General features: G+C 48.9%; 1 protein-coding gene across 2 annotated transcripts; it reads left to right on the top strand.

Annotated features, from left to right (window-relative positions):
- Window positions 1-46,239: 46,239 nt before the first annotated feature.
- YJEFN3 (YjeF N-terminal domain containing 3) lies at window positions 46,240-214,373 on the top strand. Of its 2 annotated transcripts, none has more exons than XM_085638407.1 (6): window positions 46,240-46,592; window positions 172,686-172,791; window positions 186,045-186,155; window positions 186,853-186,966; window positions 198,734-198,884; window positions 211,804-214,373. In XM_085638407.1, exons 1-6 carry the CDS (start codon window positions 46,375-46,377, stop codon window positions 212,001-212,003), a joined length of 900 nt encoding a protein of 299 aa, XP_085494533.1. In that variant the 5' UTR covers window positions 46,240-46,374; the 3' UTR covers window positions 212,004-214,373. The 2 variants fall into 2 exon arrangements, with proteins under 2 accessions (XP_085494533.1, XP_085494532.1); XM_085638406.1 differs by having other exon boundaries at window positions 172,683-172,791.
- Window positions 214,374-288,358: the final 73,985 nt, after the last annotated feature.

Below are 288,358 nucleotides of genomic sequence, written 5' to 3'. Positions count from 1 at the left end.
ACAGGGAAATAGCTTCGCTGGTCAGAAAGGCAAAGGCCTAGCCTCACTAATGCACCTGACAGATGCAATCTACCTTTCAGAATAAAAATCATAAATGCAGCACCTAATTTGTGTCGATGGTCACTGCCTAATTATAGCCGGTGGTTGCATGTCGGGCCCTCCGCCCTCTTTTTTTGGGGACCAGCAGTTATTCCTAATCTTCAGACTTTGACCTAAAAAATGCCATCATTAAAAATTATTCTGATAAAAAATGTGGAGAGGGATTTTTTATTTAGGCTCCGGCAAACAGAATTCTTTCCAGGAACGTCCCAGGCTTCCCAAGATAGTTAATAAAAATGATCTTTTCTGGTGAAAGTGGTAGCTGCTATCAAGATACTTCCTGTACCTAGGTGCGATGGGAGAATGTTGCTCTTCACAAATAAACGCATTATCCCGTGACAAACTAGTCTGATAAGTTTAAGATGAGATAGAATGAATAAGCTCACAGAGTTCTTCCCACAGACACAGTACTAGGTCACTGGCACTTCTTCAAGACGGGCAGTAGGTTTTAGGTCTAGTCGACAGGTATCTTTTAGCTGTCTGTTGTTGAAAACCTATTGTACACAATACAACTACTTATAGCGCACTATCAGTCGCCCAATGGTTGGCATTGGGTGGCTTTCTTGCCAATCTCATTTGCGTGAGTCTTATTCAATGGCTTCCCTGCCTCTTCTTGCACTTGTCTCTGCATACCCTCGGAGCACATCTTCATTGCTTTCCTTTTGACTGGAAGACTTGAAATTTTCTACTGCATACATCCCTTGTGCCTCTTTCTTCCACCACCCTACTCTTCCTGTTTCTCTATCTCATGAATACCGAGGCTGCCTGGTCTTGATTCCACCTCATGCCTCTTTATTCCACCGCCCACGCTTCCTGTCTCTTTATCTCATGAATACTGAGGCTGTCTGGTCTTGATTTCACCTCACGCCTTTCTTTTACCCCTTACACTTCCTGTCTCTTTATCTCATGAATACCGAGGCTGCCTGGTCTTGATTCCACCTCATGCCTCTTTCTTCCACTGCCCTATACTTCCGGTCTCTTTGTCTCATGATTACCGAGGCTGCCTGGTCTTGATTCCACCTCACGCCTCTTTCTTTCACCACCCTACATTTCCTGTCTCTCTATCTCATGAAGGCTTTCTAGTGTTGAAACCACCTCACACCTCCTCCTTGCACCACCCCACACTCAAACAGGGATGAAAATGAACCTGCTCGAGTAAGATAAAAGAGACCGGAATTCGGTCTCTTTTATCTCACTCGAGCAGGTCCTTTTTAGGTCTCGCCTGGCTATCGCGTAAGCGATCGCCCAGCGAGACTTATGTAGGGGCTTCAGAAAATGCTCCCAAAGGCTTCCCAGGCAGATCGGGTGGTGGTTACGCGCACAACCACGAGCATTCCATTTGCCACCAGCTACTTCCTGCGCGTGCGCCGCCTCATGCATTCAGAGAGATTTAGTAAGGGGCACAAGACCTTAGGAATGCGGTTTATGGCCAGTGCATGTGAGGCATTCAAGCGCGAAGCTGGCATCTGGCATCGGACTTGAAAGCAGCAGACTGCTTTCGCCAGCGCGCGCTCGGCCTCACTTCCTGCATCCCCTCTTACAACAATTAACTTTCGTTATAACTCACACCCCATATGCTCGTTCCCTCCCACCCTTCCTTTGATGTCCGCTTTTCTTGTTGTTTACAAACCACGCCACACACTGCTGCACGCCGCACACTGCTGCACGCCGCACACTACCGCACACCACACACTGCTGCGCACACTGCTGCATTACACACTGCTGCACGCCGCACACTGCTACACGAAACACTGCTACACGCCACACACTGCTGCACGCCACACACTGCTGCACGCCTCACACTGCTGCACGCCACACACTGCTGCACGCCGCACACTGATGCACGCCGCACACTGCTGCACGCCACACACTGCTGCAAGCCACACACTGCTGCATGCCGCTGCACACCACACACTGCTGCACGCCACACACTGCTGCACGCCGCACACTGCTGCATGCCGCACACTGCTGCATGCAGCACACTGCTACACGAAACACTGCTGCACGCCACACACTGCTGCACACCACACACTGCTGCACACCGCACTATGCTACACGAAACACTGCTGCACACCACACACTGCTGCACGGCACACACTGCTGCACGCCGCACACTCCTGCATTACTCACTGCTGCATGCTGCCCGACACTGCTGCACGCAGCACACTGCTGCACGCCGCACACTGCTGCACGCCGCACACTGCTGCACACTGCTGCATGCCACACAGTGCTGCATGCCTCACACTGCTACACGAAACACTGCTGCACACCACACACTGCTGCATGCCGCACACTGCTGCACGCCACACACTGCTGCAGCCGCACACTGCTGAACGCCGCACACTGATGCACGCCGCACACTGCTGCAAGCCACACACTGCTGCAAGCCACACACTGCTGCATGCCGCTGCACACCACACACTGCTGCACGCCACATACTGCTGCACGCCGCACACTGCTGCATGCCGCACACTGCTGCACGCCGCACACTGCTACACGAAACACTGCTGCACGCCACACACTGCTGCACACCGCACAATGCTACACGAAACACTGCTGCACACCACACACTGCTGCACGGCACACACTGCTGCATGCCGCACACTGCTGCACGCCACACACTGCTGCACACTGCTGCATTACTCACTGCTGCATGCTGCCCGACACTGCTGCACGCAGCACACTGCTGCACGCCGCACACTGCTGCACGCCGCACACTGCTGCACACCGCTGCACGCCACACAGTGATGCATGCCTCACACTGCTACACGAAACACTGCTGCACACCACACACTGCTGCACGGCACACACTGCTGCATGCCGCACACTGCTGCACGCCACACACTGCTGCACACTGCTGCATTACTCACTGCTGCATGCTGCCACACACTGCTGCACACTGCTGCACGCCACACACTGCTGCACGCCGCACACTACTGCACGCCGCACACTGCTGCACGCCTCACACTGCTGCACGCCACACACTGCTGCGCGCCGCTCACCGCTGCCCGCCGCACACTGCTGCACGCCACACACTGCTGCACTCCACACACTGCTTTTATGCAATTTTATGCTAATGACAATGCCTTTTATTTGTTTTAAAACTAAAACATAAATAAAAGGCATTGTCATTTTACAATGCCAATAGCTCAAACTCTTATAAATGTGAGACCTATTGAATTGCAAATGCTTGTTATCCCTGCTTTCTTTCTCCTTCTTTCCCACATTTTTGCCTTTCTTCTCACTTGTTCTGGGCCAAGTAAGGATATATAATAAGGCCCCACTCCCAAATGCCAGGGGCCACCACTTGCAACCATTTCAGTGCTTAATTTGTAAAAGCATAACTTCCGGTGCCCATATTTTTCTCTGAAGCCTGCTGCTGAATCTCGGGGTTCCTGAAAACAAGGCTGCCTAGTCTTTATTTCACCTCCTGCGTCCTATATCCACCAGTATGCTCTCCCTGGCCCTATCTATCACTCTTGTTGGTTCTTTTCCATACTGGTTGTCCCTCTGTATCACTTTTTCCTGTCTTTCTATTCCAGATCCTTTCCAACGTTGCTGCCATTATCACTCATGATTTGTGCAGTGCTTTTTGAGCAAGACACTGTGTTTTATGGGGGGTCCTGGGGTAAAGAAATAAGAAAGCTCTCTTTCCCAGCCCCTGCATCCGAATAAGCGTTAATGATCAGCATTCCAGAATGTTCCTTCCTTCGATGACGTCAGTGTGGGTTTTGAGACGTATTGTGACATCATTCACTGGATGGCCCCGTTAAATGAAACCCATCAGGAGGCTGCGGGTTTTGTAGTTGAGGAGTTGTTGTGATTAGATTCTCTGGACCTCCAAGTTCCAACGCACATCATTTGTGTTCGGGAAATTAATCAACTAGCTAAGTATGGGAATTAAATGGTGGATAAGTGAGTCAATGGTTAGGGGCTGGTAATAGTGAAGGCAAACAGCTATGGTTTGCCAGTGAGTGTTAGGGCTCAAGTTATCACAAAGTCCCTTTCCTCAATGTTGAGTCTTGAAAGGTTCTTACCCAACCAGTCATGGAAAACAATGGTCGTCCTGTGTCCCTCCAGTCTGGCCCAGATGAAGACATGTTGAACCGTCTTGTGGGATGAGGATTGCGGGTGCTGGACGAAGATGTTGAACAGGATGGGGTTACTGAAGCCGAAAACAAAGCTTTTACCCCCAAAGTCCCCTCTCCTCCCTTCACAATGAAAGAGAGATTCAGAACTGCCCTGTCTCATTAAGGTGGTGTGAAATGCTGGCGCTACCCTTGTGTGACCTTGGTCCCATGTGAAATGAAATGAAATGAAATAGATTTATAACGCGCAAACTTGGCCCGAGGGGCATCAAGGCGCCTAACATAATAAATTGAATCACCATGCGCAGTTTAGTAGTATGCTTTCCCGAAGAGCCAAGTCTTAAGGGCTTTCTTAAACGAGGGCAGAGATGCTATAGTTTTAAGCTCAGAGGGAAGAGCATTCCATAATCTAGGAGCCACCGATGCGAAAGCTCTACCTCCCCATCTTGTCTTCTTAATGCGGGGGATAACCAGGAGGTTTTGTTGCGAGGATCTAAGGCATCTGCTGGGTACATAATTAAGCAGCAAAGATCCCAGTCCATCGGCCAAGTCTGCTGTCAGAGCCTTATGAATTAAACAGATAACTTTGAAGGAGATGCGTTGTTCGATGGGCAACCAATGAAGAGTCTTCCTGGCTAATGTGGCAGAGGCAGAGAGAGGCAGATCCAAGACAAATCTTGCTGCTGCATTCTGGGTTACCTGCAGACGGAGTAACAGTCCCTTGTTAATCTCCGTATACAGCGCATTGCAGTAATCAAGGCGAGATCCAACCAGTGCTACGACTGTTTGCTTTCTCGCCTGTGGTGATAAGTAATGAGCTATTCTACGAAGGATTTTTAGAACTCCCCAGCAGGTGGCCACAGTTCTATTAATCTGTAGGTTCATAGCTAGCTCAGCGTCAAAGATGACACCCAAGTTTCTTGCCGATTGTGACGGGGTCGGACAGGTTCCTAGGGATGCCGGCCACCATTCACTAGACCAGGCGTCCCTGTCCTTTCCAAAGATCAGCACCTCGGTCTTATCGCCGTTCAGCTTCAAGGAATTGAGAGTCATCCAGTCGGCAACCGACTGCATGCAATTCCTGAAGCCGAGCGCTGTGGTGCTGACAGACTGTGACAGGGACACCATGATCTGAGTGTCATCTGCGTACGACACTACTTCCATCCCCTGAGATCTTACTAGTCTAGCCAGAGGTGCCACGTAAATGTTGAATAGGGTCGGGCTGAGGGCCGACCCTTGTGGCACCCCACATTGCAAAGACTTTGCAGGGGAGAGATATTTGCCCATTTTGACCCTTTGATCCCTAGCCTCAAGAAAGGAAGATAGAAGATCGAGGGCGGCCCCCTCCACCCCCAACTCCCTCAGTCGCGATGTTAAGACTGAGGGAGAAAGGGTGTCAAACGCAGCTGTCAGATCCAGTAATACTAGCATCATGGTATGGCCTTTATCTACATTCATTCTGATGTTGTTAGTCACAACAGTGAGTGCAGACTCCGTGCTGTGGAGTTTTCTAAAACCATGTTGAGTCTGATCAAGGAATCCCGAATCGTCCAAAAATGCCGACAAGTGATGGTTCAAGTGCATCTCAAGCATTTTGGCTGGGGCAGGAAGAAGGGAAATAGGTCTAAAATTTTTTAACACTTCAGGATCTAAAGAAGGTTTCTTCAAAAGAGGCCTGACAATGGCCCTCTTCCAAGCCGAGGGAAAAACACCGTGCTGAAGAGCGCGGTTCATAACCTCCAAGATGTAGGGAAGAAGGGTTTCACTACATTCCTTCAAAGTTTTAAGCGGACACGGGTCTAAAGGAGACGAGGACTTCGTCCTATTCAGAAGGAGGTTAAGATTTTCTAGAGTGACAGGAGTGAAATTAGTCAAGGTTTTAGCCGGATCCTTTGACCATGTTTCAAAAATTGACAGTTCAGTGGTTATTTGAGGTCCCAGTCGTTTCATCTGTGAATCCAGTTGCATGGAAATATCTACAATTTTCGTATGGAAGAAGCTGGAGATATTGTCACAAAGTTCCTGAGAGCCTGTTATGGGATCAGGTGACTAATGAGCAGAGGGAATCTACAATTTTAAAAAGTTCCCTCGATGAAGTCAAGGACGTAGTAATGTTGGAGAAGTGGTCTTGTTTGGCTTTGACAACTGCGGTTTTATAGATTTTTAGGGAGCTTTTATACAACTTTCTATCCTTAGTGTCCCATGTCCTCCTCCACTGTCTTTCTTGTCTTCTACATCCTTGTCTCATAAGCCTAAGTTGTTCCCCAAACCACGGGGCAGAGGGTTTTCGCCTCGCGACATATCTAGGGGTGGCTGGCGCTAAGACCTCCACGGCCCTCTGTATGTGGTTAGTAAGTTCTGTGGCAGCCTTTTCTGGGTCCAGAGACAGGGCAAGGATTCCAAAAAATGGGGCCAGGGACTCATTTGAGATATTTTTATAGTTCCGTTTACATTCTCTTGAGGAGTCCATCCTCCTAGAGAACTGTTTACTAGGGATGGTAAGTACAATCGGTACTGCTAGATGATCCGTCCAAGCTAGTTGCTCCGGAGGGCCAGTCATGACCCGAGAATCATTAGTGAAAATTGCATCAAGTATATGACCTGCTTTATGTGTTGGTTCCATGACCAACTGTATGAAGCCACAGACCTTTAGAGGGTCTATGAGAGATATAGTATCTTTACATCTAGTATCGTCTAGATGAAAATTGAAGTCCCCTAAAATGGTAAAATGGGGTTTACCAGCATAAGGTTCTAATAATCTAAACAGGTCGTTGCTGAACTGTGATCTCTGTCCGGGGGGCCTATACAACAAAATCCCTGAGAACGATGAGGATGGTGATGATGAGATACAAAAGTAGAGAGCCTCAAAAGGATCTGAGGATTTTGACAGAGCATTGATTCTACACGTGAGATGCGACCGATATAGAATAGCTAGGCCACCACCTCTACGTGTACCTCTGTCTAGTCTCTGTAAGGCATAATTTTCTGGAATAGCCAGAAGGAGATCGTGTCCTGATGTATCTGTAGCCCAAGTCTCCGTAATGAACACCCATGCTGGATTCCTAACAGTCACGAAATCGTGAAAGTAGATGTTGTTTTTAATTATAGAGCGGGCATTGATCAAAAAGCCCTTCTCAGCAGAGTCCCCATTAGGCAAATGGCTAGGGATCTGGACCTTACGATTAGAATCGGGGATGATAGGTAAATTAGGCCTACATACATCACAGAGATACCCTTCCCGGAAATTTTCTGGGGTAAACCTATGATGACAGGAAAGCGGGATAGGTTTCATAGCTCTCAAGTCCTTCATAGCATATGAGTAGATTACCTTAGTATAGGGCACTGGTTTCACCTGGCTCAGCCCGACCTGCAGCCCGTCCTCAGCGCGGACGGGCGCAGACGGGCTTTCCTCTGGCGCTCCTCCGGCGCGACGCTGCGCGCGTGCGCTGCGCGCTCGCATACTAGCCCCTTAAATAACGTGTGGCAGGAACTCTGTGTAACCGCTAGAGCGCTGCCCCCAATGTCGTCCTAGAAGCGAGTACACACCCAAGATGGCGGTCGGGGCAAAGAGCAGCGAGAAATCACCCAAACGGTGAGTTTTGTCAAACTTAATTTTAAGGTGCAGGCAATGCGAACAAAAGATGGAAGGGGGAAGAGTGCAAACAGCAATGCGACAGTGCAATAAAATCACGAAGATATTTTTTAAAACCAGAATGTTCTGACTAAAATGCAACACATATATAAAATTTCAGTAAACGAGCAGCGATGGTACTAAAGCAGCAACAATGGTAGAATGATTCTGTTCGTGGTCCTCGCGCCAAGATCTAGTTCCCTAAATAACGTGTGGCAGGAACTCTGTGTAACCGCTAGAGCGCTGCCCCCAATGTCGTCCTAGAAGCGAGTACACACCCAAGATGGCGGTCGGGGCAAAGAGCAGCGAGAAATCACCCAAACGGTGAGTTTTGTCAAACTTAATTTTAAGGTGCAGGCAATGCGAACAAAAGATGGAAGGGGGAAGAGTGCAAACAGCAATGCGACAGTGCAATAAAATCACGAAGATATTTTTTAAAACCAGAATGTTCTGACTAAAATGCAACACATATATAAAATTTCAGTAAACGAGCAGCGATGGTACTAAAGCAGCAACAATGGTAGAATGATTCTGTTCGTGGTCCTCGCGCCAAGATCTAGTTCCCTAAATAACGTGTGGCAGGAACTCTGTGTAACCGCTAGAGCGCTGCCCCCAATGTCGTCCTAGAAGCGAGTACACACCCAAGATGGCGGTCGGGGCAAAGAGCAGCGAGAAATCACCCAAACGGTGAGTTTTGTCAAACTTAATTTTAAGGTGCAGGCAATGCGAACAAAAGATGGAAGGGGGAAGAGTGCAAACAGCAATGCGACAGTGCAATAAAATCACGAAGATATTTTTTAAAACCAAAATGTTCTGACTAAAATGCAACACATATATAAAATTTCAGTAAACGAGCAGCGATGGTACTAAAGCAGCAACAATGGTAGAATGATTCTGTTCGTCCTCAGGCTCCATCTCTTGGACTCCCAGCACTAATGCGATGCTACAGCTTGGCGTCCACCCTTCCTGTGATCATGGTCATTTCTAGGTTCGCCAGCAGCAGTGCGCACGGAGAGAGATTCCGTAAGTACAATGTTTGACCCCCAGAAGGGCCACTTATAGGAGTGAGTGAGGCTGGAATAACGGGGCTCTCTGTTGAAAGTTTCAGAAGATTAGATTATTCCAATGGAAATTCATAGGATCCACACTCTGGGAGTGATTCTTGAGAAGGATGGCTTTAGAATTTTTATTGATTGAATGAGGGATGTGTTTTAAAATATATATAGATGGACGGGTCTTTGAAAGGCTCAGCATAATTGAGCAGAGCGAGGGCTTTCTTTCTCCCTGATGCCCTGGAAGCAGGGCTCGCCTCAGGCACTCTCCGGCTTTGATGGGATTGTCAAATGAAAAGGCCGGACTTGGAGGTCCACCTAGGGAGAGGAATTCTAAAGCTGTGGGAGCCGGCTATGAATGAGCCATCGGAAGACGGAGTGTGCCAGTATGGAGCTAACTAGGGGAGTCGGCTTCAGTTCATGCTCGCCTTACGGTGGCCAGGATAAGCGGGGCCCTGGATAACCATGTGCCGATGGCTAGTTCGGTTCCAAACATGACCCTTTCTTTGTCTGCGAGGGCAGATAATGGGGAGACTGCCTGATAGTTGTCCTTCTTTAAAAGTATTTTTACTGTACTCCATGGGCGAGGCCACTGATCCTTGTGAGAAAAAGTCACGCAGTGTATCACAGCAGGGTCTGTACCCTTCCTGTCCTGTAGTTCACCTGGACCACCACTTGGGGGCTCCATTGTGTGTGACTACTTCCTTGCTTAAATTCCCTCATGACCTTATAAGGAGTTGTTTATCTCCGTCTGGAATCGGGCTGGAAGACATAAAAATCCCACCAAATTTGCATGGAAAGGAGCTTGGGCAATAATTTTTTCTGAGTGGCCAGTGACTCACACTTAAGACCATGCTGGCTTGTAGTCGGGATCTGGGCCAGGATCCAGTGGCCGAAGACAGTATGAAGCTGGGCCATTCTAGCTGTTTGTGGGAACCACAATGAAGGGCTCCGTGGCTCATGTGAGCGACTTCCTGAGTGTGAATTTATGCGGAATCCTTCGGATGTCCGGCTCGGAACACTCTGGACAACACTCTCTCCTAGACTCAGACTCCCGCCCACCACCTGTAAAGCACACCAGCGAAAGCCGGCCAGCAGGTACTTGTAAGAGGTTCAGTGGTAACGTAGCCTGGAAGGAGCTCTTCTGGAATCAACAAATTCTTGTCCAAGGCACCCCTGAGAGAGTTGCTACTCAACACCCTTATCGTGTGACGAGAATTTCTAAGGTCCTGGCGATGAGCTAGGGCCTCTAACGCACAACCCGGCCCTGTTGTCTCTGAGCTCCGCTCAGTGGGGTCAAATCCAGTGCCGATGCCCTCTTTGTACCGGGACGAATATTTTTGAGTTTGTCTTTTTGGTAAAGAAACCATGGGGTCCACACCTCATTGAGTGCCCTCCTTATAACTAAGGGTTCACACCTTAGAGGCTGCAGAGTCACTTGTGGCCTCCAGGGGGCAGCACTACTTGACTGTTAATAGCCAGTATAGATACACCGCCTCTTACATTAAACTAGCCAGAACTCTGGCTATCCATGGGAGCACCAAAACATTGTCACTTGCGACTGGCAAAGACAGAGGTGGCCACACCCTTTGTTGACTGGGTCCCCCAGGAGGACAATGGTGCCAGAAGACCTTGCCTTCCTTGGGCACCATGAAACTCCAAAGCAAATCCTAGAAACACGTGGGCAAGTTGTGCTGCCCAGTGGCCCATGCACACGGGATGATAGGAGCAGATTGGCCTCATGGGCACAGGAAAATTCCAGTTTCATGGGGGCCTATTTTACAGTTTGGTGGTTCTCCACACCAACACTCCAACAATGACACCAAAAAAAATAAAAAATAACACTGAGTATAAGAAATGCAGTTTCAAGAGGAAATGTATCGCAACAGACATTGATTTACCAGAATTTGAAATTTGTACAGCGAGAAAACGTATGTGTCGAGGCGAAGGTGGCTGTGGAAAACCAGTTCCCGAGAGCCGCGAGGATTGCAACCCTATGAGATATTTTATTTCCAAATATAACCAACAAATGTCTACCCTACCCTGGAATTCTTATTATAACTTGGTCTCCCGGTTTTTATTTATTTTTATTTCCGTCTGTATTTATCCATATTTATTTTTTGCTAATTTTATCTGTGTTAATACACATGTATTTTGAGGTTTGTGAACAAAATGAAGCTGAAACTGGTATTTTTCCACATTTATTTCGCTGATAAATGCACACTTCTACTCGAATGCCTGTCAGATTTCAGTGAAATAAATACCCAGGATTAACAAATTAATACACTTGTATGAAAACGTGCTCGTTTGAGTATCAACTTTGTACTAATCTACAGTTGGGCAAGTGTCCATAGAAACCCTTCTTTTTTTATTCCATTTCCTGTCAAGCCACAGAGTCGTTGGCCTGGAGGTCATGGTGACAGCTTTTAGAATTTTCCCTGTTTAAAAATGCATACAGACAGGAACATGGATGGGTTTCTCTCTGCATCTATCTGTAGAAATGAGTAAAAATTTGGGGGGGGGGGGGGGGGGTTGTGATGGGTATTATAGAAAATATCCCGGTTCCGAGTGACCCCCTTCTGGGGCTTTGTGCAGATTTACTGAGTAATAATAGGAGTGCAGACTTATTTATATCTTAAATTAGTGCCCGTCTGCTACTCGGGCCGTAATTGAAGAAGTAGTTCTACCTGTTTGGGGCATCATTATAAAGCGCCAACTCGACCCAAAAGTATTGGAGCGCTTTACATGAGCGCTAGTTACATTGCACCGGTTTCCCTCTTTGGCTGGTTCCATCAAGACGGACACACAACTCTGTCAGCCTCCTGCTCTGTCCCCGATGCCATTCCACACTGCATCCTTGTGTTGTACGTGTGTGACTTTATAACCACTTCATGCTGTATTGTTCAACTATGAATCCTCGTCTATAGCCTGCACGTGTACAGGAGTCAAGCGCCTAGAGGCTGGAAAGACCGGACCTTTCGAAGGGAAGCCCAATGCTTGCGATTCTTCTAAACTCGAGATATTGGGATGTTATTGGCGTGAAAAGGTAAACCTAAGTTTGTTATGCTAAAGAGAGAATTCTTGTTTCCGCTCTGTTCCAATGGCATCTAAATATGTAAGATTTTTATTTCCTGTGCTAAGCTGATATCATTACACCCTGGTCCCTAAGCTTGCGAAATTGATACCATCTGGCCAAAGTTTCCCCTCCTCAAAGGACTTTTCATGAGTCCCAGAATCTAGGTTTTTTGGGCCCTGCAGCCCTGTGTTCATACTCGCCTGTAGAGCCCTGTGAACCAATGGGGTCGCGAGGGGTTGAGCCTGCTGACTCTTTCGGCATGTGCCCCACAAGCTCTGCCGTCTTAGGAAGTAAATATTAGGACTCATTTTTAGGTCGACCCTTGGCAGCGCATGCGCTGCAGAGCGAGGCACGCTTTATTCGGAGTATGGAGGTGAAGCACCACCCACTCTCTGTCCACATTTTTCATTGGCTTGTGTCATTGTCCTTGGTAAATGCTAGGTTCTGATTCGTTAATAGGCTTGGTAGTCCCTCGTTAGTACCGCCTTGTCTTCATTTGTAACCTCCCATGCCGACACCCCCTGTTACCTGTGTTGTTGTTCGGTAGGCTTTAATTACAGTCTCCGAGCACTATTTAGTTTAATGCTTTTCCCTGCTTGCTTGCGGGACACGTTCTTTCATTGAGCTTCATTTATTTTTTCCATAGCACGGCACGCCACAGTGGCGGCCATGCCTTTGGTTTATTTGCAGCGCAGAACGCGGCCACATGTTTTTTTCTTCTATTTTTTAACTTTTCTTTGTAAAAGCGACCTATTCGGCGCTTTCACGTCAATTGCGGACACGCCCCTTTCTTTAGACGAGCTGCGTCTAAGGAAATTGACACGCCCACCATTAAAGTGAAAGCCCTGCACGGGGCGCTTTTGCAAACAACCATTTGCAATGCAATAGGTCTCGCATTTTCGAGAGTTTAGTAAATGCGACTGATACCAGAACTCTGGGGCTCAAGGTTCGATCCCTGGCACCGGGGGCCGATCAGCCCAGCACCATTTTTTTACTCTGGGCAATAGCTCGCTTAATCTTCCCGGTGGCCCCCAGCGCCTTGACACCTTCGGGTAATTGTTTGCGCTTTACAAATACTGGACATTCACATTTTACATTTATTGCAAATGCTTGTTGCATTTGGGACCAACATCAAAAGCTTTGAAGTTTTTTTTTTTTTTTCATCGCCTGGGGCGCCTAAATGTCTTAGTTCCATGAAGTCACTCGGTGTCTGTGCGCTTAGAGCACAAGCATTAGAAACAGCAGTAAGAATAACAGCAGCAGCAATAAAATAATAAAAATAATACGGATTGTTGGAACTGGCATTGTGTGGTTGGCTGAAGGGATGCCCCCAGCCAGGTAGAACTACCGCTCCCGTCAAGGGCGGGTGATTACACTCGCTGTATGACCCGTGCTCACCCTCGGGTAGCGTGGCTCTGAGCAGTCAGGCTTACTACAGAGGCAATGTGCAGAGCAAAGGCACAGCAGTCAGTCGCGATAAATATACTAAGCGTCACTAAAGACACCACACAATGTATGTAAAAAGGTTTATATTCAACACATATTCAATCATTACAACATGAACATCAGGTACTTTTGGGAATAAAACTCATTCAGAAATAGTACTAAGCCCACTCGTATTGCTATATCAATGTTGTGCACACTGTGGACAATTCCAAATCGAATCCCCCCCGCCTCCCATTTGAGAGACAACATCCATATGCTGTGCACGATATCAAAATGATGCACATACACGAAAATAGAACACTTTTTAGCAGCACTGCGTGACCGGAGCCACAAAGGAAAACCCAGTGTCAAAAGGTATGGTGCTTTTGGGAACAATCTACGTATAATGCGGCAACGACAGCCAGTGTTGTGACTGTTTCCGGTCCAGAAAGGACCTGGCTTGGCAGTTCGGCCTGGACTGTTCCCATGAGGCACAGGGTCAAGGCTGATTTGCATATGGCTAGGTCTAAACTGGAGTGGCATGGTGAGCAAAAGAACGATGGATTTAACCCAGATCTCTTGACTGGGGGTGAATGTTTTGATTTGTTCTGCATTCTGTCCATCAATTGTGTGTCTTTTGCTTTCTCGCCCTAAGTGCGCCGGGTTTGCCCAGACGTAGGTCCTGGGCTCACTGCACCCCTGGATTCAAGCTACCCTGGCTGATGAGGGGTGAAACCTCGAAACCGGTCCCAGGATGCTTGTTTCCGGTCCAGGGAGGACCTGGCTTGGCAGTTGTTCCCATGAGGCACAGGGTCAAGACTGATTTGCATATGGCTAGGTCTAAACTGGAGTGGCATGGTGAGCAAAAGAGCGATGGATTTAACCCAGATCTCTTGACTGGGGGTGAATGTTTTGATTTGTTCTGCATTCTGTCCATCAATTGTGTGCCTTTTGCTTTCTCGCCCTAAGTGCGCCGGATATGCCCAGACGTTGGTCCTGGGCTCACTGCACCCCTGGATTCAAGCTACCCTGGCTGATGAGGGGTGAAACCTCGAAACCGGTCCCAGGATGCTTGTTTCCGGTACAGGGAGGACCTGGCTTGGCAGTTCGGCCTGCACAGTTCCCATGAGGCACAGGGTCAAGACTGATTTTCATATGGCTAGGTCTAAACTGGGGTGGCATGGTGAGCAAAAGAATGATGAATTTAACCCAGATCTCTCGACTTGGGGTGAATGTTTTGATTTAATCTGCATTCCGTCCATCAGTTGTGTGTCTTTTGTGGCTCTGATTGCACCAGGTGATTCCAGTCAGGCACAGCAAAGAGATGCAATTCCGTACCTCCCTGGAAAAGAGGCGCCACATTCGGTGCACGATGATACAGGCTGCACCAGACCAGTCCGGTCACACACACAGGCGGAAGCTCAGCAGAGCCACATGAGGTAGAATGAGGCACTACTACGGGTACACCCCCCAACTCCGAGGATTGCACCCTGTATAAAGAACACCGCACACAATGAGCATGCAGTCGGCGTGTCACATGAGAGAGATGCCCCAAGATCAACTAAATGGGCCACACGGGGTCCCAGAAGCGGTGAATCTGTTCACCACCAGCTAGATGGTTTTGAGTGTTGGAGTCCCCATAGTACAGGAACCACAAGTCCTGTTAGACGGACCGGGAGGGTCGGCCGAGGACAAGGGGAGAGGTCTCCGGGGAGAGCCGTCTCCAGCGATCGTAACTTCCCCCCCACAGATGTACACCACACAAGGATAAGGTTTTAACGTTCTTTATAAGCGATCTCTTAGGTACGATAGAATGGTACAAGGAGGTCTGGACTCAGGGGTCCCCTCGATTCTAGTCTCTTGGTTGGGAAAGGGGGTAGCGGGACAGTCTGGTTACCAATCTGGTAGATGCGATGATATGATGGATAGCTCACAATCCTCGAGCTCGGTGTTCTAGCGGGACGGGCCGCGGCAGCGCCTGCAGGTCCCGGTGAAGGTGGTCGTTACACGGTCCGCGGCAGCGCCTGCAGGTCCCGACGAAGGTGGTAGTTATAACGGTCCGCGGCAGCGCCAGCAGGTCCCAACGAAGGTGGTAGTTACAACGGTCCGCGGCAGCGCCAGCAGGTCCCAACGAAGGTGGTAGTTACAACGGTCCGCGGCAGCGCCAGCAGGTCCCGACGAGGATGGAGGATGCAGAAGGCCGCGGCAGCGCCAGCAGGCAGGATGATAGTTCACAAAGCAGGGCTACGGCAGCGCCGGTAGTCCGTCAAGGATGAGTTCTTCTCGGTGTCTCTCGACTCCAGGATACAACTGCCTTCCTGCTCTGGAGCTGCCCCAGTTATAGGTCTGGCGCCCTTTGATGTCCGGACCCTCGCACTTGGAGGTCGGGAGGTCCGGGATGAGGGAGTCCAGACACCCAGCAGGGGGGTGGAGCCAGCGCCCGGGGGAGCTGGGGGGCGATCGGCACCTGGCGGGGGAGAGCCATCGACACTTCTTTCTCCCATCGACCTGCCAAGTGGTCCGTTCACCTCCTGGGTGGATGGTGGTGCCTGGATGTCGGGGCCTGGCCAGGCCCAGGGTTAGGGTCGAGCTGAGGCCACGCGGCCTCGTGGTGCAGTGTCCAAGATGGCGGCCGGGCCGGGCGAGGGAGCCGGTAGTGGTTCGGCCCCATGATACAGAGATGTCCGGGGGCAGGAGTCCCGTCTGGAGACGGGGCGTGGGTTGTTTCTGTGGGTAACACCTGGAGGGCCGGGGCTCGGGCCCTGTCATGCGGGGAGGGAGCAAGCCCTTCATGTGGCCTGTCCAACAAGTCCTATGCGGAAAAGATTTCTGGGCACAGCACTAGACAATCCGGGTCCAAAGACACACGTCTTAGTTCCACGCTCGCACCACACTACCAGTTGGGAGGCAGTAGCCAAAGTGGGTACTTGAGAGGGCACCGCTCTCCAGATGTCACATTTAGATGGTGTAGGTCACTTGTGGGAGATCTTTGATGTCCCAGAGATCTCAGAATACAGGAGGTCCGCGGGCGGGCCCTTGGAGAGCACACTTCCTGGGCGCACGTGTACTATTGCGCATACCGACCTGCGATGGCAGGAGGGACACATAGTTCCCAGCACCAGTGGTGCAAGTGCGTCCACCCAAATCTGCACAGCAGACTGGACACGGGTTTAACTAATACATGTGTCCATGCGCACGCACAAGCCTGTGTTGTCAGACAGCACATTGAATCACAGGCACAATAGGTGCAGGTGCGCACTCACAGCGACCTACAATGGCAAGCTGCGCATGAGTTTACTCACAATAGATGCCAGTGCGCACCCAGCGGTCTGCAATGAAAGATCGGCCTGTGTTTCAGGACATTGAATCAGCACCACTTCCCAACAGGGATAGGAAGAGCGCGCAAGCCCTTCATATGGCCTGTCCAACATGCGTCCCCCCCAGCTGAAGGCGGGGAGAGTCACCCATCCTCTTGGGGACTCTCCTCGTCGAGGCGGAAAAAGCGTGACAGGCCATCTGCGTTGGCGTGGTCTTGGCCCGGTCGATGTTCCACAGTGAAGTCCATCCCCTGCAGGGAGATGGACCAACGCAATAGTTTGGGGTTTTCCCCCCGCATCTGCATTAGCCACTGCAGGGGTCGATGATCTGTTTGCACCCGGAAGTGGGTACCGAAGAGATAGGGCCGGAGCTTTTTGAGGGCCCACACCACTGCGAAGGCCTCCCTCTCGATGGTGCTCCAGCGCTGTTCTCGGGCCAGGAGGCGTCTGCTGATGAAGGCCACCGGTTGGTCAAGTCCCTCGGAGTTCAGCAGGGAGAGGACCGCCCCGATGCCATGGTCGGAGGCATCTGTTTGTACGATGAATTCCCGACTGTAGTCGGGGGCCTGGAGCACAGGGGCAGTGCACATGGCGGCTTTCAGCTTCTCGAAGGCCGCTTGACAGTCTGGGGTCCAGTTGATCTTCTTCGGGTGGTTTTTGGATGTGAGTCCCGTGAGGGGCCCCACAATGCTGCCATAGTCCCTCACGAACCGCCGGTAGTAGACGGTGAGCCCCAAGAAGGCTCGGACCTCGGTCTGCGTGACTGGGGGCTGCCAGGACTGGATGGCAGCGATTTTGAGTTGCAGAGGGGCCACCAGCCCGCTTCCCACCTGGTGTCCGAGATAGGTCACGGACCCCTGACCAATTTGGCACTTGCTGGCCTTGATTGTGAGGCCGGCCCGTTGGAGGGCCTGCAGGACCTCTCGGAGGTGGTGGAGGTGGTCGGACCAGTGGCGGCTGTACACAGCGATATCGTCCAGGTAGGCGGCGCTGAACTCCTCGAGCCCCGCCAAGACCTGGTTCACCAGTCGCTGAAAAGTAGCTGGGGCATTCTTCATGCCGAAGGGCATGACTTTGAAGTGGTAGTGGCCATCGGGGGTAGAAAAGGCGGATCGTTCTTGGGCCCGGGGTGTGAGACCGATCTGCCAGTAGCCCGCTGTCAGGTCGAAGATGCTGAGGTAGCGGGCAGCCCCCATGCGGTCGATCAGTTCATCCGCTCGGGGGATGGGATAAGCGTCGGTTCTGGTAACAGCATTCAAGCCCCGATAGTCGACGCAGAATCGGAGCTCAGGAGTGGTGCCGGGGGCAGCAGCTTTGGGGACCAGCACGACCGGGCTGGCCCAGGGGCTGTCCGAGGGCTCGATGACCCCGAGCGTGAGCATCTTTGATACCTCCTCTTGGATGCAGGCCCGTACCCGATCTGGTACGCGGTACGCCCGGTGTCTGATAGGGGGACTGTCCCCAGTGTCCACGTCGTGCAAGCACCAGGGGGTGACCCCTGGGGTGAGGGAAAACAAGGTAGCAAACTGCAGCAGGAGGTCCCGGCAGCCTTGGCGCTGTTCCGGGGTGAGGGCATCGGAGAGCCGGACCCCGTCCACGGAACCATCTTTCTCACGAGTCTTCAGGAGATCAGGGAGAGGCTCGGAGTCTTCTTCCGCTCCACTGTCTGTAGCCATCAGGAGGCTGAGCTCCGAGCGCACAAAGTGGGGTTTGAGTCTGTTGGTGTGGAGGACCCGGAGGGGGTTCCGTGGAGATTCCATATCGATGAGATACGTGACGGGGCTCTTGCGTTCGACCACTTTGAAGGGCCCCGTCCACTTGTCCTGCAAGGCACATGGTTCGGTGGGGGACATCACCCACACTTGTTGGCCAGGTTCGAATTCGATGGAGGAGGCATTTTGATCGTACCATTTTTTCATGTCCTCCTGACTGGCCTCAAGGTTCGCTTTCGCCATTTCTCTGAATCGCCTGGTCTGATTGCGTAGGGTCAGGAGGTACTTGAAGACGTCTGGAGGGGTCTTTAGGGGGGCCATCTCCCAACCTTCTTTGACTAGGCTGAGGGGCCCTCGCACAGGGTGCCCGTACAAGAGTTCGAAAGGGCTAAAGCCGAGGGACTTCTGGGGAACTTCTCGATAGGCGAAGAGGAGGCACGGAAGTAGTACATCCCACTGGCGACGGAGGGGCTCTTCCAACCTCCCAATCATTCCCTTGAGCGTGCGGTTGAACCGCTCGACTAGTCCGTTTCCTTGAGGGTGATAGGGGGTCGTGAATCGGTAGGTGACCCCGCACTGTTGCCAGAGGGACTTCATATACTTCGAAATAAAGTTTGTGCCTCTGTCGCTGACGACTTCTCGGGGGAAGCCCACCCGGGAGAAGATCCCCATTAAGGCCCGGCTGACCACCGGGGCTGTTACAGTTCGCAGGGGCACAGCCTCGGGGTAGCGGGTGGCGTGGTCCACCAGTACCAGGATGAACCGATGTCCTTGTGCTGTACGGGGGTCCAGGGGCCCCACAATGTCTATTCCCACCCTCTCGAACGGGGTGGTGACAACTGGGAAGGGTTGCAGAGGTGCTTTGAGTTTGCGGCCGCTCTTCCCGCTGGCCTGGCACGTGGGGCAGGACCGGCAGTGGTTGAGGACGTCGTTTCTCATCTTTGGCCAGAAAAAGTGGGTCACCAGGCGACTGTAGGTTTTGTCCTGGCCCAGGTGTCCAGCCAGAGGGACATCGTGGGCCAAATTTAACAGGAAGTCTCTAAAACGGAGGGGCACCACCAGCACTCGACTGGCCCCTAACTCCGCGATTCTCTGTTCACTGTACAATAGGTCGTTGTCCCAATAGATCCAATGGGCTCCGGTGGTGTCCCCTGCGCTCTGGGCGAGGGCTTGCTGGCGGAGTCCCTCGAGGGAGGGACAGGTCTTCTGTTCTTGACGGAACTGTTCCTGGGTGGGCCCCCCTTCTTGACGCCACTGAGCCAGGTTGGGAAGGTCCTGGGGCTGAGTGAGCCCTTCGGGGGTTTGCTCTGGGGGGTCGGTATGGTCGGTGTCCTCTACTGGAGCGATCGGGGGAGGAGGTGCTGGCCATTCTGGTTCTTCTGGTCGGGGGATGGCACGGGCGGCCATGGACCGGGTGGTTACGCACGCCCAGTCCGGGAGGCCCAACATCCCCAGGTGCTCTCTTCTTTCTACGGCGGCCCACGGGGAACTCTCAAGATCATTCCCCAGGAGACAGTCCACGGGGGCATCATCTCGGACCGTCACCTTCAACATGCCGGAGACTCCTCCCCATTCGAAGGGGACGCAGGCCATCCGACATAGACTCTCGGAATTGTCGGCTGAACGGACGGGGCAGAGAATGTTCGGCAGGATCTGCTCTGGTTTTACCAGGTGACAGCAGACGGCCGTCACACTGGCCCCCGTGTCACGTAGTGCTTCGGCCCGGCGTCCATTAATGTTCACCCACTGACTATATTTTCTGGTGTTGGTGGGTAGGGGAGCCCGCGGGACCATGTCTCTTCCCCCTAGGCACGCTAGAACCATGGCGGCCGGTTCCCACTCTTGTTGTTCCTGCTCGAATTCTTCCTGTTCCTCGGAGATTTGTTCTCCCCCCAGGGCGGCGGCAGCTACCTGGCGGGGTCTCGGAGTTTGGTTCTGTGGACAGTTCGGGTCATTGGCGTAGTGGCCGACTCGCTGGCATCGGTGACACGTGACATTGGCTCGGAACCCCGGGCGCATCGGGGGGTTGCCCCGGCTGGCCGGGGGCGGGGTGCTGGCAGCGGGAGCGGCCGGGACGGTGTCTCTTCCTCGTCCCTGGCCTCCTCCTCCTCCTCGGGGACGGTGCTGACCTTGGTTGTTCCGGTTCTGTTCGTGCAGCCCTCTCCGGCCCACTCGGGTGCTTTCCCACCGGTCAGCTTCGGCGGCGAGTTGCCGTGGGTCAGTCAATTTACTGTCGAGGAGGTGCTGCCTGAGCTCGACGAAGCAGTTGTTAGAGAGGTGCTCCCACACCATGAGATTAAAAAGTTGCTCGTAGGTCGTTACGTGGCTTCCCTTGATCCAACCCTCGAAGGCTCGGCTGAAATAGTTGACATATTCCACCCAAGTTGTACCCGGGATCCGGGTGCAGTCTCGGAACCTCTGGCGGTACATTTCGGGTGTGAGCCCATATCGGGTGAGGAGGGCAGCCTTCATGTGGTCATAGGATGACATCAGATGGTCTGGGAGCTGTAACAGGGCATCGCGGCCTTCATTGACGAACCTCCCCCATAGACCGGCTCCCCAGTCACTTTGATCGATCCGGTGGGAGGTCATGGCGATCTCGTAGGCCTTGAACCACTGTTGTATGTCGTCCTCTCGGACATACTCTCGAACGACATCCTTGGGGATGTGGACTTTCTTTTCTGTCGCTCCCGGGGTGCGCGGTCGCTCGGGCACCTCCAGTTCTTTGTTCTGCTTCCGTAGGTCTATTTCTGCCAGTTTGCGCTCGTGTTCGTATGCTAATCTCTTTTCTTCGAGCTCTCTCTGCCTCTGTTTTTCTTCCCGTTCTTCTCGGAGCCGCAGATGCTCTAGGTTCAGTTTTTGTTCGGCTAATTTTAGTTCACCGTCCATTTTGAGCCGTGCCATTTCTAACTCATGTAGTCTGTTTTTTTCTCTCTCTTGGATCTCTTCCTGCGAGTGGCCCGTTCTTCGCTCTTCGGGAGCCGTGGTGTTCCTCTCTGATGCTGCAATGTTTTGGTCCGGGGATCTGGCGGCCCCGGTTTCTGCCCACGACTCAATGGCGTGCTTGAAATCGTCTTTGGTACTCAGGCCGGTGGTAGCAATGCCTAGTTCAATGCAGAATTGTTTCAATTCACGATGGCTGTACTCTTCCAATTTCTCCATCTGGAATTTCTCGGTGGATCCGCTCTCTTTGGTTGACATTGTGGTTTCGTCGTGGGGTGAGCTACTCTCTGTACGATTACGCGTTGATTTGGATCGCGCCGCTGGCCACCAATGTTAGACGGACCGGGAGGGTCGGCCGAGGACAAGGGGAGAGGTCTCCGGGGAGAGCCGTCTCCAGCGATCGTACAGACGAGTAACTTCCCCCCCACAGATGTACACCACACAAGGATAAGGTTTTAACGTTCTTTATAAGCGATCTCTTAGGTACGATAGAATGGTACAAGGAGGTCTGGACTCAGGGGTCCCCTCGATTCTAGTCTCTTGGTTGGGAAAGGGGGTAGCGGGACAGTCTGGTTACCAATCTGGTAGATGCGATGATATGATGGATAGCTCACAATCCTCGAGCTCGGTGTTCTAGCGGGACGGGCCGCGGCAGCGCCAGCAGGTCCCGGTGAAGGTGGTCGTTACACGGTCCGCGGCAGCGCCAGCAGGTCCCGACGAAGGTGGTAGTTATAACGGTCCGCGGCAGCGCCAGCAGGTCCCAACGAAGGTGGTAGTTACAACGGTCCGCGGCAGCGCCAGCAGGTCCCAACGAAGGTGGTAGTTACAACGGTCCGCGGCAGCGCCAGCAGGTCCCGACGAGGATGGAGGATGCAGAAGGCCGCGGCAGCGCCAGCAGGCAGGATGATAGTTCACAAAGCAGGGCTACGGCAGCGCCGGTAGTCCGTCAAGGATGAGTTCTTCTCGGTGTCTCTCGACTCCAGGATACAACTGCCTTCCTGCTCTGGAGCTGCCCCAGTTATAGGTCTGGCGCCCTTTGATGTCCGGACCCTCGCACTTGGAGGTCGGGAGGTCCGGGATGAGGGAGTCCAGACACCCAGCAGGGGGGTGGAGCCAGCGCCCGGGGGAGCTGGGGGGCGATCGGCACCTGGCGGGGGAGAGCCATCGACACTTCTTTCTCCCATCGACCTGCCAAGTGGTCCGTTCACCTCCTGGGTGGATGGTGGTGCCTGGATGTCGGGGCCTGGCCAGGCCCAGGGTTAGGGTCGAGCTGAGGCCACGCGGCCTCGTGGTGCAGTGTACAAGATGGCGGCCGGGCCGGGCGAGGGAGCCGGTAGTGGTTCGGCCCCATGATACAGAGATGTCCGGGGGCAGGAGTCCCGTCTGGAGACGGGGCGTGGGTTGTTTCTGTGGGTAACACCTGGAGGGCCGGGGCTCGGGCCCTGTCATGCGGGGAGGGAGCAAGCCCTTCATGTGGCCTGTCCAACAAGTCCTATGCGGAAAAGATTTCTGGGCACAGCACTAGACAATCCGGGTCCAAAGACACACGTCTTAGTTCCACGCTCGCACCACACTACCAGTTGGGAGGCAGTAGCCAAAGTGGGTACTTGAGAGGGCACCGCTCTCCAGATGTCACATTTAGATGGTGTAGGTCACTTGTGGGAGATCTTTGATGTCCCAGAGATCTCAGAATACAGGAGGTCCGCGGGCGGGCCCTTGGAGAGCACACTTCCTGGGCGCACGTGTACTATTGCGCATACCGACCTGCGATGGCAGGAGGGACACATAGTTCCCAGCACCAGTGGTGCAAGTGCGTCCACCCAAATCTGCACAGCAGACTGGACACGGGTTTAACTAATACATGTGTCCATGCGCACGCACAAGCCTGTGTTGGCAGACAGCACATTGAATCACAGGCACAATAGGTGCAGGTGCGCACTCACAGCGACCTACAATGGCAAGCTGCGCATGAGTTTACTCACAATAGATGCCAGTGCGCACCCAGCGGTCTGCAATGAAAGATCGGCCTGTGTTTCAGGACATTGAATCAGCACCACTTCCCAACAGGGATAGGAAGAGCGCGTGCGCTTTCACGCGGCAAGGAGCATTGTGCCCCACAGTGGCCACTGCCATATTTTACCACAATAAATAAAGGGTGAAAGTTGCTCCTATCTTTGAACTCCAAGTAGGCGAGGGGCGGAAGTAGATCTGCAGATTTCTCGTCTGGTCTCCTCCAATCAGAATCCGGGCTTGTGAGAGGAATTGGTAATATCACCACTGACACTGGCGGTGCCCTTTACACGTTCTATGATCTGGAGACAAAGCCCGCCCTGATCATTTCCTATGAAGACCTCGCCCCGACCCCTCCTTCCTCCCTCACCGGGGGGGGGCTGGGCCGGTTTGGACTGCACGAGGCCTGAGGGGGACTATCTTATAAAATACAAGGCTGTGGTCGCACTAAGGGTGACTCCGAGAAAACAAATGATCTCTTGACAAGGCCAGGACCTGCGAGGGCAGCAGGGTTAGGACAGGGTCAGTTCCATGCGAAAGGTAGCCTGCCATATTTCTGACTCTGTCCCAGCCCTAACAGCCTGACTGGCCACCTCCCTGGTTTGCTCACATCTGTCACAGCGTGGACATGGGGATGCTAATCGTCTACCCAAGATATCACAGACCTATGTGGCCTCCAGCTTCACCCCAGCATCATATCAAGGTGACTTCTTGCCCCTGTCAGCCGTTCCCCGCCCCTAGCCTTCTTCTTGACGTCTGATGTGATTGTCTATACCAAGGCAGCAGGCATGCATATCCCCGAGACCCAGGGAAGACTGCCCCCTCCCGTGCGGTAAGTGCCACAGCAGCGGCCGGCGGCTTTCCATCTCCTGATTATGGCTCTTGTCAGGAGAGCAGCTTTCATTTGAGAGCCTCGAGCTCTGCTCAGCTCGAGGCTCTGCTCGGCGCGTGCAGCAGCTGCCCCGGCCGTCTCACTCATTGCAGGCTCTTGTCTCCTCTCATCAGGTACGTCTCAGAAGAGCCAGTGACGCAGTGTGGCATCCTTCCAGCAGATCCAACTGCCCCTTATCAAAAAGATAATTTTAGCCTGAACATATGAGAATGTTTGAGGGTCTTCAGAGATCTCCTGCCATTCTCATGTGCAACCCTGGTACCCACACATAGCTTATGCAGTGATCCAGCGGTTTAACAACAACAGATACTCCACTACCACATACTCACCTGGGCCCATAAACACACAATCTGTGCAAAACCGCTGGTTTGTTCAAAGTTTTGTTGTTTCCCTCAATATTTAGGATTAGTTTAAATACCCTTCACTAACCCTTCACAGATCAAAAAGTTCTTTCCTCTGGTCGATGGGCCATTAGTTGAACTAGTTGATGGTGAAAATGACAAACTAACTTTAATTATTATAGTGGCTCTTTAATTATAATAATGTTTAGGAAACCACGCACACCCAAAAAAAATTTTATACAAATGTTCACAGGATGAAGCGTGCTGTAGAGGTGAACGTCACCTAAACCAGGACGTGTAGATAAATGAATAATGCACTAATCGTATCGAGTAGTGTCCCCCTAAGCACAGCCGAATTGCAACGAAGTTGCGGGATAAGCAATATTCCAACTCAAAAGTAAATTGACAAATCATTCTTCATTGTTATATTCCTCGTTTTATTCACGGGATATGTAGTTTGTCAGAGTGGTCAAACCAAGGACTCATAAATGTGCTCAATGCATTTCTTCAATTATAATGAAATAACCACAGCCTCCTTAAGTTTTTTTAAGCTTTATCTAAAATTTTGAGCATGTGAACCACTTCAAAAATACAATACAGACACACTCATTCATAGGAGAGAAAATTCAATCATCAAAACACATACTTCGGATTCAATGCAATGAATTATGCTCTGAAAGGGAGAGGACAGAGAGAAAGATCATTGAAAATAACAATAAATAATAATTACCAAGGATGGTGTGAAAGACCAACCCCCTGGCCAAAGGGCTGTTGAGGGTCCCCTGAGATAGTTCAGGAAACAAAGATTTCAGGACAGGTATAGTTACCTCTCTAAATACCGACGACTGCGCCGCACCCCTCTCTGACACTCTCTTCCTCCTCGAGATTCGCCCGCAAGTCTTCTTCTAACCCAATTAATTAGGATAGATAGTTCTGCTTCAGTCTTTGCGTTCGATTCTTCATCAGTATCTCACAGCATCACCGACAACTTCTCCGACAGCATCTCCCCCAGCATTCAGCATCTGGACCCTTGCTCTCCCGCCAGCATGTGTGCTTATTGTGCTAACCGACTAACTAAAGTTACCTCAATTATACCTTTCGTTCTCGTTGTTCCACCCACCAAAGTTTCAATCTCGTAAAAATTTGAAATCTAATTGGTCAGGCAAGGGGGGGATGATTATCACACCATGCTTACATGACATCAATTTCTATTAACTATTGTTCGCAAACCCATCCTCTTCATTTTTTATTCAAACTTTATTTCCCACCCGCATTCACATTACATTTGCAACATTTGTAATACCTTCCACATATACTTTCATTCCAGTGAACTTTTCACCGCTCAGTTCCCAGGCCAGGGCAATCTGCGGTCTTGGCTTTTTCTCCAATTCGGTGTCATCGTTCCGGGCTCACTTTCAACAAGCATGCGCAGTTGTACATTCCAGTCACATGGCTTAGCTCACTTCAGTTATACACGAGAGGCCCAAATGCGCACTAGTGATAAAGCAAAAGACACATATTAGTTTCAAGAATAAAGTGTTCATACAGTAAACCACCCACCTCTACTCTATTCCCCTTTACTTATTATTACTCTGCCCGCATTGCCATCAGTTTAATAGCTTTTTTTCCCCCAGCAAAGCAGATGCCATGCACGTGAGCTTTAAAGCCACCATGTTAGTGCCTTCTGCTCATGCGCAAGAATTTCCCTCCAAGCATTATTTTCGTCATACTGCGTAGATGCAGTTGACGCATGCGCAGTAAAGATTCCCCGTTTAAAGCTATTTTAGGCCTTCGTCCATGTTATTAACATTAGTAAACACATAGTGGATTTACACAAAACAATTTTATTAACTTGTTAGTAAGTTAAACAAGCGGATTGCGTCCGAGCAAGTTTCTTTTCTACGAGTCCTAGCTCCATCAGCAGAGCACCTCTGCCCCGACCTGCAGCACCCCTGCTGTGCAAGGACAGGAACCCACACATACCTCAGGCAGTGGACCTCTGCCCCGACCTGCAGCACCACTAAATACCTTCCTTATTGAAGCCTGTGCTTTATGTAAATGTGTGGACATAGTTTCCAAGGGATTTCACCATCCCCGCACCAAACAAAAGGCCTTTTACCTCCTCCGATGATTCTTCGCGTGCCAAATTGCCCAATTTAGGATTTATTCTTATCAAAATTGCTTTCTTCCTTTCCACAATCAGACTGGCGTTTGCATTTCCTAGAAAGAAAGCAGCCGTCTGACTCCATCCTGTAAGTAGTTCTATATTACTGTTATCATTAAGAGGTTTTCTCTACTAGACCAAAAACCCCTTGTTAAGGACCCAATACATCCAGCAGCTTGTCTTCCCGCTGTGCGGAGCGCGCTCCAGCCCCTTTCTGGGATCTCTTCCCAACTTAAATAAATAAATTATTAGATCTGGGTCCAAATTCAAGCCAGTTTTCTCCCCCCCCCCCCCCCCCACCCCCACCCCCACAACCGGTCTTGAGCATTCCGCCCTGTGTACATCCCTCTCTTCCCTCTGTAATAGTTTCCTAATCCTTGTCTTTATGTAATCTGCCAAATGACCCAACGGCCACCAATCAGAACTCCTCGGATGTCTTATATCTTTCGGGTTAAATAATTTTGTACCTATTGGATCCTTAATCAATCTGTCAGCAACAACCTCCACTTTGTCCAGATCACCAACTCATTGACAAAATAATAGATGTAAAGGGGTGCAGGCCTCACTACACTGCTACTACACCCTTACTACTAGGTATAAAGGGGTGCAGGCCCCACTGCAAGGCCCCTACACCCTTACTACTAGGTGTAAAGGGGGTGCAGGCCCTACTGCACGGCCCCTACAGCCTTACTACTAGGTATAAAAGGGTGCAGGCCCCACTGGAAGCCCCTACACCCTTACTACTAGTTGTAAAGGGGTGCAGGCCTCACTGCCCCTACACCCTTACTACTAGGTATAAAGGGGTGCAGGACCCGCTGCAAGGCCCCTACACCCTTACTACTGGGTGTAAAGGGGGTGCAGGCCCTACTGCATGGCCTCTACACCCTTACTACTAGGTATAAAGGGATGCAGGCCCCGCTGCACGCCTCCTACACCCTTACTACTAGGAATAAAGGGGTGCAGGCCCCGCTGCACGGCCCTTACACCCTTACTACTAGGTAAAAAGGGGTGCAGGCCCCACTGGAAGGCCCCTATAACCTTACTACTGGGTGTAAAGGGGGTGCAGGCCCCACTGCACGGCCCCCACAGCCTTACTACTAGGTATAAAAGGGTGCAGGCCCCACTGCAAGTCCCCTTCACCCTTACTACTAGGTATAAAGGGGTGCAGGTCCCGCTGCAAGGCCCCTACACCCTTTGTGCAGGCCCCACTGCACTGCCCCTACACCCTTACTACTAGGTGTAAAGGGGGTGCAGGCCCTACTGCATGGCCTCTACACCCTTACTACTAGGTATAAAGGGGTGCAGGCCTCACTGCACTGCCCCTTCACCCTTACTACTAGGTGTTAAAGGGGCGTAGGCCCTACTGCACGGCCTCTGTACCCTTAATACTAGGTATAAAGGGGTGCCGGCCCAACTGCTAGGCCCCTACACCCTTACTACTGGATGTAAAGGGGGTGCAGGCCCCACTGCACTGCCCCTACACCCTTACTACTAGGTATGAAGGGGGTACAGGCTCCACTGCACGGCCTCTACACCCTTACTACTAGGTATAAAGGGGTGCAGGCCCGCTGCACGGCCCCTACACCCTTACTACTAGGTATAAAGGGGTGCAGGCCCCGCTGCACGGCCCCTACACCCATGCTACTAGGTATAAAGGGGTGCAGGCCCCGCTGCATGGCCCCTACACCCTTACTACTAGGTATAAAGGGGTGCAGGCCTCACTGCACGGCCCCTACACCCTTACTACTGGGGATTAAGGGGATGCAGGCCTCACTGCACGGCCCCTACACCCTTACTACTGGGTGCAAAGGGGGCGCAGGCCCCACTGCATGGCCCCTACACCCTTACTACTGGGTGTAAAGGGGATGCAGGCCTCACTGCACGGCCTCTACACCCTTACTACTAGGTATAAAGGGGTGCAGGCCCCGCTGCACGCCCCCTACACCCTTACTACTAGGAATAAAGGGGTGCAGGCCCCGCTGCACGGCCCCTACACCCTTACCACTAGGTGTTAAAGGGGCGTAGGCCCTACTGCACAGCCTCTGTACCCTTAATACTAGGTATAAAGGGGTGTCGGCCCTACTGCTGGGGCCCCTACACCCTTACTACTGGGTGTAAAGGGGGTGCAGGCCCCACTGCACGGCCCCTACACACTTACTACTAGGTATGAAGGGGGTACAGGCCCTGCTGCACGGCCCCTACACCCTTACTACTAGGTATAAAGGGGTGCAGGCCCGCGGCACGGCCCCTACACCATTACTACTAAGAATAAAGGGGTGCAGGCCTCACCTCACTGCCCCTTCACCCTTACAACTAGGTGTAAAAGGGGTGCAGCACTCACCTCACTGCCCCTTCACCCTTACTACTAGGTGTAAAAGGGGCGCAGGCCCTACTGCATGGCCTCTACACCCTTACTACTAGGTATAAAGGGGTGCAGGCCCTACTGCACGGCCCCTACACCCTTACTACTAGGTATAAAGGGGTGCAGGCCCCGCTGCATGGCCCCTACACCATTACTACTAAGAATAAAGGGGTGCAGGCCCCACTGCACGGCCCCTACACCCATGCTACTAGGTATAAAGGGGTGCAGGCCCCGCTGCACGGCCCCTACACCCTTACTACTAGGTATAAAGGGGTGCAGGCCTCACTGCACTGCCCCTACACCCTTACTACTGGGGATTAAGGGGATGCAGGCCTCACTGCACGGCCCCTACACCCTTACTACTGGGTGCAAAGGGGGCGCAGGCCCCACTGCATGGCCCCTACACCCTTACTACTGGGTGTAAAGGGGATGCAGGCCTCACTGCACGGCCTCTACACCCTTACTACTAGGTATAAAGGGGTGCAGGCCCCGCTGCACGCCCCCTACACCCTTACTACTAGGAATAAAGGGGTGCAGGCCCCGCTGCACGGCCCCTACACCCTTACCACTAGGTGTTAAAGGGGCGTAGGCCCTACTGCACAGCCTCTGTACCCTTAATACTAGGTATAAAGGGGTGCCGGCCCTACTGCTGGGCCCCTACACCCTTACTACTGGGTGTAAAGGGGGTGCAGGCCCCACTGCACGGCCCCTACACACTTACTACTAGGTATGAAGGGGGTACAGGCCCTGCTGCACGGACCCTACACCCTTACTACTAGGTGTAAAGGGGTGCAGGCCCGTGGCACGGCCCCTACATCCTTACTACTAGGTATAAAGGGGTGCAGGCCCCGCTGCATTGCCCCTACACCATTACTACTAAGAATAAAGGGGTGCAGGCCTCACCTCACTGCCCCTTCACCCTTACAACTAGGTGTAAAAGGGGTGCAGCACTCACCTCACTGCCCCTTCACCCTTACTACTAGGTATAAAAGGGGCGCAGGCCCTACTGCACGGCCCATACACCCTTACTACTGGGTGTAAAGGGGGTGCAGGCCCCACTGCACGGCCCCTACACCCTTACTACTAGGTATAAAGGGGGTACAGGCCCCGCTGCACAGCCCCTACACCCTTACTACTAGGTATAAAGGGGGTACAGGCCCCGCTGCACAGCCCCTACACCCTTACTACTAGGTATAAAGGGGTGCAGTCCTCGCTGCACGGTCCGAACACCCTTACTAATAGATATAAAGGGATGCAGGCCCTACTGCACGGCCCCTACAGCCTTACTACTAGGTGTAAAGGGGTGCAGGCCCCACTGCACGGCCCCTACACCCTTACTACTAGGTGTAAAGGGGTGTACATCCCTAAGGGGAACTGCTCTCTCCAGTTCCTAGCTCACAGACGTGCAGAGTGCCTGATTGAATTCCCTTATGAAGTGGAGGCACACAGCGGGCTTCTTGGCGCTGCATTGGACTCCACCCTGAGGGAGACGGACTCCTGCTAGACCTGACCCCAGGCCCCTCGAGTCTCTGGTGAAGGCCCGGGGCTGCCTCTCTTCTTTTCATCTCCCTGCGCCCCCTGGGAGGAGCGGTGGTGTCATGTTAGATTTGTAAGCAGTGAGTGTGCGGCACTGAGGCCTCCTGTGACACGTGAGCCTTCGAGGCGGTGGAGAGCACCACTGGGGCAGAGGAGAGCATCACTGGGACAGAGGAGAGCATCACTGGGACAGAGGAGACCATCACTGGGACAGAGGAGACCATCACTGGGCCAGGGGCGGGGGAGGTCATCACTGGGACAGAGGAGAGTATCACTGGGACAGGGGCAGTTGAGGGTATCACTGGGACAGAGGAGAGCATCACTGGGACAGAGGAGAGCATCACTGGGACAGGGGCAGGGGAGGGCATCACTGGGACAGAGGAGAGCATCACTGGGACAGAGGAGACCATCACTGGGACAGGGGCGGGGGAGGTCATCACTGGGACAGAGGAGAGCATCACTGGGACAGGGGCAGTTGAGGGCATCACTGGGACAGAGGAGAGCATCACTGGGACAGAGGAGAGCATCACTGGGACAGAGGAGAGCATCACTGGGACAGAGGAGAGCATCACTGGGACAGGGGCAGTTGAGGGCATCACTGGGGCTTGGGCAGGGGAGAGCATCACAGGGGCTTGGGCAGGGGAGAGCATCACAGGGGCTTGGGCAGGGGAGAGCATCACTAGGACAGGGGCGAGCATCACTAGGAGAGGGGCGAGCATCGCAGGGAAGAGCATCACAGAAGCAGGGAAGAGAATCACTGGGACAGGAGCAGGGGAGAGCATCACTAAGACAGGGGAGAGCATCCCTAGGACACCGGCGAGCATCACTGGGACAGGAGCAGGGGAGAGAATCACTAAGGCAGGGGCGAGCACCACTGGGTCAGGGGCTGGAAAGGGTATCACTGGGACAATGGAGAGTATCACTGGGACAGGGGAGAGCATCGCCGGGGCAGGGGAGAGCATCACTAGGACAAGGGAGAGCATCCCTAGGACAGGGGCGAGCATCACTGGGACAGGAGCAGGGGAGAGCATTACCAAGACAGGGGCAGGGGAGAGCATCACTGGGACAGAGGCAGGGGAGTGCATCACTGGGACAGGGGAGAGCATCACTGGGACAGGGGTAGGGGAGAGCATTAACGGGACAGGAGCAGGGGAGAGCATTACCAAGACAGGGGCAGGGGAGAGCATCATTGGGGTAGGGGAGAGCATCACTGGGACAGAGGCAGGGGAGTGCATCACTGGGATAGGGGAGAGCATCACTGGAACAGGGGTAGGGGAGAGCATCGCTGGGACAGGGGCAGGGGAGAGCATCGCTGGGACAGAGGCAAGGAGGAGCATCACTGGGACAGGGACAGGGGAGAGCATCACTGGGAAAGGGGAGAGCATCACTAGGATAGGAGCAGGGGGAGCATCACTGGCACTGGGGAGAGCATCACTGGGACATGGGAAGGGGAGGGGAGGGGAGGGCATCACTGGAGCTTGGGCAGGGGAGAGCATCACTAGGACAGGGGTGAGCATCACTAGGACAGGGGTGAGCATTGCAGGGGAGAGGATCACTGGGACAGGAGAAGGGGAGAGAATCACTGGGACGGGGGCGAGCACCATTGGGACAGGGGCGGGGCAGAGCATCAGTGGGACAGGAAAAAGCATCACTGGGGCAGGGGAGGGCATCACTGGGGCTTGGGCAGGGGCGAGCATCACTAGGACAGGGTCGAGCATCACAGGGGCAGGGGAGAGCATAATTGGAACAGAAGCAGAGGAGAGAATCACTGGGGCAGGGGAGAGCATCACTAGGCTAGGAGCAGGGGGAGCATCACTGGGACTGGGGAAAGCATCACTGGAGCAGGGGAGAGCATTACAGGGGCAAGGGAGAGCATCACTGGGGCAGGGGAGAGCATCACTGGGACAGGGGCAAAGGAGAGCCTTCCTGGGGCAGGGGAGAGCATCACTAGGACAGAGGCGAGCATCACTAGGACAGGGGCGAGCATCACTGGGGCAGGAGCAGGGGAGAGAATCACTGGGAAAGGAGCAGGGGCGAGCATCACTGGGACAGGGAAGAGCATTACTAGGACAGGGGAGAGCATCACTAGGACAGGGGCAGGGGAGAGCATCACAGGACCAGGGGAGAGCATCACTGGGACAGGGGCGAGCATACCTTGGGCAGGGGCTGGGGAGGGTATCACTGGGACAGTGGAGAGTATCACTGGGGCAGGGGAGGGCATCACTGGGGCAGGGGAGGGCATCACTGGGGCAGGGGAGGGCATCACTGGGGCAGGGGAGGGCATCACTGGGGCAGGGGAGGGCATCACTGGGGCAGGGGAGAGTATCACTAGGACAAGGGAGAGCATCACTAGGACAGGGGCGAGCATCACTGGGACAGGGGCAGGGGAGAGCATCACTGGGGCAGGTGAGAGCATTACCAGGACTGGGGTGAGCATCATTGGGGCAGGGGAGAGCATCACTGGGACAGAGGCAGGGGAGAGCATCACTGGGACAGAGGCAGGGGAGAGCATCACTGGGACTGGGGCTGGGGTGCATGACTGGGACAGGGGCAGGGGAGAGCATCGCTGGGACAGGGGCAGGGGAGAGCATCGCTGGGACAGGGGCAGGGGAGAGCATCGCTGGGACAGAGGCAGGGGAGAGCATTGCTTGGCCAGTGGCAGGGGAGAGCACCACTGGGACAGGGGAGAGCATCGCTAGGATAGGGGCAGGAGAGCATCACTGGGGCAGGGGAGAGCATCGCAGGGGCAGGGGAGAGAATCACTGGGGCAGGGGAGAGAATCACTGGGACAGGGGCAGGGGAGAGCATCACTGGGACAGGGGCAAAGTAGAGCCTCACTGGGGCAGGGGAGAGCATCACTAGGGCAGAGGCGAGCATCACTAGGACAGGGGCGAGCATCACTGGAACAGGAGCAGGGTAGAGAATCACTGGGACAGGGGCATGGGCGAGCATTAGTGGGACAGGGAAGAGCATCACTAGGACAGGGGAGAGCATCACTAGGATAGGAGTAGGGGAGAGAATCACTGGGACAGAAGCGCCATAGAAAATCACTAGGACAGGGGCGAGCATCACTGGAACAGGAGCAGGGTAGAGAATCACTGGGACAGGGGCATGGGCGAGCATTAGTGGGACAGGGAAGAGCATCACTAGGACAGGGGAGAGCATCACTAGGATAGGAGTAGGGGAGAGAATCACTGGGACAGAAGCGCCATAGAAAATCACTGGGACAGGGGCAGGGGCGAGCACCACTGGGGCAGGGGCTTGGGAAGGCATCACTGGGACAGGGTAGAGCATCACTGGGGCAGAGGAGGGCATCACTGGGGCAGAGGAGGGCATCACTGGGGCAGAGGAGGGCATTACCACACAGGTGCAAGCATAACTAGGACAAGGGAGAGCATCACTAGGAAGGGGGCGAGCATCACTGGGACAGGGGCAGGGGAGAGCATCACTGGGACAGGGGCAGGGGAGAGCATCACTGGGACAGGGGCGGGAGAGAGCATTACCAGGACAGGGACAGGGGAGAGCATCATTGGGGAAGGGGAGAGCATCATTGGGGCAGGGGAGAGCATTGGTGGGACAGAGGCAGGGGAGAGCGTTACTGGGACTGGGGCAGGGGAGTGCATGACTGGGGCAGGGGAGTGCATCACTGGGGCAGGGGAGAGCATCACTGGGACAGAGGCAAGGGGAGCATCACAGGGGCAGGGGAGAGCATCACAGGGGCAGGGGAGAGCATCACTGGGGCAGGGGAGAGCATCACTGGGGCAGGGGCAGGGGAGAGCACTACCAGGACAGGGTCAGGGGAGAGCATCACTGGGGCAGGGGCGAGCATCACTGGGGCAGGGGCAGGGGAGAGCATCACTGAGACAGGGGCAGGGGAGAGCATCACTGGAACAGGGGCGGGGGAGAGCACTACCAGGACAGGGTCAGGGGAGAGCATCACTGGGGCAGGGGAGAGCATCACTGGGACAGGGGCAGGGGAGAGCATCACTGGGACTAGGGCAGGGGAGAGCTGCACTGGGACAGGGGCAGTGGAGAGCATCGCTGGGACAGGGGCAGAGAAGACAGGTCCTAGAGGAGGCGCGACAGTGAGGAAGGTGATACAGCGGGAGAGATGGGAACAGGGGCAGTGGAGAGCATCACTGGGACTGGGGCAGGGGAGTGCATCACTGGGACTGGGGCAGGGGAGTGCATCACTGGGACTGGGGCAGGGGCGAGCATCGCTGGGACAGGGGCAGGGGAGAGCATCACTGGGAAGAGACAAGGGGAGCATCGCTGGGACTGGGGAGAGAATCACTGGGACAGGGGCAGGGGAGAGCATCAATGGGACAGGGGCAGGGGAGAGCATTACCAGGATAGGGGCAGTGGAGAGCATCACTGGGACAGGGGCAGGGGAGAGCATCACTGGGGCAGGGGAGAGCATCACTGGGACAGGGGCGGGGAGAGCATTACCGGGACAGGGGCGGGGGAGAGCATTAACGGGACAGGGGCGGGGGAGAGCATTACCAGGACAGGGGCAGGGGAGAGCATCATTGGGGCAGGGGAGAGCATCACTGGGACAGGGGTGGGGGAGAGCATTACCAGGACAGGGGCAGGGGAGAGCATCATCGGGGCAGGGGAGAGCATCGCTGGGACAGAGGCAGGGGAGTGCATGACTGGGGCAGGGGAGAGCATCACTGGTCAGGGGCATTGGAGAGCATCACTGGGACAGGGGCTGGCGAGAATATTAATCCGGGCCTTAGGGGGGAAGGGCGACCAGGGACTGCAGGTGAGAGCAGGGAGCACAGGTGAGAGCAGGAACCACAGGTGAGAGAAGGGCGAGCAGGGAGCACAGGTGAGAGAAGTGAGCACAGGTGAGAGAAGTGAGCACAGGTGAGAGAAGGAACCACAGGTGAGAGAAGGGCGAGCAGGGAGCACAGGTGAGAGAAGTGAGCACAGGTGGGAGAAGGGAGCACAGGTGAGAGAAGGGCGAGCAGGGAGCACAGGTGAGAGAAGGGACAACAGGTGAGAGAAGGGCGAGCAGGGAGCACAGGTGAGAGCAGAGACCACAGGTGAGAGAAGGGACAACAGGTGAGAGAAGGGCAAGCAGGGATGACAGGTGAGAGCAGAGACCAGAGGTGAGAGAAGGGCAAGCAGAGATGACAGGTGAGAGCAGAGACCAGAGGTGAGAGAAGGGCGAGCAGGGATGACAGGTGAGAGCAGAGACCACAGGTGAGAGAAGGGCGAGAAGGGATCACAGGTGAGAGCAGAGACCACATGTGAGAGAAGGGCGAGAAGGGATCACAGGTGAGAGAAGTGACCACAGGTGAGAGAAGGAACCACAGGTGAGAGAAGTGCGAGCAGGGAGCACAGGTGAGAGAAGGACGAGCAGGGACCGCAGGTGAGAGAAGTGAGCACAGGTGAGAGAAGGGAGCACAGGTGAGAAAAGGGAGCACAGGTGAGAAAAGGGAGCACAGGTGAGAGAAGGGCGAGCAGGGAGCACAGGTGAGAGAAGGGACAACAGGTGAGAGAAGGGCGAGCAGGGATCACAGGTGAGAGCAGAGACCACAGGTGAGAGAAGGGACAACAGGTGAGAGAAGGGCGAGCAGGGAGCACAGGTGAGAGAAGGGACAACAGGTGAGAGAAGGGCAAGCAGGGATGACAGGTGAGAGCAGAGACCAGAGGTGAGAGAAGGGCAAGCAGAGATGACAGGTGAGAGCAGAGATCAGAGGTGAGAGAAGGGCGAGCAGGGATGACAGGTGAGAGCAGAGACCACAGGTGAGAGAAGGGCGAGAAGGGATCACAGGTGAGAGCAGAGACCACAGGTGAGAGAAGGGCGAGAAGGGATCACAGGTGAGAGAAGTGACCACAGGTGAGAGAAGGAACCACAGGTGAGAGAAGGGCAAGCAGGGATGACAGGTGAGAGCAGAGACCACAGGTGAGAGAAGGGCGTGAAGGGATCACAGGCGAAAGCAGAGACCACAGGTGAGAGAAGGGCGAGCAGGGATGACAGGTGAGAGCAGAGACCACAGGTGAGAGAAGGGCGAGCAGGGATGACAGGTGAGAGCAGACACCACAGGTGAGAGAAGGGCGAGCAGGGATGACAGGTGAGAGCAGAGACCACAGGTGAGAGAAGGGCGTGAAGGGATCACAGGCGAAAGCAGAGACCACAGGTGAGAGAAGGGCGAGCAGGGATCACAGGTGAGAGCAGAGACCACAGGTGAGAGTAGGGCGAGCAGGGATCACAGGTGAGAGCAGAGACCACAGGTGAGAGAAGGGCGAGCAGGGAGCAGAGGTGAGAGAAGGGACAACAGGTGAGAGAAGGGTGAGCAGGGACCACAGGTGAGGGAAGACCACAGGTGAGGGAAGACCACAGGTGAGGGAAGAGAGCACAGGTGAGAGAAGGGACCGCAGGTGAGAGAAGGACCACAGGTGAGAGTAGGGACCACAGGTGAGGGAAGGACCACTGGTGAGGGAAGAGAGCACAGGTGAGAGAAGGGTGAGCAGGGAGGACAGAGTGAGAGAAGGGACCACAGGTGAGAGTAGGGACCACAGGTGAGGGAAGGACCACAGGTGAGGGAAGAGAGCACAGGTGAGAGAAGGGACCACAGGTGAGAGTAGGGACCACAGGTGAGAGTAGGGACCACAGGTGAGAGTAGGGACCACAGGTGAGGGTAGGACCACAGGTGAGGGTAGGACCACAGGTGAGGGAAGAGAGCACAGGTGAGGGAAGGGAGCATAGGTGAGAGAAGGGTGAGCAGGGAGCACAGGTGAGAGAAGGGTGAGCAGGGAGCACCGGTGAGAGAAGGGTGAGCAGGGACCGCAGGTGTGAGAAGGGACCGCAGGTGAGAGAAGGGACCACAGGTGAGAGAAGAGCGAGCAGGGATGGCAGGTGAGAGAAGGAAGCACAGGTGAGAGAACGACGAGCAGTGAGCACAGGTGGGAGAAGGGAGCACAGGTGAGAGAAGGGACCGCAGGTGAGAGAAGGGACCGCAGGTGAGAGAAGGGACCGCAGGTGAGAGAAGGGACCGCAGGTGAGAGAAGGGACCGCAGGTGAGAGAAGGGACCGCAGGTGAGGGAAGAGAGCACAGGTGAGGGAAGAGAGCACAGGTGAGGGAAGAGAGCACAGGTGAGGGAAGAGAGCACAGGTGAGAGAAGGGACCACAGGTGAGAGAAGGGACCACAGGTGAGAGAAGGGACCACAGGTGAGAGAAGGGACCACAGGTGAGAGTAGGGACCACAGGTGAGAGTAGGGACCACAGGTGAGAGTAGGGACCACAGGTGAGAGTAGGGACCGCAGGTGAGAGTAGGGACCGCAGGTGAGAGTAGGGACCGCAGGTGAGAGTAGGGACCGCAGGTGAGAGTAGGGACCGCAGGTGAGAGAAGGACCACAGGTGAGAGAAGGGACCGCAGGTGAGAGAAGGGACCACAGGTGAGAGAAGGGACCACAGGTGAGAGAAGGGACCACAGGTGGGGGAAGAGAGCACAGGTGAGAGAAGGGGGAAGAGAGCACAGGTGAGAGAAGGACCACAGGTGAGAGAAGGACTACAGGTGAGGGAAGGGACCACAGGTGAGAGAAGGACCACAGGTGAGGGAAGGGACCGCAGGTGAGGGAAGGGACCACAGGTGAGAGAAGGGCGAGCAGGGACTGCAGATGATACAAGGGTGAGCAGGGACCGCAGGTGAGAGAAGAGCGAGCAGGGATGGCAGGTGAGAGAAGGAAGCACAGGTGAGAGAACGACGAGCAGGGAGCACAGGTGGGAGAAGGGAGCACAGGTGAGAGAAGGGACCGCAGGTGAGAGAAGGGACCGCAGGTGAGAGAAGGGACCGCAGGTGAGAGAAGGAACCACAGGTGAGAGAAGGAACCACAGGTGAGAGAAGGGACCACAGGTGAGGGAAGAGAGCACAGGTGAGGGAAGAGAGCACAGGTGAGGGAAGAGAGCACAGGTGAGGGAAGAGAGCACAGGTGAGGGAAGAGAGCACAGGTGAGAGAAGGACCACAGGTGAGAGAAGGACCACAGGTGAGAGAAGGACCACAGGTGAGAGAAGGGACCACAGGTGAGAGTAGGGACCACAGGTGAGAGTAGGGACCACAGGTGAGAGTAGGGACCGCAGGTGAGAGAAGGACCACAGGTGAGAGAAGGGACCACAGGTGAGGGAAGGGACCACAGGTGAGGGAAGGGACCACAGGTGAGGGAAGAGAGCACAGGTGAGGGAAGAGAGCACAGGTGAGAGAAGGGGAAAGAGAGCACAGGTAAGGGGAAAGAGAGCACAGGTGAGGGAAGAGAGCACAGGTGAGAGAAGGGGGAAGAGAGCACGGGTGATAGAAGGACCACAGGTGAGAGAAGGACCACAGGTGAGAGAAGGGACCACAGGTGAGAGAAGGGACCACAGGTGAGAGAAGGGACCACAGGTGAGAGAAGGGACCACAGGTGAGAGAAGGGACCACAGGTGAGGGAAGGGACCACAGGTGAGGGAAGAGAGCGCAGGTGAGAGAAGGGACCGCAGGTGAGAGAAGGGACCGCAGGTGAGAGAAGGGACCGCAGGTGAGAGAAGGGACCACAGGTGAGAGAAGGGACCACAGGTGAGAGAAGGGACCACAGGTGAGAGTAGGGAACACAGGTGAGAGTAGGGAACACAGGTGAGAGTAGGGACCACAGGTGAGGGAAGAGAGCACAGGTGAGAGAAGGACCCACAGGTGAGACAAGGACCCACAGGTGAGACAAGGACCCACAGGTGAGAGAAGGGACCACAGGTGAGAGAAGGGACCACAGGTGAGAGAAGGACCACAGGTGAGGGAAGGGACCACAGGTGAGGGAAGGGACCACAGGTGAGGGAAGGGACCACAGGTGAGGGAAGGGACCACAGGTGAGGGAAGGGACCACAGGTGAGATAAGGGACCACAGGTGAGGGAAGGGACCACAGGTGAGGGAAGGGACCACAGGTGAGGGAAGGGACCACAGGTGAGGGAAGGGACCACAGGTGAGAGAAGGACCCACAGGTGAGAGAAGGACCCACAGGTGAGAGAAGGACCCACAGGTGAGAGAAGGACCCACAGGTGAGAGAAGGGACCACAGGTGAGAGAAGGGACCACAGGTGAGAGAAGGGACCACAGGTGAGGGAAGGGACCACAGGTGAGGGAAGGGAGCACAGGCGAGGGAAGAGAGCACAGGCGAGGGAAGAGAGCACAGGCGAGGGAAGAGAGCACAGGCGAGGGAAGAGAGCACAGGTGAGAGAAGGGACCGCAGGTGAGAGAAGGGACCGCAGGTGAGAGAAGGGACCACAGGTGAGAGTAGGGACCACAGGTGAGAGTAGGGACCACAGGTGAGGGAAGAGAGCACAGGTGAGAGAAGGACCCACAGGTGAGACAAGGACCCACAGGTGAGAGAAGGGACCACAGGTGAGAGAAGGACCACAGGTGAGAGAAGGGACCACAGGTGAGGGAAGGGACCACAGGTGAGGGAAGGGACTGCAGGTGAGAGAAGGGACTGCAGGTGAGAGAAGGGACTGCAGGTGAGAGAAGGGACTGCCGGTGAGAGAAGGGACCGCCGGTGAGAGAAGGGACCACAGGTGAGGGAAGAGAGCACAGGTGAGAGTAGGGACCACAGGTGAGGGAAGGACCACAGGCGAGGGAAGAGAGCACAGGTGAGAGAAGGGACCGCAGGTGAGAGAAGGGAGCGCAGGTAAGAGAAGGGACCGCAGGTGAGGGAAGGGACCGCAGGTGAGGGAAGGGACCGCAGGTGAGGGAAGGGACCGCAGGTGAGGGAAGGGACCGCAGGTGAGGGAAGGGACCGCAGGTGAGGGAAGAGAGCACAGGTGAGAGAAGGGACCGAAGGTGAGGGAAGAGAGCACAGGTGAGAGAAGGGACCGAAGGTGAGGGAAGAGAGCACAGGCGAGGGAAGAGAGCACAGGTGAGAGAAGGGACCACAGGTGAGAGAAGGACCACAGTTGAGAGTAGGGACAACAGGTGAGGGAAGGGGGCACAGGTGAGAGAAGGGCGTGCAGGGAGCACAGAGTGAGAGAAGTGACCACAGGTGAGAGAAGGGAGCACAGGTGAGAGAAGGGCGAGCAGGGAGCACAGGTGAGAGAAGGGCGAGCAGGGAGCACAGGTCACGGAAGGTGGTCACGGGTAGCAGTTACACTCAGACAATATTTTAAAACAATTTGTGAGAAGGGTGTAAGGGGAAGGAGCTGTTTAGAAGATGGGTGTGGAGCTGGGGGCAGCATGAATAACCGAAAGGGAGATATTCGAGGGGTGCAGAAAGAGAACGGGGCACTCGACATGGGGACTAGCCTGTATAGAGGGGTCATGAGAAATTAATACGAGAGGTTCAGAAAGGATGAACAAGATAGAGAAGGGGGCTGAGGAACAGAGGCAAGGAAGCAAGAATCAATAAATGAACTAGAGAGGGGAGACAAATCGTACCAGAGGAAAGTTACTGTAACTGCTTGGAGAGAAGGAACTGCGGCGAGGAGAAGAGAGGCTGCATAGAGAGAAGAAACTTCTGTGAGAAGAAGAGAGGCTGCTTGGAGACCAGAGCCTGCTGGGAGAAGAAGAGAGGATGCATGGAGAAAAGGAACTGCTGAGAAAAGAAGAGAGGCTGAATAGAGAGAAGGAACTGCTGAGAGAGGAAGAGAGGCTGCAGGGAGAGCGGAGGCTGCTGGGAGAAGAAGAGAGGCTTCATGAGTAGAAGAGCCTGCTGGGAGGAGAAGAAGAGAGGCTGCATGGGGAGAAGGAACTGGTGAGAGAAGAAGAGAGGCTGCATGGGGAGAGGGAACTGCTGAGAGAAGAAGAGAGGCTGCATAGAGCGGAGGAACTGTTTGAAGAAGAGATGCTAATTGGAGAAAAGGAAGTGCTGAGAGAAGAAGAGAGGATGCATGGAGAGAAGGAACTGCTGAGAGAAGAGAAGCTGAAGGGAGAGCAGAGGCTGCTGGGAGAAGAAGAGAGGCTTCATGGAGAGCAGAGGCTGCTGGGAGAAGGGGAGAGGCTGCATGGAGAGAAGGAACTGCTAGGAGATGGAGAGAGGCTGCTTTGGGAGGAGGAACTGCTGAGAGAGGAAAAGAGGATGCTTTGAGAGGAGGGACTTCTGGGAGGAGAAGAGAGGCTGTTTGGAGAGAGGGAACTGCTGAGAGAAGAAGATAGGCTGCTTGGAGGGAAGGAACTGCTGAGAGAAGAAGGGAGGCTGATTGGAGAGACGGAACTGCTGAGAGAAGAGAGGCTGCATGGAGAGTAGAGGCTGCTGAGAGAAGAAGAGAGGCTGCTTTGAGAGGAGGAACTGCTGGAAGAAGAAGAGAGGCTGAACGGAGAGAGGGAACTGCTGAGAGAAGAAGAGAGGATACTTTGAGAGGAGGAACTGCTGGGAGAAGAAGATGTGCTGTTTGGAGAGGAGGAACTGCTGAGAGAAGAAGAGAGGCTGCATGGAGAGCAGAGGCTGCTGCGAGATGGAGAGAGGCTCCTTTGAGAGGAGGAACTGCTGGGAGAAGAAGAGAGACTGCATGGAGAGCAGAGGCTGTTGGGAGAAGAAGAGGCTGCTTGGAGAGAAAAAACTGCTGAGAGAAGAAAAGAGGATGCTTTGAGAGGAGGGACTTCTGGGAGGAGAAGAAGTGTTGTTTGGAGAGGAGGAACTGCTGGGAAGAGAAGAGAGGCTGTTTGGAGAGAGGGAACTGCTGAGAGAAGAAGAGAGGCTGCATAGAGAGAAGAAACTTCTGTGAGAAGAAGAGAGGCTGCTTGGAGACCAGAGGCTGCTGAGAGAAGAAGAGAGGCTTCATGAATAGGAGAGGCTGCTGGGAGAAGAGGAGAGGCTGCATGGAAAGAAAGAACTGCTGGAGGAGAAGGTATGCTGCTTGGAGAGCAGAGGCTGCTGGAAGAAGAAGAGAGGCTGCTTGGAGAGCAGAGGCTGCTGGGAAAAGAGAGGCTGCTTGGAGAGCAGAGCCTGCTGGGAGAAGAAGAGAGGATGCATGGAGAAAAGGAACTGCTGAGAAAAGAAGAGAGGCTGAATAGAGAGAATGAACTGCTGAGAGAGGAAGAGAGGCTGCAGGGAGAGCGGAGGCTGCTGGGAGAAGAAGAGAGGCTTCATGAGTAGAAGAGCCTGCTGGGAGGAGAAGAAGAGAGGCTGCATGGGGAGAAGGAACTGGTGAGAGAAGAAGAGAGGCTGCATGGGGAGAGGGAACTGCTGAGAGAAGAAGAGAGGCTGCATAGAGCGGAGGAACTGTTTGAAGAAGAGATGCTAATTGGAGAAAAGGAAGTGCTGAGAGAAGAAGAGAGGATGCATGGAGAGAAGGAACTGCTGAGAGAAGAAGAGAAGCTGAAGGGAGAGCAGAGGCTGCTGGGAGAAGAAGAGAGGCTTCATGGAGAGAAGGAACTGCTAGGAGATGAAGAGAGGCTGCTTTGGGAGGAGGAACTGCTGAGAGAAGAAAAGAGGATGCTTTGAGAGGAGGGACTTCTGGGAGGAGAAGAGAGGCTGTTTGGAGAGAGGGAACTGCTGAGAGAAGAAGAGAGGCTGTTTGGAGGGAAGGAACTGCTGAGAGAAGAAGGGAGGCTGATTGGAGAGACGGAACTGCTGAGAGAAGAGAGGCTGCATGGAGAGTAGAGGCTGCTGAGAGAAGAAGAGAGGCTGCTTTGAGAGGAAGAACTGCTGGAAGAAGAAGAGAGGCTGCACGGAGAGAGGGAACTGCTGAGAGAAGAAGAGAGGATACTTTGAGAGGAGGAACTGCTGGGAGAAGAAGATGTGCTGTTTGGAGAGGAGGAACTGCTGAGAGAAGAAGAGAGGCTGCATAGAGAGCAGAGGCTGCTGCGAGATGGAGAGAGGCTCCTTTGAGAGGAGGAACTGCTGGGAGAAGAAGAGAGACTGCATGGAGAGCAGAGGCTGTTGGGAGAAGAAGAGGCTGCTTGGAGAGAAAAAACTGCTGAGAGAAGAAAAGAGGATGCTTTGAGAGGAGGGACTTCTGGGAGGAGAAGAAGTGTTGTTTGGAGAGGAGGAACTGCTGGGAAGAGAAGAGAGGCTTCTTGGAGAGAAGGAACTGCTGAGAGAAGAAGAGAGGCTGCATGGACAGAAGGAACTGTTGAGAGAAGAATAGAGGCTGCGTGGAGAGCAGAGGCTGCTGGGAGAAGAAGAGAGGCTGCATGGAGAGAAGGAACTGCTGGGAGAAGAAGAGAGGCTGCTTGAAGAGAACGAACTGCTGAGAGAAGAAGAGAGGCTGCATGGACAGAAGGAACTGTTGAGAGAAGAAGAGAGGCTGCGTGGAGAGCAGAGGCTGCTGGGAGAAGAAGAGAGGCTGCGTGGAGAGAAGGAACTGCTGGGAGAAACTGCTGGGAGAAGAAGAGAGGCTGCATGGAGAGAAGGAACTGCTGGGAGAAGAAGAGAAGCTGCATGGACAGAAGGAACTGCTGGGAGAAGAAGAGAGGCTGCATGGAGAGAAGGAACTGCTGGGAGAAGAAGAGAAGCTGCATGGACAGAAGGAACTGCTGGGAGAAGAAGAGAGGCTGCATGGACAGAAGGAACTGCTGGGAGAAGAAGAGAGGCTGCATGGAGAGAAGGAACTGCTGGGAGAAGAAGAGAAGCTGCATGGACAGAAGGAACTGCTGGGAGAAGAAGAGAGGCTGCATGGAGAGAAGGAACTGCTGGGAGAAGAAGAGAAGCTGCATGGACAGAAGGAACTGCTGGGAGAAGAAGAGAGGCTGCATGGACAGAAGGAACTGTTGAGAGAAGAAGAGAGGCTGCGTGGAGAGCAGAGGCTGCTGGGAGAAGAAGAGAGGCTGCGTGGAGAGAAGGAACTGCTGGGAGAAGAAGAGAAGCTGCATGGACAGAAGGAACTGCTGAGAGAGGAAGAGAGGCTGCATGGACAGAAGGAACTGTTGAGAGAAGAAGAGAGGCTGCGTGGAGAGCAGAGGCTGCTGGGAGAAGAAGAAAGTGCTGGGCGAAGAAGAGAGGCTGCATGGAGAGAAGGAACTGCTGGGTGGATAAGGGCATGGAGAGGAGGAACTGCTGAGAGAAGAAAGACTGAATACCTATCAAAAGCTGCTGAGAAGAAACGTAGGGGCTGCTTGTAAAGAAGGAACAGTGGAGTGGAGGAAGGGATGTTAAAGAGGAAATTTAGACTGCTGTGGAGCGGAAGCAGCCAGGTGGGATGCAGGGCGAGAGGGGAGGGTATCCTAATGTATGTGAAATGCAATGGGGAGGGTGGGGGTAAGCGAGGGAGTGTGAGAGAAAGTGAGTCGTGGGTTAGGGCGACTGTAAGGGCTGGAGGGCAGGAGGCGGAAACTGCACAGGTGTGAGAGCGGAAGTGGACACACATGAGTTGTTTAAGAAACGAGGTGAAGGGCGCCAATAGTGCACATCGCCAAACAGGGCGAACCGGGTCTTTGATTAGTGAAGGCGGATGAGTGGTGAGAGAGCCCCGCTTGAAGCGACAGCCGGTAGCATAGCGCTTCTGGCTTGATGACATTCTTCTAGTCTGCTGGTAATGAATGCAGGTAGGAGTGAGTCCTCTAGGGTGAATCTGGGCTCCCCAGCTCTACTCCCTTGATCCTCGGCAGAAATTACCCCATCGAGGGCTCGTGTGCATTTTGTCTCCAGTTTCCTTTCTTACTTATTACACCTGATGTCCACTACTGTGCACAACACTAGTTTCTTATTACACCGGATGTCAACGGCTGGGCACACACACCACAACACTGTTTTTTTTTATTAGGGTAATGTCAATGGCTGTGCCCACCACATCACTAGTTTTATTAGACCTGGTGACTACATCTGTGCACACCACAGCGCTGTTTTTTATTACAGCTCATATGCACAGCTGTGCACACCAGGACACTGGTTGCTATTGCAGCTAATGCCCACGGCTGTGGACACCATAACACCGAATTATTACATGTGATATCCACACCTCAACGCTGGTTTCTTATTACGGCTGATGTCCACGGCTGTGCACACCACAGCGCTGGTTATTTATTACGGTTAATGTCCACAGCTGTGCACACCACAACGCTGCTTTCTTATTACCGCTGATGTGCACGGCTGTGCACACCACAACACCGGTGCATGGCCGATTGCGGAACAGAGACACCTGTGGGGAGGGGCGGAAGCTGGGGCCGCCCATGCATCCCACCCCCAGGTCTCAGGAGGGTTAAATCCCGGCCCCCTGCCGTGTTAACAGTGGACTTGCTCTGCTCGCTCCATCAGTGACAGCGCCAGAGCCGGTGTAGCCGCCTCTCTCCCCCCTCCTCTCAGCCTCACGGCGGTCCTGCCTCCTCACTGGCTGCAGCATCCCCCTGCCATGGTGTCTGCACCGGAGAGGGGCAGTCAGTGCCTCGCCTCCGCAGCGGGAGCGTCCTTCGGGTTCTAGAGAGGGGTACCAGCGGGCTCCAGAGCACGGGTTCAAGAGACCGGGGTCGGAGCCTGGACACAGACCAGAGTGCATGCTCCAGAGCGGAAATAGGGACTGGAGTTCAGAGCACGGGTCCTAGCGCCTAGATTAAGGGTGCATGTTGCAGGGCGGAAATCCTGTGTGTGGGTTCCAGAGCACGGGTTCTAGCGCCTAGATACTGGGTGCATGCTGCAGGGCAGAGACACGGATCTGGTTCCAGAGCACGGGTTCTAGCGCCTAGATACTGGGTGCATGCTGCAGGGCAGAGACACGGATCTGGTTCCAGAGCACGGGTTCTAGCGCCTAGATACTCGGTGCATGCTGCAGGGCAGAGACACGGATCTGGTTCCAGAGCACGGGTTCTAGCGCCTAGATACTCGGTGCATGCTGCAGGGCAGAGACACGGATCTGGTTCCAGAGCACGGGTTCCAGCACCTGGACACAGTGCCTGCTCCAGAGTGGAAAGCCGAAGTGTGGGTTCCAGAACACGGGTTCAAGAGTGTGAGACCCGCGGGTTCGAGGGCAGGAGACGAGGAACCAGCGACCATGAGCTGCCCCTCGGCGTGGAACAAGGAGTCCGGCGAACCCCTCACCTTCCTCGGGTAAGATCAGCGAGGCGCTATGTTTCACATGTGTTGGGGCGTGGAGTGTCAGCTCAGGGGGTCCGTGCGCGTGGTGAAGAGGTCTGTGTGCGAGGGTGGATTGCACAGCTAGTTCCGTCCCTTTTGGCCCTCTGCGTGACGCTTTTTCAAATAATTTTAAACAAACATGTAGGGGGACATGAGCTCAGGTGCTCCAAGCACCTCCTACACAAATCTTGATCACCTAAAGTCGCGAATCACTCCGCAAATGTCGCAGCGTGCTTAGCGCCGAAAGCCGTGAGGCGCTATATAACGCAGCTCCCAGAGTGAAATACCTCTAGTGATCCACGCACCTGCTGCAGAAGTCGATGTGCGACCAGTATGTCTTGAATCCACGGGGTTAGTGCCGAAAGGCCATCGCCTCTAGGCACTGCGCCTGCGTGGCGCTGTCACAAGAAGCGTGATCACGTAACTGATCGTTTCTAAAGGTATAGGAGTCTAGGAGACTGTGGTTCATTCTTTCAACATGTTTCTGAGATTGGTACATTATATAAAATGTTTGCAGCCAGTATCTTATAATAAAATCAGACAAGGGTCTTGATAGGGTTGCCAGACGCAAAGCAAGAGTTATTTTTTTATTTTTTACTTACGCTATAATATAATTAGCGATTTACCTATCTTTGAGATTATGCATTTTTATGGCACACGCAGAATCTTCTAAATGTTCCCAAAATTGCCTATTGAAACACAATGCTCGGTGAGAGGAAGTGGTTGACCAGGATCACACTATGGGTTTCAATGTGCGAGCCGGGATTCGGGCCCGGATTTCCCAGACACGCCGCCTGTAGTGCACCCGGATTTCTTCATGTATTTTTGTTTTACTTCTCAGGACTTCGGTGATTGCTTCCTGGTCCTCCAGGAGACGAATATATAAAAGTTTCTGGAGTGGGACACCCCCCTACACGTCACCAGCGTGGTCTTGACAGAGCCAGCAGACAAGACTTCCTTATCGTGGAGGCTTTTCGGCATTCAACTAGTGATGCCTTAGTTTGGGTCCTCGGACTCTATTTTCTTCCGGTGCAGAGGTCGTTGGGGTCACTGACCCTTCACCGAGACGAGCTGGGAGTACATCTTCCAACCCAATCTTCCCATCAATGCTTTAACCCGCCTGGGTGAATATTAGTTAAAAGGTATCGCTTTACCAAATAAAGGTGCGCATGTTGGAGGGGCCCTTAATGAGGGCCTATTGGGGTTACCGTATGACCGGGGCCTATGGAATGAATGAAAGGTACAAGACCAAATTATGCGGCATGGACTACCTAGCGTGGCAATATAGCGCTCAGAGGTAGCATATTGCAGCACTTGTTGTGGCAGTGCTATGCCCGAGTGTTGTCCTTTAATACACACAGTAATTCTGTCCTGTCCTAGGTTTAGCGTTTACCCCTATAGTGCCAGTGTAATCCGGAGTACACAGTACAGCCATCGCCCACTGGAAGATGTCCTGGTCGACTCTGCAGACAGTCTCCACCGCGGAGCACCGCGCGCAGGGCTGGTTTTGTAACTTATGACCTGCTTGTTAGAAACAGACACCTGTTAGTTTCTCTGCAGGTCGGGCAGCTGTTAGGAATGTGTGGCAAATCCAGTATTGTGCCAAAAATGCCAGGGACGCAGATCGCATCATTCTATTGCTCAGGCTTGTAAGTCCGTCTCCCCTGCAGTGGGGGACGGACCAGAGGGGTAGGTGGCTGTGGCAGGGTATGCGACACCCACCCCCGTCACCCCTCCCTCCGGTCCCTGCTGGGACTGTTCACTAGTGCCAGAGGCCCCCGGGCGTGGGAGGAGTGGATGCATAGCATAGAAGGGTGGCAGGGAGCCGCAGAGGGTCCATCAAGACCCGCTGCTGAGGTGGACATACTTGCTGCCACCTCAGCAGAGGGGCCACGGACTGAATGCTCATCACGTCTGATCTCCCCACCAGAATCCACAGCAAGTTTGAAGTATAAGAAAGGGTAGCGTAGGAGGCAGGCATTGCTTGGCATCATATGTAGCTGCCCCACATGGGCAGTGTGTGAACCAAGAAATGGTGGGCAGTATGAAGAGATGGCATGAATGAGAAGTGTAAAAAACAGGCTGTGGAGGGCATTGTGCACAGACGCTACTTGATCATAGTAAAAAACATGTCCTGGTGGGCCGTGTGAGGAGTAACCACTGTGGACAGTGCAATGAGGTGGCACATATGGTCTCTTTGCGAAGCTGGCACTGATGGGCAGCATGGAAAGCTGCTGCTGTAGGTAGTGGGAGGAGCTGGCACTGGTTAGCAGCATGGAGCTGGCAGAGATAGACGGGGTTGTCAGTGTGGGCTGGCATTGGTTGTCAGTGTGGGGTTAGGACTGGTTGGTATTGAAGGGCTAGTTGGCACTAGTTGGTATGGAGGGGCTGGGACCGGTTGGCAGTGTGGGGCTGACACTGATTGGTATGGAGGGGCTGGCATGGGTTGGCAGTGTGGGGCTGACACTGGTTGTTATGGAGGGGCTGTGACTGGTTGGCAGTGTGGGGCTAACACTGGTTGCTATTGAAGGGTTGGCGCTGGCAGCGGTAGACAGTGTGGGGCCGGCACACGTTGGCAGTGTGGGGCTGGGACTGGTTGGCAGTGTGGGGCTGACACTGGCTGCTATTGAATGGTTGGCGCTGGCAGTGGTAGACAGTGTGGGGCCGGCATGGGTTGGTATGAAGGGGCTGGGACTGGTTGGCATGGAGCGGCTGGGACAGGTTGGTAGTTTAGGGCTGACACTGGTTGCTAATGAAGGGGTGGCGCTGGCAGCGGTTGGCAGTGGGGGGCCGGCACGGGTTGGCAGTTTGGGGCCGGCACGGGTTGGCAGTGTGGTGCTGGGACTGGTTGGTATGAAGGGGCTGGGACTGGTTGGCAGTGTGGGGCTGACACTGGTTGGTATGGATAGGCTGGGACTGGTTGGCAGTGTGGGGCTGACACTGGTTGGTATGGAGGGGCTGGGACTGGTTGGCAGTGTGGGGCTTGCATTGGTTGGCAGTTTGGGGCTAGCATTGATTGGCAGTGTGGGGCTGACACGGTTGGTATGAAGGGGCTGGGTTGCAGTGTGGGGCTGACACTGGTTGCTATTGAAGGGTTGGCTCTGGCAGCGGTAGACAGTGTGGGGCCGGCATGGGTTGGCAGTGTGGGGCCAGCATGGGTTGGTATGGAGGGGCTGGGACAGGTTTGCAGTGTGGGGCTGACACTGGTTGGTATGGAGGGGCTGGCACTGGTTGGCAGTGTGGGGCTGACACTGGTTGGTATGGAGGGGCTGGGACTGGTTGGCAGTGTGGGGCCGGCACGCTTTGGCAGTGTGGGGCTGGCACGGGTTGGCAGTGTAGGGCTGGGACCGGTTGGCAGTGTGGGGCCGACACTGGTTGTTATGGATGGGCTGGGACTGGTTGGCAGTGTGGGGCTGACACTGGTTGCTATTGAAGGGTTGGCTCTGGCAGCGGTAGACAGTGTGGGGCCGGCACGGGTTGGCAGTGTGGGGCCAGCATGGGTTGGTATGGAGGGGCTGGGACAGGTTGGCAGTTTGGGGCTGACACTGGTTGCTAATGAAGGGTTGGCGCCGGCACGGGTTGGCAGTGTGGGGCCGGCACGGGTTGGCAGCGTGGGGCCGGCACGGGTTGGCAATGTGGGGCTTGCATTGGTTGGCAATGTGGGGCTTGCATTGTTTGGCAGTGTGGGGCTGGCACAGGTTGGCAGTGTGGGGCTGGCACGGGTTGGTATGAAGGGGCTGGGGCTGGTTTGCAGTGTGGGGCTGACACTGGTTGGTATGGAGGGGCTGGGACCGGTTGGCAGTGTGGGGCTGACACTGGTTGGTATGGAGGGGCTGGGACCGGTTGGCAGTGTGGGGCCGGCATGGGTTGGCAGTGTTGGACCGGCATGGGTTAGCAGTGTGGGGCCGGCATGGGTTGGCAGTGTTCTGGCACGTGTTGGGGCTGTCACGGGTTGGCAGTGTGGGGCTGGCACGGGTTGGCAGTGTGGGGCTGGCACGGGTTGGCAGTGTGGGGCTGGCACGGGTTGGTATGGAGGGGCTGGGACCGGTTGGCAGTGTGGGGCCGGCATGGGTTGGCAGTGTGGGGCCGGCATGGGTTGGCAGTGTGGGGCCGGCATGGGTTGGCAGTGTGGGGCCGACACGGGTTGGCAGTGTGGGGCTGGCACGCGTTGGCAGTGTGGGGCCGGCATGGGTTGGCAGTGTGGGGCTGGCACGTGTTGGGGCTGGCACATGTTGGCAGTGTGGGGCCAGCATTGGTTGGCAGTGTGGGGCTGGCACGGGTTGGGGCCGGCACGGGTTGGCATTGTGGGGCCTGGACGAGTTGGCAGTGTGGGGCCTGGACGGGTTGGCAGTGTGGGGCCTGCACGGTTTGGCAGTGTGGGGCCTGCACGGTTTGGCAGTGTGGGGCCGGCAGGGGTTAGCAGTGTGGGGCTGGCACGCGTTGGCAGTGTGGGGCTGGCACGTGTTGGGGCCGGTACGGGTTGGCAGTGTGGGGCCAGCACAGGTTGGCAGTGTGGGGTTGGCACGTGTTGGGGCCTGGACGGGTTGGCAGTGTGGGGCCTGGACGGGTTGGCAGTGTGGGGCCTGCACGGGTTGGCAGTGTGGAGCCTGCACGGGTTGGCAGTGTGGAGCCTGCACGGTTTGGTAGTGTGGGGCGGCACGGGTTGGCAGTGTGGGTCCTGGACGGGTTGGCAGTGTGGGTCTGGCACGTGTTGGGGCCGGCACGGGTTTGCAGTGTGGGGCCTGGACGGGTTGGCAGTGTGGGGCCTGGACGGGTTGGCAGTGTGGGTCCTGGACGGGTTGGCAGTGTGGGGCTGGCACGTGTTGGGGCCGGCACGGGTTGGCAGTGTGGGGCCTGGACGGGTTGGCAGTGTGGGGCCTGGACGGGTTGGCAGTGTGGGGCCTGGACGGTTTGGCAGTGTGGGGCCTGGACGGTTTGGCAGTGTGGGTCCTGGACGGGTTGGCAGTGTGGGTCCTGGACGGGTTGGCAGTGTGGGTCCTGGACGGGTTGGCAGTGTGGGTCTGGCACGCGTTGGGGCCGGCACGGGTTGGCAGTGTAGGGCCTGGACGGGTTGGCAGTGTGGAGCCTGGACGGGTTGGCAGTGTGGGGCAGCACGGGTTGGCAGTGTGGAGCCTGCACGGTTTGGCAGCGTGGGGCTGGCACTGGTTTGAAGGACCGCAGGCCCCAGCAGCCATGCCTCCATCCGCGCCTGTGTCCAGCTTCCAGGCACTTCTCTCCTAGGCAGACCCTTCCTTTCCAGAAAGGTTGTGTTATAATCTCTGTAGAAAGACACCTGGAGCCAGGAGGTATTCTTAAGCCAAAAGTCACCGTGGCTCACCTCGAGAAGCTGGACATAGCAGTGAGCAAGCTAAATGTAGACTGCCTCCGACAAACTTGAAACGGAGGAATACACTGGAAGAGCGTCACAAGGGTGATTCTACGTCGAGTCCAGACAAAAAAAACAGCCGCATTGTCCTCATACTCCATGAGGCCACAAAGAAAACTGAATTTCTAAAAAAAAAACAGAGAAATGTACCTTTACTTTTCTGCCGGAAAAGTTGTGAGCTTGAGACCTGCCATGCTGTTTAATATCAACCAACTATGTGCTCATACGCACACCTCCGGGCGTGGAACAACGTTGATCCGAAAAAGAAAAATTCATTTGTAGAAGTCCAACAGCGTGGTTGGCAGACAGAAGGCAAACACGGCAGAACACCTCCAATCGCAAAATGGCGGGACGTTGCTGACGTGCAGCGGGGTGGCTCTCGGCACGTCTTGCAGGTGGAGTCTAGAGACAGCAAATAACACCGGGAACAAAGAGGCTCGTCATCGGGATCCAAGGAGACCAGCAGGATTGAAGCTACAGGTAAGGCTGCGCACGCTAAGAGAACGGCGCGCGCCTTCATTTTCAAATAACTGGAAGGCGGTTGAACTGACAAAAGTCGAGGGGACAAAATAAATGTTATAATCTCTGTAGAAAGACACCTGGAGCCAGGAGGTATTCTTAAGCCATCTTTATTCAGTCTCCAGTTCAGGTTACATCTGTCTCTACTCCAGCCAGCCTAGTGTGGTACCAGCCCCACCAGGAGCAGCCTCCCTAGCTGCTCAGCCCATCTTCAACTGCCAACACTCATCCACTCAGACACCCAGGCATTCCATGCATCACAGGCACACCAACATTCTATGACCATCTCACGCTCTGGCTGAGCAGCTAGTGGCAGCAGGGCTGAGTACATGTTATACAATTAAGTAGGGTATAACAGGTTGTTTGTGCTCTTAGAACGCCCGCGCGGAGCCTTCCGTGCCACGTGACTCTCGATGTGCCTACAACCCGGTCAGTGCTCCATGCTCGCACGGGTGTGCACGAGGCCCACAGCAAAATGACTCTTTTGTGGGGTCGGTGCATCTGATACGGGTTTTCATATCCTGCCCCAAGCGTCTTGGACTAAGGACCCTGAACCTGCCACCTCGTGGCGCTAGAACCTTCAGAACTGACCCTGTGCTTCCCATGAGAGTACCCCTCGCCCCCACAGGCTGTGAAGTGCCCCACAGAACAGTAGGCCGCAGGGGTCCCCTAGGCACTGAAGTTTGTTTTCGGGGTACAGGCTTTCCGCGGGAGAGCTCTGCAGCCCACATCTGTTCTTCTGCCTCCAAAGAGCGTCCGTTCCCCACCTCGGAAGCATGAGGAGGCGCTTCGACGCAGCCGGCGCTCCGGCATGTTGTACGTGCATTGAACCCTGGACCCACGGCCTGCGTGGCTACTGGGGTGTGTCCGGCTATTACTCGTCAGGGGCCGCCTAATCAGTCACACAAAATCATTACACGATGAATCCTACAGGCCTTAAATCGCAAGGCGCATGCGCACAAACTTGTTCAAAGCACGAGGACGAAAATCCGAATACGTCAGACTCTAAACTACATATGAAACCAGGGGCAGCTTGAATGATAAATAAAATAAGTTGTTACTCAGGGGGAAATGCACTCTAGTGCATCATGAAACCACTATTAGTTAATGCACCGCAGTCTTTGTGTAACCAGAGGGCCACAGAATTACATTTGAATGGTGCAGTGGAGAATAGTGACTTGTGTATTCTTAGTGCTGCGAGATCACAGCCTGTGACAGAAAGCGCTGTGAATGTGTCATTATTTTGTACTTGCGTTACACACAGTGTAAGATTGAACATTAGGTGTCAGTCTATTCGTTTTTTGCTAAAATGGTGCTTCCAAAATGTATTTTTTAGTAATACCAGGGCGTGTGAAATGCATGTCCTTTTTTTTTTTTTCCATAACTGTCGTTTGAATACCACCTTAGGGGTTCCAAGGGCTGTGTAAATACAGTTAGGATTAAAAGTGCACACTTCACAGCCCAATTGTTAACTCTTTGCACTACCATTGGAAAAAACACAAATCTTTGTCATCACAAAGCTTGGAGTGATTCCACCATCAGGGCTCCCACGCATCCTTTACACTTGCAGATTAACTAATGGGCACATTTGCATTTCATTCAGGCGAGCAGGCTCCTTGGCAGGAAGGCTGTTCACAGCAGAGGAGAGTCCATTCATGACACGTCAGCCAAAGCATTTTAAAGCCTGTTGTCTTTTTATCCAAAGTGAAAGCTAACCTTTTGGATTCCAGGCACAAGTGAGGCCTGGGGATGCGTGCCCCCCCCCCCCCCCTTTCAGATCGCACCCCACAGATTGAAGACCTCTGTATTAGAGGGAAAGCATAGATCCGAGCGGGGCGTGTCTGCATAATGTCCCGCCCTGGACCCATGCAGTTCAAGTCCGGCTGCTCGTGCAGCGTCAGTTTATTCTCTGTTACCATCAGCCGCGGCCCGTGGAGGGAGTTCGGTTGGGCAGGGGAGGGGCAGGGTGGGGGGTTCTAAAAACCGGAATATGGATAATTGCAGGTAAGTAAACAATTAAATAAATAAAACGAATTTCGTAGCGCGCTGCATCGCAAAATGTGCACAGTGCAGCAGGGATACAGGGACAGGTGGGTGCACAGTGCAACAGGCAGGGATGCAGGGACGTGTGGGTGGGTTCGCAGTGCTGCAGGCAGGGATGGGTGGGTACACAGTGCAGCAGGCAGGGATGCAGGGACGGGTGGGTGCGTAGTGCAGCAGGCAGGGATGCAGAGACCGGTGGGTGCACAGTGCAGCAGGCAGGGATACAGGGACGGGTGGGTGGGTTCGCAGTGCTGCAGGCAGGGATGGGTGGGTACACAGTGCAGCAGGCAGGTATGCAGGGACGGGTGGGTGCGTAGTGCAGCAGGCAGGGATGCAGAGACCGGTGGGTGCACAGTGCAGCAGGCAGGGATACAGGGACGGGTGGGTGCGTAGTGCAGCAGGCAGGGATGCAGAGACCGGTGGGTTCACAGTGCAGCAGGCAGAGATGCAGGGACGGGTGGGTGCGTAGTGCAGCAGGCAGGGATGCAGAGACCGGTGGGTTCACAGTGCAGCAGGCAGGGATGCAGGGACGGGTGGGTGCACAGTGCAGCAGGCAGGGATGCAGGGACGGGTGGGTGCACAGTGCAGCAGGCAGGGATGCAGGGACAGGTGGGTGCATAGTGCAGCAGGCAGGCATGGGTGGGTGCACAGTGCAGTAGGCAGGGATACAGGAACGGGTGGGTGTGTAGTGCAGCAGGCAGGGATGCAGAGACCGGTGGGTGCATAGTGCAGCAGGCAGGGATGCAGGGACAGGTGGGTGCATAGTGCAGCAGGCAGGGATGGGTGGGTGCACAGTGCAGTAGGCAGGGATACTGGAACGGGTGGGTGTGTAGTGCAGCAGGCAGGGATGCAGAGACCGGTGGGTGCGTAGTGCAGCAGGCAGGGATACAGGGACGGGTGGGTGCGTAGTGCAGCAGGCAGGGATACAGGGACGGGTGGGTGCGTAGTGCAGCAGGCAGGGATACAGGGACGGGTGGGTGGGTAGTGCAGCAGGCAGGGATGCAGAGACCGGTGGGTTCACAGTGCAGCAGGCAGGGATGCAGGGACGGGTGGGTGTGTTCGCAGTGCTGCAGCCAGGGAGACTGGGAAGGGTGGGTGTTTGTTAGAGTGCCTCAACAGGCGTTGGGATTCAAAGTGGGCTGTCCTGGCTTCACAACTTGGCTATGTGGACGAGCTGTTGGCCTGCAAAATTTGTTTTTTTAACATGTTGATAATGTACCTGTTGGAGCCTGTGTCAAGGAATTAAGAGCTACACGTATGACACTGGCAAACTTCCGCACCGTGCAAGGATCACAGGGGCAGATTGGGAGAAGCGCGGTTCCGTCGCCGCTGTGCGTTTGCGTAGCCCCTGGCCCAATAATGGAAGGCCTGACAGACATCTACGTTTGTTGTTTAATTTGTGCAAGAAGCACAGCAGATGGTTCAGGATTCATTACGGTATTTGCACAGCCCGCACGGTCTTTCCTTGCCCAAGATGGATTAAAGTCTGTTATTGGCAGAGAAGGAGGCGCATATATGAGATTTTGCAACAGGCGTGAGTACCTAATGTTTGCTGCAGGTAGCACTGTGCTTTCCCTGCTGCACAGGAATGAGTAAATACTTTGTAACCGTAGAAACTGCATAGGTTAAACATGTCTTGCTCTAGCAAGATGTGTTTTTTACCTGTATGTTCACCCTTTTTGCAGACTGAGAAGGGAATGTCAGTACGCTGGAGGCTGCTGGCTTCAATTTGTACGTTTTTAATCGCTGAAGCAAGATATTCGAGCCACGGTTTGTTGGCTGAATCAAATACAGTTTGTGGTGATTTGCATCTCCCCAAGCAGACGATACGCATGTTTCTTTTTTTGCAAATATTTGCCAAGGATGATGACTTTAGTTTTATCTTGTTTGACTGGAGGTTTGTTGTCACCGTTATACCTGTGGAGTGTGTGGAGTGCGTTGAGTGCTCTCTGTAGGCCTGGCCTCGTACGGCCCATCACCACTAGGTCGTTGGCATACTGCAAGACGGGGAGTCGTGATGTTCCCAGCCGCAGTGTAATTAGGCCCACGCCTTCTAGGGCTTTTCGCAGGTCTGCTGTGTACAAGTTAAAAAGCAAGGGGGGGGATCACACAACCTTGTTTTAAATCGCTGTTGGTTATGATTTTGGCGGCTGCAGTGAAAGGACCGTTTTTATCTGAACCCAGGACCCCTGGTGTGAAGATAGATACTATTGCCTTTAATAACAGTGGCGGGCCCCCGTGCTTGTAGTGTCGCTCACAGGATCCTGTGGTCCACCGTATCGAATGCAGCACTCTAGTCAATGAAACAGCAACATAGTGGCGGTTGTTGTTTTTTTCCAGTGGCAAGGCGTGTCAGTTAGGCGAGCGCCGTAGTATGATCCGCATTTGTGGCGGCGACCCTGATTGAAAAGAGTGAGGATACTGTTCTTTCACCCAGGAGTCTAATTCCTCGAGCAGAATTCGAGCGAAGGCCTTGGCTTCCAGGTCAAGCAGAGCAATAAGCCGGTAGTTAGCAGAGCTTGAACGGTCACCTTTTTTATGTATTGGAAAAAGGATGAAACCTCTCCGACAATCCGGTATCATTGCTGTTAAAAATGAGAAGTTGTTGAGCTGGACCAATCGGCTTGCCCAAACCTCTTTCGCGGACTTGAATGTTTCAGCGGGTAGGCCGTTGGGGCCTAGCGCACCAACATTCCTCATTCCCCTATTGCTTTTAAAATGTAGGCTTTGATGATGGGGTTGGTTAAATAAAAAGCACAAACTAATCACCCCAAAGGGTCTCCAGGCATTCGGGGCCGTCGGGAAGATTAAGCGAGCTATTGCCCTGAGTCACACGGTGCTGGGCTGAGCTGCCGCAATCGAGCTGTGAGGCCCGTGTTCCAGAGTCAGCCATCCTGGCCGCTGCGCCACACCTCTTCCATAGCTGATCTGAAGCGATCGCAGCCAGGATGATTATTTTTTTTTTGCCTCCTGCTTGTTCATCAGTGTAAAGTTGTTGTGTTTTTTTGCATCGATTATCCAGTCCCTCACTGACACTCCATTTTTCCTGGTCTGAGAATAATCGTTTAGTTTGCTGGGGTCCTCCCAGGAACGGGCTTGGTTTCTCTCTTCAAAAGCGCAGCGATCTTCATCCATTCGTCCTCGGCTTTCTTTCGTTCCGGCGCCACACTTTCCTTCTGTGAAGTTCTCTGTGTGTCTTAACCACGTATGCGCATCTTTGGGTTTTTTCTCTTTTCTGAGCCCCAAGGGTTCTCCGGACTTGGCGTTTGCTGAAAACTTGTTCCTTGTTAGTCTTTTGGGGGACCTGGTTGAAGATTATTCTTTTTGGTACTTGAGTCAACCTCTGGCCCTCCACTAAGCATGTTGAAAAATAAAACCCTTCCTGTTTCTTCCTAAAAGTACAATGTCCTGCTCTGTTCAGATTTGGAACCTACTAATGAAGCTAGTAATCTGTCCTAGGGACCTACTTGTTGACTATGGAGCCCGAAGAACTGCATTTTAATCCTTGCTTCTCACTTGACCAAACCGTGTGATCTGTGGTAACTCCCTTCCTCCAAAACAAGAACTCTAGAAACCGGTGAATCCAACTATTTAGACAGGGATACTTCGTATTTTCAATGTTGAATATCGCTATGAGCTAGCGGTGTAGACCTGCACGCTAGTGTTTCGCGAGGAAGCGATATTTACACCACTCACATTTTACCCAGGCAGTTACCCCCAGTTGTTAGCTTGGGGCACGTGTCCACAGAAAATCGTGTTTTTACCGTATATTTAGCTACAATTTGCAAAAAGCATGTGGAAATATGTACCCACTCTAGGTGAGGTATCTCGCTGAAGCCACCGTATGGCCCGAAGTGACCTGATGCCTCGATCCAACGAGAAGTGGTAATAAGTACCGCTGGGCGGGTTCTGCGAAGGGGTCATTTTCTAGTGACATAGCGCAGAGACCTTTAAGACAATGAGAGTGCATTGCCTGAACACCCCAAGTCCACATTTGGGCACCAAGACATGCTGGACTTTTTTTTAACCAAGAGAGAACAACTAATAAATGTCAGATTTTGTTGAAAACAATGCGTCATGGCAGGGCTCTGGCATTCTGCGCTAACTGGCTCTGAAGCGTAGCCTGAGATGCTGGCGGTTTCATTGGTCTTTGATTTATTCATTGTCAACCATGATGTAATATGGTGCACTCTGCGTTGTGTGCAGTGTATGAATGCCAGTGCTTGTTCAATAACTCATTCATTCACATCCCGAAACACAATTGCTCCCTAGAGCTATTCCTCATGGGTACTGTTACTTTGGGTATCTCTCTCCAGTAGTTTTTTACCTGGGGAAATGTATCTCCCTCATCAAGATGTACTCCTGCTGCATGCCTCGATGAGGTACAACAAGGCCGAAACATGTTGAGGTTGGTTTATGTTCCTGTTCCGCAGACATGTGGTTTAACTGTTGAGGGGCCTAGCTTGTTACTTGAGTAAAAACGGATGCAGAATGATCAGTTATATGATTCCTTTTAGGATCTTACTAGTTGGTTTTACTTGAATTTTGTGCTCCAAGTGCAAAACACAAGTGACTGACTATTGATATTGACACAAATTAAAAGCAATTAATACAGATTTTGTAAGTGAAAGGGCAACTTGGATGAGCTTTTATCAAGAGAAGATCAACCACCTATGGGCAGCACTTTGGGATTTGCATATTCTTGTGGTATAGCATATATATGGATTATCGCTTGGTGTGAGTGACAGAGAGCTAGTCCTGGGAGCAAGGGGAAAGAGTGAAAAACATGTGAAAAAACAGATTCTTCTCCACTTGGGGAACATTAAGACAAGTAACTTCAAACAGATATATGGATAAAACCTGAATATAGACAGAAATGCTATTCTGTAGGAAAGCAGGCGGGCAAAAGAGGAAATCCTAGATGTGCTCCACGAGTAGTTGTTCATAGTGAAATAGTTAATATTGGTCCAATATGAACTGTTCAGGCAGTTGTAAAATACTCAGGGTGTGTTCATAATGTATTTTATATTTCCATTTTCTGTTTCCCAGACAAAAATGCAACCTTCTGGTGATCTGTATCTGCTTTTACTGCCTTGGCTTAAGAAATACCAGCCCAGTACCTGCTAAATGGCACCCCAACCAAACCTCGCCCACAGCTCTCCTAAGCGGTGCCATCCCCTTACCTCCTTCACTTCTCCTTATACGGTTACCTTGACAATTACCATCACCTCATTTCCATTTCATTATGTTCTGCTACCTTGCCTATGGGTCATGAGTATGGGAAAGATGAGGGTGAGCCGTAGGGATACGGTAAAGTTTAGACTATAAGGGATAGGTTTACGATCAGGGTTATGGTAAAAAAAAATGCCTAATCATTGGCAAGCAAAAAAAAAAAAGCCAAGACATGTTTCGCCGCAATCTTTAAAGTAGTAGCTTCTTCAGGACATGAGCAATCTTCTCAAATATTTTTTAAGGCTCAATAATGGTGTTAAAGCATCGTGTTATAACCTTGGTGGACAGTGCCCTTTAGTTTAGATTGGTCACTTGCAGTGCAGTAAGCGTTATTTACCAAAACATTGGGCTATTTTGTTAAGCGGAGATGTGCACGTTACAAAGAGCATGATTATCCAAGGAGTCGGTCAGTGCTCCGGTCAGCATGCTAAACACATATAGATTCTACGGTTCTTGATGATAGCGTAGTGCTGCCAGTAGGGTTATCCGCCATGAGACGATTCAATGTTGTCTCTGCGGATGGCCAGACAAGTGATCGTGTCGGGCCAGGCGGCCTCCATGGACCCATTAGGCGCCAGGATAAATATCCCAACCTGTCAAGAGATGGCTGGCATAATTTGCAGAGCTGGCTATTTTTAGATGGCACTGAATTCATCACGGGCGGCGGAGCAAGGCAGGCTCCATCTATTGGCCTTCGCGTGTCACACCGTGATAAACTGTAGTGCGGAATTTGTTAGTCATGTCTGGCAAACTGAAGTTGTGTGTTTTTTTTTTTTAAAATAGGCGATCTATCAAAAAAATTTACATATTAAAAGCCAAGTTGCTTTTGTCAACGGCATAAGCCTACTTTTGAACAAATAGATCTCCCTTCAGGCATAATCGGGGCAGAGTTTGATGCTCCAACCTACGTTTCTAATTTCTGAATCATAATTGTTGCCTTGTGCATTGGAAGCAGGGGATCAACGCTTCCTGTGTGTCACAGGTTTGTGTTGTACGTGAGGTCAGGATGTGCTAAATGATGGATTAACACCTTACGTCATCTTCCTTCCTTCTTATTCAGTCCATCGTGCTGCTTGTTTTCTTCCTAGTGTGTTTTCCATCCTGTAACTAGTCTTCTCCGTGTTGACGATGTATACCTTTGCATCACTTTTCCTATTCATCATCTCTGACTCTGAGAGTCAGAATCCTCCAGTGGTGTCCAATCTAGACCCAGGAGGCCCGGTTCCACAACAGGTTTTCAACATACCCACTTAAGTTACATTTGTACACAATTACTCTAAATGGAACTCATTTACATAGTGGTCATTCTGGAAAAATGGCGTAGATCCGGCCCTCCCCAAATACTGCTCCCACACATTGTTCAGATCCCACTGATGTGATCCATCCGAGACCAGATAACGGCAGACGGGCGTACTAACGCACCAGTCACTGCGTCATATAATCAGGGCCACTGGAATTATGCAGCAGGGGGGTGCCCAAATTAAGCGGCAGGATTTAGTAAATTATGCGGCAAGAAAAGGCAAATCATGCAGCACATTTTGTGGTAGTGTACATCATTATTTTTTAACTTTTACACTTGTTAACACTTTCTGGACATTGGTTGTACCTTATCTTAACACCCACATATAGCAATAAGCAACCAGTGAACCTTTTTCAAACTGCCTTCCACTGCGCTGCAATACATGTTGCTGCGTTTTTCTGAACTTTTGAACCGTGTGAGGTACAAACAGCATTCTTTCGTTAATCTGCAGATGATAGATCATATGGTAAATGTGGCTAATTTATAATTATACGGAAAAACTCGGCAGCCGCACAATCGCATTATTCCAGCGGCCTGGTATACAATCAGTTATTAGGTCTCGCCTGACCCAGCGCATGCGCTGGTCTGGCGAGACTTATTGAGAGGGCTCCAAAAAGTGCTCCCAGGCCAGCCTAGAGCTACAGTGCATGTGCGCGGGCGCGCGCGCCTCGCTCGCTTTCATGTTTGATCGCGATCACTTTTACTTTCACGGCCGCTTTGCATAGCCAATAGGTCTCGCTTTTGGGACCTTATAAGTATTTAGTTATGCAACTGTTGCATGGCTAAACACTTATAAGGTCCCAAAGGCGAGACCTATTGGCTATGCCAATGCTTGTTTTTATGTTGTGCTTTGTACATCAATTTTTAGAAATGTTTAGCCTGGCAACTAAGTTGTTTATATAAAAAATATAATCAGATTGGGTGGGGGGGACCTTGGCACAACATAGCCCTAGAAGAGAGGTCGGCACAAGCTGGTGGGCAGCAAGGTACAGGTGAAAACTTTTTATTGATGGGAAAACTGTGCCCAGTTAAGGCGCACTGCTGGTTCTTGGTGGTGCTTGGCCACAACCAGTGCTTAATTTGTAAAGATAAAAAAAAATTTGCGTCTGCGCTCTAGTCAGGCGGTCCCTGCAGCTTGCACTACCCAGTGCCCCTGCCAATAACAATACCAACACAACCCCTAACCAGCACACTGCTGGCTACGGGTGTGACAATGCAGACTGCTCGAGGTCCCCCAAAGCTGTAAGAATAGCCTGGGGGGCAGTTATTAGTTCTTCCCAAGCAGTTTCTGAATGGACTTGTGCCCAGTGCAAGAACTGAGCTTTCTCAGGAAACAGAGTAAATCTACAAGGCATTTCCGTTTGGTGAGTTTTTGCAGAATAGGTGCACCGTGACGGAGGAGGCTGGGAATCCGTGAAGCGTGGAAACCTCTGTGAGTGCCGGTGGAGGAGTTCACACTGCAGCTTATGTAGGCTTTTCCTCAAACTTTATTTGAATAAGACCATGATGTATAGGGCAGGTATTCAATTGTAAAGCAGTGTAGCTGCGATTTTAGGTTTATAGATGGTAATTAAGGGCCCGATTACCAAAGGTAATTTACACTTTTGAGTAATTTACACTTTGCAGTAAGTTTACTACTTTTGGTATTCACAAACTCCGAGTGTAAACCTATTTCAGAAGTGTTAGTTACATTTTGCCAGCCCCGCAGTATTATAACCGGCCTACTCTTGTGTGGGTGAGTGACGTTCCACTTAAACCCCTCCCTGAGACTCCCTTAACCCTTCTTACACCTCCTTAATCCCATCCGCTTATGTAGTAAATCTGCCCTTCTATAAGACGCGCCCTGTGTCCGTCCCACATTTACTACTAAAAGCTCTATCAGGTCTGTGGAGCCTTCGCAGTTCAAGGGGGGGGGGGGGAGAGAACTCTGCAAACAAAAGTATAGGTAATGCGAAGGTGTAAAACTCTGCACCTAGTTTGTCAATTGTTATTTGTGTTATGTTTTGTCGGACTAAAAATCTACTATAAAGTGCAGTTCATGAGTCTGGTCCAATGTGTTTAAAATATCTATCCCCATGGAATTATAGAGGGTGCATGGCCCCCCGTGTGCACCATATTTTTTCCCTCCGCTGGTTCTGAAGATATGTAGTGCTTGGAAAATAGTGCCACAGTCAGGGTTTTACGCTATCCGTTTGATCCTGATTGCGCCTCTAGGTGAAAGGACTACTCGTCTGGTTTTCTTTTAAATGCCACTTGCTTTGAGCCCATTCCTCCTCCAGTAGTAAGAGGACTCGCATCGCTGCAGTCCATCCAGGCTTCTCTGGAGACCCCGTGGTGTGAGAGCGAAGGGAATCATGTCTTGGGCATATTTTAGATCTCTAAGAAGTCTTAACCCTAGTTTTGGCGAGAAATCTGGTAGGTTGGAAATTGTTCTACTAAAATTATGCGTATACAACAACCTCCCACGGGCACCGAAGAGTGGAGCTCAATCGCACATTTCAGAAGATCGGGGGACTCTCCAGGGTGTGTCTGTCGGCACCATCAAGTGCTGTCAACATCTTACTGGCTCTTTCCTGACTTCCACGTATCACGTCCCACAAATCTCTCAAAGTTGGGTTGTACAACAGCTGTGTTGTGCAGTTGGTTTCAAAGGCTGACCTGCTCGCCTGGTGTAGGTGCACATTCAGTTTTTAAGGTGCTCGAGGATGCTTTTCCAAAGACCTTTCCCCCAAATCTAAGAGATCTATGATGCGAGGCGCTAGGGACATTTCTGAGGCTCTTTTTGAACCAAGAAAATGATCTGCTCCCAGCCCATGACTTTGATGGACACTCTGTTGTGTGGTAGTGGTGGGGCGAGAAGCACGCCCCATAAACCCAGATCCTTTTCGACCTCTGCTTTAGGAATCCGGTCAGGTCCCACCGCACCTGAATATTTCGCCCCTTGAATGGTACGCAGCCAAAACAAGTAAGGACAAAGTTGCTTTTTATTGTTGCTTTCTTTCTCAAAGCAACGGGATCCTTGGCGGTCAAAAGACTTTTTGCTTTTATCAAAATTAAGCACAATGTAGAATCCGTAAAGCATTCAAAGATGGTGACTGAAAGATGGGAATGGTTGGTCGGCATTTGCACAAATTTTTCCGCTCAATTTTCTTCAGCTCTCTCTCCTGGCGAAACGATGGTCCTTCGATCCAATCTGTGTTAGATCTGCATGTCCAGGTGAACAATCTTAAATCGATGAGAGGGATTGCTTCACACTAAAGATTTTGCAATCAGGGACGCGGACGGTCAGAGTCGATGGCCATATAATCAATTGGACAAATAGGGTTACTGACGCAGAATGTGTTTTTGTGGGTGAATTATCCAGTAATCGCCCAATCAGTGCACAGATGAGGTTGCCCCTTGATATTGTCCTAAAGATATTAGTTTGTGTGTGCGGGGGCCAAGCTTGAAAATGGCCTCTGTAATGCCCGGTGGTAACCTCCTGTACGTCTGCAGTTCGATTTCCCACTACTTATCGATTACGCTGGCATTTAATTCCCTTCCTGAACCATCCTATTCACGGGGTCCGTACATCTAATGGTACTTAAATCAATTTCCAGATTGATGACCAACTGTTTACATTGGATGTGGTCTGGACATGCAATTGCCCCTCCCCCAGTTTTGTTTTTGTCAGTTGAATTTTTGTGAATTAAATTTTTCCCATGAGTTTGATGCATCACTTAATATGCCCCCCCCCCCCCTTAACCCCCAGGCCACTACCTCGTTCGCCTCTAAACACGGCCCACCCCTTGTACGCTTCCAAGGCAGGCACCTAGACATCGCTTGCGCCTCACTTGACGCGCACACAGGACCCATGTGCGGCGGAAGCAAACCCCTTGTGCGCTCCAGCGGGCAAGAAACCGCTGACACGTGATTGGCTGGCTGAATCCCGCCTCAGTCCAACAAGCGTCATCGGAAAATCTGTGACCTGGAAGGAAAAGCGCCAGGTGAGCCCTTTTTCAATTAGTTTTTTTCCATGCCACTGCGTCTGCACACGGGGACATGCAGAGCTATGCGTATTGCACTTTTTTTTGCCTAATCCGAAAAGACTTAGGGCTATATATACGAACACATTTTCCCATGGACACAGAATGGATAAAAACCTTTGATACATCTGGACCTTGGGCACACATCGTCATACATTTGTTCAACCTATAGGCAGGGTGGTTCTAATTATGCAGCACTGAGGTACCAAATTATGTGGCAGGGATGGCTAAATTATATGGTAAGGAAAAGGAAGAAAATGAAGCTTAAGGCAGTAATATTACTTTACTATTTTGTAATTTTGACACACAATAATGTTTGGGTAAAAAGTGTCACCTATTTAGAATCCGTATCACGCCTGAATACAAGAATCGGCAACTGAATGGAGACCAGTAAACCTTCCTTAAGGGTCTGTCCCAAACGTCACCACTTGTGCCATACATTTTAGTAAGGTTAGGTCCTTGTGAGCTAGAAACAAAGTCATTTTTGTTTCAATCTGAAAGTTATGTAATAGATGGTGAATCATGTAGCAAGTGAAGTAAAAACTTAAATGTGTGGTAAACCCAGAAGTCACAAAAGAGTATAATTTCAGTAGCCCTGTTTATAGGACTTTGTCCCCTCTCATACAAGCCTCTCGGCTTTAACTAACTGGAGGCTCTTATGCCTGGAAAACTAGGAGCAAGTCAGACTTAAGTCAGAAGTAACACAAAAAACCCTTTTATGTGGTAAAAGTGAGGAGTTTCCCGCAGGTGGCGCAACACCAGTCTGCGTTTTTCATGGACCGTCTGCTCTGGCTGGGATAAATGCAGTTTACAGGAGAATTTGTGCACAGCTGACTGTATATATGGCTTTCTAGCACAAACTATGTACCAGGGCTGTACCATCTTTTAAAGCATACCTAGGGCCACTAGAATTATGTGGCAGGGGAGCACCAAATTATGCAGCAGTGTTGTCTAAATTATGCAACCAGGAAAGGCAAATTATGCAGCACATTTTTTGATAGTATTGCTATATTATTTTGTAATGTTTACACATGGTAATACTGTTTGGACAAACATTTCACCTTCATTAGTACAAATGTAACAAACAAATACATAGCAATTGAAAGATGTTCATTGAACTTTTGTAGAGGCCATCCCACTGCTGGTGAACAAATGATGCCACTGATTAGTAAATTTTGATCCGTTTGAGGTAGAAACAATTCTTTTTTTGCTAAAATCTACAGATTATTGCAGCAGGCGATGGATTGTGTGGCATATGTGGCAAATCAATAGTTATGCGGAAAAAGCAGCTAAATCACATAATTCCAGAGGGCTTGACTACCTTACCTCAAGCAACGGTCCTCTGTATGCCGAGGGCAAACCACTCACCATATACCACCCCTTACCTAAGAGTTTACACTGATTGGTCAAGGTGCGATGACCCGGACATTATAAGGGCTTCAACCCGGGAACCACAATCCAAGATCATGCATTTTATTTTTGATGTAAGGACAGTGTGTGATGGGACACTGTTGTGTCTGCTCAAAGCACTTCAAGGCGCGTGGGCACTCCCCACACTGCGGTTGGCTGGGATGGGGGTAAATTCCTTGCAACAGATATCCTATACCCAACTATGGTACTAGGAGAGGCTTCTACTGAGCTGGCACAGTAAAGTTCTAGCTGTAAACCGGTACCACAGGATACATGCTGTGTGACATGTCTGTCCCTTCTCGCAGCCCTCCATCACACTGAAAACCCTGCTAGGCACAGCCCGTTTACACTACACCATGGGTCAGGACAGGACCTCGCCTGCCCCACCGACCTTCCTACATACAACTGGTTTACACTACATCATGGGCCAGGACAGGACCTCGCATGTCACACCGACCTTCCTACATACAACTGGTTTACACTACATCATGGGCCAGGACAGGACCTCGAATGTCACACCGACCTTCCTACATACAACTGGTTTACACTACACCATGGGACAGGACCTCGCATGTCACACCGACCTTCCTACATACAACTGGTTTACACTACATCATGGGTCAGGACAGGACCTTGCATGCCACACCGACCTTCCTACATACAACTGGTTTACAGTACACCATGGGTCAGGACTGGACCTCGCATGCCACACCGACCTTCCTACATACAACTGGTTTACAGTACACCATGGGTCAGGACTGGACCTCGCATGCCACACCGACCTTCCTACATACAACTGGTTTACACTACATCGTGGGTCAGGACAGGACCTCGCATGTCACACCGACCTTCCCACATACAACTGGTTTACACTACATCATGGGTCAGGACAGGACCTTGCATGCCCCACTGACCTATCTACATACAACTGGTTTACACTACATCATGGGTCAGGACAGGACCTCGCCTGCCACACCGACCTTCCTACATACAACTGGTTTACACTACATCATGTGCCAGAACAGGACCTCGCATGTCACACAGACCTTCCTACATACAACTGGTTTACACTACATCATGTGTCAGGACTGGACATCGCATACCACACCGACCTTCCTACATACAACTGGTTTACACTACATCATGGGTCAGGACAGGACCTCGCCTGCCACACCGACCTTCCTACATGCAACTGGTTTACACTGCATCATGGGTCAGGACAGGACCTCGCATGTCGCACCGACCTTCCTACATACAACTGGTGTCGAGTGCACATTCTCACAACCAAACGCGGGCGTCCAGCTATAATTTCTCCGGAAAGTCTGAGCACCCTGAAGCCACAATACTGGCAGTTGTGCGCTATCCAATAGCACGGTAACTTAATTTGAGATGTCAAGTTGGTACCTACTGGCAACACCAGCAGAGCCCTACTGCCTAACTAGGTCTGGGTCCATTGTAAGAACTAAGGAGTCCAGGCTCGGGCATGCACGGACTTGGTATCGCTAGCTGCCACTCGCACCAAGAACTAACAAAAGAGGTGTTTGGAATCACTGAAAAGATCTCCAGTCCAATGCCATGTGTAGCGCTCGCTCAAAAAGGACTCGACGCAAGTGAAGGTTTTTTTTTTAAACCTTAAATTGGCTTATCGAAGAGAAAAAGGTGCTTTCCGATCAGAATTCTGCACACTGCAGTTCTGTTTGAACACAATTTTAATCTTTTGCCAAAGAGAAATTCCAATGCTCTCTAATGTCTGTAAAGTCCAAAGGAGTCTTGTGCATTTGATATATTAGAACATTAAGAATCCATTATCAATTACCAGATCTGTAATGTTAATGATTGTGTCTGTGTCCTCCCCATGGTCTGTGCGAGGAGCCTCCCGCCTTTTGTCCGTGACCCTACTGCTAAAAATCCTTTGGAAGACCCAGGAGACCTCAGTTCTTTTGACCCATCCTAATCCTTCCAACAGTGACCGCGTGATGGAATTGCGTTGCCGGTCCATTTAAAGACGTTTTTTCAAGGCGATGATCTCTCCGCCGTTCTTGAGTTATGGTAGTCCATTTTTGTAGCAGTTCTCGACGTTGTGCACCTGATGCTAGGTGTCCGCGATGTATGGGCCCTGTCTTTTTATTACATTTATTGACTTCACATGGCTCTGCTGACCATTGTATTCTGGTAGACGCCACTGTTTCCCTTTCCACCTCGAGTGCCAAGTGTCTTTTATGGGTCGTCCTTGCGAGGCCATCACTGTTCACTAGAGTATGGCACCAGAATATCGCGTCTTTAATGTATTTTATTTATATATTTAATATTGTGGTAGCATGGTATTAAAAACCTGATATTCAGAAATGCATTAGTTCACCATGGTCTTAAGTTTTGTCCATAAGCCTCTTACACACCTTCTCTGGCGCCATGGCTCCTACCATTATGCGTGTGTCGATGAGACTAAATTATTGGAATCCGGTGGGTGGAAGTCTTGCGGTGATGGTGTCTAGATTTCTAAAATGTACTTCTGGAAATCTGTTGCCTCAAGTCAAACGCAGAGAAAACTGTGTTGGTCGTCATGTGGTTGGAGAAGCAAAGGATTTCTGCAGCACAACCTTTTCATAAACCCAGCTAGGGTTGCGCCCCAGTTGGTGGACGTCTAAGGAACCCCGGATTCAAGTTTGATTCCCAACTCTCTTCGATCCCTCAGATGTTATCACTCTAGTCTAGTTCCAAATGAACAAGAACGAGGAATCCTGTCTGGCTTTGCGTCTACACCTGTAACGTCCATTCCCATCTGTAGACAGAGTTGTGGCAACGCCTTCTTGTGCTTGACTAAAATGTCACTTTCTTGATGCATATGATCCAAAACTGTACAGCCTGGCTTGTATCTGACCCGGACAAATTTACTCCATCGTGCCCCAGCGGAAAGTTCACAATGGCTCCCTATCTCGGCGTGTATCGTCCATTGGACCCAAAACAGCAAGGAAGAAATTGCCATGGTAGAAAGACTCTAGCGTTTCACTAATCTGCTCAGAACCATCTGAGTGTCCCGGAAATTAAAAGGAAGTGCAGGAGCGGCCGGACCTTCTCCTTTCTAAGGAAAGGCAGGAGTAGCCGGACCTTCTCCTTTCTGTGAAAAGGCAGGAGCGGCCAGACCTTTTCCTTTCTGAGGAGCGGCCGGACCTTCTCCTTTCTGAGGAAAGGCAGGAGCGGCCGGACCTTCTCTTTTCTAAGGAAAAGCAGGAGCGGCCGGACCTTCTCCTTTCTAAGGAAAGGCAGGAGTAGCCGGACCTTCTCCTTTCTGTGGAAAGGCAGGAGTAGCCGGACCTTCTCCTTTCTAAGGAAAGGCAGGAGTAGCCGGACCTTCTCCTTTCTAAGGAAAGGCAGTGGCGGCCGGAAGGACCTTCTCCTTTCTGAGGAAAGGCAGGAGCGGCCGGACCATCTCTTTTCTAAGGGAAGGCAGGAGCGGCCGGACCATCTCTTTTCTAAGGGAAGGCAAGAGTGGCCGGACCTTTCCCTTTCTAAGGAAAGGCAGGAACGGCCGGGCCTTGTCCGGACTTTCTCCTTTCTAAGGGAGTGCAGGAGTGGCCGGGCCTTCTCCTTTCCAAGGAAAGGCAGGAGTGGCCGGGCCTTCTTTTCTGGCCCTACCTAAGCGGAATAGGCTACTTCACCTGGGGACTACCTTAAGGCACCTCGATTCCAAGAAGCGATTCATGGAATGCCTCCCTCCCCCACCCGTCTAATACTGTATTGAACCTTTCGCTGGATTTTTTTTTTTTTCCTACACCAGCAATGAGTGCTGCCATGAAACCCTATGTGGCATATGTGCTCTGTACAAAGACACAAATAAAATAATTGAATACGTTGTGCTGGTGTGCTTCAAGATTAGCTCGTTTTAAGAGCGGGAGTGCAGTATAATTGCGGTGTTATGAAAATCGTTCAGGTGTTGGGATACAGACAGCCAGATTTTGACGGTGATAGACGCCTGCCTTTTGCCAGTCCAAAAGCAGCACGTCTGCCAAAGTTTGAGTTACCCCCCCTTAGCAGTGGCGGCTGGTACGGAATAGGGGGTGAGGTAAAAGAAAAAAAATAACACTTACCTCCTCTGCACGGACGCCAACTCTCCTTCGTCGTCTCTCCTCCCAGAAGCAGGAAGCACACAGGCTCCCCTAAGCCAATCACAATGCTGCTGTCACCAGCATAACAGCAGCGTTGTGATAGGTCTGAGCGCCGTGCATGTTCTCCATCCAGGCTGTACAACACAGCCTGGTTTAGAACATGCCAGGTGCACGGGAGTGTTTCGCTGGGGCAAGATGGCCGGCCAAACTGCCATGCGCACTTAAGTGCATCAACCGCTCCTCCTCTTGCTAGCTGTGACGACAGCCAAGCCCTGCCCCAAAACTGGCGTCCACACAGAAAAAGTAAATGATAACGTGTTTATTAACATTTTATTTTTCCCTTTTTCCACTGCTGTGGGGCGATGCTCTCCGTCTTAGCGGAGAAGTCGCTGCTGCCCCTTAGTACCCTCTCCACCTGTTGTGGTGGGGAATTTTTTATAGTCGCTTCTTTTGGCAAAAGTATGAACACCAATCTCTTCTCTTTCTCAAAGCAGCATGAGGGTCAGCCAGCATTTTTTTTATTTTTTTATTAACAAAAACAAATGCCCAAGGCAGTACTTTTAACCCTGAAGTACATGGAGCCTTCTTCTCCCTGCGTGCCTGGAACATTTTTTAATTCTCTCCTGCCAAGCGCCATCTTGACTTGCACGTCAGTCGCAGACGGGAACAGTCGGCGCCTAGGGGACATTCAACACTGGGCGGGGGTTTTCCCCACCTCAGATTTTTTTTTTTTTTTTACTTTTTCCTCATTACAGCCTCACACGGATGAGATTATTTTGTCTTTTATATAAAGTAACTACCAGGGGCCACGTTCACAAAGGTAAAATTGATTGTTAATGTATAGGTCTGAATTTACCTTGTATATCTTTGCCAGGAATTGACAAAGAAATTCCTGGCCGATTTGAGCCCATTTATTTTACTTGTCCAGAGATCTCTGCCTCAAGTGTGGAGTTCTATGCACCTGTAAATTAGAGGTGTGCGGAATTAAAATGTAATTTTCTCTTGCATAATCGGGCCAAATTTCAGCAAATTACCCTAAATCATGTGTAATTATGCAAAATGCAAATACATCATTTTGTGCTGTATTTTAGTTCTCCATGTGTCCTCGTGCCGACAATTGACCTGAGGGTGCATTTAAACAAAGCACCGTGAACAGCCGCTGCTTTCTGTTCGCTGTAAAAGTTTGCAGTGAATGGTTTTACAGTACATTTTTACCTCAATTGGGACATAATTTTGCGAAATGGCATAATTTTATAATTTCGTGTAACAAGCGTTGGTCGAAATTCCTGGAATTATGATAATTACACCATCTGAATTTATGTTTTGACCATCCCTTTTGTACATCCCACTCGGGGTGGGAAATGGGCATTCCAAGGCGCAAAATGCTTATGAAGGGTGTGGGCATTCACACATTACTGTCCATCCCCCTTCCACCCTGGAAAGGATGGGAGATTGACTTCAGCCAAAGGCTGGCATAACTCCACTTCCAGGGAGGGAGCGGCTCACCCTCAGATTTACTGGGGGTGCAGGAGAGGGATTTTTCTCCCGGAGCTGTGGAGCTAACACCCTCCCCCCCCCCCCCCCCCCCCCCAAAAAAAAAAATGCAGAAATGTGCACCCTGTGCAGCCTTGCATGTGCATTCTTGGGAATTTTAGTGGAATTCACAAAGTTGTAAATTTACACTCAAACGTAGGTGTAAATCTGGGAGTGCAGTTTTACTACCTGTTTGTAAATCTGGCTCAATTTTGTTAAAGCGCAGTGGTATATTTAAGCGGCATATTTACACTTCTAGCACCTTCAGAACAACAAGGAGGTGCTCTGGCCAAGTGGCCTAACTAACAGTAACTAACCTAAAAACTGTACATTTTGGAAATATCAGACTGAGTACAGATAGACGTGTGGTGTTGCCTCTACCGTAGAACATGTGTACCGCCAGCGGTATTTCTCCATTTCTCCTGGTGAACATCCCCTGACCTTGTGCATTCCGCTGAACCACTAAATATTGCATGTTAATGGGCAGCACTTTGGGGAATGTTCGTGGGATCTGCGGGGGATACGGGTCTCTAACCATGATCCCATGATGCCACAATGCGACGACAGTAACTTTTTTTTTTTTTTGTTGCAAAGTTTTATAAAGCTCAAACTTGACCCGAATCGGGTATCGGAGCACTTTACATAGCACCAGTTACGTTACATGAGGACGCACATTCATTTTTGTTAGGCACGGGGAGATTAAGTGATTTGCCCAGAATCACAGGATGTTCAGCATCATCGCCGAGACTCGAACCCAGTTCCCCCAATTCAAGGTAGACCGCCCTAGCCATCAGGCCAACTCCTCTCCCCTTGGGTAGACCTTGAATTCAAGGACTACCCAATTTTATCACATCACCCTCATGTTTTTCTCTTAAGGTCTTCTTGCAAATGAGATGGAGTTACCTCCATGACCTTTGCCCTGGTTAGATACTGATGCTCCAGGGGCTGTAGTTCCCTCGACCAAATCCAGCAGAATTCAGAATTAATATTCTTGGAGTCCAGAATACAAAGCAATATTGGATTTTGAGCATTCCATTGCTGCATGTTCATACTGTATTACCAATCAAGATTTCACTGTGTTCTTTTAGCAAACTCTGCAAGTGGAAAATTACCAGATGTGTGGTGCAATTGAACAACTAGTAGTTTCGATTCTGCTGCATACCCCAATATGTGCCTGAACTGGAATTAACACTCTTATTTCGCATTTTTCTAAAAATTCAGTCAGTGTGGCGAGTAAAGGCCCTTCATGCTCAGCCTTCGAGTGCTCCACGCCTTCTTACCTGTTTTTATGCACAGAATTAAACCTATCCAACACCTCTAAAAATACCTTTCTCAAATCGTTCCTGCACCAAAGTTTTTGTGTCCAGTTCTTGCACCTGACTCTCCTCACCCCCCTAGAAACAGTCAAGACCCCAGTTTTAATGGCTATTTTAAAAATGGGAGCTCTAGAAAGTTCTGTCTAGTCTGGAGGCAATGCACTGTGCATAGCTAACTCCTCTTTTCAAGATGGCGTGGTTTGTAAATCCTCCATTTTATCTGATTTGTGTAAGTGCGGTGAGGTACCATTTGGCAGAGGTTTACACTTCTTTAAATTAATAAAATATAAGCATTTTCTACGGACTACCACAGGATATTACTTTTTAAAATAAACCCTTCCTTTTTATATATCATGTGCAAGCTCCAGCTGGACAAATCAATTTTGCTCAGTATTGTCTTGGTTAGCGTTGTGGAGATGGTTTTGTAAACTTGCACTGTCTCTGAAGGCGATGCCCTGTCGGTGCCCATTTAATCCACAGTCTACCCGCTGAGACTGACATCGAACAATTCCAATTAGTGCCAGCACTGTGCCATCAATGCCTGTTTTGCACTCTGCATCAACCACAGCAATTACTGGAGATAGATGATTGGCTGTCACTGAGCACCCGAACCCCAGTCTCCTTCATGGAAGCTTCTTCCTTATTGTCTCCCACCCCCTATGGTGAAACCCGTCCGGAGAAAAAATAGGACTGCCACCATCATGCTTGTCAGACAAGAGGATGGGGTAATGCGGGTGCTGTCAATTACCGAGGCGCAGGGCATGCGAAAGCCAGCTGCGAATCTCGCCCAGGAGAGAGGACGGATGAGGCAGAGACGGCACCAATGGAAGAAATCCGTCATCTTAATGAAGATCCCAAGAGACAATGCCAGAAAATGCTAAGTGCAACCAGGCAGACGTACAGTAGAGCGTTCGAACTGAACAAACAACTCTGGTGACCCTCAGACAGGGTGGATGTCTCTACTTCAGCAATATTTTTCCAAGAGATTGTCCATGCCTTAAAACACCTCTGGCCGCATGTAGAATTTGGCTGCGAAATTCCAGAACTTACATATTCCTCGTTCTCAGGCAAAAACTCTTAAAGGCTGGTCACTGGGGCGGTGATACTGGCAGACATATAAAACAGGTCTGTGTTTCCTCTCAGTGAGATCGGCCCAATCCGAATGAGGGGCAATTCATTAAGATTTGTGCCTATTACCCATCGGCTGCAAAAGTTGGAAATCATGCGGTGCAAAAGTTATTTGCATTGGGGAATGGGAGCACTGGACTGGCCCTCGGTGTGCCTCTTTTTGTAACCTGCACGTGCTGAGAAGAGCTCTTGACTTTTTTCGCACCACTGGACGTATTTTGCGCTGTTATTCATTGCAGCGCAAAATAGACTTAAAGTTGCATTCACAGAATCACATCCAATTAATATGAATGGGTAACGATTCCATGTGCAAATTGTACCGGAAAAAGCCGGAAGTACAGGAACGGAGGCCTGCAAGGGACAGCAGACACCATCTTTGCTTTCAAAATCGCAAAATGCATTTTTTTTTTATTGTGGCCCTCTTACAGGGATGGGGGCTGCAGTCTCCTATTCCACTGTAACCTCCCTCAGATGCCCACAGACCACATTCTTAAAGTTGAATCTGCCCCTCACAGATGGCTTCACCTTTGTAAATTGATGTCTCTAACACCCTCGACCACCCCACGGTGACATTATGGAATCGATGGTTTTCAGTGGTCCCAAAGCATTTCTACTGCCAATCCGAAGGAAGATGGGATGGAGCGAAGGAAGATGGGATGGAGCGAAGGGAGATGGGATGGAGCTAAGGAAGATGGGCTGACGGGAGATGGGCTGACGGTAGATGGAATGCCCATTTCAGGCCCCATTTCTCACTGATTCATAATGGGTTTCAAGTCTATGTTAAGGATTATAAGGAAGCGCAGATGACGAAAGCCTAGTTGAAGAATGTCTCTGACATCTGTCCAAGCTGCAGCGACTGCCCTCCACTTAGGGCTACTCAGACACTAACCATTAGGCCAACCCTAAACCTGCCCATAACCTTAAACCAGACCCTAAACATAGCCCCATTCCTCACCATACACCTTATCCCAACCCTTACACTCTCCAAATCTTGACCCCAGTCCTGCCCCTAAACGTATTCCCTAACTTATTTGCCAGATTGAAAGCTACATTATAATGCAACATTAGCACTTCAAACAACCCTAACCATAAACCTGCCGCAATCCAAACCATAACTCTGTAATGATCACATCTCTAATATAGAAAGCACAATGTTTCATGGGTTTTCTTCATTATTACTCCAAATAAAAATGTTAATTTTCACAGTTTCTTCCTGGGAATTCATTTTCTCATGATGCTGCTTTTTCCTCATCTTCCAGTAGCTCTTGGTTCGTGGGGCCCCTTTTTCCTGGATCTCCAGAAAATGTCTCTAGTCCCCGGATCTCCCAACAGATCTGTGGTCCCTGGAAACCCTCACAGACCTTAGTTCCATGGATCTCCCAGGTGTCCTCTAGTAATAGGATCCAAGAAAAAGCTCTATGTTCCCTCGATCCCCTCACAGAGCTCTAGTCCTCAGACCCAATAGCAGATCTCTGCTCCCTTAATCTCCTGACAGATCCCAGCGGTGCCCCTGTGGTCCCTGGATCCCAGCGGCGCCCCTGTGGTCCCTGGATCCCAGCGGCGCCCCTGTGGTCCCTGGATCCCAGCGGCGCCCCTGTGGTCCCTGGATCCCAGCGGCGCCCCTGTGGTCCCTGGATCCCAGCGGCGCCCCTGTGGTCCCTGGATCCCAGCGGCGCCCCTGTGGTCCCTGGATCCCAGCGGCGCCCCTGTGGTCCCTGGATCCCAGCGGCGCCCATGTGGTCCCTGGATCCCAGCGGCGCCCATGTGGTCCCTGGATCCCAGCGGCGCCCATGTGGTCCCTGGACCCCAGCGGCGCCCATGTGGTCCCTGGACCCCAGCGGCGCCCATGTGGTCCCTGGACCCCAGCGGCGCCCATGTGGTCCCTGGACCCCAGCGGCGCCCATGTGGTCCCTGGACCCCAGCGGCGCCCATGTGGTCCCTGGACCCCAGCGGTGCGCCTGTGGTCCCTGGACCCCAGCGGTGCGCCTGTGGTCCCTGGACCCCAGCGGCGCGCCTGTGGTCCCTGGACCCCAGCGGCGCGCCTGTGGTCCCTGGACCCCAGCGGCGCGCCTGTGGTCCCTGGACCCCAGCGGCGCGCCTGTGGTCCCTGGACCCCAGCGGCGCGCCTGTGGTCCCTGGACCCCAGCGGCGCCTCTGTGGTCCCTGGACCCCAGCGGCGCCTCTGTGGTCCCTGGACCCCAGCGGCGCCTCTGTGGTCCCTGGACCCCAGCGGCGCCTCTGTGGTCCCTGGACCCCAGCGGCGCCTCTGTGGTCCCTGGACCCCAGCGGCGCCTCTGTGGTCCCTGGATCCCAGCGGCGCCTCTGTGGTGCCTGCATCCCAGCGGCACCCTGGATCCCAGCGGCGCCTCTGTGGTGCCTGCATCCCAGCGGCACCCTGGATCCCAGCGGCGCCTCTGTGGTGCCTGCATCCCAGCGGCACCCTGGATCCCAGCGGCGCCCCAGTGGTCCCTGGATCCCAGCGGCACCCCTGTGGTCCCTGGATCCCAGCGGCGCCCCTGTGGTCCCTGGATCCCAGCGGCTCATCTCTGGTACCTGGATCCCCCTCACAGCTCTCTTTTCCCCAGATACCCTTGGATTGGCCCAGGTTCTCCGGGTCGGGACCCCTTTATGAGTGTGCACACCATGCCTGCTTTGGCCAAGGTGACTGTCCCTACAAGGTGCTCTGCTTCTGTTGCAGTGATATGGAGTCTTGGCTGCTGTCTGCCTTTCCTTTCATTTTCCGTCCTTTGCAGCGTGGTAATGAGTTTCCCTGGCAACAGGTTGCAGTAGTTTGGCTCCTGTAAGTGCAACCATCTAAATTTGCAGCTGCGAATCTCACCCAGCCCCACAAGTTCCACCAAAACCCCAGGTCCCGGGTACTTCCCTTCTCCTTCCCCCGAGGACAGCTATCACTTTGCAATTCCAAGTCCCTCCCCCCGTCCCCCCACCCCCCCCTTTCACGGAGGCTGCATGTAATCAACGCTTTGCAGTCACAATTGCAGTCGTGCTGACACACGTCAGTGGGATTGGTAAAGGGGGGGGCACTTTCACGTCCCCTCCTTCTCCTGGATTCAATGTTTCGCAACACGCTCCTTGATAGATGGAAAGACATGTATAGCTCACAGGTGCATGTAGTACAGAGTGAATTGTAATTTGCAACTGCAAAACCTGTGATTTGCAAATTGTAGGTTTTGTGACTACAAAACCATTTAGTGCATCAGACTCCAAGACGCACACAGACATCATGTGCACAAGAGTGACATTTCTGCGCCATCTTGTACAGTTTCACCAAGCGTGGTGGCCACAAACCACGAATCCTGCAAAATACGTTCTTCTACCATTGAACCTGCTCAACGGATTGGTTGTGACGCGGATTGTCTCGGGTGTATGGACGTAAATAACCGGGGTTGTGGACAGACCCAAAGTGATGTGCGTGGGGTCTGGAGGGCAGGGGATTCAGGGTCCAGCAGGGACACACAATCACCTCCCAGCTTTGTACCCATTGACCGATGATGCTCGCTGTAACTGTCAGAACATCACTTTCTGTTGGATTTTGTGTTAGCTTTTAAAGTCTGACAGTGCCTTGAAGCAGCTGCATTGCAGCATCTTTGCGCTTTATAGAACACCTTAAAGCAATAGCAAGTGCCTAAGGTTCCACTCCCACCCAGAAGATGGGGTTGGTGAAAGGGCGTATTTGATAGCTGACAGTCCACGGCTCACTGCCTCAGCAGGGTCGTGGCTCCCTTTTATTTCATATTTCCTTGAAAGTTCCTCTTGGTTTTTTTTTTCATGACATGTTGGAGGGGCCCCTACAAAAAAGGGATCACCGGGGCAGCAACGCCAGTGCTTTATCAGAGTCCAAGTCCACCGTGGTTGGAGTCCGTCCAAGCCCTGGAGATACCCAATGGCTGCAGTCTGGAGTTGTAATCCTGTACACCTAGGCCTACTGGCTGCACTCCATCCCTAAGGTATACGGTGAAGAGAGCTGGAGAGTGGACTGTGAGGGCTCCCCCTACACCCCCATACCTGGGTCTCGCTCTAGAAGAGGGATGCTCATGTTGGCTGAATCTCCTCCACCGAGCCTCTGTAGGTTCAGCCTCTAAGAGGACATAACTCATCCTTTCCAGGCCCATTTCACAGAATGTGGCAAATGCTTGGTTCCTGAATCTGTAGGCGTAGACGGCGAGTTTGGTCCGAGTCTTTTATAGGTTACTTATAGGAGCACCCTGTTGGCTTTTGAGCCGAGCCCTACAGGCCCGTCGCTCTGCTGCAGGAGAGTAGTTCACCTGAATTTAAGATGGGGGCAGGACTTTTTTGGAGGGCTATTAGTCCCTCCGCTCCAGAACTGAAGGTATGGCGTGTGCCAGACCTCTGCACCCCGGGGGCCTGCACAGAAGGTGCCATGACTGTGTATCATTATAGGTGAAGCACTTCAGGTGGTCTCAAGGGCACACACAGTGGCGCATCTTAACAATACCAGGAGATATAAAATGTGATATGTTGGTGCGAGCTGCCACCAGTGCTGAACACAAAGAGAACCTGTGCCCTCCTGCACCAACCTTACATTTTTCTTGGAAAGCTTCTTATTACCCCCGCTCGGTGGCTCGCAGGATGACAAACCCCTGCTTCAAAGGTGAGAATGGCTTTGAACTCTCTTGGAAATGTGTGACACCAGGACTTCAAAAGGACAAAGCATCTGTCTGTCTTGGGGAGGCCAAGTCTGAGTTTCAAAGGATGAGGGCTCCTCTGAAGTCCCTCGGAGCGTTGACAATGGACATCAGAGGGACACGGGAAGGTCCTTTTCAACCCCAGATGAAAGGAATTAACATTTAATTATCGGTCATGGATTCCTGGAGCGTCACATGATATAGAAGTTGCCTCTGTGAAGACGAAAGGCATGTGTCTGTCAATACGAATACCTGCAGTCATCCAACGACCTGTCCTTAGTACCAAGTGAGTAATCTACGCCATTGGTGATCAGTTCTACCTAAATGTACAATCCTTCACCCAAATTCCAACAACTTGTGCCCTAGTTAAGGACCACTCTGGTCTCCCTGGCATCTCAACACTCCAGAGGCTTCAGCCTTTGCAAGTCAACTGCTCGTGACCCCTCCAGTCTTCCATCAGTAACAGGTAACCAAGCCTCCCGTAAGAGTTCACGTAAACATCTACGCGCCAGACTGACCACCCTATTGAAGGGAAAGGAGTCTTGATCGAATGTCAAGAACGTGTTTTTCCATAAACTCTGTCTGCATCATTCTGGGGTTATCCACCGAACGGGTACTATCCTGAGATATGTTACATTTTGTTGTTGATGGCAGAGGCCCCCCTTCAGCACATATCACACTCCCAGATGCTAACTTTTTGCTAAAATTAAAATAAGAGCAGCAGATGAGTGTTTTGTCTGCAGCCCGGCATTGCCAAGTGTCGAGATTGCCGAATATCAAGACTTTCTATTCCGGTCTCCACCACATTCCTCTTTTACCCCAACACTTCCTATCTCTTTATCTCATGAATACAGAGGCTGCCTGGTCTTGATTCCACCTCAAGCCTCTTTCTTCCACCACCCTACACTTCCTCTTTCTTTATCTCACTTTTGCAGGTTCTTTTTCGTCCTTGGTTTTCCCCTTTGTCCGTTTTCCTATTTTTCGCTTCCTCTTTCTTCCTGCCACTTTCTCGTTTCGTTCTTTTTCTTGGGTCGAAGTCTGATGAGTAAAAATAATCCGTGGTCTCATCTACCGAGTGAAGGCTGACTCTCCAATCTCGCCTCCCTGCCATTGTACCAGGACACCTGTTATTTTCTCCCTCTTTAACCACAAAGTCTATTCTTCGACACGGCCACGTCACAATTTACCTCATTTTATCCCATTTTTGTTCATAATTTGTAAAGAGACATTCAATAGCTCTTCACCTGCTATGCACTAAATAGACTCACTACTGAAGCAAAAAATCTTTAAGAAGTTCTGTTTTTTCTGTGAATATGTATCTTCATATTTGTAATTTACAAACGGGGCACATATACGTGGCGCTGTCCCCTCTGTAGTATGATAAAGTAGGGACACAATGCATATTGCAGCCGAAGGGCACCCCACCGCCCTCTTGAAAGCTAAAATGGCATCAAAGACGTAGGTAGGACTGTCTTTGAAGAGGTTGGCTGCTCTTTCATTACACCTAGACAGGTAATTTCTCGCCCTGGCAGCCAGCTCGTTTTTTGTCGCCGCAGCCTTTTTTTTCCCTTTGATAACATAGCTGCGGCGTGATAAGCAGACTTTTCTTGGTAAATTGGAAGGCACCCTCAGCGGGTGTGGGGAGTGGATAATGGATCCAATTTACAGTCTGTGAAAGAAGCTAATTTGTGTCGTGTGGCTAGGTTCTCCGCAAAGGCTGAGGTAGCCATTTTATTTGAAGCTCTTGCAACATGATTGCGCTCACCTGATATTAGACCAACAATAGTCACAGAAGGCCCTTCCCACCCTCAGGCATCTGAAGAAACATGGTGGTACGCTCTACATTGACGTTCAGACCCTTTCCCAGAACCTTAGTACCAGTGGCATTCAGCCGTATGGGAAAATGAGAAATTTCTTGACATGCGATTGCGTCTGGAAAGTCATGGGCAAGGATTTCATAGAGCCTTGCGCATGTCACACCGCCATCTTTTGTAGCAAAGGTGGGAAAATGCTAATTTTACTTTGGCACAACCATTGAGACTGCTTTCAATGGGTAAGAGTTGGATTTTCAGAGCACCACATTACAGCAGTTTATCAATTTAAAATTTTGTAGGAAGTGTGTGTTCCATAATATCTGGCACAGAAAAGCCTAAGCCACCAGGGTGCATCTTGTGGAGTTTAGCTATAACATTAAAGCTAACACCGGCAACCAGGTCTTCTTTTTGGCTGGTAAACAATAATTTCTGATGAATAAAGGAGGACCAGTCTAGTGGATGGTGCGATCCACCACGTAGGGCTTTCCGGTTGACCATGGCCAAGTAGGGACAATGCTTGGGTGAACTAGCGATGAGTGATAGTTGATCTCAAGACCTCAGACGCAACAGTAAATGCACTGCTGCATTCTGAAGATGCCCAGGGGGCATACGTTGGGTTCCCCGGGTAGCCTTGGTGAGGGCTTATTGCAGAATCCCACCTTGATAATACAAATATTGCCCGATCGTGGATCCTACAAGAAGACTGAGCTTCGCCAATATGTTTCCAATTGTTCCGCACCGAAGAATGTAAATAGTTTTGACCACAATTCTCACACGCGGAACCACTTTGACCTTGGAATACATTTGTATTCCGAAGGTGTTAACGTGTGCAAGAATAAGAGCTATTGTTAGACAGCCACACGCCTAATGCCATCACCAATTTTTAATTTTTGTGTTTAATCCAACTAACCACTGCAAGTAGTTGGGTGAGATGGTTGCGCAAGTTGAGGCAGAGTCAGCTGTTTGGCAAGCCTGGAGCTCGTCTTTGGTCATGTTGGACTATGTGTGAGCTTGGGTGCTGTGCTCGGAAGAGCTTGGCCTCGCTCTGCCACTGAGAAACCATCTGCATGTGGATGGAAGGGGTTAGCTGTGACTTTTTAACAAGTAGCACTTCCTTTTGGAGATATTCTATTGTTTTTTGGCGAGTTGTTCTCCGTTGCATAAGGGAAACCAGGAAATCCAAATTATTGTATTAGCCAATGAGAAGTCTTTCTTGGAGACTTCAACGCATCTCCGTGTCTCCAAGTGACCAGAGGGACGTAAAGTAATCCCCCACCATCGACCCATCAAGTCAAAAGTCTAGTATGAGAAACAAAATGGCTGATGTTGTATGTGCACAACCCCCCTCGACCATCTTTTACTTCGGAGGCCCACTCTCTATCGGGAGATTCCACATAGCTCTTCAGCTGGGCCGGAATACCACAGTCTTGCTGTTTTAATGATGTAGGTACTTAGCGCTTTATCAAGACAAGGTATTTAGCTGTAATTGCAAAATTAAAACACAATCAGGAGAAGATGGATTGATTTATAAAGAGAACCTTTAAAAATTAACTGCGCTGAGCTAGAGCAGGGCCATTTATAGACTTTGCGGGGTCTGACACCACTGTCGCGAGCCTGATGAGGTGACGCGTGTGATAATTCCACACATATGCTGCTTCCAGCTCAAGAAGTGTGTTTCTTCTTGATTAGCGGCGTATTCTCCGAGGGGAAAGAAATTGCCACTTGCAGCGAACAGCTGAGCGCTTTCTTGGCTTAGGAACGCTGAGCGCGTGGGCAACACTACAGCCAGCTCATGATCCACCTCCTGAAGACCGCTAATGGAGGAAGTGAGGGCAGGAGGTAGTCGATAGGACCTGAGATTACCTTTGCAGAGGTAGACATGGTGTATACAGGGAAGTACCTTGGCTTCGTCAACCCCAGAATATCGATCAAACACAAAATTTAGCACAAAATATCATTAAAAAATATTGACGGGTAAGTAAGACTACATTTTTTTAAACCTAACTCCACATTGTTAATGTATAAGGAATTAATAAACCGCTGTTGTTGTGCTCATACCTAAATTAGGCTGGCAGCGCCACCATGTGACCGACTGTCATAAACGCTGGTGCTGACAATGAAGTGCTGGTGCCGAGCACCAGAACCCACCAGCTCAAATTAAGCACTGGCTGTACACGTACATGAAGGTGAGGCATTCAATGTATAGATTTGGTTAAAAAGAGGGGATATCTGGGGTGTGCATGGAGCAGACAGCTAAGAGATATCTTTGGCTTAATGTATATAGGTAGATTGACAGTTCTCCAAGGTGTACATGGTTCAGGGAGTTGAGGGTCTCCATGTAAAGACTGTGGTGAAACAGAACCTTTCTGGGGTGTATATTGTGTAGAGAGGTGAGGGAGAGCTTTGACTCCATAAACAGGGTGTTAAACAACCGATAACTGAGGTGTACATGTTGCAGGGATCTGAGGGTTTTAATGTATAGGTTGTGGTGTAATAGAGAACATGTCTGGCCTGTGCGTGGGGCAGAGAGACGGGGGAGATCTCTGCTTCAATGCACAGGATGTGACATGACAGATCTCTGAGGTATACATGGTGCAGGAAGGTGAGGGATTCAATATACAGGCTGGGATGGAAAAAGGAGATATCTGAAGTGTACCGCACGTAGGGAGGTGAGGGCGATCTCGGATTCAACGTGCAGGGTGTTCTGTGACCGAGGAGGCGTGTGGACTATATGTGCACTGCCTCTCTGGAGTTTACTGGTGAGAAAGGAGGTAAACCTGGATGAGTAAATGTGAGACAGGGAAGATGTGGGCAGGTTCTACAGTTGTAATTTATTGCACAGATTGTGGAGTGAGGGTGAGCGAACACTGACGGCTACAACTGTGGAGTGGTGATAGAAACGCACTGCATTGTACAGCGCGTTATACCCTTGATAAGGATGCAAAGTGCTCTGATTCACTTTGGGTTCCTGGGTGCACTTTATTAAGTGCACATTTGAAGTGCTGTTGGTTGTAGTTTGACTTGGGTGGGAGATGCCGGGTGGGTTGCTTGAGGATTGGAGATCTGTTCTTAACTGAGAGCTGCACATAGACACGAGGTGTTGCTGAAAAGTGTGTGCAAACACATCTGGTATTCACATGGACCCTGGGTTGTGTGGGTGGGAAGAGTCGGGTTTTTGGTGCTCCAAGGGACCTGAGCTGGTCCAGAATGACTCTCCGATCCAGAGTTTAGGCATCTGAACTGAGAAGGAGCTCCCGCTGGTGCACGTCTGTGTGACGGAATGACGCTTACCAGTGAGCGAAGGGCTGTGGTTTGGGGGTAGGTATGGATAAAGATAGAATCTAAAGGAGTGGGAATGGGATGGCGGTCTGTGATTGGCTGTGTAATGGTCCAGGAGGTGATTTATATCTCTGGTTGGATCTTTAGGGTGTGGAGAGCTGATATCTGATGGGGTGTATAGAAGAGCGAACGGGATATTGATCTCCATTGGTTGTATAGGAGGGTAGTCATGTCTGTGGATCTATAGGGTGTGACTCTCTGATGGAGACCTCCATCTGGATCTGGGTAGGCGGGGTACACAAGGTGTGGGGAGGTCATGGAGATCTTTTATGTGGACTTATAATATCGACTATATCTTGGAAGTCTCAAAATGACTGTTCTGTGGCGGGAAAGTGTTGGATGTCTCTCAATAGCTTGCATCGACTCCCTGCGGGTGATAGGTCTATTGAGGATCTCGGCATGAGATGGAGGCCTGTCATTGGATGTATATAGCATGGGTATTAAACCCTGATTGGTGGAAGGATGTGTAGGTGTTTGGTGAGAAAGGAGATGCACCTGTAGAGAATAGGGTGCAGGCCAGAGCATGGCCGCGACACAGGTGGACTAAACCTTCCGTTCCACGGGGTGGCTGTTGGTGGGAAGAAGCAGGTTCCAACATAATGGGATCTATTTCAGGGCGGTTGTTGTCCTGCGTGTTAGGGCTGGTTGCAGATGGAAGGCGGGCTGAGGAGTTCTGTATCCAGATGGTGCAGGAATCCCCTGCTCGTGGCAGCAGAGCCCTGTGAAGAGGAAGAGAGGGGGTGGATGAGCAATTAATTGGCGGCTCGAGATAGAAAGAGATGGCTTTGCCAAGGATTGCTTGATGTCTGTAGAAGGCCGGCTTCCAGGCATGGTTGGGTATACAAGACGGCAATGCCTAGTTCCCACTCTCCGTGCTGTGTCTACTCCGGCCTCAAGAGCAGCCCTGGGCAGAGTGTGGTTCTTTTTGTCCCACAAAAGCCTCCTTGCCATTGTTCTCGCCCTGTTTCCAACCGTCTGCATCCATACAGTATGTAGGTGGTATCTATTTAGGTGGTTTAATAAACTTTTGTAACTTTCTCTATACTTTACCATGGGGAGATCTCCATCTCAACCGTGGAGTCTCCCTATGGTAAAGGTTTGGGAAATGTAAACAATTAGGCCAAATCCCTCTTTGAAGCTGGATTCAGGGCATGTCTGTTTTCCAAAGATCAGCTAAGTTTGACAGTTGAGCACCATTACACTGGGTAATAGTAAAAACTGTTCTTTATAGAGCATAGGCACGCAGCAGAGCGTGATAAAGCACTATATGAGGCATGAGGCGTGAATTCGATGCGTCAAATTGCGCCAGGCCTCTGGTCTGAGGCTCGCGTGCGATTGCCTTCATACTCCTGCCCTAGAGATGCGCACTTGAGCTCGGTGGTGATGACATCAGGTGGGATGCTGCTTTCGGCGTCCCTCCAACACTGTGGGAATCCCTGTCTTAATAGCCCGGTTGCCTGGTGACTGAACCCCTTTCATGTATTGTCCTGCTCACCTGCTTCATGAGTCACAAGCCCGCCTCATGCTTACGTCAGGCTTCGGGGAGTTTTCAGACTCCTCCAAGGCAGTTGCCTTTTTTTGTGGGGGCGGAGGGGCTGATCGTCAGAGTGGGAAATTTTCTCAGTCTCTTGCAGTGATTTTTAATGTAAATAAACCAGTGTGTCTTCTTCCATGTTACACGTGACACCAAGGGGGCACTCACTTCAGCCCTCATCAGATGGCAGTGAGAAGAAAAGGGGTCCATGCCTTATGTGCGGGGGATACCCACAAGTAAAACACTTCCCTCTATGAAGATTGACCAAGCCATGGATCCCAGACCTCACCTGTAAGAAGATGAGAGAAAGCATGGATCCCAGACCTCACCTGTAAGAAGATGCAACATGATAGGTATGCGAACCTTCACCTGTATGAAGATACAACATGGCATGAATTCTAACCTTCGTCTCTAAGAAGATGCAACTTGACATGGATTCTAACCTTCGCCTGTAAGAAGAAGCAACATGGCATGAATTCTAAACTTCACCTGTAAGATGGCACACCGTGGCATGGAGTCTAGATTTCGCCTGTAAGAAGACCCATGACATGGATTCTAACCTTCATCTATAGGAAGACACAACATGGCATGGATTCTATCCTTCACCTGTAGGAAGTCACAACATGGGATGGATTTAAAGCTTCACCTGTAAGAAGATGCAACATGGCATGTATTGTAACCTTCACCTGTAGGAAGTCCCATCATGGCATGGATTCTAACCTTTATCGGTAATAAGATACAACATGGGATGGATTTAAACCTTCACCTGTAAGAAGATGCAGCATGACCTGGATTCTGTCCTTCGCCGCTCTCCTGGTAACCAGTGCCCTGGCAGATTGTGATTCCTGTGCAGACGCCTGCACACGCATGAGTTGCAATCACAAAAGATTCGCTGTATATCACAGCTGGTAATTGCTGGGAGCTCACACCCCTTGTTAAATTTCGGCAGGTCAACCCTTCCAGACTTTCATGGGGAAAAGCCCTGGTATTTACTGGGACATGCAGACTTTGAGGCAGTAAGCACTAAAATCTTTGTTATTCCCCATTAAGAGGAAACTACTCTGAATGGGCGATACTTATCGCACCTGAATGACAAACCCTGACCCCGGGGGTGTTGGGTTTTGTCAGGAGAGTGAAGCGGCACCTGCTGCGCCAGGGGACTCCTCATCGGGGTCTAATTGTGTCATCATCTCGATCTTCACCCCCACCTTTCCATGAGGTAGGCCTCCGCTGCCCGTCCAAGCTTCCCCAGAGAGTCGAGAGGCTATGAGGGCCCAGCTTGACATCACAGGGCACGTGACCTCCCTCCTGATGCGCAGCGGCACGCGCAACCAAGCTTTGAGGCTGCTAGCTGCACCCTACAGCTGCAGGGTCTGGCGAGAAGCCGGACAAGTGGCTGCCAGTCAAAGGTCACAGCCTCGGGGTGCTCTCCACCACCGCCAGCCACCCGTCACAGCCGCACACTTCTCTCAGATCTTAGCATCCCATCCAGCCAACAAAGAAGTTCTCGAGAAGGGAGCCTGCATCCCGTTGCTATGGAGACCGCACCCTGAGCATCCTTGTGCCACGCAGAATGGATGGCTCTCCCTGCTGTAGATTCTACGCTTACCTTGAGAACATGGACAGGGGGGGAGAGAGGGGGGTGTAGGATTGAAGGTGCGGCAGAGTTGTGCATGCACAGCCCCGAAGGAGACAATTATTTGGTTTCACGAATAAGAGAGATTGCGTCAGTGCGCGCGCGGAGATCAATGGGAATCCAGTGGTGTGTTTTGTGTGTATGGTTGACCATGTCTGTTTACTGTCAGTGTGTTTGACTGAGTGTATGGGCATTGGTATGTGTGTGTGGAAGAGTACAAGCGAGTGTGTCCTGTGTGGGTGTGGATGAGTATGAATAAACATACAGCTTTGTGTGGCTTTTGTGTATGTGTGTATATGGGGGCTATAAGTGGGCATGGGTGAGTTTCTGTGCATGTGTGTGAATGGGTGCATGTGTTATGGAGGTTGTTCAGGTCTGTGTTCATACATGGCTGCACACGTTTGGGTGTGTGCTCTTTATCGATGACTGTATCTGTTTCAGATTGTGGGACTGAGACCGTGATGCATGTTTGCTTGTCTGAGATGTGCTCATGTGTGCTCATGGGTGCATGTGTATCAGCGTGTTTGTATTGTTGGTCTGTTTGTGAATGCATCTTTGTGTATCTGCGACAAAGCCTAAATAAAATTATTCTCTATTTTTCATCTAACAAAATAGCAAAACACAATGTGAACATACACCATTGCAAAAACTCCCACATTCCATCTCAAATCGCATCCTAACAAATCTTTACACACATACAAACGCACCATCACATCCACAAAATCCTGCCCTACACAAACCCACACCAACACAAATCCGCTCATGTAACCATTTCACAACACAAACGCCAACGGAAAATGTTTTCTATTGCATTGCACTGGCATTTATATAGCGCATATCACTCGTCACGGGACTCGTAAGCACTTTACGAATAAATACGACTCCACTCATGGGTACCCAGGGTTAGTTAGTAACCATATTAGTCATGCATGGAGACAGGGTCACATCACACTAACAACCTTAAACAAAAACACTGCCACACAATTTTATCAACACACACTGCCAAATCACCACACCAACATGTCATCTCATTACACACTCATACACACAGATCAACCCACCACCCCAGTGCATAGTACTCACATGTGAAGTAGAGTGGTGTTATTTCACCCAGTCTGACCGCTTCTAGCCTGAGTAGGTGTTGGATGTACCAGAAGCAGAAGACCTTTCTCTTGTGATACTGTTCTGTGTGAGGGAAGCTTGCACTGCTGCACATATTCAGTACCCAGTTCCTGAATGTGCGAGGAAGCGTGCACTAATGCTACTTTTGTTTGCCTACTCTGTGTGAGGGAATCTTGCACTGCTCCAGTATATTCTGTACTTGTGTGTGCAAGGAAGCATGTGTTGTAACTACTATAGTTGCCTTACTGTGTGTGAGGGAAGCTTGCACTGCTTCGGCATATTCTACCTCCTTGTGCAAGGAAATGTACATTGATGCTGCTTTCTTTGCCCTACTCTGTGTGAGGTGAAACGTGCACTGCACTAGTCTATTCTGTACCTGTGTGTGCAGGGAAGTGTGTGTGTGTGCTGCTGCCACTACTTTAGTTGCACCTCCTCTGTGTGAGGAAGCATGCACTGCTGCTGTTTTTGTGCTCTACTCTGTGTGAGGGAAGCTTGCACCGCTCCAGTAAATTCTACCTGTTTGTGTGAGGAAGCATGCGCGGCTGCTACTTTAGTTGTGCCTACTCGGTATGAGGGAAGCTTGCACTGCTTCGATATATTCTGTACCTGTGTGTGCGATGAAGCTTGCATTACTGCTACTTTATTTGTGCCTACTCTGTGTGAGGGAAGCTTGCATTGCTCTGGTATATTCTGTACGTATTTGTGTGTGTGTGTGTGTGGAAGCTTGCACTGCTGCTGCCTATGTTGCGTGTTCGTGAAGCTAATTAAAAACCTTGTAACTACTCAAAAGGCACAACAGTTGAGTTAGTCAATGCTTATTTCTATTGCTTCACCACCTCAGATATTCAACAAATCTTGCTCACGATGGGTCCTGAAGAAGGGGGTATCTGAAGCCCTCACCTCAGTAATTGGCACTTCGAGAAACCTCCCCTCCTTCCCGATGGCACGAGTCTTGCCTCCCTGCCTCTCGTGCATGATCTGTGCCTCGGAGGGGCTACAGCTTGCCTCCGCAGAGCCCCGCTTCCTCGCCTGCGTGGGTACAGAGCAGGCCCCCAGGCTGCCCTCTCACTGGCTTCATTGTGCACATCCTACCTATGACATTTGCTTCGCTGCCTCTGGAGACAATGGCTCATTAACCCCAGGAGTGCTTGGAAGTGGGGTGCCTGGAATGCATTGTGCGGGCTGTATGCCGACAGTGATGCGGAGGCCTCCCTGCTGCGCCTGCTTTCACCCCCTGATGCGGAGCCTCTCTCTCTCTCCATTGTGTCCCCAGGGTAGGACATCCCTCCTCGGGTGGGGTGAGGAAGGTGAGGTGTGATCCCTGAATTGGAGGCCCTGCCTCTGCATCCTCTGCTTTTGTGAACAGATGTTAATTTCACACCTTTACTCCAGCCCCCCCAGCCTTCCTCCAGGCCCCCTGCCTTCCTTTGGCAGGCCGAAAGAAAAGGCTGTTTAAACATTTATGGCTGGCACAGTGGGCGATGTGCTGTGTGGAAAGGGCAGGGGACTGTTCAGAAAGATGTGGCACGCTGCCAACGTTGGCACCACAGGTATGCCCAAAGCTTCGCTGCTGCTCTCTAACATGGTGGAGGGCGTGTGGTTTGGGGCATCCTGGGAATCTCGTGGTGAAGATGGGGGCAAATCCTGTTCTAGGTGCCACAAGTGGTTGTCTGTGCTGAGACCAGCTGCCCTACCCCTTGGCGAGTGGAGATCTGTGTGGGGAATATAAGGCATCTGCCTGCACACTCCCGGATGGTGCCTGCCCTGGTGACCCCATCATCTGTATTGACTCATTTCCTTCACTTACAAAGGAACCACCCCTGCATTGATTTACAATAAAGACCCCCATTTTAAAGCATATTACTTCAACCAAGATGGGTTCATTTTGACCCCATTGGGGGTCAGTTAAAATTCAAAGCGGTTTCTCGCATTTGCCCCTTTGCCCAGCCCACTCTTTTGTGGATTGTACATATCTGGATATGGACTGTGTTCCTTAGACCCCTCTGCCCTGATAACAGCGGGTCCTCGTGCTGACCTCTTAGACTGAAGACCTTGTATGAGCTCGGGTGTCATCACTCACTATAACATCCAGGAAGGTTTTTGCAAAGCTTCAGAGAGTGGGGAACTCACAGAAAACAGTGACTAGTGACTCTTATATAAATAACCGTGCCTCTAAATGCCTGCGCTTTCATAGCTACCAATGGTGTGCTTATAAAATGGCTGACTGTCGGTTTGTCCAATCTTTAAGGGACCTGTTGAGGAGTGGCGGCGAAGGACAATCGTTTACCAAGTAATACGAAAATGTTTCAAGGATGTGGACGTTGCCTTAGAAAATGTTGGTAGGAAGGTGATCAAGGGGGTGTGGTAGCTTCTCAGTTTGAGTGTGCGGATAATGACAGACCGGTCTTTGCTTAGGATGAATATTAAGGTTTTTCATGCAATCCTAGAGCGAGTCTGGTTTGAATTTTGTTTTTGATGGAGGACATTTTGTCAATAAAGAAATCCCTCAAATTTGAATTTGCAGGGTATAGGTATGTTGTCTGAGCTAGTGAGTGTGATAGACTGGCTGCCTAGATTGATTGATTGTATTTCAAGTAAAAATAATTTTTATTCGGCCTAATAAATATGACCATAAAAGCATAAAATATATTCACAACTGTCACACCAAAAATAAGGTAAAACATTTAAAAAATGACAATTAGTTTAAAACACCATGATAAAAAACTTCTTCAGATTTTTTAATTAAGGTGCATACTTTTTTCTTAACTTCATTGCGGCAACAATATAGCGGAGTACAGCTGAGCAGATTTCAGGCGAAGCTAGACTTTGCAAATATTCCAACCCTTACTTATAGGAGGTAAAGTGCTTGTGCACAAGAATTGGACATAAGAAACCCACTCTAAAGGTGCAATACGGAGTGCAAAAAAGCAGAAAGTGCGCAGTGGATTGGACAGAGGCAGAGTCACATGGGAGAGAGGCAAACAAAGTGCCTCCTAAAAGATTGCCCACTAAAAAATGGCCTGTGTTCAATCTCAACCTGGTCGGATACAATCTATGCACGGGATTAGTGATCCAGAATACATGTGCATGTAACTAATAACTGAGCCCATGTTAAAAGACCTCTCAATTCTGATCTCCTCTCTATATGATTCACATTTTTGTATAACCATTTTTAGTTTGTGGGCCAATACTTTCAGGAGAATCAAAAAGGTGACTATATCCCAGACAGTAAAAAGTGTTTTTAACATCTGCCAGCCATGGAATGGCGGTCATATTATCTAAGTTTAGGCAATCCTCCAAGACCTGCCTTGAAAACCCGGCCTTGGGAGTGAGTACTCCATAACTTCCGCCATAATAATAAACAGGCCGTACCAACTTCATCCTCCAAAAAACCCATGCCCAATTCCAAATGCAAGATAAGGCTTGAGGTAGCTTTGGAAACGGCTAGACACCTACACAAAAATTCGTTTTTGGTTGCCTTTAATTTTCCAAGGACAGCGTTGCCCCAGAGTCCTGCTCCATCTATGCCAGCTGAAAGACACTCTTGTAGGGCTAGATCATCTCCTCAATCGCTTACGGCCTAGCCGTCTCACAAATATAAAAATATAAAAATCATATCACAGGCTGCCCCCCTCTTTTTCATTCTCTGGTTAATTAACCGGTCCCACGTCCCATACGTGTCCAACAGAATACCTAAATAATTAAACGAAGGCACTTTTTCTATCGATGTCCTTTCAATGTAGAACTTTTTGTGGTCCCAAAATGCTGTAAATGATTTTTGCTGGTTCACCTTAAGATTTAATTTTGACATACAATTGTTAAAACCATTTAAATGATTCAGGAGGCCATTGGCTGTTAATGCTAAAAGGACCGCATCAACTGCATAGAGCAATACCGCGACTGTGTCGGGACCAATTCTGGGAATGTCTTTTCTACACAACCCTAAAAAGGTGCTCAGAAAATAAATATAAAATAAAAACAGGAAGGGGGGCTAGTATACAGCCCTGCCTAACCCCTCTAGCAACCGTAATTGGGTGTGTGCAATCCCCATACTGTGTATAACGCACTTCTGTTGTGTCCCAGTACCAGCACCTTATGAGGTCCAGCAAAAGGGGATCGACACCCGCCTGATCCATCAGTTCCCACAGCTTGCCCATGTCTATGGAGTCAAAAGCGCAGGAGAGCTCCATGAAAGCCATATGCAAGGCACCTCTCCTGGCTTTGACAAATTTCCCCAGAATTAGGAATCGATTGAGAGCTTGCTCCACAGTCCCTAAAATGGGTCGGAAACCATATTGAATTGTTGAAAAAAGGGAATTGGCCTCTGTCCAGTCCTCGAGTTTACCCAAGATGACCCGCCCTATATTCTTTGCTGTGGAATCTATTAACGAGATTGGGCGATGACAGGCTGGTAGATTCCGATCACCTTTTTTGAAAATTGGTACTATGATCGCTTCTCTCCAAGAATGATTGAGATCATCCCCAACTACTACTCTCAAGACATTTGTGACTAATGGAGCCCAAAAATCTACATTGTACATAAACCAATCTATTGGAACCCCATCGGGGCCTGGCGCCTTTCCACCAGCTGAGCTCAAAATAGTTTTAGTGATCGATTCTGGATTGATGGGATCAAATAAGCTCATTGATCAGAGCGGGGATCTACCCTAATATCCTTATGTCCACCCCCCCACTTCACTGTCTGGATTAAAAATGAGAGAGAAGTGATCAATCCATTCCTGTCCAGAAATATGGCACTCTATACCAGCGACTAAACTTTCCGAGAAGAAACGCCGGTTTACAATTTCCCAGAAAAGTCTATTGTCTTTCAGACAAGCTGCTTTTTCCATGTCCTCCCATGCATGGGATCCAATTTCTTGTATTCTTCTCTCAATGGCTAGCTTATAATTGTTTCTCGCTTCCCTAATGTCCGCACTATTGCGTGGGGCCTTATTAGTGGCTATTTTTAGTACTTGAAGCTCTGCGGTGCAATCGGGACTAACGCGTAAACGAGCTGGTCGCTCTCTTCATGGCTTGTTCATATAAAACCCGCATAAAATAGATCCACTCATTTCTTTGAAGCTGTCCTGGATTTTATTAGGGTCGGCATCCAGCGAGAGGCAGCAGGAACGGTCATTAACGCTGGACAGGCTGCCTAGATTGATTGATTGTATAATTTTCTCTTTAGTCTGTTGAACAATGAGGGAGGTTTTTGCCTTTTTATTCCAGTTGTTTTCTGTGCTTCTCTTCAAGCTCCTTTTGACAGAAATGTATTTATTTGGGGGAACCGAGCATGGCTAGGCCTTTTAAAAAAAATAAATATTTTCTTCACTATAGGGAGGCATTTGGTCATAAAGATGTCTGTCTGGATAAAGATGTTGTAATTGTTCACCGGGTGATTGATAAACTTGGTAGCAAGGGTGTCCTGAAGAATGGCAGAGGAAAGATGCTCTACTGAGCTTTGCCTGGGTGAGATTTCCTACTGTGTAGTAGAAGGTAAAGGAATGTGAAAAGGGAAGTAAACAATCGCACCACTCAATTGAAATGGACATCTGACCGTGTTGATCTGGCAAAAATGGGATCCTGTATTTTGACTTTGTTGTGCCTGGACTTTAAGAACAGTTTTTTTTAAAGAGTTTTATATAGCGCGAACTCGACCTGAAACTATTGGAACGCTTTACATAAGCAGCAGTTTCGTGACAGACAGACACATTGCTTTTTGTCATGCATGGGGAGATGAACTGATTTGCCCAGAATCACAGGATGTTGAGCGCCCCTGTTCAGAATCGAACCTGGTTCCTCAGCTTCAAGGTTGACGGTTCTAGCCGTTAGGTTGGTGGCAGTTGCGAAATTCGGCGAGGCTTTTAAGGAGGGCGTATGCTCCGCTTTTGGGGTTGCTCCAGTTGATATTGAAATTTTCTAGTAAGATGGACTTGGTGGGTGACAAGGGGGTAGACCTCATGTAGTCACTGACGTTCATGTTTTGTAGCAATGTGGTCGGCATTGAATCGCCACCACGCCTGCGTTTGTGTCTGTCTAGCCGAGACCTAAAAATGGCAAGGTGGTGGTGGTGGTGGGGGGGGGGGGGGATGTAAGGGGCCGTCTTCTGCTTTCATACACGAAACGTCTTTATACTCTTATCTTAATAAAAAAATTATGCAAACAGAACCATCACGACCTATATCATAAAATGTCAACTCCAAATGTCAACAAGCAGGAAAACATATGAATATGGCCATATTCAACACAACGCAGCTAGTTTGCCCTCCACAAGACAAAAAAAATTAATAACTGAGAGAACATGCAACTTCAAGCCCTTTATGTGATTATTTCATTATTTAGGCAGACTTGCCAATAAATAAAATGTAGCCCTCCTACGCTCACCACAAAGCTACTTCATTGCATAAAACAATAGCTCTGCAAAATAAATGCTAGTGAATGAGATTGGGGTATAATATGCAAATCCAGACAAAACCATCTCGGTCTTTCCCCAAGACGTGATCGGTCGATTATATATTGCTAGATACTGCATCTGGATTCAACTAGCCTGGCTGATGAGGGGTGATATCCCGAAAATGGTCCCAGGATACTTGTTTCTATTCCCGGTTTGGCAGTTCGGGCTGGACTGATCCAATGAAGAGCAGGGTCAAAACTGATTTGCATATGGCTGGGTCCAAACTGGGGTGGTGTAGTGAGCAAAATAATGATGGATTTAACCCAGATCTCTAGACTGGGGGTGAATGTTTTGATTTGTTCTGCATTCCATCCATCAATTGTTATTGCAGCACTATTTTGTCCTAAGAGGCATGGGTATCCCTAGACGTGGGTCCCTTGCTCCCTGTACCATTGAATTCAAGCTAATCTGGATGATGAGGGGTGATAGCCTGAAACTGGTCCCAGGATGCATGGAGGGCCTGGCTTGGCAGTTCGGGCTGGTCTGTTCCCACGAGTAGCTGGGTCAAGACTGATTTGCATATGGCTGGGTCCAAACTGGGGTGGTGTAATGAGCAAAAGAATGATGGATTTAATCCAGATCTCTTGACTGGGGGTGAATTATTATTATTTTTTTCTTTCAGTATTCCATCCATCATTTGTTGCCGCAGCATCACTTGTTCATTGCCGGATGGCATGACATAATTTAGTGATGGGTAAAGAAACCACACAATTCCATCTCCCCATAGATGTTTGAACATCACATCTCCCCTGTTAAAATCGAACATATTGAGTTCTTAATTTCCATTCAGCTGTGGGCGAATCCGTGGTAGCCACTGTAAGGAGATTATGGACTAGTTTTGTTAAGTGGAGTAGAAGCACTCCATAGAGGGTACATCAACTGTCAGGAATCATAAAAATGACATGGTATTTTACTGTGGCGGGAGCTCTGTCACATCCCTCTTATTCTAAACAATGAGGGAGTCCCTGCTTCCTCATGGAAAAAATAGTCCTCTAAGGAGGCAGGAAGAGCATGGATTTGATAACCACGAGTAGTGATCTAACATTAAATGTCAGGACCTTGAGGTGGATTCCCAGCTTCTCCTACCTGACCAAAGTCTGATCTTGGGCAAATTAGTACATATCCCCAATCTGTTCAGCTATACAGACTAAAGGAATGGTCTATTTAAGCCATGACAAACATTGAATAGTAAGAACGGGGGAGGGGAGAACACGGTTCTGCAAATGTCTGTGATGCATATCGTGGGAGCGGGGGTCAGTCACAGATGCTGAGCTATTCACATATCCAGCAGCAGTCAAGCTTCAGTGGTGAAGATGCAGGATGTGGAGGAGTGGGTTGTGGAGGGGTAGGAGGTGGAGGGGTCGGGGTAAAGCATGCAGCTCCGCAACGGATCAAGCAGCAGAGACTGAAGCCCTTTGTGTTTTGGATCTGTGAGTAAATAGGTCGTTGCTTGGGTTCGTGCGCACCCCAATTCCCCCCCTAAAAAAGGTGCCCCGCCTGCATACTGTTCTGCAAAACATGTAAATATTGTTTTTTAACGTAGCAGATCTACAATGGTGAAAGCCATCACTCTTTGTGGATGAGGCTAGAGGGCACGGAGGAAGCGTGCACAGGCAGCTGTCTGGGCATTGCTGTCGAGCCCCAAGCTTCTTGAGGCACCCTGCAAACCTAGTTAGCTGCAATAAAGCTACAAGGAGGGTGGGGGTGGGTGGTGATAGAAAGGAAGAAGCCGGCTTTGGCTCTCTCCTGAGAGAGCATTTTGAAGTGGAGGCAACACAGTTAAATTTCTTGGGACAAAAATTCCACATCAAATATTGCAGAGCCTAAACAAAATTCCCCCCCCCCCCCCCCCAATGAATTCACATGTGATGCTTCGTAGGAGGTCTTTCGGGGAGGGGTGGTAACAAACTTAAACTCTCCGTGATCATGAAAGGCAAAACCTTTCTCATAGAAGCATTTGTGACAAGATTAGAACAAGATTTACATCCCTATTTCCAGCGGAGTTACTGAAAAAGAGATCGCTCGTGTGAAGTGCCCCAAATTAAAGAAAAAAGTTGCTCCAAAACCAGTCGCTAAGTGGGGAGCAGTGGATGGATAGTAGTAATTGGTCCATGCACTCGCAAAGGGCTAAAAACAGGAAGAGACACGACTCGTGCATGCCATAGACAAATGGGGGAGAAAGCATATGAGAGCAACAATGAAGCCAGCAAATGGGAAGCCTATGGGCGGGCTGAAGCCCACAAAGTATGTACAACATGTTTTAAAGAGATCGCACAAGGGCTGTCTAGCCGAGACCTACAAATGGGACCCATAATGCTATCAGACAAGGATGTGAAAGTTCTCAAAAGTTAGAAAGCCCGTCACCCAAAAGGAGGCAAGTGTCAAATTTGGACAGTGTTGAGAATATCGTTTTCCTGGATGAGATGAACAAACTTACCATTCAGACAGATTGGAATCTGAAAATGGCCAGCTAATGAGCATGTAAGAAATAACAGATAATAATAGTGTTACTCCTGTTATAGGTTTTAAGCAAAATAGCGCTTCCAAGATGGCCGCCATCTTGACAGCATAGCACTTCCTCGACCTGCTGTTGGTTTGGGCTTCTGCTGGGATTGGGAGGCAGTTGAAGAACTGGCAATAGAGCGGAATGGGCTCCTTTTAACGCTCTGCGCTTGAATCGAATTTAAGTAGAGGGAGTTTGGAACCAAGTAATGAATGATGTTTCAACACAGACACTGAACCACTTTCAAATGAACAATTGATGATTGAGTAATAATACATACACTGTTCTTTTGGAAGTAGGCATTCTACATAAGCAGCATTTGGTGCTTACATTGTGTTCTTTTTGTGTGCAGGACTCGTTACTAATAGAACACTCTGTACCATTCTAGTACTTTGTACTTCTGAAATGTTCTGAGGCCATGTAGTGGTCTGTACTTGTATAGCACGCTGTACTTATAAAACTCTGTTCTTTAAGAGCACTTAAATCGTATAGCACTCTGTACTCACTTAGTGCTCCGCATTTACCCAATAATCGAATGATTTGCTGCTCTGTACCTACACAGAACAGAGTAGCTCTATAGCATTCTGTGCTTATAGACCTCTGCTTGCGCAGGGCTCTGTACATAAGTGGGCTCTGTATTTGAACAGGTTTCTACTTGCATAGTTTTCTGTACCAACAGCACAGTGTACTTCCGCAGGACTCGTACTTGTGGCACGCTTTCCTTACGTGGTGCTGCATACTTTTTGCACTCTGTGCTTATATAGCCCTGCGTATGTATGCACTGCTCCACAGACTCCGTAGTGAAGTAAATGGAAGTGCAGTGGACTGTGACGCTGCTCTGTGCCAGAAAGACATGAGAAGGACTCCATCATGTGTGTGTTTCCCACATGTAAAAGTCTCTTTTGTCATTTGTGGGTGAAAAGCCTGTTTTGGGATCATCTATCTGAGTGGTATATGGAGGGTTCCCTCCGCGGGCACCAGACGGACTCCTCTAACCGAGCTTGAGGTGGCCATAGCTTGTACCCACGCATGCCCACGCTACGTCACCCTTAACCGATAAGGGGGTGACGGCAAGAATGTTTTGTACTACGGGAGATCCCGCATCCAGGAATGGACTGGAGAAGCTGACCAGTCCTGAAAATGCATTTATCACCAGCTCCACATGTATCTAGCTTAGGAAGTTTGTTTTTGTAAAACTTTAAAGTTTTCTGAGCGACTGTTTGAAACATGGCAGCTGTTAAGCAAACAGTCAATGTCTTCAGAGGAGCTGCTGGGCAGTGTTTCATCGGACGGTATAGAGAGGGGTTGATCTGAAGGCACAGATCTCTGCCAGGCAGTGGTGACAGTGGTTCATCAGAGGGCACAGATCTCTGCCAGGCAGTGATCATCAGAAGGCACAGAGATCTTTGCCAGGCAGAGATTGATCGGACAGTATAGAGATCTCTGCCAGGCAGAGGTCGATCGGACGGTATAGAGATCTCTGCCAGGCAGTGGCTCATCGGACGGTATAGAGATGTCTGCCAGGCAGTGGTTCATCAGAAGGCACGGAGATCTCTGCCAGGCAGTGGTTCATCAGAAGGCACAGAGATCTCTGCCAGGCAGGCAGAGGTTTCTAAATATTACGGGCAGGAGTTCAGCAGGGCAGCGGAAGTTATTACATGCGCCTGACTGCTGGAGGGAGGGCAGATCGCCTGTGAAACCAGGCCCAAGATGTGTCCTGCCTCCAAGCGCTACTCTGTTGCTGTGAAACCACCCCCTGTCCCACCCCAAGACTTTTAACCTATAAGGTAACCCCCTGTTATCCCCCTTGGCCAGTCCACCAGTGTATACACTGTTAGCTGGCACGGGCGTGGGTACGCTCCTATCTCTTTCTGCAGAGGCTCCGTGTGACCTGGGACATGTCACAGCGCTTCTGTCCGAAACAGATAAGCAGCATGCGCTTAGAATATATTTATAATGCCGATTACATCTGAGAGACGCCAGGGGAGCGTGGAGATGACAGACGCAGCTGAGAAGAAAAACGTCTTTATCACTGATTTCTGAAGATAGCTGCAGTGCCTGTAGAGATAATGATAGTGCGTGGAGTCTCTTCCCCCCCCCCCCCCCCTCCAGCCCCGGGGTGCATCAGGTACAAGGACCGGGATAGGAGGGGTGTGTGTCTACAGCTCTGATAATGCAAACACCCTTCAGATTCATATTTTGAGCCTAATCCTGGCGTTTACCCAATTTTAAGTGTTTCCAACTTTAGCGGCTGAGAGGACTCGAGCATGAGGTCACTGAACATAAAACGTAACTCAGTCTTGTAGGAAGGTGGAATCTGACTGTGTGGTTACCCCCACTTTTTGCCTGGTGTTTTGCTGGTTTTTGACTTAGTTTGACTGGGGTCCTGATTAGCAGGATCCCAGTCAAACTATCTGCTTTCTCCCTAAATTGGTTGTTCATGTACTTTAAGGTACACTCCAGATTGGATTCTGTGGTACCCTTATAAGTCCCTGGTACATGGTATACTATATACCCAGGGCATAGGTATCCCCAGAGGCCTCTCAGGGGCTGCAGCATGTATTATGCCACCCCTAGGAGACCATTCAAAATGACACAACAGGTCTGCTACAGCAGCCTGTGTGAGGTGGTGGATGCACCCCTTACTGAGATATAGGTTCACTATATCTATCCATATCACTGCACATATAAACCTACCAGTCCCCCCTATGGCAGGCCTTATCAATCCTGAAGGCAGGGTGCTGGGTTTTATGTGAGAGGGTGCCCATGCATGAGCAGAGCCCCTCTGCAGCCTTCGGAACCTCTATTCCGGGGTTGTTTGTGATGCAGCCATACCATATATACTTATGTGCATTATAACCTTGCGGTAAATGCTATCTTTAAAACGGCTGCATGGAAACATGTCGTGTTTGGTGTCAAACACCTTGGAATCATACCTCCACACCAGTAACTGGTGTGGAGGTATGATTCCATGCTACTAGAGGGAGAAATATGACAGCACCGGTACACCCAGCTTCAGACACTGGCATCACTCGAGTCTGCCCTCCTGCTGCTGGATGAAACTCCGACGGGATGGCTGGACAATAGGTTTCTTGTCACAGGGAGGTGTGACCACCTCCCAGACAGGCTTTAGTGTATTGGGGCTGGGTGGGTGCACTCCAAGAGCGCTTTGAAGTCTGCACTGGGGGCACATTTGGTGTCCCTGTGCATAGTCCAGCTCAAACCGGTTGCAGGGGCTGCCAGCCCTTGCTCTGGCGTGAAACTGGACAAAGGACATGGGTGTAGCCACCCCTCTGTCCTGACCCTCCCATAGGTGGGTCCCCAGAGTTTGTCCCACTCCTTCCTTGGGTATAAAGTAGGAACCCCTGGCTACAGGGCTTTAGATTTACCTGGACGAAACTCTGCTACAGAAACCAATTACTTCAACTATCTACACTAGGCTGGATCACCGAAGAATCTCCCTTGGAGTAAAGGAGCTACTCCCCTGCAAGGCAGGCACCTAAAATGCATCTGACCGGTTTGCATCTACGCAGCTCCCGACGGACACCGAAGATTTTGCAACACAGGAGGTGGGTTCTTAAGCTTCTCCGAGGCCAACCAGTGCTCTCAGCAAACCTGAGATCCGCAGCCCTCGTGGGGACCGTGCAACCTGAACCCCTGGACACCGTGCACATTTGCAGCAGCATATGCTTTTTTGCAATCCCTGAGGCTGTGCTTTGGGCTTCTGGTAGTCCAGACCCCAAGTAGTGATTCCACTGACGAATACTGGCCTACACTCCACGAGTGTTCCGTGGGCTGGTATTTAGTGATTCCTCTCGAGGTCCCTTCGCGATCCCTGGTCCGTTGACCTGTGGGTCCCTGAGAAGAGAACTTTGTAAATTTAAGTGGGCTTACCTGGTTACTCCAAATGTGCCCTGACTCACTATCGCTTGGGGAGTCCCCAGGACCTTGCTGGTCCACACTGAAGCATCTTTCTCTGACTGCGTGGGTTGCAGTTGCCAAGGCTTGTTGGTCTCCAATCCGGACACTGACCACCCCCCCCCCCACCAGCACTTGACATCCTTTGTGGGACAGCTTCCCTGTGGACTCTGGTCATTGGCGACGTCCCCTGGTCCCCGTGGCTGCAGAGTCAAGCTTCACCTCAACGCACCTGAAACACCCGACATTGGTGGGCATTCATCTGTCGTGCCCCTGGTCACTGGCAAGTGACTCAGACTCTGTCCCCTCTGCTATCAGGTTTGTCTCCTCTTCATCCAGGCTTGGATCACCGCAGACACTTCTCATCTTACCGGCAGCAGCACTTTGCAGCATCTTGCCATTGAAAACAACGAAGATTCCCGACACCATTTTACATCTATGCACCCGGCCCCTCTGGGATAGGTAACACTGGTATCTCGGTACTCTCAAGGGTGCTGGCCTTAGAACCTTCTAAGTTTGAAAGGGTTTGCTCAAAGTCCTCTCCTAAGCGTCCTTAATCTTTAAGATTCCAACCGCGACTTTCCCATAAGATTGTACAGAGCTCGCGGCTGTGTTCTCACATTGCACGTGTCCCCCGTGGGTCCCCTGTGTCACTACCTTGGGTGGTTCCTTGGGGTCCCAGGGATTCTACGTGCTCTAGGCACTGTGTCTAGTCAAGTCGTGGTTCTTGTACCACTTTCTTGATATATGGTTTGGTCTCCCCCTGGGGCCGACTGTATATTGTGCTATTTACTGTCGTTCTAGTACTGTAATATTGTGTGCCTTGTTCTCTAATCTCATAAAGATGTTAATAGAGTGTTTAGTAATAAATACATATATTTTATATATATACCTTGTGTGGTTCTCCTTTCATTTGGTCATGCAAGAGGTTATAATCTGGTAAACCAAGCTTCTTCCTTCGTGACTTAGCCTGAAGGCTGCTCTCCATAGCTACAACTAGGACAGCTTTCAATAAAGGTTGTCTTTTTTTTTTTTTAACCACAAATTTTATTTGGTCATTTCGCAAACGAAAAAAGCAGTGATCATGTGTAAAAGTTTGTTGAAGTAGTCGGACAATATGCACATCCATAACCATTTCCATAAAAACAAACAGTCCCTGCGAAACATGCTGGTAAAATAAAAATGTGAACGATATGCAGACAGTGGGCGAGTATCGGGATACAGCACAGAATACAGCAGGTATGAGAAGCTCAGTCCAGTGAAACAGTAGAACAGGCAGGCAGCAAGAACTAGGGGGACCCTTGACAGAGGATGGCAGATCCCACTCAGAGGTCCTCCTCAGGGAGAGGGGGTAAGTCGATCCCACGATATGCCGCCCACCGCGACCATAACTTAAAATGTTTCCGTGGGCAGCCCCTGGCTTCAAACACGGCAATTTCAGCTCCAATACACCTGTCCATTTCGGTCTTTCATTTGCTGATAATCGGAGGAGAGGGTGCCTTCCATCTCTGTGCAATGTCACGCTTGGCGATAGAAAGGGCAAGGAACAGTAGATGTTGCTTATATCGGTTCCCCCCCAATGTCATCAGTAGAATGCAACTGAAACAATCGTGGGTCCGATGGGAGCACCCACCCCAATACCTCGCCAAGACATGACCGAATTCTGTTCCAAAAGGTCTGTAAGGCAGTGCAAGCCCATACATTATGGAAAAAGGACCCTTCATCCCTGCCACACCTCAAACATACTGGTGATTAAATAACTCCCATTCGCCACAGTCGTACTCTTGTGTAATAAACTCTATGTAGGTATTTGAATTGAATGAGCCGATAACGTGTAGAGACCGCTGCGCCCCTGGGGCTGGCAATCGCCTCTGCCCAGTCATCGTCAGTCAATTCTAGAATATCAGCCAGCCATGCCAGTCGGGTCTTATCAAGCGTGGTGGGAGTGTGAGTTGTCAAAGTTTGGTACATTTGTCTAATTTTATGCAGACCAAGGTTGCCCATCAGCAGGCGTCCCTCTAAGGGCTGAAACAATGGGAGGGACTCCACATTTCGGATCTGGGGGGTGAGTGCGTGTCGGAGCTGTAGAAACTTAAACAATTGTGATTTGTGAAGGCTGAACTCAGTCTGTAGTTGTTGAAATGATGTAAGAGAGGCGCCCCTCCATACATCGCCAAGGGTCGATATCCCTACCAAGTCCCGTCCCCGGAACCCGCTCAGTGTGCTAGCCGTCCTGAGGTAAATGCCTTGCCACAAGGGGGTCTGTCGAGTCAGTCGCCCTTTCCAACCCATCAGTCTGGTCATTGCCCTCCACAATTGTATGATTACCCTGCCAGCTGGTGGTAAGTGGTCCAGCTTTGTGTAACTATATAATAAATGGAAAAGGGGAACGTGTTCCATTGCGGCATGTTCTACGGCGTATGCCGGGTCGGTAGGGGAGTTATACCATAACTCATTAATTACGAGGATGTGAGACGCGACGTAGTAGGAATAAATATCAGCGGCCGCAATCCCCCCACAATACGTAGATTGCACACAAGTGCGGAGCGCCACACAAACTGCTCCACCGCCCCAAAGGAATTTATAATAAAGGTTGTCTTTAACCTAATCATCAAAACGGGTCGTTTGGACTGGTGCAAGGTGCCCACTATAACTAGTGGACAGCATATACCAGGCCAACTTCTCACAAGTCTCACTTATCTCTCTGCAAAGATGAGTGAGTGCCCTCTTACTCTGAGATGGTGGCAAGGAGACGTGAGTGTGTCCCTCACTTCTCTTAACTTCATGCTGAAGGGCAGCTATAAATTTTATCTAGTGCTTAATTTGAGCCGGTGGTTTCCAGTGCTTGGCACTGGCACTTAATAATCAGCACCAGCACTTATGACAGTCTGCCACATGGTGGTGCTGCCTGACTAATTTAGTTATGAGCACAACAACAGCTGTTTATTAATTCCATATACATTAACAATGACTGATGCTTGCCACCTAAGCCATTCTTATAGCTTTGGGGGCTTGGAGTAGTCTGAATTGTCACACTTGTAAGACTGTGAGGGTTAGTAGTTGTGTTGGTACTGTCCCTGGCAGCGCTGGCAGGGGCAATGGGAGGTGCAGGCTGCAGTGGCCTCCTGACAAGAGCCCGGGTGCTTATACTTTTTACAAATCAAGCAGTCAGTGACATGTTAGTAGCAGCCTTCTGAATCCGGTAAGCAACCTCAAAACAAGCCCCGTGGCTTTCCCAGGTCCATGCGTGATGTGCTGCTTCAGGCCAGGTTTTTACTTTGAATTCTGGGACTTGTAGTCTTGTTTATCCCATCATAAAACAAGATCACAAGTTCCAGAATGCAAAGTAAAAAAACCTGCCCTGGAACAGCAAATCACACGTGGGCGTGGTAAACATGGCAGCTCTGTAAAAACCCATCACTTTTGGGCCACTCTATAAACCCACATTCTTCCAACCAAACACAACACGACACAAAAGCTCCATTGGACCACAGACCGTCAGACCCGACAGCTTCATGACCAGCACTCACAAAGTGTTGGCGGTTACAGGTGGTGCCACCAGCACTCGTTCATGGGGATCAAGACTTATTTTTCATCATCAGACTTTGACCTGGAGCAAGAGAGGAAAAGGAAGAAATCCACTAAAGAAGGAAGATGGAAGGACAGGAGAAAGAGGGAATGAAACAGAACCAGTAGGAGATAGAAAGTGTAGGGCGGTGGAAGAAAGAGGCATGAGGTGGCATCAAGACTACACAGTCTCGGTATTCATAAGATAAAAAGACCGGAAGTTTAGGGGGTGGAAGGAAGAGGAATGAGGTAGAATCGAAACAAGGCAAGCTCGGTATTCATGAGATAAAGAGACAGGAAGTGTAGGGGTGGAAGATAGAGGTGTGACGTGGAATCCAGACCAGGCAGCCTCTGTATTCCTAAGATAAAGAGGCAGGAAGTGTAGAGGGTGGAAGAAAGAGGCATGAGACGGAATTGAGACCTGGCAGCCTCAGTATTCATGAGATAAAGAGACAGGAAGTGTAGGGTGGTGGAAGAAAGAGGCGTGAGGCGGAATCGAGACCTGGCAGCCTCAGTATTCATGAGATAAAGAGGCAGGAAGTGTAGAGGGTGGAAGAGAGGCGTGAGACGGAATCTAGACCTGGCAGCCTCTGTATTCCTAAGATAAAGAGACAGGAAGTGTAGGGGGTGGAAGAAAGAAGCATGAGACGGAATCGAGACCAGGCAGCCTCGGTGTTCATGAGATAAAGAGGAAGGAGGTGGAATCAAAAGCAGACCGCTTAGTATTCAGCAATGGAAGCAGCCGGCTCCTAAGAAAAACGTTGTGCCCTGCACTTATTTTATTATTTATTTTACAAGTTAATCACTGTTTACCAATTGCTGTCTTGTCAGTTTCATGTTTGTGGTACTCACTACTGTGAAGTTTGAAAGTCCGCACTAGACCAATGCAGAACTCTCTTGAGTCTTTAAACCCTGGTCTGTTTTTAGGAAAGAACGACCTCCTATAGTGACAATGGACCGCTAACAGTGCCTAGAAGCAGGCAGAACTGCAAACCTAAAACGCTGTATAGAATCTGGCCATTCTCATACTTTCAAGAGGCAGGAAGCAAGACACATTGGCTACTGGAGGAGAAGATGTGGCGTAATGGCTAGAGCGGTCAACCTCGAAGCTGGGGAATGAGGTTCGAGTCTCGGCAGGGACGCTCAACGTCCTGTGATTCTGGGTGCATCACTTAATCTCCTTGTGCCTAACAAAATGAACGTGTCCGTCAGTAATGCAACAGGTGCTCATGTAAAGCGCTCTGATATCTTCAGGTTGGGTTCGCCCTATATAAAACTCTTGGAAAAAATAAAATCTTGATTTAGTTAATTTTATTTCCCTGAACAGGTCTACAGAGATGTATGATCACTCTATAAATGCAGACCTTTTCCCCTCTTACTTTCATATTTCACTAGACTAATTCACCACTAATCCTTTATGGGTTTCGGAGTAGCGTACTACTTGCCAAAAAAGTGTTTTGACGCCTCATCAGGGGTAGTAAGCGCTATATAAATGCAATTACAATACAATACATCTCAGCACTGGCTGGGGGGGCAAGTGTTTTTTTTTCCTGCTTTGTTCTTGTTTTTACTGTCTTGGGGCACAGCACAGAATGCATAATCCAGTGCGTGATCGTGGGTGTGTTTGTGGTGATGAGGGGTAACGCCTCATGGAGCTGAGGGGTTCAGTCTCTGCTGGATCACGAACACTTCTCCACGTCACAGTCACTTGAATTTTTATTGATGCATCTGGGTGAGACTTGTCTCTAGCACTTGTGAACACTTAAGAAGCTTGTGGTGCTGGGAAACGATTGAGTGGGTAAGTAGCAGTTGGCGAATTATACGGAATAAGATACCCTCTAGTGCAGGCAGGCGATGGCGGCTCGCATGACAATGCCGGCGCGGGTTCATCACTTACTGCATAGAGATTAGTGAGGACTCGATGCAATTATCCATTTAGACATTTCAACTCCATTTCCAGCTTGGGTTAATCCAATTCTGCTTGAAATTACCACAGCCACCACAATCCCCATCAGAAGGCTGGCCTTATTCCACGGGCGCGCCCAAGTAGAACAGATCGTGTCTGTGATTGTTAAAAACGCTGAGGGTTTATTTTGAAATATTTAATGTAATGCTAACATGAGGCCTTCAACATCTTCAGAGTGTTATGGAATCGGAAAGCGTTGAGAAATGACACCACAAAGGTGTATTCAGTGACCGCGTTCATCCCGCTTCAGGAGTTCTTGCTGGGAGGGAGTTCCTGTCCCTGGTGGACACTTAGGGGCCTATTAGGATGGCGGTGGTGCTGGGACCGGCCGCCAGTGGTGTGGTGGTCCCGCACCGGCAATTAGGATGCCACTGCCACGGTGACTATCCGCACGGCATACTAATAGACCTCTTAGTATCTCCCCTTGACCCGTTCTGCAGGGCCAGGTGCCCTCTTTCGGTGAGTGTTGTGGGTCTAGGGACAGATTCGTCTGAGGTGAAGTGTTGATGGAAGGGTCCTCTGAGTGCCACTTATCTGACCCAGTGTCTTCTTGGTGCACACATGCTGCAGTGGTCCCCTGGAGTGGCTGTGGCCCCCCGCAGGGGGCCCGGTCACATCTTAGGCCGCAGCTGGGCTCTCACAGGAGTCATCTGCATAAGGCATCCCTTCTCTCCGCTCTGGTAAAAGACCGACTCAGACTTTAGAGGAACACCGCTATGGACCTGCCACCCTTGGTGGAGACCCCTCCACCGGCCTCTTGGAACACACCAGGGGTGGCGGATTTTCCACCACTTCGGTGGAGGTTTTAATGTCCCCACACTGGCGGACACAAAGTCCACCACTTAAACGCTAAGTGTTACCATGGAGTGAGAGCGCTCTGAGACGGAGTAAACATGAGAGTGAAGGTGGTATTGGGACAGGCGCACTGGGCTGAGTGGACACGCGTGAAGGCGCGGGTGTGACAAGAGGACTGGTTGCAGCTTTGGGAACATGACGTGTATACAGAGCTCTCTCTTCTAGCAGTAAAGTTTAAAAGTGGGAGACATTTTCGATCCCGACTGACTGTGTGGTGGCTTCACAAAAGCATTGATGCCTACAGGAGTACTCTTTACATACTCCTACAGGTATTTGTGAACTGGACCTGAAACATCCAACCCCCATTATTAAAAGTGCAAAGAGGGCACATTCCCTTCTATTCATGCTAAACCCTTATAAATATTCCTGAATATTCCCATTTCAGATGTTTTGGGGCCAATTGTCAAAGGCATGTCGGAGTATGTAAAAGAGTAGGACAGGAGTACAACTTTACGTGCTTTTGTGAATTGGTACCCTGTGTGTAAGGGGCCTTGTGTGGTGTGTAGATTGTGATGTGGATGGCACCCGTTCCTCTCCCACTGCCCTGTGAGCGCCTGGGCCTTCTGAGTTGAAGGGATTACACACAGTCTCACTCGTTCACAGCATGAACTCCTGAGACCAGTTTCAGAAATGTGGCCCTTCGGCCGACACACGCACACTGTTTGGGATGCAAAACAAATCCAGCTATCCTGGCTGAAGCGGGTCGAGACCCCGACACCAGTCCTAGGATGCTTGTTTCCGGTACCCTGTGTCGGGCACAGTGCAAGTAAAGCGTCGAAGGTGCAGTTCTCAAGCTTTGGAGACTTCACTTCTAAAGTGGCCTGTGCTGTAGTGGTTTATAAAATATACTGTGAATAAAGGAATTTGTGAATATGATGGAGCTACATAAGCAGGGGGGGTTAAACAGCCGCCATCGACATCCCTTTTCACATGCATGCATAAACCTTCATGCATATTCATGGGGATTAAGAGGGAGTAAGGAACACACACATTCAATACTTTGCCAGTTGTGTACTTTTCAGGCCCATTGTTTCCTGACTTTAATCCATCTCTGCACAGGCCCTGCAACCAGGGCTAAGGAGAGCAAATCCGCTTCAAAGTGGGGATTTTCAGCAGCAGAGCAGCCTTGGAAAACATCCCTGCAAAGTCAGAGGTAACCCATCAAACCTGGTGTTGCAGTGACACAGCTAATGAGATTCAGAAAACCTTTTTGTAGCCACGTGCTGTGTTACATTTACATAGAGGAATAACTCTGAGCTTTAGTTATGTTGGCGTACACAACCTAAGGTAGAGATGTATAGTTTAGAAGAATTTATGGAGAGTCATACCCTCTTCGGAATTCTACGAGAAAATCGAGTTTTTTTTTATATTGTTTTTTCAAAAATGATGTGGCGAAAATAACATACTACAGTTTTATAAAACTAAGTATGAACAGGTTAGTGGTGATGAACAATTCTTACCTGCACATGTGTGCAAGTTGGTGATACATTGTGTGTGTGTGTGTGTGTGTGTGTATATATATGTGTGTGTGTATATATATGTGTGTGTGTATATGTGTGTGTGTGTGTGTGTGTATATATGTGTGTGTGTATATGTATGTATGTGTATATATGTGTGTGTGTGTGTATATATATATATATATATATATATATATGTGTGTGTATATATGTATCTGTGTATATATGCACACGCAATCCGTCGCAGTACTCCACTTCCCAAGCTCTGCACAAAAAGACGGTACGGACCCAGGTATGAGTGCTGACTGATTTATTTTCTTTAAACCGGCACTGCCGCCATGACGCGTTTCGGCTTCAGAGAAGCCTTGATCACATGACGCCACAAGGAGTAACCATAGAATTTAAAGTGACAGTGCAACAAACATGTGATTATGGGTTCATAAACATCGACAAAATACTTTGAAGTTTCTCAAATGTGCAAAATACTGCTTTCTTTGTGCAAATTTGCGTACATTCAAAACCATGTCTAGAGAAACAAGTTTTAAACCAATTTCTCAATAATAGACATCAACAACATATTTTGACTAGTGCAAGTACTGTTTCATAGATGTGCAAATTGCTGCTCTTTTTTGTGCAAATTCGCATTGGTTAAAAAACATATCCATTATCTTCATAAACACGTTTAAGCCAAATCTTCAGAAGCCTGGACAAATATATATTGCTTCTACTTGTGCAAAATATGCTTTATACATGTGCAAATAGCTGCATGTTATGTGCAAATTGCAAGAATTTAAAAACATGTCTATTAAAATACATAAACACATTCAAACTAATCCTTTGTAGTAACTGCCAATATTGCTTCAGTCCGCATTGGTCAATAATCCAGACCTTAATATGCACGTAGTAACTTGAAATGTGAACTAGCATTCAATAATAACAATGCTATCAGTTTATATTGTATTATATCCCCATTAATGGGGAGAACGTTATTATTATGGACATTGTGGTGAAATGGACACATCAAAAATGCGATAATGCCAAAATCCAATACTACGCCTATCAAGCCCATACTACTCCTCACATTAAAAATGGCCATGTATGGATTTTAAATAATGTTCACCTAAACGTCCCTACTTCCATGCATCGTATGTGCGGTACCCATATACTCTATGCAATAATGCTAAATAGTATATGTTTTGCAGAGATTGTAATATATTTTTTGTCCCTATACTTCTACTTGATAAATCGCTGTCGAAAGAACCCATATCTAAAAAATCAAAATAAGTGTATGTGTGCAATAATCCACTATACAAGTTTTGAAAACATGTAATAATTCATTTCTTTACATATAAAAAAAACATCATGTTAAAAATTATATTGCAGAGGAGGTGGTTGAAACTACAGCTAAAAACGGTTCAATCCAGAAATCAAATTCTACAGGAAGCATTATTAGTTACTTTATAAACATCTATAAAGATCACTGGAATTGAGCCCATTGGGCACTTTAGAATCCAACTCCAGGATGTATTTGGTCTCTAATTTTCTAAGTAATGCTTTACGGTTGCCCCCTCGTCTGAGTGGTGGCACCGTATCAATCACGTAATAACTGAGATGATCAAAACAGTTATCATGGCATTCTTTGAAATGACGAGCGACAGGATATGCCGCATCACTGTTGTTGATTGCCCTTATGTGCTGGAGTATCTGTTTGTGAACCTGCAACTTGGTACTGCCCACATATTGCAGGCCACATGAACACTCCTGCACATATACGGCAATATGTATATGTATGTATATATATATATTCGCCATGGTATGTAGATGTGCCATTAAAAATAGCAAATCTTTACTTGCAGTGCTTAACTTGAGCAGGTGTTTCCAGGTATTTCCACCAGCACTCATTTTTGGCAGCGCCTCTTTTCTTTTTTTCCTCATCAGAAGTTGACCCAGAGAAAGAAACACTAAAGGGGAAAAGAAGGACGAAGTATATGGATAAAACTTGACCAGCGGAGAAAGCAGGAACCTGCAAGAGTGCGATGAACGGACGGGGAGTGTCTGGTGGTGGGTTAAATTGGCACGAGGTGGCATCGAGACCAGGCAGCCTTGGTAATTGGCTCCCTGACTGTTATCGTGCTGGCTGCGGGCTTCCGAGCAAAGCCTTCGGCCTGGCACTTAGAAATGATTTTTCTTCCACATATACGGATATACAATCCAAAGTACGCTATGCATGGAACCTCCCGAGTGCGGTACAGGCACCCATATAGTTTTTCCTACTGTTGACTTTCGATAGCTCCGTAAGAGAAGCTCATCCGAGACTTGCATCCATGCGAGGCGTGGCTGGTGATGAAGCAGACCTAGTGAGGGGAAGGTTTGCATTATTTTTAATTGGGACAACACAAACAGTTCAGGTAGATTTTGGACTCTAAGTAAATAATTTAGGATATGACTGAGAGATTTTGTTTTTTGTTCTTTTTATTTGATGGATAAGTTCACGACAGGAAGGGCACCTGTCAACATCTTCAGATTTCAGAACCCCTCACTCCACCCTTGTGGTTTTTCTGAAATCACACGTGTCAGTGTCTGCCTTACACAATACAAGCCGTGCACAGAATAGTTTTTAAAAACAGAAGAAGTTGGTGGTTTGAAATGTCAACAGAAGGCGAGTACGAACCATGCTGCAGAAAGGTGTTTCCAATCCTGAGCATTTTGTAAAATGGTTCCATCTTTTTCTTTGAGAGCGTATTTCAGGGATCGTGTCAGCGCCCTCGGCATCCTTCCGCGAGCTCTAGTCCACACCTGGTCCACCGCCATCTTCCCTCACTCCGCCAGCTTCAAGCAGAAGGTGGTGGCCTCTCGTCAGCCGGGCGCCATTTTGTTTAGTTTTTACATAAATGCTAAAACAGCGGCCGGGCTGTCAGAAATGTGTCATAAAAGGCGCCCCTCACCATCTGCTTTTCTGATCACACCAATTAAATGATGCCTGGCAGATGTGTCTCCTCTATTGTCAGTCCTGGCGCGACCACGCAAGATCGTACCATGTGAATGAAGCCAGAGGAAATAGACCGCTGAACACGTGTATTCTGGCATTCGATGGGCACAACTTTGGAGGGCATCTCCTGCGGGACCCTCCAACTGCTTGGCTTTTCACCTTCCTTATGGGGTATGGCATCCTAACAAAATATCGTAATGAGCAGATTGTTTGATATAAATATTACCTAAATGTCCTTTACAAAAATATCACCTCATTGGAGTGCGTAATAGGAACTCTCCATCCAGTCGCATGGTATATTTGAACAATAGCTATGTTAGGCTAGTTTCGGTAGATAATAATCTGACTTACAAATATGGGGTACATGCAGATGTGCAGATTATGTGGGTGTACATATATACATCTCCTGAAAAAACAAAGGTTAAAGTATGTTCTAGTTAGGTGTTGAATGAGATAAAAATGAATGTTTACTAACCCAAAACACTGAAGTTCATGTTCTATTTTACAGAGCTCACAATAAATTGTGTCCCTGCCGTGCACTGCTAATGGCCCCACATAGTACATAACTCATAACATGTTAAATAGCATCATTGATGACATCACGGATGATGTCATCCAGCCATTGTGACATCACCAATAGGGTTTGTGGACTTGACGTAATTCAACCCACTACATCTGTGGCCAAGTTTCTATCGCCAGTCGGGTGCTAATGGACATAACGTTTGACCACTTGCGGAACACTTTCCAGATCTGTCAAGTCTCCCACATTTAGTGGATTTGAAACTATTTTTACTGGTTGTCACCCAGGTTGTAGCCATTATGCTCCTCTCAGGAATGTATATAGTGTATTTTAGCAAACTATATAGGGTTGTCAATGGGATCTGGCAGAAGATGTCTTATCGGTGCTAAACGCATACTTGTCAAACTTTGGACTTAAAAATACAGGTCATTTGAAGTCTTTAAGAGGGAGGTCACATTAAAGTGAATAGTGTACAAACTTTTTTTTAGGGGGTATTCAAGCTTTAAGAAGAATGAGACCCCTTTAAAGTTTCTGGAGGCATTGTGAGTATCTGAATACATATCGGTAGTTTTCATTTCTTTTCTGATCTACTGTAACAATGTTTAACCAAAAAAAAAAAGATTGTAAGGCAGAGGGCTCAAAAAACCCAGAGGCTTTACCAAGAAATCCTGCAGGTTTTAAGGCTTGGCTAACTTTTCTGGATCTCATGATGCAAATTCTCTGTACACTTCGCACCACGGAAAGTGCGGCTTATAACAACTTACCGGCCAAAAGTTCAGGGTATTTCAAGTCCAAGGCATCGTCAATGAGGCAGGCCTGTTTATAAAGCAAGCAAAACTCCAAAAGGAACTAATTTGAGTTTTTTTGTGTGTGTTCCTCACACCATCAGGGCATGTAGCTCAAATGCAAAGACCCTTCAAAGGCAACAGAACCTTTTTGGACCTTGGTGTGGCTTCCTGTGGTTTGCTGGGTTGCAATGTGTGTCCTAACACTTAGTAAAACATAGGGTGATGCTTTTGCCATTTAATGTGTGTCACGTCCCCAGGATGTGTTAAGAAGCACAGGACATCTTCAGAACGATCGTCAGGTGGCTCCCAGTCAATATCCGAAGGACGTCACGCAGGCCCTCGTCACCAGCAGGATGGACTACGGGAACACACTGTACGCAGGTATCACTGCACGCCTCCCGAAGAAACTACAGACAATAGAGAACCCAGCAGCAAGACTCTTCCTCGACCTCCGTAGACAAACCCACATCCCACCTCAAGAAGCTACACTGGCTCCCGATCCAGGAGAGATGCCAGTTGAAGATGTTGTCCACACCTAAAAAGCCCTGCACTACGAAGAACCAGCATACATCAACAAAAGCATGACTTTCCACCAACCAATCAGACAACTACGATCAACCACCCTCGCAGACACTCCCCGGGTCTGCCGAAGCACCAGCGAAGAATGCTCCTTCTCACACCGGCAGCCAAAGCATGGAAAGACCTTCCCCTGCACCCCAGGACCACCCCATCGCTTCGGGAATTCTCCAGACCCTGCTTTTCAAATAAACGGGTCACTGCGTAGCAGCTAGCAATTCCAGTGCCTTGAGACCCTCATTGTGATTTGCAGTGCTTTACAAATCCTTTATTGGTAGAGGACATGACCGCACCTGTAATGCTGAAGGTCTTGCTGTTACTGCTGGCTAATTGTGGACCCAAATAAATACATGAAACTTGTCCCGTGCAAACTTTCTTTCTGAGCTGCAAACTAAGGGCTAGGGTTTTTTTTAATATTGAAATATTATTTAGGTGGTGGGCGTCCTAGCCTTTTATTCCTCTCTGCTCCACTGTCTCCTCTTTGAGTTCCCAATCCCCTCTAATTCTCACCCCCTCACATCCTCTCTATCTAGTCCATCAACACTTCTAGCCCTCAGCCCCTCCTCGCCTCGCCTTGCCTCCTCTCCCTCCATTGTTCTAGGTATGTTTTTCTGTTTCCCATCTTATGAGTGGTTCCACCTCCCTAAAGTGGACGTTTGCGCTATTCAGGATTCTCATCCGTTTGCTGACCGGGGATGCTCGGACAGTGGTCATTCACGCTTTTGACGTCAGTAGCCCATGGAGCCAGGACCTTGTTTAATCCCCTCCTGACTCTTGAGTCCGGCTTGTGGCTGGTAAGCGGTTGATCCTTTAAGGAGGAGGATTTGAGGGACTCAAGGTTTTGTGCCATGATCTCATTACACCCCCCCCCCCCCCCCCTCCGGGTGTTAGCGGGGACAATGACGTCATCTGTTACTGTAGTAAGCATCCTTACATCTCCTAAGCAGATTACAACCTTGACAGATAACACGAGGTGTCTGGAGTGCATATTTTTGACATACAGAGGCCAACAGCTGGTTACTCTAGTGACCAATGAGCTGTGGCCTTTAAAAAGCCTTGACCTCTACTGTCCAAAAGGGGTCTCTGGAACAGGAAAACAAGTGGTAAATGCAGATGTTCATAGGGAAGTGTCTTACCAGCAAATTAGGTGGCAGACCCCTTGGACGCCTCGAGGCCCTCGCGGGTGATGCAGCCGTGCTATACAAATCCGGATTGATTCAGTGGCTTAGCAGGGGCTATAGGGCGGGGGGGGGGGGTGGTGGTCATCGCCGGATGGCATGAGTCTTGGGGGCAGCAGTCTCCCCAGCTCTTACCTGAGGCCATGCGAGGTGGCCATCACGGGAATCGCCAGCATCCACCCTCCCTGCTCTTACATGCGGCCGCTGGGCTGCAAACGCAGTGACCGCCACTGGATTTATTGTAGGTGCTGGGGTTACGCTGTCCAAACAACTATCGGCTCCAAAGCATTCAATGGTCAACATAAGTTTAAGACATTTTCCAACCTATCCTCTCCAAGCAGCGAGCGTCTAGGTTTCAAAATGGTGGTCACGATTTTGCTAATGGTTTTATTGTGGGATATCGATTAAAGATGTTTGATCTTTTTATTAATATCATTTTCTGTTTCTGGTTTATTTTAGAACTGTACAGATTGTGCTTGGATTCTTTTCGTGTTTGTAGGCCCCTTGAAACGGCTCTCAAACTCTTGAAATATCTTGATTGGGGGGCGGTGTGGGGGGACAACCAATTTCGGCAGGAGACTCCGGATTTTTTTGACCTTATTACGACATTATTTTATGTTTGAGATGACTGTGTTTAAAACATAATGCCCAAACATTGATTCAAGTATGATGGTGGATTTTACAAAGTCTTATTATATGTTTAGAAAAGTGCAAAATGATAAACTATGCCAGCGTAATTAATTTTTTTCGCTCTGACCTAACATACATGTGATCAGTTGTGGTCAAGGAGTTGAACGTTTAACACCTGAACGAGGAGAGAGGAGTTGGATTAACAGCTAGGGCGGTCGACTTCGAATCTGGGAAACTGGGTTTGAGTCTCTGTACATCCTGTGATTCTGGGCAAATCACTTAATCTCCCGGTGCCTAACAAAAAACAAGCATTGGCATAGCCAATAGGTCTCGCCTTTGGGACCTTATGTGTTTAGCCATGCAACAGTTGCATAACTAAATACTTATAAGGTCCCAAAAGCGAGACCTATTGGCTATGCCAAGCGGGCGCGAAAGTGAAAGTGATAGCGATCAAACATCAAAGCGGCCGTGCAGCTGCGAAAGTAAATCGCGGTAAAGCGTGGCGCGCGTGCCGCACACATGCACTGTAGCTCTAGGCTGGCCTGGTAGCACTTTTTGGAGCCCTCTCAATAAGTCTCGCTGGGTCAGGCGAGACCTAATGAATGTGTCTTCATGTAACGCAACTGGTGCTATGTAAAGCGCTCTGATACCCGATACCTTCGGGTCAAGTTCGCGCCATATAAAACTCTGAAAAAAAAAAAAAAAGGTGTGATGGGCAGGTTACAAGTTTGAGCCCCAGCAGGACTGATCACCATGAATTGGGTAATAGTAACATCTGTTATTTACAGCACATGGATCAATATTAAAAAAGCAAGTTATTCATCTTACATGCAGGTTGTTCACAAGTGCTGCTGATAATAAAGGGTGGAGAGGGGTGGTAGGGGACAGTGAGCGGGTGCGAGACACCCCCCCCCAGTTTGGGAGTCGCCCACTGAAGGCCCATGCGCTGAGAGGCGCAGTTTGGAGATCTTGAGAGCTGAAGCAAGCTCCATCGTTTATTGAAAACCTATCAAAATTCATACCTGCGGATAAAGTAATCAGGAAGACTCTTTCCTTCCTCTGTGCAGAGAAATTGCATTATTGTGTTAGAAACTAATGGAATTTGTGGACACCCTGACCCGCAGCCTGCAAGCTCTCCGCTGCAGTAAGTGTGCAATAATGAATGATCGGAAATCAAATTATCATGCCGATTTGATTAAAACGTGACGCGATACCTTATTTATACTTTTACTTGGATGACAGAACGGAAAGGTGCAAGTGCAGGAATTTACAGGCAGACAGAAGCACTTACAATGAAACAAACTGGATGGACTTGTGTTGATCTGCTGTGCAGTTAACTCTGAAAAATGTAATTGAGGAGAGAAGGTCAAATGCTCGGGGGCGTGCAGACTGCTGAGGAGTGGTTGTGTACTTGAGCTCACATGAAACCCAGCCACTTGTTTCAAACACATTGTCAGCACAGCAAGGAACAAAAGAAGTGCAGAATTAGAATTAGTCCACGGTGAATGATTTTTGTAAACATGCGCTCTCTCTCTCTCTCTGTCTCTTACTCTCTCTCTGTCTCTCGGTCTCTGTCTCTCTGTCTCTGTCTCTCTTTCTCCTCATCTGTCTTATAGCGCTCACTCTCTCCCTTCCATTGTCCCCTCGCTCTCTCTTTCAACTTTCTCTGCTTCTTTACTTCCCCGTCTGTCTCTTTCCGTCAATCTTCCACATACTGTTCATCTTTCCATTTCTATCGCCCTGCCTCTCTCCTTATGTCTCTTTCACTGCCTCTTTTTTTCTAACTCTCCTTCTGTCTCTCTTCCCCTCTGTCTGTGCCTTATATCCCTTAACTCTCCCCCCCGGCAAAGCTAAACTGACTACATGAGGCAGGAAAAGCAGAGAATATGGGTCTCCATGGGACCCTGTATGAGGGTACAATGGGCAATGCTCAATTTGAGCCAGTGGTTTCCTGTGCTCAGCACTGGCACTTAATTGTCAACACCTGCGCTTGTGACAGTCTGCCACAAGGTGGCGCTCTCTTGGTAATTTAGAGATGGCTACAACAACAGTTAGTCATATATATTGAATTAGTAATTAGTACCTGCCGCACATGGCCATATTGTACCTTTGGGGGCCTGGAATAGTCTGGATTGTCGTGCTTGTAGGAGTGTGATGGTTAGTAACTGTGTTGTTACTATAATTAGCAGCGCTAGCAGGGGCAATGCGTGGTGCAAACTACCGTAACCTCCTCACGAGACCCCTGGCACTTATGTTTTTGTGTGCAAATTAAGCGCTGACAGTGGAGCCCTGTGTGAGGGTATGGTGGGGCTGTGTGAGGGTGCAGTGTGAGCTTTGAGAGAATCTGGTGGGGGTTGTTGAGACTCTGGGGCGGTGGGGTTATGACGAGTTCTCTTGCGGCTGTGTGTGCATGAGGGGGGTCTCTAGTTTTTAGGTCTTGGCTAGACAGCTCATGCGCTGTCCCGAAGAGACTGTTGTATATTCAGTATGTGGGCTTCTGCCCGCCCACAGGCTTCCCATTCGCTGGCTCCATAGTTGCTCTTATATTCTTTCTCCACATTTGTCCCTGGCATGCCTGCGTCATGCCTCTTCCTTTATTTAGCCCTCCTCGAGAGCATGGACCAATTACTACTATCCATTTACTGGTCCCATTTTAGGAACTGGTTTAAGAACTACCTTTTTTCTTTGTTTAAGAGCACTTTGCATGAGTGCTCGTGTTTTCACTCGCTTTGAGCTCTGTTTCTGTAAACAGGCCTGTAAATTTTGTTCTTATCTCATCACATTTGCTGTGCATTCAAAGACAGAGGTCAAATGTCACGCTGTGTTCCGAGGGCATCTGTTTACTTTCCTCTCTCTGACTTCAAAATGAGGGGATGTTTTTAAATTAATATCCCAGTGTTGCTTTTCCATCTCCCTCCCACTTCGGTGCTTGACCCTCTCCCCCCTCCTCTTCCCTTATTACTGCTTGTTGACGCTGTATGCGTTTTGTCACTGATCATAATCACTCACAATTTCACAGTCTACAATGGCCGCTGTGTGTGTGCATCAGAAGTAGAGTTGCAGCACTGAATACTCCGCCAGTCTGTCTTCCGCTTCTATGGGCAGAGGAGCCTCGAGTCTGTGCCTCAAGGTGCTTCATTCCCGTTCCTGGCTTTTACACAGCCGGGCTCTGCCCCTCCAGGTGTTCCTTGCATCGCTTCTTCACCTGCCGTTCCTGTCCCCTCTTGTGTTGCACCCCAAGACTGCTGCTGCCTTTTGGTAAGTGACGCGGCATGTCTCGGATGTGTGCATGTGTTGTCATCCGCACTTGTGCGAGTACGCATCCTACCTATATAAAATCGCAGAAGTGACCATCTGCTGATGTTTCTCATCGTTCAGCTCCAAGGCACAAACCTAACACTCGGGTCACGTGTTCGCCTCGTGGGCTTCATCTTCACCTTTCAAAAAAAAAAAAAAAATCCTCCCCAGAGTCTCGAATGGAAACCATCATCGCTCTCAAATTGTTTTCGTCACCATTGATTTTATTGGGGACACAATCCAAAACCAATCGCGCAATCATTGGACACTACAAAGGCAGGATTAGCCACTGTTTCCCTGCACGCGCCAATTCAGAGATCTGACTGCATTTCACTACTTTTAATTGTACCTTTATTTATTTCTGCTCTGATCCAGTGTCAAAGTTCTGGTAGTTACCTTTTTTCAGGTTTTTTTTTTTTTTGCAATTATCTCTGTAGCCTGTTTTAACATTTCACTTGATGACTTGAAAGTTATATGAGCTATAATATATTGTTATACCCTCTGGCATCTTTTTTTAGGTCCAGATAGGTTTTATATAGAGGAAAGTCACTTGTGTACCACACCCAAAACGTATTTACACACTTAAATTGCGTGCTCATCAACCTTGACAAAGCCAATAGCTCTCACATCGCTGAGACTTGTTGACTTTGCCAATGCTTTTTCTGGGCCTGTTGGGGCTGTGACGTTGACGATATGAAGAAGCCATAGATGCTACGGGAGGATCTTCTAAGGGCCATTGTAGGCTCTGCTGTTGCCAGTGTGAGGGTCTGTCCTTTGCACGGGTCTCTCACAGTATACAGTATGGAAAGAATCCACGTGAGGGTCTGAGGGAGGCTCTGTGAGGGTCTGGTGGTGGCATGTAGGGGGCTGTGTGGGGGTCTGTGTGTAGGAGGTTGTGTGCTGTCTGTAGGGGGCTCTGTGAGGGTCTGGTGGTGGCTGCGTGATGGCATGTAGGGGGCTGTGTGGGGGTCTGTGTGTAGGAGGTTGTGTGCTGTCTGTAGGGGGCTCTGTGAGGGTCTGGTGGTGGCTGCGTGATGGCATGTAGGGGGCTGTGTGGGGGTCTGTGTGTAGGAGGTTGTGTGCTGTCTGTAGGGGGCTGTGTGGGGGTCTCTGTGTAGGAGGTTGTATGCTGTCTGTAGGGGGCTGTGTGAAGGTCTGTTAGGGGCTCTTTGAGGTCTGTAGGAGGGGGGGGGGGTCTGTTAGCTAGGTAGGGATTAATTTATTTATTGAATGCATGTTTATATAGCGCGGACTTTACCCAACGGTATCAAAGCGCTTCACAATAGAACCAAGTACGTTACATGAGGGGAATATTACAAATGTACATGTTACAAAAACAAACGAAAAAGGTAAAATGAAGCAAAAGATGGCAGTCACTCAAAGACAACAAAAAAACCACCATCGGGATTTGTTGGCGAGTAGGCACAGATTTGTGTTGACTACTGCAGGGTCGGTTATGGCTTGTGATTGTGCTTTGGGAGGGACACTGGGTGTCTAATGGGTATTTCTGGGGTCTGCTGGAGTTCTGAGGTTGTCTGGGGGGGGAGGGGGGGGGCATTTCAGTGTCAGGAGCTCTGTGGTTGTTTGCTGTGAGCCTCTTTTTGTCCAGGTGTTGTCGTCATGCATTATTAAACACAGATGGTGAATTGCACGATCTCAAGCACTAAATATCCTAACCTAGCTCCCAAAAAAAGATGAAGCCTTTAGTAAAACAGAGCGCTTTAGCGAGTGTCTTCATTCGGATCCTCTTTTAATAATCCGTGCGTGTTTCTTTGTGTTGTGAACATGGCTCCCTTAAGCAAGGGCGCAGCATTCCATCTTCGGTCCACGTTGCACCCCCTCCCTTGTACCCACCCCCCGCGCGCAGCACCATCTGGCCTGTAGAAGTCCACGCAGTGCCTCGAATGCCTGGACAGGTGGGCTGCTCGTAGAGGCGCTCTAATTCCCTCGCATGGGGGCACGGTACGCATGCCACGATGCCAGCTCAGGGCAGCGTGGCATCTCTCTGCCAGGCGGAGGAGGAGAGGCCGGAAGTGGAGTGCCTGGGGGCGGTGTATTGTGTGCCCCCCCCCCCCCCCCCCCCCCCAGTTCTCGCTTGTGTGTTAACACTTCCGTGTTGATCCTATCCTCGTGGGCCCCTGTTTAGAAAATGTCACGGTCCAGCCCCAGGAGAGCGATCAAGGCACGGCTGAAGCGTTCGCACATAAATGGGCCTCTTGGCGCTATCCCCCCGCCGCACGGATATGAAGAGGTGTGGAGTTGAGGCGGGGTGCTTGGAGGGTGGCGCGTTCCTGCAGTAGGAGAGCGGGTCACACTGCTTCTGATACTTGAGGGGGTGAGGTGGGGGCGAGGGGGCACTGTGCCAAAGGAACGTCCCAGAACAGACCCAGAGTAATCTGAAAAAGAGGTAATATAGGGATGAGGTATCAATTCCAAGATGGGGGGGGGGGGTAGAATGAGAGAGAGAATAAGTGATTGAGAGAGAGAGAGAGAGAGAGAGAGAATGGGGGGGGGGGGCAGTAAGGTGCAATCATATCTGGGTCTGGTGGCTTAGTGGACTAATGCGTGCACTATCACAGTCTCCACTCCTGGCAGGTCGGCTCAGCCTTTCAACCTTCTGAGATCGATAAAATGAGTACCATTGAGTTGGGTGACCATAAACCTCTTTTATTCAGCGCCAAGATGCCCTTTTGGGGGAACGTTTGCTTTACACGCCTTATTTATGTATTCCAGTCTAGCCCGCTCATAGAGATGGAGAACTAGGTGTTGACGCCTCACTCACACTCTGGGACATCTGTCTGTGCCGTTTGTGGCCACCAACCGATACCTGCTCCCCCACCCCTTCCTTGCTGTACTTCCACTAACCCCCCCCCCCACACACTATGGTCCGGTACGGCCTATCGCCCCCTCCTCCCCTGACTGAGACAAAAACCAATATAACCTTTTGTTTGGAATAGGGGGTCGTTGACCCCCGATCGTATTTATTAACAAATAAAACACAAGTTATATTCATATATACAATAACGCAGAAATGCCAAGACAGGATTCGGTACATTTGCTTCATTCCTAGCTTTAACAAAGTTCTAATACTTAAATGTTCCTATCCTAGTCTAAACACATTGGTGATCACATTTCTGCGTATTCCTCTAGGCCTACGGCAAGGTCAAAACGCTGGCCCCTCCCCTTTTACCGAATTGTCCCGCACACCCCAACCGGAGTGCGCATGCGCAGGGGGCCCAGCTGACCCGGAAGTACTTACCCCAGGCAACCCCCATACGTTCAAGACTTACTCCATAAAGGGGCCATGCAGACAGCGCAGCTTACTTACGCCCGCGTGCGGGGTGGCCAACCAGTCAATGGAAAGCGTAACCCCCCCTTTGTCCCCGCACCGTTCCAACCAACCGGCTGTAACTGCCCCTGGAGTCTGGTGAGAGCCACATGTACCTCCCCTCTGGGCGCCCCACTTAATAAGGCGCTCCAAAAGATGAGTCAATTTAGTCTGTCCAACCTATGACCTTACCGCCCCCGCCCTGGAATACCGCCTAAAACACGACAAAAAAGGCGTATACAACATATTTAACAATTGACAACCTGTGGAAAAAATTACATAAACCATACTTTTCCTTCAACAAACTCTTATTTCAGGGATGGTGGGTGGGGAAAAAAGGATTAGAGGTCCTCCCGAGGGAGGAGGCACACGCGACGGGTGTGCTGCCGAGGGGAGCAAGAGATCGTCCCTCGCGCTCCCCCCGGCTTTAAAGGTCCCCGAGGGTCTCCCACGCCCCGGAAGTGATCAGATCACTTCCGGGGCACGGGGGAGCCTCCAATGACCCGGAAGCGATTTCAATCGCTTCCGGGGCACGGCCCCTAACGTAGGCGGGGCCAATGAGTGGGCACGATTTGGGGGGCACGGCCGACCACCATAATGGCGGCGGGACCGATGCTGGCCCCGCCTTCCTCAAATACTCTCACACATGCACAGAAACCAGGCACTTTGTGTTGAAGAGATGGAAAGAAGAGAGAACAGTAAAGACAAGTTATTCATCTGCTCTCTACTTTTTTTTTTAAAACATGAATCATGATATGTTGCCACCAAAGACATTGCTCTCAACGCACGTAGGTGCTATAATGAACTAATTTGCATTTTGAAGGCTGAAGATGGACTTTAATCAAGAGGGAAAATGCAGTTTGTGCCAATGGCGGGCACTGCTATCTCTGCAGCAGGTGCATTAACCCACTGAGGGCTCATGCACACTGAAGTAGGCAGGATCTTGTGCTGTGGAGAAAGGAGGCGGAAGTGCACGTGAGGGTTCAGGGGGCGTCCACAATAAGAGATCTCCTTGAATTGTATGATGTGCAGCCTTTGTATAGTGCCTCAACCCCTGACACAGCCTTGCAGCACTTTAAGACGGTCAGTAGGAGGCGACTGTTTGTTGTGCACGTTGATGGTGTGTACAGGGCTGGACTGGGAACCCAAAGCAGTCTTGGCAATTTTGTTGGATGGGCGGTGGGGGATTTGTGGGAGGGCGGCGGGGGTACAAGTTGGAAGCACAGCTGCTGTTGGTACTGGGGCACGCTATTACATCACCGGACCCTCTGCGGGAGAACCGCCTGTGCACTGTGGGTGTCTTTGAGCAGTAAGTGAATTCGAGCATCTGAGAGGGGTAGAGTTGTTTGTTTTTACCTACCATATTGAGATGATTGGGAACGAAGACCTCTCTGTTCAGGGTCCGACCGGCCTATAGGGCAATCGGGTCGCGCCCACAGGGCTGGTTTGAGAGGTCACTGTGTGGGCACTTGTTTGGGCTGTGTTGTGTGTTTTATGTTCTGGTGGCCGAGTTTCACTGTTGATTTCTCTGATAATAAAACAAACATTGCCTGCAGAGCTTGTTTTTACAAGTTCAAAACGGCCCTGATTTCCAAACGTGGATCTATTTTTCAGCTTTCTAGTTCACTGCTGGGGGTCACTTTTAGTTTGGTGCCTGCTCTGCTCTCGGTCTCAGTCCAGTCAAGGCTCCGTTAGTGCTTGGTTGGCATGGTGTGGGTTTGAAGACTAGACTCGGAGACAGTGCTTAATTTGAGCCGGTGGTTTCTGGTGCTCAGCAGTTAATTGTCTACACCGGAGCTTGTGACAGTCTGCCACAAGGTAGCACTGTCTGGCTCATTCACAGCTGACCACAACAATTAATTATTCAATATACATTAAAAATTACTATTATCTGCCGCCCCGGACATTATTTTAGCTTTGGGGGCCTGGAATAGTCCGAGTTGTCACACTTGTAGCAGTGTGATGGTTAGTAGTTGTGTTTTTACTAGCAGCATGGAAGGGGCAATGTGTGGTGCAAGCTGCCGTAGCCTCCTGACGAGAGCCCAGGCACCTATTTATTTTACAAATTAAGCACTGCAGGGGGGATTGTCTAAGATGAAGCAGCTGTTTCCAGTGCAGTGCTGAGAAGTGTGCGCCTCTGGTGCTGCGAGCAGGGCTTTGGGGGGTAGACCCTGCCACGAACGAGCCGGGTCTTTATTCACCGGCTTGCACACTCCATACTGCGCGGTTTCTGGAGTTCCACGAATAACCCAGGGGGTTCCACACGAGGAGCACGCGCTGCCGGCACACAACTGTGTTTCCTCTGAGGTGGGAGTACCCAAGGCGACTGGACACACAGCACCCACAGGCAACTGTTCACACAGCAGACACGTGGAAAAAACAAATTAACCCAGACACACCTGCACACAAACACCCACGCTCATATACAGATGCACACAAAAAACACACCCCACAATGCATAGTCAAGCAGAGGAAAACTTGCACAAAATACAACACACTCTGGGTGCAGACTTAAAGAAACAGGTGAGCACACGCAGTAAGGCAGCAGCACAGCACAAACCGAGGCGTAGCTACCATCGGTGCAGCAGCACCGGGCCCACACCCCTGAGGGGCCAATTGAAGAGGAGTTGGCCTAAGGGCAAGGGGGGGTCAACCTAAAATCTGGAGTACCGGGTTCGAGTCTCTGCAAGCACGCGCAGAATCTTGTGATTCTGGGCAAATCACTTAATCTCCCCGTGCCTAACAAAAATGAATGTGTCCTCATTTAACGCAACTGGTGCGCATGTAAAGCGCTCTGATACCCGATACCTTCGGGTCAAGTTTGCGTTCTCTAAAACTCTGTTAAAAATAAATAAATTGAACCCTGGTAATTGCTGTATTTTACTACCCCAACAAAAGTCAGAGGCCATTTTCCTTGCTTGCACGAGGGCCCTGGCATCCTTGCGACACTTTAGTGCATGCAAGTGAACTCGCATTGGTAGAAAAACCCACAGTCACAGAGAACAAATTAACACACAGATCTGCACACCGTACATATACGGAGGTTCAAAGACTGACATATAATAGAACCCGGACCCCCCCAGAGAACCCCGTTCCACCCGTTGAGTACCCACAAACCATTCACTACTCCAAGGTGTGGGAAAAAATGAGGTCATGTTTAATACAACAAGATATTCATAAACACGACCATCAATAACATTGATAAACTTTCCAGGTTATAAATTCATTCAAACCACATTTAATGTTTCCAAGCGTTCTGAATTCATAACCCAATATTCTTGACCCTAATATCCTCCAGCACTAAGGGGCCTCCTGGCTCGCATCCCCAACGATTGAGAACCACGCAAGGCGCAACCCACCTGCGTCCTTGAGTGGTGAGCCCCCCAGCCCTCGGTCCTTGTTCGTCTATTTCCGGGGGGCCCACCCCTCGCCACCAGGCTGCCAAAGGAGGCTCGTGTGACCTGTCGCCCTTGCCTCTCCAGCAGCCGGTGTCCCCATTCTCCCTGCGGAGAGCTTACCGTCTCTCCCCTCAGTGCTGGCCTCTGGAGTATGCCAGCAGGGCTCCCGTTGCCCTAAAAGTCACAGCTCTGTGTCCCCTTTTCTGCAACTCCCCTCTCTCCTATCCTAACTTGCCACCTTAAATCAAGGGACGGGTGGGTGGGAGATAACAGCAATCCTCGGCGTCCGGGCAGGTCAGGAAACACAGCAAACAGAGGAAGAGTGGAGGTGAGAGCAGGGCCTAAATAGCCCCCTGGCCCCACCTCCACTCCCCCTTCCCCCTCCACCGGAAGTCCACGTTGGGCCCACGTTGTGGTGCCCCGGAAGAAATTCTCCTGGCCAGTAACCAATTAGGTTGCTGGCCGCGCTAAGGAGGGGTGTCCCGGGGCGGGGGGGCCGGGCCCTAAGGGCGCGCTTCCCCATGGTCGCGCTTGGCACACCGTCAAAGACAGAGAATGAACCAGATAAATCAATGCTCTGGCAAACAAAGTTACTGGCACCAAGGCATAAATGTAATACTAAAATAAAACACATACACACGTGGACGGGCCGACACTCAGACACCCCTCATCTCTTACTGTTTTAAAGATGTTAATCTTTCGCTGCGTTGGGTTTTGAGAACATTACACACTCCACCAGTTTCTACTGGCGATCTGCTCTGCCCCAGGATCCTCTCCGTCATGGACTTATGAATTGTCCCTCCTTTACAGCCGTCGGCCAGTTTCTGTGTATTGCAGACGCAGCAGCACAAACCTTATTAGATTCAAGAAATCATGTTGGCGCTCTGCTCTCTTTGCTGGCTCCCAGTTTGTGTACAAATCTTAATTCTCTGTTCCTTGCACCCTTCGCATGGTCCTGGCTTGTCTTTAATTGCAGATATATTCCCTGCGTCTGGTGCATGTTTGTATACAGTGCCAGCGGAGTCAAAAGGCAAAGGCGTGCTGTAGAGGGTCGACGACCGGCCTAAAGTCCGGGGAGGTCGCTGGTTTGTGGAGGCCGATGCGTTGTGATGTAGTGTGTTTTAAAGAGGTGCGTCTCCAGCTCTTTCCTACATTGGAGCTTCGTTGGGTCGGTCCTGGTGGATACAGGGATGTTTTTCCAGATCCCGGGAGCACAGATGCCAAAGGCCTGCAGTGTAGTTGGATAAACATTTTGGGCTCTGCTGTTCCACCCACATTGAGGGTTCCCAACTAGAGCAGAACTAGAGGGACACCATTTATGTTCCAGCCTCAGGGGTGTGGACCTGCCCAACCCCTCCCCCCCCCCCACTCTGTGCTGTACCACGAGATGTGAAATGCCACAAGGCATGAAGAGAGAGGCCTGGCACGGATGCCAGGGGCCCTGATGTAATGAGGGAAACGGGACCCACCGCCACTTGGGTCGGTAGTGAAAGAACAGCCAGTAATCGGAGTGATGTCGGCACCTCACATCTCTGGGCCCCGGTGAAACTGCACCTGCTGCACTATTGATCCCTACTCCCTTGTCTTAAGATCGGCCTTCTCGTGCTGGGGGCGCTGTGGGCTCAGCAGCCAGTCTGCTGTGTGTGTTTTATGTTGTGTATTTTAAAAACCCTGAAGTTCAGGTCTCAGATTCCACTGCATCTCTATTAAATATGTTTTCCGTCCTCGTGATCTTGGCATGTGACTGACTTACCCCGGCCCTACTGTCTAATCAAAGGCGGCGGCCGGTTAGGATGTCTTCCCCTATTGGCCACGTCTCGAGAGCCTTCCCTGCCATACAAGGCCCAGATCTGCATCTTTGCACTTCCGGCTCATAGAAAACTGACCTCTGGGAAGCCACGGGCCCAGTCCTGTACCGACGGCGCCGAGTTCATCCACCCCACAATGCACATCGGTGCACCCGTGGAATATGAGCCTATTTCAGGGGCGCTGGGGGTCGAAGGTCGATGGTGAGAGACCCCCCAGCCTCCGGGAGACCCTGCCCGTCTGCAGCCCCCCTTCCTCCGGCTGTGCACCGCTGTGAGCAGCGGCGGCCTCTGCATTATTAACGGAGCCCTTGAGCAGGACACGTGTGCGTCGTGTCAGGATGTGGGACATTAACTGCCTTCGTTTGGGTACCAGTATCAGCAGCGCGGTTACCATGGCAACCCCTGGCGGGAGGCCGCGTCGCGCTCAGCACTGATACATGGCGCTGCTAACGCCGTGTCTGCGTGAAGAGCAGCCCTCCCGGTGCCAGGCTCTGTCTGTGCTCAGCACTGGGGGGGGGGGTCTGAGGCCTCGAACCACCCCCCCCCCCCGGGCCGCAGGGACCCCTCACCCAGGGCTCATACATCGCGCGCGCCACCCCACCCGCCAGGTACAATCATACCCCGTCCATGGGTCATTGCAGATCCCCACACAGGGATTACACAGACCATCCACCCATGGTTTGTAGAGGACCGCCCACCCCCTCGTGTTAATACAAATCCCCACCCTTGGTTCATACCGACCCCTCCCTGAGTTGAAGCTGACTCCCAGAATAATGTATTTTACAGACCACCCTTGCCTGGGTTCCAACAGGCCTCCACCCTCTGGCCCATGACAGGCACAGACCACATACCCTGGTTTATACAGACCCTCTCCCGAGGATCACACAGCCTCTCCCCCCGTGACTCAAACACCCCCGCCCCCGGTAAATGCAGGCCTCTATCCTGGGCCTATACAGGCCTCCACCCTAGCTCGAAGAAACACCCCAACCTCGGCACCACCCCTGGCTCACACAGACCCCCTCCCTCTGTTTATACCTATCCCCCCGCCGGATTCAAATAGACCCCCACACAGGGCTCACACAGACCCCCAGGGAAGGAGGTCTGAGTCTTTACCGTCCATCTTTGAATCACGCCCCACGTCACACACTTTAGATCCATTCTTGAAAGATGAAATGTGCATTTTGATGCACCTTGAAGTGTTTGGGGCCGGCATTTTGAGCATTAGAAATTCAAAACCTAGGGTAACAAACCTACATTATGTATGAAATACGGGATGTTTTTTTCCTGGACGATCTCTTTAAAGGATTCCTTCTCCTCTTCGAAAACAGGCCCGCCAGATATGTGTAAATTTATTTTTTGTTAATAGGCCTCATTTGAGAAAATGACACCTGATTCAATTACCCCGTCGCCAATTATCTGCAATCAGCCACGCCAGGCTCTGGGTATAAACGAGGCAGCTGCCTGAGGATGGGTGATACCATTTTATGGAGTGGGGGGGAAGCTCTCGGGGGAGCGGTTAATGTACTGCTGAAGGTAATAACAGATGGCTGCTGTGTGTTTTGACAAGAGAAGGGCCCGGGAGCCTTAAGTGTACTTGTCTTTGTGTATATGCATGTTCCCTAGTTGTCTAGTTAACCAATCGGACACAATCGTGGTACATAGGTGCTTTCCTGTACTTGGTACTAAGGAGAGACTGGAAGTGAGGGGGTGGGGAGTTGTTTAATGATGGTACAGAATGCATACCTTTGTCAGGTTGGGTGTAAGGAGCTGGTTTCCACGCAGCTAAACTACTTTGCAATAATTCGCTTTTACCCTCTAAAAGGCCTCTTTGTTTGCTCTGCAGTAGGTGGAATAAATACAAAATGCATAAATAAATAAACGCTGGATTTGTTTAGCTCCACAAATCACCCGTGAGGGTCTCAAGGCGCTGAGCTGTGGCAACGGGGAATAATACATAAACCAAGGATTTGTAAAGCGCCACAAATCACCCGTGAGGGTCTCAAGGCGCTGCGTTGTGGGAACGGGGATAAATACATAAACAATGGATTTGTAAAGCGCCACAAATCACCCGTGTGGGTCTCTAGGGGCTAAATTGTGTTCACGGGGAGATTAAGTGATCTGCCCAGAATCCTAGGATGTTGAGCCGAGACTCGAACCTGATTCCCCCAGATCTGAAGTTGGCAGCTCTGCCCATTACCCCACACCCTCTCCCCTCTTTAAACTGTGTATTTATATAACACATGGGACCCATGCCCAGGCACTGAAGCATGTTAGACAGGTAGCATCCTATTCCGTGGGATTCCAGTGTTAGTATTTTAGTCGGGACCCCCGAAATTAAGAGGCAGGTGAGGGCAAAATTATGTGGAGGTTTGACTAAATTATGCAGCCAGAAAAGGTAAACTATGTGCCTTAATGCGCCTGATTGTGTGATATTATGACTTCCAAATTTTGGCCCAGGTTAACGCTGTGTGGGCAAAGGTTTACCCCGTTAGTACAAGTTTAACAGCTAAACTCCTCAATAGGCAGCAGAAAGGTGACCAGTCACCCTTTGTAAAGGGCCTTCCACTGTGAGGCAGCAAGAGTTGCTGTTTAAATACATTTTATTTATATAGTGTTTATTACGCATGACGAGGCGTTGAAGCGCAGTATGACGAGTAGCACGCTACCCGGGAGCCCAGCGTTGGTGGTCACTCCATTAGTTGGTGAGGTTAGTTCGCATTGCTCATTCCATGCACTTCCTTCCGTTGCTTTGTGGTACGTCACGTTACTGACCTCGATGTGATTAGAGGGGGCTGTGTGAGAAATTACTTGCAGGAAGTTATTAGATAGTTATGGTTTCCAAAAAGAGCTTAAGACATATGCTTGAGATTTAGAGTAATTGATATACAGAAGAGGCAGGTAGAAGTAAAGGCGAGGTGCATAAAAATAAAACAGGGTGGAGGTAAGTAAGTTTCAATAAAGGTCACTTTTTCATGCAGTATGTTAAGGAATGTAGCAGGTGGAGAATTTTTACATGCAATTTGTGGATGTGGACCTGTTGAAAGAAACCATTTCAAATTCTGCTCTTAAGGAACGTAGCTCACACAATCTTTCTAGAAGCACTTCAGAGGTGACACAAATACATCCAACAGTGAAAAGGAAGCCCAGTGCTTGCCGAGACCCCCTTACGAGTGACTGTCGAGCAGTGCCACAAATAAGCACATTCGGTTACTTGTAATTGCAATTTGAGAACACCCCCTAGAGACCAGTATATTAATATTATTTTTTCATCTGGTTGAGCTACAATTTTTTTTGTTTTTTTAAAATCAGCAGATTGTGAGTAGTTGATGTGGATTATTCATGTGGCAAATGAATAATTATGCAGAAAACGCCACAGCTGCAAAAATGCACAATTCCAGTGGCGCTGGCTTTAGTCGCGGTTTGGCTCAGTAACCCTTGCGCACAAGAACAGGGCTTAGTCAGTCTTGCGGATTCCATTCAGTGTTCGGCACTGTGTAGCGTCTTCGTTGTTTCCAGTGTGGATTCTGGTTTTGTGTACTCAGCTACTGAGACTGGGCACACTACTAGCAGCGTTATCATGCATGAATGCCAACCGAGCCCGGGTGCTGGCAATGGGGGTGGGGGTTGGGGGGCTGCATGTTTGGTGCCCTTTTGCTAGTAGTCAGGTGCACTCTGTGGCTCTCCCCAACACCCTGGTGGATGAGCAGTAACTCCAAGTAATGGCTGGAGGGCAGGGTCCTGCGAAGGTTTAGTTCCCTAGGATGCTGTGCGGTCTGGGAGTTAGTGATACATGGGACCATGTACGGGGCAGTTCCCCAGAGTGCAGGGTCCTGCGGAGGTTTAGTTCCCTAGGATGCTGTGCGGTCTGGGAGTTAGTGATACATGGGACCATGTACGGGGCAGTTCCTCGGAGTGCAGGGTCCCGCAAAGGATTAGTTCCCTAGGATGCTGTGCGGTCTGGGAGTTAGTGATACATGGACCATGTACGGGGCAGTTCCCCAGAGTGCAGGGTCCTGCGAAGGTTTAGTTCCCTAGGATGCTGTGCGGTCTGGGAGTTAGTGATGCATGGGACCATGTACGGGGCAGTTCCTCTGAGTGCAGGGTCCTGCGAAGGTTTCGTTCCTAGGATGCTGTGCGGTCTGGGAGTTAGTGATACATGGGACCGTGTACGGGGCAGTTCCTCTGAGTGCAGGGTCCTGCGGAGGTTTAGTTCCCTAGGACGCTGTGCAGTCTGGGAGTTAGTGATACATGGGACCATGTACGGGGCAGTTCCCTAGAGGGCAGGGTCCTGCGGAGGTTTAGTGCCCTAGGATGCTGTGCGGTCTGGGAGTTAGTGATACATGGGACTGTGTACGGGGCAGTTCCTTTGAGTGCAGGGTCCTGCGGAGGTTTAGTTCCCTAGGACGCTGTGCAGTCTGGGAGTTAGTGATACATGGGACCGTGTACGGGGCAGTTACTCTGAGTCCAGGGTCCTGCGGAGGTTTAGTTCCCTAGGATGCTGTGTGGTCTGGGAGTTCGTGATACATGGGACCATGTACGGGGCAGTTCCCCAGAGTGCAGGGTCCTGCGGAGGTTTAGTTCCCTAGGATGCTGTGCGGTCTGGGAGTTAGTGATGCATGGGACTATGTACGGGGCAGTTCCCCAGAGTGCAGGGTCCTGTGAAGGTTTAGTTCCCTAGGATGCTGTGCGGTCTGGGAGTTAGTGATGCTTGGGACCATGTACGGGGCAGTTCCTCTGAGTGCAGGGTCCTGCGGAGGTTTAGTTCCCTAGGATGCTGTGCGGTCTGGGACTTAGTGATACATGGGACCATGTACGGGGCAGATTCCCAGAGTGCAGGGTCCTGCGGAGGTTTAGTGCCCTAGAATGCTGTGCGGTCTGGGAGTTAGTGATACATGGGACCATGTATGGGGGAGTTCCTCCGAGTGCAGGGTCCTGCAAAGGTTTAGTTCCCTAGGATGCCGTGCGGTCTGGGAGTTAGTGATGCATGGACACCATGTACGGGGCAGTTCCTTTGAGCGCAGGGTCCTGCGGAGGATTAGTTTCTCAGGATGCTGTGCGGTCTGGGAGTTAGTGATGCATGGGACCATGTACGGGGCAGTTCCTCTGAGTGCAGGGTCCTGCGGAGGTTTAGTTCCCTAGGATGCTGTGCGGTCTGGGAGTTAGTGATACATGGGACCATGTACGGGGCAGTTCCCTAGAGGGCAGGGTCCTGCGGAGGTTTAGTTCCCTAGGATGCTGTGCGGTCTGGGAGTTAGTGATACATGGGACCATGTATGGGGCAGTTCCTCTGAGTGCAGGGCAATGCGGAGGTTTAGTTCCCTAGGATGCTGTGCGGTCTGGGGGATAGTGATACATGGGACCATGTACGGGACAGTTCCTCCGAGTGCAGGGTCCTGCGAAGGTTTAGTTCCCTAGGATGTTGTGCGGTCTGGGAGTTAGTGATACACGGGACCATGTACGGGGCAGTTCCCCAGAGTGCAGGGCCCTGCGGAGGTTTAGTTCCCTAGGATGCTGTGCGGTCTGGCAGTTAGTGATACATGGGACCGTGTACGGGGCACCATGTACGGGGCAGTTCCCCAGAGTGCAGGGTCCTGCGGAGATTTAGTTCCCTAGGATGCTGTGTGGTCTGGGAGTTTGTGATACATGAGACCATGTACGGGGCAGTTCCCCAGAGTGCAGGGTCCTGCGAGGGTTTAGTTCCCTAGGATGCTGTGCGGTCTGGGAGTTAGTGATACATGGGACCATGTACGGGGCAGTTCCCCAGAGTGCAGGGTCCTGCGGAGGTTTAGTTCCCTAGGATGCTGTGCGGTCTGGGAGTTAGTGATACATGGGACCATGTACGGGGCAGTTCCCCAGAGTGCAGGGTCCTGCGGAGGTTTAGTTCCCTAGGATGCTGTGCGGTCTGGGAGTTAGTGATACATGGGACCATGTACGGGGCAGTTCCTCTGAGTGCAGGGTCCCGCAAAGGATTAGTTCCCTAGGATGCTGTGCGGTCTGGGAGTTAGTGATACATGGACCATGTACGGGGCAGTTCCCCAGAGTGCAGGGTCCTGCGAAGGTTTAGTTCCCTAGGATGCTGTGCGGTCTGGGAGTTAGTGATGCATGGGACCATGTACGGGGCAGTTCCTCTGAGTGCAGGGTCCTGCGAAGGTTTCGTTCCTAGGATGCTGTGCGGTCTGGGAGTTAGTGATACATGGGACCGTGTACGGGGCAGTTCCTCTGAGTGCAGGGTCCTGCGGAGGTTTAGTTCCCTAGGACGCTGTGCAGTCTGGGAGTTAGTGATACATGGGACCATGTACGGGGCAGTTCCCTAGAGGGCAGGGTCCTGCGGAGGTTTAGTGCCCTAGGATGCTGTGCGGTCTGGGAGTTAGTGATACATGGGACTGTGTACGGGGCAGTTCCTTTGAGTGCAGGGTCCTGCGGAGGTTTAGTTCCCTAGGACGCTGTGCAGTCTGGGAGTTAGTGATACATGGGACCGTGTACGGGGCAGTTACTCTGAGTCCAGGGTCCTGCGGAGGTTTAGTTCCCTAGGATGCTGTGTGGTCTGGGAGTTCGTGATACATGGGACCATGTACGGGGCAGTTCCCCAGAGTGCAGGGTCCTGCGGAGGTTTAGTTCCCTAGGATGCTGTGCGGTCTGGGAGTTAGTGATGCATGGGACTATGTACGGGGCAGTTCCCCAGAGTGCAGGGTCCTGTGAAGGTTTAGTTCCCTAGGATGCTGTGCGGTCTGGGAGTTAGTGATGCTTGGGACCATGTACGGGGCAGTTCCTCTGAGTGCAGGGTCCTGCGGAGGTTTAGTTCCCTAGGATGCTGTGCGGTCTGGGACTTAGTGATACATGGGACCATGTACGGGGCAGATTCCCAGAGTGCAGGGTCCTGCGGAGGTTTAGTGCCCTAGAATGCTGTGCGGTCTGGGAGTTAGTGATACATGGGACCATGTATGGGGGAGTTCCTCCGAGTGCAGGGTCCTGCAAAGGTTTAGTTCCCTAGGATGCCGTGCGGTCTGGGAGTTAGTGATGCATGGACACCATGTACGGGGCAGTTCCTCTGAGTGCAGGGTCCTGCGGAGGTTTAGTTCCCTAGGATGCTGTGCGGTCTGGGAGTTAGTGATACATGGGACCATGTACGGGGCAGGTCCCTAGAGGGCAGGGTCCTGCGGAGGTTTAGTTCCCTAGGATGCTGTGCGGTCTGGGAGTTAGTGATACATGGGACCATGTATGGGGCAGTTCCTCTGAGTGCAGGGCAATGCGGAGGTTTAGTTCCCTAGGATGCTGTGCGGTCTGGGGGATAGTGATACATGGGACCATGTACGGGACAGTTCCTCCGAGTGCAGGGTCCTGCGAAGGTTTAGTTCCCTAGGATGTTGTGCGGTCTGGGAGTTAGTGATACACGGGACCATGTACGGGGCAGTTCCCCAGAGTGCAGGGCCCTGCGGAGGTTTAGTTCCCTAGGATGCTGTGCGGTCTGGCAGTTAGTGATACATGGGAACGTGTACGGGGCACCATGTACGGGGCAGTTCCCCAGAGTGCAGGGTCCTGCGGAGATTTAGTTCCCTAGGATGCTGTGTGGTCTGGGAGTTTGTGATACATGAGACCATGTACGGGGCAGTTCCCCAGAGTGCAGGGTCCTGCGAGGGTTTAGTTCCCTAGGATGCTGTGCGGTCTGGGAGTTAGTGATGCATGGGACCGTGTACGGGGCAGTTCCCCAGAGTGCAGGGTCCTGCGGAGGTTTAGTTCCCTAGGATGCCGTGCGGTCTGGGGGTTAGTGATACGTGGGACCGTGTACAGGGCAGCTCCCCAGAGGGCACGGTCCTGCGAGGGTTTAGTTCCCTAGGATGCTGTGCGGTCTAGGGGTTAGTGATACATGGGACCATGTACGGGGCAGGTCCCCAGAGTGCAGGGTCCTGCGGAGGGACCCCAGAGTGGAGTGTGCCAGGGCAGTATCGCTGGAGGGCGGGGTCCTGCGGTGGGGCAGTTCCCCTAGGGTGCAATGTAGTCCATGAATTATGCTCATGGGTAATGCGTGGTGGGACAGTGTCCCTGGGATACCAGGCCGCGCAGGGATGGAAGACCGACTGTAGTCTTTTCATAATCTGTCTAAACTGGGATTACAAGATTGTTAAGTAGATCAGAGGGTTGAGCACCTGTTGCAGAGATCTGTGCTTAAATTGTAGGGCTTCAAATTCTAACAGGGATGATTCAGCATTTCATCTGTCTGAGGTCAAAAAACACAAGACTCTGTTAGCTGGATAAGAGGGAAAAGCCTCTTTACAGGCATTATGGGACAGCCTCAAACCGATATTTCTGGTCAAATCGGGATTTCAAGTTTTGTCACGAAAAGTGGGGAAACAGCCTTCCCAATTTCTTTCCGGGTGCAGAATTTGTCAGGAAAAACCTGGTGAACTCTGTGGGGGAAATGGCCGGGGAGGTAGAAGTGCAGTCAGTCACTGGCGCGTAAACCTGGGGTTCCTGTGACTTCTCCTCATACACGAGTGTTTAACTTTTAATGTGCAGGTAACCCCGGGTCCTGGAATTACGTACCCTAAAAAAACAGTTATTCAGAGAGCCGGACCACCGAGGAGGGTTCCCCGCAGTCTGTATATTGAAATCTGCCGCTTTAGGAGAGCTACCTTTTACCTCATACTTAGCAAATAATGTTCTCTGATTCCTTTTTTTTTATCTATATTTTTTCCTTCCTTCTCATGTTTTCTCATTTCTTTTAAAGTGAGATTTTATTCATTAGATTAATATGTTCTGTTTTTACACTTTTAAACCTGCTGCTTGATCTATGGAACGTTCCTTAGGGCCATATGTAGGTAGCTACGGTCGGTATTGGCCGAAATTCTGTAAATATCCCGTTACCGACCGGTATTTAGTCAATTGAGATGTAGGAGGCCAAAAAGAAGGTTTCGGTAAATATGAATCGGTAAATACCGATTCATATTTACCGAATACATATTTTCCGATTCGGTAAATATGAAGTGGTAAAAAGAGAAAAGAGATGTAGGTAAACTCGGTATTTAAGAAATCCATGAAATTCGGTATTTAAGAGTCGGTAATTAACACAGATTGAAAGCAGGTGGTAAGCATCAACAGTGCATATAAGCAATCCCAAAATGCAACAGCGTGGACACCATGGCCGCTCTGTATGTGATTGCAAGGCGGCTACGTCTACAGGCAGCAGGTCTGAGGATTTGGAGACGGGAGGAACGCATTTACAGACCGCGCATCACACTCTTTCAACAGACTGAGGCTGAGATACATGAGAGGTACAGGCTACACCCACAAACCATCATGGACCCGATAAGGGACCTGCACCCACTCCTGGACCAGCCAACAAGAAGGGCGCATGCCATACCACCACATGTGCAGGTTCTCTGCAGCCTACATCTACTTGCATCTGGCAGTTACCAGGGGGTGATGGGTGCGGTAGGCGGGGTATCCCAGAGTTGCCTGTCCCGTTTCTTCAGGAAGTTCCTGGATGCCATGATGCAGAGAATGCAACACTACATCAGCTTCCCAAACACACAGGCTGAACTGCAGAAAACCAAGACAGACTTTTACCAAATGGCACAGTTCCCGCATGTCATAGGCTGTATTGATGGCACACACATTCCAATCTGCCCACCAGCAGCCACTGAGCACATCTACAGGAACAGAAAGTCCACCCACTCCATAAATGTGCAGGTAATCTGCGATGCAGTCAACATAATCACTGATATCGTGGCTAAGTTTCCTGGGAGCACCCACGACTCCTACATCTTCCAGAACAGTGGGATCTACACACGCCTGGTTGCCAGAGAATTTGGAGAAGGATACCTGCTAGGTAATACACTGTGACGCTCCCTAATACTGATTGCAAATGATTGTGTATTGAGGCATGTGACTAATGCTACTTGCTTACTCACCTAGGCGATAGTGCATATGCCGTGCGGTCATTCATCCTCACTCCCTACCTACACCCATCAACCCTGAGTGAAAGACGATATAATGTGGCACACAAATCAACACGCAACGTGGTGGAGCGCACGTTTGGACTATTGAAAAGCAGGTTCCGCTGCCTCCACAAAAGCGGAGGCGCACGCCAGTACAGACCCATCAACTGCTGCAAGATCATCGCCACTTGTGCAATGCTGCACAACCTTGCCACGAAGAGAGGTACAGAGGTGAAAATAACTGATTGTGAGGACAATGATGATGAGTCTGCACAGCCAGAGGCCAACGCAGCAGGAGTGGCAACAGCAACAGATGGGAGAGAGAGACGGGCAGAGATCACATGCAACTATTTCTGATTAAGTAAGGGGACACAGCCAGTAGTTGGATGCCATGACGTAGTTTAATCATGTGGCACTACGCCACAACACCAAGGAAAACCTGTCCCATCAATAATGTGCAATCACTATTTGTGAGTCAAGGGTTACTTCACCCAATTGTCTCATGCTATTGTGTGCAGCATTAGTGTCTGCGCCCACGCACACCAGTGCGGGATGCCATTGAGTGTGTGTCCTCACTGGCTGTGGGACCAGTGGCAGCCCCATGCCGTCTGCTGCTCCTCCGTGTGTCTGGGACAGGGGGGGGTAATGCTGCTCCTGCTGGTGGTTTCTTCGCTGTCCCCAGCATCCACAGCACCAGTTGTGGCAGACTGGCTGGTGAGCAGCACTTCTAGTGCACTGGTGACCCTCACCATCCCCCTTGACACGTCAGTGCTGCAGTGTGCAAGGCCCTCCTGCATTGCCACCGAGCGCCTGCAGAGCAGCGAAGTGGCAGTTGCCAGCCGGTTCACTGCCCGTGTGTGAGGGTCTCTCCTCTGACGTTCCCGGCGCCGTGCTGCCCTGTCCTCATCAAGCTTCGAGCACAGCAGCATGACGGACTGGGACATGTCCCGCATGCCCGCAGCCATCTCACCCATTCCCTCAGCCATAGCGCTGATGCCCCTGTCAATACTTACAAAAGTATCATTGAGGCCCCGCATTTGGCGCTGCACCGACATCATTGCCTTTGCTTGTAGGCGCTGTATTTTGACCATGGTGGCCTCAAGCCCTGAGAAGACGCCATGGCTCTCACCTTGTGGAGGTGGACTTTGCACCCGAGCCCTGCGGCGACGTCTGGCACCTGTGTGTGCTCCCTCAGAGGCAGAGGGCACACTGGCATGGCTAACATCCAGGGGCACAGTGGACGTTTCCGCCCCCCTCGAGTCTTCAGATGAGGATACATACAACCTGGCAGCAGCACGCCTCCTCGACCTGGGCAATGCAGGTGGTGATGATGGCGGTGACTCCAGCAGGAGTGGCGATGCTGACTGGGGTGGTGAGGCTGGCTGTGGTGGTGAGGCTGGCTGTGGTGCTGATCCTTGGCCAGAACTTGTGGTGGCCTTCTCAGAGCTGTCCTTCCGGTGTGCCCTCTCTCCCTTCTCCTGTGCAGTTCTGCGCAAAGTATCGCCTGTGGACAGAAATGCAACATCAGCTCAGTGTACCTGAAGCATAGAATTGCTGGCATCACAATATATTTCTGAAACACTCTCTCATTGTCCTCTGCCTGCTTCTCGCTAATGTGTGTAACATGCCTTGTTGTTCTGTGCTATTCGTCTCATGTTTGGGGTTTCAGGGACTACATCTCCCATCATGCATTGCTAGTATGCACTAACACCTGTACTGGAGTGGGATTCTCATTGCCCATTTGGGGAGTTGGGATAGGGGTAGGGGGGCCACATTGCTGTGCATGCGTCTTACCTTGTTTGGTGGCGGCTCTGGCGGAGCTGTCTGCATCCCCAATGCCCACGACACTCTCGGGCTCAATTGTTGTCTCCACCAGCTCCTCAAGTTCTGTCAGGGCAGGTGCCCAGTTCCTTCCCCCTCCTGTCCGGCTGGCCTCTTTCTGCAGTTCCCCCATCTTCCTCTTCGTGGCGATACGTAGGTCGTACCACCGCTTCTTCAGCACGTCGATGTCCCGGGGGGTCACTCCAATTGCATTGACCTGCGCCTGGATTCCCAGCCAGATCTTCCTTTTCTCCGACTCAGGCACTTGCAGGGACTGCTTCCCAAACAGCTTCTGGTGCTGCTTGACCACCTCCTCCACTAGAACCTGCAGTTCCTTTGGGCTGAATTTTTATTTTCTCCTCCTTTCCCCTCCATCTCTCTCTCTGTCTCCTGGCTGGACATTGTGAGTTTGAGGTTCACAATCAGGCACTGGCTCCCTTGCTCTGCTCTGCACTACCAGCCTCTCCAGAGTCTGTTGATTGTGTGCACCTGCCTGGGTGTGGCCACTTCCTGGTTGGGTGGGGTTGGCCTTGCAAAGGATTGGCTGATTCATCAAGTGATGTATATTTGAATTACCGATTCGGTAAACTCCGATTCGGTATTTACCGATTCGGTAAATACCACCTCGGTATTTACCGATTCGGTAAATACCTGTTCATGATTCCGGCCGGTATTGTGGATTCGGTACTCATTGACCGAATTTTACCGAATCGGTAAATTTTACCGAATGTTTACCTACATACTGTTTACCGATTCATAAATACCGATTTGGTAAAATTCGGTATTTATGAATCGGTAAATAGTATGTTACCTACATATGGCCCTTAGTGTCTTATAATTCGTTGCATACTCGCTGATGTGTTCTGTTTGTATTGTCTTCCCTTTTTAACCTCAAAATCTTATTAAACTGAAAATTAAATACATGAGATTCGTGGTATTTACGAGGCTTTGAGGCTTGGCTGTAGCAGAAAACCCTCCGCGAATGTCCTTTATTCTCATTATTTTAATTAAATTCCATTTTGTGCATGCAGTGATGTGAAACCGAAGGTCTCGGCTGCTTCACAGGCCCTGCGGTGGAAATCGAGGTAAACAGTCCCGACAAAAGGGAAGCGCCATGCGCCTAGTAATGAGTGCCCTCGGGCCAGGCGCTTCACGCCTGGGGGCGGGGTTTACGTGATGGCGTCCAAGGGCTGGAGCCATTAGCTGACAGAGGGAGGGGAGTTCGTCCCTCACATGCAGACTGTCGCATAAAACCAGCTCTATTGTTGAAAGGCATTGACAATTGTATAACCACTGTCCCTGTTGTGCGTCATGACAAAATGATACGCCGAGATTTATTTCGATTTTAGAGCCTTTTTAGAGCCAGTGTGGTAGCTCAGTGTTTATTTTCTTTTTTGTTTTTTTTTGCAGCTTTATGTAGCGCGAACTTGACCCAAAAGTATTGAAGTGCTTTACATGAGCACCAGTTACGTTAAACACGGACACATTCGTTTTTGGTAGGCACCGGGAGGTTAAGTGATTTGCCCAGAATCACAGGATGTTGAGCCTATGCCGAGACTTGAACCTGGTTCCCCAGCATTAAGGACGGCAGCTCTGTCCTTTATGCCACATCCCAGGAGTACATCAACTGGTTGGGTCAGGCTCAAAACCCAGATAGGTGAATTTATTATTTCACTCCTCCAAAGTTGACAAAATGATGAGCGTAGAGTTGGTTACTTTTATGTACATGCCACCAAACGGCCGAATCGGCTGCGCCAAGCGCAATATGAAAACAGACTCCAACCTTGTTTGCACACCCGTTATTGAGAATGGTACCCGCATGTGTTGTGGTGCGGTTGGATGTTCTGTTGGTGTATTTATATATGCAGTTGTGAAACAGCACACTTTTGTCAACTATTAAAAATACATTTTGTGTCATTTATATGTTGAATAATGGTAATCTACACTGGGCAAATATTATCTGGTGGAGGGAGAGGTGTGGCGCAGCGGCCGGACGGCCGACTCCGTAGCATGGGGCTCACGGTTAGATCCCCGGCGCCAGCAGTAGCTCAGCCCAGCACCATGTGACTCTGGGCAATAGCTCGCTTAATCTTCCCGACGGCCCCAGCGCCTTGAGGGGTCATTAGTTTGTGCTTTACAAATACCGGGTTATGTTATCTCGATCGATCACAAAAAACTTCTGATGAGTTTTCTTGAACCCACTTTACAATAATCTGCCGCCCAAATCCGTTTATTCTTACACAATTGTTGGATATGTTTAGTTTTCCCTTATTTATTAAACATATCCTGCACGATAACCTCCTTTTAAATCCGTGACCTGGTGCCCTCTCTAATTTTTCAAAACCATCAAAAGTGCCCCTCATCCAGGAAATGAATCTAATAATTAATTTAGCATTTCATGTTATACAATTCACAAAAGGAGGAGAGAAATATTTCAATTATTCAGTACTTAATGTAGAACAATTAACGTACAAGTATGCTATTCATGTCCCCTTTAAGGTGGGTCAATTGACTCCCATCGCCACTGCCTTCTAACAGACAGAAATACAAAAATACAACACCTATGGACAAAGTAAAAAAAAGGCATAAATAATATATAGGGTGCTTCATCCAGGCGGAATGAAGCAACCTATATTAATCACAGTGTGCAAACACTAAACTGAAATGCATGTTCACATACATGTGCTACCAATGAGCACCTCTGACCTGCTCAAACACGGTACAAGATTATACCCTAGGGCTGGGTTTGACACTGTGTCCCATTCCATTCTCCTGAAAAGGCTAGCGTCCTTGGAGCGGCAGCGTACTGTGCTAGCATGCATGTCGTTCCTTGAAGACCCTTCATTTCAGGTCTCCTCTGGCAGTGCTCGATCAGAGACGCTTGCGTATGGCGTTCCCCAGGGCTCGATGTTGAGGCTGATGCTCTTTAACATCTATGCATGCCACCTCGTGGAAGTGGTGGAGAGCTGTGGTTTGACTTTGTTCTCGTATGCAGATGACACTCGTACCATCTTTGCTTTGTCGTCTGCACAGGGTAACCGCACCGGAACCCTGAAATCATGCTTTAAAAAAATAATAATCTTTTTATTAAACAGTTGCTCATCATACATGGCAGAACAGAATGAAAACAGTTCGCAATTGTACTTTGTTCAACATTTAATCAAATGCCCTCTACGGACAACAAGCCAGAGACACAGACTACCCAGGGCGTTTTTATGGCCATCTGATAATGCAGGTCAGACTATCAACAGTCTAGACATCCGTATATATCGCACTAGGCTGTCAATCGTGCAACCCCAAAAGCGATGCCCCAGAATTCTTGCAAGGTCCCCACACCTTTTCCCACTTTTTGGGGCCCCTCTGCTTTTCATATATTACTTCTTCCATCCTTTAACACCAGTCAAGGTCCACCTCCCATTCATCAACCTTTGGGAGGCGACTCACCCCCACTTCCTTGCAATATCTTGTTTTGCCACTACTGCTGCCAACTTTAGCCAAATCCCTGTATAGTGAGGCCAATTGGCTAGTAGGAGCCATTTGTCATTGAATGGCACCCACTGAGATCACCCAGGAATTCACCCTCATCACTCCCTTCCAGTATTTCTAGATCACCGGGCATTCCCACAGGATATGGAAAAAGGTGCCTTCTTGGTTACAGCCCCTAACGCTCTGTGATGTGCTGGCCTTCTCGGTCTTATGTACGGCGGTGCATGAGTAATGCACCTGTGGACTATTTTAAGCTGGATTAGTCTAAATCGGGCAGGAATAGCTATTTCCCTTGGGCGCTGCAGTCTCAGTCCAGTTGTCATCGTCGAGTCCACCCAGATTCTTCGTCCAGGAATTACGCAGGCTTCCTAGCAGGTCATGGGTATTATTTACCAATTTCCCATAAATGGTAGAAACCCCTTTGTCTGGTGTGGGCTCTGTGAGCAGGCGATCCTCCAGGGGGGAGGAGTCTGGAAGGTCCACCCCTTCCCGACCTGAAGTCCAGCTTGAGCAGGATTTCTACTTGGATGGATGCAAACTCAGGCAAGCTCAACGGTGAAAAGACCATGGTTACGGTCCTGGGGAAGAACCCCCAGCTATGGGGCCTTCAGCAATGGCCGAAGGCCTTGGGTAGCCTCCTAAATCTGTCAACCAAGGTTAAACCCCTCCGCTCCTGGCTACATGAGAAGCTTACTATAATGTTGCAGGAAGTCAAGGTAGCTTCCACCAGCTTTGCAGTTCTGAGGCGGGTCAAAAAGATCATAAGCATTCTACCGCTCTCAGCCCAGAAAACACAGTGATCCAGGCCGTGATCCTCTCCAAAATAGACTCTAGGAACATCCTATACATGGGGGCCCGACAAGGCAGTCATCCGGCGCTTATAAGTAATGAAAAATGCCGTGGCTAGGCTGCTGTTTTGCCTTCCGAAGTATGCATCAGTGTCTCCTCTTCTCTGTGAACTTCACTGGTTGACCATAGACAAACGCATACAGTTCAAAGCTCTGTGCTATGTGCACGAGGCTAGATTCCCCGCTGCCCCGCAACACATTCAGAATCTGGTGGCACCTTATCAGCCCGCACGCATGCCCCGGTCATCTAACCAGTCCCTCTGCAAAGTGGCAAGAATTCGTCAAGCACGCATGGGGGGGCCGGTCATTTTTGTATGTTGGTCCGAAGATTTGGAATGACCTTCCAGAATTTCAGCTAAACTGTTCACTCAACTGTATTTTTCAAGGGATTGAAGATTTGGCTGTTTTAAACTAGAGGGTGCACTCAGTCCACCTGGGTGTAGTGCTGGGAAACCCTCTGGGATAGCCGAGCGCTTTATAAGACCCAATTATAATAACAATAATATTAATAATAATACCTTCCCTTCTGATCCGTCTGAAATAACTCACTTGTTATACAGGACTAAGCAGCAGCCGCTGAGCTGCCAGAGGTCACTACTGGCAAGCATTGAATGCCCGCCTAGCCAGACCCAGAAATAAAACACATCTACCACCGGTTGACACCACGCGCCCACCCCCTCACTCTGAAGACAGGGTTTCTTCCCTGCCCCCACTTCCGGTCACAAGTTGACCGCTGGTGCCAGCAGTGACCGCCAGTAATAGAAGGGGGCGCTGATAGGGCAGCACTAGACTTGGAGGACGTCACGACTCTCACGTGACTTCACCCCCCTTGTTATCTGGGGGGCTCTCGAGATGGATGGTTCCAGCGGCGGCTTTGAAACCCCTATAATTTGGCTTGTCTCTTCTGCCATCACTCGGTGTCACACGAGCACCCGGCGGCTGTCCCTGCTGTGGAGATGAGCATCTCAGGCTGGTTCCATCTCAGCCTCCTGTCAATCAAAGGAGAGACATCCTCCCGCCCAGCACTGGGACTTGGATCTGGAGACTTGGGAGCTCCCTGACGGCATGTCTCACCGAAAAGGCGCTGGTACCTTAGTGGCAGCATGTCCCACTCCAATCGGCCACTGAAGATGCCTCCCATCAGATACAGGCCTGCACCCCAGGGGCAGCATGTCTCATCAGGCCCGGGAGACATCTCCTACCAGACACAGGTCTGCAACCCAGGGGCAGAAGGTACCATTAGATCCAGGAGCCAGCTCCCATCAGACACAGGCCAGCACCCTAGTGGCAGCAGGTTCTATCGGGCACAGGAGACCGCTCCCTTCAGGCACAGGCCGGCACCTTCATTGCAATGTGTTCCGCCAAGCCCAGGAGTAGTTTCCCATTATACACAGACCAGTATCTTTAAATAAGCCTCCCCTGCCACAGATAACAGCACTCACTATATACTTGCTGAAGCCTTAATTAACATATTTCCCATCCGACACAGGCCGGTATCTGAATAGAAATATTTGCCCTCCGGTACAGGAAACATATCCCACCTGGTCTGTACCTTAATAGAAATATCTCCCATCAAACACAGGACGCACCTCCCATGAGACACAGGGCACCCCTCTCGTGAGACGCAGGACACACCTCCCATGAGACACAGGGCACCCCTCCTGTGAGACGCAGGATACGCCTCCTGTGAGGCGCAGGATACGCCTCCTGTGAGACGCAGGGCACCCCTCCTGTGAGACGCAGGGCACCCCTCCTGTGAGACGCAGGACACACCTCCCATGAGACGCAGGACACACCTCCCATGAGACACAGGATACGCCTCCTGTGAGACGCAGGACACACCTCCCATGAGACGCAGGGCACCCCTCCCGTGAGACGCAGGGCACCCCTCCCGTGAGACGCAGGGCACCCCTCCCGTGAGACGCAGGACACCCCTCCCGTGAGACGCAGGACACACCTCCCGTGAGACGCAGGATCAGTGGCGGCCGCTCCATTTGGGCGTCGGAGCGCCGCCCCACTGCTTTCTCGCAGTGCGAGAAGCAGAAAATAAAATGGTATTTAAAATACCATTTTATTTTCTGCTTCTCGCATTGCGAGAAAGCAGACGGCATTGGTAGCAGTCCGGTTGGGGGCGGGCGGGAGTTATGCCTGGTTGTGGGCGGGCAGGTGGGCGGGTCAGGGAGGAGTAGCTTCCACCATTCTGTGTGCCCGGACTGCTTGGTCGGCCCTGGGGCCGACCAAAGCAGTCATGCTCACTGTACATTTTCTCTATGTAGGCTGCATGCAGCCTACATACAGAAAATGGCGTCCCTACTGGTACCCGGCTGGGCGCCGCCCGGGACTCTTCACCAATCACAACACTGCCATTGCAGCGTTGTGATTGGCTTACAGGAGGGAGGGAGCTGCATCATGCCTGTTCCTGTTGAGAAAGCGGGAGGGACCTTGGCCCAAAAGCAGAGGCGGCGGCGCGGTACGACCCTGTCAGGTACGAAGTTTTTGTTTTTATTTTACTTTTAATTTTAAACCCAACCCCCCCCGCCGCAAACACCCCCCCCCCCCCCCCCCGCGAGTATTGGTGCCAACGCACAGCCCCCCTGCGAGTATTGCCGCCAATGTAAAGGGTTTTGTGTCCGTTTTTCAGCTACTCTTGACAGAAATATTTCATATCACTCATCCGAGTTTTGATTTATAGGCGGAAACACACCTGCTAGGAACAGACGGCAGTAATCCTTCATTGTGCACCCTCAGGTCAACATTCATGCCCTCATTAATGGTAGTTAGTGTATGATAGATTGCCGCCCTGACACTCGGAGGCCAAGTTTTGAGTCACTTCTCGCTGAACTATATTCGGGCCAGTGTTCTTAATGGAATGTAGAAATTCATAGACCGGTAAACGCACGTGTTCTGGTATTCAGCCCTGTTTGCAATCCATGTCTGCGTATTTATTCTTCCACAAAGCTTAGTCACTCTCGTAAATCATATTTTGCTTGATGATCGAATTGCTTGTTCAGCACCAAAAAGGGGTTCATTTATCTAAGTTGGCAATCCTGCCGATGGGTACAAGCAGCAGCTTGTGTCACTCTTCAGATTCCGGAGGAGCTTCGCTGTCCAGGAGGCGGGCACTGGACTGGTAGACATACCCTTACAGCACAGAGCAGGCAGGTGCTTGACCAGGGGTAGACATGAACTGACAGTACAGCGGATACACCACACTAGATGCTGCGACTGTGAAAGTAAGGCTGCCCAGGCTAGGTATCGCATTCACGTGGCAGTGAAAGGACATGAAACATCGCTTGATGGCACGCGCACGTGCGATATAGTGAATATGTCGGTAGAATAACGTACAGGGTCAGTCTGGTATTTTGAATTTGTGATACCCCCCACCCCCTCTCATAGGCCAAATGTTGTCTGCTAGAGTAATAATAATATTAAAATGGACCTGTCTGTATTTTTTAATATTGGCTGTGATGGGTTTACAATACTGGACATAGATAGGATTTTCAGGAATAAGTCTGCTGGTATAGCTCATGTATGTCTTGCCCTACTGGCAGCTGTGAGTGGTCTTTCGGTAGTGGATAGTGAGTATTAATTACCTGAGGCTGTTGACCAGAGTGCTATGTATCTGAAGCCTTCCAGGTAACCAGTGGGAAGGGTGCAAATGTGACTTTCTTTGACAAATGGTGTCTTCCTCATTGAGCAAAGGGTGAGTGGAGCGCAGCAAAAGTCAAAATCCCGGTTCTGGGCTGTTCTCGCATCCTCTATTCTGTTTGATTCGTGTCTGGTGCGCATTTTGTATAACACTTTGCTTGTAAAATACGCAAAGATTGTCCTCTATAACTCATAATAATTAGCAATTTCCTAAATGATAAATATTTCAATGATATTGCTTTATTAACCTTCCTGCTTCCTTAGATTTGCTTGAAAATGCACCATTTGTCCACTATTTATTTCAAAATGTTTTCGGGGGGGGGGGGGCGGAAATCCCCCCCCAAACCCCCGTTAAATTCAGGCTCGCTCGCCATAATGCACTACGGCAATAATTTTACGCCTCACCACTTTCAAATGTCACCAGCCGCCACTGCGCAGGATACGCCTCCTGTGAGACGCAGGATACGCCTCCTGTGAGACGCAGGGCGCACATTCCTTGAAGCTCAGGACTCGCCTCACATGAGACACAGGCTAGTACCACAGTGGAAACCGCGGTACGGTGGCGCGTGTGCTTGGAGTAGTGTGGACAGGGTGAGGATAGAATGAGTGGGTGGATGCTCGGGTCCAGTTGGAATAAACCTTGGGACTGCTACTGTCCTCTGTTCAGAAACATCACTCCCCAGACACAGGCCAGTACCTCAGTGGGAATAGCTGCCTTCAGCCACAGAGAGCCTCTCCCAGTAGAAAGGCTGGATCCTCGAGGGAAGCATCTCTTAGACACAGGGAAGCATCTCTTCTCAGACACAGGGAAGCATCTCTTAGACACAGGGAAGCATCTCTTCCTTCAGACACAGGGAAGCATCTCTTCTCAGACACAGGGAAGCATCTCTCCTCGGGCACAGGGAAGCATCTCTTCCTTCAGACACAGGGAAGCATCTCTTCCTTCAGACACAGGGAAGCATCTCTTCCTTCAGACACAGGGAAGCATCTCTTCCTTCAGACACAGGGAAGCATCTCTTCCTTCAGACACAGGGTAGCATCCCTGCTCAGACACAGGGAAGCATCTCTTTCTTCAGACACAGGGAAGCATCTCTTCTCAGAGACAGGGAAGCATCTCTCCTCTGGCACAGGGAAGCATCTCTTTCTTCAGACACAGGGAAGCATCTCTTCTCAGACACAGGGAAGCATCTCTCCTCGGGCACAGGGAAGCATCTCTTCCTTCAGACACAGGGAAGCATCTCTTCCTTCAGACACAGGGAAGCATCTCTTCCTTCAGACACAGGGAAGCATCTCTTCCTTCAGACACAGGGAAGCATCTCTTCCTTCAGACACAGGGAAGCATCCCTGCTCAGACACAGGGAAGCATCTCTTTCTTCAGACACAGGGAGGCATCTCTTCTCAGACACAGGGAGGCATCTCTTCCTTCAGACACAGGGAAGCATCTCTTCCTTCAGACACAGGGAAGCATCTCTTCCTTCAGACACAGGGAAGCATCTCTTCCTTCAGACACAGGGAAGCATCTCTTCCTTCAGACACAGGGAAGCATCTCTTCCTTCAGACACAGGGAAGCATCTCTTCCTTCAGACACAGGGAAGCATCTCTTCCTTCAGACACAGGGAAGCATCTCTTCCTTCAGACACAGGGAAGCATCCCTGCTCAGACACAGGGAAGCATCCCTGCTCAGACACAGGGAAGCATCTCTTTCTTCAGACACAGGGAAGCATCTCTTTCTTCAGACACAGGGAAGCATCTCTTCTCAGACACAGGGAGGCATCCCTGCTCAGACACAGGGAAGCATCGCTTTCTTCAGACACAGGGAAGCATCTCTGCTCAGACACAGGGAAGCATCTCTCCTCGGGCACATGGAAGCATCTCTTCCTTCAGACACAGGGAAGCATCCCTGCTCAAAAACAGGGAAGCATCTCTTTCTTCAGACACAGGGAAGCATCTCTGCTCAGACACAGGGAAGCATCTCTGCTCAGACACAGGGAAGCATCTCTGCTCAGACACAGGGAAGCATCTCTGCTCAGACACAGGGAAGCATCTCTTCCTTCAGACACAGGGAAGCATCTCTTCCTTCAGACACGGGGAAGCATCTCTGCTCAGACACAGGGAAGCATCTCTCCTCGGGCACAGGGAAGCATCTCTCCTCGGGCACAGGGAAGCATCTCTCCTCGGGCACAGGGAAGCATCTCTTCCTTCAGACACAGGGAAGCATCTCTTCCTTCAGACACAGGGAAGCATCTCTTCCTTCAGACACAGGGAAGCATCTCTTCCTTCAGACACAGGGAAGCATCTCTTCCTTCAGACACAGGGAAGCATCTCTTTCTTCAGACACAGGGAAGCATCTCTTCTCAGACACAGGGAGGCATCTCTCCTCTGGCACAGGGAAGCATCTCTTTCTTCAGACACAGGGAAGCATCTCTGCTCAGACACAGGGAAGCATCTCTCCTCGGGCACATGGAAGCATCTCTTCCTTCAGACACAGGGAAGCATCCCTGCTCAAAAACAGGAAGCATCTCTTTCTTCAGACACAGGGAAGCATCTCTGCTCAGACACAGGGAAGCATCTCTTCTCAGACACAGGGAAGCATCTCTTCCTTCAGACACAGGGAAGCATCTCTTCCTTCAGACACAGGGAAGCATCTCTTCCTTCAGACACAGGGAAGCATCTCTGCTCAGACACAGGGAAGCATCTCTCCTCGGGCACATGGAAGCATCTCTTCCTTCAGACACAGGGAAGCATCCCTGCTCAAAAACAGGGAAGCATCTCTTTCTTCAGACACAGGGAAGCATCTCTGCTCAGACACAGGGAAGCATCTCTTCTCAGACACAGGGAGGCATCTCTGCTCAGACACAGGGAAGCATCTCTTCTCAGACACAGGGAAGCATCTCTCCTCGGGCACAGGGAAGCATCTCTTCCTTCAGACACAGGGAAGCATCTTTTCCTTCAGACACAGGGAAGCATCTCTTCCTTCAGACACAGGGAAGCATCTCTCCTCGGGCACAGGGAAGCATCTCTCCTCGGGCACAGGGAAGCATCTCTTCCTTCAGACACAGGGAAGCATCTCTTCCTTCAGACACAGGGAAGCATCTCTTCCTTCAGACACAGGGAAGCATCTCTCCTCGGGCACAGGGAAGCATCTCTTCCTTCAGACACAGGGAAGCATCTCTTCCTTCAGACACAGGGAAGCATCTCTTCTCAGACACAGGGAAGCATCTCTCCTCGGGCACAGGGAAGCATCTCTTCCTTCAGACACAGGGAAGCATCTCTTCCTTCAGACACAGGGAAGCATCTCTTCCTTCAGACACAGGGAAGCATCCCTGCTCAAAAACAGGGAAGCATCTCTTCCTTCAGACACAGGGAAGCATCTCTTCCTTCAGACACAGGGAAGCATCCCTGCTCAAAAACAGGGAAGCATCTCTTTCTTCAGACACAGGGAAGCATCTCTTCTCAGACACAGGGAAGCATCTCTTTCTTTAGACACAGGGAAGCATCTCTGCTCAGACACAGGGAAGCATGTCTCCTCGGGCACATGGAAGCATCTCTTCCTTCAGACACAGGGAAGCATCCCTGCTCAAAAACAGGGAAGCATCTCTTTCTTCAGACACAGGGAAGCATCTCTGCTCAGACACAGGGAAGCATCTCTGCTCAGACACAGGGAAGCATCTCTGCTCAGACACAGGGAAGCATCTCTCCTCGGGCACAGGGAAGCATCTCTTCCTTCAGACACAGGGAAGCATCTCTTCCTTCAGACACAGGGAAGCATCTCTTCTCAGACACAGGGAAGCATCTCTCCTCGGGCACAGGGAAGCATCTCTTCCTTCAGACACAGGGAAGCATCTCTTCTCAGACACAGGGAGGCATCTCTCCTCTGGCACAGGGAAGCATCTCTTTCTTCAGACACAGGGAAGCATCTCTGCTCAGACACAGGGAAGCATCTCTCCTCGGGCACATGGAAGCATCTCTTCCTTCAGACACAGGGAAGCATCCCTGCTCAAAAACAGGGAAGCATCTCTTTCTTCAGACACAGGGAAGCATCTCTGCTCAGACACAGGGAAGCATCTCTTCTCAGACACAGGGAAGCATCTCTCCTCAGGCACAGGGAAGCATCTCTTCCTTCAGACACAGGGAAGCATCTCTTCCTTCAGACACAGGGAAGCATCTCTTCTCAGACACAGGGAAGCATCTCTCCTCGGGCACAGGGAAGCATCTCTTTCTTCAGACACAGGGAAGAATCTCTTTCTTCAGACACAGGGAAGCATCTCTTCTCAGAGACAGGGAAGCATCTCTCCTCTGGCACAGGGAAGCATCTCTTCCTTCAGACACAGGGAAGCATCTCTTCCTTCAGACACAGGGAAGCATCTCTTCCTTCAGACACAGGGAAGCATCTCTTCCTTCAGACACAGGGAAGCATCTCTTCCTTCAGACACAGGGAAGCATCTCTTCCTTCAGACACAGGGAAGCATCTCTTCCTTCAGACACAGGGAAGCATCCCTGCTCAGACACAGGGAAGCATCTCTTTCTTCAGACACAGGGAGGCATCTCTTCTCAGACACAGGGAGGCATCTCTTCCTTCAGACACAGGGAAGCATCTCTTCCTTCAGACACAGGGAAGCATCTCTTCCTTCAGACACAGGGAAGCATCTCTTCCTTCAGACACAGGGAAGCATCTCTTCCTTCAGACACAGGGAAGCATCTCTTCCTTCAGACACAGGGAAGCATCTCTTCCTTCAGACACAGGGAAGCATCTCTTCCTTCAGACACAGGGAAGCATCTCTTCCTTCAGACACAGGGAAGCATCTCTTCCTTCAGACACAGGGAAGCATCTCTTCCTTCAGACACAGGGAAGCATCTCTTCCTTCAGACACAGGGAAGCATCTCTTCCTTCAGACACAGGGAAGCATCCCTGCTCAGACACAGGGAAGCATCTCTTTCTTCAGACACAGGGAAGCATCTCTTTCTTCAGACACAGGGAAGCATCTCTTCTCAGACACAGGGAGGCATCCCTGCTCAGACACAGGGAAGCATTGCTTTCTTCAGACACAGGGAAGCATCTCTGCTCAGACACAGGGAAGCATCTCTCCTCGGGCACATGGAAGCATCTCTTCCTTCAGACACAGGGAAGCATCCCTGCTCAAAAACAGGGAAGCATCTCTTTCTTCAGACACAGGGAAGCATCTCTGCTCAGACACAGGGAAGCATCTCTGCTCAGACACAGGGAAGCATCTCTGCTCAGACACAGGGAAGCATCTCTTCCTTCAGACACAGGGAAGCATCTCTTCCTTCAGACACGGGGAAGCATCTCTGCTCAGACACAGGGAAGCATCTCTCCTCGGGCACAGGGAAGCATCTCTCCTCGGGCACAGGGAAGCATCTCTTCCTTCAGACACAGGGAAGCATCTCTTCCTTCAGACACAGGGAAGCATCTCTTCCTTCAGACACAGGGAAGCATCTCTTCCTTCAGACACAGGGAAGCATCTCTTCCTTCAGACACAGGGAAGCATCTCTTCCTTCAGACACAGGGAAGCATCTCTTTCTTCAGACACAGGGAAGCATCTCTTCTCAGACACAGGGAGGCATCTCTCCTCTGGCACAGGGAAGCATCTCTTTCTTCAGACACAGGGAAGCATCTCTGCTCAGACACAGGGAAGCATCTCTCCTCGGGCACATGGAAGCATCTCTTCCTTCAGACACAGGGAAGCATCCCTGCTCAAAAACAGGAAGCATCTCTTTCTTCAGACACAGGGAAGCATCTCTGCTCAGACACAGGGAAGCATCTCTTCTCAGACACAGGGAAGCATCTCTTCCTTCAGACACAGGGAAGCATCTCTTCCTTCAGACACAGGGAAGCATCTCTTCCTTCAGACACAGGGAAGCATCTCTTCCTTCAGACACAGGGAAGCATCTCTGCTCAGACACAGGGAAGCATCTCTCCTCGGGCACATGGAAGCATCTCTTCCTTCAGACACAGGGAAGCATCCCTGCTCAAAAACAGGGAAGCATCTCTTTCTTCAGACACAGGGAAGCATCTCTGCTCAGACACAGGGAAGCATCTCTTCTCAGACACAGGGAGGCATCTCTGCTCAGACACAGGGAAGCATCTCTTCTCAGACACAGGGAAGCATCTCTCCTCGGGCACAGGGAAGCATCTCTTCCTTCAGACACAGGGAAGCATCTCTTCCTTCAGACACAGGGAAGCATCTCTTCCTTCAGACACAGGGAAGCATCTCTTCCTTCAGACACAGGGAAGCATCTCTCCTCGGGCACAGGGAAGCATCTCTCCTCGGGCACAGGGAAGCATCTCTTCCTTCAGACACAGGGAAGCATCTCTTCCTTCAGACACAGGGAAGCATCTCTTCCTTCAGACACAGGGAAGCATCTCTCCTCGGGCACAGGGAAGCATCTCTTCCTTCAGACACAGGGAAGCATCTCTTCCTTCAGACACAGGGAAGCATCTCTTCTCAGACACAGGGAAGCATCTCTCCTCGGGCACAGGGAAGCATCTCTTCCTTCAGACACAGGGAAGCATCTCTTCCTTCAGACACAGGGAAGCATCTCTTCCTTCAGACACAGGGAAGCATCCCTGCTCAAAAACAGGGAAGCATCTCTTCCTTCAGACACAGGGAAGCATCTCTTCCTTCAGACACAGGGAAGCATCCCTGCTCAAAAACAGGGAAGCATCTCTTTCTTCAGACACAGGGAAGCATCTCTTTCTTCAGACACAGGGAAGCATCTCTTCTCAGACACAGGGAAGCATCTCTTTCTTTAGACACAGGGAAGCATCTCTGCTCAGACACAGGGAAGCATGTCTCCTCGGGCACATGGAAGCATCTCTTCCTTCAGACACAGGGAAGCATCCCTGCTCAAAAACAGGGAAGCATCTCTTTCTTCAGACACAGGGAAGCATCTCTGCTCAGACACAGGGAAGCATCTCTGCTCAGACACAGGGAAGCATCTCTGCTCAGACACAGGGAAGCATCTCTGCTCAGACACAGGGAAGCATCTCTCCTCGGGCACAGGGAAGCATCTCTTCCTTCAGACACAGGGAAGCATCTCTTCCTTCAGACACAGGGAAGCATCTCTTCTCAGACACAGGGAAGCATCTCTCCTCGGGCACAGGGAAGCATCTCTTCCTTCAGACACAGGGAAGCATCTCTTCTCAGACACAGGGAGGCATCTCTCCTCTGGCACAGGGAAGCATCTCTTTCTTCAGACACAGGGAAGCATCTCTGCTCAGACACAGGGAAGCATCTCTCCTCGGGCACATGGAAGCATCTCTTCCTTCAGACACAGGGAAGCATCCCTGCTCAAAAACAGGGAAGCATCTCTTTCTTCAGACACAGGGAAGCATCTCTGCTCAGACACAGGGAAGCATCTCTTCTCAGACACAGGGAAGCATCTCTCCTCAGGCACAGGGAAGCATCTCTTCCTTCAGACACAGGGAAGCATCTCTTCCTTCAGACACAGGGAAGCATCTCTTCTCAGACACAGGGAAGCATCTCTCCTCGGGCACAGGGAAGCATCTCTTTCTTCAGACACAGGGAAGAATCTCTTCTCAGACACAGGGAGGCATCTCTCCTCTGGCACAGGGAAGCATCTCTTTCTTCAGACACAGGGAAGCATCTCTGCTCAGACACAGGGAAGCATCTCTCCTCGGGCACATGGAAGCATCTCTTCCTTCAGACACAGGGAAGCATCCCTGCTCAAAAACAGGGAAGCATCTCTTTCTTCAGACACAGGGAAGCATCTCTGCTCAGACACAGGGAAGCATCTCTTCTCAGACACAGGGAAGCATCTCTCCTCGGGCACAGGGAAGCATCTCTTCCTTCAGACACAGGGAAGCATCTCTTCCTTCAGACACAGGGAAGCATCTCTTCTCAGACACAGGGAAGCATCTCTCCTCGGGCACAGGGAAGCATCTCTTCCTTCAGACACAGGGAAGCATCTCTTCCTTCAGACACAGGGAAGCATCTCTTCCTTCAGACACAGGGAAGCATCTCTCCTCAGGCACAGGGAAGCATCTCTTCCTTCAGACACAGGGAAGCATCTCTTCCTTCAGACACAGGGAAGCATCTCTTCTCAGACACAGGGAAGCATCTCTCCTCGGGCACAGGGAAGCATCTCTTCCTTCAGACACAGGGAAGCATCTCTTCCTTCAGACACAGGGAAGCATCTCTTCCTTCAGACACAGGGAAGCATCCCTGCTCAAAAACAGGGAAGCATCTCTTCCTTCAGACACAGGGAAGCATCTCTTCCTTCAGACACAGGGAAGCATCCCTGCTCAAAAACAGGGAAGCATCTCTTTCTTCAGACACAGGGAAGCATCTCTGCTCAGACACAGGGAAGCATCTCTGCTCAGACACAGGGAAGCATCTCTGCTCAGACACAGGGAAGCATCTCTTCTCAGACACAGGGAAGCATCTCTCCTCAGGCACAGGGAAGCATCTCTTCCTTCAGACACAGGGAAGCATCTCTTCCTTCAGACACAGGGAAGCATCCCTGCTCAAAAACAGGGAAGCATCTCTTCCTTCAGACACAGGGAAGCATCTCTTCCTTCAGACACAGGGAAGCATCCCTGCTCAAAAACAGGGAAGCATCTCTTTCTTCAGACACAGGGAAGCATCTCTGCTCAGACACAGGGAAGCATCTCTGCTCAGACACAGGGAAGCATCTCTGCTCAGACACAGGGAAGCATCTCTGCTCAGACACAGGGAAGCATCTCTCCTCGGGCACAGGGAAGCATCTCTCCTCGGGCACAGGGAAGCATCTCTTCCTTCAGACACAGGGAAGCATCTCTTCTTTCAGACACAGGTAAGCATCTCCCCTCAGACACAGGCCAGTAGCTTTTGAATTATCCTCCATCAGATACAGGCAGAAGAAGTGCCAATACTCCGTACCTGGACGCACCTGCCCATTTAAAGCACTGCTTGAAGGATGCAACTGTGGATCACCTGTCAGCAGTTCGAGGTTGCCAATGTCCCCGAATGTCAGCAATCCTTGTAAGTTTAAGTGCTGCAGCAGCACCATGAGGCAGGAGCGAGCTCACCGAGGGAGCGCACACTATGAATCTAGAGCTCTATAGGAAGAAGATGTTGATTTTTACAGAAAATTATATTCGTGAAAGCGAAACCGCGGCTCAGTGTTTGGGGGGAATTTGGAAAACAGATGAATTGTTTACTCGTGATGGTTTGGCCGCGGCCAGACGCTACCCAAGCTGTTCCTGTTTGCAGTTTCACAGCCTCTCAGAAGCAATTCTGACTGTTGCAATGAACCCACTACAATCTATACATGTCTCGCTGTCTAACAGGGGGGCACCTCCCGGCCGATATTACTCCATTACCCCCCCCCCCCCCCCCAGCAGATGATGGGTGTCCAGGCTAGGAAGATTGCGCCAGAAACGAAAATTACAAATGGCCTCCAAAATCCGAGATTACATGCGAATGACATGACCTACATGTGATCATTCATGAGCAGCCTAGGATTGAATGGTCATGGATAGCCGTCTCTAGCGGACATCATTCCTCTGAGCACAAAGATAGAAAGGGGAGGCAGACTGAACTTTCCCCTCATGTATAGAAATTAGTTATCCATGCAGAGAACAAAGATCAAATAGGCGTATGACGCCGCAATGATTCCCCAAAAATGTGACCCCATTAGTTCCCAAAAATGATTCCCTCCCTATAGAGTCACAAGATTGGATGGGCATCAGCTGAAAGAACCCCGTCACCTGTAGGAGGGATTCCTTGGTGGCAGCAGCGAAAGAGGTAAAGGAGTCCCTCCCCCCACTCTTACCCGTAAAGGTGCTGTCAATCAATGGAAGGTAAACTCGAGCCTTCATTGGACACGACGTTTGTATTCCTCTGGTACCAACAACAGATCCGTCACTGCTGCAGGGAGAATTGTGGTGTCCACGGAGATGACAGCTCACTCCTAAGAAAAACCACCATTCATTTAGAGAGTGGTCACCTTAAGGCGCTAGGCTGGCAGTCTGTCTCTGTGAGCGCACAGCAGATTAAAACAATATTGTTCCATAGGAGAGTCCAGCAGTCTGCACACCCCAATGCTCTCCAGTGCCCCTCACACAAAGTACACAGTTAGTTAGTACACCGGCTCCACAGACGTGTGTCCCTTTTGAAGGTCACAGGTTTTAACCCATGCAGAGCCGGCTCAGCTTTTCACGAGGTTCTTTTACAACATCTAACATGGACAGGAAACAGACGCCCTCGTCTGACTCTGCCCGTACCTTTTACCTATGCCTACTTGTCTGGGAACCTTCATATCACCTTGCTGACTAAACTACCTCTCACTTTTCATGCCAGAGTTAGTTTCATATCTAATTAGGACACAATCTGAAAGAACAGCACCTGAGAACATGGATTTGGCTTTTCAGATTTCTGTTATGGCTAGTGGCTGAAAAACACTCAATCGGTGTCTTACCTTTGCCTGCCAGCAGGTGTCATTGCTGCGTTATTATAGATCTATTGGCTCCATAGTTACAGCCAATAACATACTCTGACCTGCCACTAGGTGTCGTAGGTGAAACATGATTAAGTTGCTCCCTCTATAGATTCAATCAGTTTCGTACATGAACAGTATATGGCACTGTTGTCTAAGAAACGGACGCTACTTCCATGACTTAAGTTAATGCCTTACTCTGACTGGCCGCTAAGCGCCCCTGATGCACAATTAACGGAGCCGATTCCTGCGTGACCGCAGCCGATGTCATACTCCCAATGGCCTCTGGGTGGCGCTGATGATCCTTTAAATGTGCGCTCCCACAAAGATTCTGTAGAAACGACGGAAACCAGCTTTGGCAAAGCCAATAGGTCTCGCCTTAGAGACTTATTGGTGATGCCACTGTTTTTTTCTTGGTGTGGTACAGCTTCGAAGCAGATGCTGTACAGCATAAAGGAAAGATGGCCGTATCATTTTGCAGGCCGTACATTATCTGCATGCACACCTACAAAAAATGATGCAGCCCTGAGATCATGTAATTTTTTTTTCCTTTTTTTTTTCTTAATAGGGTGTGGTAGTGAGTGTGGGAGGGCACCAATATGGTCGGGTGTGGAGGCGGGCACACGGAGAAGAGCAGTGGACGAACAAGAGCAACATTGGGAGTGAGAAGGGCACGGAGGCATATGCACAAAAGACGGAATTGAGCCCAGGTGGAATGTTGGACCTGATACTAGTTAGGTAGCGTTTCACTCAATGTTTTGCTTTTTCTGCTGTGTGGCCTCTGAGCTCTTTGCACTCACACCCTGTAAATAAAGTGTGAAAGTGCACACGTCTTCCTACCTGGCACGATGTTCGAAATCCGTGTCCCGCCTGCTCTTGCAGGCCTGTGTGCAAACTTGCCCCAGAATGGTTGAACCCCTACCCAGCCTATCCTTGCACTCAAAGCATCTAAGTGCGCAGCCTACAGATATTAGCTGGGTACCTGGGGCAGTTCTACCCAGCTCATCAAAGGCAGCACTAGGTATCTGTAATCTTGCTCGTGTTAAACTTAGATTCTGGACTCCGCAGCTTGTGTTTCTCATTAGACTGTAGATACTGCATGAAGGCAGACACATTAACGCTGTTTAAACAGGCTTGTGGTTGTAAAAAAACTCTGAACATGAGCCTGCTTCGGAGGAGAGGAGTGCACTTCAATAGCCAACAGCTGGTGAAAGGGAGACTGCACTTCCCACCATGCCTGAGACGGAAGGATGGCAGGGCCGGGTGAGGGAGGATGGGCAAGCAACAAGAAAGGACACCAGAAATAAAACACTGTGGAGGGAGCGGCAGGCCGGGGGAGTGGAAGGGGGGGGGGGGGGGGTGGGAGAGAGAGTACCTCAATCACATCTGGGCATGGATTAAAGTTGAATGAATCGGTGCTTGGTCCCTGCTCCACTGTGAGGAACGGAAGTGACATTTGTCCTGCACTGGCCAATCAGAAGGCTGCAAAGAAGAAGAGCACTAATGCCAACAAATGGAAAGCAATGGATGGACTGCAAGCCCTTTTTGGAAACTATTGTGTTTCGCAAGCGAGACATGTGCGCAAACGCATGCACTTGCAGGCTCCACCCTGAAAACTGGCTCAAGCAGAGATGGAGGGACACCAGCTTTCACGTGACATCAACACATAGCAGTAATCACCATGGCCTGGATGTTGGACCAGAGCCGACACGTCTCACTGAGAAAGTATCTGAGAGTAATTGCATTCTGTTTTGAAGCACTGCCTACAAGTCAGAGTAAGCATTTGCTGTTTCGGCACTGAAACGGTCCTTGTGTAATGTAACTGGTGCTCATGTAAAGCACTCCAATACCATAGGGTCAAGTTTGCGCTATACAAAACTGCAAAAACTACAATCATTCAGAGTAGCGCCCTGCCAGTGGAAGAGTCATTTTACTTACTTATAGCTACCTGTCTGTTCTTTTCTGCCCCTCTCTGATGGATAGCTCAGTGTGTTAATGCACCTACAGCAGAGGACTGTTTGCAGCCATCAGGTAACGTGTCCCCCTTCGGACATTGCCCATCGATGACAATTATCCACATTACGGTACAGATGAGCTGTAGACTGGGTTTCCTAACATACAGCACTGCAGTTTGTTTCCAAAGTTTCTCATAACCCTGTTACCCCTGTGGGCTATCTATGGGGTCGCTGCAGGGTATCTGCCTGTACATTTCAATCCGTCTTACGTAAGCTGCTTAGAAAAAAACATTAAGCATTGTCTCTCCTGAATTGCCTCTCTGAATTGTGCATACCTCACTTGAGCTTCAGTTTGTAACCTCCTCTTGTGTATCTCCGTGTGCTGTGTATTACACTTTAAATGTATACGTAACAACGTTTTGTCCGTAATTTACTAATCTGCACTTTGGAACCCCTCCTTGTATAGCCTCATGTGCTACCTTTAATGTGTACGTAACCGTGCTTTGTTTGGAATGAACTGATCTGTGTTTTGTTTTCTGCACTTTGTAACTACGCCTTATGTATCTCGTGTTTATTAGCGTGCACCTTGCATGTCACATTGTAACCACTCCTTCCTTGTAATGTATGTCTTTGTGCTATGTATTTTTCCCAACATGGCATATAACCCTGCCTCTCGTGTATTATATTATTCTGAGCTATGTTTTCTGCATTATATAAGTGACACTTTGTAACCCTCCTGATATGTGGCCATGGTATATGCGTACACCGTTCATGTCGTGTCTGCAGCGCTTAATTTGAGCTGGTGGCTTCTGGTGCATGGCACCAGCACTTCATTGTGAACACCGGCACTTGTGACAGTCTGCTACATGGTGGCACTGACTGTAATTTAGACAATTAGGATGACAACAGTCAGGGCCGGCTCTAGGGCGGTGCGATCAGTGCCTCTGCACTGCGCACTGACTTGGGGCGCCATGTTTGTTTTAAAAACACCAGATGACACGTTCCTTGTCCCATTAATTTTCAAGCATCAGTAAAAATGTCACGATCACTCCGGTGACTAATGTTCTTCCTGAAGACAGACTGGAGCTTTATCTGGTCGAGGATGATTGACTCGTCATAGCGCAGCAGGTTAACGGTCCTGATGCAAAGAACATGTCCCATTCTGCTCACAAAGAACATACACTATAAATAGGTGAATGGGTTATCGCTTTTGTCAGAGAGATCCTTATGTTACTTGCGGTTTAAAAGTTAAAATCCTAATTAAGAGTAGTAAGCTATTAACTGTCGTCAAAGAGCTGCACGCAAACTGCAAGGAATATATTACGGCTACATGTTTATTTGCCCAGTCTCTCCTTATCCTAATATTAATTTGGGTAGAAATCCAATTCTTATTATTCAAGAACCCCTAACAATGGTGTTACATTTGAAATTCAGAATTGGTTCTTTTCCAGACCCAGGAGTCAAACTATACTGCCTACCAGTATGGATGACATGCGACTCCTACACCTTGTAGGCATCTGTCTTGTGTAACATTTCCTATACACTGATTTAGGCACGTATGATTGTCTCCGTGCAACGTATGTGTGATGTAAAGTGTTGTGACACCTTAAACTGGTATGAGTGGCGCTATAAAACTAAATGAATCTAAGAGACAGCGGTTATGGAGACTTGGGGGGCATTGTCAAATGGTGGTAGTGAGGGAAATCGGAGGTGGTCATGGGTGGGGGGGCGTAAAAAACATTTTCGCACAGGGTGCCACCAGTACTAAAGCCGGCCCTGACAACAGTTGTATATTAATCCAATATACATTAAAAATAACTAATGCCTGCCTGAAGCCATTCTTATAGCTTTGGGGGCCTGGAATAGTCTGAGTTGTCACACTTGTGGGAGTTTTATGGTTGGCAATTGATTGTGTAGGTACTGTCGCTGGTAGGGTGATTGGTGGTTCAAGCTGCAGTGGCCTCCTGACGAGGACCCTGGCACTTATTTTTATTACAAATTAAGCCCTGCTTGTGTGTTACCTCTTCTCTCCTGTAATGTGTCTCCATGTCATATGTATAGTACTTTAACTGTTCTATGTAACCTGGGCTTTACAAGCAAAGCCGATGCGTGGCTCAGGTCGTTGGCTTGACCCATGAGCCACAGGACGGATTCTCTATTTTAGAAAGACCCAGCCACTAACCTCGTTAAACAAGCCACCAACTAAAAAAAGTTTACAGCACATGGGCATAATTGAAATCTGAAGGGCTGATCTTCTGCTAGAACTTTTTCTCCTGAAATTGTAGTTTAAAGGAGGCAACAGAAAGTAGGGGTCATCCTGTGTAGCGTTGGTTTTTGTTATCTTTTCACAAAGGTTCTGAACCATATCAAAATCTGAACAAAATCAAAGGGAATTAAACATGTCACTTTGAGAGACAGCGTCTCATACCTTAACCATTAGGCCACAGTAGCAACGGATCCCGGTGCCCCTCAGCCCCGCCGAGGCCCAACCCTGGGCCCCTCAGCATCGTACAACTGGGCTGACCCTCACAATCGTAACGGAAAAGGACATCGAACCGGACAAAATCAAAGGGAATTAAACATATCACTTTGAGAGACAGCGTCTCATACCTTAACCATTAGGCCACAGTAGCAACGGATCCCGGTGCCCCTCAGCCCCGCCGAGGTCCGACCCAGGGCCCCTCTGCATCGTACAACTGGGCTGACCCTCACAATCGTAACGGAAAAGGATATTGAACCGGACAAAATCAAAGGGAATTAAACATGTCACTTTGAGAGACAGCGTCTCATACCTTAACCATTAGACCACAGTAGCAACGAATCCCGGTGCCCCTCAGCCCCGCCGAGGCCCGAACCTGGGCCCCTCAGCATCGGACAACTGGACTGACCCTCACCCCCGCCGAGGCCTGAACCTGGGCCCCTCACCATCGGACAACTGGGCTGACCCTCACAATCGTAACGGACACGTATATCGAACCGGACAAAATCAAAGGGAATTAAACATGTCACTTTGAGAGACAGCGTCTCATACCTTAACCATTAGGCCACAGTAGCAACGGATCCCGGTGCCCCTCAGCCCCGCCGAGGCCCAACCCTGGGCCCCTCAGCATCGTACAACTGGGCTGACCCTCACAATCGTAACGGAAAAGGACATCGAACCGGACAAAATCAAAGGGAATTAAACATATCACTTTGAGAGACAGCGTCTCATACCTTAACCATTAGGCCACAGTAGCAACAGATCCCGGTGCCCCTCAGCCCCGCCGAGGTCCGACCCAGGGCCCCTCTGCATCATACAACTGGGCTGACCCTCACAATCGTAACGGAAAAGGATATTGAACCGGACAAAATCAAAGGGAATTAAACATGTCACTTTGAGAGACAGTGTCTCATACCTTAACCATTAGACCACAGTAGCAACGAATCCCGGTGCCCCTCAGCCCCGCCGAGGCCCGAACCTGGGCCCCTCAGCATCGTACAACTGGGCTGACCCTCACAATCGTAACGGAAAAGGACATCGAACCGGACAAAATCAAAGGGAATTAAACATATCACTTTGAGAGACAGCGTCTCATACCTTAACCATTAGGCCACAGTAGCAACGGATCCCGGTGCCCCTCAGCCCTGCCGAGGTCCGACCCAGGGCCCCTCTGCATCGTACAACTGGGCTGACCCTCACAATCGTAACGGAAAAGGATATCGAACCGGACAAAATCAAAGGGAATTAAACATGTCACTTTGAGAGACAGCGTCTCATACCTTAACCATTAGGCCACAGTAGCAACGGATCCCGGTGCCCCTCAGCCCCGCCGAGGTCCGACCCAGGGCCCCTCTGCATCGTACAACTGGGCTGACCCTCACAATCGTAACGGAAAAGGATATTGAACCGGACAAAATCAAAGGGAATTAAACATGTCACTTTGAGAGACAGCGTCTCATACCTTAACCATTAGACCACAGTAGCAACGAATCCCGGTGCCCCTCAGCCCCGCCGAGGCCCGAACCTGGGCCCCTCAGCATCGGACAACTGGACTGACCCTCACCCCCGCCGAGGCCTGAACCTGGGCCCCTCACCATCGGACAACTGGGCTGACCCTCACAATCGTAACGGACACGTATATCGAACCGGACAGAGTCAATGGGACTTACACATGTCACCTTGAGAATCAGCGACTCATACCTTAACCATTAGGCCACAGTAGCAATGGATCCCGGTGATCTCTATCCCACAATTCATCCGTGCTCCCTCAAAAAACGCCACGACGTGCTGCACTCGACACAACGGGGAACAACCTTTACAACGCAACTTTTACAACGCACTACACTTACAACGCATTTTTTACAACGCAAAATCCATTACAACGCACTACACTTACAACGCATGACACTACAACGCATTTTTAAAAACGACCTTTACAACGCATTCCATTACAACGCCTACCATTACAACGCATAATATTACACTACACTATCCAACACTTACCCTACTGTTGCACCCCCTGGAGTTAGAATAGTAATTTTTACCCCTATACTATCCAACACTTACCCTACTGTTGCACCCCCTGGAGTTAGAATAGTAATTTTTACCCCTATACTATCCAACACTTACCCTACTGTTGCACTCCCTGGAGTTAGAATAGTAATTTTTACCCCTATACTATCCAACACTTACCCTACTGTTGCACCCCCTGGAGTTAGAATAGTAATTTTTACCCCTATACTATCCAACACTTACCCTACTGTTGCACCCCCTGGAGTTAGAATAGTAATTTTTACCCCTATACTATCCAACACTTACCCTACTGTTGCACCCCCTGGAGTTAGAATTGTAATTTTTACCCCTATACTATCCAACACTTACCCTACTGTTGCACCCCCTGGAGTTAGAATAGTAATTTTTACCCCTATACTATCCAACACTTACCCTACTGTTGCACCCCCTGGAGTTAGAATAGTAATTTTTACCCCTATACTATCCAACACTTACCCTACTGTTGCACCCCCTGGAGTTAGAATAGCAATTTTTACCCCTATACTATCCAACACTTACCCTACTGTTGCACCCCCTGGTGTTAGAAAAGTAATTTTTACCCCTATACTATCTAATACTTACCTTAAATGCAATTTACTATTATGCGTTGTAATGGTATGCGTTGTAAAGGTAGTTTTTAAAAATGCGTTGTAGTGTCATGCGTTGTAAGTGTAGTGCGTTGTAATGGATTTTGCGTTGTAAAAAATGCGTTGTAAGTGCATGCGTTGTAAAAGTGTGCGTTGTAACGACATACATCCGACACAACACCCGTGTTTTTAACTATTCACTTATGCTCCGAGCCCTGTACACCACTTTATTACCTTACGTGGACTGCAGCTCCAATACATTACACGTTTAACAACGTAGCAGACACGTGTACCCGCAACTTCTTTACTACGCTCTCAGACCTCCCGCGCCCCCACAAGTGTAGGTATATGTGTGCCCATAAAGAAACTGATGCCCAATCCCTTCCACCGCTGGGTTATCGTAACTAGAGACAGACCACGGGTGACCGGCGACCAAAGCCAACGCTCCATTCCCGCGCGTTTTTTAAAAATCACTGCGCACTTCTAACGCAAAACAATCAAAGGCTCCCTTCCCTTTACCTCATTGCTCCACCAACACACTATGGCTCAATCCCCTCTTCCTAGGCCGCGCCGCACTTCTGGCCATACGGGAACTCCACTGTTCTCCAGCTTCCGGACCTGCAGCCATGGTCTCCCACAGCTGCTGTCCATTAAACTCCACAAGCGCCGGTCCTCTAACGACGCATAACTCGACGACCTGCACACATGAGATTAAAAAGAGACCCCTGCATACCGGGGCCGGCGCAGGAAGAAAGAGAGGGCGAGGACAAGGGCAAGTTGCCCTAAATAGGCCCACGCCCACTCCCCCCCCCCCCCCCCCCCCCTCGGGGCTCCGGCCGGAAGTGACGTCACGACGTTGACCCGAAAGTTATTCATGCTGCAGTCCCGTTACTCCACCTATGATGATCACCAAGGGAGGCGTGCCCGGGTGCCCGGGGGGCCGAGACCTAAGTGCGCGCTTCATTATATTTCGCGCTTGTCACACGACTCCATAGATCCTTCTTGGCCCGAAGGCAGGTCCTCGACAGGATCACATTATCAACTAGTGTAACACAACTGGGAGAGAAGTTGACCTAACATCTAGGGCTCTCGACCTCAGACCTGGGGAACTGGGTTTGAGTCTCGGTAATGGAGAAGTTACAACCTACACAGCTCTCTACTTATATCTGGAAATAACTTTTATTGCCAGGATTTCTTATCTGTAATAGCATTACTCTGAGTCCTTCTCTCGCTTGGAGACTATGGTAGTGCCCTCCCGCCAGACACTGTTGGGTATATTTGGCTTATTGCTGTCCGCTCTGGCGACTTCTCGACACCAGTGTGCACAAACCAGAAATCCAAACAGATGGATTTATTTGAAGCTAATTTTAGTTCAGAATAAATGTAATAAACTTAAATAATTGCAGAGGTCAACACTATTATCACAAAGGCAAAAACACAGAATGTAAACATTGAGGAAGGAATTCACGTGTATGCAATTCATGTGTATGGACTACCAAGACCCCTAATCTCTCACCATCAAAGGTTTTGTCACAATGAGCATTTGGTATCCGATTGCCGGTACGCGTCAGCGCCTGTCCTTAATCTATGTTTTCCAGCCCACGGGCCTGTCTGCAAGACCAGGCCAAAGGGTCTCTCTGCAGGAGGAGTGTGATGAGACAGAAGCACAGATGCCCTTCGTGGGGCTCAGCCCGGAGCCATGTTTATGCTTCTCTGCTGTCTGACGACTTTGAAGTCCTCAATCTCGCACACGGAAAGGGCTAGAAACAGCTTATTTGTAGCATCCACCGTGTTTATTTTGAGAACAATAAACCTCACGGTCGGGGTGTCCAAGGAGAAAATTAGCATAAGACCCCTCTTGCACTCTTGTGTTCAAGCCTAAAACTGTCCTTGTGCACGGCTATTCAATCAGGGTCTTGTAAAGTGCGGCTACTCACCTGTGAGGGTCTCAAGGCTCTGGGGGTGTCGGAGGGCTGCTGGTCCCTCTGTGTGTCTGATCATTCGAAGAGCCAGGCCTTGAGGTCCTTCCTGAATTGGGTCAGTGACGCTGATTGCCTGCGGTGCACGGGCGGGGCGTTCCACGTCTTGGTGGCGGGGTAGGAGAATCAACTTCCTCTATTGCAAATCAATGGGTGGAAATGCAAACTAGGAAAATGCTATCACAATGTACAGAAAATGTTGCATGATATTGAAAACACGTGTCTGCTTTTGAAAATGAACAACTGCTTATGTGGCCTAAAGCCTCGATGAGCATTTGCTTGATGGAACAATATGGGGAGGGCCCATATCGCCTCCTTCCGTTCTCAAGTTTGCATTTCTGTCTTTCCTTTAGTCTCTCAATATCAATTAGGAGAGCATCTGCTACAGAACTCTCAGGTTTTCATATCTCACCTTGTGTTTTTTCTTTGCATGATGGGAATTGTAGTTCTCCCTATCCCATTATTAATTCAGCATCAGCAGTGCTAGAATGAAAAGAAAGACATGGGCGGGACGACGCACAGGTGTATGTGACTCGGCATCTTGTAATCTCTCAGACATACTTATGTTTAATCTGTAGAGAGCATCACAGATCGATTTTAATCCACGTTGTTAGATTCATTCTTTTTTGTGCTTTTTCTGCATTTTAGGCTACTTAATAAGTTTTATTAATAAAGATTTTGGTTGAATAATTTCTCATGTGTTGTATTTATTTTACATGTAGGATCTATTGAACAAACTGTAGCAATTTAGAACACGAGACACAAGTAAACACAAAAACGAGTTTTTTTTTGTTTTAAATTGGAGAAACTTTGTGACCAGGGAAATGTGGCACACTCCCGGCTTCCCCACTTGAGTAAACTGTGTGATCCATGTCACATTTGTTTCCCTTACTCTGCCTCATTGTCCTTGAACGTCAAATTCACAAACTCCTTGAAGTAATTCTGTTCAGAATGTGCATTTTACATGCATTTCAAACAGATTTGGTTGACTTAACTACAGTATTGCTCTGGATATAACAAATATAGTAGCTGTAATGATGGGCACTAGGCCCGCATGCTGTGCGCAAGGACTGACACAGGACACATAGTTGGGGGTAGTGAGAATGGCCACGAGCACGTGCGCTCGGCCTTTTTATTAACTGCGTCACCTGACACAGTGACGTCTGTGGTGGGTGGGTGTATAGTGTATTCCTAGGAGTTAGAACACTAGAACGTGTCCATGCACGGACACTACATCCCTCCCAATTTTTAATGACAAAACCCAAAGTCAAAGTTCAACCTGTGGGAGAAAGAAAGACCCATACATATGTAATACAGTGACCAAAACTTCTGCAGAGTCTCTTACGCCTCCGCTGCTTGGGGTCACAGACTATGTTCTTCCTGTCGCGGAGACCACCAGTTCACTGTGGCACCAGCCATGGGTGCTCGATGGATCCAGTCTGTTGACGACTCTGCCTTGAAGTTATCCTCAGTCTTTTCTTCACCTTACTTCAGTGGCGACAAATGCAGTTGGAGTTCTTGTGGTTCACCGCTAGATGTTGCCGTTCATCTTTCAGTCCTGTCCTTTTCTTCATCGGTAGCGTGTGTTTTGCTTGGCAAAAGACGGATTGTTTGCAAGACACCCCTCTCACCATGATGCCCCTCTCGCGGGTGTTCCCCTGCCACGGGATATCCCTGAGGCCCTCTTCATCAGATTTGTCCTGGGCTGAGTGTACTGTATCGTGTTACTCCCACACCGATCAGTGTGGGTGCGGAGGAGACAAGTCTCACCTCAGATTCCGCAGTCGTGCCTGGAGGGTAGCTGTTGGCTCCTGTCTTCGCGCGTGATGTCTTCATCCTCCTGGGACCTTTGCTGGAGGGCGGCTGATGACCATCTCTCGTCGCGGGGACGCTCTCTCACTGGTATCCCTGAGGCCTCTGCCCCTGAGTCACCACGGCTGGCGTTGTCCAGTGTCCGTGTGACCCCAAAGGTGGATGTTCCGAATGGTCCAGCCTGCTCACCTCTGCAGATCCCAGGTGTGCTGAAGCATCGTGAAGCAGATGGTCTTCTCTCCGTGCCACGGGTGTTCTCAGGACTTGCGCTCCGTGTTCGGACACTTGTCGCCTTCCTTATCTTCGGAGTGTGAGTAGTCTTGCCACACTCTTCTCTCTTGTCCTCGGTTCTTTTCTCCGTGAGGATGTCGTGTCACTCTGACTTCTTCTCCTCTTCTTGTAGTGGCAATCGTGCCACTCCCATCTCTTCTTTCTTCTTTTCTTGTAGTGGCAATCGTGCCACTCCGATCTCGGTCACTCTGACTTCTTCTCCTCTTCTTGCAGTGGCACCCGTGCCACTCCGATATCTTCATCCCTTCGCTTCACGCCGTAATCTGGACCGTTTCTGTTCTCCTTTGTCTGGCCAGGCTTCTCCATGCAGTGCGCGCACTCTGCACGTGTTCCCCCTGGTCTTGTCCTCGTCCGAGGACACTCTCTCCATCTTCCTCAGCATCCCGAGTGAGGGTCGTGACCTTCTCTTCGTCTTCTCCTTTCACCGGCTACTTTGGTTGTCGAAGTTCGTGGGGGCCATACTCTTGGTCCTCTTCGTTCTTGAATTTCTTGGACCACTTGACGGTCCACTCTGCCGATCTCTGGCAGGATACCTTCGGTCTTTTCGTCAGACCTCTTGTTCCGTAGTTTCACTGACCCTTGCGTTGGTCACCTCCTTTTGCCAACCCTGGTGGGTTGGCTTCTGTGTGTTGACCACCTGGCTGGTCACTTGTTGGTGTGATGTTCACTCTGACCCTTGCGTTGGTCACCTCCTTTCGCAACCCCTGGTGGGTTGGCTTTTGTGGTGCGACCATTTGGCTGGTCGGCTTCACGAGGTGCGTCACGTCGTGTGACTACCTGTGTCTTCTGCCTTGTCGGGCACTGGTGCGTGCTTCTCTTCGTACCGTCGTGGTACATCTTCAGTGTAGCATTGCTCCTTGCACCGTGTGATCTCTGGTTGTGGTGGCTTCTTGGCGCCCTTGGGTGTGCTCTCTGCATCCTTGTCCTTCAGTGTCGTTGGACACTTGCTGCGCACATCTTCTTCAGTGAGTTCCTCTCTTGTAGGCGCTGCTGTGTACCTTCCGCGTCCGGGGTACATCTGCGCTGAGTCCTTTAGCTCTCTTGAGGGTTCACTCCACTTGATGCGGCGACAGCGCGATCCTCGGTGGGGTGGATGTGGCTTGACCCGTTTTACTTCCTCCTTGTCGCTGTGGGATGGCGCTGCATCCCTCTGGCACACTATCTCTTCTTCCTTTAACCTCCTCCTAGCACTCTGCAGTCTGCCTCCATGGCTTCCCCTTGTTTTCAGACTTTGAACATGCTGTACACATTTCTTCCTGTGCAGTTGCTGGAAACGGCCACTAGATGGCAGTGTTGCTTTTCAATTCATTCAGCAGCAACCTTCTTTGCTGCTAAACTTTCTGCCGTGTTCTTTCACTTTTCCAGGCTTCACCCGGGCCGTGTAGAAGAGCTGGAGCCACCGCAGAACCTTGGGAGCAGGACACCGCCAACAGCAGGTAAGTCTCTTTACACTTATTTATTTAGAGGCAGGAGGGCACAGGCATTGTCAGGAGCTGCCCGGAGGATGAGGCATCACTCTGCGTGTGCGCGAATTGGGGGAGAAATGCTCCTTTGTCACGCTGGGTTTCCCAGCACGTTCGGGACTTCTGTGGGGCATAGTGGCAGTCAGTGCCGTCGCGCACACAGTTCGAGTTTATTTCGGCGGCCCTGGCCGCTCACCTGCATTCCTTTCATGCCGCCGGGGTCCTGCGAGGTGGGGGCATGATCGGATGGCCGGCGGCGGCCATTCCTTGCTATTTCCGATCGCCCTCCCTGCCCGCGGCAGCTTCCTGCAGTCCTCGCGCGGCAGGGAGTGGGGGGCCGACATGTTTGTCCCTATGCGGGGTAGGCACCCGCTGGTTCCATTTGTGCGGCGCCTCTTCTGTGCGGGTGGGCTCCGCCTCCGATGCTCAGGCCTGATCGGGCTGCCTTCCGTTGCGGCCCGGTCATGCCCGGCAGGGCTTCGCCACCAAACGGGTGGGCTTCGCTTACGCCGCTCGTCTTGGTAATGGGGTTGGGGGTGGTTAGCCACTCCACCCCCGCCCTCATCATCTTTAGCGACACTCGCGGAGGCGGGGTTGGCTCCCACGGGCCTCCGGTCGTGATTATCCTCACGCGGGGTGGGCTTCTGCTTTGGATGGGGTGGTTTTTTTTTCCTCACTGCCGGCGGCGGCCGGCGGAACGGCAGTCCGGCCCGCTTGCTTGGCTGTCGTTTGTTGCACCGCTGCTCACCTCCTGCTGGCTGCTGTGGGGTGGGCTCTCCCGACGGGCACAGGTCGCGGGTGACGGCAGGACATCCCTACCATTGCGGGTGGGCTCCGCTGCGGTGATCGCCTCGCTCTCTCCCGCACTGCTGGCTCTGTAGGTGCGGGGTGGGCTCCCGGTCACCACAGGACATGCTGCGGGCTCTGCCTCGCCCTGCAGGCTTCTCTGCGCGTCGCGCCTTCATACAGAGGAGGGGGGGGGTGTCCTCACTGCGGGCAGCTCTCTCTCTCTCCCTCTTTTGTTTTTTTTTCCTTCGTTTTGCCGAGCGGAGGCTGCACACGCGGGGTGGAGCGCCCGCCTCGTCGCCAGTGTAATGATGGGCACTAGGCCCGCATGCTGTGCGCAAGGACTGACACAGGACACATAGTTAGGGGTAGTGAGAATGGCCACGAGCACGTGCGCTCGGCCTTTTTATTAACCACGTCACCTGACACAGTGACGTCTGTGGTGGGTGGGTGTATAGTGTATTCCTAGGAGTTAGAACACTAGAACGTGTCCATGCACGGACGCTGCAGTAGCTACAGATATAATTTACATTATGGCTACTAGCAAATCAAGTGGACCCCGCCAGCGCCTGGGTACCCTCACGGGATGACAGGTAGCGCTCTACAAATCTACTGCTTGATTGATACGGACTCGACTTTTGCTCCCTCGTGGCTAGGTTAAGACATCAGGTGGGGGATTCGTGAATGTTTCTAAATTCATGTTTTCGAGACTCGCCCTGTCAATTTGCTGCCTTTCTCGCCTCTTTGCTCAAGTGTACTTGCCCCCCCCCCCACCCCGCACCCCAGTGTTGTAGCACCTGAGATACTTCTGTAAAAGCTTTAGAAATCATATGAATGTAAATGAAAGCTGTCAGCTGTCGCTAGAGGACAGAACCTGATCAGAAATGCAACAGTCGGATAAACGGGGAACTAACTACGGGTCTCTCCTTCAGCTCAGCTATGAATGGTGCCCGTGAGATCAGTCACCAATTTTAATTGTGATACCTACTGAAGCTTTTTATACATGTAACTGCCGTGACAATGTGTAAAGCTCACACTGCTAACCCCTGGACTTGAGACACAACCATGGGAGCGTTCTTTATTTCCTAGCACTTAAACGCCGTATTCTTTGCACTTTCTTGCAGTAGACGCGAAGCGGAGGCCATGGAGCGCGAGCTGCTGGAAGACTACAGGTTTGGCCGGCAGCAGCTGATCGAGATCTTAGGACACGCGTGTGCCATGGCTGTGACCAAGGTGAGAGTATGCCACTTCATCCCTTCTGCGGTCATCTCCCTCTGTATTCTTCTCTGCCCTACAGGTGCTCCTCAGGTGTTCCTTGCCGTCGCTCTACCTCTAATGGCGCAGGTTGCTTTCCTATTTTGTATTGTTTTCTATGTAGTTAGCGGACATTTTAAAACAGGTTCTTCCTTCATTGTTATTATTAAAGTGTATCAAAACCATTCAAAGATGGCTGCCTGTGCGTGTTCACGCACGGGTAGCCATCTTTCAATAATTTTGGATTACTTTATTATAGCGAATATGTTGCTTTAAATGCCCACCTTTTGAATGTTTTTGACTTATTTTTAGTAATTATAAAGAATGAGAAACTACATTCTAAAATGGCTGCCACAAGTACACAAACATTGGCAAAGCCAATAGGTCTAGCAGCGGCCAATTAAAGGCCAAAAATATTCTCATTTTCAATCCTTGTTTTCTTTTACTCCTGTGTTCCTTTTTATCTTTGTTGTTTTCAGACTCCTCACAGCCCAGCACTCCCCGGATGCACTTAAGCACTCTGTTTCTGAAACCAAGCACTCGCTGACTGAACTTAGCATCCAGCATTTTAACTCTTGTGCTCACTAACTCTACTTCAAGATTCAATAGCTGCACCCCAGCTCTCCATAACTGAACTTCAGTGGTCAATGACTGCCCCCAGCAGTCATTAACTGTACTTCGGCTCAATAACTACCTCCGCACTCATGAAGTCAGTCCCAAGCAAAGCGCCATTGCTAATTTAACCCTAGGAGGCCTTAGCTGTTCTGCACTAATCTACAAGTATAACGCCCCCCAGAGTCCGCTGGCTGTGCACTCGCATCATGAAAACGTCCTCGCAACCTTGAACTGCACCCCAGCAGAAATTAACTGTACTACAACAAGCATTAAAGCACACGCGTAGGTATTACCTGTCCTGTCGTTAACTGCACCCCCAGGTCCTTAAATGTACCCTCCCCCACCCGACATTCATCTAGTGCACTTCCTTGGCCATCTGTGCCCAAGCCGCAGACTCTCCCCATTTCCTGCTGAACTGTGCCCTCTTTATCCGTCCCCATCACTCCTTTCTGTCAGTGCCAGGCGACCCACGCACCAGGGGTGGCGGAAGCCACGTCACGCGCCTCTTACCCCATGATATCACAGACTTGACTGCATGGGCCCCCTTCACCCCTCAGCAGACTTCTGTTTGTCGCTGGGGAAAGGGACCGAAGTGTGCCACACGGGTAGTAAAATGCACATGCCAGTGGAAGGTGGCATAGAGGTGTTTAGTCCTGCCATCTTAAAAATAAATAATCCATGCAAGGAGGGCGCATGGCATTGGAGTAGCCGGGGCCCCCCCACCAAACCCTCTCCTACAAAAAAGCTCGCTCTGGTGGTGCTGTTGTCCCGGGGTGTTCTCAAACTTCTTATTTGGCATGGCTTTTAAAGTTACAAACACTAACTGCAAATCCTGTCTCTGCGCTGGGTTCCAGCCTGCTTCTCTCGCCACCAGGAGATATCGGCTTCTCAGTGGGTGACCATATTGGCAGATCTGGGGGCTACCTCTGCTACCCCCACTTGGTGTCTATGACCCCGACCTGCGACCCCTCATAGTCCATATATTTGCCCCAAGAGATTATCGTTTCCATTTTATTAATAGCGCCTCGACTTCAACCAATGGCAAAAGCGAGCTGGAACCCGGGGTTCCCGCTGTTTCCCACGCCTGTGTGTTTGGAAGTGAGTTGTGAAGTGCTGAATTCAGGCTCAGCGCTGTACACTAAGGAAATATATTTCGGTGCTGTAACAGGGGCATGTCCTACAGCACTCGGAAATATATTTTGTTGGAACAAACACCTAGAACCCCCAGACAAGAACAGAACCGGCTTGGAAGCGGAGGACCTCGCCTCGTTGATGTCTCTGAGCAGACCTGACAACTCACACGGTGCCCTCGTATGTCCCACAGTATTTGTTCCCTTCACACGGTCACCCAGTGAGGAGCCGATATCACACAGTGGCAGGGAAGACGAGACGAAACCCCTCCTCAGGGTGAGTGTCCAGCTTCTCTTTGGAGGCTGTAAGCGGTGGGTGTCCATTAAGGGGTGCGAAAACAACTCCGGACATGCGCAGCAGGACTGAACCCACCCCACACAGTGACATCTATTTTAAAGTTGGCAGACCGGCTTTAAGAAGATGAACCCAAAATAAGCGGCTTACAATGGAGTCACGTAGACACCGAGCCCGGCCCCGGCACAAAGAAACCAGCGCCCTCTGTATTTAGCAGCAATTACTTTCAACGCGAGCCATCCACTCCTGCGAGCCGCGCATTGTGCGGAGCAAGGGGTGAGGGGCTACGCTTTGAAATACCCTGGTAGGTGCTATTTGGGGTGGACTATTTTTGTACCCCAGAATTAGTGTCTATTTATCTGGCAGAAGCCGGTGGTAGAAGACTGAATTACCATGGAGGAGAGAGAGATCTTCTTCGCCCCATCACATACTCATTATCTCACTGAAGCACCATATTCAGGCACAGATTTTGGGTTGGGCCCTCGCCTGCGTCAGGTGCCCGGGGCAGCCATCACAGGAGGCGGGACATACACTTGGACGATGTAAAAAAAACAAAAAACATTTTATTAAACAATACAACCGTTCCAGTTAGGTACACAACACTTAGCGGTTCATCATACAGTTTACTTATCCCATTATTTTGACGACCTCTTAAAGTGCTTCTTGCGTTTTGGAAGAAGTGTTGATGTGATCCGTACACATGTGAAGGTGTTGAGCCCTGCGTCCGCATGCACAGTTTTGTTCCGATTCACGAAGGCGTGTAGGAGTACGTAAAGTAGTACTCCAATATTATTCAGTGATGCACTCTTACGCACTCCTGTGGTACTCTTAGATACTCGTACACACTCCTATAGCAATCTTTGACTTATTCTTGCACGCCTTTGTGAATTTCCCCCTAAAGGTCTAACACGTGAAATATTGAGGGAACATTCATGTACAGCTCGCGCAAACAGAAAGCGCGGTGTCCTCTCTGAACTTTTATTAATAGGGAGTTGGACGCTTTGTAACCAATTCATAAAGGCATTTAAAAGTATGTAAAAGATTACATAGAGGGGGAATGCTGTGTATCTATACAGGATTTGTAGACTGCATGATTCCACATACTTTATCGACGCTCGCGGGTCAGTGCGCAATACCCGATTTGCACGCGTTACCCTTTTGAATTACGACAACCAAGATTGGAACTTTACTTTTCTTAAAGTGTGCATGAACCATCACGCTGCATAGACTGCATGATAACCACAGCTTCAGACAACCACAGCTTCGGATAACCACAGCTTCAGACAACCACAGCTTCGGATAACCACAGCTTCAGACAACCACAGCTTCGGATAACCACAGCTTCGGATAACCACAGCTTCGGATAACCACAGCTTCGGACAACCACAGCTTCGGACAACCACAGCTTCGGACAACCACAGCTTCGGACAACCACAGCTTCGGACAACCACAGCTTCGGACAACCACAGCTTCGGACAACCACAGCTTCGGACAACCACAGCTTCGGACAACCACAGCTTCGGACAACCACAGCTTCGGACAACCACAGCTTCGGACAACCACAGCTTCGGACAACCACAGCTTCGGACAACCACAGCTTCGGACAACCACAGCTTCGGACGACCACAGCTTCGGACGACCACAGCTTCGGACGACCACAGCTTCGGACGACCACAGCTTCGGACGACCACAGCTTCGGACGACCACAGCTTCGGACGACCACAGCTTCGGATGACCACAGCTTCGGATGACCACAGCTTCGGATGACCACAGCTTCGGATGACCACAGCTTCGGATGACCACAGCTTCGGATGACCACAGCTTCGGATGACCACAGCTCCGGACGACCACAGCTCCAGACGACCACAGCTCCAGACGACCACAGCTCCAGACGACCACCGCTCCAGACGACCACCGCTCCAGACGACCACCGCTCCAGACGACCACCGCTCCAGACGACCACCGCTCCAGACGACCACCGCTCCAGACGACCACCGCTCCAGACGACCACCGCTCCAGACGACCACCGCTCCAGACGACCACCGCTCCAGACGACCACCGCTCCAGACGACCACCGCTCCAGACGACCACCGCTCCAGACGACCACCGCTCCAGACGACCACCGCTCCAGACGACCACCGCTCCAGACGACCACCGCTCCAGACGACCACCGCTCCAGACGACCACAGCTTTGGATAACCACAGCTTCTCGGCACTGGTTGGAGCTTGATGTCGCTATCAGAAAACACTAACATTTTAAGTCCTTTTTGACCAAACCATGGAAGGTTCGGTTCAGTTGAAAGTCAGTTCTCTGGCCCTTGAGATAATGACCTTTCAAGGCCCTCGGAACAGAACATTTATATTTCTTCTGTCCCCTTCATTTTCACCTCTTTAATTCTATCTACATTGATTGTGTTGCGTCAATACGTTTCACTCTATTTTTCAAATATAGTGCCTGCACTCTCCTTTCTTAAGTGAATAAAACAAGGCTTGTATCACTCATGCACTGGTTCATTAGCTAAATATCGCAGTTCAGTCACAGACCCCACAGAGGCACAAAAGCGCTGCACGCTGCGGTCCACTTGACACTGATTGAGGCTTTATCTAATTATTTTTTTAAAGCAAATACACAATGTATTAACCATTCAAAATAAAGATACAATTAAACACCAGCAGGTGAGCTGGTTGCAATTGACCCTTTGGGAAGGAATACATTGTTACTAAGTCGAGCAGGTCATTTTAAGTGTCTGGCAAATGTGATGTCAATGACACGGCGGCATCGGCCTGGGTTGCAGGTCTGGAAGGCTTACAGCTCCTTCAATCAGTTTCCGCCCCCACTCATAGACTGGGGCACATTCTGAATCCCAGCGCCAGCCCCCCGATTCCACTCACTAGGTCGCATCACTTGCCGATCCCTTTCTCGGTTCCTTTCGCCAAACCGGTCTCTAATCCCCCTTCTGCCCAGGTAGTACGGGTGTGCCAGTGGGCCAAAGTGACCCCCGCAACCTTCACCCACGCGCTGGTTTCCAGTCGACCCACCCTGGTTGGTTGTGTTGATCGAGACCGCCTCCAGCTCAAAAATGGCTCTCTGTGGCCTTGGACCAAATTGTCCATCTGACTAACTGTTCTTTTTCGAATCCCGAAACCATGCGCGGAGCAGTTCAACAAAGAACTCCTTGGGCTCAAAAAGAACTGCAAGCGCCTTGAGCGCCTTTGCCGCAGGGCACACGACCCCGATTTTTCACTTTGCTATCTGGCTGCGCTCAAATCGTGCCGCAGTCGCATCCAACATTGTCATCGCGACTACTATTCCATCAAAATGATGTTGGCTCCGACGTCTTCGCCAGACGTCTTTGCCATCATAAAGACACTAGCTTCAGTGTCCCAAGTTTCCCCATCCACCTAACCATCTGAGGAGGGCTGCAACGCCCAAGCTCAATTATATTCGGATAAGGTGGCAAACATATGTGCCTCCTTCCCAGTGGAGTCTATAGAAACCCCCGCCTAAACACCTGGTTTGACTCTTGAGATGACCGCTCTGGGCTCCGGCTTTTTAAACCTATCGAACTCACGCAGCTGTGCCCACTGCTCACGTCTGTAAAGTCTGGTTCCCCGCTTGACTCAGTATCGCTCTTTATTCTGGATCGGGGCACGGAACCGGTCCCGCCCATGCTCCACGAGCTACGTAACAGCTCCCTTACGGCAGGCTGGGGTCCTCAGCGGTGGAAGCATGCAATGGTAGTCCCACTCCTCAAAAAGCTGTTGTTGGACCCAACCAAACCTGATAACTACCGAGCTATATCGATGCTACCTTTCTTTGGCAAAGTCACAGAGAAGCATGTCAACCAACAGCTCTCTACATTTATTGAGGCCAACAGCCTACTTCATGGGCCACAGTCAGGGTTCCGTCCCTCCTACATCGCAGAGTTGGCCCTGCTATTGGCCACTGAATGCATGCGGCACATCTTGGAAGCCGGCGACCCTGCAGCTCTTCTGATGCTGGATCTCAGCGCTGCGTTCGACACTGTGTCTCACAACTTGCTGATCGAACGTCTGTGGAGATGCGATGTCGGCCCCAAAGCCTCGATGTGGGTTGCCTCTTTTCTACAGGGGTGCACCTTCCAGGTGTTTCAAAAGCTGTATCATCCTAAAGTGTTCCCAACGCAGCAGGGAGTGCCGCAGGGCTCCTCCCTGAGGCCAGCCTTATTTAATATGTACACGCGCCCCCTGGCTGAGGTCATTGAACGCCACGGTTTCACAACTTATCACATACGCGGATGACTCTTGGTTCATCATTACCCTCTCCCGACATTCTGCCAACGCGGATGCCTCGCTAAGCTGGTGCCGGGAGGAGGGCTCTGTGGATGGATCAAAAGAGCCTTAAGGTGAAGGCCGGGAAGATGGGGATCTGGATCCCGGGCAAACCACCCAACATCTGGCCGATCACCTGGTGGCCTGAAACTCTTGGCTCTTTACCAAGCCCGAAGCCCAGGGTTAAAAACCTTTGACCAGAAGCCATCCTTTGACAGCCAAATCACAGCTCTGGCAGGGAAATGTTTCCGGATCCTCCGGACCCTCAAAAAAATTCTCTGCTTTTTGACAGAATTTGCAAAAAGAACAGTGGTCCGGGCCGTAATCATATCAAGGCTGGACTACTGCAACGTGTTGTACCTACGGGTGTCGCAGTCTCGCATGAGGAGACTCCAGCGGGTGCAGAATGCGGCGGCGCGCTGCTGCTACATCTCCCCAAACGCACCTCCATGGGGACTGCGCTTTCCAAGCTGCGCTGGCTTCCAGTGAAGCAGAGGCCCTCGTTCAAGGCCATGGGCTATTGTTACAAAGCGCTGGTGAACCATGGCCCACGGTAGCTGCCGCCTCTCATCCAACCCAACGCCACAGAGGACCCTCGGATCTTCTGGGGCCCGAAGGTCAAGAGTGTGCCCCGGTGGCAGTTATTTTGGCTACCCAGGGCCCAAACTCTGGAACTCGCTGCCCCTCTCGATCCATCAGGCCCCCTTGGAACTCCTCTTCTGGAAAACATTAAAAATGTGGCTTTTCCGGCTGAACTGACTGTAGCGCTGTGACCCTTCCTTTGTAAGTCGCTATGCGCTCTACAAGCCCTTCTATTATTATTATTATTAAATGTGATGTATTCATGTTTCTCAGTGACTTCCAGACGGTTTGGAGCCTCTGGTGGGCTGGGCAGAGTCAGTCTCATGTCAGGCAGGCCTGAAATACACTTTCAGACAGGCCGTGTGTGCTTTTGATAGGGCAGCATTGGTAAGAAGGGCCAGTCACATGGCAGAAAAGCATGAAATGCTAGGTTTCCCTCCAGGTCAAAGTCCATGAAGGTCGGTGGGGCTGGGGCACGATCAGTCGCAGAGCCTGTCGTACAATTGAATCTTCCCTATCTTTTTTTTTTTTTTTTTTTTTTAAAGAGGCCTGGGCTGTTTGGAAGCGTCTTCCTTTCAGTACAGGTCAGTCTGGCCCTGTCGACATGAATCAACAATCCGTCATATTAATGTGTGCATTCCTAGCAGTTGAAACTTAAAATGCAAACTGTTCCTCGCGCTCTAATAAAAAGCCTTCTAGACAGACCGCTCGCGTGCTGCCCTCGTGGTCTCACAGGGTCCCAGCTGGGGTTTGCATTGGAGCCTAAACCCATGCTGAGCCCCCACTGGTGCTTTCTGCTCCAGGTCACAGCCCAATGACTTCAGAATCTGGCCTGGCCACGGGCCCTCTACAGTAGGCCTGGGTTTTATTATCATAATGGGCTTGCGGTTTCAAAATATTAGGAAAACGAATTCATAAATACCTGGGCCTCGGAAAAAGAAATGCTCTTTACTGAGCTGCTGTAGGCTCTTAGCACCTTATTAAAAAAGAGGAAAACGCGAATAACCGCTTTGCCCTTTAGAGCCGCAGACCACACACTGAATGTGTCTTGGAGCTGTGAAAAACAGACTTTGTTTTTCCCCCGTCGTCCTCAGTCTATCGACATCTGAGCTGTAACTTTGGGTCAGGCCCCACGTCCGTATATACAGATCTCCGCCGCAGGAGCTCATCCCACTGAGCTGTCCGTGCCTCAGTCACCAAATACATGAATATACTGTTGCTAAGCTAACACCCTCCCTATCTGTCAACTGCCCCCCCCATCCCTTCTTGCTCACCATCCCTTCTACTGGGAATGCAGTGTATATGTGTATATGTATGTATGTGATCAAGGCCTCTTGCATGGCCGAAACGCGTCATGGTGGACAAACGGGTCTACAAATAAAAACTTCACCTTTGCACTGATTCTGGGTCTGCATCGTCTTTATGCTGAGGATTGCAGTGGCGAATACGTCTATCTCTCTCTCTCTCTCTCTCTCTATCTATATATATATATATATTACCTACTGGCGGTCGCCAGTAGGTAGTTATAGTTAGGACCCCTTTTCCATAGGAAATCCGCAACATTCTATTTTGAATAACTTTGGCGCCGGTCGACGAATCCTCGCGAATTTCTCAAAATAGGTGGGGCGCTCCGCTCCGCTCCTACCCTGAAAGTCTCGGGGGGATTCGTCAAGCGGGGGCTGAGATAAAAGGGGGGTCCCAAAACGAGTTTTTCCCATGCATTTTTCCATAGGACCTTTAGACAGGGCTACAGCCCGAACGGCTGAACAGAATTACTAGAAATTTGGCAGAGAGGTAGTCCTCAGGTCAAGGAAGTGCCTTTTGTAGGTTTGGTGTAAATCTGTTCAGTAGATTCTGAGAAAATAGCCTTTAAATCAATATATATATCTGTGGCAGCTTACGGTGCGCTTACCGTGCGCTTACCGTAAGCTTACCGTACGCGTACGGTGGCGTGCGCGAGCGCGATTCTGATTGGCTGTTACATCTAAGTAAACATTCGAATCTGTCGAAACCAGGAAGCGGCGGCCGCCATTTTCTCTCTCGCACTCTGAGGGGGGGGCTGTAAACAAAGGCAAAAAACATATAAAGGGGCTGTTTAGACAGCGCCCATGCACATAGCCATGTTAGTTGAGTCCTCAAAGATCCCCCAAGGCCAAAAACGGTAAATTTTTATTTTTTGAAAATTTCGCCGATTACGCTTACCGTACGCGTACGGTGCGCTTACGCTAAAAATTTTAATAAAAAAAAAAAACTCTGTGCATGGCATATTATTGTCATCACTTACAAATTAAATTTAACAGATTACCTATCACAAGGAAGCGCATAATATGTCCTCCATGTGCGCACGGTGCGTAACGTGGGCACGCGGTGCGCGTAGCGCACTGCGTGCCCACCTTGCGTGTACGGCACTAACTGCGTAAAGTGGGCGCGCGGTGCGCGAAGCGCACCGCGTGCTCACTGTGCGCGCACGGTGCGCGAAGCGCACCGTGCGCGCACGGAACAAACTGCGTTAAGTGGGCGTGCACGCCACGAATGGCGTAAAGTAACTTAGCATTTAAAAAACCGTACAAATTCACTGAAAAAACCATAGGTTTCACACACGTTATAGTTAGGAATTAGCATTTAAAAAACCTTGCAAATTCACTGAAAAAACCATAGGTTTCAGACATGTTATAGTTAGCGGAAATTTTACTGATAAAAAACCAATGAAATTCCCCCGTTATAGTTAGTGCAGGCAACTATAACTCACGCGACCGCAATCTTCTGCTGATGACATATGTGTCTTTATGAAAAAAAAATATTTGTAATATATGTATAGCTAAAAATTTATGGAAGAAGACATGGGCAAATAAGTGTCTAAATACAGTATTAGCATCAGCAGAGGATTGCGGTCGCGTGAGTTATAGTTGCCTGCACTAACTATAACGGGGGAATTTCATTGGTTTTTTATCAGTAAAATTTCCGCTAACTATAACATGTGTGAAACCTATGGTTTTTTAGTGAATTTGCAAGGTTTTTTAAATGCTAATTCCTAACTATAACGTGTGTGAAACCTATGGTTTTTTCAGTGAATTTGTACGGTTTTTTAAATGCTAAGTTACTTTACGCCATTCGTGGCGTGCGCGCCCACTTAACGCAGTTCGTTCCGTGCACGCACGGTGCGCTTCGCGCACCGTGCGCGCACAGTAAGCACGCGGTGCTTACTGTGCTTACGGTGCTTATAAGCCATGCACAAATGGTGCCCTTCGGGCACCATTTGTACACGGGGTGGAGAGAGTGTGGATCATTTTTTCTTTGATTATTTTTGTTAAAAATATTGTGGTTTTTCACACTACTGCTAAGCCCTGCACATTTGGTGGCCTGCGGCCACCAAAAGCACAGGGGGTGGGGAGAGTGTGGATAGTGTTTTTTTTTCACATTTTTTACCGTACGCGTACGGTAAGCGTAGTCGGCGAAATTAGCGAAAAAATAAAAATGGCGTTTTTGGCCTTGGGGGGTCTTGGGGGACTCCCTCATCATGGCTATGTGTGTGTGAGCTGTCAAAACAGCTCCTTTACATGTGTATTGGTTTTATTTAACAACCTAACTCTCAGTGCGAGAGAGAAAATGGCGGCCGCCGCTTCCTGGTTTCGGCCGATTCGAATGTTTACTAAGATCTAAGAGCCAATCAGAATCGCGCTCGCGCACGCCACCGTACGCGTACGGTAAGCTTACGGTAAGCGTACCGTAAGCTGGCTCAGATATATATATTGATTTAAAGGCTATTTTCTCAGAATCTACTGAACAGATTTACACCAAACCTACAAAAGGCACTTCCTTGACCTGAGGACTACCTCTCTGCCAAATTTCTAGTAATTCTGTTCAGCCGTTCGGGCTGTAGCCCTGTCTAAAGGTCCTATGGAAAAATGCATGGGAAAAACGCGTTTTGGGACCCCCCTTTTATCTCAGCCCCCGCTTGACGAATCCTCCCGAGACTTTCAGGGTAGGAGCGGAGCTTAGCGCCCCACCTATTTTGAGAAATTCGCGAGGATTCGTCGACTGGCGCCAAAGTTATTCAAAATAGAATGTTGCGGATTTCCTATGGAAAAGGGGTCCTAACTATAACTACCTACTGGCGACCGCCAGTAGGTAATATATATATATATATATATATATATATATATATATCTCTTGCTGTGCCAGTGAACTTATCCTGTGACTTGCCCTGAATCTCATATTATTCCGCATAATTTCCCTTTTCTGTGTAATTTAATCAAACGTGCTGCGCAGTTTGGTACTCCATTGTCGCACCGGTCCAGCGGCTTGAAGGCCGCATCAGTGAGCTGCAGTGCGTGGAAGAATGGAGCATTCTCTCATCTGGTTACCTTTCTTGAATGTAGCCGCAAACGTATACATATATTGTGAGGGAACTCTAAGAATGCGATGAAAAGATTTAAAAAATGAAGCAATGCGGTTCCTGGAAAGGCGCATGGAAATCCCGTAATAGGGTGGCGGTATTCCAGCAGTGCGGCGACGCAGGTCACTGGAATGCTGGATTAGAATTTGAGGAATGTAACACTGAAATCCAAGCAGTGTAGTCAGGCAGATGTGGGAAGGCTGCTGTGCAACACAGGATTGATACACTTTAAATCACAGGTTTATGGGTATTTAGGAAAAGAAAGGCCTTTATTCATTCAAATTAAAATAATTCTATCCATCGATTAGCCAAGGAAGCCAGTGATCACAGGAGCTGACAAAGAGACTGCACCCTGTCCACCTAAAAGCAATTGTAGAAATAGCATGCGGATCAATGGAAAAACAGATGTGATTGACAATGTTTATTGTCAATTTCTGTCTTTAGTAAACTAAAAATGCAAAGAAAGTGCAAGAAAATTAGGTTGTTTTAAAGAGTAGGCTGAAAAAAGTCAAGAGGAAAGAGAAAATCAGAGCTGTGAGGAGAGGGCAGGAAAGTGAGAGGGGGGTTGCAGAGAGACGAGCTGGGCAATTGGATATGTAAGTGTTTGTTTATTAGGGCGAAGGTAGGCCACCAGGACGCGGTGCAGCAACCTGGAACAGGAAGAGGTTAATTGAGAAGCACCCAGTACAGATGGACTTCAAGGGATGGAAACAGGAAGAGGGAAGTCAAGATAGGCCACCTCTGTCTATTGGTAGTCGGATTCCCAGCTCCTGCATGCGAAGCCATTGCCTCCCTCGGCAGACATCTTGGAGTGGTGAGTTCTTTATGTCTGGGCCACTCTGGTGCAGGGTTGTAGCAGCCGGAAGACTCTTGTATTTTTCTCTGGTGGGATCAATTTTGCCGCTCAGCTGGCTGAACTGACAAACCTCCACTGTTTGTAATCCTCTTTTTGTTGCATGTCCATGCTCCTTTCAAGAGCTAAGCCACCCTCCTGGCAGTTCCTGACTCTGACATAGGATGTTTGCCGTCTTCGGCTTAGACTGCCTTCTGCTCGATTCATTCATCGCTGCCCAGATTTTACCTTTCATGATCGATTTTCTGTCTGGGCAGGAAGGAAAGAACAGGGTAACAGAAATAGTGGTGGTAAGTGCAACAGGATTAATCAGGAAAAGCTTGCAGGCGGGCTGCCCAGAGCATTGAGAACATATCCACTCCAGGGAGAAGCGGTCTTTGACTCGATGCATGTATTACAGAGAGCATTTGCTGCAAATTTAACAGCTCAAAGCTGAGCAGCATCAAAACATGTGTGTGAAGAATGAGGTTCAATGACCCAGATCCGAACCAAACCCCAGCTTGGAGTAACTGATCCCTGGGAACAGCCAAGGTGTTCACCGACGAGGCCGGTGCTTGGGCAGCTGGTGGCCCGGAGACCGTTACTCGAGGCTCGGTCAAGTCCTCTCTCGCTGTGGAAGGACGATGCCTTCATGATGTCAAGAGTGGACACTAGTGATGATTTCCGGTCCGGTTGTGCTTCGTGTTTGCATCTTCGTGGATGATTCGCTGCAACTAAAACGGATGAAAAGGACTTCCACAAGTAAGAGGTCTACATCTGGCGGACTTGGAGAATCCATTGGAATGTTCTACTCAAACTGCAGGAATGGGTTTGGGGAAGTCCTTGAATTCACCTATTACAATCCAAGATCGCAACCATGTAAATCTAGGAAAGCGGTCGTGCAATCCCAGTATTCCAGAATTAGACGAGGTTAGGGATAGGAATGATGGGCACCCAGGGCGGGTGAGTCACTTAACTCCAGACGGATATGAAATGTGGGTGCAACTGGTAGCTGGGGTTCCCTTGAGAAGGACTGCTCCTCTAAGCTCTCTTTTGCTGTGTCCCCCTCAGGCCTTTCCTCTCAGCTCTCTGCCGAAGAAGCAGCCCACGGTGCTGGTGATCTGCGGGCCGGAGCAGAATGGCGCCATTGGGCTGGTCTGCGCCCGACACCTGCGGATTTACGTGAGTATGGCCCCCGGAAGGTGTAGCCCTCTTTGTCTCGTTGTTGGTCTTCGCTTGTTGCCCGTTACTTCACAGCGCCCCTCACTGGCGATGCCTGGTAGGTGCGCTTTAGGGTGGAGGCGTAGAGCGGCAACTACAGGGGGCGCCTTGGCTTTAACTGGAGCAGGAACAGATCTTTGGTCGATGAGGGAGTGTTGATGGGTGAATGTATCAGTGAATGAGCGGGTTAATGGACTGGAAGGGAAAGGGTTAATGGAGAGGGCAATGGAGGGAAAAATGTTTGAGGTAAATTATTGTCTTATAACCTTCTTATATTTAGTTTGGGATCCCTAGTTATGAAGTTACTTTATGGGGCAGGGGTTCTAGGAGGCTGTTGTAAACCTAAACATTTCCCTGTTAGAGAAAAACAAGCCTTTTATGAGCAGCACCCGGTCCATGCCAGATACTGATGCACACCCTGCCGCGCTGCGTGCACGGATGTGCGTTTTACCACTGACGTCACCCATCGTCCATTCTAAAGTGTGTACATGCCCCAGGGCTGGGGAAGCGCGTGGCCCTTTCCACTGCTACAGAACAGAGCAGGCGCCTCACCCTTTATTTACAACGCGGTTTGTGATGGTGAATGCTCAGTACACTTGTCTTCTTGGCGCTTTCCACCACCGACCGCTCTACAGACCCGTGTCTTCTCCCCTTACAGAACTACGAACCGACCATCTTCTACCCCAAGCGGTCCCAGAACTGCCTGTACCAGGACTTCACCACGCAGTGCGAGAAGATGGACATCCCCTACCTGTCCTACCTGCCGACAGAGGTGAGTCGGCGGGGGCAAGCCCACGTCACAGGGCAATTGGGGGGGGGGGGGGGTCCCCGGGACACCAGTCCATGGACTCTGGGCGCTTCCCCACCCACGAAACCTTGCTTTGCCTCCCTTCTCTGGAGTTTACTGATATCTGCACACTAATCCCGGCCTCCTCACTTGGACAAATTGTGTGAGCCTGGGCATGCTTGATCTCACAGCTCCAGAATTCACCAAAGTGGAAATATTAGGAGTGCTTAGAAATTGACTGCAATGCTGCTGGGTGCTATAACAGGGGTCAGTGTCGCTGGGACGGGGCCTGGGATGGTAGCTGTGTAAGATGCACACCCTAACCTCCTGCATCAGAGGCGTTTACACCTCCCCTGGCAGCGCCCTCTCGAGACCCCGTCTGGCCAGTCTGCGTGTGCCCGGCAGAGGCGCAACTAGAGCCAAATTTCGGGGGGGGCTGAGCAAAAATTTCGGGGGGGGGGGCTGAACTTTAAGCAATCAGCAGAGTGGAGCTGCAGGGGCTCTTAGAGGGGGTGAAACAACAGCAAGGCCTCATTAACATGCAAATGGTCTTTTAAAGACCTGTGAAGGACTCGGGTGCGGCTGCTTTTTTGCCCGGGAAGGTGTCTCATCCCGGGCTGCCACACACGACGGGGGGGGGGGGGCTGAAGCCCTTTGAGTCCAATGGGTGTTGCGCGCCTGGTGCCCGGCAGGGGCAGGCCCTTGGTTTCACTTCCGCTCTGGGGCTCTTGCCTGGCACGGCTTGAAGCAGCTTGAATAGTGTGACGTGGCCTCTCTCTGAACAAGTCTGTGCTGCCAGGGGCTGGTAGAAACCTCAGTGCCACCCTCCCCTGGCAGCCTCGGGTGCCTTCTGGAGGCAAACTTGGACGCAGCAATGTCTGCAGGCGGAGTCTGTCCCTCTTCGCCCACCGGGCGCTCAAGCTGTCTCAAGGCGCCTGTCCCTCCGGGTCCACTGAGAGCTCAGACTGTCTCAAGGCGCCTGTCCCTCGGTGCCCACCAGGTGCTCTGCCTGTCTCAAGGCGCCTGCCCCTCTGGGCACACTGGGCGCTCAGGCTGTCTCAAGGCGCCTGTCCCTCTGGGCCCACTGGGAGCTCAGACTGTCTCAAGGCGCCTCTCCCCCCGGGCCCACAGAGAGGTCAGACTGTCTCAAGGCGCCTGTCCCTCCGGGCCCCCTGAGAGCTCAGACTGTCTCAAGGCGCCTGTCCCTCTGGGTCCACTGAGAGCTCAGACTGTCTCAAGGCGCCTGTCCCTCCGTGCTCACCGGGTGCTCTGCCTGTCTCAAGGCGCCTGCCCCTCTGGGCACACTGGGCGCTCAGGCTGTCTCAAGGCGCCTGCCCCTCTGGGCCCACTGGGAGCTCAGACTGTCTCAAGGCGCCTGTCCTCCCCGGGCCCACTGAGAGTTCAGACTGTCTCAAGGCGCCTGTCCCTCCGGGTCCACTGAGAGCTCAGACTGTCTCAAGGCGCCTGTCCCCCCGGGCCCACTGAGAGTTCGGACTGTCTCAAGGCGCCTGTCCCTCTAGGCCCACCGGGCGCTCAGGCTGTCTCAAGGCGCCGGTCCCTCCGTGCACGCTGGGCACAGAGTGACTCAAGGCGCCTGTCCTTTCATGGGCGGCGCTTCTGAGCCGTGGACACGTCTCCATATAGGTAACGATCTATGTGACTTGCGTACATTATATAACAAATGCACGAGAAGAGAGGTGCGTGCATTTTTTTTATTAAGTTCTAAGGGTACTTCTAATAAAAATATAAAAAACAAACCTGCCGACAGAGAAGGGATGCAAAGACATTCAGTAGCGCGTAAACACAACATAACATTTGACACGTGATGCGGCTGAAAGAGGAATGGTCAGCAAAAAATGCAGCTTCCGAAAAAAACACTTCTGTGTAAACAGCCGCCCGAGAGCCCCCCTAACACCCCCGCATCCTCCGGCCCCAGATACAATTCGGCGTCTACAAGAATAATGCTGACCAGCGGCCCAGCAGGAAATGCAAAGCAACCCATGAAAAAACATTCACACAAACCCACACACTGCAGGGAGCCGTGACCAGAGGGAAGCCAGGAGAGCATAGATGGATCATGGCAGCCCATCCAGCCTCTAGCGGCACCCTCGCCTGCAGCCCATCCAGCCTCTAGCGGCACCCTAGCCTGCAGCCCATCCAGCCTCTAGCGGCACCATCGCCTGCAGCCCATCCAGCCTCTAGCGGCACCCTAACCTGCAGCCCATCCAGCCTCTAGCGGCACCCTAACCTGCAGCCCATCCAGCCTCTAGCGGCACCCTAACCTGCAGCCCATCCAGCCTCTAGCGGCACCCTAACCTGCAGCCCATCCAGCCTCTAGCGGCACCCTAACCTGCAGCCCATCCAGCCTCTAGCGGCACCCTAACCTGCAGCCCATCCAGCCTCTAGCGGCACCCTCGCCTGCAGCCCATCCAGCCTCTAGCGGCACCCTAGCCTGCAGCCCATCCAGCCTCTAGCGGCACCCTAGCCTGCAGCCCATCCAGCCTCTAGCCGGCACCCTAGCCTGCAGCCCATCCAGCCTCTAGCGGCCCCCTAGCCTGCAGCCCATCCAGCCTCTAGCGGCACCCTAGCCTGCAGCCCATCCAGCCTCTAGCCGGCACCCTAGCCTGCAGCCCATCCAGCCTCCAGCGGCACCCTAGCCTGCAGCCCATCCAGCCTCCAGCGGCACCCTAGCCTGCAGCCCATCCAGCCTCTAGCGGCACCCTAGCCTGCAGCCCATCCCGTAGCCTGCAGCCCATCCAGCCTCTAGCGGCACCCTAACCTGCAGCCCATCCAGCCTCTAGCGGCACCCTAGCCTGCAGCCCATCCAGCCTCTAGCGGCACCCTCGCCTGCAGCCCATCCAGCCTCTAGCGGCACCCTAGCTTGCAGCCCATCCAGCCTCTAGCGGCACCCTAACCTTGAGCATATCCAGCCTCTAGCGGCACCCTAGCCTGCAGCCCATCCAGCCTCTAGCGGCACTCTAGCCTGCAGCCCATCCAGCCTCCAGCGGCACCCTAGCCTGCAGCCCATCCAGCCTCCAGCGGCACCCTAGCCTGCAGCCCATCCAGCCTCTAGCGGCACCCTAGCCTGCAGCCCATCCAGCCTCCAGCGGCACCCTAGCCTGCAGCCCATCCAGCCTCCAGCGGCACCCTAGCCTGCAGCCCATCCAGCCTCTAGCGGCACCCTAGCCTGCAGCCCATCCAGCCTCTAGCGGCACCCTAGCCTGCAGCCCATCCAGCCTCTAGCGGCACCCTAGCCTGCCGCCCATCCAGCCTCTAGCGGCACCCTAGCCTGCCGCCCATCCAGCCTCTAGCGGCACCCTAGCCTGCAGCCCATCCAGCCTCTAGCGGCACCCTAGCCTGCAGCCCATCCAGCCTCTAGCGGCACCCTAGCCTGCAGCCCATCCAGCCTCTAGCGGCACCCTAGCTTGCAGCCCATCCAGCCTCTAGCGGCACCCTAGCTTGCAGCCCATCCAGCCTCTAGCGGCACCCTAGCTTGCAGCCCATCCAGCCTCTAGCGGCACCCTAACCTTGAGCATATCCAGCCTCTAGCGGCACCCTAGCCTGCAGCCCATCCAGCCTCTAGCGGCACCCTAGCCTGCAGCCCATCCAGCCTCTAGCGGCACCCTAGCCTGCAGCCCATCCAGCCTCTAGCGGCACCCTAACCTTGAGCATATCCAGCCTCTAGCGGCACCCTAGCCTGCAGCCCATCCAGCCTCTAGCGGCACCCTAACCTGCAGCCCATCCAGCCTCTAGCGGCACCCTAGCCTGCAGCCCATCCAGCCTCCAGCGGCACCCTAGCCTGCAGCCCATCCAGCCTCCAGCGGCACCCTAGCCTGCAGCCCATCCAGCCTCCAGCGGCACCCTAGCCTGCAGCCCATCCAGCCTCTAGCGGCACCCTAGCCTGCAGCCCATCCAGCCTCCAGCGGCACCCTAGCCTGCAGCCCATCCAGCCTCTAGCGGCACCCTAGCCTGCAGCCCATCCAGCCTCTAGCGGCACCCTAGCCTGCCGCCCATCCAGCCTCTAGCGGCACCCTAGCCTGCAGCCCATCCAGCCTCTAGCGGCACCCTAGCCTGCAGCCCATCCAGCCTCTAGCGGCACCCTAGCCTGCAGCCCATCCAGCCTCTAGCGGCACCCTAGCCTGCAGCCCATCCAGCCTCTAGCGGCACCCTCGCCTGCAGCTTATCCAGCCTCTAGCGGCACCCTCGCCTGCAGCTTATCCAGCCTCTAGCGGCACCCTCGCCTGCAGCCCATCCAGCCTCTAGCGGCACCCTCGCCTGCCGCCCATCCAGCCTCTAGCGGCACCCTCGCCTGCAGCCCAGCCAGCCTCTAGTGGCACCCTAGCCTGCCGCCCATCCAGCCTCTAGCGGCACCCTAGCCTGCCGCCCATCCAGCCTCTAGCGGCACCCTAGCCTGCCGCCCATCCAGCCTCTAGCGGCCCCCTAGCCTGCAGCCCATCGTGCCTCCAGCGGCACCCTAGCCTGCAGCCCATCCAGCCTCTAGCGGCACCCTAGCCTGCAGCCCATCCAGCCTCTAGCGGCACCCTAGCCTGCAGCCCATCCAGCCTCTAGCGGCACCCTAGCCTGCCGCCCATCCAGCCTCTAGCGGCACCCTAGCCTGCAGCCCATCCAGCCTCTAGCGGCACCCTAGCCTGCAGCCCATCCAGCCTCCAGCGGCACCCTAGCCTGCAGCCCATCCAGCCTCTAGCGGCACCCTAGCCTGCAGCTCATCCAGCCTCTAGCGGCACCCTAGCCTGCCGCCCATCCAGCCTCTAGCGGCACCCTAGCCTGCCGCCCATCCAGCCTCTAGCGGCACCCTCGCCTGCCGCCCATCCAGCCTCTAGCGGCCCCCTAGCCTGCAGCCCATCCAGCCTCTAGCGGCCCCCCTAGCCTGCAGCCCATCCAGCCTCTAGCGGCCCCCCTAGCCTGCAGCCCATCCAGCCTCTAGCGGCCCCCCTAGCCTGCAGCCCATCCAGCCTCTAGCGGCCCCCCTAGCCTGCAGCCCATCCAGCCTCTAGCGGCCCCCCTAGCCTGCAGCCCATCCAGCCTCTAGCGGCCCCCTAGCCGGCAGCCCATCCAGCCTCTAGCGGCACCCTAGCCGGCAGCCCATCCAGCCTCTAGCGGCACCCTAGCCTGCAGCCCATCCAGCCTCTAGCGGCACCCTAGCCTGCAGCCCATCCAGCCTCCAGCGGCACCCTAGCCTGCACCCTATCCAGCTCCTGAAACCTCCCAGCATGCATCCTATCCAGATCTAGAAAACCACTCCCTAGCCTGCACCCTATCCAGCTCTGACAGAATACCCTAGCCTGCTCCTACCCAGCTCTGATAGCAGCCCCCTAGCCTGCACCCTTTCCAGCTCTGACAGCAGCCCCCTAGCCCGCACCCTTTCCAGCTCTGACAGCAGCCCCCTAGCCTGCGCCCTACACCCTATCCAGCTCCTGAAATGCCCCAAGCCTGCACCCTATCCAGCTCTTAAATGCAGCCGCAGCCTGCACCCTTTCCAGATATAACTCCCACCCAGCCCGCAACCTTTCCAGCTCTGAAATCAGCCCCCGTAGTGTGCACCCTATCCAGCTCTTGAAAGGAGCCCCCTAGCCCGCAGCCCAACTAAGTCTGAAAGAAGTCCCCTAGCCTGCACCCTATACCGCTCTTGAACCCCCCCAGCATGCATCCTATCCAGATATAGAACCCCCCCTAGCCAGCACTCTACCCAGCTCTGACAACAGCCCCCTAGCATTTACTCCATCCAGCTCTTCAAAGCAGCCCGCAGCCTGAATCCTGTCCAGATATAGAAAGCAGCCCCCTAGCCTGCAGTCCATGCCCCCTAGCCTGCTGTCTATCCAGGTCTGACAGAAGACCCCTAGCCTGCATCCTTTTTATCCTATTCCCCTATATCTTTATCTCATGAATACCGAGGCTGCCTGGTCTTGATTCCACCTCACGCCTCTTACTTCCACCTCCCCACACTTCCTGTCTCTTCATCTTTTTTTTTTTTTCCTTTTTCTAACTATTTTGTTTTGACTTTATGAGAACCTATATACACCAGCCAGCATCAGGTAACACAATAAAAGGCAAATTCAAACACAAAGTGGGAGAAATATAAAAGCTAAATACATTGTGTGGGAAACAGCCAGAATAGTCATCAACAAAGTAAAGACTACGTTATTCAGTGTTGAGGAGAGCGACGTGGTGAGAAACAAGTTTTAACAGATCTAGAGTGTCCTTGCTGCAGATTGGAGCATATAAATTCTCCCAACTTCCACGGACAGAGTAATTCCACAGTCATACGCACATACACTCATCATACGCTAGGGCCCATCACACTAACATTCATTCTATTACTCTATCCACACTGAATATACGAGAGAACTCCTAAATCAATCTGCATCCAAACTGAGGTCAATGCGACCTAATTGATCAGTCTTGAGTCATGATTTAAACAATAAGAACATATCTGGAAACTCAATAAATGACAAGGAAATAACCACCCGACACTGTGATTCAAACAAAAGGTTATTTTATCTAAATTAGTTCAAATGAAAGTCAATCAATAGCAAATTATTATTCTCATAGTTACCTATTCTAGCTAAATGTCAGGACAGGTCTCTCAAAGTGTCTCTCGAGTCGCCGTCCTCTCGATCAGCATCGATCCTCTCGAGCATAAGTTCGGGAAGAAGTGGCCTTAGACCCTCTCTAGTCTAACAATATTTATAGGAAAATTCACACATTAAAAGTTACAAACAAGCTCCAAGCGTCCGTTGAGCAGAGCGAGCAGGAAAGGATGTTGACTCGCAACATTTAGAAAAAACCTCCGCTCTCGAATATCTCAAAAATAAAAACACGAAAGAAGGAAGCACAAACTCAAAAATGCAACATTCATGGATGCTCTTCTCCGGAATATAGTGAAGCCACTGCAAGATTATCAAATGTTCATTGTGGCTACTGTTCCTTCCCAAGGATAGCTGGAGTCGAGCCCAGAACTGCTGTCCTCACGGAAACTTTTAATACAAACAGAGGCCGAGGTCAGGTTTTCAACCGTATTCAGCGAGGCCTCTCTTCGTATTTCATCTACTCAAATGCAGGCTGTAAATATCGGCCATCTTTCACTAGGCCAGAATGGACAATCTTAATTAAAAGAAACACAAAACAACGTTACTACATCGTAATGATTATACAGTGTCAATTCCCACTAATACCCTTATGTGTATGTAATTATCTAGCCATCTGCAACATAAAGAAGCATTAAAAGCGTATTATTTCAAAGCGCAAACACATAACAAATAGCACTTTAGCCACACATATTTAATTAATTTGCTCACCAACTTAGTTCACCTATTAATTAAGCCATGCAATTGCAATCCCGCGTGTAATTTTCTCATTAGTTAGGTTGATTAGTCAGAAGCTTGACAAAATTAATATCTAGTAATTAATTATTAATAATCTTAATTATGACAAATAAAAATATATGCTGATGATCGGTTTTAAACAGAAAACCCTGCTCCCAGCATCCTCACTATCAAACGCAGCCGCCATCCAAATCCGGATTGGATCCGTGTGTGCGTCCACCTCCATCCCTGTGACGCGTTCTTCACCAGCATCCTTTCCAACATGCTGATCTTCAAAAACTGCAGTCACCACATCCATGGGTCGGGGGTCACACTAGAAAACCAGGAACGTGCCAACGCAAGTTCTGCCAGGGAGATTGCAAAAAAATATAAACCCGCTAAATGTGGAGGGATGGCCGGCGAGTGCCACAAAATGATCAATTTCGACTCCGTCACCACCCGGAGATTTGAGATACTATACATCTTACCAAAGACCATATCCCAATGGAGTCGCAGAACAGGACCAGAGGCAAAGCTGTGAACCGCATTCGCGCCCTCGAGGAAACACCGAAAACGGCAACCGTGCCCCCGAAGTTTCATAGCAAAGAGGCACTAATGGAACTCATTGATACACCCAAAATGATGCACCTTAACACGTGACACATCAAGAACCGATTGAGCCAAAATATTGCTAGGGCTCAAAACGCCAGCCGTAACTACTGTATCAAGGAGGCGAATCCACTTATTAGCACTGCCCTGGAACGGATCCGCCGTGTGTCCTGAGAATGTTGATAAATTATCTTATATATCGAGTCAATATTTCTGTTTGCTGGAGCCTTTGCTACTAGCTCTAGTAAAGAATTGGCTGAGCACCGGATTTCATGTTCCTTAAGGCTAGATAAGTGTCGAACTTGAGGGTATCTATAAAAACCAGTAAAGGGAAGAGAATACCACTGCTGCAACTTCTCAAAGGAAAGAAGAACTCCACCTTCAGAGTTCACCCATGGTGAAGAGTCCTGACTTCTCCCAGCTCTCTTGACTCATTATCTCATGAATACCGAGGCTGCCTGGTCTTGATTCCACCTCACGCCTCTCTCTTCCACTCCCTACATTTGTCTCTTCCTCATGAATACTGAGGCTCCCTGGTCTTGATTCCACCTCACGCCTCTCTCTTCCACTCCCTACATTTGTCTCTTCCTCATGAATACTGAGGCTCACTAGTCGTGATTCCACCTCACGCCTCTTTCTTCCACCCCCTACACTTCTTGTCTCTTCCTCATGAATACTGAGACTCACTAGTCTTGATTCCACCTCACGCCTCTCTCTTCCACTCCCTACACTTCTTGTCTCTTCCTCATGAATACTGAGGCTCCCTGGTCTTGATTCCACCTCACGCCTCTCTTCCACTCCCTACATTTGTCTCTTCCTCATGAATACTGAGGCTCACTAGTCTTGATTCCACCTGACTCCTCTTTCCCCCAGAAATAGGGGCACTGCGGCACAGCTGCACAGTGTGGAGACCTTCCCCCCTTTTAGTTACTGTTTTTACCCGCCCCCACACAAAAATGAATAATGCAGATTTCTTGTGGCATGAGGTAACTTCCTCAGCCATTAACAATTACAATCAGATTGAACAGTTCTTTAACTATTAAAAAAACATTCAAGCTCCAGGCCTCAAAATCAAAAGTCTAAAAATAAAACAGGTGTTTGATTGTGTCAATTAAATGTCTGCTTACAATTAATGAGCGCGTTCCAACTGATTGTAATTGCTATGACATGCTCTTCCCCAGAGGAAGTTACCTCATTCGAAATACAAACCATGCGCCCCTCATCCGTCTCTCAGCGATGCCACCACCCTGTCTCACTAGTGCACAAGTGTCACATACATAACCCAAAGGCAAAGGAAGGCCAGAGCGGTCGACCTCGGAGCTGGGGAATCAAGTTTGAGTCTCTGGAGGGACGCTCAACATCCTGTGATTTTGGGCGAATCACTCCCCGGGCATAACACAAAACAGAAAAAAATTAATGTGCCCGTCTGTAATGCAACTGGTGCTCATGTAAAGTTCAACTTTTGAATATGTTTTATTCTGGCGATTTCAGAAACTGAAGCTACAAATCTCTTACTGTAAATACCCACATAGCCTGTGCACTCAACATCTGCTGGGTTTTGTCATTGTTTGGTTTCTATCACATGTGAAGTAGAATTATTGACTGTAGTCTGGCCACAGCAAGGGTCAGTGACTAAATTGCAAAGCGTAAGTGCAGGGCCCAGAGTTTTTCTAGGGCGCCCTTTGCTGGTTCTGGAGTAGCGAATCCTGAGGCTCCCTGGTCTTGATTCCACCTCATGCCTCTTTCTTTCACCGCCCTACACTTCCTGCCTCTATCTCATGAATACCGAGGCTGCCTGGTCTTGATTCCACCTTACACCTCTTTCTTGCACCACCCTACACTTCCTGTCCCTTTATGAAGGAATGAATGACACAACTTAGAAGTGCACAAATACCCGGAGGCGTCTAGGCGCTGTACAGATCAGAAGGGAGCAGACGAGAGCGGGGTGCGAGAAGATCATTGGTTTAATAACCAGGTTTTGAGGCTCTTCTTAAAAACCGAGAGTGAGGGCGCTGTTTTTAGTTCAAGTGGCAGGCGGTTCCAATGAAGAGCTGTGATTCTGAAGAAGCTTCACCCCGCCCCCAAGATGCGCGTTTGAAGGGAGCAACCCTCAAGAATACCGAGGCTGTCTTGTCTTGATTCCACCTCATGCCTCTTTCTTCCACCCCCTACACTTCCTGTCTCTTTATCTCATGAATACCGAGGCTGCCTGGTCTTGATTCCACCTCGCGCCTCTTTCTTCCACCGCCTACGCTTCCTGTCTCTTTATCTCATGAATACCGAGGCTGCCTGGTCTTGATTCCACCTCACGCCTCTTTCTTCCATAACCCTACACTTCCTGTCTCTTTATCTCATGAATACAGAGCTTGCCTGGTCGTGATTCCACCTCACGCCTCTTTCTTCCACCCCCTACACTTCCTGTCTCTTTATCTCATGAATACAGAGCTTTCCTGGTCTTGATTCCACCTCGCACCTCTTTCTCCCACTCCCCTACACTTCCTGTCTCTTCATCTCATGAATACCGAGGCTGCCTGGTCTTGATTCTGTCCCATGCCTCTTTGTTCCACCACCCTGCACTTCCGGTCGTTTTATCTCATGAATACTAGACAAAATGTAAATTACACAGGGTCTATTGGTCTCTCTACTCCCCATAGGACCTGAGCTGATATTATACCCTGACTGGCCACTAGGTGTCGCTGCTGAAATGGGGGATGCTGCACCTGTGAAATCAGTTTTTCCGCACACCACCCATGTCGCAATAGGATGCGCTGTGCTCTGCATTCTAAGGTGGTACTTGATTATGTTATGTGCTGTTATGTTTTGAATGCACAGCTACACATCCTCAGACCTGGAGCAGTCCCTGTCTAAAACCCGCACTAGAGGCAGCTGTTGAATGAACTGATTACTTGTAACGGGGCCACTCCTCTGAGCCCTGAATTACTTTCAATGGAGGATTCTTGTGAAAAGTAATCTACGCAAGCAGCTGAATGAGCTTTAAAGGCCATTTGAAATTATACCAATTTTCAAATCTTACAAAAATGTACTCAAAAACCGCCCTCTCCCAAAATCTGTACATTGAGGGCGCGATCAACTGGTTAGATTTACGCTCACAAACCAGTATCCGTGGGTACAAGTCAAAGAAGCTGATTAACAGGAGTAAACTCTGCGTGCATTTACTCCCACAGACTAAACCTTGAAGTGAGGACAACCCGACCGCGGTGTAGAGTTTCCGCTGTTGGATATTTACGATTAGGGCAGGAAAAAGGGCCATTCTCATCCTGGTGTCTGGCGTATCCATCCTTTTAACACCTGTACATGTGCTGCAGAAAAAAGCTGAAGTGAGGGTGATTTCAAGGCTGGAGAGGGAAGGAGACACCCCCTCCTCACACAGTGTGGGGGAGGATTTTAAATAGGTTTATGCACCTTTCAGAAAAACTTACTCCTGAAGCATGTCCGTGTTGCATAGGTTTCGTGGCGGCGGAGTACGCCTGGAAATGTCCAGAGGTTTCCACGACTACTCCGGAGGGTTTTTGTGCACTCTAAGAAGTTGGACATCTACTCAAATCGTTGGAGTAAACCTACAGTGGGTACATTTCTTTATTTTTCTAGAAAACTTTTGTACATTCGTCCCAAACCATATCCACGTCGCTTCCGCTTCCTCTTCAAAGCAGTCGCTAGGGTTCACAACTCAAGTGAAATACTCCAGTAAATTACTCTCCGATATTGGGTCACTGTGTCTGAGTCCCCTCATGACCCTTCCAGTGGCCTTCCTTGTGTGCCTTACACCCTGACCTCTCCCTCCGCTCTGTGTCCTTCCGCAGGTGCAGCTCATCAACGACGCCTACAACATGGTGGTGGACGCGATTCTAGGGCTGGAGTGTGCGGCCGGGGAGGTGAAGGAGCCTTACTGCAGCATCCTGACCACCTTGAAACTCATCCGCATCCCCATCATCAGCCTGGACGTGCCGTCAGGTGAGGAGCGGACAAGGTGCTACCCATCAAGGGCTAGGAGCCGCCAGGTAACTGAGTGGAAAGGAACAAGGTGCCATTGGCTGAGACACATGGGTACCACCCACCAATAGGTAAGAGCACACAGGTACGGTACACCCAGGCTCTCACTTAACAATGGGTCGGATCCATGCGGAGAGTGAACAGCTGCGTTAACACCCAGAAATCGCTGATAACTGCATTGTTATGGATGGAGAGGTACCGCCAACCATCAGCTGAGAGCCACATGGTCACTAAGGGGCCTAGGTACCGCCTGCATGCACTCAGCAACCGAGGTATCTCTAAGCATCAGGTGAGAGCCATATGGTCACTAAGTGGCCTAGATACCACCTGCACGCACTCTACAACTGAGGTACCACTAAGCATCAGCTAAGAGCCACATGGTCACTAAGGGGCCCAGGTACAACCACCAACAGACAGCTGAGAGCTGCATGCACTCAGCAACCGAGGTACTACTAAGCATCGGCTCAGAGCCACATGGTCAGTCAGTGGCCTAGGTCCCACCAGCGTGCACTCAGCAACTGAGGAACCACTGAACATCAGCTGAGACCAACATGGTCACTAAGTGGCCTAGGTACCACCAATAGACAGCTGAGAGCCACATGCGCTCAGCAACCGAGGTACCACCAACTATCATCTGAGAGCCACATGGTCGCTACGTGGCCTAGGTACCACCAACAGACAGCTGAGAGCCACATGCCCTCAGCAACCGAGGTACCACCAACTATCATCTGAGAGCCACATGGTCGCTACGTGGCCTAGGTACCACCAATAGACAGCTGAAAGCTGCGTTCCCTCAACAAGGGAGGTAGCACAAAGCATCAGTTGAGAGCCACACAGTGAGAGCGAATGAGGTTCCTTCTTTAACAGCTCCGAGGACGTAGGTGGTCCCCACAATCCATTTTTCATTGGGTTTTTGTTCAGTTCCTTGGCTTTCTCGTTGTCTTGGGTTAAACAATCTCCACTCTAGGGTGGAAACACAGACTCGTGTACATATGGGGTCTTTTGTCTCCTGACATTGCTCCCCCGCCACACCTGGGCTGACTTCTCAAAACATTTGGTGTGGCTAATCTGTCAACTGCCCGTGCCACTGATTTGCCCTGATGCCACCCCTAGGTGGACTTCTCAGGAACTGTGCCATGGCTGGTTGAGAACTGGCCAGTCCCATGCCATTCTGCTCTGCCACTCCGCGGGCCCTCCTGAGATGCTATGACGTACCTGCTGGTTGCCCCCGTCACTCTTGGGTGGACACCTCAGAGTTCATGCCTTGGCTGGTTGCATAACGCCCGCACCTCCATGGACTCCTTAGCCATAAACTGTACCTGGTAATATTATGGTTATTCCCCATTGCTCCACGGTGGACCCATTGGAATGTGTTGTACAAAGTCCATTCATATAGGTTGCTCCCGGCAGCTCCTTGTGACCTCCACGATTAGTTGTCTGCTGTCCATCCCAAGGGATGCCCTGCGCCACAGCTAGGTGGACTCCTCAGGCACGTGCCTGGTCACTTTATGGTTATTCCCCATCGCTCCACAGTGGACTCATCAGAATGTGTTGTACAATGTCCATTCATATGGGTTGCTCCTCGTCGGACGTACCACGGCTGGTTGCATCCTTTCCAGTGGCTGTGGGCTGGCCCCGCCACACCTAGGTGGACTCCTTAGCCCAAGGGCCATGATGGCTGTCGGGGCGCTCGGCCTCACGTTAATGCCATCTCTAGAGGTGGTTCCTTGTTACACCTGGAGCATGCACTGCGGCTGGTTCAATAATGATTGATTCTCTGTGCCGCACACCCTCTAATAGTCGTGCAGTATGTATGTGTAACCCCCCCCCCCACCCCCCGCGGTGCTCTGCCGCACAGTGTATGTGTGTGTGTAAGCCCCCCCCCCCCAGGAGCTCTGTCGCACAGTGTATGTGTGTGTGAGCACCCCCCAGGAGCTCTGCCGCACAGTGTATGTGTGTGTGACCCCCCCCCCCCGGAGCTCTGCCGCACAGTGTATGTGTGTGTGAGCCCCCCCCCCCCCCCGGAGCTCTGGCGCACAGTGTATGTGTGTGTGAGCCCCCCCCCCCCCCCCCGGAGCTCTGCCGCACAGTGTATGTGTGTGTGAGCCCCCCAGGAGCTCTGCCGCACAGTGTATGTGTGTGTGACCCCCCCCCCCCCCGAGCTCTGCCGCACAGTGTATGTGTGTGAGCCCCACAGCGCTCTCACTGGTCCGCTGGCGGCACGCCGCACGTGCTGCGGACAGCCTATATACATACATCTACAATCACACACACTCCCCATTCGCGCCAACTCAAACACCATAAACGCCGCTGTACATTTATGAAAATCCCATTTGTAGAATGAAAGGGAAGCGGGGCCCTCCGGGCTGGAGGTTTATGGCCTGTGCGCGGCTACTGTGCGAAGCGGGCGGGGGCCCCGTGGTGGCCCCCACCCTGCGCTGGCAGACTCCTCTCAGGCTTACAGGGTCGTCCCTTCCAAGAGCCGTCCACCCCCTCTCACCTTGGTCTACACCCTTCGCGTGCCGTCCCAATCCCGTGAGCCCCCTCCATGCCCACGAGCCCCTCCCAGGCCAGCAGCAGCCCCCCCAGGCCTGTCAGCACTCCACCTCATCCCGGTCAGTCCCTGCCGGTCAACCCCTCCTTGACCTATGAGCCCATGGGCCCTACAGCCCCATCCATGCTCTTCCAAGCCCACCACCCTCCTCCAAGTCTGTCAGCCCCTTACCCAGACCCATGAACCCAATCCAATGTCCGCCAGGTCATTCTAGGTCCATTCGTTTCTTTCTTGGCCAATGAGCCCAGGTCCTTTCTGTCAACCCCCTCCATAGCTCACCAGTTCCCATCAAGGCCCATTTGCCCTCCTCCATAGCCTGCAGGTCCCTTCGGGCCTGTTAGCTCCCTACTTGGTCCACCTGACCCTAATCAAGTCCATTAGCCTTCTCCCTGGCCACCATCCCCGCTCTAGGCCCATTAGCTCCCTTCCTGCCCGTCAGCCGCATCTAGGCCTATTAGCCCCTATGTAGCCTGCCAGCCCCCACCTATGATCATTAGCCTCCTCCAAAGTCCCCAGCTTCCGTCTAGGCCCATTACTTCTCTTTCTGCTCCACCAGCCCTGGTCTAGGCCCATTAAATATCTCCCTGTTCCACTAGCATCTTCTAGGCCCATTAGCCCCTTCCCTGACCCACCAGCCCTACCTAGCTCCATTAGCCCCTTTCCTGACCTGGCGGCGCAGTCTAGACCCATTAAACCCCTCCCTGGCCCGCCAGCCCCATCTAGGCCCTTTCATCCCTCCCTGGCTCACCAGTCCTGTCTAGGCCCATTAGACCCCTCCATGACCTGCCAGCCTGGTTTTGGAGCACTAGCCCCCTCCCTGGCTCACCAGTCCTGTCCAGGCCCATTAGCCCCCTCCCTGACCTGCCAGCCTTGTATAGGCCCATTAAACTCCTCCCTGGCTCACCAGTCCTGTCTAGGCCCGTTAGACCGCTCCATGGCCCACCAGCCCTACCTATCCTCATTAGCCCCCTCCCTGGCCCACCAGGCCCCTCCTCCAGGTCCAATAGACACTTCCCTGACCTGGCAGCCCAGTCTAGACTCATTAAACCCCTCCCTGGCTCACCAGCCCTGCCTAGGCCCATTAGCTCCCTCCCTGTCCTGCCAGCCCCATCTAGGCCCTTTACACCTCTCCCTGGCTCACTAGTCCTTTCTAGGCCCATTAGACCCCTCCATGACGCACCAGCCCGGTCTAGGAGCACTAGCCCCCCTGGCTCACCAGCCCTGTCCAGGCCCATTAGCCCCCGCCATCCCTGTATAGGCCCATTAAACCCCTCCCTGGCTCACCAGTCCTGTCTAGGCCCACTAGCCCCCTCACTGACCCACCAGCCCCGTCTCAGCCTATTAGCCCCCTCCCTGACACACCAGCCCCGTCTAAGCCTATTAGCCCCCTCTGTAGCCGACAGCCCCCTCCGCGGTCTCTGAAGATCCATTCATGAATGGCTCGACGTCGCTCCAGAAGGCGCGAGACATGAGGTCATAACGCAGCACGCACGCGGCTGCCAGCCCCGTCTGCTATACCGTTTGGCTGCCTCTGCAAGGGGAGCAGAGAATTCATCAAATGCAGAAAACAAACCACGGCCCTGAAAATGCAAAGCAAGTGGAATGCGGGCCGAGGAGGCTGGTGCGGTCAGGGCCTCGCCCCGCCCCCCTCGCGCGGGAACCAGTGACAGAAGCGTCAATAAAGCCAGCCGGGGCCCCAATCGCGTCACAAAGCCTGGCTGACCCAAAGCAAATGGTGGCGACTGGACCGGGTTTATGGCTATCGATTTGTGGTGCATCAGCTTAAGCAGTGTGGAGAATATTTCAGCTGGTTCCAGTTGCGCCTTGGAACTGGTTGCTGGCGTCTGGTTGTGTCTATTGGTTTACACCAGCAGAATTTGTGATGTCTAAAAAGCCATCTGCCATAACTGCGTCCAGGAGAAACATACCTTGAGTGGCCCACTCTGGGAACACTTTTTGTGTTCATTAGTGGTGTGCAGGGGGGCGTCTGCCCGCGGGGAAGTTGAGGGGAGTGTCTCTGGTCTCTGGTGGTAGCTTCCTGCCCTACCAGCTTGTGTGGGTAGATCTCTTCCTTAGCCAGGATAGTTGTTGCCAGGGTTCAAAGGTCTTGGATGGAGAGGGGTGAAGTCTGGGAACACGTTTTGTCTTCTCCGTGGTGTTCAGGGGCCTTTGTCTGTGGGTAAGTCGGGGTGAGTCTTTCTGGTTTGTGCTGGTGGTACCTGCCTGTCCTGCTGGTGTTTGTGATTTTTTTTTATATGGGTAGGTTGGGTGTTGCCAGGTTTCGAAAGTTGGATGGGCAGGGACCACCATAAGAGATTAATGTGACAAAAAGACTAGGACTTCACAGAACCAGGAACTCCAGAATGTCTTTACTCCGCTGTGTTAACAAAGTAACAGTGAAGGGAAGGGCTTTTCTGAAAGTAACCACGTAATACGCAGAGATGTACGTCACAATATCATGCTGGAAATATATATATATATATATATATTACCTACTGGCGGTCGCCAGTAGGTAGTTATAGTTAGGACCCCTTTTCCATAGGAAATCCGCAACATTCTATTTTGAATAACTTTGGCGCCGGTCGACGAATCCTCGCGAATTTCTCAAAATAGGTGGGGCGCTACGCTCCGCTCCTACCCTGAAAGTCTCGGGGGGATTCGTCAAGCGGGGGCTGAGATAAAAGGGGGGTCCCAAAACGCGTTTTTCCCATGCATTTTTCCATAGGACCTTTAGACAGGGCTACAGCCCGAACGGCTGAACAGAATTACTAGAAATTTGGCAGAGAGGTAGTCCTCAGGTCAAGGAAGTGCCTTTTGTAGGTTTGGTGTAAATCTGTTCAGTAGATTCTGAGAAAATAGCCTTTAAATCAATATATATATCTGTGGCAGCTTACGGTGCGCTTACCGTGCGCTTACCGTAAGCTTACCGTACGCGTACGGTGGCGTGCGCGAGTGCGATTCTGATTGGCTGTTACATCTAAGTAAACATTCGAATCGGTCGAAACCAGGAAGCGGCGGCCGCCATTTTCTCTCTCGCACTCTGAGGGGGGGGCTGTAAACAAAGGCAAAAAACATATAAAGGGGCTGTTTAGACAGCGCCCATGCACATAGCCATGTTAGTTGAGTCCTCAAAGATCCCCCAAGGCCAAAAACGGTAAATTTTTATTTTTTGAAAATTTCGCCGATTACGCTTACCGTACGCGTACGGTGCGCTTACGCTAAAAATTTTAATAAAAAAAAAAAAACACTCTCTGTGCATGGCATATTATTGTCATCACTTACAAATTAAATGTAACAGATTACCTATCACAAGGAAGCGCATAATATGTCCTCCATGTGCGCACGGTGCGTAACGTGGGCACGCGGTGTGCGTAGCGCACTGCGTGCCCACCTTGCGTGTACGGCACTAACTGCGTAAAGTGGGCGCGCGGTGCGCGAAGCGCACCGCGTGCTCACTGTGCGCGCACGGTGCGCGAAGCGCACCGTGCATGCACGGAACGAACTGCGTTAAGTGGGCGTGCACGCCACGAATGGCGTACAGTAACTTAGCATTTAAAAAAACGTACAAATTCACTGAAAAAACCATAGGTTTCACACACGTTATAGTTAGGAATTAGCATTTAAAAAACCTTGCAAATTCACTGAAAAAACCATAGGTTTCAGACATGTTATAGTTAGCGGAAATTTTACTGATAAAAAACCAATGAAAATCCCCCGTTATAGTTAGTGCAGGCAACTATAACTCACGCGACCGCAATCTTCTGCTGATGACATATGTGTCTTTATGAAAAAAAAATATTTGTAATATATGTATAGCTAAAAATTTATGGAAGAAGACATGGGCAAATAAGTGTCTAAATACAGTATTAGCATCAGCAGAGGATTGCGGTCGCGTGAGTTATAGTTGCCTGCACTAACTATAACGGGGGAATTTCATTGGTTTTTTATCAGTAAAATTTCCGCTAACTATAACATGTCTGAAACCTATGGTTTTTTCAGTGAATATATATATATATATATATATATATATATATATGTATATATATATATATATATGTATATGTATATATATACGATTATACGTGGAGAAGTGTGGCTCAATGATTAGAGCGGCAGACCCTGATGCAGAGGTCTAGCCCGGGACCAGGGTTCAATTCCCCGCCACGGCGGGTCTTGGGCTCAAAAATTCCACGGACCTGATAATTCTCGCCTCGGTGCCATTCCAATCATGGAGTCCCACTCTGCAACTCTGGGCAATAGCTTGCTTAATCTCCACAACGGCCCCCACAACGCTAAGGATGCCTGGCCTCCACCTTGGGGGTGCCCTGGAGTGGACGCCTCACAGGGAAAGCCAGGATGGGTTCCACAGCGGTATTCGTACAAGCGCCTTGAGACCCTTGCGGGTGAGTAGTGCGCTATACAAGTATCAATTTACATTACATTTTACGATTACCACTCAAAGGTGCATTGCGGCACCGAAAGGAGAGACGGACAACTTCTCTTGTGCTGATACTGCCAGCCGCAGTAACGATTTATTAAATCATCAGTCTGGTGCAAAATACGAATAGACGCGTTTCGGCCAACCCGCTGGCCTTGCTCACATGTGTGTATGTGTATGTGTATATATATATATATATATATATATATATATTTTTTATTTCAAAGTAATTTATTACATTTTTCAAACAGGTACATTCGCTTTACCGTTACAGGGTACTAGACACGCTTGGCTGGTGTTGTCATGATTACAGGTAGATGGTATACATGTTAGGCTGTACCTCTTTCTAATGTCTTGTTAGAAGATTAAGGAAAGCTGAAAGAGAAAGAAAGAGAGTCTTGAAGAAAGGGAGGAGATAGTTACAAGAAGAGTACTTTAGCAATGGGCCTAGTCTGGGCTTGTAGCGCTTTGTTTTGCGGACAACCGTCCCCCTCAAGTGATCTCACGGGGGTTCATAGAGGTCCAGATACTCGTCCAGCAATTTCCACATCCCCCTAGTAGCTGGCCTCCAGGGTGAGTTTTGCAGTGCGGTGCTATCTGCGCCCCTGAGGTACGTCACCCAATTGAACCAGCCTTTGTATGACTTCTTAGCTGTATCTTTCCAGTTGGACAGGACCATTTTCACTGTCGAGGTCAGTAGGAGGTCTAGCAGATCCCTGTCATGCTGTGAGTCAAGTGTTGTGGTCATAAACCTGCAATATTGTCATACTTGCACTTACCTCCATATTGTCAAGGTAAGTGGCTATTGAGTAGTATCTATACCTCCCTATGTATGGCTGCCTTGGCGCAGGGCGTCACCATAAATCCCTTCCACTGAATTAATCAAACTGTTGTTGTGGCCGAGACCTGCTTGTTGCTCTCACTTAAAATCAGTACGCCTGGTCGAAATTTTAATTACGCTGGAGGAATGTTGGCGTTATTCCCCTGACACAAAATTAATGAAAATTTTCCAATGACGCCAGTTTGTGTGATTATGAGTAACTTACGCAAAACAATCCTGCAGCCCAGGACAACAAACTTGGCGAGTGTGTTTGGCTCTGCTCTTCGTGTTCTGTAGCACTTAGCACTGTTTTCTTAGCGCAAAATGCATGCTCCGATAATCTCCTGTAAATTTGCTGCAATTTTGCATAATTCCACTACAGCTAATTTTGCGAGTTGCACCTACCCCTAATAATCAGACTTCATTACTCCTTTCCTGCCAAATGTGTGTATTGGCTACACACAAGCATTGAGGCAGCCAATCGTTTTGGGTCATGAAGTGAAATAGTTTTTATTAAACTTTACCTATAGACAACCCAAGTTCATATTAGGAAGCACCCGTGCAAGCTTCCTTCGCTCACAGAACCGATTCAGGACAATAGCAGAAATACATTTTGGTGCCCAGGCATAGAACAGGTGCAAAGCGGCAGCAAAAGCATCCGACTCACACAAAGGAGGTACATCACAGTCGCAAGAATGCAAGCTTCTTTCCCTCACAGAACAAATAAAGCACAACAGTAGTGCAAACTTCCCTCCCTAAAAGATCACAAAACAGCTGTTCAGCACACATTGCCAGTTTTCTTCTCTGGCAGGATGATTCAAAACTTCACCAGCTGTGCAATGTTCCCACAGCACTCAATAGGTGCACCATTAGCTTCCCTCCCCTACAGAACTGATGCAGAATGAGAATAGGGTGGCAAATCTTTCTTTACTCATAGAACGGGCACAGCAACAGCAGCACTGCGGGGACAGGTAGACACAGGTAGGGTTAGAGGGGATTGCGGAACGAACACTATAAAAGGGGGGCGCAGGGGATTCAGACAGGAAGTGAGGTACACAGAGGGCCAGGGGAGGGTGCTTTGTGGGGATGGGCACCAAGAGGTGAGTGTGAAGGGACAGAGGGGGAAGAGGGAGTATAGGAGAAGCGACATTTGATCATGAACCTAAAAGCGCCACGGAGGTGGGCAGCAGTGACCGTGCCAGGGTCAATGACAACGAGGAGAACGGCAGACAGACCTTCTTCCAAGTGACTGAACATATCTACTGAGCTGCAGATGAAGAGACCCTGAGCTACAAGAGACTCCTCCCCCAACATGGAGAGTAGCTGAAACATGCAATACTCAGTGTCATTGCCACTCTCTGGTCCTTAACACAGAAGAAGGACTACGATGGAAACAAGTCCTGCTCAGGCAAAGGAGAGGCTTCAGCCATAAGACGGGGAGCAGTGTTTGAATAAAGACACCCCCTGGGTGATTAGCCACGCTATACAAGTATGACTCGATTGATAAAGAGGGTCAGTACAGCACCATTTTCAAAGACCAGGATTAGCACAGGACGGCAGGGCTGACTTTAAACCAAGCTGTGATGCTACGCGGCAACACACAACACTAGAAGCCACAGCTGCGTCCTACAGGGTAAAGCTGGACACCTACAACATCTACAACCTTTCTCAGACATGCATTTTCCAGTTCTGTTTCTTCATAGCCACAAGCACACAGTGTGGCTTTGGGCTGATATCCCTTCTCAGTGTCAGGGAGCCATAGGCAGTGGGAACTCTACAGGCTGGATGGTGCAGGAGGTCAGAAGCTTTGTAGAAAACAAGAAAGAATGGAAAACTTGGGGATAGCTGGCTGCAATAGTAGTTTTTCGTCTAGTTTTATTGTGCAGCTTTTATTGATAAATTGATGCATGCCAAGAAACAACCATTCAAAGCGCGGATGAGACTGATCCAAAACAGATTTTTCCAAGAACATTTAGCCACCGGGATAATAATAATTCTGCCGTAAACACATTTGAAATGAGGGTTCCTCCTGTCTGGGTAATAGTCTTGCCAGATCAACACGCAAGGGCGCCTAGACCAACAGCCACCTCCCCCGGCAGTCTGGCAAGCGGGTAACCGGAGAAGAGCTGTGGGAGCCTCGAGCATTGTGAGGGCCTGGCGGCCATGAATATAAGTGACCCTGGTGGGGTGAGTTGGTTTCTGGGGCCCCCGGGACTTACCAGCACAGGGCATATTCCTCCTGAGTGCAGGGGATACAGTAACACGGCCACAGTAAAGGAGGAATAGCACATATCTCGGTCCGCCTGACCTCAAAATAGCGGTCGTCATCCCTCACACAGGAGGAGTGCAGGAGGCTTCCCTGTAGTCCCTTGGAGTTAAGGAGGACTGAAGTAAGACTCCCTGTAATGTCGTGGGCAGCTGTGAAGAAGGCACAGGATCACTGATACACGGGAGCATATAACCACTGCCTGACCTTAAGATGGCCGCCAGATGACATTATTGCCTCAAGGGGACCACCATTTCAGGCAGTAATCGTGCCTGATCATCTGACTCTGCACAGAGGGGGCCCAGAGTGCTTCATACCCACATTCCACATTCGATCTTGAGGTAGTGATATCTCCCATCTAATTTGCATGTTTTGAGCATGTTTCTGAGCTGCTGCTGCATACTTTTGGTTTTTCTGTGGATGCTCCCCAAGGCCGGGTCTGTGGTGAGGGGCATGGGGGCCACCATGATCTTTTGGCAAGCAAGTTTTTGAGCCCTCCCTGTTACTACCTGTCGATCCCTTGCCTGACCCCAAGATGGCTGCCACTGTGTTCCCTACCACGTCGTGCTACTCCTCTGAAGGAAAAAAAAAAACTGACTTTGACCAGACCTCAAACTCATCCCCCATTCCGTCCTACCCTTCAGTATACCGAATCTGTGAACCTACCTCTGACCGTGGAGTCCTAGCTTTTTGGCCGATGCCCGGTGGAGCTACTGGATAGCTATAGAGGAGATGGGCTGTGGACTACTCCTTCAGCCGTCACCTACCCAGCCGGACATTAGGCAGACCTTACTTCGTCTCTGTCATACTCTTCCCTCCTTCCCCTTTTACTCCACTCACTTTCTCCTTTACGCTCCATTTATTCCTCCTCTTTGCTCTCTAACTGTTTTTTCATTGAGACCTAGCCACTTGACTGATGCCCGGTGGAGCTACCAGATAGCTATAGAGGAGATGGGCTGTGGACTTCCCCCTCGGCCGTCTCCTACCCAGCCGGACATTGGGCAGACCTTACTTCGTCTCTCTGTCGTACTCTTCCCTCCTACCCCTTTACTCCACACACTTTCCTTTACGCTCCATTTATGCCTCCTCTTTGCTCTCTAACTGTTTTTTCATTGAGACCTAGCCGCTTGACTGATGCCTGGTGGAGCTACCAGATAGCTATAGAGGAGATGGGCTGTGGACTTCCCCCTCGGCCGTTACCTACCCAGCCGGACTTTTTGGCAGACTCTCCTTCGTCTCTCCATCCATCCTATCTCCATCCTTTCTCCCTCCTATACCTTTACCCCACCCCCTTACCCTGCTAAGCTCCATTTACTTCGTCTTTCACGCTCTTGAAATATTTTTTTGTAACTGATGTAATTTTGTGGATCCTTATGTAAAGTGCTCTGATACCTCCAGGTCTAGCCAGCTCTATATAAAACTTAAATAAAAAATAACACTCCTGCCCTTCAATGCGCTATACTCTTTCATTGCTGGGACCAACATAAGGCTTGTTCAATGCACCTCATTCTCGACTCCCAGCTCTGATGATGCAAATCACTACTAGCCCTCTTGTACTACTTGCTACTGTAGTACTCAGACTCACTCACAGCTCTGCCAATGCTCCTCTATCCTGTTCTGAATACACAGGTGCTTAATTTGTGGAGGTGTTTGTTGGTGGTCAACACCTCCACTCATTTTTGGGAACTGGGACTTATTTTTAACATCAGACTTTGACCCAGAAAACCAGAGCAAGACAAGCAGAAAAGGGACAAAAAGAGGAAGAAAAATACATGAAAACTGAAACAAATGGAGAAGGCAGGGATGAGAAAGAATCTTCTAGAGGGAGAGACAAAGTCATAGAGTGCAGAGTTATGAGAGTGGTTGAAGAAAGAGGCATGAGTTGGAATCAAGAGTAGGCATGAGGTGTAATCAAGACCAGGCAGCCTCAGTATTCATGAGAAAAGAGACAGGAAGTGTAGGGTGAGGGAAGAAAGAGGCACAAGGTGGAATCAACCCAGGCAGCTTCGGTATTCATCAGATAAAGGGACAGGAAGTGTACAGTGGTGAAAGAAAAAGGCATGAGGTGAAATCAAGAACAGGCAGCCTTGGTATTCAGGCGATAAAGAGGCAGGAACTGTGGGGCGGTGGAAGAAAGAGGCATGAGGTGTAATCAAGACCAGACAGCCTCGGTATTCATGAAATAAAGGGACAGGAAGTGTAGAGTGGTGGAAGAAAGAGGCGTGAGGTGGAATCAAGACCAGGCAGCCTCGGCATTCAGGCGATAAAGAGGCAGGAAATGTGGGGCGGTGGAAGAAAGAGGCATGAGGTGGAATCGAGACCAGGCAGCCTCGGTATTGACGAGATAAAGGGACAGGAAGTGTACAGTGGTGGAAGAAAGAGGCATGAGGTGGAATCCAGACCAGGCTGCCTCTGTATTCATGAGATAAGGAGACAGGAAGTGCAGGGGTGGAAGAGAGAGGTATGAGGTGGACAAAAGAGCAGGCAGCCTTGGTATTGATGAGATAAAGGTATACCCTTTAATATCCCACACTAGAACCACTAGGCAGTTCCGCCAGGGCACCTTATGCTTAGTGTACACCACTGTCAGCTATTGCATTCTTTGACGATAACTAGCTCTTACAAGGTGCCTAAATCCTGCCTGACCCCTTCTGAGTTGCGAGGCCTGACCCTGGGCAAGAACCCATTGCTGGTGTTGCACATGGCTTCTTTTCATATTGTGGTGTAGGGACCTTATAACCAGGTTAAAGTGAGCGCACACTTTATTTATTCCAACCTCTTTTTTTTTTTTTACCTCTACAGGGTGGGATGTGGAAGCAGGAAACTCAGATGGCATCAACCCGGAAGTTCTCATCTCCTTGGCTGCCCCCAAGAAGTGCGCCACACGCTTCCTGGGCAAACACCATTTCCTTGCGGGCCGCTTCCTGCCCTACGACCTGCAGAAGAAGTTTGAGCTGAATCTTCCAGAATACCCGGGGGCCGAGTGTGTGATACCGCTTTAAGACGAGGGGACGAGAAATCGAAATATACAGACCCAAAACAGAAGAAAAGTCTTTTTGAAGAACATCAAAGGACTAAATTATGCATTTTGTATTTTTTTAAATGGGAAGCGAAACATGTACTACTGCGGAGAAGAGATGCACGCAAGAATATTCAGCTGCTTTGCATGGAAACATGAGGCACGTGCAAATGGAGATTGATATTTTTTTTTTTGGGTCGATTTCTCCAGTGGTAAAACTGTGGAAGTGAAAATTCTCCCACACCCAAAATTTTGAAAGAAATTTCTATGTCTAGAGTTGTCGTTGAAATTATCGAACTGAAATATTTCCTAAAGTCAGCTTAAAGTATTCAATTTCAATGAAAGAGATTGAGGAAATAGAGATGCCCCAGTAGGAGTACTCCTGTGCCAGATAATCTAGTATCTGTAAAGGGAATTAAACACCTCATACTACAAACGTTCTAAGTTTAAAACACGCCAGGTAAAAAACATTCCTAATTTTTAAAGATAATCCATTCCTGAGCCCGAAATCTTGAAATAAAAACATTCCAAAGTCCAAAAATGTAGAAATATAAATAATACCCTGGCAACAAAAACATGGCAATACAAATATTTCCATGCACTAAAGATTCAAAGGTAATATACTTCGGTAGTCTGATATTACCAAATTTACTTATCAACCCAAATTATGGTAATAAAACTATCTAACATGCAAAAATGTATGCAAGTAAAATACTTTAAACCTCCTAAAAGAAATAATGTAAAAATATTCTTGTGGAACTTAAAGGAGAGATGTTTGATATCTTATTTTCACTGACGTATATTTACGAAAATGCTAACTTGGAAACTTCTTGATGTAAATTAAACCCAGCCCAGAGTTTCTCTCAAGTAGTTTCCTCCAGGTAATACCTGGAGAATTATTTGCAGGCAAAACCGTGTGGAAATATGAATAAGGTACAGCAAACTGGCCACAAAGACCTTTCACATGCATTATTCTTCATTTTGAGCGCATAAAGTTAGAATCGGGCACACAAACTGCCTTGAGAGATACAATTAGCATGTAGTAACGGTATTTCCCTGTGCGGCTTTTGCACATGATTTTAACACCAACCTTGTATTAGGGCTGATACAGGTAAAAATAGTCGATAGCCTACACTTTTTTAAGTGAAAAAAAGAAAGAATTTGCCCTTAATTGCTAAGATGCATGGTCTCCCAGTTCATCGGTAAGTCAAAAGGTCTTACCTCTGATTCTTTAGAGTCAGTCTTATGGTTTTGACAACCTTCTAACTATTTATTTTTACATAGCTGTCAAAGGAGTTTTTTTTTCGTTTTGTTAAATAAGATCCCACAAAGGGCAATATTAATTTACATTTGTTCTTAAAGATTTTCACATTTGACCACAAAAAATACATCGATCTAAGTAATTTTTTTACAGATGGCTAAGAGGCTTTAAGTAATGCTTTTTAGTTCAGTTTAAAGTGTATTTCCAGGATCCCAAGCTTTTTAGAGCTTCATTATTAAATGATATAATCCCTTGTATAGTAAATTAGTTTGAGCGAATTGCATAGATCTTGTGAAGATTTGAAGACTCATTTTTCTCGATGAATGGAGAATTTGGTGGTCAATAGCAGGTTCTAGGAGGATGAGGGAGACTTCTGGTGCTGCGATACATGGGCCAGCTGAGAGAGACACACATGTTGGCATGTGCTGAAAAGCAATGGGGCTTATTCATACATCCGCGAAAAAGTTTTCCCGATCTGTGTCGATGGTCGATTGCACCTTTACAGTGGTAGCACAAGAAGCGGAGTTTATTTGTACCAAATGTGTTCATGATATATGAATCGTATTGTAGATAAGAAAATCCCCCCAAAATTTAAAAACTTGTAGCATTTTGTAACAAAGATATGAAAACTGTATGAGGAGACAAGAAGCTTCTCACTTGGGTAATGAGTAGAATCTAAACTTTCTTCTCCGAGATCATGACTTAGAATTCTGTGACCATGATCAGATGATGTAGAAACAGAAATAAGGAACATATCTATAGAAGCGGCCAATTTAATTGGTCGATTCCATCTTAGGGGTAGGGCGATAAAGGCAGTATTTACCCTAACATCTACTTTAGTAGTTTTGCACCTATGGCATATCTCGCTGTAGGAAGATCTCCTAAACCCACTCTTACCGTGTGCTTTAGCGAATGATATCCCTACTAGTGAGACAGTTGTTGCTTTAGGGAGTGACATGGTCTGTAGCGCTGAGGGTTTGGGAGACATCTCAAACCTTTATGGTGTAATCCCGATTGGGTCAGAATATCTTCAATGTCTGCCTGAGATGATTCTGCCTTAAATAAAATACATTTTTGTGGATTATTTATTTACATTTGGAGTCAGTTGTGAAATTTGTTGGAGAGGTGTGCACTGGAGGGCAATGTAGGCGCGAGTGAGCAACTCAGCTTGGTAGATTTGTGCAAATACTCTGGGCCTCATTTACAACAATTTGATGAAGGGCAGCGCTGCGCGTCACTTTGCTGCGCTGCCCTGCATCAAACGAAAAGGGCAGGAATACACCGTATCTGATACACGGCCCATTCCTGTCCTCTTTCACTGTGCTGGTGCACAAATGGCTGACTTGCACCAACGCAGGCACCCTTGCACCATGGCGCTAGAGTGCTTGCATTGAAATCAGGTTGTTTGTGTGCAGGAAGAGACACCTCCCTTGACAAAAACATCTGCTACCCGACACCCCTGGGGCGGCACAATGTTTTGACGCTTTCCAGATTTACGCTATGTTGTAAATATGAGAATGTGTCAAAAACCATGGGTCTTGAGTGGGAACACCCACCGCAACTCCCATGGCACGCCTCCCAGAGGCAGTGTGAGGCAACGCAGTTACCTGTGCTGCGTTGCCTTACACCATATCTATGAGCCATGAAAAGCCACGCAAGGTGGTTTTCCGTGGCCTCATAGATATGGGTCTGCACTGTGCGCTACTGGAACGTCAAAAAAACTGATGTGCTGTCAGCGCACTGGGCTTGTAAATAAGCCCCTCTATCTGTAAGACTCTCCATCCCGCCCTATTAGGACACTGATGGATCAGAGGAGACAAGCACTTAACACAGACCTCAAACAGGGGACCACAATAAGAGGAGACAACAACATTAGCATGAATGGTCCACAACATTCAGAGAAGATATCCCTCAGGCATCCCACCCAAGATCGGAAAATTCTGCAAGTGCCACCTCACTCAGTGGTCCAACCACCAATCCTTCCCTCGTACCTCAGAGGACAAAAATGCCTCTGGTTTTCGTCCTTCACAATTCGAGGAAGACCACTCCTCCAGCACGCAAGTAATCAGGGTGTGAACTACTATGCAATGAGGAGACAACGTGTGCCGTCCCTCCACATCAATCAGGCAAAAGTCTGGCTGTAGCCAAAAAACACAAATCAGAGAAGAAAACCACTCCGCACCAGCAACCAATCACTGCATTCACCGCACACCCACTCCGAAAGGGAACCCAGTGCAGCACGCTTCCATCACTCCGAGAAGACGTCCACTATAGCCTTGTCATGCCACCAAGAGGAAACATTAAATCAGGCATCACTTAGAACTGACATCCACCCCAGGACCACATCACTCAAGGAAGAGCGCTAGGCTTAGGTGCATTCTACGGTTACAGTAGTATGCCACCTTTACTCCGCAGTTTATAGTCTGCATAGACTTTACTACTCGGCCTTTACTCCACATGCGCCTTTACTCCACATGCCTTTATTCCACGGGTAAGTGGTTTTTAGGGTTAAGGAGTGGGTAGAGGTAAAAGTAATTTTAGGGTTTAGGGGTGGGTAAGGGTAAAGGGTGGTAAGGGTGATTTTAGCGTGAAATTATGGATAGAGGTAGAGATAGTTAATGGTTATGTTAGGGGTGGGCAGAGGTGAACAAGGCTAAAGATTGTTTTAGGGTTAAGGGGTGGCTAGAGGTTAAGGCAGGATGGTCATTTTAGGGTTAAGGAGTGGGTAGATTTAAAGGAGGGTAAGGATGATTTTAAGGTTGAGCTGCGGATAGAGATATAGGGTTATTTTAGGGGTTACAGGAGGAAAGGGTTTGTTAAGGTTCAGGGCCGGGTAGAGGTAAAGGAGAGTAAGGGGATTTTTTTCCAGAATAGGGGGGTTACCCTTCCAAAATTCTATTAAAGAAACACTATAAAAAGGGTTTTGTGGGTAACCCCCCAAAAATACAAAGGGGGACGTTTGGGGGTCATAGCAATGCAAGTTTTCTATACACACTAGTGCAACAATTTCAATTCTATTATTAAAAACATATCTAAGACACTTTAATAGCATTACAATGTCTTGTATGTGCCCTTGAAAGTTCAAGTTCATGCGGATAAATAAACAAAATGATCACAGCTGTGTGGAGGGCAAGCACTTTTCTGTGGAAGGACGCAACGTCTGTCCAATCAAAACATGTACTCCTGACTCTCAATATGTGGGTGGAGCCAAAGCCCCACTCTAATGATGATCACATAATTTTGTGGCGACAGCTGCGCTGTCAAGCCAGACCATAACAATACACTGGGCCTGTCACATCACATTATCACATTTTTTTCTGCTTCTTCCGTTCTGATGTCATGGCCGCGTAACATGTTAATATGACGCGGCACAAAATTTGTCTTGTCTCTTTGTGCATTACCGCAGTTTATTGCATGAATCTTGGTAAATCTGCCCCTATTCGGGTTTTTTTTGCCCACATATCTGGTACTAGAAAGAACAAATCCCTGGATGCAAAATGATGTTAGATGGCTAAAGCCGTTGGAAGTCTCACAGATCCCGTGGGCTTCCTGGTAGCTGAACACAGATACAAGAGGCTGGTTGTGAAGTGCTGGCCCTTTCTCTTTGTGAAAGAATAAGGTACAGTGTAAGTATTGGAGAGCAGATCTTACTTGGTGACCTTAAAAACCTACAAGGAAGATATCTTTGTTTTGTAGAGCATCTCTCACCCCACTCGGGTATCGCGGCACTAAAACAAGTCGTAATCCCGCTCTTAGATACTACATTAGTTCTCATTGGATCGGAGGGAAGAGCAAAATCTTCAAATTTCTCCTAAATCTCTGATGGTCTGGCTCTCCTGAGATTGCTTCGGGGAGCAGACTCCACTTTGCAGTAGCACCTACGGAATGTCTTGCGTCTCACTTTGGGAATTATCCGAGTCACCTCGGAGGCTGATCTCAGAGTACCTGCGGGACACTACAACTTCGAGCAGGATCTGAGAGGAGAAAGACTTGGTTGATGCACCACTTCATGCACCAAACAAAAGGATTTACACAAATATTTTCCCCTTAATTGGGTACCACTGTAGTTTTGTCATCACTGGAGAGATATGAAAACTGTGTTCTTCCCTGTGGACAAACTTGCTGCAAAGTTCAGACTCAGTTGCAGTTTCTCAAGGTGATAGGTTGGTAGACACAGATAGAGGCAATTACAATAATCCGGGCAAGATGAGACAAATGCCTTTAGAAGAGGGATGTTTTGAAATGGAGTCTATAAATGGAGTCCTTGTTGGAGTGAGCGCAGTTGAAATGGGCGGGCCAAAGCCACCGTTGATGCTGGAGCTGGGAGAGTCGCTCTGGACACCCAAGCTCTTAACTACTGGCACCAATCAAGGGGAAAGTCCCACATTATGTGGCCAAAAGGTAGATGGAAGTTGTGTCTTGGGTTTCAATTGAAACCTAAGGTCTGTGCTGCACATGGTGGCACCCTGGCTCGCTTACCACTTTCAGACCCTGTAAAGCCAGCGCCTCATAAGGTGGAGAGGGTGAAGAAGTGCTGGCACGGGGCTTGTGCTAGGCCCGGGCGGAATTTCAATTATGCTGGAGTAATTTCTTTAGATTTGCATCAATCTTCAACATGGAATTCCTGATAACGCGATGACTCCTGCTTGCATAATTAAGAGTAATATGGGGGGGAAAATCCTAGCACAAGGGCACATTTAAAGAGTGTGAGTGGCCTCTCATGCTCGCTATTCGTGCTCGGCTGCATTTATCACCATTTCTTAGCAGCCACGGCCCGTATAGGGCGTGCCACCGGGCGGTGACGTGGGGAGGGGCAGGGTGGGAGGTTGTAAAATTCGGCAAACGGACGATTTCAGGTAAGTAACGGAAAAAATAAATAAAACTAATTTTGTTGCGCGCGCTGCATCGCAAATGCAATGCAGCGCGCGCAATGAAATTTGTTTTATTTATGTTTTCCGTTACCTGAAATCATCCGTTTGCCGAATTTTACAACCCCCCACACTGCCCCTCCCCCGCCCCACGTCACCGCCCGGTGGCACGCCGTATACGGGCCGTGGCTGTTTCTTAGTGCAAAAGGCACCCTCGCAGCCACTTTGGATGCGAGGGGGCATTTTTGTGCTAAAAAATAGCGCTAAATGCAGAATATTTTTCTACCGTAATTCTGCATAAACTCTCTGAATTAATAGGTAATTCCGCGTGATTACACTATGCTAAATTCTGCAATCTACGCCCACCCCAAGCTTGTACCTGCTTATGGAGGCAGGGGGAGTTTTATTTGGAGTCCTCTGCAGGGTCTAGACTCTAGAGGCTTCTCTGCTCATTAAACTCTCCCCGCAGCCCTGGGAAGTCCCGCTCCAGTGTTTCAGGGCCCTTGAAAGGTATGTGTTTTCTTTTCATGTGTCTCTTAGTCGGACGGAGAATCCAATCTGACAGCTGTTTGTTAAAGAAATATATTTGAGGTTTTACTTCGCTCCCTGGCGAGAGATGAGATGGGTTCAGTATGTCGCTCCATCCGATAAACAGATTTATTCCCAGAACTGCACATGGGCCTGTTTGCAGCCCACGATCTGGCCACTCACTTAGTGAGTCATTATGCCAAACTGGGGTTGTGTGTCTGTCATACCCTTGGGATGGCTAGGGCACATACCTTCCACTTGAAACAAGCATTTACATATGTAATAGAGTTTCCCTTGCTCAACCGATCCCTGAAAAGCCAGGCCTTGGCAAACGTATCTGTCCTACGTTTTGAAGAAAGGGTTGCCTCACCTTGAACACTCGCTTACAATTTACATATGTTCACTTGCAGGGATTCCTATCTTCGATCAGTCTGTTTCACCTTTAAATTCAATATATTTTAAATTATTCACATTCAAGCCATTGCACTACCACAGCATGTCTACCCTCTCCCCTTCCTCTCGGCCTGAGGACGGTGTCTATTTAAAGCCGGTGAACAAAGTTCTCAACGTGGGAGTACTCTTTTATAGCAAGCTACGACATAACCCCCCCCCCCCCAAAAAGGACCTTCCAAACCAGCATTCTCCCATATACACCTGCTGAAAGGGGCTCTGCTATCGCTCCATTGCTTACAGATGTCCCTTGAACCCTTGTTGTGGCCGTGTCGCACCTGGATTACTGCAACTGCCTAAGCACCAACCTCCCCTGTGGTTCTCTCTCTCAAACCCACGGAGAGTTTAAAGGCATTTTAGAAAATGGCAGGAGGGTTGCTCTGAGGCGGTATTGTCTGTCTCTATAAGACTACTTGACTCTCAAAACCTATGTTTTGACACCCAAATGAGTATAGAGGTTTCATGCTTCCTGAAATATTACATCATCACTGCAACACATCCGCCATTTTTTTGTGTGTTGTAAATGTTAATTAAGGTTGAAATAGGAGTGTTCAACAGTGGTGAAATGCAAGCAAAATGTAGCAGTGCAATGCAACATTGAGTGGTACAATAGAAGGATGGTTGTGAGAGGGTGAGGTGAAGTGGCTGGGGTGCAGGGGAGAAGGGCGCGCTGGTCTCAAAGGGAGACAGGGTGGCTGGCCTTTCGTCCTGTGTCTGTGTGTCGTGCCATGGATATGGGTCGTGGTGTATCAGGTATGTACCCTTAACCGTTAAAAGCAAGGGGAGGGCTTTGCGCTAGGCATCACAGAAGTTGTCTTATGATGTGGGTGTGGGGGTGAGGTGGGCAGTTCAAGTCAGGGGGGCGCTGTCTAGACCGTATGTCCCGAACTATGTGGGAAGATTAAGCCGGGGGGTGAGATGGATGGCGGAGAGATGCGTGCAGGACAGGGGATGGGATCAGGGGAAGAGCAGTGCAGGGGTTGTCTTGTGTCGTGGATATAGTGGTGTGCCCTGTTCGCGGTTCAGCTGTATCAGGGGTCTCCGTCGAGGGGTAGAGATCTGTATGTCTGCTTGCCCAGTAGTGGAAGTGAGGGGAAGTGGACATAAGGGGAGCGATGGATGGGGGATATGTGTAGGGGAGTGAGGGGGGCAGACAATAGTCACAGGTAGGAAGGAGGGGGTGAGAGGATTAGGGGGGGAAGAGGAGTGAAGGGGTACATAGATCCATGTGGGAGACCGGAACAAGTGTGGGGACCGAGGGCCCAGCTCAGAGGGTAGGGGAGAGGGGGACCTGTATTACTGCGTCAGAAGCCAGGTTACTCTCTGTGCCCGGGCTGAATCTTGGAGGAAAGGTGCCCATGTCTTGGTCTGGTCCTGCATGCCATAGATGATGCGTTCAAAGGACGCCGTCTGTAACATTGCTACCATACAGATTCCTGAGAAGGGGGTATGGGTGAGCGCCACTGGCGAAGGATGCAGAGCTTAGCTGTGGACAGTGCAGTGTGCAGAATGCAGCGCTGCGACCGGGATAGATCAAGTGATCGTGTAAGGGGATGATGAAAGAGGTGAGGGTACGCTGGAGGGGCGTAGATAACCTCAGGGTGTTCCCTATATAGGTCCAAAAGGATTGGATTGAAGGGCACTCACTTAAGATGTGGGTACGGTCACATTGGGTAGCCGAGCACCTCCAGCGGTTCGAGTGGGGTAGTGCAGTTTTTGTGGGGTCCAGTACCACTCATGGAGTGTTTTGAACAGGCAAGATTTCCTCCTGGCTTCCCGGGTGCCTTTGTCCGAAGGCTTCCAGAACCTCAGGCCAGTCCTCGTCCTCGATGGTGATCTGGAGGCGGTCCTGCCATTTGTTGAGTAGGCTGCGGGAAAGGGGCTGTGAGAAGAGGTGGTTTGTGAGTGTCCTGTAAAGCCCCGACATCACACCCCGATGTCAGCCCAATGTGAGCAGGTATTCCATCACCGGCGAGGGTGGCAGGGACCATGGACGTGGACCCAGGCAGCGCCTCGGGCAATGTTGTAATTGCAGGTATTGCCAGGCCTGTCGTGGGTGGAGGCCAAATTCTTCCAGCAGGAGGGTAAAAGGTTTTAGGCCTCCATCCTGCGGTACCTGGACCAAGGTATGTATGCCTGCTGCGACCCAGTGTTTCCGGCGTAGGGACTGGCTGTCAATACGGAGGCTGTCATTGCCCCACAGCGGTGCCTTGTTATGTAGTCGTTGATCAACATCAAAGAGGCGATGGGCGCGAAGCCAGGCTTTAGACATGGCCTGCAGCACTGGATGTGAATGTGAAAGTTGGGGGACATGGGCCCCATAGAGGAGGACCAGCCCATCGTTTTGGGCGAGAAGTGAGCGTTCAGCATGGACCCATTGTGGGGAGTCCAGAGTACCCGGCAGGAAATAAGCAAGGTGGTAAAGATGTAGGGATAAAGAATAGTGTTCCACGGATGGCAGGCCCAAGCCACTGCAAGAGCGGTGCACCATGAGTTTGGTTTCAGCGAGTCAGGGCTAGGTGGAACCCCATACAAGGCTCGGATCCGGGAGTCAATGAGACTGAGTGTGGTCAGTGGTCCCGTGACGGGGAGCATGCCGAGTGTATAAGTAAAGCGCAGTAGCGTAACCATCTGCACCGCCTGTGTTCTTCACCACACAGAAAATCCCAGCAGTGACCATTTTTCAAAGTCCTGTGTCATCTGTGCGATGAGTGGGGTCAGGTTATCTATGACCAGCTCTGTAAGGCTCCTGTTGACCAAGCTGCCCAGGTATTTGAGCAGAGAGGCTTTCCAGAGGAAGGGATATCCGTGGATCATCGCCATTGTGGTGCAGGTCAACAGTGGAAAGGCTTCACAGTTTATTTTGTAGCCGAAGGTCGCAAAGTAGTCCATGACTTCCATTAGTGCAGGGCGGGATCTACCAAGATCTTGCTGAGTGAGCAGGATGTCATCGGCATAAAGATGTATCTTGCAGAGGCCGTCCTCGATAGGGATACCAGCTTTGAGTGGGGAGTGGCAGATGACGGAAGCCAAGGGCTCCATTGCCAGTAGAAATAGGAGTGGGGAGAGTGGGCTGCCTTGGGGGTTGCTCCTCCGGACTTGGAAGGGGTCAAAAATTAACCCTCCACAATTGACCTGGGCCATCGAGCAATCGTATATCAGAAGGACCTTCGAGATAAAGTGATACCCCAGTTCAAACCGATTCATGGTGGCGAAGAGATACCCCCATTCAATGAGGTCAAATGCCTTTTCAATGTCTATGGATAGAGCCACAGCTTCCTCTGGCAAGTTCTTTGTGGTCCACAGAGTGTGTGCGAAGGTGGTTCTTGGAGGTACGGCCCGGTACGAATCTAACTTGGGAATTATGAATAAGGAAGAGAAGGAATGCTTTTAAGCGTGACACCAGTATGCTCGCAAGGATCTTGATGTTGCTGTTAAGGAGACATATTGGTCAGTAGCTGCCGCACAGCAACGGGTCTCTACCCGGTTTGGGGAGGAGCGTAATCACTGCTCTATATAGAGGGACCCAAAAGAAGCAATCTGCCATGCCTCCCGGAGAAGCCACATGAGGGGAGTTGATTACCTCCTCCCCTGCCCACCGGTAGTATTCAGTCTGGAATCCATCCTTTCCTGGGGCATTCTGATGGGGCATTCGGGAGATGGCAGCCACGATCTCCTCCCTGCTGATGTCCCCCACCAAAAGCTCTCGGCTCTTGTCCGTAAAGGCGTGGGAGGTCAACCTGTTCAAGGAACGCAGCGATCCAGTCTTCATCTGCCGTCGCTTCCTTCCGGTGTGTAGAGCATGCTGTAGAACGATGCAAACTCGTTAACAATGGCCTGAGGTTGGGTGAGTAGCTCCCAACTCATCGACCTGATGGCCGGTATGGCCATGGCAGCCTCCCACTGCCAGAGCTTGGCTGCCAATGGGCGGCCTGTCTTCTCCCCCTGCTCATAGTGCCTTCCTTTCATGAATTGGAGGGCATATTTAGGCTTGGAGGTATAAAGGCTGTTAAGGTCCATGCAGGCCTGCTCTAGGCGGCGGTGATGGGCATGGTGGGGTGTGAGGAATAAAGATGATTGACGGTGGTGATCTGTGTTTCTAACTCAGCACTGCGAAGAGAGGCCAGCTTATTGGCCACATCCGCGTCCCTCATTAGTTGGCCATGGAGGGTTGCGTTCGTTATCTGCCCAGAGCACTCTCTGAGAGTCCACTGAGTGTTTATTGTTCACCATGTATGCAGAAACATGGGCCCTGAGTTGGGTTTTACCCTGGAGGGAGCGATATCTATGTACATTCAGATGCCATGGTTTTTTGCCTGGGAGGGCAATCCCACATCCAACGATAGTAGGACCGGGCGAATGGTCAGATAAGGCTGCTTCTAATATATGAGATTCCCCCACATGTGCCACTGTCGGGTGGGAGATAAGGAAATAGTCCAACCTGGATTGTGTGCCATGTACTGGGAATAGGAAGGTATACTCTTTGTCCGTCGGGTGGCACAAACGCCAATGATCGTGGTCGGAGGTAATGTCCCCCAACAAGGCTCTATCTGCATCGTTTCCCTTATCTAGGGGGCCTGTCCTGTCAAGAACCGCATTGCGGGCTAGATTCTGGTCCCCGCCAATTATGTATTTGGATGAGTTAATCTCCACTAGGATGCGGTGTATCTGGAGAATAAAGGCACGTTTGGCCCCTGTTGGTGCGTATACCGAGCCTACGCATAGAGACCTATCGACCACCCTTAGATAGCCCTCCAGGCATCGACACGCCGCGGTTATCTCCTGCAGGATGTACTCCATGGTGGTGTCTGGGTCACTAGCGGCCGTGGGGTCAGGCGGGTCCAGTGCAGGAGGGGTTTTGTCCGGGCCAGATTGAGGGCCTCTGAGATGAGCAACTGTCTGGCAGATTTGCCTGTGGTCATCCCCTGAGCCTGCGCTGCAGATGACTGGCTACGTGGTGGGTCAGGAGGCTGGTGATGGTGGGGGCCCAGGGCGGGTCGCAGGCGTGGAAGGTTCCCCGTATGCAGATCTCCAGGGAGACAACTATGACCGTGCGCAGGCTGTGCGGGTAGTCGGCAGGGTGTCTCAGTGTAGGTGATAAAGAATCCGTGGGTTATGGACAGGTAGGCAACAGGCCCAAGCCCAGGATCCAGTAGTATATGGTCTCCGCTGTACCTCGCCCCGTGGGTCAAGAACCTCCAGGTAGCTCACTCGGTACTGCTCTCTAAACCACGCAGGGGAGGGGGCGCCGTTACTCACAAGGTGTGAGGAGGTGCAGCGAGTCTGGAGGCCTCCGGTGAAGGCCTCTGAAGCGAGGCGGTTGAGGCATCTTCATACAGACTGCAGCGTTGAGATCCCCCTCGCTGCAACTGGTTGCCCTGGACGGGCCACCGTTGGGTAGTGTTGGCAGTGTCCCAGGGTAGTGGAGGGTCCGGCTCCCGAATCTGTGCAGAGGGAGTAGATAGGCAGAGGTGGGTGACACAGCAACAGTGTCCAGGAGGTGCCTCCCCATCACACTGCTCCCCCCCCCCCCCCCCCACCCCGGTGTCACTCGCTGCCAGCCTGGCTACAGAGGGTGGTGGCTGGCGGTGGATGCCCAGCATACATGGAGATCCGACTGGCAATATTCTCTGCTGGGCTTATGCGAGGCTCATGTCTGGCGGGGGTAGGGGAGGTGCCATGTATGCTGCCCAGGGGTAGTTAATAGGCCTGTGCTTGCCACCTGTTCAGGGCGCACCCTGCATTACTGTTTTTTGTGGCAGGATCGGTAAGTCCTTGGCAGTACAATAGGACTCTCCACTGGTCTTCGTGGGGGATGCGTGTGGGGGATGGGACACACTAGGCACAATGGGGGCGTTGTGAAGAATGAGGCCTCCACTGCATTGGAGATGAGGGCCTTCGCCATCTGAATTCACGGGCGGGGCCGCCCAGCGGTGAGCGGCCCTAGTCAGGCCTCCTGTGGTGCAGAGGATTACGGCTTTGTGTGCGGTGACTGCAGTCGATGTGGTGTGACGATGGTTCAGCCCCCCTCTGCCACCGGAGGCGAAGCAGTTGGTGTCCGCCAGTACCAGTGAGGCAGTTCTCTGACCGTCGGCCCGGCTGGGCCTTCCTTCGCACTGTGACCCGTGGCTCTGCCCTGCTGCTCAGGCCCCGGTGTTCCAAGCTGTGCGGGACCCTTTATAGGGGTCTGCAGTCTTCGCTTCGTTGCCCGTCACCGCCGCAGTGCGAGTGGCGGATGCAGCATTCGGCTAAGTAGGTGGCGGGCACCACTTGATGGAGCCCCCTCGAGACGGGATATGCAGTGACTGCCTTCCAGGGCCTGTCCTGGCACGGAGCTCCTGAGTCGAGCAGCAATCTCCATCCGTGGAAAGCCCACCTGCCATTTAAAAAAATGTCACCCAGAAAAATTCGGTCTGGATTAGCAATGTCTACCCAAGCTAAATTACTTCTCTAATGATTCAAAAATGAAAATCTCTGGACAACAATTCTTTATCGAAGTATATCAAGGGGCCAGGCCGATGCCGTCCCCTCTGGGAGCAGCCATCGGCTCCTTCCCTGCCTCGGTTGGTTTCCTTCTGTAGTCAATTTCAAAAAGTTCCATAAACTCTGGAACTCCCTGCCTTTGAATGCATTATCCTATGATCCCACCAGACTGGCCCACCACAGAGCTCGTCAGTGAGTGCGGGACACCTCTCCTGTCTGCTCGTGCCCTGAGGAGGTACTGGAGGGGGAGGGGCAGAAGGAGCTGTCAGTGAGTATAGGGCATCTCTTGCAGTCTCTATGGACGAGGTACTGAGTGGGGAGCTTCTTCGCATAACAAACCATACGAGGGAATACCTTATACTTCATTTATATTTATTCCACCTGCAAGTCAAACTTCAAAAGTAATCCGAACTATTTGCTCTCTACTGTACAAGAGAGCCCCTACAAAGCACCTGGAAATCCTCGTCAACTCCTCAAGGGCTTACCCCGACAGTCACAAGATATCTTAACACTGAAGTGAATTCCATATTTAAAACCTAGAACTGTGAATGTGTAACATGCGGGGACAGTCCGTATTTCACACTGAGGACGGAGCTGTATTTAAGGCCATGGTGCAGGCAATATTTGAAACCTAAGAGCAGTCATGCTTTCCTTACCAGCACCTCACCAGTGTCATGACTTTTCCAGGCCTTAGGAGTCCCTTGTCTTTGCCCAGCAGCTATCTTTCGTTACGGGGCCCTCAGGGGTGACCTCTCTGTGCATGGTGGGAGCTACATGAGCCTCAAATTATCTCCGCAAGTGATGTACGCAGGATCCCCTATGGTAAGTACTCCTGTGCACTGTTGTACCTGCGATATCATATGGCGAGTACTGCTCTGAGCAGTTTGTACCTGCGATATCCCATGGCGAGTCCTGCTAGGAGCGGTTTGTACCTGCGATATCCCATGGCGAGTACTGCTCTGAGCAGTTTGTACCTGCCATATCCCATGGCGAGTACTGCTGTGAGCGGTTTATACCTGCGATATCCCATGGCGTGTCCTGCTATGAGCGGTTTGTACCTGCGATATCTCATGGCGAGTACTGCTCCGAGCGGTTTGTACCTGCGATATCCCATGTCAAGTACTCCTCTGCCCTGTTTGTGCCTGTGATATTCCACGGCGAGTACTCCTGTGCACTGTTTGTACCTGCGATAGCCCATAGTGAGTACTGCTCTGTTTTTTGTATCTACAAGGGCCCATGGCGGGTATTCTTGTGCACTGTTTGTACACGTGATATTGCATGGCAAGTACTTATCTGTGCTTTTAGAGCCTGCGATAGTGCATGGCCAGTAATGCTGTGAGCTGTTTATACCTGCGATGGCCCATGGCAAGTACTCCTCTCCACTGTTTGTACCTGCGATAGCCCTTAGCGAGTACTGCTCTATGCTGTTTGTATCTGCGATAGCCAATGGTGAGTACTATTTTCCGCTGTTTTGATTTGTGATATCGCATGGCTAGTACTTCTCTGTGCTGTTTCTACATGTGATATTCCATGGTGATTACTCCTCTCAGCTGTTTGTACATATGATATTCCATGGCGAGTACTCCTGTGGGCACTGTTTGTACCTGCGATAGCCAATGGACAGTACTCATGTGAGCTGTTTGTACCTGTGATGCTCCTCTGCACTGTTTGTGCATTCAATATCCCATGGTGAGTACTCATCTGTGCTATTTGAACCTGTGATATCGCATGGCGAGTAGTACTCCTGTGCACTGCTTGTACCTGTGATATCCCATGACAAGTACTCCTGTGCACTGCTTGTATCTGCGATATCCCATGGCAAGTGCGCCTCATGCTATTTGTGATTGCACTAGCCCATAATGAGTACTCATGTGCGCTGTTTGCATCTGCAATATCGAATGGCGAGTAATCCTGTGTGCGCTGTTTGTACCTGTAATAGCCGATGGCAAGTACGGCTGTGCACTGTTTTACCTGCAATACCCCCATGGCGGGTACCCCTCTGCGCTGTTTGTACCTGTGATATCCCATGGCGGGTACCCCTCTGCGCTGTTTGTACCTGTGATATCCCATGGCGGGTACCCCTCTGCGCTGTTTGTACCTGTGATATCCCATGGTAAGTACTCCTCTGTGCTGTTTTTCCATGCGATAGCCCATTGCGAGTACTGCTCTATGCTTTTTGTATCTGCAATAGCCCATGGCGAGTACTCCCCTGTTCTGTTTGTATATCCGATGTCCCATGGTGAGTACCCCTCTCCGCTGTTTGTACATTCGATATTCCATGGCAAGTACACCTGTGTGCACTGTTTGTACCTGTGATAGCCCGCGGTGAGTACCCATCTGTGCTGTTTTTACCTGTGATATCCCATGGTGAGTACTCCTATGCGCTTTTTGTACCTGCGATTGCCCGTAGCGAGTACTGCTCGGTGCTTTTGTATTTGCATTAGCCCATGGTGAGTACTCGTATGCGATGAGACCTGCAATAGCCCATGGTGAGTACTCCTCTACGCGGTTTGTACATGTGATATCCCATGGTGATTACTCCTCTCCTTTGTTCGTACATAGAATATTCCATGGCGAGTACTCCTGTGTGCACTGTTTGTACTTGCGATAGCCCATGGCGAGTACTGCTCTGCGATGTTTGTACCTGCGATATCCCTTGGCGATAAATGCTTTGTGCTATTTGTGTCTGCAATAGCCATGATGAGTACTCCTGTACGCTGTTTGTACTTGATAGCCAAAAGACAGTACTCATCTGCGCTAATTGAACCTGTGATATCCAAAAACGGGTACTTCTGTGCACTGTTTTGACCTATGATATCGCATGGCGAGTACTCCTCTGTGCTGTTTGTGCCTGTGATAGGCCATGGCGAGTGCTCCTGTGCGCTGTTTGGACCTGCGATCACCAATGGTGAGTGCTTATGTGCGCTGTTTGTATCTGCAATAGCCCATGGCGGGTGCTCTTGTGTGCTCTTTGTACCTGTGATAGCCCATGGCGAGTGCTCCTGTGCGCTGTTTGGACCTGCGATCACCAATGGTGAGTGCTTATGTGCGCTGTTTGTATCTGCAATAGCCCATGGCGGGTGCTCTTGTGTGCTCTTTGTACCTGTGATAGCCCATGGCGAGTACTCCTCTGCGCTGTTTGTAAATGTGATATCCCATGGTAATTACTCCTCTCCGCTGTTTGTACATATAATATTCCATGGCGAATACTCCTGTGTGCACTGTTTGTACCTCTGATAGCACATTGCGAGTACTCCTGTGCACTGTTTTTACCTGTGACATCCCATGGTGAATACTCCTCTGCGCTATTTGTGCCTGCAATAGCCCATAGCGAGTACTGCTCTATGCTTTTGTATCTGCAATAGCCCATGGCGGGTACTCTTGTGCGCTGCTTGTACCTGTGATATGGCATGGCGAGTACTCCTGTGAACTGTTTGTACCTGCGATAGCCCATGGCAAGTACTGTTCTGGCTGTTTGTACCAGCGATCGCCCATGGCGAGTACTCCTCTCCGCTGTTTGTACATACAATATTCCATGGTGAGTAAAACTCTGTGCACTGTTTGTACCTGTGATATCCCTTGTCGAGTACTACTCTGCACTGTTTGTACCTGCAGGAGCCCATGGTGAGCAATCTTGTGTGCTGTTTGTTCATACAATATCACATGGCAAGTACTCCTCTGTGCTGTTTGTACTTGCGATATCCCTTGGCGAGTGCTGCTCTATGCTTTTTGTATCTGCAATAGCCCATGGTGAGTCCTCTTGTGCGCTGTTGATACCTGCGATAGCCCATGGCGAGTACTCCTCTGTACTGTTTGTGCCTGCGTTAGCACATGGCAAGTAACCCTCTGTGCTGTTTGTACATGTGATATCCCATGGTGATTACTCCTCTCCGCTGTTTGTACCTACAATATTCCACGGCGATTACACATGTGCACTCTTTGTACCTGCGGTAGCCCCTGGCAAGTACTCCTCTGCACTGTTTGTACCTGTGATATCCCATGGTGAGTACTGCTCTGCACTGTTTGTACCTGCGATAACCCATACGAGTACTGCTCTATGCTTTTTGTATCTGTAATAGCGCATTGTGAGCACTCGTGTGCACTGTTGATACCTGCAATAGCCCATGGCGAGTACTCATGTGCGGCTGTACCTGCGATATCCCATGCTGAGTATTCATGTGTGCTATTTGTACCTGCGATTGTACCTGGTGAGCACTCTTGTGCGCTGTTTGTTCATACAATATCACATGGTGAGTACTCCTCTGTGCTGTTTGTACCTGCGATAGCCCATGGCGAGTACTCCTCTCTGCTGTTTGTGCCTGCGATATTCCTTGTCGAGTACTGCTCTATGCTTTTTGTATCTGAAATAGCCCAGGGCGGGTACTCTTGTGCGCTGTTTGTGCTCGTGTTATCGCATGGCGAGTACTTCTCTGTGCTGTTCGTGCCTCCAATATCCCATGGTGGGTACTCATTTGCGATGGATGTACCTGTGATAGCCAATAGAAAGTACTCATGTGCTCTATTTGTACCTGCGATATCTCATGATGAGTACTCCTGTGCACTGCTGGTATCTATGATATCCCACGGAAAGTACTCCTTGCTGATTGTGATTGTGATAACCCATGCTGGCTACTCATGTGCGCTGTTTGTATCTGTGATATCATATGGGTAGTACTCCTGTGTGCGCTGTTTGTGCCTGCAATAGCCCATAGTGAGTACTGCTCTATGCTTTTTGTATTTGCAATAGCCCATGGCGAGTACTCATGTGCGCTGTTTGTATCTGAGATATCCCAAGATGGGTACTCGTGTGCTGATGATACCTGCAATAGCACATGGTGAGTATTCGTGCGCAGGTTGGGCCTGCAATAGCCCATAGCGAGTACTGCTCTATGCTTTTTGTATCTGCAATAGCCCATGGCGGGTACTCTTGTGCGCTGTTTGTGCCTGTGATATCGCATGGCGAGTACACCTCTGTGCTGTTTGCGCCTGTGGTAGCCCATGGTGACTAGTGGTCCGAGCTGTTTGCACCTGCGATAGCCCATGGCTAGTACTCCTCTGTGCTGTCTGTGCCTGCGATAGCCCATGGCGAGCACTGCTCTGCACTGTCTGTACTTTCGATAACCCATGTGAGTACTGTTCTATGCTTTTTGTATCTGCGATAGCCCATGGCGAGTACACATGTGTGCACTGATCGTACCTGCGATATCCCCTGGCAAGTACCCCTCTGCACTGTTTGTACCTGTGATATCCCATGGTGCATACTGCTCTGCACTGTTTGTAGCTGCGATAACCCATACGAGTACTGCTCTGCTTTTTGTTCCTGCAATATTGCATGTCAAGTACTCCTCTCCACTGTTTGTACATACTATATCCCTTGGCGAGTACTCCTGTGTGCACTGTTTGTACCTGCGATAAACTATGCGAGTACTGCTCTAGCTGAGTAATAGCCCATTATGAGTACTCATGTGCACTGTTGATATCTGCAATAGCCCATGGCGAATACTCCTCTGCGCTGTTTGTACATGTAATATCCGTTGGTGAGTACTTCTCTCCACTGTTTGTAAATACGATATCCCATGGCGAGGTCTTCTGTGTGTGCTGTTTTTATCTGCGAAAGCCCATGGCGAGTACTGCTCTATGCTTTTTGTATCTGCACTAGCCTATGGTGAGTCCTCGTGCGCTGTTGATACCTGCAATAGCCCATGGCGAGTACTTATGTACTCTGTTCGTACCTTTGATGGCCCATGCAGAGTATTCATGTGCATTATTTGTCCCTTTGATAGACCATGGTGGGGTCTCTTGTGCCCTGTTTGTCTTGCGAAATTACATGGTGAGTTCTCCTCTGCGCTGTTTGCACATGTGATATCCCATGGGGATTACTGCGCTCCGCTGTTTTTACATACGATATTCCATGGCAAGTACTCCTGTGTGCAGTGTTTGTACCTGCGATAGCCCATGGCAAATACTGCTCTGTGATGTATGTACGTGCAATATCCCTTGAGTACTGCTCTGTGCTTTTTGTGCCTGTACGAGCACTGTTTGTACCTGCGATTGGTAATGGTGAGTACTCATGTGCGATAGTTGTACCTGCGATAGCCAATAGACAGTACTCATCTGCACTATTTGTACGTGAAATATCCCATGGCCAGTACTCCTGTGCGCTGTTTGTATCTGTGATATTGTATGGCGAGTTCTTCTGTGTGCGCTGTTTGTGCCTGCACTAGCCCATTGCGAGTACTGCCTATGCTTTTTGTATCTCAATAGCCCATGGCGGGTACTCTTATGCGCAGCTTGTACTCGTGTTATCTCATGACGAGTACTTCTCTTTGCTGTTCGTGCCTCCAATATCCCATGACTGGTACTCATTTGTGATGGATGTACCTGCGATAGCCAATAGAAAGTACTCATGTGCTCTATTTGTACCTGCGATATCCCATGATGAGTACTCCTGTGCACTGCTGGTATCTATGATATCCCACGGAAAGTACTCCTTGCTGATTGTGATAACCCATGCTGGCTACTCATGTGCGATGTTTGTATCTGCTATCGTATGGGTAGTACTCCTGTGTGCACTGTTTGTGCATGCAATAGCCCATAGCGAGTACTGCTTGTGCGCTGTTTGTACCTGTGATATCGCATGGCGAGTACGCCTCTGTGCTGTTTGTGCCTGCAATAGCCCATGGTGAGTACTGCTCTGAGCTGTCTGTACCTGCGATAACCCATGGCGAGTACTGCTCTATGCTTTTTGTTTCTGCAATAACCTATAGTGAGTCTTCATGTGCGCTGTTGATAGCCCATGACGAGTACTTATGTGCTCGGTTTGTACCTTTGATAGCCCATGCTGAGTATTCATGTGCGTTATTTGTACCTGCGATATCCCATGGTGAATACTCCTGTGTGCTATTTGCATCTGCAATAGTGTATGGCGAGGTCTTCTGTGTGCGCTGTTTGTGCCTGCAAAAGTCCAAGGCGAGTACTGCTCTATGCTTTTTGTATCAGCAATAGCCCATGGCGGGTACTCTTGTGCGCTGTTTAAACCTGCGATAGCCCATGGTAAGTACTCCTCTGCGCTGTTTATACATGTAATATCCATTGGTAAGTACTTTGCTGTGCTATTTGTACCTTCAATATCCCATGATGAGTACTCCTGTGCACTGCTTGTATCTGTGATATCCCACAGCGAGTACTCCTTTGCGCTGATTGTCATTGTGATAGCCCATGCTGGCTACTCATGTGCACTCTTTCTGCAATATCGCATGGGTAGTACTCCTGTGTGCGCTGTTTGTGCCTCAAATAGTCCATGGCGAGTACTGCTCTGCACTGTTTATACCCGTCATAGCCCATGGCGATTACTCATGTGCACTGTTTGCATCTGAGATATCCCACTAAGGGTACTCATGTGCGCTGATGATACCTGCAATAGCACATGGTGAGTATTCATGTGCGCTGTTTGTACCTGCGATATCCCATGGCGAGTACTCCTGTGTGCTGTTTGTACCGGCGATATCCCATGGCGAGTACTCCTGTGCACTGCTTGTATCTGTGATATCCCACAGCAAGTACTCCTTTGCGCTGATTGTGATAGCCCATACTGGTTACTCATGTGCTCTTTTTGTATCTGCGATATCGTATGGCGAGTACTCCTATTTGTACCTGTGATAGGCCACAGCGAGTACTCCTCTATGCTTTTTGTATCTGCAATAGCCAATGGCGGGTACTCTTGTGCCCTGTTTGTATCTTTGGTATCGCATGGCGAGTACGCCTCTGTGCTGTTTTTGCCCGCGATTGCCCATGGCGAGTACTGCTTTGGCTGTTTCTACCTGCGAAATCCCTTGTCGAGTTCTGCTCTGTGCTGTTTGTATCTGCGAAAGCCCAGGGCGAGAACTGCTCTATGCTTTTTGTATCTGCAATAGCCCATAGTGTGTCCTCGTGTGCTCTGTTGATACCTGAAATAACCCATGGCGAGTACTTATGTGCTCTGCTTGTACCTGTGATATCCCATGCCGAGTATTAATGTGCGCTATTTGTACCTGCCATAGCCCATGGTGAGCACTCCTGTGCGCTGTTTCTACTTGCAATATTGAATGGCAAGTACTACTCTGTGTTGTTTGTGCCTGCAATAGCCCATGGAGAGTACTCCTCTGCGCTGTTTTTACATGTGGTATCCCACGGCAGGTACTCCTCTGCGCTGATTGTGAATGCGATAGCACATGATGAGTACTCATGTGCGCTGTTTGTGCCTGCAATAGCCCATGGTGAGTACTGCTCTGCGCTGTTTAATCTGTAATAGCCCATGGGGTGTACTCATGTGCGCTGTTTATACCTGCAATGTCATATGGTGAGTACCCCAGTGCGCTGTTTGTACCTGCAATATTCCCTGGCAAGTACTCCTCTGTGCCTCAATAGCCCATGATGAGTACTGCTCTGTGCTATTTTTACCTGTCCTAGCCTATGGCGAGTACTCGTGTGCGCTGTTTTTACCTGTGATTTTCTATGTTGAGTACTACTGTGTTGTTTGTACCCGAGCTATCTGATGGCGAATACTTGTCTGTACTGTTTGCTCCTGCGATACCCCATGAATGAGTACTCCTCTGCCCTGTTTTTATATGCGATACACCTCGGTGAGTACTCCAGTGCATCGTTTGTACCTGTGATATACCCTGGTGAGTACTCCTCTGTGCTGTTTGTACCTGAAGCAGTGTGTCACTAGAAGATAACACACTAAACTTCACGCACCAAACATCCCAGATGGTGCAAGCCTGATGCGGTAAAGATCTCTGTTTACAAACAACAAAATGACACTGACGACTAGAGTGCACACACCACCAAATATAAACAACTGCACCGCACTACTGATGCCCAGCTCAAACAATCACAAATCCCAAAGGTCTAGTACTGACTATCTAAGACCATGCCTATCATAACCAAGGTCAGTGGCATATCATAGCAAGTGGTGCAGCCAAGCTGCCCTGCCCAGGAAGTACCTGAAGTTAGACCATTCGACACCTAAACATGCACAACACGGTGTTGAAGTTGCACAGTAAACGGACAGTGCCACCTGACAACATTCACACTAGGAAAGAGGAGTTGGATAACAGTTTGCCCTCACGGAACAGAATTAGTGACTAAGTTGTATGACACAGCCCCGTCCGACACCAGACAGTACCCTCCATCTACTTTGCCCTTTCGTGACTTCCTGCCTCCAGAAAGGACACCAATCAGATGTCCGAAAGGCAGTACTTAATTTGAGCTGGTTGTTTCTGGTGCTAGACACCGGCACTTAAATCTCAGCACCAGCACTATTGACGGTCCACCACATGGTGGCACTGTCTCACTAATTTTGAGATGATCACAACAACAGAGTTTAATACTTCAATATACATTAAAAATGAACTATACTTGCCACTCACACTATTCTTGTAGCTCTGCGTAGCCTGGAATACTCTGAATTGTCCCACCTGTAGGTGTGTAATGTTAAGTAGTTGTGTTGATACTGTTATTGGCGGCGCTGGCAGGGGCAGTGGATGGTGCAAGCTATAATAGCCTCTTGCTGAGAAGGTTCCTGACACTTACTTTTTCACAAGTTGAGCACTGCTGAAAGGGATAGAAGAAGCCACAGGAGGTCCAGTGAACCCAGACAACACCAGCACCCACCATCCATTCCGCTGCCTCCACAGAAGTGTAGAGAAGGACATGGGGCTGCAGAGGTGCGACCACCTCTTCTAGAGTTGATAACATCCTCCTCCTCACCAGCAGTCGGCCGCTCCTTGACATACAACCTTGTGGGCAGTGAGTGTCTCTGATCCATCTTTCTTTGTTCTAGGTGGCGTTGAATCACATCTCAGGAACTCCTGCCTGCCTGGCATCGGCACCGGGCACCAAACCGTAAGTACTCGAAAGGACGTCTAGATGGGAGTCGCACTCTGGCAATGACGCCGGTTCCTTAGCTGATCCAAACAGGCCACAGCCACCTTCAATAGCCCCAGCCACAAGCTTATAAGTAACACTTTGGGTCCCAACACTTATTCTTTAACAAACTAAACACTGATGTTCAGCAGCAGTCCAAGCCCCGCCACGGACAAGCGGCAGTCCAAGCCCCTCCACGGGCAAGCTGCAGTCCAAGCCCCTCCACGGACAAGCAGCAGTCCAAGCCCCTCCACGGACAAGCAGCAGTCCAAGCCCCTCCACGGACAAGCAGCAGTCCAAGCCCCTCCACGGACAAGCAGCAGTCCAAGCCCCTCCACGGACAAGCAGCAGTCCAAGCCCCTCCACGGACAAGCAGCAGTCCAAGCCCCTCCACGGACAAGCAGCAGTCCAAGCCCCGCCACGGACAAGCAGCAGTCCAAGCCCCGCCACGGACAAGCAGCAGTCCAAGCCCCGCCACGGACAAGCAGCAGTCCAAGCCCCGCCACGGACAAGCAGCAGTCCAAGCCCCGCCACGGACAAGCAGCAGTCCAAGCCCCACCACAGACAAGCAGCAGTCCAAGCCCCTCCACGGACGAGCAGCAGTCCAAGCCCCGCCACGGACTAGCAGCAGTCCAAGCCCCGCCACGGACTAGCAGCAGTCCAAGCCCCTCCACGGACAAGCAGCAGACTCAGTTCAGACAACAGACATGCAGGCTTCCCTCACACACATTTTGGACAGCAGAAGTACAAGCTTCCTTCACACACAGTTAAAGCATGCAAGCTTCCCTCACACATTCAGGCAGCAGGCATGCAGGCTTCACTTGCAGACATTTCGGAAAGGAGGCATGCAGACTTCCCTCGCACACAGTTCGGGCAGCAGGCATGCAGGCTTCTCTCATACACAGTTCAGGCAGCAGGCATGCAGGATTCCCTCACAGTTCGGGCAGCAAGCATGCAGGCTTCTCTCATACACAGTTCAGGCAGCAGGCATGCAGGATTCCCTCACAGTTCGGGCAGCAAGCATGCAGGCTACCCTCACACAGAACCAGTGAAGCAAAAGGTGCAATGATGCAAGCTACATGTACACAATAGGTACAGCAGAAATGTAAAAACTTAACAAAACGGAGAATTGATCAGCACTGGCAGATGCACTGAAAACGTCAGCCACAAGGAGAACAGGTACGGCCAGGGCAGCAGCAGTGCAAGCTTCCCCTCACACACAGGATAGGTACAGCACTGGCCACAGCAGTGCAAGCATCCCTCATGCAGGGCAGGTACAGCATGGGCAGCAGCAGGACAAGCTTCCCTCACACACAGGACAGGTACAGCACTGTCGACAGTAAATGTAAATTTGTAAATTGATACTTGTATAGCGCACTACTCACCCGCAAGGGTCTCAAGGTGCTTGTACGAATACCGCTGTGGAACCCATCCTGGCTTTCCCTGTGAGGCATCCACTCCTGGGCACCCCCAAGGTGGAGGCCAAGCATCCTTAGCGTTGTGGGGGCCGTTGTGGAGATTAAGCAAGCTATTGCCCAGAGTTGCAGAGTGGGACTCCATGATTGGAATGGCACCGAGGCGAGAATTATCAGGTCCGTGGAATTTTTGAGCCCAAGACCCGCCGAGGCGGGGAATTGAACCCTGGTCCCGGGCTAGACCCCAGCATCAGGGTCTGCTGCTCTAATCATTGAGCCACACTTCTCCACAGTAGTGCAAGGGTCTCTCACGCTGGACAGGTACAGCACTGATAGCAGCAGGGCAAACCTCTACTGTAAACCGAGAACGGATATAGCATGTTCAGTAGCCTTGCAAGCTTCACTCACATACAAACTGACACCGTTTTTTACAAACACAAGAAGAAGAATGTGGGCAGGAGCACTGGATGTATGTTAACTCGCCTCTGCCCATGCCATCCACTCCTGCTGCTGCAGCAGTATTCAGTGCCCAAGTTTTGAACCAGATCAAAGAACAGAAATCAACAACCTATTTTGTACAGGTTACCTCCATTTTATGACTTGAGCACTATAAGTTCTTGATGAAAATATGTTGTTTGAATATGTCTAGTGTGTGCACTTTAAACTAAGCAACCCCCTTTGAGCCCAGAGAGTGGTGATTCCTGGTTGGAGCTTGTTTTGTGCCAAAGTGGTCCTATTGCGCTGTCTTGTATTCCTTTTTCAGAGCCTACTCCTTCCATGTGGGTGCCGACAGACAGATGCAGCCTGTGCCCTTCCCTGCCGATGCCCTGATTGGCCCTGGCATCCCCCGCCAAGCCCGCCCATTGCACACCCTGTACCACGGTGAGGTGGTCTGCGCCGTCACCATCAGTACCACCACGCGGCACGTCTACACTGGGGGCAAGGGCTGCGTGAAGGTTTGGGACGTGGCTCAGGTGGGCACACTGAGCCCTGTTGCCCACCTGGACTGCCGGTTAAGACTCAGGTTGGCAGACCTTTACCATTGCAAACTGGTTAGGTGGAAAAGGGAACTACTCAAAGATGGTGGGTTTTCTGAGCAATGTTAGGATTGTATGTGGCTGTCGGCCTTCTGAGGAGGTCCTACTTGTACAAGTAGATGACCCTTCAACTCGAGTATCATACCACTACCCAGGTACCCATCTCCCATCACCCCAATTCCCTCACACCACCCAGGTTCTCTCGCCCACCTCACTCTGGTCCCTGGTACCCAAGCCCCCACTCCCCTCAAACCACCCAGCTACCTTATCACATCTTCCAATTCCCCTCATACCTTGGAGGTACCTGTACCCCAACCCGCTCTTCTCCCATCACCCAGATGCCCCCAAGCCCCAATCCTCCAGACACCCCAAGCCCAGCCCTTCACCCACCTGCCCCCTCACTCTTTTATCTCTCTCCCCTGCCTCTCTCCTTTCTATCCCCCTCTCTCTCAATCCCTCTCTCCCCCTCTTGCCCCCTCTATCCCTCTTCTCCCTCCCCTCCCTCGTTCTCTGCTCTCTCTCTTTATTCCTTTCTCCCTCTCTTTCCCTTCTCTCGCTCTCGTTCCCTTCTCTCGCTCGCTCCCCCCCTTTTCCCCCTTCCCTCACCATGGGACCTGGTCTAATTGCAAAATTCTTGACTATGATACCAGGTACCTTCTATTCTTGGCTTCTTCCCTTGAACATGTGGGATCCCGCACATATGTCATTTTCTTGGTTTCCTAAACACCTACAAATCAGAGGCACCTAGAAGTATTATTTAATATCAAAATTTAGAGTTGTTTTAAAAACAAAACTAAAGAGAAGGGCAGGTTGTCCCATTCCAACATCTATCACTGGCTGCATTGTTATCGACACATAGCGCAAGGACTGTGTGGAAATATGGATTTTTCTGGTCAGTTATGTCCCCTATCTTGGACCCCAACGGTTCCATGTGCATGTCACAAGTACATGTATGTTCCCTCCAGTTCCAGTTATGAAGACGCAAATACATGTGCGTCCACCGTCAACATGTCCTTTGACAGATCCGCCATGTATAGGCCGGATATCCCATTCCTAAATATGAAAGGCCATCGGCTTTATATGGTTCACTTATGCCACTTTACAGTCCAGGCAAGTAGGCCCTGATTCTGTCATCAAAACTCCTCTTGCCTTCTGCCTCTGAAAGCTCCAGCCCGAGCCTGCATCTGTGACCATGAACTTTGTCTCATTCTCTGCGCGGCTCACGAAGCCTGACATCAGCTTACTCTCTGCCAAGAACTGTATTTCACCTTCGAATTATCTGCCTCCCCCTCAGCCGATGCATTCCTGCCTAGTAGTTTAAGTAAACATTCTTCCAGTTACCAAGCAAAAAGGCCCATCTTCTCTGTCCTCATGCAAGTAATTCATAGCCCTGTTACCATGGAATATTCCTACCCCCTCGCATTCAGTGTAGACACTTAGACGCTTGTACACGCACGCACAGTCAGTATAGAATAGATTCTGTCCGAGAGTCCCTCTTTTATGGATAACATAGTTCTTTAAACATAGGATGTTAGATATGATTTGGGATTAGGTTGACTTGACCCCCCAGACTTCTTGTCTCCACATGTAGAGCTAAATGTCAAGTCCCCGTCACCCCCTAGTTACACGTCATGCTGCTGCGCGCGCATCAATGCCAAGTATTATCTTATAGATCCACCTATGTATTACATCATAACCAATCATGTTCCTTTTTACTCATTATTACACCCATTTCTGGTTACGCGGACCAAACGTCATTTTCCTTATCAATTGTTACGCCTACTGCATTTACTTCATTGTCATGTATGTACTATAAAAGTCATTTTCTTGTCAATAAAGTGTGTACTTCACTTCCTGAACCCCCGTGGTGATGGAACTTGAGGCATCCGATTATAATCGTTTATTGGAATAAAGCCCATTCCGAAACTCTAATATCACGGATTCTGCCTCTCATTTTACTGAGCTATTTTATAATGTTTTTGTATCCAATTCAGTCCCGGTAAAGGAATTTTTATTTACCACATGATGGCGCCCGAACAGGGACACTTTCTCATCTCACGCGCCGGCGGTGCGTTGCAGGCCCGGTCTCCTGCCACAGCTGGACGGACAATAACGCGTACCAGCAGGATTTCCTGTATCTCCCTCCGGTCAAGCGGGGGCGACTGAGACTGCGATCAACACCCAGACGAGGCGGTGAGAAGTGCGAAGTATCCCGACCAGAGCCTAGCTGAGAGAGCAAGATCCGAGGTATACAGAGACCCACCAGTCCGAAGTCAAGCCCAGTGTCCGACGAGTCGAGTCGAGTCGAGTCCGGTCCGGTTCAAGTTCAAGTTACTGAGGCCTTCCGTTTCCGAAGCTACCCGGTGAGTACCATTGCTGGGGAGGCATTTCTGACGTGCACATAGGTTGTGCCGGTCAAGACTGGTTTGGGTACACAAATCCGGTCTGCACTGTTTTAGCAGTGTATCTGTACTGTTTAGCAGTATATCAAGTATTCCGAAGTATTCCGAAGTGTCTAGTTATTGTCTAGTTATTGTCGAGAATTAAGCTTGGTGATTAGTTATGCAGACGATCATCATTGTTGTTTCAGTTAAAGGTTTAATGTTAAATGTTTAAAGTGTTTAAGTATGTTCTGTATATCGTGGTATGAATGACTGTTCATTATCGTGTTTATTGTATTAAGTCTGTTCAAATTCAAGTATCAGGTCAAAATCAAGTATAAGGTCAGTTCTCAATATGCCGCTCTTTTCAAAATTAAGACAGATCACTACCAGAAAAGGGGTTCTCGAAGAAGCGGTCCCTATTCCTCCTAGGGACACTCCAGGGCACTTTATGTATCACAAACATGGCTTAGACGCTATATTATTTCTTGATTTATGGGTAGACTATACCAAGGGATTACCAGAAAGTCAGAGGTGGCCCACAGCGGGGACCTGGGATGCAGAGTGCATCATGAAAGTCGAGGAAGAGTTATGGAAAAGAAAAGTCAGACAGTCACAGAAAGACGCCGTTGAATTATGGCGTAAAGAATCACATAGACGAACAGAAAAAGCACGTAGACAGGAAGAGAAGAGTAAAGAGAATTCCAATAAAGTTCGAGAGAATCTATTAATTGAGGAAGGTATCCGAGTGAAATCAGAACAAGTAGACAGACAAAGAAATGCCCTTATGAATGGTATGTATCCCCTTCTGGCCGAAGGATTACCTAAGGCTACTCCAGAGATACCGAAAGACTTGCCACCCCCATTATTCCCAATCAAGGTACATCCTAAGGGGCATCCTAGAACCGCAGAAGATGTTTTTCTTTCCTCATATTTAGATGACGCAGCTCCCGAGTATGCTAATTCCGCCCCACGTAGACCGCATACCAGGGAGGTCCAACGCCAAGATCCAGCACCCGTATCCCTGCAGCAACAAATCGAGTCACAAGTTCCGGCAAGCACATCTGTTTCTGCATCTGTTCCTACAAGTACTTCTATAGCTGAGTCCACACCTATAGTTGCTGTGTCACGTTCGACGAATCCTTTCACACCCGACGCCCCAGACGGGGCCACGGGAGGTGCTACCAATATTTTTTCTACGCCACCTAGAATAAATAAACTTATTTTCCAAGAGTCAGCGCATTCACGTACACCCAAATTCGTAAGTGATCGTACGCTTAAGGAACTTCTTATAGATTGTAGATATGACCCGGTGCTCGGTAAAGAGGACGAAATGATCCTGGCATCATTACGTATCAGACGAGCCGCAGGGTATTTAGCGAAGCTACCAGGAATGACTGCGCATCTAGATAAAATATATCATTTTGTTCAAACAGGGCGAGATCCAGAATGTATTAACAGAGCTATGGAATACCAGAAAGTAGAGATACAGGGGGAACTGTTACGTTTCCTCATAAACTGTGTGATCAGAAATCAAGACCGACCGGGGGTAGACCCGGAAGCAATGAAAATTCTTACAAGATGGAGCCAGAATATATCGGAAGGGAGACATGATAAACAAAACTGTATAATAGCCATGTGCCGAAAGATCCGTAAAGAAATAGAACGCCTACACGAAGAGCGATTAGAGGTAGACGAGTTCGAACAAAACGAGGAAGAAGGGTCAGGACTGCCCACAGGACAGTCAGACACCATAGCCTATGTAGGTAGAGGAAGATCTTGTAATAGGAATCAGACTAGATATCATACTGACTCAATACATCCGATATGTCCAGATAATAACAGGAATTTTCAAATACCTATAATTAATATAAGGTCTAACGAGCATTCGTTCCAAACCGCCGACAAACTACTCCGAGAACGAAGGGGTTATCATTTTCTCGATTCTATGGATGAACAAGATTTAGCGAGGGCAGCTGTTCATTGGGTGGACAGTCCCGGAAAATATAGTGATGAGACAGTAGTACGCACATTTTTGAATCTCACCCCAGATGAGCAGAGGTTAGCTGGGATTTATATGATTCAACAACTCATTATACTATATCAGAGTCAGCATTCGGACCCTGGTCCCTTACCTGACATATTGACTGAATTGCTTATGAATAAATGGAGAGGTCCAGGTACCAAATTAATTAAAGAAATTCTAGTATCTAGAAAGCAGTATATTCTTTTTGTATGTTCAGAACATGTTCCATTGTCCGTCAAGGAAAGAACTACGTATCACATAGATAGACAGAATCCCTTACGAGAAGTGCACCCAATAAAGGGTGAGGACAATCAGTTTAAACGCGTATTTGTATATACGCCCATATCGAAAATAGAATTGTTAGAAATGAAGAAAGTAGTACCCAGTCATGACAAGGACCCAGCGGGTTTTCACCGAGAAATTAAAGACATGTTACTCATGGGAGAGTATACCTACCCCGACATTATGACAATATTAAAGGTGTTGATGCCTGCTGGCATTTATGAGAAACTCAAGGAAAAAGAGTGGGAGGTAGGTGATCAAAAGATAGAATGGTCAGCATTAGAAGCAGAAGAAAGGGCCCGAGGTCCAGGTTCGGGGCTTGGGGACAAAACTAAAGCACTACCAGGTCTACTAGTACAGGTACTGCCACGTTTATTAACTACGAAAAAGGAAGATTGGGGTACAATTTCAGCCTGTAAGCAGAAGCAAGATGAAGACACTAGTGATTACTATGCCCGATTTGAAAAATGTTTTGGTATAAATAGTGGCATAAAAGCAAGTAGCGAATCATACCCGCATCTGTTTGTAACAAAATTAGTGGAAAATGCCCTGCCCCCAGTAAAGAATAGAGTATTAAAATTCGAGAGTACCTGGCAAGGTAACACTCCAACACAAATGTTACAAATGTTACAGTACCACCACAATAGAATTAAAGAGGAACAAGAACATGAACACAGACGCATGAAAGACACGAAAATGAAAATGCTAGTTTCCCAGACAGTTCCAGCTGAAGGACATAAAAAGGGTATGACACATTCCGATTCAGCAGGACCTGTAAAAGGGACATGCAATTATTGTAAAAAGCCAGGTCATTACGTACACGATTGTCCAGTGCTAAAACATAATATCGCCATAGGTAAAACACAAGAAAGATCACGGCCACTAAGACAAGATCAGAATGAACAAGGAGCTACACAGCATGCCCAGGCCATGCCAGCCGCACAACAGCCAATACAGTTTGTGCCAGCTGCACCACCGTCGCCTGTTGCTGCCACACAGACAACAACACGACAAATGTATCAGACTGCACAGTATGAATATCCGGAGTATCAGCGTTACGCATGAACTAGCCTAGAGAGGGAAGTTGACTTACCCCTTATTGAAATTCCTGTAGATCAAGAAGGACCTTATGTACATAGTGAATTATTAGGTCAAGATAGAAAATTTTTACTCGATACAGGGGCAAGTCGAACAACTATAAAACGAAGTGAAGTCCCAGGGGCACCCCTCTCAGGCTCACAGAATATTTCCCTTGGTTTTTCAGGAAAACCTATTGTTAATGAAGTGTCACAGCCTCTTCCACTTACGATAGGACCTCTGACCCGAACTACAGATTTATTGCTTACTAAATCATGTCCAGAAAACTTGTTAGGAATAAAAACGTTGAAAGCCCTAGGAGCCATAATATGTTGTTCTCCGGAAGGAGTAAGGTTGTTTTTACGTGATTTTAAAGGTCACTATGTATCTAGAGACATGGATCCCCGACTGCAGACTTTACCTACACATCTATGGGCACAAGGCCCTACTGATGTTGGTTGCATGAATATTACACCATATCGAGTCACACTAAAGGCAGGAGTGGTGCTACCACGAATGCGACAATACAAGTTACCACCAGATGCTGTAACGGCTTTACTACAAATCATTGACGAGCTTATTGCCCAAGGAGTAGTTGTAGAAACAGACTCCAATGTATGTAATTCACCGATAATTCCGATTCTTAAACGAACAGATCCTACAGCTCCGCCAGTATATCGATTGGTTATTGATCTGCGCGAGTTAAACAAATGTATTGTGCCACAATTTCCTGTGGTCCCAGATATCTCGTCATTATTGACAGCTATTGATTCCGAAGCAACATTGTTTACTGTAATTGATCTCAAGAATGCCTTTTTCAGCGTCCCAATAGATCCGGAAAGCCAATATTTGTTCGGATTTAGTTTAAATGGGCGTAGCTTTAAATTCACCCGCGCACCTCAAGGATTTACAGAAAGCCCCAGCATCTATAGCCAAGCACTGAAACGAGAACTTGACAGTATCCACATGCCGGTTAACACTGCCCTGCTTCAATATGTCGATGATCTGCTGATCACCGCTAGAAGCGAACCCGAATGTGAGAAAGCATCACTGACAGTTTTACAATTTTTAGCCGAAAAGGGGCACAAGGTGTCCCCTTCTAAGCTGCAATTCTGTGTCCAGCGAGTTATTTATCTTGGTCACTCGCTGTCCAAGGAGGGAAGGCAGCTTACACCCGACCGCATTCAGTTAATTGCTAACATGTCAATACCCAAGACACAGAAGGAGGTGCGGGCTTTCATAGGCCTCACTTCATATTGTAGACCGTGGATCCCTCAGTATGCATTTCTAGCAAAACCACTCATTCAATTGACAACACAGGAGGCAGCCACACCGACTGTTCTCCCTTGGACTCAGGAACACACACAAGCTTTTGAAAGCTTAAAGAAAGCTTTATGTCAAGCACCCGTTTTAGCAACGCCATGTTACAGAAAACAGTTTACACTCTTTGTTACAGAACGCGAAGGTACTGCTTTGTCAGTACTCACACAGGATCAAGCAGGAGCACACAAACCATGTGCTTATTTTTCTAGTACATTAGATCCCGTAGCTCAGGCTTTGCCTGCATGTCTAAAATCAGTAGCAGCGACAGCTTTAGCAATCAGACAAAGCGATGCCATAGTGTTAGGACATCCATTGACAGTTCAAGTACCACACGCAGTAGAGGTTCTTGTAAATAGAACACAAACACAACACTTGACCATAGCACGACTTACAGGATACGAGCTTACATTGTTTCAGCCACATATAGAAATCAGACGCTGTAACACATTGAATCCTGCCACACTTTTACCAGTAGTCGGAACAGACCCACTAGCCCATGACTGTATTGAAGTTATTACAATAACAACAAAACCCAGACAAGACTTAACCGATGTCCCATTGTCAGATCCAGACCTGACCTTGTATGTAGATGGTTCATGCATGAGAACAAGTACAGGAGAGTTAGTAGCCGCCTACGCAGTCACAACAGATACTGAGGTCATTGAAACTAATCGTATAACTACTTTGTCAGCTCAAGCCGCAGAACTTATCGCTCTGACACAAGCCTGTATTCAAGCCATGAATAAAAAAGTCAACATATACACTGACTCACGTTATGCATTCGGAGTTGTACATGACTTCGGCGTGCTGTGGCGAGAGAGAGGTTATTTAACTTCCCACGGTGCCCACATTCAGCACGGACCCCTCATTCATGCATTATTAGATGCAATACATCTACCCACTGAAATATCAATTATGAAATGTAAGGCTCATACGAAGGTTACTGATATCATTTCCCAAGGCAATGACCTAGCCGACAGAACAGCTAAACTGACTGCTCAAACTCAAACCCCCGATATGACAAAGACAATAGTCCCGACACCGACACATTGTATGACAGTTAAAGATCCTACTCTTGACGTAATTGACATACAGACACATGCTACACCAGACGAAATAAAGAAATGGACTGAATTAGGAGGGATCCAAACGGACCAAGGATGGATGATGAAGGAAAGGTCTGTATGGTTCCTTCCTGATTCAATGGTCCAAGTCATAATTAACACTATACATAGTCCAGCACATTTAGGAGAAAAAGCTATGCTAGACAGCATTCAACACATTTGGTTCAATAAACATTTACGAGCAGCAGCAAAACAAAAGGTCCGTACCTGTATGATCTGTTGTCAGTTCAACCCAGGAAAAAGCGTTCCCGTAGAACAGGGTGGATTTCATACCCCTAATCATCCTTTTGAAGTACTCCAGATGGATTATATCCAGATGGAACGATGCAGAGGATTCAAATATGTTCTCGTAGTTGTCTGCGCTCTGTCCCGTTGGACGGAGGCGTACCCGGTTTCAGATTACACTGCCCCGACTACTGCCAAACAGTTGGTTCGAGAATTCTTCCCACGATACGGTTTACCACGTGCTGTTTACTCAGATAACGGCCAGCCGTTCTCATCCGAATTAATGAAACACGTTTCACTTCTGTTAGGTTATCAGTGGAAATTCCACTGTGTCCGACACCCCGAGGCAGCAGGTCTCGTAGAAAGACATAACCAGATACTGAAAATTAGAATGTCCAAAATATGCAGAGAAAAAGGTGTCGACTGGGTAGTAGCGTTACCAGTTGCACTCTTTTACATGAGAATGGTAGCACATTCACGAACAGGGCTATCCCCGTATGAGGTGATCTTCGGTAGACCACCGAATATGTGGGGGACGCCTATACCACGCAAAATAACTGATATTGACTGTAATATGCTGACAGATTACTTGGCTTCCTTGATGTCTGCACTACAATCTTCTCGTTCACAGGTAGCTGCAGCCTTTCCCGACAACACTGAGGTGAAACCCCATGACATTGTTCCGGGTAATCTCGTCTTTGTGAGGAATTTCGACCGAAAGACTCAGCTGGAGCCCAGGTGGAAGACACCCAAGTTGGTTCTGCTCACTACAAGGACAGCCGTGAAGATCGAGGGCCGCAAGGGCTGGATTCATTCAAGCCACATCAAGAAATTTCATGGACTATCCTCGGATATAGACATTGTGCCCTGCACTCCCTCACAGACTGATTCAAAACTTCCTTTGGTGGAAAAAACTGAGAGCGAACTTTACAAAGTTAAGTTAAGGCCTAGGACGTCAGACGGTTTGATTGTTTAAGTCCTCCCCTAGGTGAAGCGGTTGAATCTGTCTCTGACATGTATCCTCTAGACCTGAATCATGAACAGTCGCGAAAAATGATGAAACGACAGGCGTATTGTAAATCACTGCGTAGCCATTGTATAGGGACATTATTAATTTTGTTTTCCTTAAGTCTTTTAATAATTATTACCAGTATGTTGTTGCACATATATTACCCTATTGCCAGAAATGTTCACAATGTTATTGCAGAACATTCTTTTAGTGACTTACCCCCGCATGAATTGTCCTATAGACTTGCGCTGCGCAATAACACTTTCATTAGTATGTTACATCATTCCCATCAGACTAGTAATGCCACCAATTGTTGGGTGTGTGGCCGACTCCCTCCCTATCAGAATTATGAAGGAGTCCTGCCTTTCTTTCCACATCCATTTACACATAATGGCTCCTGTGGAGCATGGTTTAGCTTAATTAATTCCATAGACTCAGACACAGCAGTTTACCAAGATCATTGGGTATGGGGAAATCTGAACCTAGCTTTACTCAAGGTCTGTTACCCTGACAAGGAGGGTCGCCCCAAAAGAACAGGAACTGATCTAGAAAATGAAGTATATGGATTAGGTAATTTTACACCTAATCTCATGATTCTAAATGTCGTATCTGAAATTGAACTAGTCTTACCCACCATGTCAGTATTCCCAGCGAGGGGTGAATTATGTGTAAGAAAGGTTGGTTCCATACATATGGGCCATAGTAAATGCACTACTATGGTAGAATTCAGTGATCAAGGAAAATCTTCATTTAGAGCTTCTCGCCACTCCTACTTTATATGTGGTCAGACTGCATATATGCGTCTACCTCTAGATTGGGATGGTACCTGCTACATTGCATTCCTTTTGCCACCTGTTTTCCTAGCTCCTCCTGATTATTACAGAAATATTCATTTAGTACACAACAGAGAACGGAGAGATCTCCCCATTGTCGATTACACTGAGACGGCATGGGACAAGTATGTAGATTTTAATAAAGGCATCTTTCCCTATATAGGTACTGTTACTAATAGTAAGCTGATACGTAGATTAACTAGAACCCTTGAAGCAGTAGTGAATGAGACTATTTCCGCCCTAGGCAATTTAACGGAAGAACAGTCTGCTATGCGGATTGTTGTGCTTCAAAATCGTCTTGTCCTTGACGTCATCCTGGCTGATAGGGGCGGAGCTTGTAGGGTCATCGGATCAAGCTGCTGCGTATTCATACCAGAAAATTCGCCATCTGTATATAAAGCCATCACTCGCCTTCATAAGATTGTAAGCCAGATACACCAGAACCCAGGCACTTGGACTTGGTCCAGTTGGTTTTGGAATACGGTATCAGCCTGGGGATGGAGAGTTTTATCCTTCCTAGGTATTGGCCTTCTCATACTATTCAGTTGCTGTCTATGTCTACAATGTGGACCAGCAATTTGTGGTCTGTGTGCCACATCGTGCATTCCACATCAAGATTTTCATTCAAGATCCCGGAAGAAGAAAGAAGAACAAATGATGCTATATGAACAGATCAATGGATTGATGAAGATTGATATCTCTTGAAGGGCAAGTAGGGGACAAGGAGGGAATGTGGAAATATGGATTTTTCTGGTCAGTTATGTCCCCTATCTTGGACCCCAACGGTTCCATGTGCATGTCACAAGTACATGTATGTTCCCTCCAGTTCCAGTTATGAAGACGCAAATACATGTGCGTCCACCGTCAACATGTCCTTTGACAGATCCGCCATGTATAGGCCGGATATCCCATTCCTAAATATGAAAGGCCATCGGCTTTATATGGTTCACTTATGCCACTTTACAGTCCAGGCAAGTAGGCCCTGATTCTGTCATCAAAACTCCTCTTGCCTTCTGCCTCTGAAAGCTCCAGCCCGAGCCTGCATCTGTGACCATGAACTTTGTCTCATTCTCTGCGCGGCTCACGAAGCCTGACATCAGCTTACTCTCTGCCAAGAACTGTATTTCACCTTCGAATTATCTGCCTCCCCCTCAGCCGATGCATTCCTGCCTAGTAGTTTAAGTAAACATTCTTCCAGTTACCAAGCAAAAAGGCCCATCTTCTCTGTCCTCATGCAAGTAATTCATAGCCCTGTTACCATGGAATATTCCTACCCCCTCGCATTCAGTGTAGACACTTAGACGCTTGTACACGCACGCACAGTCAGTATAGAATAGATTCTGTCCGAGAGTCCCTCTTTTATGGATAACATAGTTCTTTAAACATAGGATGTTAGATATGATTTGGGATTAGGTTGACTTGACCCCCCAGACTTCTTGTCTCCACATGTAGAGCTAAATGTCAAGTCCCCGTCACCCCCTAGTTACACGTCAATTACACGTCATGCTGCTGCGCGCGCATCAATGCCAAGTATTATCTTATAGATCCACCTATGTATTACATCATAACCAATCATGTTCCTTTTTACTCATTATTACACCCATTTCTGGTTACGCGGACCAAACGTCATTTTCCTTATCAATTGTTACGCCTACTGCATTTACTTCATTGTCATGTATGTACTATAAAAGTCATTTTCTTGTCAATAAAGTGTGTACTTCACTTCCTGAACCCCCGTGGTGATGGAACTTGAGGCATCCGATTATAATCGTTTATTGGAATAAAGCCCATTCCGAAACTCTAATATCACGGATTCTGCCTCTCATTTTACTGAGCTATTTTATAATGTTTTTGTATCAAATTCAGTCCCGGTAAAGGAATTTTTATTTACCACAACTGTGTGATGTGTGCAACACTACTGGGACACAGCTGGGTGGCTGGTGCCTGCTTACTGATAACAGAACTGGTCTATGGTTTGGATTCTGCTACAGTAACTTGTTAGTGGTACAATAACTGGTGAATGGACAATGGTACCATACCTAGTTAATGGTGCATGGTTACTAGTACAGTAAATAGTTAATGGCGCATGGTTACCAATACATTAACTAGTGCATGGTCACTGGTACCATAACTGGTTATTGGTGCATGGTTAATAGTAAAACAAATAGTTAACAGTTCATGGTTACGGGTTTAATGGTGCCTAGTTTTACTGGTGCATAGTTACTGGTGCATGGTAATTGGTACCTTAACTAGTTAATAGTGCATGGTTACTAGTACAGTAAATAGGTAACAATGCATAGTTACCGATACAATAACTAGTGGATTGTAACTGGTACCATAACAGGTTGATGCTGCAGTTACTAGAAAAAATAAATAGTTAACGGTACAGGGCTACTGGTTCAATAACTGGTTAATGATGCATGGTTACTGGTACTCTGTCCTCATGGCAGAAACATGGTTAAAGGTACAATAACTAGTTAATGGTGCACAGTTACTAGTACTATTTCTCCCTGGTTGTAACATGTTTAGAAGTACAATACCTGCCTAACACTGCACGATGACTAGTACAGTGACTGGTTAAAGGTTACTGTCTGCTGGCATGACCCCGGTCTCCTGGGGCTGGAGTGTGGACTCCATCTTGTAACGAGCACATCTGGCATTGCTTCCCTAAAAATATGAAAAGAGGTGATATTGATGGATGATTGTAACTCTTAAAGTGATAGTTGTGCATAAAACACAAAAGTAAGCGTGATACAGACCATCAAAAATTACATATACACATTCCTCAAAATCAGTGTCCTAAAACCGAGCTCAAAAGGAGCTTGTTACTGACATAAAACAACCAGTTCTAACAATCATGGAGTTTTTGGTTGACAAGACATTTGTGCATCAAATCTGTCTCTGAAGGTTACTTCTGTTTGGTAAGTGACATCATTTTGTCTATTCTCTTTCCCTTTTGCAGAACCATGATAATAACATCCGCTCCTGTAAGCTCCTCCCTGATGAGCTGTAATGCTATAGGCAATCATATATATCTTATGAAATCATGTTGACTCCATGTTATATTAACTGCATTTTGTGAGCACAGTTTCATCTTGTTTTTTTTTTTACCCAGCCTTTCAGCTGCGCAGGCTGGCAGGCTTGGGTTACTTGTGCACACACAGAAATGTTTGTTTTTCACTGCATCGGGCGGGAGCGATAAGTTTCTACAACATACAGTGTGGGCTGCATAGCCCAAGGATGATAAAGGGAAGAAATCTGCCTCCGCTCTCATCGGAGCCTGGCCAGCTCTGTTGAGTGATCTTGACGCAGAGAGTGCAGCTAGCACTTACAGTGCAGATAAATGGGAGGTTGAGCTTCTAGAAGCCTCTCTCTGTGTTATTAAGAGTACAAAGACAGAGAACTCTTGGCATTTTGGCAGGAACTCTTCTAGGGGTGGACGCACCGCCTAGAGACCTTTCCTGGTTGAAGAGCTTCTGCTAAGACTGTCAACAGGTTCCCCAGTCGTGCTGGCAGGATGATGCAAAACAGACAATCGTTGATGTATTTCAAGTTCTAATTACTTTATTCTTGTGTACATGCAGTGATCTTTCTATGCGTTTGTTCTTGTGTACATGCAGTTATCTTTATATACATTTATTGTGTATATACATTCATTATATGCATTTAAGAGATATGTGCATTATTGCCATTTGATATATGGGAATTTACTGCAATAAATGTTTCCCTTTTACTTGATAAATGAGTGTTGAGCTTTGCTTATGTTGTACCTTGGCATTCTAGAGGGGTGAGAGTCCTATTTTGAAGAGTGTTCACATGTTCTCCTGGTGTTTTGAAGTCTTGTTCCGGTGTTCTGAAGAGAAAGAAAGACGTTTTGGCGTCACTCGTAGGATACGAAGTGAAAGGAATGTTTGGCAGAAAATCAAAAATGGATAAAGCAGGTTCCCAGATACCAAATGAAATACCAGGATGGAAATTAGTTCCATATAGTCAGCTTGCTCATGAGTGGTTGCCTTGTGCTGGGTTGAGGGAGACTTGGAGTGCGTGTATGTTTTATACGCAGCCAGAATATGTATTAATTTGCTTGAAAAAAATGCCAATTGAAAAAGGGAAAGTGTTTTGTCCATTGGGTCAAAGAGGCTGGATCCTCTTACATGCTTATATGAAAATGCATGAAAAATGTATTCAATTAGGAAAAGAGTGTGAAGCAATGGAAACACACAGCCCAAGCACAACAGATTGTATGCTGAAAAAATCATCATTAAAAGATTAGAGAGAACTTGCATGATGCATAGTTAATTCTGAACAAGCAGGCCTTTGACAAATGCAGAAACTCCATTAATGCGATTGTTGACACCAGCTATGCAGATACAGCCTCACAAGGCCACTAACACTATCTTGTACTGGGAGACAATCCCCGGAGCCTCGGCTCCATAATGGGCCACCCCAGAGGCTACAGGTCTTGATTTACATGCTTTGTAGATGCATAAACTGAAATACAGAGATACAGCTTTAATTGAAACCGGGGTAGAATTCAGATTCCCCCGGAGCATTTTGAATTGATTGCCCATCATTCTGTGCCTGTCTTGAAAGGCATCCAAGTTTTGGGAGGGGTAAGAGACTCCGATTACCAAGGGGAGATAAAAGTGATACTGTTGAACAGTGGAGACACTGATTTAGTAGTGCAACCTGGAGATTGAGTTGCCCAGATTGACATCATGCCAGTTTATGGAGGATTTGTTAGGAAGGGGACTGCCCCAGCCCTTCTTACTGTATGGGGAAAGTGAGGGTTTGGCTCCACTGATATGAACCCAGGAGCCAAAGTATGGATTAAATCCCCCAATAACCCCCCTGCACCCGCTCAAATTATAGCTACATAAAAAGACAACATCCTAGTTGTAGTGAGACCTGAAGGGGAGAAATAGGAACATGTGCCTGCTGATGAATATTATTTGCGAGAATGAATACTAGCTGTTTGTTCTCTGTTCTTCTACATCACAGCAGAGCGTGTTTCTCTATTTGGACTGTGTTCGGGTGTATCCGGAGGGGACCGTGAGGGCCCAGTGATGCCGACAGCCAAGGGACTCAACCGCCTGTATCAAATGACAACATTATTACAGCAACTGGAGAACATGTGGATTTATTTGGCGCAAAATGTGCTCAACATATTCCATTTCTGTATGCGGAACACCCTTGAGGTTGTTTCTGCTTGTTTGGTTGCAATTCCTACTCCTGTTGAAATGCTATTACATATTTTTAATACTACCAATGCTGATAAGGTATTGGAGGAGAGAGATGTCCGAACCCACCTCTCTTTATACTTATGATGTTTCCTTTGCATTCAGCTTTACGTTATCGCTATGCTAGAGATGCATTTCAATTGCCTAAAGACTGTGATTCTGAAAATACCTTGCTATCCCAAACTAAATATATTAGTCTAGCTACATCCATTGTAGACATTCCTGGGCTGTGTATAATACTAAGATAATAAACAAGCTTGCATGTTTAATTGTAAGAAACATTAACAACACTTCTACTGCTTTAGCTGAATTGCTATTAGATGTTCAGGGAACAAGAAAAGCCACTTTTCAAAATACAGTTTCTATTGATTATTTGCTTTTAAAACATAACCATGGTCGTGCAGATTTTGCATTCTCATTATAATTTGTATTTTGATATTTACTTGTTGCTATATGCACTGTGTGCCTAACTTTATATCTTTGTTTCATCCTAAAATTATGACTTTTACTCCTATAGGTTGTGTTAATTATTAATCAATGGCCAAGGAGCGGAGTGCAATGCTACAGCAAATTTTGTATATATATATATATATATATATATATATATATATATATATATATATATATATATGAGAGTGTGTAAGAGAGATAGAGATCATGTATTTACCATTGACTCCATGTTATTTCAAATGCATTTTGTGAGCACAGTTTCATCTTGTTTTTTTTTATATGTTTGGTTTTCACTTCACCGAGCAGGAGAGATAAGCTGCTAGAACAGACAGTGTGGGCTGCGGAGCCCAAGGATTAGAAAGAAGAAATCTGCCTCAGCTCTTATTGGAGCCTGGCCAGCTCTTTTGAGTGACCTTGACGCAGAGAGTGCAGCCAGCACCTATAGTGCAGATAAAGGGAGGGGGCAGTTTTAGAAGCCTCTTTCTGTGGTAGTTAAGCGTATAAAGATGGAAACCTCTTGGTATTTTGTCAGTAACTTCTAGGGGTGGATGCACAGCCTAGAGACCATTCTCGGTCGAAGAGCTTCTGCCGAGACTGTCAACAGGTTCTCCAGTAGTGCTGGCAGGATGATGCAAAACAGACAACCAGTGATTTACTTCAAGTTCTAATTCCTTTATTGTGCATATGCAGGTATCTTTCTATGCATTCATTATTGTGTATTTACATTCATTATATGCATTTATTTTACATGTGCATTATTGCCATTGGATATATCAGAACTTCCTGCAATAAATATTTCCCTTAACATGGTAAATGAGTGTTGAGCTTTGTTTATGTTGTACCTTGGTATTCTAAAGGGGTGTAGAGTCCTATTTTGAAGAGTTTTCCCGTTGTTTCCTGGTGTTTTGAAGTTTTGCTCAGGTGTTCTGAAGAGAAAGCTAGACATAGACTGAGCCTCATTGTAGGTGGAAAAGCCAGCACGTTGTCCATCTGGATAAAGGCGGAGCTGACGTCCTCAGTGCCTGCCTGCTATACCCTGGCCATCAGCCATGACGCTAATGGCCCATGCTTCGCCTGCTGCAGCGATGGCAACATTGTAGTGTGGCATCTGCAGAACCAGACGTTGGTGAAGTGAGTGCGGGGAAGGAGACCATACGTATAGCTACTACGGTTACACATGGTGAGAGTTGTGTATTTACAAATTACATATTCATTACAGGTTACATATTTAGAAAGGTCTTTCCTCCACATGAGTTTGTGACTTCTGTTGTTTCTGTCCTCATTACTTACTAGATGACTGCAACCGCTTCCGGCGATGTTTCGCTTCGGCTTCCCCGACATCATATGAACATTGAATTCAATGGTAGTTGCACTAACACTGAGTTTTGGCGTCCCTGACACAGCCCTGAAAGCCATGGGGAGCGTGATTGGGTGTTCTTGAGTAGAAGAGTGTGGGTTTGTCATGTGGCCTATATGGAAAGTGTCTGATGGCCAGAGTTGTGCTCTTATTGTGTTATGTCACTGCACCTGGGCGTGTAGTAGAGAGAACAGGACTAGCAGACAGGATGCTTAAGTCTTCAATGCAGTTCACTAACGGCCACGGACCCTTCGGGTTTATGTAGGTTGATGGGCACTTTCCTGTAAACCCAATACCCTTTCCTACCAGAACATCATGTATTTATTTTTGGGGGAGGTTGTTGCTGAATTGCAAGGTGCCCTAACACCTTTTGGTGGCATCCTAGTGTCTGTTGGGCTTCTCTTCGAATGGCGACAAGGCGGCGGTGACACCTTTCAATGTCCATCGTCATTCCTCCTGTATTGGTCAAGCGGGTCTTCATTGGCAGGCTAAAATGAGAAAGTATCTCGCCATCCACTTCTCTAGGGATTTAGTAGAGTTGATGACTATTAATGAGCAAAGTATCTTAGATAAAATCAAGGACGAACTATCATCTGGTCCCCTAAATTTAAATTATGGTGGGGAAGATTGGAAACTTTGAAAATGATGATCACACCTCTTGTGAATTTCCGGGCCATGACGCTCCCTGTACGGTTGTCTCCAAACTACTTTTCTACTGTAGACAAATTAGCATCCAGTTTTCTGCCGTCAAATAAAAAGACTAGAATGAATCTTGAAAAACTTATCGCGTTCAATGGGAAGCTGTAATTTAACAAATTGGTTTGATTACTAGACTGCTTTTCTTGTAGCACGTGGAATTCGTTTTTTTTGATAACTCACCCCATTTTGTGGGGTCTTGGGTCTTGATAGAACGCCACCTTATGTCTCCATACTCTTTTTCTAGCACCATTAACAATGAACTCTCTGGTGCTACCTCATTCTTCCCCTATTTTTCTTGACACTATTTAAGCTCTTAAACATGTGGACAAATGTTTGTCCCCTAATTTGTCTCAATCTTCAGCCCTTTCCATATGGAACAAACTCCAAAACATCTTCCACGATTTCAGCTGCTATTGGCCCTGTTTGGGCGGCGAAAGGTATCCGCGTTGTATCTGATGGAGGACGGTCACCCTCTATCCCTCGCCCTACTACAGACGATATATATCCTATCCAATATGGACTTCTATTGTTTATTTAAAGGTCCAAGCGAGACTTTCAAAACTAGGTACATTGCCTCACTCAAACCTGCCTTCATTTATGCAGCAATTGAGTACGGGGGGTCCTATAGCGTCAAAAGTGAACAAAACCCCGTGCAGCGCTTTGGTGACTTCCTCTTCACCCCTTCAAAAACGATGGTCTCAATATCTTCAGGGGTCGCATCTTCCCCTTATCCCGGGCGCCAGCTGACCAATTATCTCCTCTAATCTCCTTAATAATAAATGAATTCCTTCTCTGACATGTTTCCATGCTGCACATTGGACACCGTCTAAAATGTTTAAACTGAACTGGATCTTTTCTGGTCTTGTAACCACGCTATTGTGATCACGTTTCTTACCCGTAAACCCCTCTCCACCTATTGGACTGAAGTTTATGAATGAATATCAATATCTTGAGGGCATCCTTTTCCCTCTCCATCCCCCTCATCATGCTGGGCCCATGTGATCTGAGCCCCCCTCCTTGGTTTATCCCATAACGCTAGGGCCTTATTGGACCTTCGCTTGACGTGGCATTGAAAGTCATTTTGTTAGAATGGACAGGACGGACCGTCTCCTTCCACCTGTGGTGGGCATGGGTCACATACCTTAGAAGTACACATAAAAGTTGTCACTCTTTCCCAGGACAGCTGCTCCATCACAAACACTCCGGCACACGCTGGACGCCTTTACGGCCCTAGCATAACAGACCCACTATTACTACCGCTCTCCGTTGTACCTTATTGGACGTAATCAATCTATGACGTGAACCACTTCCGCATGGCGCATATCCCTTCCCCCTCAGCCCCCTATCTTTCGGCTCTTCTCCTCTATTTCATTTCAATTCTATTGTGGGTCTCACCCTTTGAGCCTTTGATCAAAGTAGCCCCTTAAAAGCCTCCGTTCTGGTTTTCACGACTGCTCTTTGCTGCGTTGATGCCTGTGAATTGCTCTACATTGGTGTATGCAATTTTGGAAACATTTCGTATAATACTATGACAATAATAACAGTTTATGTTTTATTTTGTGAAGTTGGCATTATGGCACCCTTTGGCCAACTCACTTCATATACATGTGATTGACTTTTCTTTTTACATTCCTTTATATGTGTGACATATGCATTAGGTTAGGCCTTTTGAGATATATAGACACATACTTCTATATCTCAAGCGGGGGGAGGGGTGTGTGTGTGTGTGTGTGTGTACGTACCTTTTTTTTATCCCTTATTGCTTTTTGTGTTTCCTAAAAACAAAACAAAAAATGAATTTTATTTTATTTATTTTTTACGAGGGACCCCTAGGTTGAGTTTCTTCTTGAGTGGAGGTGAGTCTCGTCTAAATGTGTGTTGCACCTTAATTTAAGGTTCTTCCTAAGTGGCGGCCAGAGGCATCCAGATGTGGGGTGAACAAAAGAGGGCGAAATCAGGGGAGAGTGTGTGTGTGTGTGTGGCGAAAGAGTAAGGTTTGGGAGTAGGTAGAGCGTGAGAAACAAGCTGCGGGTGCAGTGTGTGTGTGTTGGTAAGTAGAAGGTTTTTGGGACGGGACAGAGAGAGCACAAGCAGGTACGGACGGATAGAAATGTCTAGTGCCCCCGTGCCAGCCTCAGTCTTCAGTTTCGGAGCATACAGAGCTCAAACCAAGTGAGCAACAAGGGACAGTTACAGGGTGGTTGTGTAGGTGAGGAGAGGGATGGGACCCTTTGGGACCCTTTGGTTTGGGAAAGCACAAAGGGGAGGCTGAGAAGTGAAAATGTTGTGCACAACCGATGCAGTGTAATTTTGCACCAACATTTGCACTGACCGCCTAGTGGAAAAATTATATTTGCACAAGCAGGAGGAGCTTAACATAACTTCTGAAGCAATCACGTGAAAGTTGTGACCCCGAAGAGACCTGTCCCAGAAAGGAGTGAATCCAAGTCCATATCAGACCGGGGGCTTCCGTCGGGGCGACCTGCTGCAGCGGAATCTCAAGAGTCCGATAAAGGTGCAATGTTTGAGGGTCTCTTGCTTCCCACCCTCTGCTCTTTATTGTCCAGTGCTGTGTGCATAGGTCTCTTCTGCAATGCTTGCTACTGAGTTGTCTCTTTTTTTTTATCATTGGACATGCTTTTTCTCTGCATCGAGAAGTGGATTAAGTGTCGTGTATTCCACCTCTGAATGGCTCTTCCTCCAAATTAATTTAATCTATTCATGTTTTACAACCCACATCATGGGCTGTCATTTGTATGGGTTGTATGTATTTTGAAAATGATAAATAAAACATCCCCAAAAATGTAACTGGTGAATTTTTATGCCTAGGGTTATTCAAGGCCTTTTGATTTCACTAAAGTGATATGTGCGGTGTACCTACCTAAAGGGGCTTTGGCCCCCAGCCTGCCGCATGGAGCAGTCGGGCATCCTGCTTAAGCCACTGGTTACCGCATATTGCCCTTTCACAATCCGCGCATCTGTGCACGGGGTGTGTCTCTGTTGTGTTGCCTGTGCATTTAGGGCCTGACGTGATGGCAGGAAGATTTCTATCGGGGGTGAGAACAGGGCACAGTTCGACTAGATGGTTCCATCTCCCGCTTTTGTAAATTCCTTTCAAAATGTCCTTTTGTTTATCGAACTGCTATTATTTCCCACAATCACACTGTCTATTGGAAACTGTTTTTTATGTAGTTATCCACATTTTACAATGCATGCAGTACACAAACTGATGTGAATTAATTGGTGGGCAATTCTTTACACTTTTAATTGAGATTCAGTTTTACTAGTGGTTCTTTAATAAACTTGACCTAGAAAGAAAACTGGCCTTTGTGTTTAATTTGCAGCACTTGCGTCACTTTTTCTTCTTCAACCCTTTCCTTCGTTTTATCTTTTCTGTCTTTCCTCCATTTCTTTCTTCCTTACTTTGCTGGTCTCCTTTCTTCCTCTTCCTCTCCTTCTTTCTATCCTTCCACCCTCCTTTTTTTGGTCACTTCCCTCCCTTCTCCTTTCACTTGTTCCGCTTGATTATTTTTCTCTTTCCATCCTTCATTTGTATCTTTCTTTCCTTCTCTTCCCTCTTTACTTTTAATCTGTATTTCCTTTTTTCTTTCCTTTCTTAATTTTTTCCCTTTAATTTTTTCCTTTTCTTCCTTCTCCTTTTCTCTTTTCTTAATTCCTTTCCTTCCTTTTTTACTTCCCATCGTTCCTTTTCCTTCTCTCTTCCTTCCTTAATTTCCTTTCTTTTTATTCCTTCCTTTTACATTCCTTTTTTACCGTCTTTCCCTCCTTTCATTCTTTCCTTTTTTTGCTTTGTTTTAACATTCCTTTTTTCCTTTCCTTTATACATTCCTTCTGATTTTCTTTTCTTTCTTTCCATTCTTTTTTATTTCATTCTTCCCTTATTTCTTTTTCATTTCTTCTTCCTTTCTTTCTCCCCTACATTTCTTACTACCTACTTCCCCTTGTTCTTTTCCCATCCCATTTTCTCTCCTACTATCCTTCCTTTCTTCGTTCTTTCTTTCCAGTATTCCCTCCTCTTACTTTCCTTCCTTTTTTCTTCTACTTTCTTTTTATTCATTTCTGTTTTTGCTTTCTTTTCCCCTTAACTTCCTTTCTTCTGTTATTTCCTTTTTCTTTTCCTTCCCTTCCTCCTTCCCTTCCTTAGTTCCTTCCTTCTTTCCTTCATTTTTCAACCCATACTGGTTCCTATCTTTTTCTTGTTTTCTTCTTTACTTCTCTCCATTCCTTCTTTCTTTCCTTGATTCTTTTCCTTTATTTCCTTGTCCTGTTCTTTCTTTCTTCATTCCTTCTTTCCTTTTGTTTCTCTGCTTTTCCATTCTATTATACTTTTCTTTACTTTTCCTTTCTTTGTTTTCTATCCTTTATTTCCTTTTTCTTTCTTCGCTTATTCTTTTCTTCATTCCTTCTTACTTTCCTATTCTATCATTCTTCTCTTCTTTACTTTCTTTAATTTCTTTTCCCTTTTTTCTTTCACCTTTTTTCTTCCATCTTTATTACCCTTTCTTTCCTTCATTATCTTCCTTTTATCCCTTTCTTTATCCCTACCTTCTTTCTCTCATTTTCTTCCTTTCTCCTTTCTTTCCCTTTCCCTTCCTTTCTCTTTTTTCTTTCTTTCTCTTTTTTCTCTTCCTTCTTTTTTTATTCTCTTTTCTTTCCTCCTAAAGTCTTTTTCTCTCCTTTTCTTCTTCCTTTCTCCTATCTTTCTCTTCCTTGTTTTTCTCTTCCTCTCCTTTCTTTCTTCCTTTCTCTTCCTTCATTTTTTCCTTTCCTTCTTTCCGCCTTCCTTCTTTCTCTTCCTTCATTCTCTTCCTCTTTTTCACTTCCTTTCTTTCTTTTTCTTCCTTCATTCTTCCTTTCTCTCACTGCCTTCTCTTCCTTCTTTCTTCCTTTCTTCCTTTCTCGTTCATTTTATTCTCTTTCTTACTTTCTTTCACTTCCTTCATTTCTCCCCTATCTTTCTCTTCCTTCTTTCTCTTTTTCTTCTTTTCTCTCCCTTCATTCTTCCTTTCTTTCTCTCCCTTCATTCTCCCTTTTTCTCTCCCTTCATTCTCTCTCGTTCTCTTGCTTCATTCTTCCTTTCTCTGCTTTCATTCTTCTTTCCTTTCTTCATCCTTTCTCTTCCTTCATTCTCTCTTCTTCCTTTCTCTCCTTTCCTTCCCTTCATTATTCCTTTCTCTATTTTCTTTTTTCTCTCTTCCTTTTTCTCCTTTTTTCTTTCTCTATTTCCTCTTCCTTTTTCCTTTCTTTCCTTCCTTTCTCTTTTTCTTTCTTTTCTCTTCCTTCTATCTTCCCTTCCATCGTACATTCTCTTCCTTCATTCTCTCTCCCTTCACTTTTTCTTCCTTCCTTCCTTTCCTTTAATTCTTCCTTTCCCTTCTTTCTCTTCCTTTCTTCCTTCTTTCTCTTCCTTCTCCTTTGCCTTTCTTTCTTTTCCTTCATTCTTCTTTTCTCTCTTCCTTCTTTCTTTCTTTTCCTCTTTCAGTTCCTTCCTTTTTTTCTTCCTTTATCTTCCTTCCTTTTTCACTTCCTTTATTTCTCTTCCTTCATTCTTCCTTTATTTCACTTCCTTCATTCTTCCTTCATTTCATTCTTCTTTTCCCTTATTTCTCTTCCTTTCTTTTCTCTCCCTTTCTTCCTTTTCTCTGCCCTTCTTTCTTTTCCATCCTTTTCTTCCTCTTCTTTTGCTTCCTTCTTTCGCTTGCTTCCTTCCATTCCTTTCTTTATTCGTTCGCCTCCTTTCTCTTAATTTTCCTTTCTTTCTCCCTTTCTTCCTTTCACTCTTCCTTCTTCTTCTTTCTTCTTTCATTTCCTTTCTTCCTTCTCATTTCTTTCTTTCTCCCTTTCTTCCGGCTCTTTTCTTTCTTTTTTTGCTTGCTTCCTTCTTTCGCTTGCTTCCTTCTTTCTTTCCTTTCCCTTCTTTCGCTGCCTTTCTTCTTTCGCTGGCTTTTTTCTTCTTTGCCTTCTTTTCTTCCTTCTTCCCTTCTTTCGCTGGCTTTTTTCTTCCTTTTCTTTCCTCTTCCTTCTTCCTTTCTTTCTCTCCCTTCCTATGCCTTCTTTTACTTTGCCTTCTTTTGCTTCCTTCTTGCGCTTCCTTCTTTTGTTACCTTCTTTTCATTTCCTTTCTTCCTTTTTTCGCTGCCTTTCTTTTGCTGCCTTTGTTTCTTTCTTCTCTCGCTTCCTTTTTTCTTCTTTTGCTTCTTTCCTTTTGCTTCTTTAGTTTTTCTTTTGCTTCCTTCTTTCTTTCTTTTTCTTCTCTTCCTTTTGCTGCCTTTCTTTCTTCTCTCTTCCTTCTTTCGCTGCCTTTCTTCCTTCCTTTGCTTCCTTTCTTCTTTCACTTTTTTCTTCTTTCTTTCGCTTCTTTTCTTTCTCGTTTCTTTCCCTGCTTTCGCTTTCTTCTTTTGCTTTCTTTCTACTTTCGCTTCCTTCCTTCTTTCGCTTCCCTTTTGTTTACTTCTTCCTTTCATTCGCTTCCTTCTTTTGCTGCCTTTTCTTTCACTTCCCCTTTTGTTTCCTCTTTCCTTTCTTCTTTCTCTTCCTTTCTTCTTTCGCTTTCTTTCGCTTCTTTCCTTTCCCTTCTTTTGCTGCCTTTCTTCTTCTTTGCCTTTTTTTCTTCCTTCTTCCCTTTTTTTTGCTTTCTTTTGCTTCTCCTGTTTCCTCCTTTCTTCTTTGCCTTTTTTTCTTTCTTCCCTTCTTTCGCTGCCTTTCTTCCTTCTTTTGCTTCCTTTCTTCTTGCGCTTCCTTCTTGCGCTTCCTTTTCTTCTTTCGCATCTCTTTTCTTCCTTTTGTTTCCTTTGTTTCTTCCTTCTCTCGCTTCCTTTTTTCTTCTTTTGCTTCTTTCCTTTTGCTTCTTTAGCTTTTCTTTTGCTTCCTTCTTGCGCTTCCTTTTCTTCTCTTCCTTTTGATGCCTTTCTTTCTTCTCTTCCTTTTGATGCCTTTCTTTCTTCTCTCTCCCTTCTTTCGCTGCCTTTCTTCCTTCCTTTGCTTCCTTTCTTCTTTCGCTTCTTTTCTTTCTTGTTTCCCTGCTTTCGCTTCCTTGTTTCGCTTTCTTTCTACTATCGCTGCCTTGTTTCGCTTTCTTCTTTTCCTTTTTTCTTTTCCTTTCTTTCGCTGCCTTGTTTCGCTTTCTTATTTTGCTTTCTTTCTACTTTCGCTTCCTTCCTTGTTTCGCTTCCCTTTTGTTTACTCCTTCCTTTCTTTCGCTTCCTTTTTTCTTCTTTCATTTGCTTCTTTCCTTTTGCTTCCTTTCTTGATTTTTCTTTCTTCGTTCGCTTCTTTTCTTCCTTTCTTTTTGTTTTTGTTTCCTTCTTGCTTTTCTTTCTTTCATTTCCTTTCTTCCACCGCTTCCTTTTTGTTTCTTGCTTCCTTCTTTTCTTTCACTTCTTTCTTGCGCTTCCTTCTTTCTTGCGCTTCCTTCCTTTCTTTTGCTTTCTTTCGTTCGCTTCTTTCTTGCGCTTCCTTGCTTTTCTTCTTTCGCTTCCTTCTTGCTTTTCTTTCTTTCATTTCTTCTTTCGTTTCACTTTTGTTTCTTCCTTTCTTCCTTCTTTTGCTTCCTTTCTTCCTTCTTGCGCTTCCTTCTTTCGTTCGCTTCCTTCCTTTCTTTTGCTTCCTTCCTTCTTTCCCTTTTCTTTCTTCTTTCGCTTCCTTTGTTCCTTCTTTTGCTTCCTTTCTTTTGCTTCCTTCCTACTCTTTCTTTCTTTCGCTTCCTTCTTTGCCTTCCTTGCTTTTCTTCTTTCCTTTCCTTTTTTCTTCTTTCATTTGCTTCCTTTCTTTCGCTTCCTTTCTCCCTTCGTTCGCTTTTTTCCTTCTTTCGCTTCTTAACTTTCTTCTTTCTTTCCCTTTCGTTTTCTTACGCTCCCTTCTTTCGCTTTTTTCCCTTCTTCTTTTGCATTTCTTCTTTCCTTTCCTTTCTTCCTGTTGCTTTTCTTTTTTCTTTCTCTTTTCGTTTCCTTCCTTTCCCTTCTTTCCCTTCCTTTCTTCCTTCTTTTGCTTCCTTTCTCCCTTCGTTCGCTTCCTTTTTTTTCCCATTTTGTTTTTTTCTTTCGCTTCCTTTCTTGCTTTTCTTCCTTCTTTCGCTTCTTTTCTTCCTTCTTTCGCTTCATTATTTTGCTTCCTGTTGCTTTTCTTTATCTTTTCGCTTCCTTCCGTTCCCTTATTTCGCTTCCTTTCTTCCTTCTTTCGCTTCCTTCTTGCGTTTCTTTCTTTCTTTTTTCATTTCCTTTCTTCTTTCGCTTCCCTTTTGTTTCTTCCTTGCTTCCTTTCTTTCTTTCACTTCTTTCTTGCGCTTACTTCTTTCGTTCGCTTTCTTCTCTTTCTTTCGCTTCCTCCTTTCTTTGCCTTCCATGCTTTTCCTTTCGCTTCCTTCTTTCTTCCTTCTTTGCCTTCTTTTCTTCCTTCCTTCTTTTTTCTTTGCCTTTTCTTTCTTCTTTTGCTTCCTTTCTTCCTTGTTTTCCTTCTTCTTTGGCTTCCTTTCTTCTTTGGCTTCCTTTTTCTTTTCGCTTCCTTTCTTCTTTCTTTGGCTTCCTTCTTTCTTTGGCTTCCTTCTTTCCTTCTTTCCCTTTTCTTTCTTCTTTGGCTTCCTTTCTTCCTTCTTTTGTTTACTTTCTTCCTTTGTTTCCCTTCCTTTCGCTTCCTTCTTTCGCTTCCTTCTTGCGCTTCCCTTTCTTTCGCTTCCCTTTTGCCTTTCTTTGCCTTTCTTCTTTCGCTTCCTTCCTTCTTCCTTCTTTCCCTTTTCTTTCTTCTTTCGCTTCCTTTCTTCCTCTTTTCGCTTCCTTTCTCCTTCTTTCGCTTCCTTTCTTTCGCTTCCTTTCTTTCGCTTCCTTTGTTTCCCTTCCTTTTCTTCTGTTTCCTTTTCTTCTCTCTTCCTTTCTTTTTCTTTCCCTTTCGCTTCCTTCTTTCTTTGCCTTCCATGCTTTTCCTTTCATCTTTTACTTCTTTTCTTTCTTCCTTCCTCCTTCCTTCTTTCCCTTTTCCTTCTTTCGCTTCCTTTCTTCCTTGTTTTCCTTCTTCTTTCGCTTGCTTTCTTCCTCTTTCCTCTTTCTTTCTCTTTTCGCTTCCTTTCTCCTTTTGTTTCCTTTCTTTCGCTTCCTTTTTTTATGCTTCCTTTCTTCGCTCGCTTCTTTCTTTCCCTTCTTTTTACTTTCACTTCCCTTTTTTCTCCCTTCTTTTTCTTCCTTCCTTTCTTTTGCTTTCTTTCTTTGGCTTCATTCCTTCTTCCTTCTTGCGCTTCCTTCTTTCTTTCTCTTTCTTTCTTCTTTCGCTTCCCTTTTGTTTCTTCCTTTCTTCCTCTTTTCTCTTTCTTTCGCTTCTTTCTTGCGTTTCCTTCTTTCTTTCTCTTCCTTCAGCTTTCTTCCTTTCTTTGGCTTCCTTTCTTTCTTTAGCTTTTGCCTTTCTTGCTTTTCTTCTTTCGCTTCCTTCCTTCTTTCTTCTTTCATTTGCTTCCTTCCTTTGGCTTCCTTCCTTGCTTTTCTTTCTTCTTTCTTTCGCTTCCTTTTTTCCTCTTCTTTCTTTCTCTTTTCACTTCCTTCTTTCTTTCGCTTCCTTTCTTCCTACTTTCGTTTCCTTTCTTTTGCTTCCTTCCTTTCTTCTTTCGCTTTCTTTTTTCTTTCGCTCCCTTCTTTTCGCTTTCTTTCCCTTTCGCTTACTTTCTCCTTCTTTCATTTCCTTTCTTTTGCTTCCTTTTCTTCTGCTTCCTTCCTTCTTTCACTTGCTTCTTTCTTTCGCTTCCTGTCTTCTTTTGTTTCCTTTTTTGCTTTTCTTTCTTCTTTCACTTCTTTTCTTCCTTCTTTACCTTCTTCTTTCTTTCCCTTTCGTTTTTTTCTTACGCTCCCTTCGTTCGCTTTTTTTTTGCTTCTTTTCTTCCTTCTTTCCTTCCTTTCTTCTTTCACTTCCCTTTTTTCTTCCTTTCTTTCTTCTTTTGCTTCCTTTCTTCTCCTCTTTTGCTTCCTTCTTTCTTTGCCTGCCTTCCTTTTCTTCTTTGTCTTCCTTCTTTCCCTTTTCTTTCTTCTTTCACTTCCCTTTTTTCTTCCTTCTTTGCCTTCCTTCTTGCGCTTCCCTCTTTCTTTCGCTTCCTTTCCTCTTTCGCATCCCTTTTGTTTCTTCCTTTCTTCCTTTCTTCCTCTTTTCGCTTCCTTTCTTTCACTTCTTTCTTGTGTTTCCTTCTTTCTTTCGCTTCCTTCCGCTTTCTTCCTTTCTTTTGCTTCCTTTCTTTCGCTTTTGCCTTTCTTGCTTTTCTTCTTTCGCTTCCTTCCTTGCCTTTTCTTCCTTTTGCTTCCTTCCTTCTTCCTTCTTTCCCTTTTCTTTCTTCTTTCGCTTCCTTTCTTACTTTTTTCCTCTTTTCTCTTTCTTTCACTTCTCGCTTCCTTCTTTCGCTTCCTTTCTTTTGCTTCCGTTCTTCTTTATTTGGCTTCCTTCTTTCTTTGGCTTCCTTCTTTCCTTCTTTCCCTTTTCTTTCTTCTTTCGCTTCCTTTCTTCCTTCTTTTGTTTCCTTTCTTCCTTTGTTTCCCTTCCTTTCGCTTCTTTCTTTGGCTTCCTTCTTGCGCTTCCCTTTCTTTCGCTTCCTTTCTTCTTTCGCTTCCCTTTTGCCTTTCTTCTTTCGCTTCCTTCCTTCTTCCTTCTTTCCCTTTTCTTTCTTCTTTCGCTTCCTTTCTTCCTCTTTTCGCTTCCTTTCTCCTTCTTTCGCTTCCTTTCTTTCGCTTCCTTTCTTTCGCTTCCCTTTCTTTCGCTTCCTTTTCTTCTGTTTCCTTTTCTTCTCTCTTCCTTTCTTTTTCTTTCCCTTTCGCTTCCTTCTTTCTTTGCCTTCCATGTTTTCCCTTTCGCTTTCATCTTTGGCTTCTTTTCTTCCTTCCTCCTTCCTTCTTTCCCTTTTCTTTCATCTTTCGCTTCCTTTCTTCCTTGTTTTCCTTCTTCTTTCGCTTGCTTTCTTCCTCTTTCCTCTTTCTTTCTCTTTTCGCTTCCTTTCTCCTTCTTTTGTTTCCTTTTTTTATGCTTCCTTTCTTCGTTCACTCGCTTCTTTCTTTCCCTTCTTTTATTCCTTCTTTCTACTTTCACTTCCCTTTTTTCTCCCTTCTTTTTCTTCCTTTCTTTTGCTTTCTTTCTTTGGCTTCCTTCTTTCTTTTGCTTCCTTCCTTCTTCCTTCTTGCGCTTCCCTCTTTCTTTCGCTTTCTTTCTTCTTTCGCTTCCCTTTTGTTTCTTCCTTTCTTTCCCTTCTTTTCTCTTTCTTTCGCTTCCTTCAGCTTTCTTCCTTTCTTTGGCTTCCTTTCTTTCTTTAGCTTTTGCCTTTCTTTGGCTTCCTTGCTTTTCTTCTTTCGCTTCTTCTTTTGCTTTCTTTCTTCCTTCTTTCTTTCACTTCTTTCTTGCGCTTCCCTTTCTTTCGCTTCCCTTTTGCCTTTCTTTGCCTTTCTTCTTTCGCTTCCTTCCTTCTTCCTTCTTTCCCTTTTCTTTCTTCTTTCGCTTCCTTTCTTCCTCTTTTCGCTTCCTTTCTCCTTCTTTCGTTTCCTTTCTTTCGCTTCCTTTGTTTCCCTTCCTTTGTTTCCCTTCCTTTTCTTCTGTTTCCTTTTCTTCTCTCTTCCTTTCTTTTTCTTTCCCTTTCGCTTCCTTCTTTCTTTGCCTTCCATGCTTTTCCTTTCATCTTTTACTTCTTTTCTTCCTTCCTCCTTCCTTCTTTCCCTTTTCCTTCTTTCGCTTCCTTTCTTCCTTGTTTTCCTTCTTCTTTCGCTTGCTTTCTTCCTCTTTCCTCTTTCTTTCTCTTTTCGCTTCCTTTCTCCTTTTGTTTCCTTTCTTTCGCTTCCTTTTTTTATGCTTCCTTTCTTCGCTCGCTTCTTTCTTTCCCTTCTTTTTACTTTCACTTCCCTTTTGTCTCCCTTCTTTTTCTTCCTTTCTTTTGCTTTCTTTCTTTGGCTTCATTCCTTCTTCCTTCTTGCGCTTCCTTCTTTCTTTCTTCTTTCGCTTCCCTTTTGTTTCTTCCTTTCTTCCTCTTTTCTCTTTCTTTCGCTTCTTTCTTGCGTTTCTTTCTTTCTCTTCCTTCAGCTTTCTTCCTTTCTTTGGCTTCCTTTCTTTCTTTAGCTTTTGCCTTTCTTGCTTTTCTTCTTTCGCTTCCTTCCTCCTTCCTTCCTCCTTTCTTCTTTCATTTGCTTCCTTCCTTTGGCTTCCTTCCTTGCGTTTCTTTCTTCTTTCTTTCGCTTCCTTTTTTCCTCTTCTTTCTTTCTCTTTTCACTTCCTTCTTTCTTTCGCTTCCTTTCTTCCTACTTTCGTTTCCTTTCTTTTGCTTCCTTCCTTTCTTCTTTCGCTTTCTTTTTTCTTTCGCTCCCTTCTTTTCGCTTTCTTTCCCTTTCGCTTACTTTCTCCTTCTTTCATTTCCTTTCTTTTGCTTCCTTTTCTTCTGCTTCCTTCCTTCTTTCACTTGCTTCTTTCTTTCGCTTCCTGTCTTCTTTTGCTTCCTTTTTTGCTTTTCTTTCTTCTTTCGCTTCTTTTCTTCCTTCTTTACCTTCTTCTTTCTTTCCCTTTCGTTTTTTTCTTACGCTCCCTTCTTTCGCTTTTTTTTTGTTTCTTTTCTTCCTTCTTTCCTTCCTTTCTTCTTTCACTTCCCTTTTTTCTTCCTTTCTTTCTTCTTTTGCTTCCTTTCTTCTCTTCTTTCCCTCTTCTTTCGCTTCCTTTCTTCCTTCTTTTGTTTCCTTTCTTCCTTTGTTTCCCTTCCTTTCGCTTCTTTCTTTGGCTTCCTTCTTGCGCTTCCCTTTCTTTCGCTTCCTTTCTTCTTTCGCTTCCCTTTTGCCTTTCTTCTTTCGCTTCCTTCCTTCCTTCTTCCTTTCTTTCCCTTTTCTTTCTTCTTTCGCTTCCTTTCTTCCTCTTTTCGCTTCCTTTCTCCTTCTTTCGCTTCCTTTTCTTCTGTTTCCTTTTCTTCTCTCTTCCTTTCTTTTTCTTTCCCTTTCGCTTCCTTCTTTCTTTGCCTTCCATGTTTTCCCTTTCGCTTTCATCTTTGGCTTCTTTTCTTCCTTCCTCCTTCCTTCTTTCCCTTTTCTTTCATCTTTCGCTTCCTTTCTTCCTTGTTTTCCTTCTTCTTTCGCTTGCTTTCTTCCTCTTTCCTCTTTCTTTCTCTTTTCGCTTCCTTTCTCCTTCTTTTGTTTCCTTTTTTTATGCTTCCTTTCTTCGTTCACTCGCTTCTTTCTTTCCCTTCTTTTCTTCCTTCTTTCTACTTTCACTTCCCTTTTTTCTCCCTTCTTTTTCTTCCTTTCTTTTGCTTTCTTTCTTTGGCTTCCTTCTTTCTTTTGCTTCCTTCCTTCTTGCGCTTCCCTCTTTCTTTCGCTTTCTTTCTTCTTTCGCTTCCCTTTTGTTTCTTCCTTTCTTTCCCTTCTTTTCTCTTTCTTTCGCTTCCTTCAGCTTTCTTCCTTTCTTTGGCTTCCTTTCTTTCTTTAGCTTTTGCCTTTCTTTGGCTTCCTTGCTTTTCTTCTTTCGCTTCTTCTTTTGCTTTCTTTCTTCCTTCTTTCTTTCACTTCTTTCTTGCGCTTCCCTCTTTCTTTCACTTCCTTCCTTTCTTTTGCTTTCTTCCTTTCTTTGCCTTCCTTGCTTCTCTTCTTTTGCTTTTCTTTCTTTCACTTCCTTCCGCTTTCTTCCTTTCTTTCTTCCTTCCTTCTTTCCCTTTTCTTTCTTCTTTCGCTTCCTTTCTTCCTTCTTTCGCTTTCTTCTTTTCTTTCTTTCTTTTGTTTCCCTTCTTTCGCTTCCCTTTTGTTTCTTTCTTCTTTCGCTTCCTTTCTTCCTCTTTTCGCTTCCTTTCTCTTTTTTCGCTTCCTTTTCTGTCGCTTCCTTTTTCTTTCCCTTTCGCTTCCTTCTTTCTTTGCCTTCCATGCTTTTCCTTTCGCTTTCATCTTTTCCTTCTTTTCTTCCTTCCTCCTTCCTTCTTTCCCTTTTCCTTCTTTCGCTTCCTTTCTTCCTTGTTTTCCTTCTTCTTTCGCTTGCTTTCTTCCTCTTTCCTCTTAATTTCTCTTCTTGCTTCCTTTCTCCTTTTGTTTCCTTTCTTTCGCTTCCTTTTTTTATGCTTCCTTTCTTCGTTCGCTCGCTTCTTTCTTTCCCTTCTTTTCTTCCTTCTTTTTACTTTCACTTCCCTTTTTTCGCCCTTCTTTTTCTTCCTTTCTTTTGCCTTCTTTCTTTGGCTTCATTCCTGCTTCCTTCTTTCTTTCTCTTTCTTTCTTCTTTCGCTTCCCTTTTGTTTCTTCCTTTCTTCCTCTTTTCTCTCGCTTCTTTCTTGCGTTTCCTTCTTTCTTTTGCTTCCTTCAGCTTTCTTCCTTTCTTTGGCTTCCTTTCTTTCTTTATCTTTTGCCTTTCTTGCTTTTCTTCTTTCGCTTCCTTCCTTCTTTCCCTTTTCTTTCTTCTTTTGCTTCCTTCTTTCTTTCGCTTCCTTTCTTCCTACTTTCGTTTCCTTTCTTTTGCTTCCTTCCTTTCTTCTTTCGCTTTCTTCTTTTCCTTCTTTTTCCCCTTTCTTCTTCCGCTTCCCTTTTGTTTCCTCCTTTCTTCTTTCTTTCGCTTCCTTCCTTCTCTCTTTCGCTTCCTTCTTTGCCTTCCTTGCTTTTCTTCTTTTGTTTCCCTTCTTTGCCTTCCTTCCTTTTGCTTCCTTTCTTTTGCTTTCTCTCTTTCGCTTCCGTTCTTCCTTCTTTTGCTTCTTCTTCTTTTGCTTACTTTCTTCCTCTTTTTTCTTTCTTCCTCTTTTTGCTTCCTTCCTTCTTTAGTTTCCTTTCTTCCTGCTTCTGTTTCCTTTCTTTTGCTTCCTTCTTTCGCTTACGTTCTTCCTCGTTTTGCTCCTTCTTTCGCTTACTTCTTCTTTTGCTTCCTTTTTTCTTCTTTTTTCCTTCTTTCGCTTTCTTTCTTCCTTCTTTCGCGTTTTTCTTACGCTCGCTTTCTTTTGCCTCCTTTCGCTTTCTTTCCCTTCTTTTCTCCCTTCTTTCCTTCCTTTCTCTACCTTCCGCTTCCTTCTTTCTTTGCCTTCCTTGCTTTTCTTTTTTCGCTTATCTTCTTTAGCTTCCTTTTTTCTTCTTTTGCTTCCTTCTTTCCCTTCCTTTCGCTTTCTTCCTTCTTTCCCCATTCTTTCTTCTTTAGCTTCCTTCCTTCTTTCGTTTCCTCTTTCTTCCTTCCTTTCTTTGCCTTCCTTTCTTCCTTTCGCTTCCTTCCTTCTTCCTTCTTTCCCTTTTCTTTCTTCTTTAGCTTCCTTTCTTCCTTCTTTCCCTGCCTTCCTTCTTTGCCTTCCTTGCTTTTCTTCTTTCGCTTCCTTCTTGCGTTTCTTTCTCTTTCATTTCTTCTTTCGTTTCCCTTTTCTTTCTTCCTTTCTTCCTTCTTTTGCTTTCTTCCTTTCTTTGCCTTCCTTGCTTCTCTTCTTTCCCTTTTCTTTCTTCTTTCGCTTCCTTTCTTCCTTCTTTCGCTTTCTTCTTTTCTTTCTTTCTTTTGTTTCCCTTCTTTCGCTTCCCTTTTGTTTCCTCCTTTCTTCCTTCTTTCGCTTCCTTCTTTGCCTTCCTTGCTTTTCTTCTTTCGCTTCCTTTCTTCCTCTTTTCGCTTCCTTTCTTTTCGCTTATCTTCTTTAGCTTCCTTTTTTCTTCTTTTGCTTCCTTCTTTCCCTTCCTTTCGCTTTCTTCCTTCTTTCCCCATTCTTTCTTCTTTTGCTTCCTTCCTTCTTTCGTTTCCTCTTTCTTCCTTCCTTTCTTTGCCTTCCTTTCTTCCTTTCGCTTCCTTCCTTCTTCCTTCTTTCCCTTTTCTTTCTTCTTTAGCTTCCTTTCTTCCTTCTTTCCCTGCCTTCCTTCTTTGCCTTCCTTGCTTTTCTTCTTTCGCTTCCTTCTTGCGTTTCTTTCTCTTTCATTTCTTCTTTCGTTTCCCTTTTCTTTCTTCCTTTCTTCCTTCTTTTGCTTTCTTCCTTTCTTTGCCTTCCTTGCTTCTCTTCTTTCCCTTTTCTTTCTTCTTTCGCTTCCTTTCTTCCTTCTTTCGCTTTCTTCTTTTCTTTCTTTCTTTTGTTTCCCTTCTTTCGCTTCCCTTTTGTTTCCTCCTTTCTTCCTTCTTTCGCTTCCTTCTTTGCCTTCCTTGCTTTTCTTCTTTCGCTTCCTTCTTTGCCTTTTCTTTCTTCTTTCGCTTTGTGGTAAATAATTTTCCTTTACCTGGACTGAATTTGATACAGAAACATAATAAAATAGCTCAGTAAAATGAGAGGCAGAATCCGTGGTATTAGAGGTTCGGAATGGGCTTTATTCCAATAATCGATTATAATCGGTTGCTCCAAGTTCCATCACCACGGAGGTTCAGGAAGTGAAGTACATACATTATTGACATGAAATGGCTTTTATAGTACATACATTACAATGAGGCGAATGCAGTAGGCGTAACAATTGATAAGGAAAATGACGATCTATCTGCGTAACCAAAAATGGGTGTAATAAGGAGTAAAAAGGAACGTAATTGGTTATGATGTCACCTATAGGTGGATCCATAAGATAATACTTGGCATAGATGCGCGCGCAGCAGCATGACGTGTAATTGACGTGTAACTAGGGGGTGAAGGGGACTTGACATTTAGCTCTACATGTGGAGACAAGAAGTCTGAGGGGTCAAGTCAACCTAATCCCAAATCATATCTAACATCCTATGTTTAAAGAACTATGTTATCCATAAAGAAGGACTCTCGAACAGAATCTATTCTATACTGACTGTGCGTGCGTGTACAAGCGTCTAAGTGTCTACACTAAATGCGAGGGCAGGAATCTTTCATAGTAACAGGACTATGAATTACTTGCATAAGGGCAGAGAAGCCGGGCCTTTTGCTCGGTGGCTGGAAGAATGTTTACTTAAACTACTAGGCAGGAATGCATCGGCTGAGGGGGAAGCAGATAACTCGAAGGTGAAATACAGTTCTTGGCAGAGAATAGGCTGATGTCAGGCTTCGTGAGCCGCGCAGAGAATGAGACAAAGTTCATGGTCACAGATGCAGGCTCAGACTGGAGCTTACAGAGGCAGAAGGCAAGAAGAGTTTTGATGACAGAATCAGGGCCTACTTGCCTGGACTGTAAAATGGCATAAGTGAGCCATATAAAGCCGGTGGCCTTTTGTACTTAGGAATGGAATATCCGGCCTATTCATGGCGGATCTGACAGAGGACATGTTGACGGTGGACGCACATGTATTTGCGTCTTCATAACTGGAACTGGAGGGAACATACATGTACTTGTGACATGCACATAGAACCGTTGGGGTCCAAGATAGGGGACATAACTGACCAGAAAAATCCATATTTCCACATTCCCTCCTTGTCCCCTACTTGCCCGTTAAGAGATATCAATCTTCATTAATCCATTGATCTGTTCATATAGCATCATTTGTTCTTCTTTCTTCTTCCGGGATCTTGAATGAAATCTTGGTGGTGGAATATACGATGTGGCACACAGACCACAGATCGCTGGACCACATTGTAGACATAGACAGCAACTGAATAGTATGAGAAGGCCAATACCTAGGAAAGATAGAACTCTCCATCCCCAGGCTGATATCACACTCCAAAACCAACTGGACCAAGTCCAAGTGCCTGGGTTCTGGTGTATCTGATTTACAATCTCATGAAGGCGAGTTATGGCTTTATATACTGATGGCGAATTTTCTGGTATGAATACGCAGCAGCTTGATCCGATGACCCTACAAGCTCCGCCCCTATCAGCCAGGATGACGTCAAGGACAAGACGATTTTGAAGCACAACAATCCGCATAGCAGACTGCTCTTCTGTTAAATTGCCTAAGGCGGAAATAGTTTCATTCACTACTGCTTCAAGGGTTCTAGTTAATCTACGTATTAGTTTACTATTAGTAACAGTACCTATATAGGGAAAGATGCCTTTATTGAAATCTGTGTATTTTTCCCATGCTGTTTCAGTGTAATCGACAATCGGGAGATCTCTCCGCTCTCTATTGTGTACTAAATGAATATTTCTATAATAATCAGGAGGAGCTAGGAAAACAGGTGGCAAAAGGAATGCAATGTAGCAGGTACCATCCCAATCTAGAGGTAGACGCATATATGCAGTCTGACCACATATAAAGTAGGAGTGGCGATAAGCTCTGAATGAGGATTTGCCTTGATCACTGAATTCTACTGTAGTAGTGCATTTACTATGGCCCATATGTATGGAACCAACCTTTCTTACACACAATTCACCCTTCGCTGGGAATACTGACATGGTGGGTAAGACTAGTTCAACTTCGGATACGACATTTAGAATCATGAGATTAGGTGTAAAATTACCTAATCCATATACTTCATTTTCTAGATCAGTTCCTGTTCTTTTGGGGCGACCCTCCTTGTCAGGATAGCAGACCTTGAGTAAAACTAGGTTCAGGTTTCCCCATACCCACTGATCTTGGTAAACTGCTGTGTCTGAGTCTATGGAATTGATTAAACTAAACCATGCTCCACAGGAGCCATTATGTGTAAATGGGTGCGGAAAGAAAGGCAAGACTCCTTCATAATTCTGATAGGGAGGGAGCCGGCCACACACCCAACAATTAGTTGCATTACTAGTCTGATGGGAATGATGTAACATACTAATGAAAGTGTTATTGCGCAGCGCAAGTCTATAAGACAATTCATGCGGGGGTAAGTTACTAAAAGAATGTTCTGCGGTAACATTGTAAACAGGTCTAGAAATAGGGTAATATATGTGCAACACTATGCTTGCAGTAATTATTAAAAGACTCAAGAAAAACAATATTAATAATGTCACTATACAGTGGCTACGCAGTGATTTACAATACGCCTGTCGTTTCATCATTGTTCGCAATTGTCCATGATTCAGGTCTAGAGGATACATGTCAGAGACAGATTCAACCGCTTCACCTAGGAGAGGACTTAAACAATCAAATCGTCTGACGTTCTAGGCCTCAACTTAACTTTATAGAGTTCGCTTTCAGTTTTTTCAACCAAAGGAAGTTTTGAATCAGTCTGTGAGGGAGTGCAGGGCACAATGTCTATATCCGAGGATTGTCCATGAAATTTCTTGATATGACTTGAATGAATCCAGCCCTTGCGGCCCTCGATCTTCACGGCTGTTCTTGTGGTCAGCAGAACCAACTTGGGTGTCTTCCACCTGGGCTCCAGCTGAGTCTTTCGGTCGAAATTTTTCACAAACACGAAATCACCCGGAACTACGTCATGGGGTTTCACCTCAGTGTTGTCGGGAAATGCTGCAGCAACCTGTGAACGACAAGATTGTAGTGCAGACATCAAGGAAGCCAAGTAATCTGTCAGCATATTACAGTCAATATCAGTTATTTTGCGTGGTATAGGCGTCCCCCACATATTTGGTGGTCTGCCGAAGATCACCTCATACGGGGATAGCCCTGTTCGAGAGTGTGCTACCATTCTCATGTAAAAGAGTGCAACTGGTAATGCTACTATCCAGTCGACCCCTTTCTCTCTGCATATTTTGGACAGTCTGATTTTCAGTATCTGATTATGTCTTTCTACGAGACCTGCTGCCTCGGGGTGTCGAACACAGTGGAATTTCCACTGATATCCTAGCAGAAGTGAAACATGTTTCATTAATTCGGATGAGAACGGCTGGCCGTTATCTGAGTAGACAACACGTGGTAAACCGTATCGTGGGAAGAATTCTCGAACTAACTGTTTGGCAGTAGTCGGGGCAGTGTAATCTGAAACCGGGTATGCCTCCGTCCAACGGGACAGAGCGCAGACAACTACGAGAACATATTTGAATCCTCGACATCGTTCCATCTGGATATAATCCATCTGGAGGACTTCAAAAGGGTGATCAGGAGGATGAAATCCACCCTGTTCTACGGGAACACTTTTTCCTGGGTTGAACTGGCAACAGATCATACAGGTACGGACTTTTTGTTTGGCTGCTGCTCGTAAATGTTTATTGAACCAAATGTGTTGAATGCTGTCTAGCATAGCTTTTTCTCCTAGATGTGCTGGACTATGTATAGTGTTAACTATAACTTGGACCATTGAATCACGAAGGAACCGTACAGACTTTTCTTTCATCATCCATCCTTGGTCCGTTTGGATCCCTCCTAATTCAGTCCATTTCTTTATTTCGTCTGGTGTAGCATGTGTCTGTATGTCAATTACGTCAAGAGTAGGATCTTTAACTGTCATACAATGTGTCGGCATCGGGACTATTGTCTTTGTCATGTCGGGGGTTTGAGTTTGAGCAGTCTGTTTAGCTGTTCTGTCGGCTAAATCATTGCCTTGAGAAATGATATCAGTAACTTTCGTATGAGCTTTACATTTCATAATTGATATTGCAGTAGGTAGATGTATTGCATCTAATAAGGCATGAATGAGGGGTCCGTGCTGAATGTGGGCACCGTGGGAAGTTAAATAACCTCTCTCTCGCCACAGCACGCCGAAGTCATGTACAACTCCGAATGCATAACGTGAATCAGTGTATATGTTGACTTTCTTACTTGTGGCTTGAATACAGGCTTGTGTCAGAGCGATGAGCTCTGCGGCTTGAGCTGACAAAGTATTAATACGATTAGTTTCAATGACTTCTGTATCTGTTGTGACTGCGTAAGCAGCCACTAACTCTCCTGTACTTGTTCTCATACATGAACCATCTACATACAACGTCAGGTCTGGATCTGACAATGGGACATCTGTCAAGTCTTGTCTGGGTTTTGTCGTTATAGTAATAACTTCAATACAGTCATGAGCTAGTGGGTCTGTTCCGGTTACTGGCAAAAGTGTGGCAGGATTCAATGTGTTACAGCGTCTGATTTCTATATGTGGCTGAAACAATGTAAGTTCATACCCTGTAAGTCGCGCTATAGTCAAGTGTTGTGTTTGCGTTCTATTCACAAGGACTTCTACTGTGTGTGGTACTTGAACTGTCAATGGATGTCCTAACACTATGGCATCGCTTTGTCTGATTGCTAAAGCTGTCGCTGCTACTGATTTCAGGCATGCAGGCAAAGCCTGAGCTACGGGATCTAATGTACTAGAAAAATAAGCACATGGTTTGTGTGCTCCTACTTGTTCCTGTGTGAGTACTGACAAAGCAGTACCTTCGCGTTCTGTAACAAAGAGTGTAAACTGTTTTCTGTAACATGGCGTTGCTAAAACAGGTGCTTGACATAAAGCTTTCTTTAGGCTTTCAAAAGCTTGTGTATGTTCCTGAGTCCAAGGGAGAACAGTCGATGTGGCTGCCTCCTGGGTTGTCAACTGAATGAGTGGTTTTGCTAGAAATGCATATTGCGGGATCCACTGTCTACAGTATGAAGTGAGGCCTATGAAAGCCCGCACCTCCTTTTGTGTCTTGGGTATTGGCATGTTAGCTATTAACTGAATGCGGTCTGGTGTAAGCTGCCTTCCCTCCTTGGACAGCGAGTGTCCAAGATAAATAACTCGCTGGACACAGAATTGCAGCTTAGAAGGGGACACCTTGTGCCCCTTTTCGGCTAGAAATTGTAAAACTGTCAGTGATGCTTTTTCACATTCAGGTTCGCTTCGGGCGGTGATCAGCAGATCATCGACGTATTGAAGCAGAGCAGTGTTAACTGGCATGTGGATACTGTCAAGTTCTCGTTTCAGTGCTTGGCTATAGATGCTGGGGCTTTCTGTAAACCCTTGAGGTGCGCGTGAGAATTTAAAGCTACGTCCATTTAAACTAAATCCAAATAAATATTGGCTTTCCGGATCTATTGGGACGCTGAAAAAGGCATTCTTGAGATCGATTACAGTAAAGAATGTCGCTTCGGAATCAATAGCTGTCAGTAATGACGAGATATCTGGGACCACAGGGAATTGTGGCACAATGCATTTGTTTAACTCGCGCAGATCAATAACCAATCGATAGACTGGCGGGGCCTTTGGATCTGTTCGTTTAAGAATCGGAATTATTGGTGAATTACATACATTGGAGTCTGTTTCTACAACTACTCCTTGGGTAATGAGCTCGTCAATGATTTGTAGTAAAGCCACTACAGCATCTGGGGGTAACTTGTATTGTCGCATTCATGGTAGTACCACTCCTGCCTTTAGTGTAACTCGATAGGGTGTAATATTCATGCAACCAACATCAGTAGGGCCTTGTGCCCATAGACGTGTAGGTAAAGTCTGCAGTCGGGGATCCATGTCTCTAGATACATAGTGACCTTTAAAATCACGTAAAAACAATCTTACTCCTTCCGGAGAACAACATATTATAGCTCCTAGAGCTTTTAATGTTTTTATTCCTAACAGGTTTTCTGGACATGATTTAGTAAGCAATAAATCTGTAGTTCGGGTCAGAGGTCCTATCGTAAGTGGCAGAGGTTGTGACACTTCATTGACAATAGGTTTTCCTGAAAAACCAAGGGAAATATTTTGTGAGCCTGAGAGGGGTGCCCCTGGAACTTCACTACGTTTTATAGTTGTTCGACTTGCCCCTGTATCGAGTAAAAATTTTCTATCTTGACCTAATAATTCACTGTGTACATAAGGTCCTTCTTGATCTACAGGTATCTCGATAAGGGGTAAGTCAACTTCCCTCTCTAGGCTAGTTCATGCGTAACGCTGATACTCAGGATATTCATACTGTGCGGTCTGATACATTTGTCGTGTTGTTGTCTGTGTGGCAGCAACAGGCAATGGTGGTGCAGCTGGCACAAACTGTATTGGCTGTTGTGCGGCTGGCATGGCCTGGGCATGCTGCAGAGCTCCTTGTTCATTCTGATCTTGTCTAAGTGGCCGTGATCTTTCTTGTGTTTTACCTATGGCGATATTATGTTTTAAAACTGGACAATCGTGTACGTAATGACCTGGCTTTTTACAATAATTACATGTCCCTTTTACAGGTCCTGCTGAATCGGAATGTGTCATACCCTTTTTATGTCCTTCAGCTGGAACTGTCTGGGAAACTAACATTTTCATTTTCGTGTCTTTCATGCGTCTGTGTTCATGTTCTTGTTCCTCTCTAATTCTATTGTGATGGTACTGTAACATTTGTAACATTTGTGATGGAGTGTTACCTTGCCAGGTACTCTCGAATTTTAATACTCTATTCTTTACTGGGGGCAGGGCATTTTCTACTAATTTTGTTACAAACAGATGTGGGTATGATTCGCTACTTGCTTTTATGCCACTATTTATACCAAAACATTTTTCAAATCGGGCATAGTAATCACTAGTGTCTTCATCTTGCTTCTGTTTACAGGCTGAAATTGTACCCCAATCTTCCTTTTTCGTAGTTAATAAACGTGGCAGTACCTGTACTAATAAACCTGGTAGTGCTTTAGTTTTATCCCCAAGTCCTGCTCCTGCAGTTCGGGCCTTTTCTTCCGCTTCTAACACTGACCATTCTATCTTTTGGTCTCCTACCTCTCACTCTTTTTCCTTGAGTTTCTCATAAATGCCAGCAGGCATCAATACCTTTAATATTGTCATAATGTCGGGATAGGTGTACTCTCCCATGAGTAACATGTCTTTAATTTCTCGGTGAAAACCCGCTGGGTCTTTGTCATGACTGGATACCACTTTCTTCATTTGTAACAATTCTATTTTCGATATGGGCGTATATACAAATACGCGTTTGAACTCGTTGTCCTCGCCCTTTATTGGGTGCACTTCTCGTAAGGGATTCTGTCTATCCATGTGATACGTGGTTCTCTCCTTGACGGGCAATGAGACATGTTCTGAACATACATAAAGAATATACTGCTTTCTCGATTCTAGAATTTCTTTAATTTAGTACCTGCACCTCTCCATTTATTCATAAGTAATTCAGTCAGTATGTCAGGTAAGGGACCAGGGTCCGAATGCTGACTTCGATATAGTATAATGAGTTGTTGAATCATATAAATCCCAGCTAACCTCTGTTCATCTGGGGTAAGATTCAAGAATGTGCGTACTACTGTATCATCACTATATTTTCCGGGACTGTCCACCCAATGGACAGCTGCCCTGGCTAAATCTTGTTCATCCATAGAATCGAGAAAATGATAACCCCTTCGTTCTCGGAGTAGTTTGTCGGCGGTTTGGAACGAATGCTCGTTAGACCTTATATGGACTATGGGTGTTGGGAAACCCCTGTTATTGTCTGGACATATCGGGCGTATCGGGTCAATAAGACATCTCGTACTATTATAAGATCTTCTTTTACCTACATAGGCTATAGTTTCTGACTGTCCTGTGGGCGGTCCTGACCCTTCTTCCTCGCTTTGTTCGAAACCGTCTACCTCTAATCTCTCTTCGTGTAGGCGTTCTATTTCTTTACGGATCTTTCGGCACATGGCTATTATACAATTTTGTTTATCATGTCTCCCTTCTGATATATTCTGGCTCCATCTTGTAAGAATTTGCATTGCTTCCGGGTCTACCCCCGGTCGGTCTTGATTTCTGATCACACAGTTTATGAGGAAACGTAACAGTTCCCCCTGTATCTCTACTTTCTGGTATTCCATAGCTCTGTTAATACATTCTGGATCTCGCCCTGTTTGGACAAAATGGTATATATTATCTAGATGCGCAGTCATTCCTGGTAACTTCCCTAAATACACTGCGGCTCGTCTGATACGCAATGACGCCAGGGTCATTTCGTCCTCTTTACCGGGCACAGGATCATATCTGCAATCTATAAGAAGTTCCTTCAGCGTACGGGCACTTATGAGTTTGGGTGTACGTGAATGTGCTGACTCTTGAAAAGTAAGTTTATTTATTCTGGGTGGCGTAGAAAAGATATTGGTAGCACCTCCCGTGGCCCCATCTGGGGTGTCGGGTGTGAAAGGATTCGTCGAACGTGACACAGCAACTACAGGTGTGGACACAGCCATAGAAGTAGCTGTAGGAGCGGATGCAGAAACAGATGTGCTTGCCAGAACTTGTGACTCGATTTGTTGCTGTAGGGATACGGGTGCTGGATCTTGGCGTTGGACCTCCCTGGTATGCGGTCTATGCGGGGCAGAATTAGCATATTCGGGAGCTGCGTCATCTAAATATGAGGAAAGAAAAACGTCTTCTGCTGTTCTAGGATGCCCCTTAGGATGTACCTTTATTGGGAACAATGGGGGTGGCAAGTCTTTCGGTATTTCTGGGGTAGCCTTAGGTAATCCTTCGGCCAGAAGGGGATACATACCATTCATAAGGGCATTTCTTTGTCTGTCTACTTGTTCTGATTTCACTCGGATACCTTCCTCAATTAATAGATTTTCTCGAACTTTATTGGAATTCTCTTTACTCTTCTCTTCCTGTCTACGTGCTTTTTCTGTTCGTCTATGTGATTCTTTACGCCATAATTCAATGGCATCTTTCTGTGACTGTCTGACTTTCCTTTTCCATAACTCTTCTTCTACTTTCATGATGCACTCTGCATCCCAGGTTCCCGCTGTGGGCCACCTCTGACTTTCTGGTAATTCCTTGGTGTAGTCTACCCATAAATCAAGAAATAATATGGCGTCTAGGCCATGTTTATGATACATAAAGTACCCTGGAGTGTCCCTAGGAGGAATGGGAACGGCTTCTTCGAGAACCCCTTTTCTAGTAGTGATCTGTCTTAATTTCGAAAAGAGCGGCATATTGAGAACTGACCTTATACTTGATTTTGACCAACTGACCTGATACTTGATTTTGAACAGACTTAATACAATAAACACGATAATGAACAGTCATTCATACCACAATATACAGAACATACTTAAACACATTAAACATTAAACATTAAACCTTTAACTGAAACAACAATGATGATCGTCTGCATAACTAATCACCAAGCTTAATTCTTGACAATAACTAGATACTTCGGAATACTTGATATACTGCTAAACAGTACAGATACACTGCTGAAACAGTGCAGACCGGATTTGTGTACCCAAACCCGTCTTGACCGGCACAACCTATGTGCACGTCAGAAATGCCTCCCCAGCAATGGTACTCACCGGGTAGCTTTGGAAACGGAAGGCCTCAGTAACTTGAACTTGAACCGGACTGGACTCGACTCGACTCGTCGGACACTGGGCTTGACTTCGGACTGGTGGGTCTCTGTATACCTCGGATCTTGCTCTCTCAGCTAGGCTCTGGTCGGGATACTTCGCACTTCTCACCGCCTCGTCTGGGTGTTGATCGCAGTCTCAGTCGCCCCCGCTTGACCGGAGGGAGATACAGGAAATCCTGCTGGTACGCGTTATTGTCCGTCCAGCTGTGGCAGGAGACCGGGCCTGCAACGCACCGCCGGCGCGTGAGATGAGAAAGTGTCCCTGTTCGGGCGCCATTCATGTGGTAAATAATTTTCCTTTACCTGGACTGAATTTGATACAGAAACATAATAAAATAGCTCAGTAAAATGAGAGGCAGAATCCGTGGTATTAGAGGTTCGGAATGGGCTTTATTCCAATAATCGATTATAATCGGTTGCTCCAAGTTCCATCACCACGGAGGTTCAGGAAGTGAAGTACATACATTATTGACATGAAATGGCTTTTATAGTACATACATTACAATGAGGCGAATGCAGTAGGCGTAACAATTGATAAGGAAAATGACGATATATCTGCGTAACCAAAAATGGGTGTAATAAGGAGTAAAAAGGAACGTAATTGGTTATGATGTCACCTATAGGTGGATCCATAAGATAATACTTGGCATAGATGCGCGCGCAGCAGCATGACGTGTAATTGACGTGTAACTAGGGGGTGAAGGGGACTTGACATTTAGCTCTACATGTGGAGACAAGCAGTCTGAGGGGTCAAGTCAACCTAATCCCAAATCATATCTAACATCCTATGTTTAAAGAACTATGTTATCCATAAAGAAGGACTCTCGAACAGAATCTATTCTATACTGACTGTGCGTGCGTGTACAAGCGTCTAAGTGTCTACACTAAATGCGAGGGCAGGAATCTTTCATAGTAACAGGACTATGAATTACTTGCATAAGGGCAGAGAAGCCGGGCCTTTTGCTCGGTGGCTGGAAGAATGTTTACTTAAACTACTAGGCAGGAATGCATCGGCTGAGGGGGAAGCAGATAACTCGAAGGTGAAATACAGTTCTTGGCAGAGAATAGGCTGATGTCAGGCTTCGTGAGCCGCGCAGAGAATGAGACAAAGTTCATGGTCACAGATGCAGGCTCAGACTGGAGCTTACAGAGGCAGAAGGCAAGAAGAGTTTTGATGACAGAATCAGGGCCTACTTGCCTGGACTGTAAAATGGCATAAGTGAGCCATATAAAGCCGGTGGCCTTTTGTACTTAGGAATGGAATATCCGGCCTATTCATGGCGGATCTGACAGAGGACATGTTGACGGTGGACGCACATGTATTTGCATCTTCATAACTGGAACTGGAGGGAACATACATGTACTTGTGACATGCACATAGAACCGTTGGGGTCCAAGATAGGGGACATAACTGACCAGAAAAATCCATATTTCCACAGCTTCCTTTCTTCCTCTTTTCGCTTCCTTTCTTTTCGCTTATCTTCTTTAGCTTCCTTTTTTCTTCTTTTGCTTCCTTCTTTCCCTTCCTTTCGCTTTCTTCCTTCTTTCCCCATTCTTTCTTCTTTTGCTTCCTTCCTTCTTTCGTTTCCTCTTTCTTCCTTCCTTTCTTTGCCTTCCTTTCTTCCTTTCGCTTCCTTCCTTCTTCCTTCTTTCCCTTTTCTTTCTTCTTTAGCTTCCTTTCTTCCTTCTTTCCCTGCCTTCCTTCTTTGCCTTCCTTGCTTTTCTTCTTTCGCTTCCTTCTTGCGTTTCTTTCTCTTTCATTTCTTCTTTCGTTTCCCTTTTCTTTCTTCCTTTCTTCCTTCTTTTGCTTTCTTCCTTTCTTTGCCTTCCTTGCTTCTCTTCTTTCCCTCTTCTTTCGCTTCCTTTCTTCCTTCTTTCGCTTTCTTCTTTTCTTTCTTTCTTTTGTTTCCCTTCTTTCGCTTCCCTTTTGTTTCCTCCTTTCTTCCTTCTTTCGCTTCCTTCTTTGCCTTCCTTGCTTTTCTTTTCGCTTCCTTCTTTGCCTTTTCTTTCTTCTTTCGCTTCCTTTCTTCCTCTTTTCGCTTCCTTTTTCTTTCGCTTCCTTTCTTTCGTGTCTTTTCTTTCGCTTCCTTTTCTTTCGCTTCCTTTTCTTCTGTTTCCTTTTCTTCTCGCTTCCTTTCTTTTTCTTTCCCTTTCGCTTCCTTCTTTCTTTGCCTTCCATGCTTTTCCTTTCGCTTTCATCTGTGCCTTCTTTTTCTTCCTTCCTCCTTCCTTCTTTCCCTTTTCTTTCTTCTTTCGCTTGCTTTCTTCCTCTTTCCTCTTTCTTTCTTCTTTCGCTTGCTTTCTCCTTCTTTTGTTTCCCTTCTTTCGCTTCCTTTTTTTTATGCTTCCTTGCTTCGTTCGCTCGCTTCTTTCTTTCCCTTCTTTTCTTCCTTCTTTGTACTTTCACTTCCCTTTTTTCTCCCTTCTTTTTCTTCCTTTCTTTTGCTTTCTTTCTTTGGCTTCATTCTTTCTTTGGCTTCCTTCCTTCTTTGGCTTCCTTCTTGCGCTTCCCTCTTTCTTTCGCTTTCTTTCTTCTTTCGCTTCCCTTTTGTTTCTTCCTTTCTTCCTCTTCTCTTTCTTTCGCTTCTTTCTTGCGTTTCCTTCTTTCTTTCGCTTCCTTCCTTCTTCCTTATTTCCCTTTTCTTTCTTCTTTTGCTTCCTTTTTTTCTTCTTTCATTTGCTTCCTTCCTTTCACTTCCTTCCTTGCTTTTTTCTTCTTTCTTTCGCTTCCTTTTTTCCTCTTCTTTCTCTCTTTTCACTTCCTTTCTTCCTACTTTCGTTTTCTTTCTTTCGCTTCCTTCCTTTCTTCTTTCGCTTTCTTTCTTTTTTCTTTCGCTCCCTTCTTTCCCTTTTCTTTCTTCTTTCGCTTCCTTCTTGCATTTCTTTATTTCATTTCCTTTCTTTCTTCGCTTCCCTTTTGTTTCTTCCTTTCTTGCCCTTCCACTTTCTTCCTTTCTTTCGCTTCCTTCCTTTCTTCTTTCGCTTTCTTTCTTTTTTCTTTCGCTCCCTTCTTTCCCTTTTCCTTCTTCTTTCGCTTCCTTCTTGCATTTCTTTATTTCATTTCCTTTCTTTCTTCGCTTCCCTTTTGTTTCTTCCTTTCTTGCCCTTCCACTTTCTTCCTTTCTTTCGCTTCCTTTTTTTTATGCTTCCTTGCTTCGTTCGCTCGCTTCTTTCTTTCCCTTCTTTTCTTCCTTCTTTGTACTTTCACTTCCCTTTTTTCTCCCTTCTTTTTCTTCCTTTCTTTTGCTTTCTTTCTTTGGCTTCATTCTTTCTTTGGCTTCCTTCCTTCTTTCGCTTCCTTCTTGCGCTTCCCTCTTTCTTTCGCTTTCTTTCTTCTTTCGCTTCCCTTTTGTTTCTTCCTTTCTTCCTCTTCTCTTTCTTTCGCTTCTTTCTTGCGTTTCCTTCTTTCTTTCGCTTCCTTCCTTCTTCCTTATTTCCCTTTTCTTTCTTCTTTTGCTTCCTTTTTTTCTTCTTTCCTTTGCTTCCTTCCTTTCACTTCCTTCCTTGCTTTTTTCTTCTTTCTTTCGCTTCCTTTTTTCCTCTTCTTTCTCTCTTTTCACTTCCTTTCTTCCTACTTTCGTTTCCTTTCTTTCGCTTCCTTCCTTTCTTCTTTCGCTTTCTTTCTTTTTTCTTTCGCTCCCTTCTTTCCCTTTTCTTTCTTCTTTCGCTTCCTTCTTGCATTTCTTTATTTCATTTCCTTTCTTTCTTCGCTTCCCTTTTGTTTCTTCCTTTCTTGCCCTTCCACTTTCTTCCTTTCTTTCGCTTCCTTGCTTTCTTCTTTTGCTTTCTTCTTTTCCTTCTTTCGCTTCCCTTTTGTTTCCTCCTTTCTTCCTTCTTTCGCTTCCTTCCTTCTCTCTTTCGCTTCCTTCTTTGCCTTCCTTGCTTTTCTTCTTTCGCTTCCTTCTTGCATTTCTTTCTTTCATTTTTTCTTTCGTTTCCCTTCTGTTTCTTCCTTTCTTCCTTCTTTTGCTTTCCTTCTTTCACTTCTTTCTTGCGCTTCCTTCTCTTTCGCTTCCTTCCTTTCTTTTGCTTTCTTCCTTTCTTTGCCTTCCTTGCTTCTCTTCTTTCGCTTTACTTTCTTGCGCTTCCTTCCGCTTTCTTCCTTTCTTTTGCTTCCTTCCTTCTTTGCCTTTTCTTTCTTCTTTCGCTTCCTTTCTTCCTTCTTTCGCTTTCTTCTTTTCTTTCTTTCTTTTGTTTCCCTTCTATCGCTTCCCTTTTGCTTTCTTCCTTTCTTCCTTCTTTCGCTTCCTTCCTTCTCTCTTTCACTTCCTTCTTTGCCTTCCTTGCTTTTCTGCTTTCGCTTCCTTCTTTGCCTTCCTTCCTTTCGCTTCCTTTCTTGCTTTTTACTTTCTTCTTTCGCTTCCTTTCTTGGTTCTCTTCTTTCGTTTTCTTTCTTCTTTCTTTCGCTTTCTTTCTTCTTTTGCTTCCTTTCTTTTGCTTCCTTTCTTTCGCTTCCTTTCTTCCTTCTTTTGCTTCTTCTTCTTTTGCTTCCTTTCTTCCTCTTTTTTCTTTCTTCCTCTTTTTGCTTCCTTCCTTCTTTCGCTTCCTTTCTTCCGGCTTCCGTTTCCTTTCTTTTGCTTCCTTCTTTTGCTTCCTTCTGCTTTCGCTTCCTTTTTTCTTCATTTCCTTCTTTCGCTTTCTTTCTTCCTTCTTTCGCTTACTGTCTTCCTTCTTTTGCTTTCGTGTTTTTCTTACGCTCGCTTTCTTTCGCCTCCTTTCGCTTTTCTTTCCCTTCTTTTCTCCCTTCTTTCCTTCCTTTCTCTTCCTTCCGCTTGCTTCCTTTCTTTTGCTTCCTTTCTTCTCTTTCGCTTCCTTCTTTCTTTGCCTTCCTTGCTTTTCTTTTTTCGCTTTTCTTCTTTAGCTTCCTTTTTTCTTCTTTTGCTTCCTTCTTTCCCCATTCTTTCTTCTTTTGGTTCCTTTCTTCTTTCACTTCCTTTCCTCTTTCTTGCTTCCTTTCTTTCCCTTCTTTTCTTTCTTCTTTCGCTTTTCTTCTTTGGCTTCCTTTTTTCTTCTTTGGCTTCCTTTCTTCCTTTTTTCTTTCACTTTTTTCTTACGCTCACTTTCTTTAGCTTCCTTTATTTCTTTTTTTTTCCTTTCTCATCTTTTCTTCCTTCTTTCCCTCCCTTCCTTCTCTCTTTTGCTTCCTTTTCTTGGTTCTCTTCTTTCGTTTTCTTTCTTCTTTCTTTCGCTTACTTTCTTCTTTCGCTTTTTTTCTTCCTCTTTTTTCTTTCTTCCTCTTTTTGCTTCCTTCCTTCTTTAGTTTCCTTTCTTCCTTTTTCCGTTTCCTTTCTTGTTTCCTTCTTTCACTTCCTTTCTTCCTTCTTTTGCTTCTTCTTCTTTTGGTTCCTTTCTTCCTCTTTTTTCTTTCTTCCTCTTTTTGCTTCCTTCCTTCTTTAGTTTCCTTTCTTCCTTCGTCCGTCTCCTTTCTTTTGCTTCCTTCTTTTGCTTCCGTTCTTCCTTCTTTTGCTTCTTCTTTCTTTTGCTTCCTTTTTTTTCCCTTCTTTCGCTTTCTTGCTTCCTTCTTTCGCTTTCTTTCGCTTCCTTGCTTCCTTCTTTCCCTTTTGTGTTTTTCTTACGCTCGCTTTCTTTCGCCTCCTTCTTCTTTCGCTTTCTTTCCCTTCTTTTCTCCCTTCCTTCCTTTCTCTTCCTTCCGCTTTCTTCCTTTCTTTTGCTTCCTTTCTTCTCTTTCGCCTCCTTCTTTCTTTGCCTTCCTTGCTTTTTTTCTTTCCCTTCCTTGCTTCCTTCCTCCTTCTTTCCCTTTTCTTTCTTCTTTAGCTTCCTTTCTTCCTTCTTTCGGTTCCTCTTTCTTGCTTCCTTTCTTCCTTTATTTCCCTTTTCTTTCTTCTTTCGCTTTTATTCTTTTGCTTCCTTTCTTCCTTTTTCTTTCACTTTTTCCTTACGCTCACTTTCTTTAGCTTCCTTTTTTTCTTTTGCTTTTTCCTCTCATCTTTTCTTCCTTCTTTCGTTTCCTTCTTGCGTTTCTTTCATTTCTTCTTTCTTGCGTTTCCTCCTTTCTTTCCCTTCCTTCCTTCTTTTGCTTTTCTTCTATTGCTTCCTTTTTTCTTCCTTCTTTAGCTTCCTTTTTTCCTTTTGCTTCCTTTCACTTCCTTTTTTTCCTTCTTTCCTTTTGCTTCTTTTCTTCCTTCCTCCTTTGTTTCTTCCTTTTTTCCTCTCTCTTCTGTCGCTTCCTTCCTTTCACTTTTATTTGCTGCTTTTCTTTCTTCTTCTGCTTCCTTTCTTCCTTTCTCTTTTCGCTTCCTTCTTTCGCTTTTCGCTTCCTTCTTCTTTGGCTTCCTTTCTTGCTGCTTTTCTTCCTTCTTTCGCATTTCTTCCTTTTTTCGCTTCCTTCTTCTGCTTCCTTTCTTTCGCTTTCTTCCTTTCTTTTGCTTCTTTTCTTCTTTCT

The sequence above is a fragment of the Triturus cristatus genome, chromosome 12 (genome assembly GCF_964204655.1).
Source record: "Triturus cristatus chromosome 12, aTriCri1.1, whole genome shotgun sequence".
In the NCBI taxonomy this organism is placed as follows: Eukaryota; Metazoa; Chordata; class Amphibia; order Caudata; family Salamandridae; genus Triturus; species Triturus cristatus.
The sequence above is the reverse complement of the archived record's forward strand: the minus strand, read 5'-3'. Positions and strand labels throughout refer to the sequence as shown.

Excerpts from the sequence above, each read along its gene's own strand:
- YJEFN3 (XM_085638406.1), top strand. The coding sequence starts at position 46,375 with ATGCTGCAGGGCAGAGACACGGATCTGGTTCCAGAGCACGGGTTCCAG. Across the intron at positions 46,593-172,682 it reads GAACCCCTCACCTTCCTCGG|TAGACGCGAAGCGGAGGCCA; the intron begins GTAAGATCAGCG and ends ACTTTCTTGCAG. Across the intron at positions 186,967-198,733 it reads TGTCCTACCTGCCGACAGAG|GTGCAGCTCATCAACGACGC; the intron begins GTGAGTCGGCGG and ends GTCCTTCCGCAG.